Source organism: Squalius cephalus (assembly GCF_949319135.1).
Source record: "Squalius cephalus genome assembly, chromosome: 2".
NCBI classification, from domain to species: domain Eukaryota; kingdom Metazoa; phylum Chordata; class Actinopteri; order Cypriniformes; family Leuciscidae; genus Squalius; species Squalius cephalus.
In genome coordinates, this window is record NC_137123.1 from 15108220 (window position 1) to 15347489 (window position 239270).

At 38.3% G+C, this 239270-nt stretch overlaps 3 protein-coding genes and 1 long non-coding RNA gene across 6 annotated transcripts in view; 1 reads left to right on the forward strand and 3 right to left on the reverse strand.

Moving 5' to 3' along the window:
- The first annotated feature begins 66274 nt into the window (after positions 1–66274).
- On the forward strand, positions 66275–214225 carry LOC307152307 (uncharacterized protein). 3 transcript variants are annotated; one of them, XM_079860835.1, is made up of 15 exons: positions 66275–66320; positions 66428–66523; positions 66667–66705; positions 68181–68237; positions 69278–69658; positions 69743–69799; positions 181879–182241; positions 182324–182371; positions 193181–193558; positions 193643–193699; positions 194624–195007; positions 195092–195148; positions 211886–211990; positions 212101–212171; positions 212282–214219. In XM_079860835.1, the coding sequence occupies exons 2-15, from the start codon at positions 66505–66507 to the stop codon at positions 212420–212422; spliced, it is 2157 nt and encodes a 718-aa protein (XP_079716961.1). In that variant the 5' UTR covers positions 66275–66320; positions 66428–66504; the 3' UTR covers positions 212423–214219. The 3 variants fall into 3 exon arrangements, with proteins under 3 accessions (XP_079716961.1, XP_079716962.1, XP_079716963.1); XM_079860836.1 differs by lacking the exons at positions 66275–66320; positions 66428–66523; positions 66667–66705; ... (1 more) ...; positions 69278–69658; positions 69743–69799 and adding exons at positions 154202–154257; positions 154719–154798; positions 154941–154979; positions 165022–165078 and having other exon boundaries at positions 211886–211996; XM_079860837.1 differs by lacking the exons at positions 66275–66320; positions 66428–66523; positions 66667–66705; ... (1 more) ...; positions 69278–69658; positions 69743–69799 and adding exons at positions 154206–154257; positions 154719–154798; positions 154941–154979; positions 165022–165078 and having other exon boundaries at positions 212282–214225.
- Positions 214226–218088: 3863 nt separating this feature from the next.
- Positions 218089–221854, reverse strand: LOC307154792 (B-cell receptor CD22-like). Its single transcript, XM_079864883.1, has 9 exons — positions 221793–221854; positions 221286–221367; positions 220402–220737; positions 220082–220315; positions 219669–219932; positions 219441–219537; positions 219248–219293; positions 218767–218909; positions 218089–218540 (listed from the first exon to the last, which is right to left on the reverse strand). The coding sequence occupies exons 2-9, from the start codon at positions 221326–221328 to the stop codon at positions 218486–218488; spliced, it is 1218 nt and encodes a 405-aa protein (XP_079721009.1). The 5' UTR covers positions 221329–221367; positions 221793–221854; the 3' UTR covers positions 218089–218485.
- A 183-nt stretch (positions 221855–222037) lies between these two features.
- On the reverse strand, positions 222038–223251 carry LOC307154793. Its single transcript, XR_013820415.1, has 4 exons — positions 223207–223251; positions 222748–222793; positions 222548–222628; positions 222038–222194 (listed from the first exon to the last, which is right to left on the reverse strand). It is a non-coding gene; the product is annotated as an uncharacterized lncRNA (long non-coding RNA).
- An 11702-nt stretch (positions 223252–234953) lies between these two features.
- The window catches only part of LOC307152176 (sialoadhesin-like), a 49229-nt gene continuing 44912 nt past the window's right edge, over positions 234954–239270 (reverse strand). The window contains exons 12-17 of the mRNA XM_079860583.1: positions 239029–239270; positions 238691–238954; positions 238507–238612; positions 238312–238357; positions 235536–235777; positions 234954–235401 (exon numbers count right to left, since the gene is read on the reverse strand). The exon at positions 239029–239270 is cut by the window's right edge and continues 10 nt beyond it. Coding sequence (XP_079716709.1) covers positions 235368–235401; positions 235536–235777; positions 238312–238357; positions 238507–238612; positions 238691–238954; positions 239029–239270 — 934 coding nt within the window. The 3' untranslated portion in view covers positions 234954–235367. The remainder of the gene's footprint in view (positions 235402–235535; positions 235778–238311; positions 238358–238506; positions 238613–238690; positions 238955–239028) is intronic.

Genomic DNA, 239270 nt, shown 5'->3' on the forward strand with positions numbered 1-239270 from the left:
CTCACCTGTTGAAGAGCTGACCTGTTGAAGAGCTCACCTGTTGAAGAGCTCACCTTTTGCCCTTTTATGCTAAAGCTCTGAATGCTGATTGTAAAACTGTGTGACGGGTGTTTGCCCATGTGATGAGTCTGTGTTCATATTTGAATGGCAGTGTGTTCCTTGTGAAAAAAAGAGATTTTCTGCATGAAAATTGTGCCAAAAGCAGAGAATTGTGTGTAGTGTTTTGAAAAAAGTGTGTTTTAGAAGTACAATTTGAGTGTAAAGCAGGAATTGTGCTTGTAGTTCAGCAGGATTGGTTCAGGCGGTTGGTGAATGAGTTACATGTTGTGGTCATTGTGTCTCAAGTACCAGTATTTGTGTGTAAACAATTGAGAAAAACTGTAAATATTTTCTGTTTCTACATTGCATTGGTGTTTACAGTGTACTTGTTACATCAGATTACTTTCACTGTAGAGCATTATATTGAAATGTAGATATAAGCCTATGAAAGACCAAAGAGCTTTAGATTTAGAACAGCAGTGTTTACATGGTATATCCAAAAATGTACTATTATGAAAGAAGTGTTTGCCATTTGATGCAAATGCTTCATTCTGACTTGTGTTTATGTCATTTTGAATGCAGTGTTGCATTTTGAAGGATATGTGAGGCATTTTGCATTTTGTGTGTGCAGTTTTGAGAATTGTGTGTAGAGTTTTGAAAAAAGGAGACTTAGTTTTGAAAACGTGTGTAAGCAATTGGTAAAAACTGTAAGACTCATTACATGCAAAATAGAAAGAAACATGACAGTGTTCAACTAATCAGTGACAATAAAGACGACATCACAGAAGAAGAAACTGTCTTCATCCTTTTCCTCATTGAAGTGTCATGAAGGTCTAAACTAAAGGATCTGATTTACATCAAGTTTTGAATACAATCTTCTGTTGCAGTTTCAGCTTTTGTAATGTCACCAAATACACAAAATAAAGATCTGCTCATTCAGGAATTAAATCATATTGAACAGGACATGATGATAAACATCAAAAACATTGAAATGATAATGATTTTGTGAAATGATAAACTTGGATAAGGCGTCCAAGAATCTACAATTTCTATTATTACAGTAGAGGCTGTTAAGCAGAATAATGGCCTTTTACTAAAGCAGGGTGTCAAACTGAGATCCTGAATGACCACAACCCTGCAGAGTTTAGCTCTGACTTTAACCAAACACAGCTGAACAAGCTAATCAAGGTCTTCAATAGCACTTAAAAACTGAGGCGTGAGCGTGATCCCCAAAATTATTATTTATTTTTTTCAGTGCATTCAGATTTTTTTCCAAAGTCCTTTTTTGTTGCACTTGATTGCTCTCTGTCTAATTTTCTTTGGAATAATAAGGCAATCTGAATTTAGTAGTCTGGCTCTTCCTAATTTGCAAATATATTATTGGACAGTAAAATAAAATTCTGTATCAACACTATAAGGAAACACCAGTACTTTGTTTAGGCTTGGTTTGTAGGGAATTCCAAACCTCCGCACATATATTCAAACGCACATAACTATAGAACCAATTCTTAATGTGCATGTGAACGCCATCAGCGTTTCTCACAGGTTCGCGTTTAAAGTCTGTGTAGAGAGAATGGTGTCGTCTTAGCGGCCCCTAGTTTAATAACAAATGATTGTTGCGACGGAAGCAAATCAATCAAAACCAACCTTAGCTGGAAAATAACTTTATTAAAGAACCGCTATAAAGCCAAAACAATCTCTGTTACCTTAAATTATACGTTTGTCTCTGTAAAGCTGCTTTGAAACAATCTACATTGTTAAAAGCGCTATATAAATGAAGATGACTTGACTTGACTTGACAGCAAATGTTTTTTCAGAGATTCACAAATTAGAGATTTTGTGCATTAAAGCATTTAGCCTATCAACTTTCCCAATGCGCCCCTCCCTTCGGATTTGGACTCAATTTTGTGTGCGGATCCTTGTGTTAAAGGGTCAATTTCTGAATTAGTGAATATAATTGTTCATGCATCATACATGCTTTTTTCATCTTCTGACAATTGTTACGTTCCACCCAGTCTAGGACAGAGAAAGCAACATTACAGTTAATGATAACTAAAGTATTAACATAAAACAAAACTTTGGCTCCAAAAGTTACATACCAAAAACAAGAGAAATGTGGTACAACAAGGTTTATTGGTATAATAACACAAGTATAGGAAGTGTTAACACCCACTCCCCAGAACTTCTAAGTTTGGTGTATATACAATATTTTCAGATCAACAGTTTAACAGTTGGGTTCAGCAAATAAAAAGTGTTTACATAAACGTAACAATATTTAGACGAGCGTTTAACAACAAAAATAAATAATATGGGTAAGTTTTGTAATAAATCAAAACAGGTTAGCAACTGACAGGATAAGTAAAATAAGATTTGTAATGATCCAGAACCAAACAGCAGCAGCAATGAACATCAACAACAAACAAAGCAAACCAGCAGAAAACAAGCCTTCCTTCAGTGGAGATCTTCTTTTCCTTGAAGACCAAGACCAACCGAGCAGTCATCATCAACGGTGAGCACCTTCACCTGGCTTAACCTGCACAAAGAAGAAGGCAGAGAAACCACATTACTGCCACCTAGTGGCTTAACACACATGATGTTCAAAAATACACTGTAGTACGTAACACAATCTATGCATCGTCTGTTCAAGACATTAGTAATGACATTGAGGAGACATGGAAAGCAGTTTTGAACAGGGTTTACTCCTCTCTTTGTGCTCGTCACAGGCTCATACAGTAGAAGGTGGTTCATTAAGTATCGACTATGTTAATGCAATGTTACTTTAAATATTTAAATTGCACAAGTTTTATCCTCAAATGTATTTGCATATGCAGCGCAAACATAAAATGTGAAATAAAGGCTAAAATATAGATTTGCAAGACTACAAAAAAAATATATAAATATATATATATATATTCTGCAAACTCTTATAAGCTCAATGACAATATACACAGTTTAAGAAACCAGAATGTTATTGATAAAGTAATGATGTTTATGATCTTATAATGATGGATTATCAGTTTGAGTGGAGCATCAGATGTATATTAGCAGTAATACAGTTTAATGTGTACACCCACTCCCCAGAACTTCCAAGTTTGGTCTATACAATATTTACGAGAGAAACATCAGATAAACAACAAAAATAAATAAAATGAAAGTTTTATAATAAATCACAGCAGGTTAGCAACTGACATGACAAGTAAAATAAGCTTTTTAATGAAAAACGACCATTACTGCCACCCAGTGGCTTGACACAGATGATGTTCAAAAATATAAAATACACCATAGGACAGGGATGGGCAAACTCGGCCCTGGAAGGCCACTGTCCTGCAGAGTTTAGCTCCAACCCTGATAAACTCTCCTGTCTGTAGCTTTCTAGTAATCCTGAAGACATTGATTAGCTGGTTCAGGTGTGTTTGATTAGGGTCCCAGATAGACAGCAACCATCAACATAATGTTAATGTGTCAATGTTAACTACATTGAATCAACATCTCTTTTGCTCCAGCAAGTAATGTTGATTTTTTTTAAAAATGTAATCCATAAATCAATCAATGTTACAATGTGATGTTGGTTAAACATCATGTTTACAATTAACAATTGTCTTTTTGACAATTAACAGAGGTTTAGATGTCTATGTTTTATTGAAAATGTTTGTCACAATTATGGTGATCGGTGTTTCCTTTAGTTGGACAGTTTGACTCTTGGCTTTAATGTGATCTTTGCAACAGTGTGTACTGAAACACATAATTTATTGCAAAGAACGCCAGAAACAAAGGTAATCAGTTGAAATAATTATCAGCATCATATTTCACTACTTTTTTCAACTGACCAAAAGTGGTAATTTATTATTAAAAAGTTAGGTTCACAAACAATTTTTTCTTGCCACAGATCAGCCATTCTGAATTTTGATATTTAAAATACAAATTGTTAAAAGAAAAATATTGTATATACACATCTGTCACAGGTCGGGGTGGAGCGCCAGCGGGCCGCCCACCCCTTCGCTTGCGTGCCGCCCCTGAGGAGCCGGCCGTGGACACGAAGGACATGGCGGACACAGCATTCAAAATAAATATACTCTTTATTAAATAATAAAAACAATGTTAAAAGTCTCTTCAGTTCAGGTTCTCTTCATGCATCTCTTCACATTTCTCAGCACCTTCGGACAGAGAGAGGAATGGACATAATCCACAGCTTCCGCATTCTCTTCGGCGTTCTCTTCGCGTTTCTCAGCACCTTCGGACAGAGAGAGGAATGGACATAATCCACAGCTTCCACATTCTCTTCAGCGTTCTCCGCGTTTCTCAGCACCTTCGGACAGAGAGAGGAATGGACATAATCCACAGCTTCCGCATTCTCTTCGCGTTTCTCAGCACCTTCGGACAGAGAGAGGAATGGACATAATCCACAGCTTCCGCATTCTCTTCGCGTTTCTCGGCACAGCATTAGCAGGCTCTTCACTGGACTCAAACAGAGGGAGGAATAGACACGTGTAACTCACAGCATTAGCAGGCTCTTCCAGCATTAGCAGGCTCTTCACTGGACTCAGACAGAGGGAGGAATAGACACGTGTAACTCACAGCATTAGCAGGCTCTTCCAGCATTAGCAGGCTCTTCAAGCATTAGCCGGCTCTTCAAGCATTAGCAGGCTCTTCCAGCATTAGCAGGCTCTTCACTGGACTCAGACAGAGGGAGGAATAGACACGTGTAACTCACAGCATTAGCAGGCTCTTCCAGCATTAGCAGGCTCTTCAAGCATTAGCCGGCTCTTCACTGGACTCAGACAGAGAGAGGAATAGACACGTGTAACTCACAGCATTAGCAGGCTCTTCCAGCATTAGCAGGCTCTTCCAGCATTAGCAGGCTCTTCACTGGACTCAGACAGAGGGAGGAATAGACACGTGTAACTCACAGCATTAGCAGGCTCTTCCAGCATTAGCAGGCTCTTCAAGCATTAGCCGGCTCTTCACTGGACTCAGACAGAGAGAGGAATAGACACGTGTAACTCACAGCATTAGCAGGCTCTTCCAGCATTAGCAGGCTCTTCCAGCATTAGCAGGCTCTTCACTGGACTCAGACAGAGGGAGGAATAGACACGTGTAACTCACAGCATTAGCAGGCTCTTCCAGCATTAGCAGGCTCTTCAAGCATTAGCCGGCTCTTCACTGGACTCAGACAGAGAGAGGAATAGACACGTGTAACTCACAGCATTAGCAGGCTCTTCACTGGACTCGGACAGAGGGAGGAATAGACACGTGTAACTCACAGCATTAGCAGGCTCTTCACTGGACTCAGACAGAGAGAGGAATAGACACGTGTAACTCACAGCATTAGCAGGCTCTTCAAGCATTAGCAGGCTCTTCATTGAGCTCAGGCAGAGAGAGGAATGGACAGCTGTGATTGCGAGTGAACAGCAGAAACAAATCCCACACTCACATTTCCACCACACACTGCAAGGTTTCACTCGTGCTCATTTCCACAATAAAACTGCAACTCAACAGACCCTCAGTGCACCAAGGCCTCCGCCCGCCATCCAGCCGAAGTTCTCTCTGGCTCTCTCATCTGTCTCTCTCGTCTGTCTCTCTCTCGTCCTCTCTCTCCCGCCGCGACCGCGGCCACGGCCGCTCACGTACTGCGCGCCTCTCTCTCACATCCTTCGGGGAAGAACCACGCAACAGTCTCTCTTCGCTGGCTTTTTATATCCTTCTCAATGCTCGCATGGCTTTGTCATGGCTCTAGATTAATTCCCCACACCTGATGTCGATTTCCTCATCCCGGTTGGCAAGGCAACAGATACACATTTACACGGGGGGGGGTGGTGCGTCCTTGTTATTAAACCGGAGGGGACACAATTGCGGCGAACTTCAGTTCCGCCTTCTCATTTGTCACACCGTGACACATCCATACATCAAGAATCAGCATATGAATCATAACAATGGTGACATTCTTCAATAACAGATTATGTTTTGGTAAACACTGTTACAAAGACCAGAAACTCACATAAAAACCAAGAGTCAAACTATCCAACTAAAGCAAACACTGATCACAACAATGGTGACCAAACATTTTAAAACATCAACTACTAACCTCTGTTAATTCTAAAAAAAAAAAAAAAAAAAATAAATAAAAAAAAACCTTCTGCTGAGATCTTGAGAGATTTAATGTCTTCTTTTATTTGCAGTTGATTTCAGGCTGTGTGGCTTTAGGTCAGTTGTAATTGTTGTGTTTCATCTTCTGAGAGTGCAAGCATGATGTTGAACCAACATCACATTGTAACATTGACTCACCGTCATTACCATTGATTTATGGATGAAAAAAAAGAATCAACATTAATTGCTGGAGCAAAAGAGATGTTGATTCAATACAGTTAACATTGACACATTAACATTATTTTGATGGTTGCTGTCTATCTGGGACCCTAATCAAACACACCTGAACCAGCTAATCAATGTCTTCAGGATTACTAGAAAGCTACAGACAGGAGAGTTTATCAGGGTTGGAGCTAAACTCTGCAGGACAGTGGCCCTCCAGGACCGAGTTTGCCCATCCCTGGCGTAGGACGTGTAACAAAAAATGACAAACCCCATTTTTTATTTTATTTTCTTGTTCTCTAGATCGTTTTCATAGTGAAAAAAAAAAAGAGAAATTAGAACAGTTTGGAGGCAAAAACTTCAGGGCTCGTGCCTAAAACAATAAACCAACAGAAACTAACTTCCCCACAAGAAAAGGAACTTCCCTACAAATAAAAAAAAGAGAAACAAAACATACAATGGCCTACCCTACCTCAATGTATAGGAGAAAAAAAACAATGCACCCATACCCTAAGGCTTCTCAAATAATAAAGAAGTCAGGTAAAGAAGAAATAGGATCAATAGGAACTGATGTTATCAACATCAAACTGTAGCAAAAGTGACTAACAGCACTCTGTTTAACACCAAAAGAGTTCACAGAAATTATATCTTAAAGGGATAGCCCAGCTAACAGACTTTTGTTATAAGAACGTTCTCTAAATATTCTTCACTGTTAGTTCTGGGAACGTCAACAAGGTCCAGTTTTCTTGACGTTAGAGGAACGTGTTTTAAAAGGTATAATGTTCCTCAAACGTTCTTTCAACTTAAATTTGATTTAAAATTCAACATTATAGGAACGTTGATTTCTAACATTCCAAGAACATAAAAATGTCCAGTTTCCTTAATGTTACTAGAATGTTATTTAAAGGTTAGTGTGATGTTCCTGAAACATTCTTTCAATCATCTTTCGAAAGAGTAATAAGAACACAAACTACAACTTTCTTCAGACACAGCCCTTAGATGAACTGAAGATAAAAGACATTAACTCTCTGAAGATCTGATTAAACAACTCCACAAACAGCATTACCAGCTTCACTTATTACTAACCAGACTGACTTTATTTCTGTCACACGTCTACAGAAGTTCTTATTGATATCTTATTGAAAATGTTTTGTTTGAGGTCACAATCATGGAGATCAGTGTTTGCTTTACTTGTGCTCGTGACCCTTCACTCTCATTAAGTTTGTGTTCTATCAGTAATCGCAGGTGTTTATAACATTTTAAACCTTTTCAATTAAATCAAAATGATTTCTTAATAGTTGTTTTGATACAAAAAAACTCTGAACATAAGCTCATTATTTATGCATGCAGCAATGCTAGTTGGGAGCCATGAGTGCACCGCAACATGCTTTATAATTGTCTCCATTGTTGAGATTCAAAGGCTGATTCTTGATGTCTGTGTGTCTAAGAAAAAAAAAAAATTGTATAAGAACAACTTTTAAGAAATCCTTTGAATTCCATTGTAAATGTTAAAAAATTATGCTGTTCAAGTACAGTACTGCTATAATCAATAAATTAAACCTAACTCAAAAGTTAGCCTCTATAGGAGTTCAGTTATTCAGGTCAAATGATTGAGAAATAATGATTACGTTACAGTTTTTACCAATTGCTTACACACGTTTTCAAAACTAAGTCTCCTTTTTTCAAAACTCTACACACAATTCTCAAAACTGCACACACAAAATGCAAAATGCCTCACATCTCCTTCAAAATGCAACACTGCATTCAAAATGACATAAACACATGTCAGAATGAAGCATTTGCATCAAATGGCAAACACTTCTTTCATAATAGTACATTTTTACATTTTTTACAAAACACTACACACAATTCTCTGCTTTTGGCACAATTTTCATGCAGAAAATCTCTTGTTTTCACAAGGAACACACTGCCATTCAAATATGAACACAGACTCATCACATGGGCAAACACCCGTCACACAGTTTTACAATCAGCATTCAGAGCTTTAGCATAAAAGGGCAACAGGTCAGCTCTTCAACAGGTGAGCTCTTCAACAGGTCAGCTCTTCAACAGGTGAGCTCTTCAACAGGTCAGCTCTTCAACAGGTGAGCTCTTCAACAGGTGAGCTCTTCAACAGGTCAGCTCTTCAACAGGTGAGCTCTTCAACAGGTGAGCTCTTCAACAGGTCAGCTCTTCAACAGGTGAGCTCTTCAACAGGTGAGCTCTTCAACAGGTCAGCTCTTCAACAGGTGAGCTCTTCAACAGGTCAGCTCTTCAATGGAGCAATGGATGCCAACATTGGATTTTTGTTTTTTTACTGTAACTGTATACAGTCAATTCTTCTGTTGTTTTGTATGTAGACCACTGTATGTCCAACTTTGTGTTGGTTGGGATGTACACTGTGTACATTGTTTTTGTGGGGAAAATAAAATATATCTGTTACCGTGTTTTTGTGTGTTTTGAGTATAAAAACAATATTCTCAAATATTTTACAACACACTTATGTATGTACTGTCTGTAGAAAGTGTAACACTGAACAAAAAAAGGCCTAAGTCATTATGATGAATGGAGAAGAAGTGTTTTCCATTCATCATAGTGTTTTACACTGAGCACATCAGTGTTCAACTGGTTCTTCATATGATGGTTTGTATGTGTCATTTGAAAACAAAATAGTCCCGGGGGGTCCCAGGAATCCATTGTTCATAACAGATCATCTGACCTTTGACCTATTTAGGCCTATACTACAGTAAAGCAGTGATTGGTTAGTGATCAGTTAAGCAATTAGTGTTTGCACATGTGAAGAGAGTGTCTGTGTGACCTGGTGAATAAGTGTAGCATTTTGATTGGTTGTGTTTGGAAAAGGAAAGCAAGTCACTTCCTGATAGATTTTTGTGTTTTAGGTAGAGAATTGTGTGTAGTGTTTTGAAAAAAGTGTTTTATGCAATTGAAAACTGAGTCAAAGGCTGAGAAATAGCTTATGGTTTTGAAGATTTGGTATGTAGTTTTGCACTTTGAGTGAGAGGTTTCAAAAATCGTGTGACATGAAAAGATTTTGTGTGTAAGCAGTTGGTAAAAACTGTAAAACACAACCCTTATGTTCAGAGTTGATCTGTTTATCTGAATATACGGTTTGTCACCAATGCTAAGAATCATATGCTAATTCTTGATGTCTACATGAATGTCTACATTTTTTATTTTTTGTATCAAAACAACTTTTAAGAAATAATTTTGATTTAATTGAAAAGGCTAAAAAAGTTATGTTGTACAAGGACAGTGCTGCTATAATCAATAAAGTAAACTTAACTCAGAAATGATGCTCTCAATGAGTTCAGTGATTCAGGTCAAATAATGATAATGCTAAAACACAACCATCACCATCATATCATCTTTTCTCTTTAGTCATCTGGCAGTTATAACTCAGTTACAGCAGACAAACAAAATCTGAAGTTAAAAATGTAAAGGTCATGAGCGCAACTAAATCAAATACTGATCACCATAATGGTGTTTAAAATTTGTGCTTTTCTCCTTCAGTGATTCTGCTTGTTAACATCAGATCTCTTCAATAATGCTCACTCATCACTCAATCAATCACTTAATTAGCTCATTAACTTTAACACTGCTTCAGTGTTACTTATAACACTCTGAATGTGTACTCATATAAACACTGAGCAGTATTAATTTAACACTGGGGATTTTGCTGTGTACATATGCTTTTTAACTTTACTTTTCACCGTCATATGCAAAATAATAAAATATCTTGATATTCTGGTACAGACTTACAAGTGTTTAAAAAAACTCAATAATTCCTGAAAAATTATGAAAATATATATTCAAATACGTACATTTATAGTTTTCTCTCTGAAAATCACATTATTTAACTGCCACACTATTTTAGGAGTCATTTTCCATCACAATGGCAACAAGAACGCTTGCTTACAGATCTACCACAGGGTCAGCTCTCTCCTACATTCACTCGCTCCTACGAATCTACATCCCTACCAGAAGCCTACGGTCGGTCAATGAGCGACGGCTCGTGGTTCCATCACAGAGAGCCACAAAATCACTCTCCAGAACATTCTCATTCCCGGTTCCATGCTGGTGGAATGCTCTCCCCACCCTCATCCGGAATGCAGAATCCCAAAAACTCATCTCTTCCGTGAGCACTTAACCTCATAAAAAATAAAAAAAAATATCCCTTTTCCTTTAATCCTCCCTTGTCTGGCTTATGCTACTCTGCACAATGCCTGAACTTTGTATTTTGAGCACTTCTTGCGTTGTTTTTGCCTCTTCACGATGACTCACTTAATTTAGTACTAATTTGTAGTCACTTTGGATAAAGGCGTCTGCTAAATGAATAAATGTAAATGTATCAAGACATGTTTGATTTCTTCTCATCATGGAAATGAACATGTAAGGACTGATTTTCCTGCTAAAACAAAACGCACCATGAAATAAAGCCATAAAATGCACCCTGGACAGCAGATAGCAAAGACAGAGCACAGGACAGGATTGTCCTGTCCAAACTTTTCTCCTACCTTATCTCTCCCTCCTCAAGTCACTAAAAGTTCATTAAGAATGTCTATATATCACATATGGTGTATCTTGTGAATCTATTGTTTTTCCTTTTCATGTTTGGTATCATTTTAAGTGTCTCTGTGCGATTGGTAAAATGGTCTTAATTTCATTACAGTCATTGGTTTAATGAGAAAGATTGAGAACTTAGGAGAATCCGGTTCCCCTCTCTGAGCAGAGGTGGAAAGTCCAGGGGTCAGAAAGTAAAAGTCCTGCCATATGTTTATTCCACCCATGAACTCACACAGCAAAAACTCCAGTGTTAAATGAACTCTCCTGTGAGTTTATTTGGCTCCAGGCTCAAGAGTGTTAAAGTTAATGAGATAATTTAGTGATTGATTGAGTGATGATTGACCATTATTGAAGACACCTGATGTTAGCAAGCAGAATCACTGAAGGAGAAAATCTCTTTTTTAAGTTACCATTATGGTGATCAGTGTTGCCTTTAGTTGGGCTCTTAACCCTTAAACTATTGACGTTAGATTTAGTTTGGCTGTTGACTTTTACTTTCTGACCACTGGACTTTCCACCTCTGTCTCTGAGTGATATCTCTTTACGATATCTCAAGAAACCAGGTGCTACCCCCTGGAGTACACGGATTGACCCAAACAACTCTAAACAATATTGGTATAACCCTTTCGTTCTGGTCTGGGTATTAAAGGCGAGGTGTCAGAGCAGTCTTTGGGACCCTTTACCAGGATCCCCCCCATACAGTGCTGTTTCAGTGTTTTCCTGTTGGAAAGCCCTGACACATCACTGTGTGTCTCTGTCAGGAAAGCATTACTTACTTTTAGAGTCATCTTTGAGTAAATGATGTCATGTATTTATTATTTCTGAATTGGCTTTTAATCATTTACTTGTGTAATTGGCATGATACAATTTTACCTGACAAATAAATGTTACATCTTGATTTATTCTGAAGTTTTAGAAATCATTCATTTTAGTACACTGTTAGACCTTACCGGGGTTTTTTTACAGTAAAATACTGGCAACACTGTTGCCAGTAATTTACTGTTAATTGTGCAGTTCTTTACTGTAAAAATGCACTAAAACTCTCGTTAACTAATTTCACTTGCAGAAACCGACTGCCTTAAATTGACCAACTGTCATTTAAATGTATTAACTAAAATTTATAATGCATTAATAACGTGAGCAAAGTGTTACTGTGAACTTATTTCATTTGAAACCACAACAAAACTTTTGTAAATAAAGAGATTTCCACTGGACCAGCAACTACACAATCACCGCCTGTTAAATAAAGCAACATACAGCAAATCATCAATGTTTGTAGATCTTCTCCTGGACTGAAGCACAGGCTCTACTCTTCTGCACAATGGTGACCCAAAAAATACATTTTACAGTAAACTACTGGCAACAGTGTTGCCAGTATATACCTGTTTTTTAACTTACAGTTTATTACTGTTAAAATACATTTTGTGGGTGTGTCTTTTTATCTTACACTGTTAACCCTTTGAACCCCACAGGGAAATCCACACTACAAAGAGTAAAAGTAACATTGAGACAGTGTTGCAGTGAGATAATTAAGGGAATATGTAAGTGATTGTTGAGCATTAGTGATGAACACCTGCTGTTAGAACAGAAAATAGAGAAACACAAGACCTACAACTGACTTCCAGCCATTACACATTATTACACTTATTATTAACCAGGATGACTTTATTTCTGTCATACATCTACAGAAGTTGTTATTGAGATGTTTAATTGAAAATGTTTGGTTTGAAGTTACCATGATAGAGATCAGTGCTTGCTTTAGTTGGGATGCTGATGCTAAAACATTAGTTTTTCTTTTGCTGCTTGAGCTGTGTTTTTTCAAGTCACACTTGTGCACACACACAGTTTATGAATGATTGCGGTTATAATGATTATGATGATAAAATCATCATATTGCCTGTTCATTCACTAAGGAATTCATCCTCAATCAAAAGTGTTACATTACCACCACTGTGAAACCACAACAATAAATTACAATGATTCATTTTTTTTTTAACACATCATGCATAACCAGAGAAACAGAGCTACACTGTCTTTTAGAAACACAGAGATATCACAATTTAGCACATGAATCTCAACAACGGTGGCAATATATATATTTTTATTCATGCAGCAGTGCATGCTGGGAGTTTTATATTATCCTGGAACCCAGCATGCATTGCGACATGAAACTTTTGATTGTCACCATTGTTGAGATTCATGTGCTGATTGTTGATGTCTGTGTGTGTCTGAGTCAAGCAGGAGTTATTTAATGCACTATATGATTACAATATTCTTCAGAAGACCTTATTACAGAAGTATTGATTTTATGTTGTAGATTTACAGATATATGCTAAATAAGAAATACCCATAAATTCAAAGAATAAATACAGAAAAGATCAGAGAATCAGACATGTCCAGGATGATTATGACATTATCACAAAAGCCAAAAACACCTGATCATCTTCCTCTTGGCTCTTTCTTGCCACAACAAATGTGTTTTATAAACTCACTGTTACGGCAGTCAGAGAGAGATGAATGGTAAGTAGTCAAGGGACAAGTGACCAACTAAAGCAAATACTGATCTCCATCATGGTGACAACAAACTTTATTATTAACTATATCTCTGTTAATTCTCAACAAGAACTTTTGTACATGTATGAAAGAAATAATGTTAAACTGGTTTGGCTGTAAGTCAGTTGTAGTTCTTGTGTTTCTCTTTTTTCTGTTCTTGTTTCTCTGTCCTTCAGTGATTCTGCTTATCAGGAGTTCATCAGTTTCTCAATTCACTCACTTCTTTTCATTCACTCTGTCAAGGGGACTATATTAGTGAACTAATGTAGAGAATAATGAATGAGGGTATAGGGTGTGATTGGGAAAACAGCCTCTGAGTGTCGATTTTGAGCAATGTTAATTCACAGTATATTCCTGTAGGCTAGTTTTGTTTTCTACGGTATATTACTGTTTTAATGGAAAATGGTATGATATTGTCAGAATTTGGCCTTTTTTTACAGCAAGGGTTAACAGTGTAGATTAAAAGTGCAGTCTGGTGTTTCCACAAATCTTTGTCCAGGATAGATCAAACTGAAGGCACTTTGAATGGACCATGGGGCACATCTTAGGAAGACCTTCTGATTTCTGACTATTCCCTGACTTAGCATGTTGTACGCTGCAACTATTACAAAAAATTACACCTACGGGTCAACTGTGAGCGGCCACTATAGGGTAAAATAGTTGCACTGCACCCTCTGACTATTTCAGGACTGGCTAGTTTTTGAGCGTGAGCGCACTTTCGCGACGTGACATCTCAAAGCGACACTAGGTCCGTAATAAACGAATATTTGAAATTATGAGATGCCCAGAATAATCAAAGATCTAAATTAATTCATAATCAATATTTATGACTATTTTCTAATCAGAAACACAATCTAAATTTGATTATTATTTGAAATTGGAGTCAGATTAAGCGTAGAGCTAAAGTAATATTGAAACTAAATTCCAATAAATTAAGTGAACTTCACTGGAGCGCTGAAAAGACATACACGCATTATACCTTCGCCAGGCCGTTGGACTCCGTCATTGGGCCAATGGGTGGTTCTTACAGACAGTAACACAAAAAAGCTTCAGTCGGGATGCAAATGTTTAAATAAACTACATCGGTAAAAAGTGTTAAAACCTCATTTTTAAATATTTAAATATTCTGACAGTGCAGCAGAATTGCTTCTCTTTTTTATTTGCTCATTAAAATGTACCATTGTTCTTCCATAGTATCATACATTTGTAGATCATGGTAACCCAGGTAGCCATACATGGCTCTTCACTGCCACAGTGAAAAAAAAAAAAAAAAAAACTTGTATGTGTTTTCACAAACAGTAGCCATTTATGTATGTCATTTTATGACATAATGTATGTCATTTTAATTTGTGTAATTTTGTAGAGGCAACAGTGCAAAATTTTTGCCACACCGGCACGGAAAAGGGTTGCAAAATAATACAATTTAGTCGAAGTCTGGAGTCCCGATTTACAGTGGATCACTATTGGCAAGTTATGGCTATTTATAGAATGAATTAATAGAATAGCGGGCAACTAACAGGCTCCACACTACCAGGTGTCCGCGGGCAGTAAGTTGGAGACCACTGACGGATCATCTCCCGTGGCCTCCTGGGATAGAAAAGTGTCCAACAAGAGCCCAATTAAAGCAAACGCTGATAATGTGTAATAAAATAACGATAATAAAACACCATAATTGTGACTTAAAATGGTGACTCTTCCCTTTGGTTATTCTGCTTGTTAACAGCAGGTGTTCATCACTTATGCTCAATCATCACTTAATTAATCACTCAATTATCTAATTAACTTGATCACTGCTTCATTGTTACTTTAACCCTCTGTAGAGTGGGGCCATATGTGCTCTGAGCAGTGTTGGTTTAACATTGTCCCCAATGTTTTGTTGGGTAGCATTGTGTGGAAAGTTGTATTTGAATTTGAGGAAGGAAAACAGAAGACTTGTTTATATTTCCTCATTAGAATGATTGACAGATAACTTCACTATATCATCTCAACACACACAAACTTTTTCTTCAGTCAGTCGTGTCGGGTGATGATCACTGTATATCAGATTATATCAGGTAAGATCTTTTAGGACTCTTACTAACATTTTTAAGGATGAAACTTTATTAATAACTCCAGAGCACTTGTAGATCTACAACAATTTTCAGGTCTGATGTTTTTGGGAAACAGCTTGTGATTCTAAGATGATTCATATCATTTCTAGGAAAACACAAGAACATCATTTCATCCTTTATTGCATTATGCTTTGACAATTAAAAGTCTCAATTTTAACTCTTAAACAAAATCATAAATGCTGTGGAATGTTTTATATATGTGTTTAAAACAAAGAGAAAACAGCTTTTTTTTATGTAAATGCAATGGCTAATTTGTTTATTCTCTAAAGGAAACTCGTCCTCTGAACTGGTTTGTGGATAAACAAATAAACTGGACTGTCAAAACTGACAATGGCTTTCTTTCATAAAGGTGAGTATTCTTCTTGTGTTTAAAGGTTGCCTCTCATCGCCCCAAAAACCTTCTGAACTGTGAACATATGATGAATGTAGTTTCCTCAGACTCAATCCAATACAATTTCAGTGTTTTTATTGACTTTTTCTTCATATTTCAGGTTTCATGAAAACTCATCCTCTCATCTCTGCTATTCTGTGTAAGTCTAAACAGTGTTTTTTGCTTTTGTCTGTATGCTGATGTAATGACCAGTGAATCAGATCTGGTTTATTCTTCACGTCACTTCACACAGTAAATTCCCCAGTGTTGAATTACCATCGCTCAGTGTTCATAAGGGAAACTCCAGCAGAGTGTTCAAAGAAACACAGAAGCAGAGTTAGAGTTAATGAGATAATTAAGTGATTAATTGATTGATTGATGATTGTTTGATTATTGAAGAAACCTGATGATAACTAGCAGCCAGCTAGCTATCTTGCACCCAGTGCAATTGACTTTGTACACCAACGCATGTATCATTCCTATTTTGCACCCGACGCACAGCGGACTTTTCCCTCCACAGACACACGTCAGTAAATTAGGGAATGAACTTGCGCTCCCGGGGGCGGTTCAGCGAAAAGAGGAGGCGTGTTCTGGCGCAACGTTCCCTGATGTTATTTTGCAGTTCCAGAAAACAATTCCGCCACTGACCAGGAAAAACCTCGTCTAAAGTCAGTGGCGCGTTATTCATATGCTATTTTAAGGGCGCATGCTTGGCCATAATGTAGCGTGTGCACAACGCGCATACACTTCTCTCATTTACACACAGACGCAGCAGTTTCCATTTTTGCGCTGGGTGCAAAATAGGGCCCCGGGGAGTTTACTGTGATGTGTCTCGATCTGTTTGGGAGCTGGAGTAAAGTTGTTAATGTAACACATAAATTATGTTTTTTGGTTTAGAGCTACAGTAACAGACCCGATATTTGGTTTGGACTCAAGTCACTCAAGCACTAATTCATTTTTGTATTTTAGGATCCGTTTGGGAGAAATTACTTTTCTTTCTCTTGAAACCTCTAGAATTGGTCATTCCTGCTTTCATTTATATTGATACAAGTACAGTATGATTGATTTATCTGTGTAGAGAAGAAACTCTAAACAACAACTTCTTACATTTCAGTCTTCTCTTTACATAAAGATGCTGTTTGACTTAAGAAGATTTGGAATATGACACACACATCATACTGTATATATAGATACTGTAGTGCTGCAATGGTGCTTTTTTGTTAGTTTGAACAGAAAAGGCATAAGAGTTTCATTATGTGGAAAATATGTGTGAGAATTATAAGAATTTCTTGGATAGACAGGAAATTATTCTGTTTTCTGTGAAAGAAAGTCATGACAGAATTTTTTTTATTTTTGGGTGAACTGTCACTTTAAGTACAAGCTTGAATTTATATGTTTATTTGACTGCTATTTCATTGTGTCCTCTGTAACACGTTGATTAATTTGTATTCATAATTATTGTTTAGATGTCTTAAGACTGTACTTGGCCTTTTCAACTGTCTCACCGGTGACGACTGCAATAGGTAATGTACACTGAAATTTTTTTTTTTTTCATTTCAACTTAGAAAATGTACTTCATGTGGCAACATATACAATAACTGTTTTTATTGAAATTAAATAAATTAAGATTTCTGAGTGTGAATTCAAACAATCTGGAAAAAAAAGAAAAAAAAAAAAGGTTTTACTGAAGCATAACCATCAGTATAACCTGATTTCTCCAAGATAGTTAAAATAGCTTATCTAGTTTGATTTAATCTTTTTTTTTTTTTTTTTTTTTTTAAGATGAAAGTTCTTTTTCACCTTATTGTAAATACACTAAAAGATAAATGCATTACCCTTAATTAAATTGAAGATTTCATCCAACCAAATTGTTTTATTAATTTACTAAAGCTTCATTTTCCAATTAAGTAGTCTCATTCATCTTTAAACCCAATGTGCACTGTAAAAATGAATATGCTATATCTACTCAATAAAATTGTGGCAACAGATTACAAGCAATATTATTAACATATTATAATTGAGTAATAATTAATAAAATTAATTCCTTAAAAGTTAACCATTTAAAATGAGTAAAATTTACAACAAATTGTTTTTAAACAAAAATATCCGAATAACAGACAGACATCAAAGATGAATTAAGAACTCTTTATTTTTTATTGCCAACATTGAAGACACCTGATGATAACAAGCAGAATCACTGAAGGAGAAAACCGTAATTTCATTAACTTTAGATTTTGTTTGGCTGTTGTACATGAGTTATAACAGCCAGATGAACAAATAGAAAAGGTGATCTGATGGTGTTGGTTGTGTTTTAACATAATCGTTATTTCACAATCATTTGACGTGAATCACTGGACTCATACAGAGCCCAATTTCTGAGTTAGATTTACTTTGTTAATTATTGCAGCTCTGTCCTTGTACAACATATTTTTAACTTTTACAATGTAATCCAAATAATTTCTTCAGTTTCTTGTACAGGAACTTTTTTTTTTTTTTTTTTTTATGTTTTATTAACAGACACAGACATCAAGAATCAGCCTGTGAATCTCAACAATGGTGACAATTATAAAGCATGTTGCAGTGCATTCTGGGTGCCACCAATCAAAAATCATTCATGGCTCCCATCATGCATTGTTGCATGAATAAATAATGAGCTTATGATCAGAGGTGATCTGTTTGTTGCCATTGCTGAGATTCATACGCTAATTCTTGATGTCTGTGAGTGCCCTCATAAAAAGAAAAAGAAAAAAGAAAAAAAGTTGAAGTTTTTTTTTATTAATATTGATTTGATCATTTGGATTTCATTGAAAAGGGTTAACATATTATGCAGTACAAGGACAGAGCTGCTATAATTAATAAAGTAAACCTAACTCAGAAATTGGGCTCTATATGAGTTCAGTGATTCAGGTTAAATGATTGTGAAATAATGATTATGTTAAAACACAACCAACACCATCAGATCAGCTTTTCTATTTGTTCATACAGCTGTTATAAGCCAAACAAAATTTAAAGTTAATGATTTAAGGGTCAAGAGCCCAACTAAAACAAACACCGATCACCACAATGGTGACTTAAAATTACGGTTTTCTCCTTCAGTGATTCTGTTAACATCAGGTGTCTGCAATGTTGGCAATAAAAAAATAAAGAGTTCTTAAAGCTACACTGTGTGATTTTTACCCCCATCTAGCGGTGAAATTGTATATGACTACCCAGTGAATATTAGTTTCTGTTCCTCTCAATTCCGAGGGCGTTTTAACTCCTACGGTGGCCGTATTATTCCAAGATTAACATGGCTTCCAGTTCGACTTAGTCCATGACAATAATAAACAATACGTCTAAAATGAATAAAACTACAGGACAGATGTCAGGAGGTAAACGTCACCCTTGGAATCAGCTATCCCAGCATAATCAGATTAGGCTAACGTTACAATGTGTACAAAGTAAAAGCAATTAAAAATAACTCAAATTTACAGTGTCCTTTTTTTTATATAGCTTAAAAAATTGCGCCTTTAAAACTATTCATCACCTGTGATCCGTCGCAGCACAGATTTATGTTACAAGGTAAACAAGACTTTTACACCATTGACGCGAGGATGAAGTTATACAGTGTTAAATTAACACTCCTCAGTGTACATGTGTCCACACTACAGAGTGTTAAAATTAACACTGAAGCAGTGTTGAAGTTAATGAGATAATTAAGTGATTAATTAAGTGATGATTGGCCATTAGTGGTGACACCTGATGATAACAATCAGACTCACTGAAGGAAAGAGAAACAAGAACAGAAAAAAGAGAAACACAAGAACTACAACTGACTTCGAGTCATTACACATTGTTGCACTTATTATTACCAGTTTGACTTTATTTCTGTCATACATCGACAAAAGTTCTTGAGATTCAACAGAAGTTTAGACGGTAATATTTTATGGAATTTTTATTTTCAAGTTACCAATTTGGTGGTCAGTGTTTGCTTTAGTTGGGCTCTTGACCCTTTTCATTTTGTTAATATTAGTTTTTCTCTGGTTGCTACAACTCTGTGTTTATAAAGCACATTTGTTACTGCAAGAGAAAACATGACCTGCTCACAATATGTTTTGATGATAAAAACATTATCATCATGTAGTGTCCTGATTCACTGATGTGAGAGTCTAAATCTTTGACTATATGCTTGATGTCTCATTTTAGTATTGGTGATTGTAGCTCTGAGATTCTACAGTTTGAGATCCAACAGCAATATCAAAAATTTTGAAAATACTTTGAACAAAGAAGTTATTGTGTTTAAACACACAGACATCAAGAATCAGCATATGAGTCTCAACAATGGTGACAATAAACAAACTAGTGACGAACAGATCAACTCTGAACATCACAAAACAAGCTACTAAAGTCAGAACAAAACAATAGCAAAATAAAAGCCAACAGAAAAAACAATGAAAATTACAGGACAATTCAGCTGCATAATTTATTCATGCTGCAATGCATGATGTCAGCCATTGATGCGTTCTGATTGGTGGCTCCCATCATGCACTGCAACATTAAGCATTTGTTTGATTGTCACCATTTTTGAGATTCATATGTAGATTCTTGATGTCAGTGTGTGATTTTAAAGCTTTCAGATCTTTAAAACATTGCTGGAAGTAACTACTGTAGTGAAAAATTAATAAAACAATTAGATAATCAGTTTATAATGCTCGGTGACATCATTGAATCAGGTCACTAGTAATTTCATCATCGAAACATAACCAGGGCTGAATTTCCAAAAGCATCTTAAACTTAACTTGATTGCAGACCAACTGCAACAAATGGTCTGTACGATCAGATTAGGCTTGCGATGCTTTCAAGAAACACAGCCCAAATCACAGTTTCTCTTGCCACAACACATATGCTTTATACACACAGAATTAGAGCAGCCAGAAAAATACTAATGTTACAAAGTAAAGGGTCAAGAGCCCAACTAAAGCAAACACTGACCACCATAATGGTGACATGAAACGAAACATTCCATAAAACATTACCATCTAAACTTCTGTTGAATCTAAATAAGACCGTGTGTAGATGTATGACAGAAATAAAGTCAAACTGGTAAAATAATAAGTGCAATAATGGCTCGAAGTCAGTAGTTCTTGTGTTTCTCTTTTCTGTTCTTGTTTCTCTTTCCTTCAGTGAGTCTGCTTGTTATCATCAGGTGTCACCACTAATGGCCAATCATCACTTAATTAATCACTTAATTATCTCATTAACTTCAACACTGCTTCAGTGTTAATTTTTAACACTCTGTAGTGTGGACTAGGGCTGTGCGATATATATCGTGAGATTGTTATGCGCATCTCTCAGTAAAGCCGGTTCCTTGATTAGTAGTAAATCGCCATCACCTGCTTTCAGATGGAGCGGCATTTACTACAAAGAGCCGTAATTAACTGACAAGCTGAGCCATATCGCATTAATATCGCGGACGTATCGCCAGCGATAATTAATGCGATATGGCTCAGCTTGTCAGTTAACTACGGCTCTTTCACAGCAAAAACTCCAGTGTTAAATTAACACTCCTGGGAGTGTATGAGTCCACACTCAAGAGTGTTTAAGTTAATGAGATAATTAAGTGATTAATTTAGTGATGATTGAACATTATTGAAGACTCCTGATGTTAACAAGCAGAATCACTGAAGGAGAAAATCACAAATTGTAAGTTACCATTAAGGTGATGGGTGTTTGCTTTAGTTGGGCTCTAGACCATTATATGTTTACTTTAGATTTTATTTGGCTGCTGTATCTGAGTTATAACTGACAGATAAACAAAGAAAAAAAAAAGTGATCTGATGGTGTAGATTATATTATGACAATCATCATTTGAACTTGATCACTGAACTCATTAAAATCCTTCTTTCTGACTTCGATTTATGTTGTTGGTTAGTGAATCTGAATAAATGCCCAGCATTTTTTATATAATATAAAGGATTTCTTAAAAGTTGCTTAAAAAAAATTAATTCTTTTAGGCACACACAGATGTCAAGATTCAGTCTATGCATCTCAACAATGGTGAGGAGCAGAATATTCAATTAGGAAAAGTAAATTACATAGACAATTCAGATCATAATTTATTCATACCGCAATGCATGATGGGAGCCATTAATGAGTTGTGATTGGTGGCAGCCACTGCAACATGCTTTATTATTGTCACCATTGTTGAGATTCACAGGCTGATTATTGATGTCTGTGTTTTAAATGAATTTATCTGAATGTCTTTTGATCAGAACAATGTTTAATAAATATTTTGAATTATAAGTAAAGTACTGATAATCATAGGCTGAAGAATCACTAAACTGCAGCTAACAAGTTAAACCAAACTATCTCAATAAGTTTCCTTTTTCAGATCACAGCATGATTATGTCAAAACATAACCAACACTATAAAATAACATTTTACTTTGTTCATTTAACTGTTATAAATCAATAACAGCAGACAAACAACAGTAAATATTAAAGTAAACATATAATGGTCTAGAGCCCAACTAAAGCAAACACCCATCACCTTAATGGTAACTTACAATTTGTGATTTTCTTCTTCAGTGATTCTGCTTGTTAACATCAGGTGTCTTCAATAATGCTCAATCATCACTAAATTAATCACTTAATTATCTCCTCAGTCCTAAATGCCGCTTCATCTGAAAGCAGGTGATGGTGATTTACTACTAATCAAGGAACCGGCTTTACTGACGAGATGCGCATAACAATCTCACGATATATATCGCACAGCCCTAGTGTGGACACATATAAACACTGAGGAGTGTTAATTTAACACTGGGGATTTTGCTGTGTACTAGAGGTTGTTCTGGCGTTATGCACAACCATGCTATGGTTAGACAAGCAACTATAAAACTTAGAATTTACACAAATGAATTACAACAGGCTGAATTACCTGTCGAGAAGAAAGTTTCCTGTTTATTACTTGAAAGAAGTAAATATACATTAATGAGCACATATATTTTTGAAAGAACTAAGTGTTTTTTGCTAAGAATCAACTAAAAAGTTACACAGTGTAGCTTTAATTCATCTTTGACGTCTGTCTGCTATTCAGATATTTTTGTTTAACCCTCTGGGGTCTGAGGTGTTTTCTGGGCCCTGGAGGTGTTCTGACATGCTCTGACATTTGCGCTTATTTCTGTTACTTGTGACATTTTCATGGCTAAAATCTGATTACACTGTATTTAGCACAAACTCTGCTACAATAATATATCAGCAGCATGTATGTAAAAGTTTGTAGTTTTGAGATAATGACATTTATGCGTGGTTTGTGAAAATACAAAAAAAAACAATTGTCACTGAAATAAGCTCATGAAACCAGAGGTGGAAAGTCCAGTGGTCAGAAAGTAAAATTCTTGCCATATATTTATTCCACCCATGAACTCACACAGCAAAAACTCCAGTGTTAAATGAACTCTCCTGGGAGTTTATTTGGCTCCAGACTCAAGAGTGTTAAAGTTAATGAGATAATTTAGTGATTGATTGAGTGATGATTGAGCATTATTGAAGACACCTGATGTTAACGAGCAGAATCACTGAAGGAGGAAATCTCTTTTTTAAGTTACCATTATGGTGATCAGTGTTGCCTGTAGTTGGGCTCTTGACCCTTAACCTATTGACGTTAGATTTAGTTTGGCTGCTGTAACTGAGTTATAATAACCAGGTGAACAACAAGAAAAGTTGATCAGGTTTTATTGGTTATGTTTTAACATAATCATCATTTGACCTGAATCACTGATCTCATTTAAAGCCTAATCTTTGACTTAATTTTATATTGGTCATTACAGCATCACTGTGATTCTACTGAATAAGATCCAGAAATTTCTGTATTATCCAAATGATTTCTTAAAAATTGTTCTGAAAAAATAAAAATAAATAATCTTTCTTCTAGGCACACACAGACATCAATAATCAGTGTATGAATCTCAACAATGGTGACAAACAGAATATTCAATTAGGGAAAGGAAATTATTAAGACAATTCAGATCATAATTTATTCATACCGCAATGCATGATGGGAGCCATGAATAAGTTTTGATTGGTGGCACCCAGAATGCACTGCAACATGCGGTAACACTTTATTTTACGGTGCCCTTGATACAGAGTAATTACTTAATTAGGTACTTAGTAAAACCCACGAGGTCTGAAGATCCACCAGACAAAGATGGGATGTTTAGTGAAAGTGCAGCCAGAGCAGCGCTCAAGGAACTACCTCGTTGTGACGCAGGAGGAACTATGCCGGGCGACATCCCAAAGTGCACAGAACCTCCACACTCCAGAGGACCTTGGTGAGACGCAGGAGGAGCCGAGCCCGGAGTCACCCCACAGCGCTCAGAACCTCCATGTTCCGGAAGCCCAAGCACCAGGCATCCCACAACACCAACGGCGGGTTAAGTGGCCTCCAGCCAGCAAAGGGAGTGAGTGGCAGCAATTTGATGATGATGTGGATGGTATCCTGAAAGCTACGATGAAGGGAATGGCAGACAGGAAACTCCAAACAATGACAACCATGATAACCAGCATCGCCACCGAAAGGTTTGGCTTGGTAGAGAAGCACGCTGCTACAAAACAGTACTCCAAGAACCGCAGGGCAGAGAAGATCACAAAGCTGAGACAGGAACTCCGACTCTTGAAGAGGCAGTTCAAGGGGGCAACTGAGGACATGAAGCCAGGGCTGGCAGAACTGCGGGGCATCCTCAGAAAGAGGCTGCTGACCCTCCGCCGAGCAGAGTGGCATAGGAGGCGGGCTAAGGAGAGAGCCAAAAGACGAGCTGCCTTCCTTGTTAACCCCTTTGGGTTTACCAAGCAGCTGCTTGGCCAGAAGCGCAGTGGCCAACTCACTTGCCCAAAAGAGGAGATGGACGGCTATTTGCATGACACCTATAGCGATGCAGCCCGGGAAGAAGACCTTGGCGAATGCAGACACCTCATTAATCCACCTACACCAACCATTGACTTCAACATCAAAGTACCCAGTTGGAAAGAAATTCAAACTGTTGTTAAAGCTGCCAGAACCAGCTCAGCACCAGGACCTAATGGTGTGCCATATCTGGTGTATAAGAGGTGCCCTAAGCTCTTGTATCGTCTGTGGAAGATCCTGAGGGTTATCTGGAGGAGGGGGAAAGTTGCCAAACAATGGAGATCTGCAGAAGGGGTGTGGGTTCCGAAGGAAGAGAAGTCAACCACCATAGAGCAGTTTAGGACCATCTCGCTGCTAAACGTCGAGGGGAAAATATTCTTCAGTATCCTTTCCCAACGGCTGTCAGACTACCTCCTAAAGAACCAGTACATCGATCCCTCTGTGCAAAAGGGAGGGATCCCAGGGGTGCCCGGGTGCCTTGAACACAGTGGAGTGGTAACACAACTGATTAGAGAGGCTCGTGAAGGGAAAGGAAACTTGGCTGTACTGTGGCTAGACTTAGCCAATGCGTATGGCTCCATACCCCACAAGCTAGTGGAGGTGGCATTGGGGAGACACCATGTTCCGACCAGCATCAAGATCCTCATAATGGATTATTATAACAACTTTAACCTGAGGTTCACTTCCGGCAAAGCTACATCTGAGTGGCATCGTCTGGAAAAAGGGATCATTACTGGATGTACCGTGTCAGTGATTCTCTTTTCCCTGGCCATGAACATGCTGGTCAAATCCGCTGAGCCGGAATGCAGAGGCCCCAAAACCAAGTCCGGAATCCGTCAGCCCCCCATCAGGGCATTCATGGACGACCTGACAGTAACAACTGTAGCAGTCCCAGGATGTAGATGGATTCTCCAGGGCTTAGAGAGGTTAACCACATGGGCGAGGATGCGTTTCAAGCCGGAAAAATCCAGGTCCATGGTACTGAAGAGAGGGAAGGTAACAGACGAGTTCCACTTCTCCCTAGGAAGTACCCGAATCCCATCAGTCACAGAGAAGCCTGTGAAGAGCCTTGGGAAAACCTTTGACTGCTCTCTTAAAGATGCCGCTTCTATCAGGGCAACAAATGAAAAACTGGAGAGCTGGCTGATGACAGTTGACAAGTCAGGCCTACCAGGGAAATTCAAAGCCTGGTTATACCAACATGGAATCCTACCTAGGATATTGTGGCCATTGTTGGTGTATGAATTTCCCATTTCCACCGTGGAAGGATTTGAGAGGAGGGTGAGCAATTACCTTCGGCGGTGGTTGGGCTTGCCAAGAAGTCTGAGCAGCATCGCCCTCTACGGCAAGAAAAATAAGCTAACGCTTCCAATCAACAGCCTCAGCGAGGAGTTCATGGTTACCAGAGCAAGGGAGGTGCTTCAGTACAGGGATTCCAATGACCCAAGAGTATCTCAAGCTGGCATTGAGGTCAGGACTGGCAGAAAGTGGAGGGCACATGAGGCGGTGGACCAGGCAGAATCACGGCTCCGTCATAAGGAATTGGTGGGTCCCGTGGCGATTGGCCGTGCAGGACTGGGAAGCACCCCAATAACCCATTATAACAAACTGAAGGGTAAGGAAAGGCGGGACCTGGTCCAAAAAGAAGTGAGGGCTGGGATCGAGGAGCAGCGTGCAAGCCAGATGGTCGGATTGAGGCAACAGGGCGCATGGACCAGATGGGAAGATGCCATGGAGAGAAAGATTTCATGGGCAGAGCTGTGGAGAGCTGAGCCCCATCGCATAAAATTTCTCATTCAGTCTGTCTATGACACCCTGCCCAGTCCAGCCAACCTCTTTTGTTGGGGCAAGGTGGAGACTCCGGCATGTACCTTGTGTCGGGGAAGAGGATCGCTGGAACACATCCTCAGCAGCTGTCCTAAAGCACTTGGGGAAGGCCGCTATCGCTGGCGCCATGACCAGGTGCTGAAGGTGGTTGCTGAGTCCATCACTACTGCCATCTATCAGAGTAAGCGTTTACAACCACCAAAGCGCAAAATCTCATTCTTAAGAGCAGGAGAACCCCCTCCTTCCCGACCAACAGTTCAGTCAGGTCTGCTGGGAGCAGCGAATGACTGGCAGCTAAGGGTGGACCTGGGAAAGCAACTCAAGTTCCCCCGAGACATAGTGGAGACCAGCCTCAGACCCGATATGGTTCTTCTCTCAGTAACATCGAAACAAGTTATCTTGTTGGAGCTAACAGTGCCCTGGGAGGAGAGAATGGAGGAAGCGAATGAAAGGAAAAGGGAGAAATACGCGGAGCTGGTGGAGGAGTGTCAGAGACGGGGGTGGCGTGCACAGTGCTTGCCCATCGAGGTTGGGGGAAGGGGCTTTGCAGGAAGGTCACTCTGCAGGGCCTACAGCCTCCTGGGAATCACAGGAGTGCGCAAGAGAAGAGCCATCAGTGCAGCGTCAGAGGCTGCAGAAAAAGCCTCACGATGGCTGTGGATCAGGAGGGACAAAGAGTGGGCGAACGCTTCTTGGACACAGGCCGGGAACTGATCACTCCCGGTCGGGTCGCCTGGGTGAGGGGGTCTGAAGTTGAAAGACCCGAAACCCCCTATGACCCCAGGTACTATCACTGATGATGTGTCCAAGAATGCATCACAAGGTGTATGTAACAATCAAGTAATAGACGTTGTAATAACATGTAACAAAATGTACTTAACATGTAACTAAGTTATGGAACAGCCTGTACTTACAGATTGTAATTACACACATGTAATAGGCAGCTACTCTTACACGTGTGTAACAAGCCGAGTTGGATAAGGTTTATAGATACACATGAAGTACACTTAAGTACATTCTTGATACACTTTATTTTACGTAACTTATACCTGTGTAATATTATGTAATTACAATGTAATTAGGAAACTACTGCATGCATTTAAGCTGTGAACTAGTGAGTTAAATCAAACTAAGGCAGAGATGGATAAGGTATGTATACACTTAAGTACATTCTTGATACACTTTATTTTACGTAGCTTATACCTGTGTAATATTATGTAATTAGGAAACTACTGCATGCATTTAAGCTGTGAACTAGTAAGTTAAATCAAACTAAGGCAGAGATGGATAAGGTATGTATACACAAAGTACACTTAAGTACATTCTTGATACACTTTATTTTACGTAGCTCATCCCTGTGTAATATTATGTAATTACAATGTAATTAGGAAACTACTTAATGCATTTAAGCTGTGAACTAGTGAGTAAAATCAAACTAAGGCAGAGATGGATAAGGTATGTATACACAAAGTACACTTAAGTACATTCTTGATACACTTTATTTTACGTAGCTTATACCTGTGTAATATTTTGTAATTGCAATGTAATTAGGAAGCTAATGCATGTATTTAAGCTATGAACTAGTGGGTTAATTCAGATGGATAACATATGTAGATACACAGGAAGTGCACTTAAGTACAATCTTGATACACTTTATTTTATGTTACATACAAGTAATGCTACAGAACATACATATTTACCATGTGTAACTGCAGACCTTAGTAGCCTAACACATTTAAGTACTTGTTGTTACATTGTGTTATACTAAGTACTTTCTTACATAATTACCGTGTACCAAGTCCGTAACACGTATGTAACAGACTCGGCTTGTTACACATGTGTAACAGTAGCTGCCTATTACATGTGCGTAATTACAATCTGTAAGTATAGGCTGTTCCATAACTTAGTTACATGTTAAGTACATTTTGATACATGTTATTACAAAGTCTATTACTAAGTAATTAATTAAGTAATTACTCTGTATCAAGGGCACCGTAAAATAAAGTGTTACCCAACATGCTTTATTATTGTAACCATTGTTGAGAATCACAGGCTGATTCTTGATGTCTGTGTGTCCAAATAATTTTTTTTTTTTTTTTTTTTTTTTGTACATTTTTTAATGAAAGTCTTTTGATCAGAACAACTTTAAAGAAATCTTTCTGATTATATAAAAATGATGATTATGTCAAAACATAACCAACACCACCTGATCAAATTTTCGCTTTGATCATCTGAGAGTAAGAACTCAGATACAACAGCCAAACAACATTTAACATTATTAGTCAAAGGGTCAAGAGCCCAACTAAAGCCAACACTGATCACCATAATGACAACTTAAAAAAAGAGATTTTCTCCTTTGGTGATTCTGCTTGTTAACATCAGGTGTCTTCAATAATGCTCAATCATCACTCAATCAATCACTTAATTATCTCATTAACTTTAACACTCTTGAGTCTGGAGCCAAAAAAACTCCAAGGAGAGTTAATTTAACACTGGAGTTTTTGCTGTGTGAGTTCATGGGTAGAATAAATATATGGCAGGACTTTTACTTTCTGACCCCTGGACTTTCCACCTCTGTATGAGTCCACACTCAGAGTGTTATAATTAACACTGAAGCAGTGTTAAAGTTAATGAGATACTTAAGTGATTAATTGAGTGATGATTGAGCATTATTGAAGACATCTGATGTTAACAAGCAGAATCACTGAAGGAGAAAATGTATTTAAAAATGGTCACCATTATGGTGATGGGTGTTTTAGTTTAGTTGGACTCTTGACCCTTACTTTTTTAACTTTAGATTTTGTTTGGCTGCTGTAATTTGTTTATAACAGCCAGATGAACAAAGAGCAAATGTGATCTGATGGTGTTGGTTGTGTTTTAACATAATCATTAGTTGGCCTGTATCACTGAACGCATTGAGAGTATAATTTCTGAGTTAAGTTAACCTTATGGATTATAGCAGCACTGTCCTTGTTGAGCATGCCATTTTTAGCCTTTTCAATGAAATCCAAATGATCAAATCAATTACGAAAACAAAAAAAATATATATCTTAAATAGTGTTTTTTTTCAGGCACACACAGACATCAATAATTAGTGTATGAATCTCAACAATGGTGACAAACAGATCAACTCTGAACATAAGCTCATTATTTATTCATGCAGCAATGCATGATGGGAGCCATGAATGAGTTTTGATTGGTGGTACCCAGAATGCACTGCAACATGCTTTATTATTGTCACCATTGTTGAGATTCACAGGCTGATTCTTGATGTCTGTGTCTATAAAAAAATAAAAATAAAAAATAAAAAAAATGATATGTGAACAACTTTTCGGAAATTATTTGGATTACATTGTACAAGTTAAAAATATTATGCTTTTCAATGACAGTGCTGCTATAATTAATAAAGTATATCTAATTCAGAAATTAGGCTCTATATGAGTTCAGTGATTCAGGTTAAATGATTGTGAAATAATGATTCTATTAAATACAACCAACATCAGATCACCTTTTCTCTTTGTTCTTCTGGCTGTTATAACTCAGGTGCAGCAGCCAAACAAAATCTAAAGTTAATGATTTAAGGGTCAACAGCCCAACTAAAGCAAACACTGATCACCATAATGGTAACATACCAATTACTTTTTTTTCTCCTTCAGTGATTCTGCTTGTTAACATCAGGTGTCTTGAATAATGCTCACTCATCACTCAATTAATCACTTAATTATCTCATTAACTTTAACACTGCTTCAGTGTTACTTATAACACTCTGAGTGTGGACTCATATAAACACTGAGAGTTTTAATTTAACACTTGATTCGAGCAGCGTGCGGTAGCCAGTGCAGAGAGGTGAGGAGAGGTGTGTGTGACGTGGTCCCTTTTGGGCTCATTGAAGACATCCCAGTCAACACGTTGATCTCACAGTGATCTGAGCTGATCTGATATGAGTTTGACTTGTGATGTTTTAATGTAAGTTTTTCTCTGGCTACTGTATCTGTTTGTTATGGTAAGAACAGTATGAAAAAAAAATGTGGTCAAATTATGTCAGCTATTGTGGCCATAATGTGAGCACACAGTGAGTGCACTGTGCGGTTACACTTTTAGCTCATATTGTGGTTATATGGAGAGATCACTGTGAGATCAACATGTTGACTGGGTTATGCATTTGCTCAATAACGGATTTATTTATTTATTTTTATCCAAAAATGTACTGCAGCTTTAAATAATAATAATAAAAAATATTATTTCAGAAACATGTTGATTTTTTTTTAAAAACATTTTCATAACAGCCCATCTCTCTGACCCCTGCTACAACTACACCGTGCTGGACGAACCAAGGAGATCCATCTATAATACAGATGCTTCAGTCATGTTGTATGATTGGTCTGTCAACTGGAGTGGCTGGTATCGTCTCTTCATTAACAACACTAGTGCTCATATCCCAGACACATGTGTTTCGAGGTACAGCTGTGGCACTGATATTGCACTGTGGATACGTGGTGGACACCCAACAGTAACAGATGGAATCGTCACTCGAGATGTCTGCGGTAACGCTTACGGTTACTGCTGCTTTTACGGGTCTTATCCCATTAAAGTCAAAGCCTGCCCAAGCAATTATTATGTCTATGAGCTGGTTAGTCCAACTGACAACAATTTTGCATACTGTGCAGGTAATTATATTCACATGAGCTCTTTCTACACATTCATGATATTTGTGTTTCTGTTCATTAATCACTATTCATCCAAACTTTCAGACACTGGCAGCATTAACACCAGCTCTCCAGCTGTCACACCAGCGCCCATCTCACCTGGTAATGTAACACACTGTGTCTCTATTGCCCACATAGCAACATTGTGTCGGCCCAGATCCGGCCCACATCTGGCACACGTGGAAAGATGATCTGGCCCACATGCAGCGTGGAATGACGGCCCTTGGGCTGCTCACTCCTGTTTGCCAGATCTGGACCACAAGGAGGCCATAGCAATGCCACATGTCAGCCAAGAGCAAAGAAATAAACCAGAATTGGACCTTATCTGAGCCACAAAATCTGTGTATATTAAATATGAAGTCATCTCAGCCTTAATAAGCCTGTTAACAAGCAGAATCACTGAAGGAAAGAAGAGAACAGAAAAAAGAGACGAGCAGAAACACAAGAACTACAACTGACATTCCACACATGGCATGTGGGCCAGATCATCTTTCCACATGTGCCAGATGTGGGCCTGATCTGTGCCGACTCAATGTTACTATGTGGGTGGCTTATTTTATAGCATATTGCTGAGCACTGAATAGATGTGTGTGAGTGATTGTTTCAATAGGTAAATATGAAAGAAAATTGTCATTTGAATTCACACTATCTATTTTCTAAATGAATGTTACTGATATTATTGTGAAAGATTCATCCATTTATATTTTTTTTGATGCAACTTGACACCTTCTACCTTATTTTTAGGTAAAGTAAGTTGACTCTGTCCTAAATTATTAACACATTTAAAAAATGCTTACAACCTGCCTGGACAGAAAACTCCTCTGTGGTCTGTTTCTAATCTGTATAGGCTATCAAGAAAGTAATGCATTGGGAGGCAGATATATTATAATCTAATTTATTGGGTACAATTCTTATTCTAGCAGCAGAAATTATTCATAAATACAAAATAAAACATCAGTTGTTCAGATAAAGTTTTGGAGATAAATGTGTAAATGTTTCAAATGTACACAAAATATTTGAGGCCCCGTTTACACCTGGGATTAAGATGCATTATGGTTGATCGAATCACAAGTGGACAATGCTAAATACAGATGTAAATGGGGTTGTGACGATGAGATGCAGATGTGATATCTTCACTTGGTCTGTGCACTGTAAAACCCAACAAGTTAAGCTAACTCATTTCATTTGAGGAAACCGATTGCCTCAATTCAATTAAGTTTATAAAAAATAATAGTTATGAGTACTCTTAACTTATTTTAATCGAGTCCACTGAAAACAATAATATTTCTTAATACACAATTAAACTTTACACTGCATTTAAATACTTTATATAGCTGAAACTTCACTTTATTGAGTAAAAACAGTGAAATGACAAACTTTAAATTAACTCACTTGCAGTTAGCTCACAATGTCACACACAAAGTCAAATTCTATAAGTTAAGATAACTTATTACATTTGAGGACACCGATTGCCTTAATTAGAAGCGCATGAGTGCAAAGTACAATTTATAGAGTTCCCAGTCAATAATTTGATCTCACAGTGAGCTCTAAGGATACCCATGATATGGTCACAATCTGAGGTCACAGTGAGCTAGAAGTGTATCCTCACAGCCCATATTCAGCTCATACTATGGTCACAATGTGAGGTCAAAATACACAAAGATTAGATACCCAGCATTCATTGCAGCATGAAGCTTTTGATCATCACCATTGTTGAGACTGATTCTTGATGTATCTTTGTGTCTGAATGACGTGGTAAACTCATGATGATTCATAAATAAAACATTAATTTAATTGTGCCATTGGTGTGACATGATACCATGCAACACTATATATATATATATATATATATATATATATACATACATATATATATATATATATATATTAGGGCTGGGCGATATATATAGTGAGATTGTTATAGTGAGATATATAGTGAGATTGTTATGCGCATCTCATCAGTAAAGCCGGTTCCTTGATTAGTAGTAAATCGCCATCACCTGCTTTCAGATGGAGCGGCATTTACTACACAGCAAAAACTAGTTAGAGAAGTTAATGAGATAATTTAGTGATTAATTTAGTGATGATTGAGCATTATTGAAGACACCTGATGTTAACAAGCAGAATCTCTGAAGGAGAAAATCACAAATTGTAAGCCAACGTTATGGTGATGGGTGTTTGCTTTAGTTGGGCTCTTGACCCTTACTGATATTATTAACTTTAGACTTTGTTTGTCTGCTGTTATTGATTTATAACAATCAAATGAACAAAGAAAAGTGTGATCTGATAGTGTTAATTATGTTTTGACATAATCATGCTGTGATCTGAAAAATGAAATGATTGATTGAAATGAAAAATGATTGAGATAGTTTGGTGTAACTTGTTAGCAGCAGCTTTGTGATTTTACAACATGTGATTATCAGTATTTTTCTTATAATCCAAAATATTTAATAAACATTGTTCTGATCAAAAGACATTCAGATAAATTCATTTAAAACACAGACATCAATAATCAGCCTGTGAATCTAAACAATGGTGACAATAATAAAGCATGTTGCAGTGGCTGCCACCAATCACAACTCATTCATGGCTCCCATCATGCATTGCGGTATGAATAAATTATGATCTGAATTGTCTATGTAATTTACTTTTCCTAATTGAATATTCTGCTTGTCGCCATTGTTGAGATGCATAGACTGAATCTTGACATCTGTGTGTGCCTAAAAGAAAGTTGTTTTTTTTAAAACAACTTTTAAGAAATCCTTTATATTATATCTAAAATTCTGGATATTTATGCAGAATCACAATTATGCTGTAAACAACAACATAAATCAAAAACTTAGTTCAAATGATGACTGTCATAATATAACCAACAGATCACTTTTTTTCTTTGTTCATCTGGCAGTTATAACTCAGATACAGCAGCCAGACAAAGTCTAAAGTTAATAATATAAGGGTCAAGAGCCCAACTAAAGCAAACACCCATCACCATAACAGTGGCTTACGCCCGTTTCACACATACTCCGTTTGCAGCGCGTATGCGGTGCGTATTTTTTTCCGTACCCATGTTAACAGGTTAGAGCTTTCACACTGCACGCGGTTGCAGTCCGTCGATCCGTTCCAGTTGCGGTGCGTATACAGCAGTGCGGCGATCGTTTCCGCACCGAGTCTATTTTTGCTGTGCTGCACGCACTGAATTAAAGTGACAGCGCATGTTTCGTGGTCAAAATGAACACAGATTGACCTGACAATGTAGTAATTTCACCATACATGCGATTTATTAAATAAAATGTAGTAATCTCACCATAAATGTATTGAATTAAATACTAATTTTTTCACTTTAAGACCGGGGTAAAGCAAGGAAAGCTACAATTTACCTCAACAAGGCGACATAATGAACAACTCATTCGTGGAGGTGGAAAAACAAGTTCTTTGTGACATGCAAGATTTATTGTAGCCTATTAAAATTTAAATGAAAAATAAAATGCATGCATGAGAGTCGGTTGTTTTTGTCAATTTTAAGGTTTAATTTAAAATGTTTGCGATTTAATATAACTACATGGTTAAATATTTGACCACTTGCTTGAGCAACTTAATATAAGTAGAAGTAATGCATTGAATAATAGGCTGACGTACGTTGTTTAAATTGTGTTTGAACGTGCATACGTCTATTAAAGAGTGTGTACAAAGAGAATCGCAATGCTGAGACGTTAAGACCAGGGTAAATCAAGGGAAAATACAATTTACTTCAACAAGGCAACATAACAACACTCGTCTCATTCGTGGAAGTGGAAAAACAAGTTATTTGTGACATGTAAGATTTATTGTATAAAGATTTAAATTATGCAAAAGAAAGGATATGAGTCTGCTGTTTTTGTCAATTTTAAGTTTTAATTTAAAATGTAGGCTATGCGAAGTACATGGTAAAATATTTTACCACTTGCTTGAGCAACTTAATATATAATTATATAGCCTAATGCATTTAATAATATGTGACCCTGGACCACAAAACCAGTCTTATGTGTATTTTTTTCTAAAATTGAGATTTATACATCATCTGAAAGCTGAATACACAATCTTTCCATTGATGTATGGTTTATTAGGATAGGACAATATTTGTCCGAGAAACAACTATTTGAAAATCTGGAATCTGAGGGTGCAAAAAAATCGGAATATTGAGAAAATCGCCTTTAAAGTTGTCCATTTCTATTGGCGATAGTGCTGCATCCATTCACAAAAATAAATGTTTTATATATTTAAGGTGGGAAATTTACAAAATATCTTCATGGAACATGATCTTTACTTAATATCCTAATGATTTTTGACATAAAAGAAAAATCTATAATTTTGACCCATATAATGTTTTGTTGGCTATTGCCACAAATATACCCGTGCAACATAAGACTGGTTTTGTGATCCAGGGTCACATATGTTGTTTAAATTGTGTTTAAACGTGAATACGTCTATTAAATGTGTGCAATGTGTACAAAGAGAATCACAATGCTGAAAAAAAACTTTTTTTAAATAAAAGTTGCTGATAACGTCTGGATTTGAAATACAAATAGTGAGTATGTATTTGTGGTATAGCCTACAGCAGCGGATCAGTTACGCACTGCAAACGCAGCACATGTGAAAGCACTATTGCGCGTGCTGCTCCTGCACTGCATTCGCACTGCAACACGCACCGCATACGCACTGCACACGGAGTATGTGTGAAACGGGCGTTACAATTTGTGATTTTCTCCTTCAGTGATTCTGCTTGTTATCATCAGGTGTCTTCAATAATGATCAATCATCACTAAATTAATCACTTAATTATCTCATTAACTTTAACACTCTTGAGTGTGGACTCATATACACTCCCAGGAGTTTAACACTGGAGTTTTTGCTGTGAAAGAGCCGTAGTTAACTGACAAGCTGAGCCATATCGCATTAATTATCGCTGGCGATACGTCCATGATTGTAATGCGATTTGGCTCAGCTTGTCAGTTAACTACGGTTCTTTGTAGTAAATGCCGCTCCATCTGAAAGCAGGTGATGGCGATTTACTACTAATCAATTAACCGGCTTTACTGACGAGATGTGCATAACAATCTCACTATATATATCGCCCAGCCCTAATATATATATATATATATATATATATATATATATATATAGATAGATAGATAGATAGATAGATAGATAGATAGATAGATAGATAGATAGTGTTACTTGGATGTAGATATTTAACCACATTAAAGTAAAATTAATTTAAAGTAAAAATATTGCAACATTTTTAGTAACAGTTTTTATTTATTTGTTTATTTTAAATTATAACAGTCTCTCTGCCTGACCCCTGCTACAAATACTTTGAGCTGAACGATCCATGGAGAGCCATCAATAATACAAATGCATTGGTCCAAATGTATGATTCCACTGTCTCCTGGAGCGGCTGGTATCGTCTCTTCATTAACAACATAAGCGCTCAGATCCCAGACACATGTGTTGCTCAGTCCAGCTGTGGCACTTATATCGCACTGTGGATACGTGGTGGACACCCAACAGTAACAGATGGAGTCGTCACTCGAGATGTCTGTGGTTATGCTAGGAGTTACTGCTGCATGTTTGGGTCTTTTCCCATTAAAGTCAAAGCCTGTCCAGGCAATTATTATGTCTATGAGTTAGTAAGTCCCACTATCTACCATGCTGCATATTGTGCAGGTAATTATTTACACATGAACCCTTTGTATTATTTGTTTGACTATTGATTCATTGGTATTCAAGAGTCATTATTTTTTCCAGCTGTTCCTAACATCATCAGCACCGATACAACAGTCACACTAGAGACAACCTCAGCTGGTAATGTAGTCTTATGTTTCCTCTGTTGGATTATGTTTTGGCTGTCTTTGGTTTTGCTCATTTTCTTAATGATATGTAATTATTTTATGGGGCTACACCAGGGATGGGCAAACTCGGTCCTGGAGGGCCACTGTCCTGCAGAGTTTAGCTCCAACCCTGATAAACTCTCCTGTCTGTAGCTTTCTAGTAATCCTGAAGACATTGATTAGCTGGTTCAGGTGTGTTTGATTAGGGTCCCAGATAGACAGCAACCATCAAAATAATGTTAATGTGTCAATGTTAACTACATTGAATCAACATCTCTTTTGCTCCAGCAACTAATGTTGAAATTGTTTTAAATTTCATCCATAAATCAATGGTAATGGCGGTGAGTCAATGTTACAATGTGATGTTGGTTCAACATCATGCTTGCACTCTCAGAAAATGAAACACAACAACTACAACTGACTTAAAGTCACTAAATCACAATTAAAGTCACATTAAATCTCTAAAGTTCTCAGCAAGAGATTTATTTATTTTTTTTTTTTTTTTTTTTTTTTGAGAATTAATCAATTTTGCTTAATCGTAACAATGCAGAATTTCTACAACATGGAATACTGCAGCATTTTAATCAGATAATCTGGAAAATGTTATATAAAAAAACAACAGTAAGTTTTAAACCCTTTAAAGACAAACACAAACCTCAAGAATCAGCACATGAATCTCAATAACGGTGATATGCTTCATGCCGTAATGCAATGTTTCCCAACCCTGCACGTTTTCTTTGTCTCCCTAATCAAACACACCTGATTCAACTCATCAGCTCATTAGAAGAAACTCTAGGGCAGGGATGGGCAAATGCTGTCCTGCAGTTTAGCTCCAACCCTGATAAACTCTCCTGTCTGTAGCTTTCTAGTAATCATGAAGACATTGATTAGCTGGTTCAGGTGTGTTTGATTAGGGTCCCAGATAGACACAACCATCAAAATAATATTAAATCAATGTTAATGTGTACATTTTTTTACTCATCACTTTTGTTTTTCATCCAAAAATCAATGGTAATGGTGTTGAGTCAATGTTACAGTAGCCGCGTTTCCATTACAGATTTGCGCAAATGTTTTGCGCTATTATCTAAATATCGATAAAAAACTATTGCGAAATGACGGCGTTTCCATTAACCGATGTTATGCGACTAAAACGTCTTTTTTTCTCTCGCGATAAGTCATTCCAAAGATCACGGCAACGGACGTTGGTTATAATATCACAGCCACCGCATTAGACATTATTATTATTATTAATGGAAGGAGACATGGCGTGTTATTCAAGCATTAATGACACGGAAAGACCCCCGAACGACACATATAAGGAGTTTCTGGGTGTTTCGCCCTCATTTCTGCTCCGAGGATTTGATTGTGGCATTTCTTTGAGATTTAGAATCCAGTATTCCTATAGGCTAATTATTGTTTCTTTTATAAGAAAGATCTTTTATTTTCTGTCCAAACGATCCATGTAGGCTACTTTTGTGTCTATTTGTTTTTCCTTTTTTAACCCCTAATTGAAAAACGAAAAATGAACGGTTGTTGTCTTTTTAAAACGCAAAGTTGAACACCAAAATTTTCATTTGAACTGGCTACACACAACTGCTGTGCTTTGTTTATGACTTTTTGCCCCTTTATTAAACATTTAAAATATTCACAAAATTAATATGGAAAACATGTCGATTTTACTGGTTTTCTAAGGCCAAATTAGAAACTGGAATTGATGTCTTTCCCGCAGTGCTGAATGAGAAGAGCCATTAATATAATTAATAAACTATTGTTTTCTAAGTGTCGGCTAAAATCACATCTCCGCTGTTAAGCAGATGCGCTTTTAGAGAGAAATGCAACTTTCATACGGATTAGCCTACATAATCAGAAGGTATTAGCTTTCGATTCGAATTTGTTCGTTTTAAAGTGGACATTTCAAGCTTTAGCCTACATAGGCTATATTTTGTTTCAGTTCTCGCGCTCCAGTTTACGGAGATTATGAAAGTGCGTCTGATTGTTTCTTTTATTCTACAAAAGCACAGCGTTTTCTTGTTATTGTGAGTTTACACAAATAAAAGTGGTTGAGAATAATGTATTATTATTTTCTGTCTGACCAGAAATGATAGAGTATTTTAAGTTGTTTCCACTGTTGATAGGAAAATGCAAGTGTTCGCGATCGCGCCTCCGTGCCATGCAGTGCGCGCTCCACGCTCAGCTTTGTTCCTTTTTTGCATAAAAGCGTCTTCTAAATATAGCCTATTAAATGTAATAATAAAATAATATAAAATTATTATTATTTGCGTAGCTATACATGGACTTCAAACACACTGCGTCTTCTAAGTCAGGTGACTGTAAATGCGCAAAAACTGTTTCCATTGCAGTTTTGCGAAATATTCCTTTTTCAAATTGCCTGAAAAACCACTTCATGAGAGCGTAAAAACTTTTTTGCGATAAATGGGAGTTTTTGCGAAATTGACGTGTTTCCATTAAGCGTATTTTCAATTTGCAATTTCAATTTGCGCAATTTGAAGGGTAATGGAAACGCGGCTAGTGTGATGTTGGTTCAACATCATGTTTGCACTCTCAGAAAATGAAACAACCATAACTGACTTAAAGGGGACATATCATGCTAAATGCACTTTTTTAGCCCTTAAATGCATATTGTTGTATATTTGGAGTGTTTAGAAGTACAGAAAAGATTAAATTATTCTCTTCAGGTGCTTCGTTGATATCTTTATATTCTGTTTTGGTCATATTTTTCAACCTGTTCCGATTTTACTGTTATCTATGACGTTTTTTGAACTATCACGTCACAGTATTTGCAGCGGAACTGCCAAATAAGGACATTGACTTCCGGCCCAACACTTCGAGCGATCCGCCATTATTATTTCTCGCTGCAATTTTGTAGTCCAAGCTAAAGGATGCAGAAGTTACGAGAGGGTAAGTTAAAATGTTCGGTTGTTGGATGTAGTAACCCACACGCTTCATTACACCATCTAATGTAGATGAACTGCCGCACTTGTGGCGCATGTTTAACTGAAAGAACGAGCAGAGAGAGAGACCCGGTCTCGCGCGAGCTCGCACTCTCTCTCGGAGCCCGGCGAAAGTGTAAACAAGACATCACCGTCTCCAAACTAGACGCTGTCTTGCTCTCTCTCCCTCGCACATATTAATCAAAATAAATCGACACGGTGGTAAAAGGTCGGAAGACCAAAGTTTCATGTGTAAATACAGTAACACACCATTGCGATACATCCATATGAAGACGTTGTTCTGCAGGTTCGTCGTCTTCATTTTCATCTCGCTCCGGCTCCAACTCTGGCTCGAACATGTAAGGCTGGCTGGACAAGTCTTCCGTTGTTGACATGTTGTTAATAACGTGTGAATAAAAAGTTTCTGTGCCGCTATAATCGTATCTCTGCTATCAGACTACAAAAATGGCCGAACGGGGTGGAGTTGAACCTCTGCATCCTGGAGAGGGGGCGGGGTATGAAGTGTCTCAATTGTATTTAAAGAGACCGCACCAAAACGAGTTGCTCTCAGAAGCACCTCAGAAAAGGGGTAAAAAAGGGGCCCGTGGAGCTATAATAATGAGGAATTCAGACCCAAGCATTGCAGTTCCGCTTTATATAGACCACAAATGTATGATTTATATGTAAAAAGGAACAATTTAAAAGCATGATATGTCTCCTTTAAAGCCACACAGCCTGAAATCAACTGCAAATAAAAGACAATAAATCTCTCAAGATCTCAGCAGAAGTTCTTTTTGACAATTAACAGAGGTTTAGATGTTGTTTTATTGAAAATGTTTGGTCACCGTTATGGTGATTAGTGTTTTCTTTAGTTGGACAGTTTGACTCTTAGCTTTTATGTGAGTGTGTGATCTTTACAACAGTGTGTCCTGAAACACATAATTTATTGCAAAGAAAGCCAGAAACAAAGATCATAATTCAGCAACATAGGTCACTAATTTTACTCTGACCAAAAGTGGTAATTGGTTATTAAAAGATTATATTCACAAACAATACTTTTTTTTTTTTTTGCCACAGATCAGACATTCTGAATTTAGATTTTTAACATACATTAAAAGAAGAATATTTTTTGATACACATCCGGACATCAAGAATCAGCATATGAATCTCAACAATGGTGATATGCTTCATGCTGCAATGCATGTTGGGAGCCACCATAGTATAAAACCAGCATGCATTGGCATGAAGCATGTCACCATTGTTGAGATTCGTATGCTGATTCTTGATGTCTGTGTGTCTATAAAAGAAAAATCCTACTATTTATTTAAAAATTCTGAATGTTTGATCTGCTGCAAGAAAACAATAACCACTTTTGTTGTTGAGGTGGAAAATTAGTAAACTATTCTGCTTCTAATTATGCTGAAAATGCTTTCACTTGATTATCTTTGTTTCTGGCTTTCTTTGTAACAAATTATGCTTTGGTAAACATGGCTGCAAAGATAAGAAACATACATAAATGCCAAGAGTAAAACTGTCCAACTAAAGCAAACACTGATCACAACAATGGTGACCAAACATTTTAAAACATTTTATTTGCAGTTGATTTCAGGCTGTGTGGCTTTAAGTCAGTTGTAATAGTTGTTTCATTTTTTTCTGAGAGTGCAGGCATTTCCAAAAATGTCAACATTAAAGGGTACATAACATGCACAGTTTCACCTAATCTCATGTTAATCTTGAGTACCTATAGAGTAGTAGTGCATCCTTAATATCTCAAAAAAGTGTTTAGTTTTATTATATTTAGAAAAGAAAAATACAGCTTTCCGATTCTCTCCGGAAAAAGCCGAGGTCCTGGAGGCGGAGCTATAGAGTCAAGCGGTAGTTCTTGATTTCCAGCAAAAGACAGAAATCTGATCCAGTTGTACTTACATGAATGGGGTCTTTTATCACTGGGACCGCTCCACGTTTTAATAGCAAACGATTTGCAAATCCAGCGTCGACCTGAGCCTTGTTAATAAAACATTCGTCACTGAAACGACCAGAACACACAACCGCACTTCCTACACTCCGTTGCTGCCCCGGAAAAACAAACTGCATCCACTGTTCCTGTAACACTGGGTTCTTTGGAAAACTGAACACGGTAAGCTTTCCCTCACATCCAAATACACACTTTTTTGGAGACATTCTTGAACAAATCCTATGCAGCGCTGCCGATGATTTCCTGTTGAAGCGCGTTGATGTGCGCGGTCTCGCTCTCCTCTAGTCGACGTGCTCGCGGGCGAGCTTTTCCGAGAGAAATGCTCATATAAGGAGTTCCACTCTTATCTACATCATTACACTGTTAAAAAAAACCCGTGAAATTTACGGTAAAAAACCGGCAGCTGTGGTTGCCAGTATTTTACCGTAAAAAATAAGGTAGCAACCTTTTATGTTTTACGGGATTTAAATTTACGGGCAAAAAAACACAATGTAAAAAAAAACCTGTGAAATTTACGGTAAAAAACGTTAGCTTGGTTGCCAGTATTTTACCGTAAAAAAACCCTTGTAGCAACTAGGGCTGTGCGATTAGGGCTGTGCGATATATATCGTGAGATTGTTATGCGCATCTCGTCAGTAAAGCCGGTTCCTTGATTAGTAGTAAATCGCCATCACCTGCTTTCAGATGGAGCGGCATTTACTACAAAGAGCCGTAGTTAACTGACAAGCTGAGCCATATCGCATTAATATCGCGGACGTATCGCCAGCGATAATTAATGCGATATGGCTCAGCTTGTCAGTTAACTACGGCTCTTTGTACACAGCAACAACTCCAGTTTTAAATGAACACTCCTGGGAGTGTATGAGTCCACACTCAAGAGTGTTTAAGTTAATGAGATAATTAAGTGATTAATTTAGTGATGATTGAACATTATTGAAGACTCCTGATGTTAACAAGCAGAATCACTGAAGGAGAAAATCACAAATTGTAAGTTACCATTAAGGTGATGGGTGTTTGCTTTAGTTGGGCTCTAGACCATTATATGTTTACTTTAGATTTTATTTGGCTGCTGTATCTGAGTTATAACTGACAGATAAACAAAGAAAAAGTGATCTGATGGTGTAGGTTATATTATGACAAACATCATTTGAACTTGATCACTGAACTCATTAAAATCCTTCTTTCTGACTTCGATTTATGTTGTTGGTTAGTGAATCTGCATAAATGCCCAGCATTTTTGATATAATATAAAGGATTTCTTAAAAGTTGCTTAAAAAAAAATCATTCTTTTAGGCACACACAGATGTCAAGATTCAGTCTATGCATCTCAACAATGGTGAGGAGCAGAATATTCAACTAGGAAAAGTAAATTACATAGACAATTCAGATCATAATTTATTCATACCGCAATGCATGATGGGAGCCATTAATGAGTTGTGATTGGTGGCAGCCACTGCAACATGCTTTATTATTGTCACCATTGTTGAGATTCACAGGCTGATTATTGATGTCTGTGTTTTAAATGAATTTATCTGAATGTTTTTTGATCAGAACAATGTTTATTAAATATTTAGAATTATAAGTAAAGTATTGATAATCATAGACTGAAGAATCACTAAACTGCTGCTAACAAGTTAAACCAAACTATCTCAATAAGTTTCCTTTTTCAGATCACAGCATGATTATGTCAAAACATAACCAACACTATAAGATAACATTTTACTTTGTTCATTTAACTGTTATAAATCAATAACAGCAGACAAACAACAGTAAATATTAAAGTAAACATATAATGGTCTAGAGCCCAACTAAAGCAAACACCCATCACCTTAATGGTAACTTACAATTTGTGATTTTCTTCTTCAGTGATTCTGCTTGTTAACATCAGGTGTCTTCAATAATGCTCAATCATCACTAAATTAATCACTTAATTATCTCCTCAGCCCTAAATGCCGCTTCATCTGAAAGCAGGTGATGGTGATTTACTACTAATCAAGGAACCGGCTTTACTGACGAGATGCGCATAACAATCTCACGATATATATCGCACAGCCCTATGTGCGATATATATCGTGAGATTGTTATGCGCATCTCGTCAGTAAAGCCGGTTCCTTGATTAGTAGTAAATCACGTGACAATATAATGACAATAATGGTGACAATAATAAAGCATGTTGCAGTGGCTGCCACCAATCACAACTCATCAATGTGCAGCTGATTTCACTAATTAGTTCTCTCTCCTGCTGAATTAGCAAATCCAGGTGATTGGAACAAAATACTGAGGAGGACTTTTACTTTCTGAACCTGGACTTTACACCGCTGCAGTTTTGTCCGGTCGAACGATGTATTAATTAAGAATCAGATTTGATAATGTTGGTAATTGGTACTTTCCTAAAGCTAAAAGAAGTGTTGTGCCTCTAAAAAGTGCGATTGACTTTCTTATTGATCTGAATTGTATGTGAAAAACACTTTAGTTTTGTCCCACTTGTCCCACTGCCCAGAACAGTGGTTCCCAAACCTGTCCTGAAGGCGCCCCAACACTGCACGTTTTCTTTGTCTCCCTAATCAAACACACCTGATTCAACTCATCAGCTCATTATCACATGGGTTAATGAGCTGATGAGTTGAATCAGGTGTGTTTGATTAGGGAGACAAAGAAAATGTGCAGTGTTGGGGTGCCTTCAGGACAGGTTTGGGAACCACTGGCCTAGAACGCAAATGAATGTTTTTTTAATGCGCCTCCATACTTGAAAAAACGGAGAAAACTGCTTTTGAACCAGAAATGTCGATTCATTTACGCACATATTTACAGCAGGTCTATCGCACAGGATTAGTATTACCTGAAGTCATTTATCCAGACCTTTTTACAGAAGGTAAAAGTCACCATAATCTTTACTTACATTGTCCGTAATGATCACTGAGATGGCACATTTGGATGGGACTAAAATCACTGAGAAGTAGGGGTGGGCGGATCGATCCTGAAGTATCGATATATCGATACTGACGTGGTATCGAAAAGGATCGATCCTCACATAAAAATATCGATCCAAATGTGTGTTTTTTTACCAGTCATTTTTTATTAATTTATCACGCAATTCAGTGCATAAAATAAGCTTCTAAGTTGAAAAATAAGCGAATGTTAGCGGATAATTGTGTAGGATAGAACTTTTCTCCTAGTCATCTGGATACAAAACGAAACCAATCAGTCACAGAGAGCGTTCGATGCTGGTGCTTCACTGAGCTCACAGGCCCAGTGCGTTTGGGAAACGAAGCCTTGCTTAGATGACAGAGAAACAATCGGGAGTTATTTCGCAATAAACAAACCAAAAGTGTACATAACGGTTCAAAATGTTGACGTCAGTAAGATTTTTTCAATGAAATTAATATTTTTATTCAACAAGGATCGATGCATTAAACTGATCAAAAGTGACAGTCAAGGGTTTTACACTGTTAAAAAAAATCTACTTCATATAAATGCTGTTCTTTCAACTTTGTTCATCAAATAATTCTGCATAAAATGTATCATGGTTTCCACAAAAATATTAAACTGTTTTCAACATTAATAATAATAAGAAATGTTTCCTGAGCAGCAAATCAGCATATTAAAATAAATTATCATCATGACTGGAGTAATGATGCCGAAAATTCAGCTTTGATCACATGAATAAATTACAGTTTAATTGACATAGAAAACCTATGTTAAATTGTAATATTCCAGTTTTTACTGTATTTTTGATCAAATAAATGCAGAAGAGAATTAAAAATCTTACAGACCCCAAACTTTTGAACAGTAGGCTAGTATACTAGTAGGCTAGTACTATAATTAGGGTAGTTTTGTAAAAGTCACTGACTAATTACAGGTGGGTTGAGAGCACAAATCACAAAATATTTAGTAGTCATGAAAACGTATTCAGATTTAGCATATTAATGATGCATTCACCTCATATATCATGACACACTGCTCTAGCACAGGAAAGTGCATACAAGTTCAAGTGCATGCTTTTAAAATGAAAAAGTATCGGTATCGGTATTGATATCGGCGATACTGGCCCTGTATTTACTTGGTATCGGATCGATACCGAAATTTGCAGTATCGCCCACCACTACTGAGAAGCTCTAGTAATAATTATTTTATCCTACCTCTCCATGTTAAACTCATCCCATCCAAACAGGACTTTAGACACACACAGACATCAAGGATCAGCATTTGAATCTCAACGATGGTGACAATCAATGAAATGCTTCATGCTACAGTGCATGCATTGCAGCAAAACGAAATTATGCAGCTCAATTGTTTGACTAATTTTCTTTGATTCTCAATATTTTCTTTTACTTGTGCTGTTTTTGTTGTAACTTTTTAGAAGCTTATTTTATGTTCAGAGCTGATCTGTTTATCTGATTTTTTTTATTGTCATCATTGTTGAGATTCATATGCTGATTATTGATCTCTGTGTAAGTCTAAGAAATGCTGTAAATGAAATCTATGAATCTATTGTGCACTGAATGTAAAATCCTGCATCAATGCTGGATCTCATACTATAGAATCTCGCGGCTACTATAATGCACAATACACTCAGAATGAAACCAGATATTTAAGCCACTACATGACGTTTATGTCATATGCTTATCACATTTTCTGTTGCCCTTTCTTTCCATATCAAATATATTTTATAAACAGAAAGTTAGAGCAGCTAAGTCAAGGGCCATAACCAGAACTAAAGAAACCACTGATCTCAGTCATGGTGACTTTAAATGCAACTATTGTATCATTAAAACGGAAATGAAATAAAGTCAGTCTGGTTAGTATTAGTGAAGCTGGTAATGCTGTTTGTGGAGTTGTTTAATCCTCCTCTGCTGAGATCTTCACAGATGATTTCATCTAATGCCGAGTTCACACTGCACGATTTTAGGCCCGATTTTTACTCGCCGACAGGTTTTGTGAAATCGCAGACATATGCCCGAAATCATAGGCAAATCGTTCCTCGTTCACACGAGTGACGCGATCTGAGAGAATCGCAGACTCAAAATCCTGCTGTGTGAAAAGTTTTCTGAATGAAAATGACATCGGAGATGTCCTATGACCTACAGCCAATGAGAGAGCAAGATACAGAGCTGCGGGAAGGTTGGGGTGGAGTTATAGACCACAATATCAGTATTTTAATAGATATATTTACTTTTATTTATATATTTACAATTAAATCAAACAGAAGCAAAGCACAAACATTTGCGTGACCAGCCGCAACAGCAGAACATTGAACAATTATTTGTCTACCTCCATCTCTTACAGAACACACAATCCTCGTCTCCCCAACCATTTCCTCCTGCATAATCTGTTTTTATTTTTCTCCTTTTCGCTGCGAATCAGCGCACAGACGATTTGGATCGCAAGCTTCTTGCGGGCTATAATTTTTTATAACAATTTCAGTCTCACGTGAGACCAGACGCGTGATCTTGTGTTATCCTTATCATGATTGGTTGTGAAACGTAGTTTGCAGACCAGATAGAAGTTATCTGCGATGCTTTCTTTTGTAAAGTCATGCAGTGTGAAACCCCCAGTCGCCGATCCATTGTACAGTGTGCACACACCAGCAACTGAATGATACCCCAGATAGTCATGCAGTGTGAAATGAACAGTGATCTGACATTTTTGGAAAATCGTGCAGTGTGAACTCTGCATAAGGCCTTGGCTGGAAGTTTCCCTTTGTTCTGTTCTTCAGTGATTCTGCTTGTTAACAGCAGGTGTTCATCATTAATGTTCAATCGTCACTAAATTATCTCATTAACTTCAACACTGCTTCAATGGTACTTACTGTAAAGTGGAAATGAATCAGTTATTCAAGTTTACATTATTTAGTAAACTGATTTTCACTTCAATAAAAAATATATATATAACAAACACGATAAATGTAACCATTTTAAAGAAAAAGGGATGTTTTGTTATAGCTTTATGAGCAAGGGCGCCACCATCTTACAATACCACAGTTTGTGACATCACTGGGTTGGTTGTTTTGCCTAAGGGATAATACGTTTCTCTGAGTGAAAAAATAAATAAATAAATCACACCTTTAAAGCGCTCATTAATCAGTGTATTATGTTACCATTAAAGATGCGCGCATCAACCGTCGCGGAATCCGCTGTTGAAGGTGATGATCATCCATTTATAATCACATGTAACAGCACAGAATAATTGTAATTTGACCATCGGGTGCGGATACTTAAATCAGAGAAAATTATTGGGGCAGGTGGATGATTTGTTTTTGGCTGCGGATTCGGTGACATTGGAGCTCATCCGCTTACTCTAAAGCAGTCAGACTCTGCCAGGCGTTAACAGCTCGGGGTGAAAACGGCTAACGTGGGTTATCAAGTTAGTGGTATTACCTCCTGCATATTCTATTTGTGCGTGACATGAGCGCACACAGTGCGTGTCTTCTGCAGGTCGTGCTTACCAGGTTGTTCATAAAAGCCGAAATGTGCCCAGATGTAGGCTTTTAAAGTAGTTGGAGCATTTTTAATTTTCTCACACTCGCGTCTCACCTCCCTCTGCCATTGTATGCTACCACGACAAAGCACGTACGCGACAAATGACGTCAGAAAAGCGTCAGTACATTATAATCGGTTATGGTCTATTACTGAACCGATACCGAATCGTCCTCGTCTGGTCTTTGGTGTTTTATGCCCCCAACGTCGCCTTCCAGGCAGCGAGGGGATGGGTAGGTTTAAGGTTGAGGGTAGGGTTAGCTGCCTCTAAGGAGCCATTGGGGGCATAAAACACCATCGAGCTCCTCGTCTGCATCGCGATACATTGTAGAAACGATTAATTTCGACATCGCTACTTCATGTTCTGTTTTCGCAGGAGGAAAACAATAGTGTGATGAAGGGAGATTTGTGAACGCAGCGAAAATTTGATTGGTACCGGCGAGTGCTGAGCGCTCGGTAGAACGCGCGTTAAGCTTAAGCCAACTTCAGGCTTAAGTTTGTTGGTGCAGCGAATGACTAAACTGCCAGAATCAAAGGTATTTTCCTCAATGTAATCTTCCTCCAAAAACTGTTCACTGCATACTCTGACATCAGCGCCCATTGAAGGGTTCTTCCTTTTCAGTGCCGCTAGCCAGTGAAGCTGTACGTTCTCCGTTTTAGTGGCAGTTTATGGAAATTAACTATTTTGCCCTTTGCTTTAACGCTGTAAAAAATATTTCTACAACCAGGAGAAAAACAGTAGTATTTCCCCTACTACTGTAGTATTTCCCCTACTCAGTAATAATTATAATAATAATAATAATAATAATAATCCCCTGCTCTAGTAATAATTACTTTAACCCTTGTGTGGTGTTCAAAACCCTATAACCCCCGGGATCTTCCCGGTCAAAAATGACCGGACTATAAAAAATAGCTTATAAATCTCTCATTATACTATATTTTCACCCAATATTGGGTTCAATCTTTTTGTCAACTTGTTCTCTTTCAATTAGGACTGGTTTTATATTTCTATTTGCATCTAATTAATCGTAGGCCTCATTTATTTGACAGTAGGGATCTAATTTTTTTAGTTAAAAAAAACATTATTTTTGAATAATTTTGGAAATATTAAATAAAATCTGAAGAAAATTGGCACTGTTTATCACACTAGTCTACTTTAATTTTTCACCAGGAATTTTGTTTTGAAAAACTTTTATTTTGTACAAAATGGCACATTGTCACACTTGTGGTGTTCCACTGGGCCATTGAGGGTTAATCCTGTAAATTCCTGGCACTTTTTTACAGTGTACTTGAGTGCATCAACAAGTGTGCTTGACTTTAATGACACAAAAATGTATTTCCATCTCTTCCTCAGTATCCTCGAACACTACAGTATACATACCATATGTTGTCGTTGGTCTGGTCATAGCAGGGATCATACTTGTAGTTGGATTGATCGCTTTTCGCAAGACATCAGCAAGTAAAGGTATAAATAAACAAGCCATGTCTACTATCAGCTTAAATAAAACAATAGTAAGTCTATTGACCAATGTATTTCTTTGCTTTGATATTTCCATAGGCAGTGTGATGCCTGTCAACAAGCAAAACAAAGGCAGAGATGAACAGAAGAGTGATGCCAAAGATTGTGTAAGTCACTCTCTGACCTTAAAAAATAACCTAAAAACCCAACTTATTATTCCGTATATGCAATGACCCAGCAGACATATTACTAGTGCACTTTTGTTTTCTTGATGCAGGAAGAGTTTGTGTACGAGAATGACACTCCTAACACAGACAAGAGCACTAACGTGAAACCTATCAACAGACCTCAAGTCCCAAAGAGCCAAGTACATACAGTCTATGGGAATGTACAGCTCAACATGAGCCAAGTACATACAGTCTATGGGAATGAACAGCTTAACATGGGCCAGTCACATGAACTTTATGAGAATCTCTGATCCTAGTATTAAAGGGGTCATGAACTGCATTTTTAATGTTCTCTGAAGTCCACTTATAATATTATCAAGATTGTTATATCACAAAGCATCCTAATGTAGAAGTATAATCTATTTTCTATCCTGTTTTTGACCTTCTCTTTGAAACACTCAGTTTTTATAGACATGTTACAGTCAAGACTTGGAAGTAAACACCCACTGCTATGATTGGGTAACAGTTTTGCATATTAAAATATTTTTCAACATCCCCGCTAAATTTGTAAATACTACAACTATTTAGTTATAAAAAAGTTAATCTACACTTCATTTTAGGATCACAAGGATAGCAACGCAAAGACTGTTTTTCCACAACTTAGCAATGCAAAACGTCTTGTACTCCTCAGAGTCAAGTAATCCTGTGTTAACATCTCTTGTATTTACTACATGACATGCTTGAATCAGTGGGCGGGGCTAAAGAGGCAATGATGTAGAAGTAGGAATTGATTTTCTCAGAGGCGGTCTTTCGTCACACTATTACATCATAATGTCACAAATTACAAAACGAGTCGTTTTCTGAACTTGGTTTCAATAAAAAAAACAATTACAGGATGTTTTTAATGACCTCTTATATGTCAAAAGATCAAGGAGAATTTGACTTCTCAATGCATGACCCCTTTAAGAAAGGATATTCAGACAACCAGTGAAAACCTGATATGTATAAGATCAAAAGTGACAAGTATTTGTAACTTCCTCATATGACCACAAGGGGTGCCAGGTTGGATTTTTTTTATCTCCTTTTATATTAATTTTGCTAGCTTTTTGTTTAGCTATAGTTTGTATAATCATATTTTGCATGGCTATTCTAAAATATTTTTTCTTGTATCTTGGACAATGTCACTACTCCTAGACATCAGTTCATGCTTTATCAATATGCAAACATTGCCAATATGCCACTGAAATTGTAAGGATGTATTTCCACTGAGACTGAATTTGAGAATCCTATAAAACAGTAAAGCTTGCTAATCTGAATCTAATCCATCTGGCTCATTCTTATCTTCTTCCCGATCTGAGCCTTGTCTCCCCACTCTCTCTCTTTTCCCTCAGGTCTTAGCAATAAAGCAACTTCTTGTTGAGTGGTCATAACCAGGTAAAACCAGGTGTGAACCTTTGAGGCACAAGAGAAGGCCCAGCAAATCTAAAAATATTTGTGTTGTAAGTAAATATTTACAACTCTTTCGTTCTGGTCTGGGTATTTAAAGGTAACTTATTATGTTCCTTTTCACAAGATGTAACATACATTTATGGTGTCCCCAGAATGTGTCTGAAATTTCAGCTCAAAATACCCTCCAGATCATAGCTTGTCAAAGTTGCCCCTTTTTGGGTGTGAGCAAAAACGCTCTGTTTCATGTGTCCCTTTAAATGCAAATGAGCTGCTGCTCCCCGCCTCCATTCAGAAGAGGGCCGATCCTTTACATGAGCTTCGGATACAATAACAAAACATGCAAATTTCAGTCATCCAACATCTCAAAAATAACCAGTAGCGGAGTGCAGCCTTACAGAGAGACTCAAGAAGAGGATGCAACTTTTAGACCCTAAAACTTTTAGACCCTAAATAGTGTTCAGTGCTCGTCTGTGCAGCAATGACAGAACAGTTTGCATGCTTTGCTGGAACTTTTGCCATTACGTTAGAACTGGTTACACTGTTGTCGCTTGCGTAAACCAAATGGTGGCGCCGTGGGTGTAAACGTGCAGATTAAGGGACGGTAATATTATAATAAGATCCTCTTTCTACGTCAGAAGGGGAGTGAAATCTGATCGGCTTATTTTTTGACATGCTTGCAGAGAAAGGCTTACCAAAACAAAGTTACTGGGTTGTCACTTTTCACATTTTCTGGGTTGGTAGAAGCACCGGAGACCCGATTATAGCACTTAAACACAGAAAAATATTTTCATGATATGTCACCTTTAAAGGGGTGGTAATGGCCCTTTTTACAAGATGTAAAATAAGTCTCTGATGTCCGCAGAGTAGAGGTCTGCTACCCGAACACGAGACTATTTACTAAACATTAACCCGAACCCGACCCAAAACCCGTGAGTTTTTTGGGACCCGTCGGGCTCAGGTTAATGTTTAGTAAATAGTCTCGTGTTCGGGTGTGTAAAAGAAAAATGATATAGGCTATAGTTTGCGTGCCATATGCTTGCTGCGTTGTGACCGTATTTATTTATTTCTCTCTATACACTAAAGCAAGGGTGTCAAACTCAGATCCTGAATGACCACAACCCTGCAGAGTTTAGCTCTGACTTTAACCAAACACAGCTGAACAAGCTAATCAAGGTCTTCAAGAGTATTCAAAAACTGAGGCTGTGTCTGAAATCGCCCCCTACATCCTTAAATAGGGCACTATTTGACGGGACAGTTACTTGTAGTGGTGTCCTAAACCATAGTGGACGTTATCGAGTGCACTCATTCAATCCCACAATGCACTGCAATAATGAGTGTGCAACTGATGTACACTCATAGACAGTAAAAGAAATGGACACAACGGATTCAACGGAGACAAGTGAAGTCAATTAGAAGCACTCACTTCCTGATGGTCAAGCGTACTGCGCAGACTCAAACTGAGCTTGACGACGTAGATGTGACATGAGCAACCCGTCTGTCTTCTAGTAGCTGTGCCAAGCGAAATCTGAATCATTCCCTTTCGAAACTTGCAGAGACGGAGAGTGTGAGTAGGAGCTGTCCATGAGCTAGGAGCAGGAGAAACTTTTCTTAAGTATTCTGATTAATTATTTTGTCATTTTGCCTCCACGTCCGCCCGATTGCCCGCAAGCTTCTCCTCCTGTCCATAGGGAAGCTTCAGTGTTTTCCGAATGATTGCCCCCTGTACACTCAACAGATAGAGAATACCCATAATGCACTGTGACAGCCGAGCCAAATTTATTCCCACATCTCGCCAGAAGATGGCGCCTGCAGCTGAATCATCCATCTATCCAGTTTCCACACTTATCTCTCTAGTTGGTAGGGTTAACTGTATAAAGACGAGCGTGCCTGCCAATTTTTTTTTCAATGCATTCAGATTTTTTTTTCTGAAGTCCTTTTTTGTTGCACTTGATTTTTCTATATCATTTGGAATAATAAGGCAATCTGAATTTAGTAGTCTGGCTCTTCCTAATTTCCAAATATATTATTGGACAGCATTTTTTTATTTTTTTATTTTTTTTCAGATATTCACAAATTAGAGATTTTGTGCATTAAAGCATTTAGCCTATCAACTTTCCCAATGCGCCCCTCCCTTTGGATTTGGACTCAATTTTGTGTGTGGATCCTTGTGTTAAAGGGTCAATTTCTGAATTAGTGAATATAATTGTTCATTTGCTTTTTTCATCTTCTGACAATTGTTACGTTCCACCCAGTCTAGGATAGAGAAAGCAACATTACAGTTAATGATAACTAAAGTATTAACATAAAACAAAACTTTGGCTCCAAAAGTTACATACCAAAAACAAGAGAAATGTGAAGGTGTATTGGTGTAACACAAGTAGCCTATAGGAAGTGTTAAAAAAGCTTTATAAGCCACAAAAACAAACAAAAATTACCTCTAACTATAGGGAATCAATCTACACGTACCTTAATGAAAGAAAAGGAAAGAAACAACAAAATAGTTCCCTGACTCCCTCTCTACTTTGAACAGGAGAAAAGCATACCGGTACTATTACAAAAATAAAAATAGCACCCATTCCCCAGAACTTCCAAGTTTGGTCTATATACAATATGTACGAGAGAAACATCAGATAAACAACAAAAATAAATAAAATGAAAGTTTTATAATAAATCACAGCAGGTTAGCAACTGACATGACAAGTAAAATAAGCTTTTTAATAAAAAAACGACCATTACTGCCACCTAGTGGCTTGACACAGATGATGTTCAAAATATAATTACACCGTAGGACATAACACAATCTATGCATCATCTGGTCAAGACATTGGTAATGACATTAATGAGGAGACATGGAAAGCAGTTTTGAACAGTGTTTACTCCTCTCTTTGTGCTCGTCACAGGCTCATACAGTGGAAGGTGGTTCATAGAGCGACTGGTCTAAGAGCAGGTTAGCTCACATCAACCCCTCTATTGACCCGAGTGTGACCGGTGTCGTTCTGGTTCAGCCACTGAGCTCTGGTTTAACACGTAGTGAGTGTGCTCAGGGACAACACATGTTGTGTAGATTTTAACACATGTTGTGTCGATTTTAACACGTAGTGTGTGTGCTCAGGGACAACACATGTTGTGTAGATTTTAACACATGTTGTGTAGATTTTAACACATGTAGTGTGTGTGCTCAGGGACAACACATGTTGTGTAGATTTTAACACATGTTGTGTAGATTTTAACACATGTAGTGTGTGTGCTCAGGGACAACACATGTTGTGTAGATTTTAACATGTAGTGTGTGTGCTCAGGGACAACACATGTTGTGTCAAATTTAACACACAACCTATGTCGATTCTTAACACATCTCTGTGTTTATAAGGACTACACATTTTGTATTACCTTTAACACAACTAATGTGTTATTCCTCTTACACAGAAGTGTGTTGAAACCTTTTACACACATATCTGACACAAGTTGTGTAACTATAACACATTAGTGTCACATGTGACTGTAGTCGGTGTGTATTTGCCAGAGTCACTTTCTGTGTTTTTACAACTGAGTGTTTGGACGAACACTGAAACGTATTGTTAACTTGTGTTTCTGGAATCCAGTGACGTTTAATAAAGAGTTTGTTTGAACATTTGGATGTTTTAGACATCATGAATCTACATAGACAAGCTCTTATTGAGAATTAACTGAGTTTTAGATGTTGATGTTTCACTGAATGTTTTATTTGAAGTCACCAGAATCGTGATTAATGGCTCCTTTATTTGAGATCTTGACCCTTTACTCTTCTTTTAGTTTTTCTCTGGCTGCTTTAACTGTATTTTAATCAAATACATTTGTTATGGTGAGAGAAAATATGATCAGATGTTTCTTGATGATGTCATAATCAGCAAGGGCTGATCTGATCAAGTTTATGAGTGTATGGATGTTGTGCCTTTATTTTATTTTATGTTCTGTTAGTTATAATGGTCTTGTGAAACTACATCATGCTATCCAGCAGTGCAGAATGGTTTTTTATAAAAAAATGTTTTCAGAAGGTTTTGAGCTGCAGCAGAAACTAGTCAAACACAAACATCATGAATCTCAACAATGGTGACAAACTTCATGCCGCAATGCATGCTGGGAGTCATGGATGAGATTTGTACTATGGTGGCACCCAGCATGCATTGCGGCATTTTTTTTTTTTTTTTTTTTTTTTTTTTGTCAACATTGTTTAGATTCATGTGCTGATTCTTGATGTCTGTTTGATATTGTAGACTATAAGATCCTGTATGCAGAAAGTATTTAAAAACAAATTACAATATACTGACCTTGCTAAACCTTTAATAAGTCATCTTAGATATTAAACTCTTGCTGTGCTTAGCAAAATTGCATGATGATAATATTCTGTACTGTACTGGTCATGAATTTTTCTCATAGATATTCCTGCTGCTTCAAAGGTGCAAAATGATACACAAACACAGGAAACAGAGAAAACTAATATTAAAGAGTCAAGGGTCAAGAGCCCAAATAAAGCTGACACTAATCACGATTCTGGTGACTTTAAATGAAACATTCAATGAATCATCAACACCAAAACCTGGTAATTCTCAATAAGAGCTTCTGTAGAGTCTGACAGAAATAAAGTTAATCTGGTTATTAATAACAAGTGACAGCAGCATTTGAAAAAGACATTGAAAAAGAGGCATGATGTGATTGGCTGCCAAAAAACACCCGTTGATCTTTAAGTTTTCATGAATTAAGATTTAATTTATTTATTTGAATGTATTGCTTTATTTATTTTAGAGCATTTTATGGGATACCATATAAAATATACCTATAATTTTTTCATAAACACAAACTCTCCTCCACCCAGTGCTATTCTATCCAGAGTTACATTTTAACACACATTGTGTGCTAAAATCTACACAACGTGTCAAACTACCATCAACACATGCTGTGTGTTGTTTTTTAACACATCTCTTTTTATGGGTGTGATTCACCGGCATATAAATAAATAAAGATTTATTCTATTTATTTAAAATTTAATTAAGATCCTGTTGTACATAAAGCAAGATTGATTTGAATTGTTCATTCGATGTAAAATAAGTGATTTCATGTAAGTTTAACAAATATCGAATTTAAGTTGATCTTGGTTTAATTTTTATCATTGAAATAACAATATTTCAGTGTGCAAACCTGATGAAAAATCAATGTTAAGTTTGAACCTTGATTAAATGTAGATTGAGTGTTGGTCTGCTATTAGGGAGAGGCTGTTCAAGCACACACTACACACTCACTTGACAGAGTGAATGAAAAGAAGTGAGTGAATTCAGACACTGGTGAACACATGATCAGCAGAATCAATGAATATTACAGTCCCTGGTTTAGGTTAGGGTGTAACATAAATGACAAACCTCATTTTTTTATTTTATTTTCTTGTTCTCTAGATCGTTTTCATAGTGATATTTGTAGTTTTAACAAAACAACTTTTTTTTTAAAAAAGAGAGAAATTAGAAACAACAACCAAACAGTTTGGAAGCAAAAACTTCATGGGTGAGCTCGTGCCTATAAACAATAAACCAACAGAAACTAACTTCCCCACGAGAAAAGGAACTTAACAACATATAAATAAAAAAAAGAGAAACAAAACATACAATGGCCTACCCTGCCTCCTTATCTAACTAATGAATAGGAGAAAAAAAACAAAGCACTCATACCCTTAGGCTTCTCAAATAATAAAGAAATATACAAATAGGATCAATAGGGAACTGAAGTTATCAACATCAAACTGTAGCAAAAGTGACTAACAGCACTCTGTTAAACACCAAAAGAGTTCACAGAAATTATATCTTAAAGGGATAGTTCACCCAAAAATGAACATAAGCCCATGATTTACTCACCCTGAAGTGATCCTGGCTCTTCCAAGCTTTATAACGGCATCAAATGGCTTTATATTTTTTGAGGTCCATCAAAGCGCATCTATTCATGATAAAAGTGCTCCACATGGCTCTATGGGGGTTAATAAAGGCCTTCTGAAGTGAAGCGATGCGTTCATGTGAGAAAAATATCCATGTTTAAAACTTTATCGACTAAAATAACTACAACCCCCTTTCCAGAATAGTTGGGGCATTTTGTAAAATTAAGGATATTAATTATCAAAGTTTTGCAAGTGGAATATTTGCCCAATCTCACCTGATACAAGACATCAAGGCTCAAATGTCTGTGGTCATTGTTGATTGATTCTCCTACATGATGGGTCATTATATATTTTCAATAAGAGACAGATCTGGACTGCAGGCAGGCACACAGCAAAATCCCCTGTGTTAAATTAACACTGCTCAGTGCTTATATGAGTCCACACTCAGAGTGTTTTAACTAACACTGAAGCAGTGTTAAAGTTAATGAGATAATTAAGAGATTGATTGAGTGATGATTGAGCATTATTGAAGACACCTGATGTTAACAAGCAGAATCGCTGAAGGAGAAAAGCACAAATTGTAAATACCATTATGGTGATCAGTGTTTGCTTTAGTTGCGCTCATGACCTTTAAATGTTTAACTTCAGGTTTAGTTTGTCAGCTGTAACTGAGTTATAACAGCCAGATGAATAAAGAGAAAATATGATATGATGGTGTTAGTTATGTTTTAGCATTATCATTATTTGACCTAAAACACTGAACTCATTGAGAGCATAATTTATGAGTTAGGTTTACTTTATTGATTATAGCAGCACTGTCCTTGTACAGCATAACATTTTAGCCTTTTCAATTAAATCAAAATTATTTCTTAAAAGTTGTTTTGATACAAAAAAAACAAAACAAAAAAAAAAACAACTTTTCTCAAGAATTAGCATATGAATCTCAGCAATGGTGACAAACCGTATATTCAGATAAACAGATCAACTCTCGTGGTTCCATCACAGAGAGCCACAAAATCACTCTCCAGAACATTCTCATTCCCGGTTCCATGCTGGTGGAATGCTCTCCCCACCCTCATCCGGAATGCAGAATCCCTGGCAACATTCAAAAGACAACTGAAAACTCATCACTTCCGTGAGCACTTAACCTCATAAAAAATAAAAAATATCCCTTTTCCTTTAATCCTCCCTTGCCTGGCTTATGACACTCTGAACAATGCCTGAACTTGTATTTTGGGCCCTTCTTGCGTTGTTTTTGCCTCTTCACAAATGTAGTACCAGAGGTGGAAAGTCCAGGGGTCAGAAAGTAAAAGTCCTGCCATATGTTTATTCCACCCATGAACTCACACAGTAAAAACTCCAGTGTTAAATGAACTCTCCTGGGAGTTTATTTGGCTCCACACTCAAGAGTGTTAAAGTTAATGAGATAATTAAGTGATTGATTGAGTGATGATTGATCATTATTGAAGACACCTGATGTTAACAAGCAGAATCACTGAAGGAGAAAATCTCATTTTTCAAGTTGCCATTATGGTGATCAGTGTTTGATTTAGTTGGGCTCTTGACCCTTAAACTTGTTAACATTAGATTTTGTTTGGCTGTTGTATCTGAGTTATAACTCTCAGATGAACAAAGAGAAAAGCTGATCAGGTGGTGTTGGTTATGTTTTGACATAATCATCATTTGACCTGAATCACAAAACTCATTTACAGAGTTAGGTTTGCCTTGTTGATTACAGCAGTCTGTGATTCTACAGTATACTATTTTCAGCATTTTCAATATAATCAAAAAGATTTCTTAAAAGTTGTTCTGATCAAAAGACTTTAAAGAAGTATTGTATTTGGACACACAGACATCAATAATCAGCCTGTGATTCTCAACAATGGTGACAATAATAAAGCATGTTGCAGTGCATTCTGGGTGCCACCAATCAAAACTCATTCATGGCTCCCATCATGCATTGCGGTATGAATAAATTATGATCTGAATTGTCTTAGTAATTTCCTTTTCCTAATTGAATATTCTTTTTGTCACCATTGTTGAGATTCATACACTCATTCTTGATGTCTGTGTGTGCCTTAAAGAAAGATTTTTTATTTTTTTTATATCAGAACAACTTTTAAGAAATCGTTTGGATTAAATTGAAAAATCTGGATCTTATTCCGTAGAATCACTGTGATGCTGTAATGACCAATATACATTTAAGTCAAAGATTAGGCTCTAAATGAGTTCAGTCATTCAGGTCAAATAATGATTATGTCAAATCATAACCAACACCACCTGTTCAGCTTTTCTCTTTGTTCATCTGAGAGTTATAACTCAGATACAACAGTCAAACAAAATCTAATGTTAACAGTTTAAGTGTCAAGAGCCCAACTAAAGCCAACGCTAATCACCATAATGGCAACTTGAAAAAAGAGATTTTCTCCTTTGGCGATTCTGCTTGTTAACATCAGGTGTCTTCAATAATGGTCAATCATCACTCAATCAATCACTAATTTATCTCATTAACTTTAACACTCTTGAGTGTGGAGCCAAATAAACTCCCAGGAGAGTTCATTTAACACTGGAGTTTTTGCTGTGTGAGTTCATGGGTGGAATAAACATATGGCAGGACTTTTACTTTCTGACCCCTGGACTTTCCACCTCTGTGTAGTACTAATTAATTTGTAGTCGCTTTGGATAAAGGCGTCTGCTAAATTAATAAATGTTTGATTTTTTCTCATCATGGAAATGGACAGTAACACAAAAAAGCTTGAGTCGGGATGCAAATGTTTAAATAAACTACATCGGTAAAAAGTGTTAAAACTTCATTTTTAAATATTTAAATATTCTGACAGTGCAACAGAATTGCTTCTGTTTTTTATTTGCTCATTAAAATGTACCATTGTTCTTCCATAGTATCATACATTTGTAGATCATGATAACCCAGGTAACCATACATGGCTCTTCACCACCACAGTAAAAAAAAAATCTTGTATGTGTTTTCACAAACAGTTGCCCAAAATTATGTATGTCATTTTAATTTATGTAATTTTGTAGAGGCAACAGTGCTAAATTTTAGCCACACCGGCACAAAAAAGGGTTGCAAAATGATACAATTTAGTCGAAGTCTGGAGCCCCGATTTACAGTGGATCGCAACTGGCAAGTTAGGGCTATTTATAGAATGAATTAATAGAATAGCGGGCAACTAACAGGCTCCACACGGGATACCAGGTGTCCGCGGGCAGTAAGTTGCACTGTAAAACCTAACAGTAATATGTACTAAATACAACTGAGTTCACAGCACTCAAATATTACCAAAACTTGAATGACTGAAACAGAACTCAAACTGAAGGAATTATAGAACATTTCTAGATGCCAGAATGATAATTGTATAATTAAGTGATTAATTAAGTGATGATTAAGCATTAGTGATGAGCACCTGCTGTTAACAAGCAGAATCACTGAAGGAAAGAGAAACACAAGAACTACAACTGCACAGCAAAATCCCCAGTGTTAAATTAACACTCCTCAGTGTTTATATGTGTCCACACTACAGGGTGTTAAAAATTAACACTGAACAGTGTTGAAGTTAATGAGATAATTAAGTTAACACTGAAGCAGTGTTGAAGTTAATGAGATAATTAAGTGATTAATTAAGTGATGATTGGCTATTAGTGGTGACACCTGATGTTAATAAGCAGAATCATTGACGGAAAGAGAAAAAACAATAACAGAAAAAAGAGAAACACAAGAACTACAACTGACTTCGAGTCATTACACATTGTTGCACTTATTATTACCAGTTTGACTTTATTTCTGTCAAACTGACTTTTATTACTTTATTTTCTTTTCTACATCGACAAAAGTTCTTGAGATTCAACAGAAGTTTAGACGGTAATGTTTTATGGAATTTTTCTTTTCAAGTTACCATTATGGTGGTCAGTGTTTGCTTTAGTTGGGCTCTTGACACTTTTCATTTTTCAATATTAGTTTTTCTCTGGTTGCTACAACTCTGTGTTTATAAAGCACATTTGTTACTGCAAGAGAAAACATGACCTGCTCACATCATGTTTTGATGATAAAAACATTATCATGTAGTGACCTGATTCACTGATGTAATTCAGAGTTTAAATCTTTGACTATATGCTTGATGTCTTGTTTTAGTATTGGTGATTGTAGCTCTGAGATTCTACAGTTTGAGATCCAACAGCAATATGAAAAATTTTGAAAATACTTTGAGCAAAGAAGTTATTGTGTTTAAACACACAGACATCAAGAATCAGCATATGAATCTCAACAATGGTGACAATAAACAAACTAGTGACAAACAGATCAACTCTGAACATCACAAAACAAGCTACTAAAGTCAGAACAAAACAATAGCAAAATAAAAGCAAACAGAAAAAAACAATGAAAATTACAGGACAATTCAGCTGCATAATTTATTCATGCTGCAATGCATGATGTCAGCCATTGATGCATTCTGATTGGTGGCTCCCATCATGCATTGCAACATGAAGCATTTGTTTGATTGTCACCATTGTTGAGATTCATATGTAGATTATTGATGTCTGTGTGTGATTTTAAATCCTTCAGATCTTTAAAACATTGCTGGAAGTAACTACTGTAGTGAAAAAATTTATAAAACAATTGGATAAATCAGTTTATAATGCTGGGTGACATCATTGAATCAGGTCACTGGTAATTTCATCATAGAAACATAACCAGGGCTGTATTTCCAAAAGCATCTTAAGCCTTACTTGATTGAAGACCAACTGCAACAAATGGTCTATACAATCAAATTAGGCTTGCGATGTTTTCAGGAAACACAGCCAAAGTCACAGTTTCTCTTGCCACAACACATATGCTCTATAAGCACAGAGTTGGAGCAGCCAGAGAAATACTAATGTTACAAAGTAAAGAGTCAAGAGCCCAACTAAAGCAACCACTGACCACCATAATGGTGACATGAAATGAAGCATTCCATAAAACATTACCATCTAAACTTCTGTTAAATCTAAATAAGACCGTGTGTAGATGTATGACAGAAATAAAGTCAAACTGGTAAAATAATAAGTGCAATAATGGCTCGAAGTCAGTAGTTCTTGTGTTTCTCTTTTTTCTGTTCTTGTTTCTCTTTCCTTCAGTGAGTCTGCTTGTTATCATCAGGTGTCACCACTAATGGCCAATCATCACTTAATTAATCACTTAATTATCGCATTAACTTCAACACTGCTTCAGTGTTAACTTAATTAACTCATTAACTTCAACACTGTTCAGTGTTAATTTTTAACACCCTGTAGTGTGGACACATATAAACACTGAGGAGTGTTAATTTAACACTGGGGATTTTGCTGTGTGACTTCAGACACAGCAAAATCAACTGGAGATAAAAGAAGACATTAAATATCTCAAGATCTCAGCAGAGGAGGATTAAACTCCACGAACAGCATTACAAGCTTCACTTATTATTAACCACTTTGACTTTATTACTGCCATTAGTCTACAGAAGTTCTTATTAGAATTAACAAAGGTTTAGAAGTTGATGATTTGAGTTTCATTTAAGATCACCATGATGGAGATCAGCGTTTGCTTTAGTTGGGCTCTTGACCCTTGACTTTTGCACTTAAGATTTTCTTTGGCTGTTATAATTGAGTGTTTATAAAACATATTTGTTATGGCACAAAAGGCAAGGAAAAGTCTGATCGGGTGTTGATGGTGAAGGACTGATGATGACAATCATCATTTAGTGACTTGATTCACTGGATTCATTCAGAGTCTGATCTCTGATTAAAAGGGCAATATATTAGTTTTACTCAAAACTGTGATTCTACAGCATAAGAGCTAGCCATGTTGTGACCATCAGATAATATGAAGGATTTTACAAATAGTTGTGCACAAAAAGTTTCACAGAAAAGACATTACTAAGACTCACACAGACATCAAGATTCAGCATATGAATCTCAACAATGGTGACCATTAAAGAATGATGCATGCTGGGTACTAGCATAATACAAAACTTATCCATGGCTCCCAGCATGCATTGCGGCATAAATCATTTTTTAATGGTCACCATTGTTGAGATTCATATGCTGATTCTTGATTACTGTGTAAGTCAGCATGATACCATAGAGGTTTTTAAAATCTGATTGTCACAACAATGGGCCTTACAGCAGAATCAGTTCTATTATAATGAATAATACAAGTAATACATCACCTGTCTAATCAGAGATTAGGCTCTGGAAAAGATCAGAGAATCAAGTCACTAAATGATGATTTTTATCATCTAAACACAACCACATGCTCATATTTTCTTTTGGCGTATGTGCCATAACAAATGTGTCTTATAAACACTCAGTTACAGCAGCCAGAGGAAAAACTGGTGTTATAAAGTCAAGGGTCAAGAGCCCAACTAAAGCAAACACTGATCTCTATCATGGTGTCTTTAAATGAAACTCAATAAATCATTAGCATCTAACCCTCTGTTAATTCTCAATAACAACTTCTGTAGATGCATGACAAAAGTCAAACTGTTTAGTAATAAGTGAAGCTGGTAATGCTGTTTGTGTAGTGGTTTAATCCTCCTCTGCTCAGATCTTTAGAGATTTAAACGTCTTTTATAGTTGTAGTAGTATAAAATAGTAGTTCATATAGTAGTTCTTGTGTTTCTCTTTCCTTCATTGATTCTGCTTGTTAACAGCAGGTGTTAATCACTAATGCTCAATAATCACTTAATTAATCACTTAATTTATAGACTGCAATGTATATCTACTTTTAGTAAACTCAACTGAAATAAGTTCAGAGTATTCATAACTATTGTTTTTATAAACTTAATTGAATTGAGGCAATCGATTTCCTCAAATGAAATGAGTTAGCTTAACTTGTTGGGTTTTACAGTGAATTAAGGCAATTGGTGTCCTCAAATGTAATAAGTTAGCTTAACTTATTGAATTTGACTTTGTGTGTGACATTGTGAGCTAACAGTAACTGCAAGTGCTCTGAGTTCATTTAAAGTTTGTCATTTCACTGTTTTTACTCAATAAAGTGAAGTTTCAACTATATAAAGTATTTAAATGCAGTGTAAAGTTTAATTGTGTATTAAGAAATATTATTGTTTTAGTGAACTCGATTAAAATAAGTTCAGAGTACTCATAACTATTGTTTTTATAAACTTAACTGAATTGAGGCAAAAGTAGTCGGGTCACTGTTCTTTTCACACTGCGTGACTATCTGGGGTAACATTCAGTTGCTGGTGTGTTCACACTGCACGATGCATCAGCGCCAGGAGGTTTCACACTGCATGACTTTCAGGAGGAAGAATCGCCGACAACTTCTGTCTGGTCCGCAAACTACGTTTCGCAACTAAACACACGTGAGAAGTGATAAGGAAATAGCGCAAAATCCCGCGTGCGTAAGACCGCAGTTCTCGCGCGAGACTGAAATTGTTATTAAAAATGATAGCCTGCAAGAAGCTTGTGATCCAAATTGTCTGTGCACTGATTTGCAGCAAAAAGGAGAAAAAGAAAAACATATTATGCATGAGGAAATGGCTGGGAAGACAAGGGGAGCAAGGACTGTGTGTTCTGCAAAGAGAGTTGGGGGTAAATAAATAATTTTGCAATGTGCTGCTGTTGCTGCTGGTCAAGCAAATGTTTGTGCTTTGTTTCTGTTTGATATAATTGTACATGTATCTATTAAAATACTGATATTCTGGTCAGTAACTCCTCCCCGAACTCCCCGCTGCTCTGTATCTTGTTCTCTCATTGCCTGTCGGTCATCGCCGATGTAGTTTTCAGTCAGAACACTTTTCGCACAGAAGGATTTTGAAATATCGCAGACAGGTCCAGATATTTAGCATGCCAAATATCTCACGGGCGTCGGCGACTCGTCGGCGATTCTCTCAGATCGCGTCTTTGCTCATTCACACTGCGTGATTGTCACTCGAGTGAACGAGCACCGATTTGCCTGTGATTTCGGGCATTTGTCGGCGATTTCTCAAAACCTGTCGGCGAGCCAAAATCGGGGCTAAAATCGTGCAGTCTGAACTCGGCATTAGCTTAACTTGTTGGGTTTTACAGTGTGGAGACCACTGACGGATCCTCTCCCATGGCCTCCTGGGATAGAAAATTGTCCAACAAGAGCCCAACTAAAGCAAACACTGATAATAAATAATGATAATAAAACACCACAAAGCAAACACTGATAATAAATAATGATAATAAAACACCATAAAGCAAACACTGATAATAAATAATGATGATAAAACACCACAAAGCAAACACTGATAATAAATAATGATAATAAAACACCATAATTGTGACTTAAAATGGTGACTCTTCCCTTTGGTTATTCTGCTTGTTAACAGCAGGTGTTCATCACTAATGCTCAATCATCACTTAATTAATCACTCAATTATCTAATTAACTTTATCACTGCTTCGATGTTTAACACATTAACACTCATTAACACACGTTCTTTATCACTCTGTAGAGTGGGACCATATGTGCTCTGAAAAGTGTTGGTTTAACATTGGGGATTTTGTTGTATAGCATTGTGTGGAAAGTTGTATTTGAATTTGAGGAAGGAGATCAGTTTATATTGTTTAAATTTCCTCATTAAAATGATTGACAGATAACTTCACTATATCATCTCAACACACAAACTTTTTCTTCAGTCAGTCAGGCCGGGTGATGATCACTGTATATCAGATTATATCAGGTAAGATCTTCTTTCTGTCAAAAACATGTATTGATGTGTGTGTTACAGTTGTGTAGTTATAACTGATTTGTGTGTAGTTATAGTTGAGTAATTTGGGCTTTGACCAGGTCTCTAACTGTGAAGGAAACTCGTCCTCTGAGCTGGTTTGTGAATAAACAAATAAACTGGACTGTCAAAACTGACAATGGCTTCCTTTTATAAAGGTCAGTATTCTTCTTGTGTTTAAAGGTTGCCTCTCATCGCCCCAAAAACCTTATGAACTGTGAACGTATGATGAATGTAGTTTTCTCAGACTCAATCCAATACAATTTCAGTTGTTTTTATTGACTTTTTCTTCATATTTCAGGTTTTATAAAAACTCATCCTCTCATCTCTGCTATTCTGTGTAAGTCTAAACAGTGTTTTTTGCTTTTGTCTGTATGCTGATGTAATGACCAGTGAATCAGATCTGGTTTATCCTTCACATCACTACACAAAGAAAATTTCCCAGTGTTGAATTACCATCGCTCAGTGTTCATAAGGGAAACTCCAGCAGAGTGTTCAAAGAAACACAGAAGCAGTGTTAGAGTTAATGAGATAATTAAGTAATTGATTGATGATTGTTTGATTATTGAAGAAACCTGATGATAACTTGCAGAATCAGTGGCGTGCACAGACCTCCTCAGGGGCAGGGGTGGAAGGACCAAAAAGGGCACAAAAATAAAGGAGTTCCTTGTTTTTTTTTTTGTTTTTTTTTGTTTTTGTTTTTTTTATCCTTTATTTCCTTTGCATTCTATGAAAAGACGTTGATACAATTAGAATACATAACACATCAAACGAAAATAGGGAAATTATGATAGTATTACTAAATATTATTTACTTAACTTATTTACTTTTTTTATTATTATTAGGCTATTTACTTTTATTATTTACTTTACCAAACAAAACAGTGAGAATCAAGAAGATAATTATGAGGAATTCATGTTTAGTTTTGTTGATGTTGTAAATTTTATGTATGAATTATTTTATTTTTCTCCATTCTGTCTCCTGATGGAGTTTTGGTTCCTCGCCACAGTTGCCTTGGCTTTTGGCTTGCTTAGTTGGGGACATTTAATATTCAACAATATTATTGATCTGCCTTATTTAGGGTGGACGATGATGCAATTTTCTTCTAGAAACAAACTTTGTTGTATTATTTTCATGTTATCACTGTGAAGCTGCTTTGATACAATCTGTAAACAATCTGTTAACACTGACTGTGACAACATGAACAAGTAAAAAACAGGTGTATTATTATTTACAAATACAGTAACAAATGTGTTGCATGGTTAGTTCATGGTTAGTTCATGTTAGTTAATACATGAATAATAAACAAATGAACCATATTGTAAAGTGTTACTATGAAATCAAATATATAAATTCCTCACAATTTAGAGTAGATGGACCTAAGATTACATTTCAATGTATTTCCCCAAGCTAATGACACTTGCCTTGGATAAAAACGAATGACATTGTCAGACTCAGAATGCGGCTGAAATCGAGTTATAGCCTACATTTATTATAGTTAAGCATAACTCGCATGCTGCCGCAACTTTTACAGTAGCATGGTAGGATAAATGTAACTTTTCCATTTTAGCTTAATGTTACCTGATGCTCGTGTAGTTTGAAGACTCGCGGCGAACTGCTGCGTATATAGCGCTGCAAAGAAAACTACAACTGACTTCCAGCCACAGCTTTAGATGAAATCAACGGAAAAGACATTAAATCTAACTAGGCTGTCACTTTAAGTACAAGCTTGAATTTATATATGTTTATTTAACTGCTATTTCATTGTGTCCTCTGTAACATGTTGATTCATTTGTATTTATAATTATTTTTTAGATGTCTTAAGACTGTACTTGGCCTTTTCAACTGTCTCACCGGCGACGACTGCAATAGGTAATGTACAAAAGAGTAGTGTCAATCGAAACTATCGAATATAGTTTGAACAGACTGACAAACTGAATTTCAAAAATGACACCCCGACCTGGTTTGGGGATTCTATTTCTACTCCCTTTTAATTTGACTGCTGGCATAATTATTCTTGAACAAAATCACAAAATCGCTCTTTGAATCTCAAAAATAGGAGAGATAAAACGGCACCTTTATGGCACAATATTAACTCCATATTTCTCTGTCGGTCTGTAACTCTCAGTGACACTTTTCTGAGCACCTCGTGTCTGATCTCTTCTCAGCTCAAACACTGACTGTCACTGAGTGAACGACAGATCTCTGTCTCTCTCTCAATAGTGCTAGTTTAGAGTCAGACCCGATCAAACCACTGATACAGTGTTGCTGAGGACACTACTGGAATAAAACACTTCACACGCTGCGGAGAAACTCACTTATTTGTTTCAGTGAAAGCATTAAGTTCACAAACATTTTTATTTTTTTTTTTCATTATTTCCATATGAAATTTTGAGGAAACGGAATGTCAGATTGTCACTTTAATATTAGTTTATGACCCAGGATTCCCACTTAAAACCTGGCAATGTTAGGTAATTTTGAAATGGTCGTTGCAAAAACTGGAAATAAAATCTTATAAAATACAAATCTCTCTCTCTCTCTCTCTCTCTCTCTCTCTCTCTCTGTGTGTGTGTGTATATATATATATATATATATATATATATATATATATATATATATAATATTTTTATGATTGTATGGGAATGTAACGTGTTTACTTCCAATTTACAAGTTTGTCTTTTTCTTAAAGATGCATTGATATTCAAATAATCCTATAGATGCATTAAAAAAAAAATATTGTGAATCAAAATTTTTTCGCTCCGAATTAGCAAAAGAAGAAAAAAGGAAAAATAAGTAATGTCTCAAGCTGCACTTCTGGTTACATAAAAAAAAAAATAACATATGTTTTTCAGAAACTTGTTAATTTCTTAATAGACTTTCATAACAGTTAATCTCAGTTAATCTCTCTGCAGACCCCTGCTACAACTACACTGTGCTGGACGATACTTGGAGATCCATCAATAATACAAATGCTTTAGTCAGAAAGTGTGACAGGTTTGTCTCCTGGAGCGGCTGGTATCGCCTCTTCATTAACAACATGAGCGCTCATATCCCAGACACATGTGTTGCTCAGTCCAGCTGTGGCACTTATGTCCCACTGTGGATGCGTGGTGGACACCCAACAGTAACAGATGGAGTCGTCACTCGAGATGTCTGTGGTCACTGGGTTGGTTACGCTGGGAGTTACTGCTGCCTTTTCGGGTCTTTTCCCATTAAAGTCAAAGCTTGTCCAGGCAATTATTATGTCTATGAGCTGGTTAGTCCAACTATCTGCTATTCAGCATACTGTGCAGGTAATTCTATTCACATGAGCTCTTTCTACACATTCATGATATTTGTGTCTCTGTTCATTAATCACTATTCATCCAAACTTTCAGACACTGGCAGCATTAACACCAGCCCTACAACTGTCACACCAGTGACCATCTCACCTGGTAATGTTACACACTGTGTTTCTATTGGCTTATTTTCTGAATGTTTTCTAATGTACACTGTTAACCCTTGCTGTAAAAAAAGGCCAAATTCTGACAATATCATACACAGCAAAATCCCCAGTGTTAAATTAACACTCCTCAGTGTACATATGTGTCCACACTACAGGGTGTTAAAAATTAACACTGAAGCAGTGTTGAAGTTAATGAGATAATTAAGTTAACACTGAAGCAGTGTTGAAGTTAATGAGATAATTAAGTGATTAATTAAGTGATGATTGGCCATTAGTGGTGACACCTGATGTTAATAAGCAGAATCATTGACGGAAAGAGAAAAAACAAGAACAGAAAAAAGAGAAACACAAGAACTACAACTGACTTCGAGTCATTACACATTGTTGCACTTATTATTACCAGTTTGACTTTATTTCTGTCATACATCGACAAAAGTTCTTGAGATTCAACAGAAGTTTAGACGGTAATGTTTTATGGAAGTTTTCTTTTCAAGTTACCATTATGGTGGTCAGTGTTTGCTTTAGTTGGGCTCTTGACCCTTTTCATTTTTTAATATTAGTTTTTCTCTGGTTACTACAACTCTGTGTTTATAAAGCACATTTGTTACTGCAAGAGAAAACATGACCTGCTCACAATATGTTTTGATGATAATGACATCATCATCATATAGTGTCCTGATTCACTGATGTCATTCAGAGTCTAAATTTTTGACTATATGCTTGATGTCTCGTTTTAGTATTGGTGGTTGTAGCTCTGAGATTCTACAGTTTGAGATCCAACAGCAATATGAGAAATTTTGAAAATACTTTGAGCAAAGAAGTTATTGTGTTTAAACACACAGACATCAAGAATCAGCATATGAATCTCAACAATGGTGACAATAAACAAACTAGTGACAAACAGAAAAACTCTGAACATCACAAAACAAGCTACTAAAGTCAGAACAAAACAATAGCAAAATAAAAGCCAACAGAAAAAAACAATGAAAATTACAGGACAATTCAGCTGCATAATTTATTCATGCTGCAATGCATGATGTCAGCCATTGATGCATTCTGATTGGTGGCTCCCATCATGCACTGCAACATGAAGCATTTGTTTGATTGTCACCATTGTTGAGATTCATATGTAGATTCTTGATGTCTGTGTGTGATTTTAAAACCTTCAGATTCCTAAAATATTGCTGGAAGTAACTACTGTAGTGAAAAAATAATAAAACATCTAGATAATCAGTTTATAATAATGGGTGCCATCAGTAAATCAGGTCACTAGTAATTTCATCATTGAAACAGAACCAGGGCTGCAGTTCCAATAGCATCTTAAGCCTAATTTTATCACAGACCAATTGCAACAAATGGTCTATACGATCAAATTAGACTTGCGATGCTTTCAGGAAACACAGCCAAAGTCATAGTTTCTCTTGCCACAACACATATGCTCTATAAGCACAGAGTTGGAGCAGCCAGAGAAACACTAATGTTAAACAATAAAGGGTCAAGAGCCCAACTAAAGCAACCACTGATCACCATAATGGTGACATGAAACGAAACATTCCATAAAACATTACCATCTAAACTTCTGTTAAATCTAAATAAGAACGTGTGTAGCAGGCCCGGCTGCAGAATGAAATGACTAAGGGGGCATGTGAAATTGTTAAGGGGGCTTAACTTTATACCATCAATGAACAATACACACTGATAACTTGCTTAGTAAAAAAAGATAAGCCAGCATCATTTATTATGCATATATTAACCCTTTCACGCTTAAAGGCCGTGTTGCAGGTTTTTTTTTTCATCGAATTTGTGCTATTTACTTGTTGGTAATAAACATTTAAACTGTTATCCATTGTATTTTATGTCGTTGGGTATCACAAAGCGGAATATAATACGAAAAAGTAGAGCGGTTTGCAACGACTCTCCTTTCCCCCACAATGCCATTACGTCACGTTGGGGAGAGAATTTACCAAAGCCCGCGGCCCGCATTGAGAGTGACTAGAGAGACGAGTAGCAGACGAGAGTATTCAGATAACGTTAGCGTAGATTATAGATAAATAAATAGATATAGATAGACAGACAGATAAATAGATAGATAGATAGGCTAGTATAGAGAGATAGGCAGACAGCCAGATAGCATAACGTTAGCAATAGCATAGATAGCTAGCAGCTAGATAGATAAATATATAGAAATATATAACGTTAGGTAGATTGACAATGGTGAACTACTGTTTGTGCTGGGTGTAAAAACTCTGGATGCTGAGTGAGGCACGTCACATCTGGTCGCGGGGTGAGCTCGACCAGCGACCAAAACACACTCACTTCCCTACAGCACAACAAGCTTTCCAACGCAGTTTCCATGGGACGGCACCGCCGCCGGCGCCCACACAAGCACCTGCCGAACACAGCGACAGACACGCGGCGGCTACGTTTGCAACCACATTTTCACCGGAGGAAGAGATAAACGCTTAGAAACACCCATATAGCTAGCATGATGCCTTCTATTTCTAGATGAAAAGAAAAAAAAAGTGTGGTTATTGTGCACTGCTGCTCGTAGACTAGCTCCAGTGCTCATTGCTGCGTTGTTAAATGATAGCAACTCACCAGAACACTTCACCAACTCTCCACTCATTCTCCTCGGACCATGCATTTAATTATTAAGTATTTACGACATTGTGGTGGCGTTTAATTGCGTTCAACTCGTAAATACGATCTATACGAGATGGCTTGAACGCACCATAATACTAGGCTGAGGCTAGCTTTCCTCCACTTCTCCCCAACGTGACGTCATCACCGAGTTGCGTAAAAAAACCGTTAATACCAAAAACGTAAAAAACTGGTCTTTAAGGCCAGTTTTGGGACATTTTAAAAATGATATACATATCTTGAGTGATTTATGTACCCATTAATCGACAGTGGTTGTTAACCTGCAACATGGCCTTTAATTTTAATATTCTAACTAACTCCCCATAGTGAGTTTTTTCAAGGCGACTGTTATTTTAGAATTTAGAACGTTCCCCCTTAATGTTTCCATGGCAACGCGTCATATTTGTCACGTGACACACCGCGGATGTATCGCTTTTATTTCCTTTTCCCTTTTTTATTCAAAATATTCACAAACTTGCTTACCATGTCATCAACTATCTGATACTCCGATTCTCAAAAATGTGTTTGTAAGTGTGTTTGGTCATTTAAAAACCTTTATAAATAATCTTGATCTTGATCTATAACGTGAGATGGCTGTTTCTTTGCGCCGCAGTTCATAGAATCCTGTGAGTCATCAATTTCTCCCGAAATACATGCAAGAAAGTGGAATAGAAGAATAGAGTAAACTACTTTATAGTTACTTCCACTGTGTTTTTCTGATATGAATAATACACGTCGGCAAATTATATTTGAATAGATTGTTATTGCTGCTTCCACAGACCAGTGTGTATTTTACAAACTCCAAATATATTGTTTTACTAGTGCTTAATGTGTATTTAAATGTCTGAAACCTAAAAAAAAAATTGTGAGGTTGAAAACACTGCATAATTGTGATATAGGAGAGCGCTGAGCGCGTCCGACTCTGGCTCAGCGCCAACCAAAGCGCGAAAGCACAGTTTGAATCTGGCAGTTATGTCGTCACTGAACATTCTAAATCCCATATGTGGGACCGTACTCTCAGGGGCACTGAAATAAAAAATCCCATATATGGGACTGTACCGCTCAAAAGGTTAAACATTTAATTTGTAACCATGAATACAAAAATGAAACTGAGGGGGCACAAATCAGATCTGAGGGGGCAATGCCCCCTTTTGCCCCCTCGTGGCGCCGGGCCTGCCCCCTCAGATCTGATTTGTGCCCCCTCAGTTTCATTTTTGTATTCATGGTTACAAATTAAATGTTTAACCTTTTGAGCGGTACAGTCCCATATATGGGATTTTTTATTTCAGTGCCCCTGAGAGTACGGTCCCACATATGGGATTTAGAATGTTCAGTGACGACATATAACTGCCAGATTCAAACTGTGCTTTCGCGCTTTGGTTGGCGCTGAGCCAGAGTCGGACGCGCTCAGCGCTCTCCTATATCACAATTATGCAGTGTTTTCAACCTCACAATTTTTTTTTTTAGGTTTCAGACATTTAAATACACATTAAGCACTAGTAAAACAATATATTTGGAGTTTGTAAAATACACACTGGTCTGTGGAAGCAGCAATAACAATCTATTCAAATATAATTTGCCGACGTGTGTTATTCATATCAGACAAACACAGTGGAAGTAACTATAAAGTAGTTTACTCTATTCTTCTATTCCACTTTCTTGCATGTATTTCGGGAGAAATTGATGACTCACAGGATTCTATGAACTGCGGCGCAAAGAAACAGCCATCTCACGTTATAGATCAAGATCAAGATTATTTATAAAGGTTTTTAAATGACCAAACACACTTACAAACACATTTTTGAGAATCGGAGTATCAGATAGTTGATGACATGGTAAGCAAGTTTGTGAATATTTTGAATAAAAAAGGGAAAAGGAAATAAAAGCGATACATCCGCGGTGTGTCACGTGACAAATATGACGCGTTGCCATGGAAACATTAAGGGGGAACGTTCTAAATTCTAAAATAACAGTCGCCTTGAAAAAACTCACTATGGGGAGTTAGTTAGAATATTAAAATTAAAGGCCATGTTGCAGGTTAACAACCACTGTCGATTAATGGGTACATAAATCACTCAAGATATGTATATCATTTTTAAAATGTCCCAAAACTGGCCTTAAAGACCAGTTTTTTACGTTTTTGGTATTAACGGTTTTTTTACGCAACTCGGTGATGACGTCACGTTGGGGAGAAGTGGAGGAAAGCTAGCCTCAGCCTAGTATTATGGTGCGTTCAAGCCATCTCGTATAGATCGTATTTACGAGTTGAACGCAATTAAACGCCACCACAATGTCGTAAATACTTAATAATTAAATGCATGGTCCGAGGAGAATGAGTGGAGAGTTGGTGAAGTGTTCTGGTGAGTTGCTATCATTTAACAACGCAGCAATGAGCACTGGAGCTAGTCTACGAGCAGCAGTGCACAATAACCACACTTTTTTTTTCTTTTCATCTAGAAATAGAAGGCATCATGCTAGCTATATGGGTGTTTCTAAGCGTTTATCTCTTCCTCCGGTGAAAATGTTGTTGCAAACGTAGCCGCCGCGTGTCTGTCGCTGTGTTCGGCAGGTGCTTGTGTGGGCGCCGGCGGCGGTGCCGTCCCATGGAAACTGCGTTGGAAAGCTTGTTGTGCTGTAGGGAAGTGAGTGTGTTTTGGTCGCTGGTCGAGCTCACCCCGCGACCAGATGTGACGTGCCTCACTCAGCATCCAGAGTTTTTACACCCAGCACAAACAGTAGTTCACCATTGTCAATCTACCTAACGTTATATATTTCTATATATTTATCTATCTAGCTGCTAGCTATCTATGCTATTGCTAACGTTATGCTATCTGGCTGTCTGCCTATCTCTCTATACTAGCCTATCTATCTATCTATTTATCTGTCTGTCTATCTATATCTATTTATTTATCTATAATCTACGCTAACGTTATCTGAATACTCTCGTCTGCTACTCGTCTCTCTAGTCACTCTCAATGCGGGCCGCGGGCTTTGGTAAATTCTCTCCCCAACGTGACGTAATGGCATTGTGGGGGAAAGGAGAGTCGTTGCAAACCGCTCTACTTTTTCGTATTATATTCCGCTTTGTGATACCCAACGACATAAAATACAATGGATAACAGTTTAAATGTTTATTACCAACAAGTAAATAGCACAAATTCGATGAAAAAAAAAACCTGCAACACGGCCTTTAAGCGTGAAAGGGTTAATATATGCATAATAAATGATGCTGGCTTATCTTTTTTTACTAAGCAAGTTATCAGTGTGTATTGTTCATTGATGGTATAAAGTTAAGCCCCCTTAACAATTTCACATGCCCCCTTAGTCATTTCATTCTGCAGCCGGGCCTGTGAGGGGGCAATGCCCCCTTTTGCCCCCTCGTGGCGCCGGGCCTGGTGTGTAGATGTATGACAGAAATAAAGTCAAACTGGTAAAATAATAAGTGCAATAATGGTTCAAAGTCAGTAGTTCTTGTGTTTCTCTTTTTTCTGTTCTTGTTTCTCTTTCCTTCAGTGAGTCTGCTTGTTATCATCAGGTGTCACCACTAATGGCCAATCATCACTTAATTAATCACTTAATTATCTCATTAACTTCAACACTGCTTCAGTGTTAACTTAATTATCTCATTAACTTCAACACTGCTTCAGTGTTAACTTAATTATCTCATTAACTTCAACACTGCTTCAGTGTTAACTTAATTATCTCATTAACTTCAACACTGCTTCAGTGTTAATTTTTAACACCCTGTAGTGTGGACACATATGTACACTGAGGAGTAGGGCTGGGCGATTTAAATCGCGATATTGTTATGCGCATCTCGTCAGTAAAGCCGGTTCCTTGATTAGTAGTAAATCGCCATCACCTGCTTTCAGATTAAGCGGCATTTAGGGCTGAGGAGATAATTAAGTGATTAATTTAGTGATGATTGAGCATTATTGAAGACACCTGATGATAACAAGCAGAATCACTGAAGGAGCAAATCACAAATTGTAAGTTACCATTAAGGTGATGGGTGTTTGCTTTAGTTGGGCTCTAGACCATTATATGATTATTTTAATATTTACTGTTGATTGTCTGCTGTTATTGATTTATAACAGTTAACTGAACAAAGTAAAATGTTATCTTATAGTGTTGGCTATGTTTTGACATAATCATGCTGTGATCTGAAAAAGGAAACTTATTGAGATAGTTTGGCTTAACTTGTTAACAGCAGTTTAGTGATTCTTCAGCCTATGATTATCAGTACTTCACTTATAATTCAAATTTAATAAACATTGTTCTGATCAAAAAGACATTCAGATAAATTAATTGAAAACACAGACATCAATAATCAGCCTGTGAATCTCAACAATGGTGACAATAATAAAGCATGTTGCGGTGGCTGCCACCAGTCACAACTCATTAATGGCTCCCATCATGCATTGCGGTATGAATAAATTATTAACTGAATTGTCTATCTATGTAATTTACTTTTCCTCATTGAATATTCTGCTCCTCACCATTGTTGAGATGCATAGACTGAATCTTGACATCTGTGTGTGCCTAAAATAATGATTTTTTTTTTAAAACATCTTTTAAAAAATCCTTTAAATTACATAAAAAAATTCTGGCCATTTATTCAGATTCACAGTTATGCTGTAACCAACAACATAAATCAGAGTCAGAAAGAAGGATTTTAATGAGTTCAGTGATCAAGTTCAAATGATGATTGTCATAATATAACCAACACCATCAGATCACTTTTTATTCTTTGTTCAACTGGCAGTTATAATTCAGATACAACAGCCAAACAAAATCTAAAGTACACATAAAAGGGTCAGAGCCCAACTAAAGCAACTACCCATCACAATAATGGTAACTTACAATTTGCGATTTTCTCCTTCAGCGATTCTACTTGTTAACATCAGGTGTCTTCAATAATGCTCAATCATCACTAAATTAATCACTTAGTTATCTCATTAACTTAAACACTCTTGAGTGTGGACTCATACACTCCCAGGAGTGTTAATTTAACACTGGATGTTTCGCTGTGTACAAAGAGCCGTAGTTAACTGACAAGCTGAGCCATATCGCATTAAATATCGCTGGCGATACGTCCGCGATATTGATGTGATTTGGCTCAGCTTGTCAGTTAACTACGGCTCTTTGTAGTAAATGCCGCTCCATCTGAAAGCAGGTGATGGTGATTTACTACTAATCAAGGAACCGGCTTTACTGATGAGATGCGCATAACAATATCGCGATTTAAATCGCCCAGCCCTACTGAGGAGTGTTAATTTAACACTGGGGATTTTGCTGTGTACCATTTTCCATTAAAACAGTAATATACCGTAGATAACAAAAATAGCCTACAGGAATATACTGTGAATTAACAGCGCTCAAAATCGACACTCAGAGGCTGTTTTCCCAGTCACACCCTATACCCTCATTCACTATCCCCTACATTAGTTCACTAATATAGTCCCCTTGACAGAGTGAATGAAAAGAAGTGAGTGAATTAAGACACTGATGAACACCTGATAAGCAGAATCACTGAAGGACAGAGAAACAAGAACAGAAAAAAGAAAAACACAAAAACTACAACTGACTTCCAGCCACCGAGTGTGAAACCAGTTTACAAACCAGTTTACGATTATTTCTTTCATACATGTACAAAAGTTCTTGTTGAGAATTAACAGAGATTTAGTTTATAATAAAGTTTGTTGTCACCATGATGGAGATCAGTATTTGCTTTAGTTGGTCTCTTGTCCCTTGACTTCTTACTATTCATCGCTCTCTGACTGCTGTAACAGTGAGGTAATAAAACACATTTGTTATGGCAAGAAAAAGCCAAGAGGAAGATGATCAGGTGTTTTTGGCTTTTGTGATGATGTCACAATCATCCTGGACATGTCTGATTCTCTGATCTTTTCTGTATTTATTCTTTGAATTTATGGCTATTTCATATTTTGCATATCTGTGAATCTACAACATAAAATCAATACTATAAAAAGGTCTTATGAAGAATATCATATAATCATATACTGCATTAAAACATTTTGAACTCCTGCTTGACACACACAGACATCAACAATCAGCACATGAATCTCAACAATGGTGACAATCAAAAGTTTCATGTCGCAATGCATGCTGGGTTCCAGGATAATATAAAACTCCCAGCATGCACTGCGACATGAATAAAAAAATATATATTGCCACCGTTGTTGAGATTCATGTGCTAAATTGTGATATCTCTGTGTTTCTAATAAACAGTGTAGCTCTGTTTCTCTGGTTATGCATGATGTGTTAAAAAAATAATAATCATTGTAATTTATTGCTGTGGTTTCACAGTGGTGGTAATGTAACACTTTTAATTGAGGATTAAACTCTGAATGAGTGAGAATGAATTCCTTAGTGAATGAACAGGCAAAATGATGATTTTGTCATCATAATCATAACCGCAATCATTCATAAACTGTGTGTGTGCACAACTGTGACTTGCACAAAAACAGCTCAAGCTGAAAAGAAAACTCTAATGGTTTAGCATCAGCATCCCAACTAAAGCAAACACTGATCTCTATAATGGTAACTTCAAACCAAACATTTTCAATTAAACATCTTAATAACAACTTCTGTAGATGTATGACAGAAATAAAGTCATACTGGTTAATAATAAGTGTAATAATGTGTAATGGCTGGAAGTCAGTAGTAGGTCTTGTGTATCTCTATTTTCTGTTCTAACAGCAGGTGTTCATCACTAATGCTCAACAATCACTTACATATTCCCTTAATTATCTCACTGCAACACTGTCTCAATGTTACTTTTTACTCTTTGTAGTGTGGATTTCCCTGTGGGGTTGAAAGGGTTAACAGTGTAAGATAAAAAGTCACACCCACAAAATGTATTTTAACAGTAATAAACTGTAAGTTATAAAACAGGTATATACTGGCAACACTGTTGCCAGTAGTTTACTGTAAAATTTATTTTTTGGGTCACCATTGTGCAGAAGAGTAGAGCCTGTGCTTCAGTCCAGGAGAAGATCTACAAACATTGATGATTTGCTGCATGTTGCTTTATTTAACAGGTGGTGACTGTGTAGTTGCTGGTCCAGTGGAAATCTCTTTATTTACAAAAGTTTTGTTGTGGTTTCAAATGAAAGAAGTTCACTGTATTACTTTGCTCACATTATTAATGCATTATAAATTTTAGTTAATACATTTAAATGACAGTTGGTCAATTTAAGGCAGTCGGTTTCTGCAAGTGAAATTAGTTAACTCGAGTTTTAGTGCATTTTTACAGTAAAGAACTGCACAATTAACAGTAAATTACTGGCAACAGTGTTGCCAGTATTTTACTTTTAAAAAACCCGGTAAGGTCTAACAGTGTATGTAGGCTACAGATATGCTATGGTAAATTTGAACATGAATTGAATATGAATATGAACATGAATATTTGCCTCAAAAGTCATGGAAATGTTTTGGTAGAAATGTATGAAACCTGTAGATTGTTCTCAGGGTGTCTGGCTGTCATTCACACTGTACAGTAGTTCTGAATATGCCACACTTAGTCAAAAACAGTACTTGTTGTGCTTTTAATTATAAAGAACTATATCCCTTAGGGATAGGTCTATTACATAGACAATTCAGATCATAATTTATTCATACCACAATGCATGATGGGAGCCATTAATGAGTTGTGATTGGTGGCAGCCACTGCAACATGCTTTATTATTGTCACCATTGTTGAGATTCACAGGCTGATTATTGATGTCTGTGTTTTAAATGAATTTATCTGAATGTTTTTTGATCAGAACACTCTTTATTTAATATTTTGAATTATAAGTAAAGGACTGATAATCATAGGCTGAAGAATCACTAAACTGCTGCTTACAAGTTAAACCAAACTATCTCACTAAGTTTCCTTTTTCAGATCACAGCATGATTATGTCAAAACATAACCAACACTATAAGACAGGCGTTCTCAACCCTGGTCCTGGAGGGCCACTTTCCTGCAGAGTTTAGCTCCAACCCTAATCAAACACACCTGAACCAACTAATTAAGCTCTTCAGGATTATGAGATAACTACAGACAGGTGAGTTTGATCAAGGTTGGAGCTAAACTCTGCAGGAAAGTGGCCCTCGAGGACCAGGGTTGAGAACGCCTGCTATAAGATAACATACTTTGTTCATTTAACTGTTATAAATCAATAACAGCAGACAAACAACAGTAAATATTAAAGTAAACATAATGGTCTAGAGCAGAGGTGGAAAGTCCAGGGGTCAGAAAGTAAAAGTCCTGCCATATATTTATTCCACCCATGAACTCACACAGCAAAAACTCCAGTGTTCTCTCCTGGGAGTTTATTTGGCTCCAGACTCAAGAGTGTTAAAGTTAATGAGATAATTTAGTGATTGATTGAGTGATGATTGATCATTATTGAAGACACCTGATGATAACAAGCAGAATCACCAAAGGAGAAAATCTGTTTTTTTAAGTTGCCATTATGGTGATCAGTGTTGGCTTTAGTTGGGCTCTTGACCCTTTAACTAATAATGTTAAATGTTTTTTGGCTGTTGTATCTGAGTTATAACTCTCAGATGATCAAAGCGAAAAGTTGATCAGGTGGTGTTGGTTATGTTTTGACATAATCATCATTTTTATATAATCAGAAAGATTTCTTAAAAGTTGTTCTGATCAAAAGACTTTCATTAAAAAATGGTAAAAAATTATTTGGTCACACAGACATCAAGAATCAGCCTGTGATTCTCAACAATGGTTACAATAATAAAGCATGTTGCAGTGCATTCTGGGTGCCACCAATCAAAACTTATTCATGGCTCCCATCATGCATTGCGGTATGAATAAATTATGATCTGAATTGTCTTAATAATTTCCTTTTCCTAATTGAATATTCTGTTTGTCACCATTGTTGAGATTCATACACTGATTATTGATGTCTGTGTGTGCCTAGAAGAAAGATTTTTTATTTATTTTTTTCAGAACAATTTTTAAGAAATCATCTGGATAATACAGAAATTTCTGGATCTTATTCTGTAGAATCACAGTGATGCTGTAATGACCAATATAAATTTAAGTCAAAGATTAGGCTCTAAATGAGTTCAGTGATTCAGGTCAAATGATGATTATGTTAAAACATAACCAACACCACCTGATCAGTTTTTCTTGTTGTTCACCTGGTTATTATAACTCAGTTATAGCAGCCAAACTAAATCTAACGTCAATAGTTTAAGGGTCAAGAGCCCAACTAAAGGCAACACTGATCACCATAATGGTAACTTAAAAAAGAGATTTTCTCCTTCAGTAATTCTGCTTGTTATCATCAGGTGTCTTCAATAATGCTCAATCATCACTAAATTAATCACTAAATTATCTCATTAACTTTAACACTCTTGAGTCCCGAGCCAAATAAACTCCCAAGAGAGTTCATTTAACACTGGAGTTTTTGCTGTGTGAGTTCATGGGTGGAATAAACATATGGCAGGACTTTTACTTTCTGACCACTGGACTTTCCACCTCTGGTCTAGAGCCCAACTAAAGCAAACACCCATCACCTTAATGGTAACTTACAATTTGTGATTTTCTTCTTCAGTAATTCTGCTTGTTAACATCAGGTGTCTTCAATAATGCTCAATCATCACTCAATTAATCACTTAATTATCTCCTCAGCCCTAAATGCCGCTTCATCTGAAAGCAGGAGAAGGCGATTTGCTACTAATCAAAGAATCAGCTTTACTGACAAAATGCGCATAACAATATCGCGATTTAAATCGCCCAGCACCAGTTTAAACACACAGACATCAAGAATCAGCATATGAATCTCAACAATGGTGACAATAAACAAACTAGTGACGAACAGATCAACTCTGAACATCACAAAACAAGCTACTAAAGTCAGAACAAAACAATAGCAAAATAAAAGCAAACAGAAAAAACAATAAAAATTACAGGACAATTCAGCTGCATAATTTATTCATGCTGCAATGCATGATGTGAGCCATTGATGCGTTCTGATTGGTGGCTCCCATCATGCACTGCAACATTAAGCATTTGTTTGATTGTCACCATTGTTGAGATTCATATGTAGATTCTTGATGTCTGTGTGCTTTCAGGTAATTAAAACATTGCTGGAAGTAACTATTGTAGTGAGAAATTGATAAAACATTTGAATAATCAGTTTATAATGATGGGAGCCATAATAGAGTCAGGTCACTAGTAATTTCATCAACAAAACATATCCAGGGCTGCATTTCCAAAAGCATCTTAAACTTAACTTGATCGCAGACCAACTGCAACAAATGTTCTATACGATCAAATTGGGCTTGCAATGCTTTCAGGAAACACAGCCAAATTCATAGTTTCTCTTGCCACAACACATATGCTCTATAAACACAGAGTTGGAGCAGCCAGAGAAATACTAATGTTAAAAAGTAAAGGGTCAATGGCCAATCATCACTTAATTAATCACTTAATTATCTCATTAACTTCAACACTGCTTCAGTGTTAATTTTAACACCCTGTAGTGTGGACACATATGTACACTGAGGACTGTAATTTAACACTGGGGATTTTGCTGTGTATGCTCCCCTGCACACAAGCACTGTTCCCACAGCCACAAATATCTCCCCAGCTCACACGGGAAGTTTAATAAAAGTAGTGAGCGTGCCTGCTTCACAACACGCACCCCTACACACAGATACTGTCAACTCGACACTCACTCTCCCCCCAACCAGTGTGGGAGAGACAATAAACGTAGATTATGTGCCCACTCTTCAGCCCGCACATCTACACATAAAAACTGTCCCCGCATCAGTTTTCCCTCTAACCTATGCTGGAAATGTGAATATGGGTACGCCTGCTGTGCAGCACGTGCCCACGCTTATGAGCGATGTACACACGGCATCTATAGCTCAAAATGGCCTAACGGCCGGGTCCCTATCTCACAGCGATCTGTCCCCAGCCTTTATTCAACCCCTAGTGGTACGGGCCAGAGCCTGGTAGGCTATCCCCGGTATATCAAAATGAGTGTTGAACACAATAAAACACGGCTACTCGCTACAGCTTGCTCGTAGACCGCCGCGCTTTCAGCCGTGGTCGAGACAAGAGTGAGAAAAGATGTTTCACACGTTCTCCGCACCGAGGTGCTATTTCCTAATCCCGAAAAAGGATGGCCGTCTCCGACCCATATTAGATCTCAGACGCTTGAACAAAACGCTGGCGAAGCGCCCGTTCAGAATGCTGACGACCAAACATATCCTCGCGCAAATTCGCCCGGGTTTTTCTCAGTGGATCTGAAAGACGCCTATTTTCATATCCAAATATCGCCTCATCACAGGCAATTTCTCATATTCGCTTTCAAGGGACAGCATACCAATACACGGTTCTACCATTCGGTCTATCGTTTCCCCCCTGAAACAGCGGGCAGTGCGGATATTGAACTACATCAGGCCCAGAGTGGGTAATCGGGAGAATCGGGAGAATTCCCGGTGGGCCACTTCACTTTTGGGCCGGTCGAGGAAATTTATTTTTTATTTTTTCACATTTCAATGTCACGTTTACATAAGGCTACACACGTTCCGCATTCTGACACCACAGCGCGCAGCCTCTGCATGGGTTGTACCATGTGAGGGAGTTCTCCCCTCCCCTCCTATAGAGTTGGTTGGGTCCAAAACGTTTTCTCAGGTAGGCTACCGCGGCACCGCCGGCGCCTACCGATAGCTGGGCCGGCCCTACCGTAACGGTACGCGTCAGGGAGGATGGATGGGAGGAAGAGGCCAGGAGGTATGGAAGCTTTGTTTCCGCCACAGAATAAAACATTTTAAAAGATAATTGCGACTTTTTATCTCACAATTGCGAGTGTACATCTCGCAATTCTGACTTTATTTCTCAGAATTGCGAGATATAAAATCAGAATTGCGTGAAATAAAGTCGCAATTGCGTGTTATTAAGTCAGAATTGCGTGATATAAAGTCGCAATTGTGTGTTATAAAGTCAGAATTGCGAGATATAAAGTCAAAATTGTGTGAAATAAAGTCGCAATTGCTTCTTATAAAGTCAGAATTGCAAGATATAAAGTCAGAACTGCGTGAAATAAAGTCGCAATTGCTTAGGCCTATAGTCAGAACTGCAAGATATAGAGTCAGAATTGTGTGATATAAAGTCGCAATTGCGTGTTATAAAGTCAGAATTGTGAAATATAAAGTCCATTGACCCTTCGCTAAGCCCCGCCCTCCTTAGTTACTGTTGCTACGCCTGTCAAGCTTTTGCGCCTGGCACGTCTATTACAGTATGTATACACTGGTTTCAGACATTCCTAAGGAGATAATTAGTCATTTTTGGCGAACAGGTGAAAATCTGAGAGAGCAAGACTGCAGTATGCATTCGAGGGCTATATCCACGACATAATATGCAAACGATTAGAGAATAATTTCATCAAAATTTAAGCTAAAGCATAATGTTAGGTCCCAGCGCAAGCAGCAGCCGCCTCATACGCTGACCATTCAAATGGGAAACACAAATTTGAGGAACAGCTTTGTGCATGCACAGCAGCGTAAGTGAAATTTGAAAATATTCTAATATTTATAAAACAAACAGCTTATCCATAAGTATTGTGGAATAAACACAAGACATTAGCCTGACCACTTTGCAATGATAACATTCTCCTGCTTATATTTGTAGTGCGCCAGGCTAACGTTACTGCTCACACGTCGTGGGTCACATAAGTGACTAACTTACTGTTATAAACTTATTAAGTTTGCATACCAAACTTTTCCTTGGAGATCTCCGGCAAGCCCCCTTATGTTCCCTCCTTTTACTAACTACCTTTTACTTTTACTAGAACTAACATCGGGAGAGTCGCGATCGGATTCGTTACTGGTTTGGCCGTCGATTAACAAAATGCTGAAATATATTTTTAAGTAAGTTAACATTAAGTTATGTCAGTGAGCCTCCGTCTCACTAAAAGGCATTTAATCACACTGCTTGATCCACGATCTGGACAATAACTTTATTCTAGAGCTGCTATAAAGCCAAAACACTTTACTTTTAATTTCCTATTATCAATGTAAAGCTGCTTTGGAACAATCTACATTGTTAAAAGCGCTATATAAATGAAGATGACGCCCGGCATTTCTCCCCTTGGGTTTTAGGTTTCGGGAAGGGAACAAAATCCACCATCCCGTCCAAACTTTTAGGATACCGGGTATCAGATTTGCACAATCCATACGCACACATCGCTTCGGCATGTCTCTCTCGCTCGAAAGCTTGCCAGACCTCCCGCGCGTAGTTACGGTTGCTAAGCCACGATTGGCCTGTGGCGGTTTTCGGGCGTGGCTTAGCGAAGGGTCAATTGCTTAAAGTCTAAGTGAATTATTATTTAACCTTTAGGCTACATTATTTGTTAATTCATGGTATTAATACAAACTACACAATAGTACGAGCTGAACTGTTGCTTCATTTATCCAATTTAGAAAAAGTGCTAATTTGGAATTCCACCATGGAAAAAGTGGGCCGGTCTTGGGCCTGAAACTCCCGGGCTGAAAAGTGGCCCCACTCCGGCCCTGAACTACATCGATGATTGGCTGGTTATAGCATATTCAGTATGGCGTTATATATGTGCCTGAATCCTGAGCGAGTAATTGTAAGTTTTGAGCACATAGAACTATATTTTGCAAGCACATTACATTATATTTTGAACAGAAAGTGTTTGAGCAAATGAAAAAACGATTCCGTGCTCAATAAATGTATTTGCTTGTTTGCTATTATCCATATTAACGTGCAATAATAACCCCTCTCACGCAGTTTACTCAGGTGCTCTCTCACAAACTTATTCTCTGCGCTCCTGTCAAGTCCCTCTCTCTCTCTCAACCTCTTAATTCAGTGCGTGCTCAACTCTTGACATACACGCTCGCTCAACTCTTGACACACATGCTCGCTCAACTCGCTCAACTTGCAACAGCGTTACAAGTGTGCCACAAAATCAACCAATCGGAAAATTAAAGGTCAATTGTGATTGGCTGTTGGTCTCCAATCAAATCGCTAGTAGATCCAAAGCCTGTCTTGTAGAACTATCCATAGATATCCATATATATCCATATATAATCCTTTATTATATGATATCTGGAACTATCTACAGCATCCCGGAAGCTCACTGAAAAAAAAAAATCGAAAAAAATAACTGACTACAGCGAGACTAATGGATTAAAACACATTTTGGTAAGTATTTTTTTTTTATTATTATTAACTTAAAAGTGCCTTGTTAGTTTTGTGTATTATAAATTATAATATTTTATATTATATTATAAAAATTTATAAATTATAAAATAAATACAAGGCCTCATTTTGGGCTTGGTCGGGTGGAATACCCATCGAGGATATCTGTGCGGCGGCCGGCTGGGCCTCGCCGTCCACATTTATCAGGTTTTATAACCTACAAGTCCCTGCTCTGCATTCTAGGGTTCTTTCGGTATGAATTTGTAAGCACAAAACCCCCCCATGAAACGTGGACCCGATACTATCTGGTCCTGTTTTTACACGAACTATGGTTCATATGTTATACCATGCATACATCACATAGGTTTTTTTTCTTTTCACTGTTTAACATGGGCCCGTTATCCCCGGTCCTGTTACAGAACTATAGTTCATATATATTACCACTATATCATTAAGACTGGCCCTCATTAGGCCACTCTTTGTGTTTTTCCTTATGAAGCCCGTCACTGACTGGCTTATTGGGATCATACTTTACTCTCACGGCTTACTCTCACGCATATAGCGGTGACAGGTCGAGTGACTGGCGCCGGTGGCAGCTGCCCCTGCCATGGAAAGATTTTAACCCTTACTGTCAAACTGAAACGCTTGAACGACAGCGTGTCTTCGTGCCATTGCAATATATCCAACGTAAACATGCATGGTACCGTTGCCGCAAGATGGTCAAGGCCACACCCACCCTCCACCTTGCCCCGCCTTTCTCCTCCTCATAAGCATTTAAAGCTACAGACACCGAAATGGCCCATCTGAAGGAAGCTCATTCTGGGACTGGCTTGTAGTGGCTATAATTCTGCACCAAGGCTGAATTTTTGGAAAGAGATTTCAGATACAGAACTAGGGACCACTAAGGCCTATATTAAAGCCTACAAAAAGTAGCATGTCATGGGACCTTTAATTGAAATATTCACAGCTTAAATATTCAACCATGTTGAATTTCAGCCCATAAAAATGCAAACCCTAAAAAATACAATGCATTAAAATGCAAGCATGGTTAATGCAATGCCTATTTTTTTCAAGCAGTGCAATTCAACAGGCTTTTTATTTCAAAAACATTTGACATTATTTTACTTCCATACCCATGATATCAGATCCAATGGGGGCGCTTCGCGCCCACTGCGTCATGTCCTGCCGAAACAGGCGTGGCCTGGGCTTATAAATAGGCTCGATGGGCTGGTATTATCTGGTTTTTCATCGCCGAAGCAAACCAGAGCGTGCTGCAGGCACGGCAAAGATACGCAGTACTCGTTCCCTCTTCTAGAGAGAACCGAGGTTACGTTAGTAACCAAGTACGTTCTCTTACGAGAGGTCTCTCGAACTGCGTAATATCTTACGCTAAGGGAACACAGTGTAAAACGCCGTGCGTGCTGGGATCCGCCACCAAAGTCCCAAGGGCAGGTGCCCGGTGCTCATATAGTGCATAATCACCAGGGACTCACGGAGAGTCCAAGAAGAGGGGCTAGAATAGCATCATTCCCGTAATAAGTAGCATCCTAAGGAGCTAATCATAAACAGTGTTCCACACAGTCGGGGCGAAAAAACTCAGCCTGGACTGAAGAATATTATGTGTCTTACACTTTGCCCATAGAGTTATTTAATCGATCAGCGAGCGATGTTCAAGCGGTTTCAGTATTCTGGGCCGATAGCATCGGGGCAGAAACTACTGATTTATTAGACCGAAAGCAGTGTCTTGGCTTGAGTATGACTTTAGAGTCATTTGGCCCAAAAACCATACACGTTGTGCTCACTGAGAGCGCTTGCAAGTCCCCTATATGCTTCACCGAAGCGATAGCCATAAGAAACACTGTCTTGAAAGACAAGTGTTTGATATCTATTGAATGGATTGGCTCGAATGGGGCACCTTTCATGGCTTCCAAAATCGTAGAAAGGTCCCACATGGGGACTGAGGGAGGTCTGGGAGGATTCAGTCTCCTAGCTCCCCTAAGGAAGTGGACAACCAGATTGTTTCTCCCAAGTGACTGGCCAAGCGTCGGTTTAGTAAACGCCGCTATAGCCGCCACGTAAACCTTGAGCGTGGATGGGGTTCTACCCTTATCCAGTAGCTCCTGCAGGAAGGAGAGAACCTCCGTCACCCCGCAGTCCGGTGGTGATAAGCCACGAGCTGTGCACCAGCTAGAAAACACAGACCATTTTGAGGAATAGAGCCGTCTAGTAGATGGAGCCCTAGCCTGTGTGATCGTGTTCAACACTCCCACCGGGAGGTTAGCGGGTACCCATTGATGGCCCACGCATGTAGGGACCACAGCTCTGGGCGAGGATGCCAGATCGAGCCCTTGGTCCTTCCTCACTGGTATTGGCCATGGGGCAGTGCTTGTCAGCTGCATCAGAACTGGGAACCAAGCCTGGTTCTTCCAGAATGGAGCCACAAGTAGCATTGAGCATCCGTTTTCCCTGATTCGCTCTAATACCTGAGGCAGGAATGTGACGGGGGGAAAAGCATAGAGCGGGCAGCGGGGCCAGACGTGGGCCAGCGCATCCCTGCTCTTGGAGAAAAACTCCAGACAGTGAGCGTTTTCTTGAGACGCAAACAGGTCTATCTTTGCTCTGCCGAATGTCTTCCACAGCAGTTGGACTGACTGTGGGTGTAGGGACCATTCTCCTGCCGGAACATTGTTTCTGGACAGTCTGTCTGGTCCCAAATTCAGGTAGCCTGGCACGTGCGCTGCTCTCAGCGAGCGCAGATTGTGCTGAGCCCAAACCAGGAGGCGTTCTGTCAGCCTGTAAAGGTTTCGGGACCTGACACCTCCTTGGCGATTATATATAGGACACCACCGACATGTTGTCCGAACGGACCAAGACGTGGTGTCCTTTAATTTGGGGACAAAAAACGCCTCAGCGCATTGTCGACTGCCATCATTTCCATGCAGTTTATGTGCAGAAGCCTTTCCTGTTCTGACCACTGGCCGAAGAACGGTCTGCCCTCGAGCAGCGCTCCCCATCCCGAGGTGGAGGCGTCCGTAGACACCACCTTAACACTCGATGAAATCGCCAGGCTTACACCTGACCGGTACCAGTCGGTCGCTTTCCAAGATTTCAGGGCTGAGACGCATTCCTGATCGATCTTGAGGCGAAAAAGACCAGAGGTCCATGCTCGCCGTGGTACTCGCGCTTTTAGCCAGAACTGTAGCGGGCGCATGCGAAGCAGACCCAGCTGGAGCACTGATGATGCTGAGGCCATGAGACCCAGCATTCTCTGAAACCCTCTGAGCGGGACTATAGTGCTGCGGCGGAAGGATTTCGTCATGTGCTGAATATCCAGTCTGCGCTGTGGCGATAGTTGTGCTGTCATAGACAGCGAGTCCAGTTCCATGCCCAGGAAAGATATTTTCTGACTGGGAGAACTCTTCTCGAGATGTTCGAGTAATATGGTCCTGTGTTCTGTGAGCTCTGAGTGTGATCGAGCTAGAATCAGCCAATCGTCCAAGTAGTTCAAAACTCGCATGCCCCGGAATTTCAGGGGTGCGAGCGCTGCGTCCATGCACATCGTGAATGTACGGATGCTAGGGACAAGCCGAACGGTAGGACTGTGGATTGATAAGCCTGGCCCTCGAAGGTGAATCTCAAAAATTGCCTGTGACGTGACGCTATTTGTATTTGGAAATATGCGTCCTTCAGAACTACTGACATAAACCAGTCCCCCTGGCGAATTTGCGTGAGGATTTTCCTGGTTGTGAGCATTCTGAACCGGCGTTTTGATAGCACTTTGTTCAGCTGTCTTAGATCTAGAATGGGTCTGAGACCCCCGTCTTTTTTCGGTACCAGAAAATATCTGCTGTATAGACGAATCCGACGAGCGTTCTGTGTAGGCTGCCATCTTGTGGCGACGCCATTACTGAGCTGTTACTAGTATAAACAAACCTCCGTGATAACGCACCCTCGATGACAGCTACAGCCAGGCAGTGTGACTTGTTGGGTTGATGATGTTAGACAGTGGGCTCCAGTCACAGATGAAGGTACAAACGATCTTACAGATTATTTATGAAAATAGCTTGGCAATAACTATGCTAGCTAGGCTAGCTAACGAGGAAACTATAAAAAGATCTGTCCATTTGGCAACAATAAATAAATGAACATCAAATAAACGAATTCATGTTTTTCATTTGTGACCATTATTTATCTCATTTTCACATTTCAAAAGGAAAGGGTGGTACAGCTAACTGCTAGCGTTGTTGGTTCTCAGAGTGAGAGTCACAGTCAAGCAAATCAAACATTAACAACAGACAAGTAATGTTACTACTGCCCCAACGCGCCCCTTCGGTTGTTTTAAAGGTATTCAAGAGTATTTTCTCCTTCGCCTGGCATCCGATGATCAACAAAATGCCAACTACAGGTCACTGATAGAGGGTCAAAATGATCTGAGCTCCGGATGGTTTGGTTAGCTAAATAATGCACACTCTACCAGATGATAAACACATAACGTTAGTTCTAAAAGGACCTGTCCGATTTTCACAGACCATTAACAACACTCATACTGTACAAATAACTCGGCAGAGGAAGAATAGGAAAGTTGTAGATGTAACGTTAGTGACAGTCGTAAATCGCGGGCTGTTTATTCCAGTGGACGCAACCAAACCAATAGGAGGCAATGGCGCAACGCTACCCAGCAACAGCTCAGTAATGGCGCCCGCTTACTTCCGGTAGTTTCGCCGGATTCGTCTATAGACCCCCTTCGCTCTGAGCTTGAGATTAAGGCTCTATGGCCCCTTTGCTCAACAGTTTCGCTATTTCGGTTCGAAGTAGATGTGCTACTTCCTTTTTTACCGTAGTTTCGATTCGCACCGCATAACTGCGGGGACGTCGAGCGAACTGTAGCGAATAGCCTCTTTCTATAATGTTCAGCACCCATTCTGATACCCCGGGAAGCTTTGCCCATGCACTTGCACGAATAGCTAGGGGTTGAATGAAATCTGGGCTCTGGTCGCAACGCAATGGTGACCGGAGAGCCCCGGTGTGCTGTAACACAGACGCCACGCTTGCAGCGTTTGAGGCGGGGGGGCGCGCTGATCACAGCTTGCAGCCTGCCCGCGCTCGATTCTCCTATAGCGGTTTGCTGATGGAGAGCGAGCGTGGGAAGCCCCGTGATGTTCGTGAGTGAATGTGGGCGCGGGACAGCGGGCGCATTTCTTACACTGAAGACACCATCGAATTGGGCTGTAACATAAATTCCATGTTGCAGCGTTCGAGGCGGGGGGTGCGCTGATCACAGCGGGCAGCCTGCCCGCACTCGGCTCTCTTATGGCAGCTTGCTGCGAGAGAGCAAGCGGGGTGAGCCCCGTGGGGCTTGTCATGGTTGTGAGTGAATGTGGGCGCGGGACAGCGGGCACATTTTCTACACTGAAAACGCCGTCGGCTTGGGCCGACAGTATGTGCGTTGGTTTCGTTTTTACAGAAAACGTTAGACATGCAGTGTGTAGTGTTTGTGGGCACTGGGTCGTGGGCACATTCACTACATTTAATGCACAATCGATATAAGTCGATTTTATGTGTGCAAGCCCTGGAATGTGGCGGGCTGTGCTTGTGTGTAGGAATGCACACTGGGCCATGGGCATTTTTGCTACACTAATAACACCATCTTCACGGAAAACGAGAGACATGCAGTGTGTAGTGTTTGTGGGCACTGGGTTGTGGGCACATTCACTACATTTAATGCCTGAACTTAAAGGGGTCATATAATGTCATTTTTGTACAAGCTAATATGATTCTTTAGGGTCTAAATTAAAAATTTGTAATATACTTTAATTAAAAATTCTCATTAGTATTGTAAGAAAACACTAATTTGACCTGGTCAAAAACAGCTCTGTTTTCAGCACGCCGTTTAAGTGCATGTGTCTTTAAATGATAATGAGCTTGCCCCTCTGTTCTGTGCGCACACCGTTTACACAATAACCATAACACGTTGTTCATTATAAACGTGGGATTATGAATTATATTGAGAACGTAGTACATAGAAAACATGCCGTAATGTACCCTGAGTGTAAACAGCCGCATTCATTGTGAAGCGTGCAGCAAGCGATTTGCAAAGATTAATATAAATATTATAAGGTTAATAAAACATTACACTCAATTCTTCTTCTGGAGGTGCAGCAGGAACACGAATAGTTGGTACCAATCCTATTTTCAGGAACAGCTTCTGACCCTCGTTTGTAAAGCTGTCTGGTGTGAAATGATTCGCGCAAACATGAAAGCATGGACGTTGATTGTAGGGAATCCCCGCGTCAATGCTTTGGGAATATTCCATCAAAACATCAAAATGACTGCTGTGTTCCTTATTACACCTAAGAACAGAAACCACAATCGCTTAGACGCCATTCTTCTCCAGCATATCAATGCACTATGATGAAAGACAGCTCGCTCACGAGGGAGGGCGGGTCTGTGTTGAAACGCTGCTGTCAATCACAATCGTGGGAGGAGCCTCCGACCCTGTGACTTCACAAGGTTGAACGGCTTGATTTCAGAGAGTGTAAAACAAACACTGGTAACCACAATGGTGACCAAACATTTTCAATAAATCATCAACATCTAAACCTCTGTTAATTCTCAATAAGAACTTCTGTAGACGTCTGACAGAATTAAAGTCAGTCTGGTTAGTAATTAGTGAAGCTGGTAATGCTGTTTCTCTTTTTCTCTGTTCTTGTTGTTTCTCTTTCATTCAGTGATTCTGCTTGTTGACAGCAGGTGTTCATCATTAAAGCCCAATCGTCACTTAATTGATCACTTAAGTATCTCATTAACTTTAACTCTGATTCAGAGTTATTTTAACTCTCTGTAGAGAGGGACCAAATGTACTCTGAGCAGAGTTAATTTAACTCTGGGGATTTTGCTGTGTACTCGTTCGAAAGATGATTGAAAGAATGTTTCAGGAACATCACACTAATCTTTAAATAACATTCTAGTAACAGGAAACTTGACATTTTTATGTTCTTGGAATGTTAGAAATCAACGTTCTTATAATGTTGAATTTTAAATCAAAACGTTTGAGGAACATTATGGGCCCTATTTTAACGATCTGAAACGCAAGTGTCAAAGCGCAAAGTGCAAGTAACTTTGTGGGCGGGTCTCGGCGCTGTTGCTATTTTCCCGGCGGGATAAATGACTCTTGCGCCCGGCGCAAATCTAAAATGGGTTGGTCTGAAGTAGCTTCATTATTCATAGGTGTGGTTTGGGCGTAACGTGAAATAAACCAATCAGAGCGACATCTCACATTCCCTTTAAGAGCAGACGCGCTTTTTCCTTGCCGTATTGCTATTATAACGGCGGATTTGCCAGACGCGCGCCAGGAGCGGTTCACAGCCGAGGAGAGCAACGCTCTCGTCACAGCCGTAAAAGAGAGAGAAGTGACATTGGGGATGGAGAAACACACCCAAATTAGCTTCGGTTAAACAGGCATATAATAATGTGGGTAAATGTGTAAGCTAGATGTATGCTTTTATAATAAATTGTCTATCTATCTATCTATCTATCTATCTATCTATCGTTTGTAATAATATGATGTGCAAAAATGAAAACTGCTGCTTCTGTGTAGATTAGAGAATCAAAGTGTATGCGCGTTGTGCACGCTATACATTATGGTCAAGCATGCGCCCTTAAAATAGCATAATGAACAACGCGCAACGCGCCACTGACTTTAGACTAGGTTTTTTCTGGCCAGTGGCGCAATTGTTTTAGGGAACAGTAAAATAGCACCAGGGATTGTTTGCGCCGGAACACGCCTCCTTTTTTGCGCTGAACCGCCCAGGGAGCGCAAGTTCATTCCCTAGTTTAGCGACGTGCTTCTGTGGAGGGAAAAGCGAATGAAACATGCGTCGGTGTACAAAGTCAATTGCGCTGGGTGCAAGATAGGGCCCTATACCTTTTAAAACACGTTCCTGTAACATAATTTTTCATGTTCCCAGGACCAACACTGAATATTTGGAGAATTTTGGAGAATGTTTTTATAATAGAAATCAGTGTCAGCATCATAAACATCAGTATTCCACGTGTAAGTCATATTAGCAAATGTAGCTGCCCTATCCACATAGGAAAAAACTAAACAGTGAGCTATTTATTTATAGCCTGACTTCGTCATACTCATATTCTAGGCTGAATGTGAGTCTGATACTGCTCCATAGGGCTTTGATTATGAGGCGTGTCTTAACCGAACCAGGAAAAAAAAAAAAAACTCTGCACTCAATTGGATAGACCTACAACCAATCAGAGCAACGCAGTAAGTGACGTAAGTTGAGTGATGCATAGTTGTCAACAGAGCTCAACTGCACACACGCAGGAAGAAGTAGTAAAGTAATGAGTAAAGTAATAATAAAGCACTCCATGAGTGTGACCAAAGGAGAAACCACAATGACCACAGGGTTTTCACTGCGTCCCATCTTCTTAGCGACCATCGGAGTCAGCTGATAAATTAAACCGTGCTGAATCCCGTAGGAAGGACGGCAAACACATCTTTCCGATCGACAAATGCCTTGATTGCAGTTCTCTGTTCATCTTTTAAAATGAATGCGCTGTCGATTTCTTTTATAACAGACGCGATAGCGGAATCTAAACATCTCAATTCTCCTGCTGCAGTCATCTTTGTTGAAAACCAATTCAAGCGCTCTTTGGTGATGTGGGTGATTAAGTAACCACAGATCATCTGTCCATCAACGATTAAAGCCCGCCCTGGCAATTTGATTGGCTCGGCCTTTTGGGAGCCGAGCATAATTACTCCTCAACGGATCGAGTCCAGACCAAACTTCCCGACCAAAAAAATGTTGTGGGTGGGGTTCGGGCTGGCACCCAGGCTAATTTATTTATGCAAACAGCAACTAAACTTACCAGTAACTTCTGAGGGCAGTATCTTCAACTCTTCGAGTCTGCTTCGACTTCGACTTGAAAAGCTTGACTCTGATTGATCAACTTGAATGTAGCTGAACTGAAAAAGACGTGCTGTTACACTTTTTAAAAAATACGACTGACACAGACAAGTAACATTAATGTACTAGAAATCATACCTAGAATCACAATATAATGATGTTCCAAATGTCACGCGCCAAGCAAACTTGAAGAAAAACTTTTTTTTTTTATTAAATACCTATTTTTTATGTATTTAGCATATTTTTTAAAAGTATAATAAGCATATATTTATTACCAATGTACTTATAGTGCACTTGTTAGAAATATATTAAAAGTATGCTTGTTTTTAGCATATTACTTAAAAGTATAATTAAGCATATATTTATTACCAATGTACTTATAGTGCACTTTTTAGAAATATGATAAAAGTATGTTTGTTTTTAATTATTAATAAAGTACAAATAAATACACTTTAAAAAATATATATTTTTTAAAAATAAACTAAAGTACAATTATTTTAAAGTGTGTTAAAGGTTGTATGGTGAGAATAGTTAAAAGCATGATGCTAATATACTTTTAAAATATTAAAGATAGTACAATTTTTGAAAAGGGAACATATTTCAAAAACAATAAAGTATACTTTTTTTCCACTAGGGCACACAGTTACAGCAGCCAGAAAAAAACTAATGTTATAAACTCAGGGGCCCACTAAAGCAAACACTGATCACCATAATGGCCACTTCAAATGAAACCACAAAACATTAACATCTAAACCTCTGTTTATTCTCTGAAGGAACTTTTGTAGTCGTCTGACAGAAATAAAAACAAACTGGTTGGAAGTTGTACCAAAAACTGCATTTCTGGTTATATTTTATAATAATATATTCATATATTTTCATACAGCTAACAGCTAATCTCTCTGCAGACCCCTGCTACAACTACACTGTGCTGAACGATACATGGAGATCCATCAATAATGGATATGGCTTACATTCATACGACAACTGTGACATGTCTGTCTCCTGGAGCGGCTGGTATCGTCTCTTCATTAACGGCCTGAGCGCTCAGATCCCAGACACGTGTGTTGCTCAGTACAGCTGTGGCACTCATGCACCACTGTGGATACGTGGTGGACACCCAACAGTAACAGATGGAGTCGTCACTCGAGATGTCTGCGCTCACTGGAACAATTACTGCTGCTATTTCGGGTCTTTTCCCATTAAAGTCAAAGCCTGTCCAGGCAATTATTATGTCTATGAGCTGGTTAGACCAAGTACCTGCAGTCTTGTATACTGTGCAGGTAATTATATTCACATGAGCTCTTTCTACACACTCATGATATTTGTGCCTCTGTTCATTAATCACTATTCATCCAAACTTTCAGATACTTGCAGCATTAACACCAGTCCTACAACTGTCACACCAGTGACCATCTCATCTGGTAATGTTACACACTGTGTCTCTATTGGCTTGTTTTCTAATGTATGTAGGCTACAGATATGCTATGGTAAATCTGAACATGAACTGAATATGAACACAAATATTTGCCTCAAAAGTCATGGACATGTTTTATAAAAAGTATTTAACAAAAGATTAATGAAAATGATACACAGCAAAATGACAATGATAATTTAACACTGCCTAGTGTTCATGTGTATGCACTCTACTGAGTTAAAGTACCACTGAAGCAGTGTTGAAGTTAATGAGATAATTAAGTGATGATTATCACTAAGTGACGTCACTAAGTGACGAAAGTGACAAATTTGGGGAGAGGATACATATTCCAAAATTTTCTGTCCTTGCTACTTCTGCGGAGTGATTTGCTCGCAGCGCCTGAGAAGCCCCGTAGTGAGGAGCAGAGAGTTCGCTCAGAGTGTTGCGCTAATCACTCCGCCCAAGTAGCAGTACTTCATCTTCTGAGAATATAGTTCCCAGTATGTATACGGTTAGAAGATGGCTGTGTCTCATGTGACCTTGTTATTTGTACACGCTGTAACTATACAAATCACAACATGTAAATACAGTGAGGAAAATAAGTATTTGAACACCCTTCTATTTTGCAAGTTCTCCCACTTGGAAATCATGGAGGGGTCTGAAATTGTCATCGTAGGTGCATGTCCACTGTGAGAGACATAATGTATGATTTTGTAACTATTTATTTGTATGATACAGCTGCAAATAAGTATTTGAACACCTGAGAAAATCAATGTTAATATTTGGTACAGTAGCCTTTGTTTGCAATTACAGAGGTCAAACGTTTCCTGTAGTTTTTCACCAGGTTTGCACACACTGCAGGAGGGATTTTGGCCCACTCCTCCACACAGATCTTCTCTAGATCAGTCAGGTTTCTGGGCTGTCGCTGAGAAACACGGAGTTTGAGCTCCCTCCAAAGATTCTCTATTGGGTTTAGGTCTGGAGACTGGCTAGGCCACGCCAGAACCTTGATATGCTTCTTACAGAGCCACTCCTTGGTTATCCTGGCTGTGTGCTTCGGATCATTGTCATGTTGGAAGACCCAGCCTCGACCCATCTTCAATGCTCTTACTGAGGGAAGGAGGTTGTTCCCCAAAATCGCAGTCGCCCTGTCCCATGTGCAGAAAAACACCCCCAAAGCATGATGCTACCACCCCCATGCTTCACAGTAGGGATGGTGTTCTTGGGATGGTACTCATCATTCTTCTTCCTCCAAACACGTTTAGTGGAATTATGACCAAAAAGTTCTATTTTGGTCTCATCTGACCACATGACTTTCTCCCATGACTCCTCTGGATCATCCAAATGGTCATTGGCAAACTTAAGACGGGCCTTGACATGTGCTGGTTTAAGCAGGGGAACCTTCCATGCCATGCATGATTTCAAACCATGACGTGTTAGTGTATTACCAACAGTAACCTTGGAAACGGTGGTCCCAGCTCTTTTCAGGTCATTGACCAGCTCCTCCCGTGTAGTTCTGGGCTGATTTCTCACCTTTCTTAGGATCATTGAGACCCCACGAGGTGAGATCTTGCATGGAGCCCCAGTCCGAGGGAGATTGACAGTCATGTTTAGCTTCTTCCATTTTCTAATGATTGCTCCAACAGAGGACCTTTTTTCACCAAGCTGCTTGGCAATTTCCCTGTAGCCCTTTCCAGCCATGTGGAGGTGTACAATTTTGTCTCTAGTGTCTTTGGACAGCTCTTTGGTCTTGGCCATGTTAGTAGTTGGATTCTTACTGATTGTATGGGGTGGACAGATATCTTTATGCAGCTAACAACCTCAAACAGGTGCATCTAATTTAGGATAATAAATGGAGTGGAGGTAGACATTTTAAAGGCTAACAGGTCTTTGAGGGTCAGAATTCTAGCTGATAGACAGGTGTTCAAATACTTATTTGCAGCTGTATCATACAATAGATTTTTTAGATTATGTCTCTCACAGTGGACATGCACCTACAATGACAATTTCAGACCCCTCCATGATTTCCAAGTGGGAGAACTTAACAAAATAGCAGGGTGTTCAAATACTTATTTTCCTCACTGTAAATCTTGGCGTTATTTTGTCACTTATTGGGAGCAGTATGCTAGCTGGAGCCGTTTGCCTCCAGTCTTTGTGTTAAGCTAGGCTAGCGGTGGGTGCGTCCGACTGAGTTACAGCACGCACAGAAGCCGCGTTTCCATTACCCTTCAAATTGCGCAAATTGAAATTGAAAATTGAAAATACGCCCAATGGAAACGCGTCAATTTCGCAAAACTTGCAGTTATTGCAAAAAAGTTTTTACGCTCGCATTTCAGGCAATTCGAAAAATAAATATTTCACAAAACTGCAATGTAAACAGTTTTTGCGCATTTGCAGGTCACCTGACTTAGATGACGCGGTGCGTTAGGACAGAATACAAGAAAGAGTTCTTTATTAAATTCATAAAAGACTTAAGACTAAAAGAATTACAGGAATAATGGATTCTAAACCTCAAATAAATGCCACAATCAAGACCTCGAAGCAGATATGAGGGAGAAACACCCAGAAACTCCTCATATGTGCCACTCACAAGTATAATAAGGGTCGTTCCTTACCATTAATGCTTTGAAAACACACATACATCTCCTTCGATTAATAATAATGGCCAGTGCTTTGGCTGGGATTAGTACGTAAACCTACCAACGTCCGTTGCCATGGTTTTTGGAATGATTTTACTTATCGCAAGAGGAAAATTTACTAAAGGAATTATAAAGTCCTGCAAGAAGAAAAATTTATTATACAGGAATTTTTTACATTCCAGATGCTGAAAGCAAATATAAAACATATAAGAATAAACTAGTTAATATAATTAGAAATAGTAAGAAAGATTACTACACAAAATTGTTGACACAACATAGACAAAACATTTAGGGAACATGGAAGGTACTTAATGATTTAATACATAAAAAACACAGCAATACGGATAGTGTTAATTATTTTAATAAAGACAACTACACAATACGTCGTACGGAGGAAATAGTTAAAGAGTTTAATGATTATTTCGTAAATATAGGCTATAATTTAGCAAAGAAAATTGTACCCATTCCAAACAATGGAATGGAAATTGGGGTTACATATGAAAGTCCAAATTCATTCTTTTTAAACACAACCAATAAAGATGAAATATTGAAAATAGTGAAAGACTGCAAGAATAAAAAGTCAACTGATAATGATGGGTTTGATATGTTTATGGTTAAAAATATTATTGAAAATGTTATTTATCCATTTACATATATTTGTAATCAATCCTTTAAAACTGGTATATTCCCAAATCAAATGAAAGTATCAAAAGTTCTCCCATTGTACAAAGGTGGCGACAAACATTTGTTTTGTAACTATCGACCTATGTCTCTGTTGTCACAATTTTCAAAAATATTAGAGAAATTATTTGTTAAAAGATTAGATAGCTATGTTGAAGTGAATAATATAATGAATGAATATCAGTTTGGTTTCAGAGCTCATAGGTCAATAACAATGGCAGTTGTTAAAATGGTAGAAAATATATCACAATCAGTAGATAAAGTAGATAACATTAGTAGATTTTTTTAGATTTACAGAAAGCTTTTGATACCATCGATCACAGAATATTATTACATAAACTGGAAAAATATGGATTTAGGGGAAATGTACATTCTTGGTTAGAAAATTATTTAACAGACCGTTTTCAATATGTTAATTTAAATGGAGTTGTGTCCTGCTTACAGAGAATTTAATTGTGGGGTTCCGCAAGGCTCCGTTTTGGGCCCCAAGTTATTTTTGTTATATATAAATTATATTTGTAAAGTATCGGATGTTTTTAATTTCATTCTCTTCGCGGATGATACAACAATTTATTGTTCTGGCCCAAATCCTATAGAGCTTGTGTTGGTGGTAGAGAGAGAATTATATAAACTAAAGAATAAACTTTGAATAAATTGTCACTAAATTTAAATAAAACGAAATGTATGGTATTTAGTAATAAAGAGATAAATAATGATATCAGGATCACTATTAACGAAAATGAAATAGAAAGAGTAAATCAAAATTTCTTGGAGTATTTATTGATTGTAAAATGACATGGAAACCGCATATTTTAAACTTTCATAAGAAAGTATCAAAAACGACTGCAATTTTGTATAAGTTGCAATATATTTTGAACAAAAATGCATTACATTTACTTTATAGTTCACTTGTCACACCATACCTAACGTATGGTATCGAAATATGGGGAAATACATATAAAACTAGAACCAATCCAATTTTTCTATTACAAAAGAAGGTTATCAGATTAATTAATTATGCACCTTACAATTCACCAAGTAATTCACTGTTTCTTCAATCAAAAATTTTGGAGTTTTATGACTTAGTCGATTTGTACACGGCAAAGTTTATTTACCAAGTTAAACATAATAAAATTCCTAAATGCTTGCAAATATTGTTTACCCAGCGAGAAAGTAATTATAATCTCAGAGGACTATGTATATTTAATCAACCACAAATACATTCTACATTAAGAGAACGCTGTTTATCAAATAAAGGAGTTAAATTATGGAACAGCTGCAGTAATGAGTTAAAACAAGCCACGTCTCTTTTTCAGTTTAAAAATATTTTCAAGAGAATAACAATGGAAAAATATTTAACAGAGTGAAAATTAATTAAATAGGCTTGCTTCTGGTGTGGACAATGGTCCACTAATGTGTTAATTTTATGAACAGATGTTGTCATTAATGTGCTGCATTTATGATTCTAAAGTTAAGGGCAGGCACAATAAGCTTTAGCTTCTGCCTGCACCTGGTCATCTATTGTGTTTTATGTTTTGAATGATTTGTTTGAATGATTTGTAAATGACCAAACCGAAATAAATGAAAATGAAAATGAAAATGAAAAAATGAAGTTTTAGTCGCATAACATCGGTTAATGGAAATGCATCATTTCGAAATAGTTTTTTGTCGACATTTAGAAAAAAATTGCAAAAGTTTTGCGCAAATCTGTAATGGAAACGCGCCTAGAGATAAAAAGGGTATGGACTAGGGATGTCCCAATACCACTTTTTCACTTCCGATACTGATGCCGCAGCTTTGGCTATTTGCCGATACCGATATCAATCCGATATTTTTATTTTATTCTTGAACTAATAATAATAATAATAATAAAATATATGGAAGCACTTTGCTCAATTAGCCACCTAAAAACATCTCACTCAAATGGAGAACAAATACTTCTCCAGTATATAGTCCACAACAAGATGATTATGAAAGACTGCCACCCTTTATTCAAACACTACAAAAAAAAAAATAATAATACAGGTTCTCTCTCTCTCTCTCTCTCTCTCTCACACACACACACACACACACACACACACACCAAATTCCATACAGAGGTATGAGGGATGTGCTTTTCTCTCTCTTTTATTTTATAAGGATTATTATTACGATAGTATTATTCCTCACAGCCTTGCAAGACAACGTTGAGTACATTAATCTGATTAAACTTGATGTGTTTTATCGAGTTGATGTGGCCGTTTACAGGTTTGCATAGACTGCCTCAGATCATTTGCCTTTGAATAGAGCACGCTCTCAGTAGGCGTGTTCACATTAGCAGATAATGAGCTTATCTGTAAAAAACAGATTACATAAACAGAGAATATTTGTTTTCGTTTTGAATTAGATAATTTAATAGTAGCCCAGCTAACAGACTTTTGTTATAAGAACGTTCTCCAAATATTCAGTGTTGGTTCTGGGAACGTGAAAAATGTCCAGTTTTCTTGACGTTAGAGGAACGTGTTTTAAAAAGGTATAATGTTCCTCAAACGTTCTTTCAACCTAATTTTTATTTAAAATTCAACATTATAGGAACATTGATTTCTAACATTCCAAGAACATAAAAATGTCCAGTTTCCTTAATGTTACTAGAATGTTATTTAAAGGTTAGTGTGATGTTCCTGAAACATTCTTTCAATCATCTTTCGAAAGAGTAATAAGAACACAAACTACAACTTTCTTCAGACACAGCCATTAACTCTCTGAAGATCTGATAAACAACTCCACAAACAGCATTACCAGCTTCACTTATTACTAACCAGACTGACTTTATTTCTGTCACACGTCTACAGAAGTTCTTATTGAGAATTAACAGAGGTTTAGATGTTGATGTCTTATTGAAAATGTTTTGTTTGAGGTCACCATGGAGATCAGTGTTTGCTTTAGTTGGGCTCTTGACCCTTGACTTACTTTAAGTTGGTGCTCATAATGTCTAATCACAGGGCTATTATAATTTAAATTATAAAATTAATAACATACAACAAAAACTGCAAGCTGAATCTAGATGATGATTATGTTGTTATTATCTATATCAAACAAACATCACCTGGATACATTCTTTGTGTTTGTGTTGTATGATTATTTTGTAATGTTCAGAATTTTCTTTATTATTATTATTATTATTATTATTATTATTCAAACATGAATGCCAGTAGCTGTTTCTCTAGTGTGAAACATCCATCTACACACAAGTATGAATTTGAAATAAGATATTGGTAAATCTTCATGCTGAAGTAAAGCTAATAATATTATAGTTTAACAAACTTATAATCATCCAATTAGCTTATTTTATATTTTAGCTTGTCATTATTTTAACAAATGTTTTAATTTGTAACTCTCCTGACTAGATAACAATTATGAATATGAATTAACAAGGTCCAAGATCCCAAGTTAATGAAACAATAATGTAACATTGATCACCATTATGGTGACTTCAAAACAATTACAAATTGTTACATTGTCAGTCTGTTTTGATTTCTGTCTTTATCTGTGTTCTGTCAATTAGTTAAGCCTGTTTGTTTCCATAGTTACTTATTGATTTGTTAGTTCAGTTCAGGTGTGTCTTGTTAATTTGCCTCTTTAGTTCTGTCTATTTATACTCTGTGTTCTGTCTTGTTCTTTGTCAGTTATTTTACGTTGCATGTGTTGGTTGTTCTGGTTTTTGTTCTGAATTTATTTTGTTTAGTTTGAGACTGTTTATTAAATATTATTGCTGCACTTAGATCCTGATTCTGCCTCTGCTTCAACCAAAATTGTAACACAAATCAATTAAACAATATAATTTCTTACAGTGGCATGGATAAAGACAACTGGATCATGTGAATTCACAGTAAAACTAGAGCTGTAAATTACTGGGATGTCAGCATAATTTTTCTGTTGATTCAGTAATTTGACCAAAAATTAGTAAAATGACCCAGCATGCATCAATGTCACTGTAAATTTTACTACATTAATTTATTGTCAAATAATACTCTTTAATCCTGTAAATTTCTGGCAATACTTTACAGTGTACTTAAGTGCATCAACAAGTGAATGCTCCTTTAATTGGAGGAAATTATGCAGACAATGACTATCTAAATGACATTAATGATACAAAAATATCTTTCCATCTCTTCCTCAGTATCCTCAAACACTACAGTATACATACCATATGTTGTCGTTGGTCTGGTCATAGCAGTGATCATACTTGTAGTTGGGCTGATTGCAGTTCGCAAGATATCAGCAGGTAAGTTGTGAAATAAACAAGCCATGTCTACCATCAGCATAATTAAAACAATAGAAAGATTTGACCAATGTATATCTTTGTTTTGGTATTTCCATAGGCAGTGTGATGCCTGTCAACAAGTAAAATGAAGAAAGAGATGAACAGAAGAGTGATGCCAAAGATTTTATAAGTCGCTCTCTGACCTTAAAAAATAACCTAAATACCCAACTTATTATTCTGTATGCAATGACCCAGCAGACATTTTACTAGTGCACTTTTGTTTTCTTGATGCAGGAAGAGAGTGTGTACGAGAATGACACTCCTAACACAGACAAGAGCACTAAAGTGAAACCTATCAACAGACCTGAAGTCCCAAAGAGCCAAGCACATAAAGGGGTCATGAATATTAAAGGACGTATTTTTAATGTTCAATGAAGTCCACTCGTAATGTTATCAAGATTTTAACACCACAAAACATCCTAATGTAGAAGTATAATCTATTTTCTATCCTGTTTTTGACCTTCTCTTTGAAACATTCAGTTTGTATAGACATGTTGCAGTCAAGACTTGGAAGTAAACACCCACTGCTATGATTGGGTAACAGTTTCACATATTAAAATATTTTTCAACATCCCCGCTAAATGTGTAAATACTCCAAATATTTAGTTATAAAAATAAAGTTAATCTACGCTTACTTAATTTTAGGATCACAAGGATGGCAATGCAAAGACGTCTTGTAATCCTCAGAGGCATCTCTATGGTTTTGTTGCAGGAGTAATCCTGTGTTAACATCTCTTGTATTTACTACTACATGACATGCTTTAATCAGTGGGCAGGGCTAAAGAGGCAATGATGTAGAAGTAGGAATTGATTTTCTTCTGCAGAGGCGGTCTTTCGTCACACTATTACATCATAATGTCACAAATTCCAAAACGAGTCGTTTTCTGAGCTTGGTTTCAATAAAAATGTACAGGATGTTATTAATGACCTCTTATATGTCAAAAGATCAATGAGAATTAGATCTCTCAAATCATGACCCCTTTAAGCAAGGATATTAAACAACCAGTGAAAACCTTACATGTATAAGATCAAAAGTGATGACTATTTGTAATTTCTTCATATGACCACAAGGGGTGCCAGGTTGGATTTTGTTTATCTCCTTTTATATTAATTTTGCTAGCTTTTTGTTTAGCTATATTTTGTATAATCATATTTTGCATGGCTATTCTAAAATGTTTTTTTTTTTTCTTGTATCTTGGACAATGTCACTGACATCAGTTCAACCTTTATCAATATGCAAACTTTGCCAATATACCACTGAAATTGTAAGGATGTATTTCCACTAAGACTGAATTTGAGAATCCTAACCTGTAATAAAACAGTAAAGCTTGCTAATCTGAATCTAATCCATCTGGCTCATTCTTATCTCTTCTTCCCGAGCTGAGCCTCGTCTCCCCACTCTCTCTCTTTTCCCTCAGGTCTTAGCAATAAAGCAACTTCTTGTTGTGTGGTCAGTACCAGGTAAAACCAGGTGTGAACCGTTGAGGCACAAGAGTAGGCCCAACAAGTCTAAAAATATTTGTGTTGTAAGTAAATATTTACAACTCTTTCGTTCTGGTCTGGGTATTTAAAGGTAACTTATTATGCCCCTTTTCACAAGCTGTAACATACATTTATGGTGTCCCCAGAATGTGTCTGAAATTTCAGCACAAAATACCCTCCAGATCATAGCTTGTCAAAGTTGCCCCTTTTTGGGTGTTAGCAAAAACGCTCTGTATCATGTATCCCTTTAAATGCAAATGAGCTGCTGCTCCCCGCCTCCGTTCAGAAGAGGGCCGATCCTTTACATGAGCTTCGGATACAATAACAAAACATGCAAATCTCAGTCATCCAACATCTCAAAAATAACCAGTAGCGGAGTGCAGCCTTACAGAGAGACTCAAGAAGAGGATGCAACTTTTAGACCCTAAAACTTTTAGACCCTAAATAGTGTTCAGTGCTCGTCTGTGCAGCAATGACAGAACAGTTTGCATGCTTTGCTGGAACTTTTGCCATTGCGTTAGAACTGGTTACACTTTTGTCGCTTGCGTAAACCAAATGGTGGCGCCGTGGGTGTAAACGTGCAGATTAAGGGTCGGTAATATTATAATAAGATCCTCTTTCTACGTCAGAAAGGGAGTGAAATTTGATTGGCTTATTTGTGACATGCTTGCAGAGAAAGGCTTACCAAAACAAAGTTACTGGGTTGTCACTTTTCACATTTTCTGGGTTGGTAGATGCACCGGGGACCCGAGCACTTAAACACAGAAAAATATTTTCATGATATGTCAACTTTAAAGGGGTGGTAATGGCCCTTTTTTACAAGATGTAAAATAAGTCTCTGATGTCCGCAGAGTAGAGGTCTGCTAACCTGGGTGCGGGTTAATGTTTAGTAAATAGTCTCGGGTTCGGGTCGTGTTCGGGTTTGTAAAAGAAAAACTTTAAAGGCTATAGTTTGTGTGTCATGTGCTTGCTGCGTTGTGACCGTAGGAGCACACGAGAGAGAAAGTATGTGCACACACACACACACATACATATACATATAAATGAATAAGTGCATTATTTCCTTTTAACTTAATTTGATAAATTCATGACATATAACGTTAAACCCTATTTAGTTTTACTTTTAGTACATTTAAATATTATATATTATTTTCTGTTTGGTTATCTTAAACCCCCAAAATGTTAGGTTGTGCAATTGTCCGCACAAATGAACAGACTAAGAAACAATTTAAAATGGTGTCTTAAGAATAAAAAATGTAAAACTATTTATACTATGGCATCATTTCAGGTTTAAAACTGTAGTCTCCACTATGGTTTGCAGTGCTGCATAAGGATGATCCAGTCGCTCAGAGAAAGCAGTATGAGTGTATAGTTCATTTTACCCACTGACATGGAGATCGAAATTATGCTTAAGAACCCTCTATTGACCCAGACTGTGACCGGTGTCATTCTGGATCAGCCACTCTAATCCATGTTCTGGACTTTCTCTGCTCTGTCTCCCTTTCGGAGGCTATTTTTGTCTCACTGTCAGCAATTTCCTCTGTATATCCCATATGTCCAATTACTGTATTAGGATTGTACAATTGTATTTTATCATGTGATGACCTACCCCAACCCCACCCCTAAACCTACCCGTCACTGGGGTTACGACCAACCAAGAGCGGTTGTGGTCACGTGTGGTCAGGTGTGGTCTGGATAACCATATAGTACCTTATTAAGTATTTAGTTTATTTTAGGAAAGTTAATTTGTTGTTGTTTTTGTTATATATCTTAAAATGTATAAATAAAAAAAATACATAAAGGCGTCATGTTCCTTCGTCCTCCTGACAGATGATCAACTTACCTCAATATTAACACTCATAGTAATGTTCAAACTACTGACCCTTCCGTGGTCAAACTCAAGAAACGTAAACTTGGACATGATGTTAAATCAGTTCTGAAGCTTTACTTCGTTTTAAGGAGTTCCCGGTCATTTTAATCGGAAAAACTCGAACTGCAAATCCTGGTGAGCTGTGGAGGAGTGAAGCTGCGCGCGCTCTCAGTCAGCCGCTGTCACGCGCTCGGACGGTTTCAGCTCCCTCTAGTGGTTGAGTTTAACAAAACAGTAGTTTACCAGCAACGTCTTAAAATTTAGGTTATTATTACATAAGAGAATATGGGTTATGAACACATGACTAAATAAATTATGAAATACAATTAATTATTAATAAATTGAAGAACAAATCACTCTAGCTTTCAGACGAGACTGGATTTAGCTTTAACACTTTTTATTTTGGTATTTCTCATGGTAAGTTCATTTTTGACATGTTTTTAGTAAGACTCAGTCACAACAAGAAGTACCTGATATTAACTGACAAATCTTACACTTTTTATTAGCACAGGAAATGGCAAATACATTCTGTAAAGAGAGCTTTGCAGGACAGGTGGAGCCTCCTTTGCACCGCTATCAGGTTGTAACTTGTGTTTGCTTGTTTGGCTTTGGTTTACAAGGGGTGTAAATGCATTAGATTTAACTCATTTGGAGCAGCCAAGGCTTAATAAACAATGTACACTCAAAATGTAATCATGATTAAATGAAACACAAATGCTAAACCAAGGTTCTTATTATTGTCTGGTTTAGATATGTTTTCAGATGCAATCCCAGAGATGAAAAATGTAAGTCTGCATTATCTGACGCTGCTGTAAATCACAGACAAATCCTTGTCTCGGTTTGCAGTAGATCTGCAAAAATGACAAATACATAATTAACTGAGAAATATGATCAACACAGAGTGTAAAACATGCTGAAGCCGAAAACCCAGCTAACAGAATTTTGTTACGAGAACGTTCTCCAAAATATTCAGTGTTGGTTCTGGGAACATAACAAATGTCCAGTTTTCTTGACGTTAGAGGAACGTTTTTTAAAAGGTATAATGTTCCTCAAACGTTCTTTCAACTTAATTTTGAAAACATTCCAAGAACATAAAAATCTTTGTTAAAAGAGTGTTATTTAAAGGTTAGTGTGATGTTCCTGAAACATTCTTTCAATCTTTCAAAAACCTGCTGTGAACAAGCACTGAAAGTAAGAGTAATAAGAACACAAACTGACATGTTTGTCAAGGGTCAAGAACCCAACTAAAGCAAACACTGATCTCCATGATGGAGATCTCAAACCAAACATTTTCAATAAGACATCAACATCTAAACCTCTGTTAATCCTCAATAAGATCTTCTGTAGACGTGTGACAGAAATAAAGTCAGTCTGGTTAGTAATAAGTGAAGCTGGCAATGCTGTTTGTGGAGTTGTTTAATCAGATCTTCAGAGAGTTAATGTCTTTTATCTTCAGTTCATCTAAGGCTGTGTCTGAAGAAAGTTGTAGTTTGTGTTCTTATTAGTCTTTCGAAAGATGATTGAAAGAATGTTTCAGGAACATCACACTAACCTTTAAATAACATTCTAGTAACATTAAGGAAACTGGACATTTTTTATATTCTTGGAATGTTAGAAATCAACGTTCCTATAATGTTGAACTTTAAATCAAAATTAAGTTGAAAGAACGTTTGAGGAACATTATACCTTTTAAAACACGTTCCTCTAACGTCAAGAAAACTGGACATTTTTCACGTTCCCAGAACCAACACTGAATATTTGGAGAACGTTCTTATAACAAAAGTCTGTTAGCTGGGACCAAATCATATTCATCATAATATTACATTTCTACATGTTTGCATACTTGAAATTAAACAGTTGTTTAAACAGTTGTTTGTTTGTCATGACAAACAGTAAAAATGTCAAATGGGTGTTCACTAAGGTCCTGCATTAATGTTCAGTTTAAAGTGACCCACTCAAAAACATATTCAAAAGTTAATATCAATATCTTCCATTTCACACTCCTACATTTTACAAACTCTTTATCAAATAACACATAAAACTCCCTATGAATAATAACACTTCCTGTTTCTATGCAAATGAGTCTCAACTTAAAAGAGCAAAGAAATTCATATTCAGAAAATTACCTATACTGCCTTCAAATATAAAAATTTCACCAATTATTTCTGTACTTTTACTCATAGAGGCCAAAAGGAGAGGATAAGAGTTACACTGATAGAAATATGAACAGATATATATATATATATATATATATATATATATATATATATATATATATATATATATGTGTGTGTGTGTGTGTGTGTCACCAAGTACACAAAATAAAGATCTGCTCATTCAGGAATGAAATCATATTGGACAGGACATGATGATAAACATCAAAAACACTGAAATGATAATGATTGTGTGAAATGATAAACTTGGATACGGCATCCAAGAATCTACAATTTCTATTATTACAGTAGAGGCTGTTAAGCAGAATAATGGCCTTTTACTAAAGCAAGGGTGTCAAACTCAGATCCTGAATGACCACAACCCTGCAGAGTTTAGCTCTGACTTTAACCAAACACAGCTGAACAAGCTAATCAAGGTCTTCAAGAGCACTTAAAAACTGAGGCTGTGTCTGAAATCGCCCCCTACACCCTTAAATAGGGCACTATATGACGGGACAGTTATTTGTAGTGGTGTCCTAAACTATAATGGACATTATCAAGTGCACTCATTCAATCCCACAATGCACCGCAATAATGTGTGCAACTGATGTACACTCAACAGATAGAGAATACCCATAATGCACTGTGAGAGCCGTGTCTAATTAATTCCCACGTCGCATTAATTCCCACGTCTCGCCAGAAGATGGCGCCTGCAGCTGAATCATCCATCTATCCATTTTCCAAAACTATCTCTCTAGTTGGTAGGGTTAACTGTAGAAAGACGAGCGTGCTTCCCAATTTTTTTTTTTTTTTTTTTTTTTTTAAATGCATTCAGATTTTTTTTCAAAGACCTTTTTGGTGCACTTGATTTTTCTATTTCTTTTTCTTTGGAATAATAAGGCAATCTGAATTTAGTAGTCTGGCTCTTCCTAATTTCCAAATATATTATTGGACAGCAAATGTTTTTTTCAGATATTCACAAATTAGAGATTTTGTGCATTAAAGCATTTAGCCTCTCAACTTTCCCAATGCACCCCTCCCTTCGGATTTGGACTCAATTTTGTGTGTGGATCCTTGTGTTAAAGGGTCAATTTCTGAATTAGTGAATATAATTGTTAATTTGCTTTTTTCATCTTCTGACAATTGTTACGTTCCACCCAGTCTAGTATAGAGGAAGCAACATTACAGTTAATGATAACTAAAGAATCAACATAAAACAAAACTTTGGCTCCAAAAGTAACATAAAACAAGAGAAATGTGGTACAACAAGGTTTATTGGTGTAACACAAGTATAGGAAGTGTTAAATGACTTCAGGAGTGGGAAAAGCCAAATAATAATAATAATAATAAATATAGCTGCAAGCAGCAATACAGGGGCCAAGCCGCTGTAGCACAGTAGGGCTGTAGCGCAATGCGGAGCCAGAAGAGCAAAAACAGCAGAAATAGAATGTACATGAAGAACAGATGGGTTCAGAGGTACAGATAGGATGAAATCAAAATGAACAAAAGTTCTGATGAGAACAAACACAGAATGTAGAAAAAACACATTTCTAATCCCAGTGTTAGAAACATTAGTACAGCTTTTACCCAGATGATAAATGAGTTGAAATGACAATTTTATACACAAATTCCAAAGTCGCCCCACACTGGTCTCGAACCCACGACCGGAACGGTTCGGGATTCATGACGCATGGTTGAACAGATTGCGCCACTCAGAGGACATGTTTTACAAAGCTGCAGAGGAGAGGCTTCAGTGTAAGAATAAGCACACAAAATCATGTTAACGAGATTAGCATGCTAAGCTAGCTTAATGCTAATGTAGCTTATGGTTATCCTGATAGCTGAAGAGCCACATTAGAAAGAATGGCATCTGGTTAGCATGCTAACCAATTATTATGCTAAGTTAACTAGCATAAGGCAAAAAATGCAGGCTAGGTCAACTTCGGAGATGAATATCTCGGGAACGGTAGCAAATATAAAAAATCTGTTCAGTCATTTCTGTGCGGCTCAGTCCAAAGAACATCTGATCAAATTTTGGACAAAATTGAACAAGATTTGAAGGAGGAGTAGCGAAAAAACTGTTTTTCATTTGTTCCAATATGGCGGACAGTCACATTGTTGGAAAATGACAAATGAGATATCGACGGAATTGGCATAAGCCAAGGAACATAATGACGTAAAGAAATCAAAATTTGAACAATGTTTTCAAAAGTTATAAGCGTTTTTGCAAAATACCTTATATCTCTGGAACACTAGGTGGCGCTGTGTTCAATCTTCTCATGTACCTTCAAAGCCTTGTGTTGATCATCCATACAAAATTTTGTGAAGATATGTCAAATAGTTTAAAAGTTATTGCAAATTATGACAAAATTCAAAATGGCGGACACGTGGTACATCCTATCCTGGCAAAATTGATATCCACGGATTCGGCATGACCCAAGGAATCCATAGATACCACATTTGTGATTTTCTGACAAACTGTTCAAAAGTTATTGACCAAAATAGCAATTTTTCATATCTCATGACCCGTAGGTGGCGCTGTTCCCAACTTTGGCATGGAACCTCAGATCATGCTTCTGGTGAAGTGTACCAATTTTCGTTTCGATTGATCCAATTTTGGCCGAGATACAGCCTCTTAGCCAATTTTGGGTGGACCTCGTTAAGTTTGCGACACCATAACTTTTGAACAAAGATGAATAAAAAAAATCTGTTCAGTCATTTCTGTGCGGCTTAGTCCAAAGATCATTTGAGCAAATGTTGGACAAAATTGGAGAAATTTTGAAGGAGGAGTAGCGAAAAAACTGAATACTGTACTTTTCAAAATGGCCACTACTGTAATGGGCGGAGTCTTAATGTAATGTATTGGTTGTGATCAGAATGATGAGAGGAATCAGGTGTACTAAGTTTCATTTCTCTAGATCAAAGGGTTCAAAAGTTATAACCATTTCAATGTTGAATTTTTGAACTGGTGGTGGCGCTATGGAGTTGGTCCTAGAGACTCAAAAATTGGTCCAATTACTATTCATTAGCATCACTAGAAGTGTACCAAATTTCATCATTTTCCTATTTACGGTTCATAGGGCTGCCATAGACTTCCATTGGCGGAAGAAGAATAATAATAATAAATATAGCTGCAAGCAGCAATACAGGGGCCAAGCCGCTGTAGCACAGTAGGGCTGTAGCGCAATGCGGAGCCAGAAGAGCAAAAACAGCAGAAATAGAATGTACATGAAGAACAGATGGGTTCAGAGGTACAGATAGGATGAAATCAAAATGAACAAAAGTTCTGATGAGAACGAACACAGAACGTAGAAAAAAACACACACTTATTTCTAGTCCCAGTGTAAGAAACATTAGTAGAGCTCTTACCCAGATAATAAAGGAGTTCAAATGACAATTTTATACACAATTTCAAAGTCGCCCCACACTGGTCTCGAACCCACGACCGGAATGGTTCGGGATTCATGACGCATGGTTGAACAGATTGCGCCACCCAGAGGACATGTTTTACAAAGCTGCAGAGGAGAGGTTTCAGTGTAAGAATAAGCAGACAAAATACATGTTAACGAGATTAGCATGCTAAGCTAGCTTAATGCTAATACAGCTTATGGTTATCCTGATAGCTGAAGAGCCACATTAGAAAGAATGGCATCTGGTTAGCATGCTAACCAATTATTATGCTAAGTTAACTAGCATAAGGCAAAATACACAGGCTAGGTCAACTTCGAAGATGAATATCTCAGGAACGGTAGCAAATATCAAAAATCTGTTCAGTCATTTCTGTGCGGCTCGGTCCAAAGATCATCTGATAAAATTTTGGACAAAATTGAGCAAAATTTGAAGGAGGAGTAGCGAAAAAACTGTTTTTCATTTGCTCCAATATGGTGGACAGTCACATTGTTGGAAAATGACAAATGAGATGTCGTCGGAATCGGCATAAGCCAAGGAACATAATAATGTAAAGAAATCAAAATTTGAACAATGTTTTCAAGAGTTATAAGCGTTTTTGCAAAAGACCTTATATCTCTGGAACACTAGGTGGCGCTGTGCTCAATCTTCTCATGGACCTTCAGGACATTGTGTCGATGAACCATACTACATTTTGTAAAGATATGTCAAATAGTTTAAAAGTTATTGCAAATTATGACACAATTCAAAATGGCGGACACGTGGTACATCCCATCCTGGCAAAATCGGTATCCACGGATTCAGCATGACCCAAGGAATGCATAGATACCACATTTATGATTTTCTGACAAACTGTTCAAAAGTTATTGACCAAAATAGCTATTTTCCATATCTCATGACCCGTAGGTGGCGCTGTTCCCAACTTTGGCATGGAACCTCATATCAAGCTTCTGATGAAGTGTACCAATTTATGTTTCGATTGATCAAACTTTGGCCGAGATCCAGCCTCTTAGCCAATTTTGGGTGGACCTCATCAAGTTTGTGACATCATAGCTTTTGAACAAAGATGAATAAAAAAAATCTGTTCAGTCATTTCTGTGCGGCTCAGTCCAAAGATCATTTGAGCAAATTTTGGACAAAATTGGAGAAAATTTAAAGGAGGAGTAGCGCAAAAACTGAATACTGTACTTTTCAAAATGGCCACTACTGTAATGGGCGGAGTCTTAATGTAATGTATTGGTTGTGATCAGAATGATGAGAGGAATCAGGTGTACTAAGTTTCATTTCTCTAGATCAAAGGGTTCAAAAGTTATAACCATTTCAATGTTGAATTTTTGAACTGGTGGTGGCGCTATGGAGTTGGTCCTAGAGACTCAAAAATTGGTCCAATTACTATTCATTAGCATCACTAGAAGTGTACCAAATTTCATCATTTTCCTATGTACGGTTCATAGGGCTGCCATAGACTTTCATTGGCGGAAGAAGAAGAATAATAATAATAATAATAAGAAAACTAACAGATACAATAGGTGCCTTGCCCCTTCGGGGCTTGGCCCCTAAATATAGCTGCAAGCAGCAATACAGGGGCCAAGCCCTGAAGCAGCAGCAACTCTCCCCATCCCTCCCCTCCCCTGCCCTGCCCTCCCCTCCCTGCCCCTCTCCTGCCCCCTCTGCCCCTCTCCTGCCCCCTCTGCCCCTCTCCTGCCCTTCCTTGAATTTTTGAACTGGTGGTGGCGCTATAGAGGTGGTCCTAGAGACTCTAAAATTGGTTCAATTACTATTCATTACAATCACTACAAGTGTGCTAAATTTGAAAAAACAGCTGTTTTAGTAGTACAAGTGAAAATGAACTCAATATGAAGATGTTTTATATAAATTTGCTGCATGTTATATTTATGGAGATCCTTTCTCAGATACACATCATGTGTGGAACTAAAACAACTTTTCCACCACTTAAGGCCACCGTACTTCTTCAGTCTGGACATGTGCCACACAGGAATCTAACCCACGACCGTAATGGTTCGGGATTCATGACACGTGGTTTAACAACTTGCGCCACTCAGAGGACGTAAATTTCAAAGCTGCAGAGGAGAGGCTTCAGTGTAAGAATAAGCACACAAAAACATGTTAACGAGATTAGCATGCTAAGCTAGCTTAATGCTAATGTAGTTTATGGTTATCCTGATAGCTGAAGAGCCACATTAGAAAGAATGGCATCTGGTTAGCATGCTAACCAATTATTATGCTAAGGTAACTAGCATAAGGCAACAAACACAGGCTAGGTCAACTTCGGAGATGAATATCTCGGGAACGGTAGCAAATATCAAAAATCTGTTCAGTCATTTCTGTGCGGCTCGGTCCAAAGAACATCTGATCAAATTTTGGACAAAATTGAGCAAGATTTGAAGGAGGAGTAGCGAAAAAACTGTTTTTCATTTGTTCCAATATGGCGGATAGTCACATTGTTGGAAAATGACAAATGAGATATCGACAGACTCGGCATAAGCCAAGAAACATAATGACGTAAAGAAATCAAAATTTGAACAATGTTTTCAAAAGTTATAAGCGTTTTTGAAAAAGACCCTATATCTCTGGAACACTAGGTGGCGCTGCGTTCAATCTTCTCATGTACCTTCAGGACATTGTGTCGATGATCCATACTAAATTTTGTGAAGATATGTCAAATAGTTTAAAAGTTATTGCAAATTATGACAAAATTCAAAATGGCGGACACGTGGTACATCCCATCCTGGCAAAATCGGTATCCATGGATTCGGCATGACCCAAGGAATCCATAGATACCACATTTATGATTTTCTGACAAACTGTTCAAAAGTTATTGACCAAAATAGCTATTTTCCATATCTCATGACCTGTAGGTGGCGCTGTTCCCAACTTTGGCAAGGTCCCTCAAACCATGCTTCCAATCAAGTGTACCAATTTTTGTTTCGATTGATCAAACTTTGGCCGAGATACAGCCTCTACACCAATTTTGGGTCAACCTCATTAAGTTTGCGACATCATAACTTTTGAACAAAGATGAATAAAAAAATCTGTTCAGTCATTTCTGTGCGGCTCAGTCCAAAGATCATCTGATCAAATTTTGAACAAAATTGAGCAAGATTTGAAGGAGGAGTAGCAAAAAAACTGTTTTTCATTTGTTCCAATATGGCGGATAGTCACATTGTTGGAAAATGACAAATGAGATATCGACGGACTCGGCATAAGCCAAGGAACATAATGACGTAAAGAAATCAAAATTTGAACAATGTTTTCAAAAGTTATAAGCGTTTTTGCAAAATACCTTATATCTTTGGAACACTAGGTGGCGCTGTGTTCAATCTTCTCATGTACCTGCAGGACATTGTGTTGATGATCCATACTAAATTTTTTAAAGATATGTCAAATAGTTTAAAAGTTATTGCAAATTATGACAAAATTCAAAATGGCGGACACGTGGTACATTCCATCCTGGCAAAATCGGTATCCATGGATTCGGCATGACCCAAGGAATTCATAGATACCACATTTATGATTTTCTGACAAACTGTTCAAAAGTTATTGACCAAAATAGCTATTTTCCATATCTCATGACCTGTAGGTGGCGCTGTTCCCAACTTTGGCAAGGTCCCTCAAACCATGCTTCCAATCAAGTGTACCAATTTTTGTTTCGATTGATCAAACTTTGGCCGAGATACAGCCTCTACACCAATTTTGGGTCAACCTCATTAAGTTTGCGACATCATAACTTTTGAACAAAGATGAATAAAAAAATCTGTTCAGTCATTTCTATGCGGCTCAGTCCAAAGATCATTTGAGCAAATTTTGGACAAAATTGGACAAATTTTGAAGGAGGAGTAGCGAAAAAACGGAATACTGTACTTTACAAAATGGCTACTACTGTAATGGGCGGAGTCTTAATGTAAGCTATTGATTTTGATCACCATGATGAGATGAATCAAGTGTACTAAGTTTTATTTCTCTAGATCAAAGGGTTCAAAAGTTATAACCATTTCAATGTTGAATTTTTGAACTGGTGGTGGCGCTATAGAGTTGGTCCTAGAGACACCAAATTTGGTCCAATTACTATTCATGGCTATCTCTACAACTGTGCCAAATTTCATCATTTTCCTATGTACGGTTCATAGGGCTGCCATAGACTTCCATTGGCGGAAGAAGAAGAAGAAGAAGAATAATAATAATAAATATAGCTGCAAGCAGCAATACAGGGGCCAAGCCGCTGTAGCACAGTAGGGCTGTAGCGCAATGCGGAGCCAGAAGAGCAAAAACAGCAGAAATAGAATGTACATGAAGAACAGATGGGTTCAGAGGTACAGATAGGATGAAATCAAAATGAACAAAAGTTCTGATGAGAACAAACACAGAATGTAGAAAAAAACACATTTCTAATCCCAGTGTTAGAAACATTAGTACAGCTTTTACCCAGATGATAAAGGAGTTGAAATGACAATTTTATACACAAATTCCAAAGTCGCCCCACACTGGTCTCGAACCCACGACCGGAACGGTTCGGGATTCATGACGCATGGTTGAACAGATTGCGCCACCCAGAGGACTTGTTTTACCAAGCTTCAGAGCAGAGGCTTCAGTGTAAGAATAAGCACACAAAATCATGTTAACGAGATTAGCATGCTAAGCTAGCTTAATGCTAATGTAGCTTATGGTTATCCTGATAGCTGAAGAGCCACATTAGAAAGAATGGCATCTGGTTAGCATGCTAACCAATTATTATGCTAAGTTAACTAGCATAAGGCAAAAAACACAGGCTAGGTCAAATTTGAAGATGAATATCTCTGGAACAGTAGCGAATATCAGAAATCTGTTCAGTCATTTCAGTGCGGCTCAGTCCAAAGATCATCTGATCAAATTTTGGACAAAATTGAACAAGATTTGAAGGAGGAGTAGCGAAAAAACTGTTTTTCATTTGTTCCAATATGGCGGATAGTCACATTGTTGGAAAATGACAAATGAGATATCAACGGAATCGGCATAAGCCAAGGAACATAATGACGTAAAGAAATCAAAATTTGAACAATGTTTTCAAAAGTTATAAGCGTTTTTGCAAAATACCTTATATCTCTGGAACACTAGGTGGCGCTGTGTTTAGTCTTCTCATGTACCTTCAGGGCATTGTGTCGATCATCCATACTAAATTTTGTGAAGATATGTCAAATAGTTTAAAAGTTATTGCAAATTATGACAAAATTCAAAATGGCGGACACGTGGTACATCCCATCCTGGCAAAATCGGGATCCCCGGATTTGGCTTGACGCAAGGAATCCATAGATACCACATTTATGATTTTATGACAAACTGTTCAAAAGTTATTGGCCAAAATAGCCATTTTCCATATCTCATGACCCGTAGGTGGCGCTGTTCCCAACTTTGGCATGGAACCTCAGATCAAGCTTCTGATGAAGTGTACCAATTTTTGTTTCGATTGATCAAATTTTGGCCGAGATACAGCCTCTTAGCCAATTTAGGGTGGACCTCGTCAAGTTTGTGACATCATAGCTTTTGAACAAAGATGAATAAAAAAAAATGGTTCAGTCATTTCTGTGCGGCTCAGTCCAAAGATCATTTGAGCAAATTTTGGACAAAATTGGAGAAATTTTGAAGGAGGAGTAGAGAAAAAACTGAATACTGTACTTTTCAAAATGGCTACTACTGTAATGGGCGGAGTCTTAATGTAAGCTATTGATTGTGATCACCATGATGAGAGGAATCAGGTGTACTAAGTTTTATTTCTCTAGATCAAAGGGTTCAAAAGTTATAACAATTTCAATGTTGAATTTTTGAACTGGTGGTGGCGCTATGGAGTTGGTCCTAGAGACAAAAAAATTGGTCCAAATACTATTCATTACAATCACTAGAAGTGTACCAAATTTCATCATTTTCCTATGTTCCGTTGATAGGGCTGCCATTGACTCCCATTCGGGAAGAAGAATAATAATAAATATAGCTGCAAGCAGCAATACAGGGGCCAAGCCGCTGTAGCACAGTAGGGCTGTAGTGCAATGTGGAGCCAGAAGAGCAAAAACAGCAGAAATAGAATGTACATGAAGAACAGATGGGTTCAGAGGTACAGATAGGATGAAATCAAAATGAAAAAAAGTTCTGATGAGAACAAACACAGAATGTAGAAAAAACACATTTCTAATCCCAGTGTTAGAAACATTAGTACAGCTTTTACCCAGATGATAAAGGAGTTGAAATGACAATTTTATACACAAATTCCAAAGTCGCCCCACACTGGTCTCGAACCCACGACCGGAACGGTTCAGGATTCATGACGCATGGTTGAACAGATTGCGCCACCCAGAGGACTTGTTTTACAAAGCTTCAGAGCAGAGGCTTCAGTGTAAGAATAAGCACACAAAATCATGTTAACGAGATTAGCATGCTAAGCTAGCTTAATGCTAATGTAGCTTATGGTTATCCTGATAGCTGAAGAGCCACATTAGAAAGAATGGCATCTGGTTAGCATGCTAACCAATTATTATGCTAAGTTAACTAGCATAAGGCAAAAAACACAGGCTATGTCAAATTTGAAGATGAATATCTCTGGAACGGTAGCGAATATCAGAAATCTGTTCAGTCATTTCTGTGCGGCTCAGTCCAAAGATCATCTGTTCAAATTTTGGACAAAATTGAGCAAGATTTGAAGGAGGAGTAGCGAAAAAACTGTTTTTCATTTGTTCCAATATGGCGGATAGTCACATTGTTGGAAAATGACAAATGAGATATCGACGGACTCGGCATAAGCCAAGAAACATAATGACGTAAAGAAATCAAAATTTGAACAATGTTTTCAAAAGTTATAAGCGTTTTTGAAAAAGACCCTATATCTCTGGAACACTAGGTGGCGCTGCGTTCAATCTTCTCATGTACCTTCAGGACATTGTGTCGATGATCCATACTAAATTTTGTGAAGATATGTCAAATAGTTTAAAAGTTATTGCAAATTATGACAAAATTCAAAATGGCGGACACGTGGTACATCCCATCCTGGCAAAATCGGTATCCATGGATTCGGCATGACCCAAGGAATCCATAGATAATACATTTATGATTTTCTGACAAACTGTTCAAAAGTTATTGACCAAAATAGCTATTTTCCATATCTCATGACCTGTAGGTGGCGCTGTTCCCAACTTTGGCAAGGTCCCTCAAACCATGCTTCCAATCAAGTGTACCAATTTTTGTTTCGATTGATCAAACTTTGGCCGAGATACAGCCTCTACACCAATTTTGGGTCAACCTCATTAAGTTTGCGACATCATAACTTTTGAACAAAGATGAATAAAAAAATCTGTTCAGTCATTTCTATGCGGCTCAGTCCAAAGATCATTTGAGCAAATTTTGGACAAAATTGGACAAATTTTGAAGGAGGAGTAGCGAAAAAACGGAATACTGTACTTTACAAAATGGCTACTACTGTAATGGGCGGAGTCTTAATGTAAGCTATTGATTTTGATCACCATGATGAGATGAATCAAGTGTACTAAGTTTTATTTCTCTAGATCAAAGGGTTCAAAAGTTATAACCATTTCAATGTTGAATTTTTGAACTGGTGGTGGCGCTATAGAGTTGGTCCTAGAGACACCAAATTTGGTCCAATTACTATTCATGGCTATCTCTACAACTGTGCCAAATTTCATCATTTTCCTATGTACGGTTCATAGGGCTGCCATAGACTTCCATTGGCGGAAGAAGAAGAAGAAGAAGAATAATAATAATAAATATAGCTGCAAGCAGCAATACAGGGGCCAAGCCCTAAAGCAGCAGCAACTCTCCCCATCCCTCCCCTCCCCTGCCCTCCCTGCACTCCCTGCCCTCCCTGCCCTCCCTGCCCTCCCTGCCCCTCTCTGCCCTCCCTGCCCCTCTCTGCCCTCCCTGCCCCTCTCCTGATCCCTGCCCCTCTCCTGACCCCTTTCCCTCTCCTGCCCCCTCTGCCCCTCTCCTGCCCTTCCTTGAATTTTTGAACTGGTGGTGGCGCTATAGAGGTGGTCCTAGAGACTCTAAAATTGGTCCAATTACTATTCATTACAATCACTACAAGTGTGCTAAATTTGAAAAAAAAAAAACACAGCTGTTTTAGTAGTACAAGTGAAAATGAACTCAATATGAAGATGTTTTATATAAATTTGCTGCATGTTATATTTATGGAGATCCTTTCTCAGATACACATCATGTGTGGAACTAAAACAACTTTTCCACCACTTAAGGCCACAGTACCTCTTCAGTCTGGACATGTGCCACACAGGAATCGAACCCACGACCGTAATGGTTCGGGATTCATGACACATGGTTTAACAACTTGCGCCACTCAGAGGACGTAAATTTCAAAGCTGTAGAGGAGAGGCTTCAGTGTAAGAATAAGCACACAAAAACATGTTAACGAGATTAGCATGCTAAGCTAGCTTAATGCTAATGTAGCTTATGGTTATCCTGATAGCTGAAGAGCCACATTAGAAAGAATGGCATCTGGTTAGCATGCTAACCAATTATTATGCTAAGGTAACTAGCATAAGGCAACAAACACAGGCTAGGTCAACTTCGGAGATGAATATCTCGGGAACGGTAGCAAATATCAAAAATCTGTTCAGTCATTTCTGTGCGGCTCGGTCCAAAGAACATCTGATCAAATTTTGGACAAAATTGAGCAAGATTTGAAGGAGGAGTAGCGAAAAAACTGTTTTTCATTTGTTCCAATATGGCGGATAGTCACATTGTTGGAAAATGACAAATGAGATATCAACGGACTCGGCATAAGCCAAGGAACATAATGACGTAAAGAAATCAAAATTTGAACAATGTTTTCAAAAGTTATAAGCGTTTTTGCAAAAGACCCTATATCTCTGGAACACTAGGTGGCGCTGCGTTCAATCTTCTCATGTACCTTCAGGACATTGTGTCGATGATCCATACTAAATTTTGTGAAGATATGTCAAATAGTTTAAAAGTTATTGCAAATTATGACAAAATTCAAAATGGCGGACACGTGGTACATCCAATCCTTGCAAAATTGGTATCCACGGATTCGGCATAACCCAAGGAATCCATAGATACCACATTTATGATTTTCTGACAAACTGTTCAAAAGTTATTGACCAAAATAGCTATTTTCCATATCTCATGACCCATAGGTGGCGCTGTTCCCAACTTTGGCATGGACCCTCAGACCTTGCTTCCAAACAAGTGTACCAATTTTCGTTTCGATTGATCAAACTTTGGCCGAGATACAGCCTTTACACCAATTTTGGGTCAACTTCGTTAAGTTTGCGACATCATAACTTTTGAACAAAGATGAATAAAAAAAATCTGTTCAGTCATTTCTATGCGGCTCAGTCCAAAGATCATTTGAGCAAATTTTGGACAAAATTGGACAAATTTTGAAGGAGGAGTAGCGAAAAAACGGAATACTGTACTTTACAAAATGGCTACTACTGTAATGGGCGGAGTCTTAATGTAAGCTATTGATTTTGATCAGGATGATGAGCGGAATCAGGTGTACTAAGTTTTATTTCTCTAAATCAAAGGGTTCAAAAGTTATAACAATTTCAATATTGAATTTTTGAACTGGTGGTGGCGCTATGGAGTTGATCCTAGAGACTCAAAAATTGGTCCAATAACTATTCATTAGCATCACTAGACGTGTACCAAATTTCATCATTTTCCTATGTTCCGTTGATAGGGCTGCCATTGACTCCCATTCGGGAAGAAGAAGAATAATAATAATAATAATAATAATAAGAAAACTAACAGATACAATAGGTGCCTTGCCCCTTCGGGGCTTGGCCCCTAATAATAAGAAAACTAACAGATACAATAGGTGCCTTGCCCCTTCGGGGCTTGGCCCCTAAATATAGCTGCAAGCAGCAATACAGGGGCCAAGCCCTGAAGCAGCAGCAACTCTCCCCATCCCTCCCCTCCCCTGCCCTGCCCTCCCCTCCCTGCCCCTCTCCTGCCCCCTCTGCCCCTCTCCTGCCCCCTCTGCCCCTCTCCTGCCCTTCCTTGAATTTTTGAACTGGTGGTGGCGCTATAGAGGTGGTCCTAGAGACTCTAAAATTGGTTCAATTACTATTCATTACAATCACTACAAGTGTGCTAAATTTGAAAAAACAGCTGTTTTAGTAGTACAAGTGAAAATGAACTCAATATGAAGATGTTTTATATAAATTTGCTGCATGTTATATTTATGGAGATCCTTTCTCAGATACACATCATGTGTGGAACTAAAACAACTTTTCCACCACTTAAGGCCACCGTACTTCTTCAGTCTGGACATGTGCCACACAGGAATCGAACCCACGACCGTAATGGTTCGGGATTCATGACACGTGGTTTAACAACTTGCGCCACTCAGAGGACGTAAATTTCAAAGCTGCAGAGGAGAGGCTTCAGTGTAAGAATAAGCACACAAAAACATGTTAACGAGATTAGCATGCTAAGCTAGCTTAATGCTAATGTAGTTTATGGTTATCCTGATAGCTGAAGAGCCACATTAGAAAGAATGGCATCTGGTTAGCATGCTAACCAATTATTATGCTAAGGTAACTAGCATAAGGCAACAAACACAGGCTAGGTCAACTTCGGAGATGAATATCTCGGGAACGGTAGCAAATATCAAAAATCTGTTCAGTCATTTCTGTGCGGCTCGGTCCAAAGAACATCTGATCAAATTTTGGACAAAATTGAGCAAGATTTGAAGGAGGAGTAGCGAAAAAACTGTTTTTCATTTGTTCCAATATGGCGGATAGTCACATTGTTGGAAAATGACAAATGAGATATCGACAGACTCGGCATAAGCCAAGAAACATAATGACGTAAAGAAATCAAAATTTGAACAATGTTTTCAAAAGTTATAAGCGTTTTTGAAAAAGACCCTATATCTCTGGAACACTAGGTGGCGCTGCGTTCAATCTTCTCATGTACCTTCAGGACATTGTGTCGATGATCCATACTAAATTTTGTGAAGATATGTCAAATAGTTTAAAAGTTATTGCAAATTATGACAAAATTCAAAATGGCGGACACGTGGTACATCCCATCCTGGCAAAATCGGTATCCATGGATTCGGCATGACCCAAGGAATCCATAGATACCACATTTATGATTTTCTGACAAACTGTTCAAAAGTTATTGACCAAAATAGCTATTTTCCATATCTCATGACCTGTAGGTGGCGCTGTTCCCAACTTTGGCAAGGTCCCTCAAACCATGCTTCCAATCAAGTGTACCAATTTTTGTTTCGATTGATCAAACTTTGGCCGAGATACAGCCTCTACACCAATTTTGGGTCAACCTCATTAAGTTTGCGACATCATAACTTTTGAACAAAGATGAATAAAAAAATCTGTTCAGTCATTTCTGTGCGGCTCAGTCCAAAGATCATCTGATCAAATTTTGAACAAAATTGAGCAAGATTTGAAGGAGGAGTAGCAAAAAAACTGTTTTTCATTTGTTCCAATATGGCGGATAGTCACATTGTTGGAAAATGACAAATGAGATATCGACGGACTCGGCATAAGCCAAGGAACATAATGACGTAAAGAAATCAAAATTTGAACAATGTTTTCAAAAGTTATAAGCGTTTTTGCAAAATACCTTATATCTTTGGAACACTAGGTGGCGCTGTGTTCAATCTTCTCATGTACCTGCAGGACATTGTGTTGATGATCCATACTAAATTTTTTAAAGATATGTCAAATAGTTTAAAAGTTATTGCAAATTATGACAAAATTCAAAATGGCGGACACGTGGTACATTCCATCCTGGCAAAATCGGTATCCATGGATTCGGCATGACCCAAGGAATTCATAGATACCACATTTATGATTTTCTGACAAACTGTTCAAAAGTTATTGACCAAAATAGCTATTTTCCATATCTCATGACCTGTAGGTGGCGCTGTTCCCAACTTTGGCAAGGTCCCTCAAACCATGCTTCCAATCAAGTGTACCAATTTTTGTTTCGATTGATCAAACTTTGGCCGAGATACAGCCTCTACACCAATTTTGGGTCAACCTCATTAAGTTTGCGACATCATAACTTTTGAACAAAGATGAATAAAAAAATCTGTTCAGTCATTTCTATGCGGCTCAGTCCAAAGATCATTTGAGCAAATTTTGGACAAAATTGGACAAATTTTGAAGGAGGAGTAGCGAAAAAACGGAATACTGTACTTTACAAAATGGCTACTACTGTAATGGGCGGAGTCTTAATGTAAGCTATTGATTTTGATCACCATGATGAGATGAATCAAGTGTACTAAGTTTTATTTCTCTAGATCAAAGGGTTCAAAAGTTATAACCATTTCAATGTTGAATTTTTGAACTGGTGGTGGCGCTATAGAGTTGGTCCTAGAGACACCAAATTTGGTCCAATTACTATTCATGGCTATCTCTACAACTGTGCCAAATTTCATCATTTTCCTATGTACGGTTCATAGGGCTGCCATAGACTTCCATTGGCGGAAGAAGAAGAAGAAGAAGAAGAATAATAATAAATATAGCTGCAAGCAGCAATACAGGGGCCAAGCCGCTGTAGCACAGTAGGGCTGTAGCGCAATGCGGAGCCAGAAGAGCAAAAACAGCAGAAATAGAATGTACATGAAGAACAGATGGGTTCAGAGGTACAGATAGGATGAAATCAAAATGAACAAAAGTTCTGATGAGAACAAACACAGAATGTAGAAAAAAACACATTTCTAATCCCAGTGTTAGAAACATTAGTACAGCTTTTACCCAGATGATAAAGGAGTTGAAATGACAATTTTATACACAAATTCCAAAGTCGCCCCACACTGGTCTCGAACCCACGACCGGAACGGTTCGGGATTCATGACGCATGGTTGAACAGATTGCGCCACCCAGAGGACTTGTTTTACCAAGCTTCAGAGCAGAGGCTTCAGTGTAAGAATAAGCACACAAAATCATGTTAACGAGATTAGCATGCTAAGCTAGCTTAATGCTAATGTAGCTTATGGTTATCCTGATAGCTGAAGAGCCACATTAGAAAGAATGGCATCTGGTTAGCATGCTAACCAATTATTATGCTAAGTTAACTAGCATAAGGCAAAAAACACAGGCTAGGTCAAATTTGAAGATGAATATCTCTGGAACAGTAGCGAATATCAGAAATCTGTTCAGTCATTTCAGTGCGGCTCAGTCCAAAGATCATCTGATCAAATTTTGGACAAAATTGAACAAGATTTGAAGGAGGAGTAGCGAAAAAACTGTTTTTCATTTGTTCCAATATGGCGGATAGTCACATTGTTGGAAAATGACAAATGAGATATCAACGGAATCGGCATAAGCCAAGGAACATAATGACGTAAAGAAATCAAAATTTGAACAATGTTTTCAAAAGTTATAAGCGTTTTTGCAAAATACCTTATATCTCTGGAACACTAGGTGGCGCTGTGTTTAGTCTTCTCATGTACCTTCAGGGCATTGTGTCGATCATCCATACTAAATTTTGTGAAGATATGTCAAATAGTTTAAAAGTTATTGCAAATTATGACAAAATTCAAAATGGCGGACACGTGGTACATCCCATCCTGGCAAAATCGGGATCCCCGGATTTGGCTTGACGCAAGGAATCCATAGATACCACATTTATGATTTTATGACAAACTGTTCAAAAGTTATTGGCCAAAATAGCCATTTTCCATATCTCATGACCCGTAGGTGGCGCTGTTCCCAACTTTGGCATGGAACCTCAGATCAAGCTTCTGATGAAGTGTACCAATTTTTGTTTCGATTGATCAAATTTTGGCCGAGATACAGCCTCTTAGCCAATTTAGGGTGGACCTCGTCAAGTTTGTGACATCATAGCTTTTGAACAAAGATGAATAAAAAAAAATGGTTCAGTCATTTCTGTGCGGCTCAGTCCAAAGATCATTTGAGCAAATTTTGGACAAAATTGGAGAAATTTTGAAGGAGGAGTAGAGAAAAAACTGAATACTGTACTTTTCAAAATGGCTACTACTGTAATGGGCGGAGTCTTAATGTAAGCTATTGATTGTGATCACCATGATGAGAGGAATCAGGTGTACTAAGTTTTATTTCTCTAGATCAAAGGGTTCAAAAGTTATAACAATTTCAATGTTGAATTTTTGAACTGGTGGTGGCGCTATGGAGTTGGTCCTAGAGACAAAAAAATTGGTCCAAATACTATTCATTACAATCACTAGAAGTGTACCAAATTTCATCATTTTCCTATGTTCCGTTGATAGGGCTGCCATTGACTCCCATTCGGGAAGAAGAATAATAATAAATATAGCTGCAAGCAGCAATACAGGGGCCAAGCCGCTGTAGCACAGTAGGGCTGTAGTGCAATGTGGAGCCAGAAGAGCAAAAACAGCAGAAATAGAATGTACATGAAGAACAGATGGGTTCAGAGGTACAGATAGGATGAAATCAAAATGAAAAAAAGTTCTGATGAGAACAAACACAGAATGTAGAAAAAACACATTTCTAATCCCAGTGTTAGAAACATTAGTACAGCTTTTACCCAGATGATAAAGGAGTTGAAATGACAATTTTATACACAAATTCCAAAGTCGCCCCACACTGGTCTCGAACCCACGACCGGAACGGTTCAGGATTCATGACGCATGGTTGAACAGATTGCGCCACCCAGAGGACTTGTTTTACAAAGCTTCAGAGCAGAGGCTTCAGTGTAAGAATAAGCACACAAAATCATGTTAACGAGATTAGCATGCTAAGCTAGCTTAATGCTAATGTAGCTTATGGTTATCCTGATAGCTGAAGAGCCACATTAGAAAGAATGGCATCTGGTTAGCATGCTAACCAATTATTATGCTAAGTTAACTAGCATAAGGCAAAAAACACAGGCTATGTCAAATTTGAAGATGAATATCTCTGGAACGGTAGCGAATATCAGAAATCTGTTCAGTCATTTCTGTGCGGCTCAGTCCAAAGATCATCTGTTCAAATTTTGGACAAAATTGAGCAAGATTTGAAGGAGGAGTAGCGAAAAAACTGTTTTTCATTTGTTCCAATATGGCGGATAGTCACATTGTTGGAAAATGACAAATGAGATATCGACGGACTCGGCATAAGCCAAGAAACATAATGACGTAAAGAAATCAAAATTTGAACAATGTTTTCAAAAGTTATAAGCGTTTTTGAAAAAGACCCTATATCTCTGGAACACTAGGTGGCGCTGCGTTCAATCTTCTCATGTACCTTCAGGACATTGTGTCGATGATCCATACTAAATTTTGTGAAGATATGTCAAATAGTTTAAAAGTTATTGCAAATTATGACAAAATTCAAAATGGCGGACACGTGGTACATCCCATCCTGGCAAAATCGGTATCCATGGATTCGGCATGACCCAAGGAATCCATAGATAATACATTTATGATTTTCTGACAAACTGTTCAAAAGTTATTGACCAAAATAGCTATTTTCCATATCTCATGACCTGTAGGTGGCGCTGTTCCCAACTTTGGCAAGGTCCCTCAAACCATGCTTCCAATCAAGTGTACCAATTTTTGTTTCGATTGATCAAACTTTGGCCGAGATACAGCCTCTACACCAATTTTGGGTCAACCTCATTAAGTTTGCGACATCATAACTTTTGAACAAAGATGAATAAAAAAATCTGTTCAGTCATTTCTATGCGGCTCAGTCCAAAGATCATTTGAGCAAATTTTGGACAAAATTGGACAAATTTTGAAGGAGGAGTAGCGAAAAAACGGAATACTGTACTTTACAAAATGGCTACTACTGTAATGGGCGGAGTCTTAATGTAAGCTATTGATTTTGATCACCATGATGAGATGAATCAAGTGTACTAAGTTTTATTTCTCTAGATCAAAGGGTTCAAAAGTTATAACCATTTCAATGTTGAATTTTTGAACTGGTGGTGGCGCTATAGAGTTGGTCCTAGAGACACCAAATTTGGTCCAATTACTATTCATGGCTATCTCTACAACTGTGCCAAATTTCATCATTTTCCTATGTACGGTTCATAGGGCTGCCATAGACTTCCATTGGCGGAAGAAGAAGAAGAAGAAGAATAATAATAATAAATATAGCTGCAAGCAGCAATACAGGGGCCAAGCCCTAAAGCAGCAGCAACTCTCCCCATCCCTCCCCTCCCCTGCCCTCCCTGCACTCCCTGCCCTCCCTGCCCTCCCTGCCCTCCCTGCCCCTCTCTGCCCTCCCTGCCCCTCTCTGCCCTCCCTGCCCCTCTCTGCCCTCCCTGCCCCTCTCCTGATCCCTGCCCCTCTCCTGACCCCTTTCCCTCTCCTGCCCCCTCTGCCCCTCTCCTGCCCCCTCTGCCCCTCTCCTGCCCTTCCTTGAATTTTTGAACTGGTGGTGGCGCTATAGAGGTGGTCCTAGAGACTCTAAAATTGGTCCAATTACTATTCATTACAATCACTACAAGTGTGCTAAATTTGAAAAAAAAAAAACACAGCTGTTTTAGTAGTACAAGTGAAAATGAACTCAATATGAAGATGTTTTATATAAATTTGCTGCATGTTATATTTATGGAGATCCTTTCTCAGATACACATCATGTGTGGAACTAAAACAACTTTTCCACCACTTAAGGCCACAGTACCTCTTCAGTCTGGACATGTGCCACACAGGAATCGAACCCACGACCGTAATGGTTCGGGATTCATGACACATGGTTTAACAACTTGCGCCACTCAGAGGACGTAAATTTCAAAGCTGTAGAGGAGAGGCTTCAGTGTAAGAATAAGCACACAAAAACATGTTAACGAGATTAGCATGCTAAGCTAGCTTAATGCTAATGTAGCTTATGGTTATCCTGATAGCTGAAGAGCCACATTAGAAAGAATGGCATCTGGTTAGCATGCTAACCAATTATTATGCTAAGGTAACTAGCATAAGGCAACAAACACAGGCTAGGTCAACTTCGGAGATGAATATCTCGGGAACGGTAGCAAATATCAAAAATCTGTTCAGTCATTTCTGTGCGGCTCGGTCCAAAGAACATCTGATCAAATTTTGGACAAAATTGAGCAAGATTTGAAGGAGGAGTAGCGAAAAAACTGTTTTTCATTTGTTCCAATATGGCGGATAGTCACATTGTTGGAAAATGACAAATGAGATATCAACGGACTCGGCATAAGCCAAGGAACATAATGACGTAAAGAAATCAAAATTTGAACAATGTTTTCAAAAGTTATAAGCGTTTTTGCAAAAGACCCTATATCTCTGGAACACTAGGTGGCGCTGCGTTCAATCTTCTCATGTACCTTCAGGACATTGTGTCGATGATCCATACTAAATTTTGTGAAGATATGTCAAATAGTTTAAAAGTTATTGCAAATTATGACAAAATTCAAAATGGCGGACACGTGGTACATCCAATCCTTGCAAAATTGGTATCCACGGATTCGGCATAACCCAAGGAATCCATAGATACCACATTTATGATTTTCTGACAAACTGTTCAAAAGTTATTGACCAAAATAGCTATTTTCCATATCTCATGACCCATAGGTGGCGCTGTTCCCAACTTTGGCATGGACCCTCAGACCTTGCTTCCAAACAAGTGTACCAATTTTCGTTTCGATTGATCAAACTTTGGCCGAGATACAGCCTTTACACCAATTTTGGGTCAACTTCGTTAAGTTTGCGACATCATAACTTTTGAACAAAGATGAATAAAAAAAATCTGTTCAGTCATTTCTATGCGGCTCAGTCCAAAGATCATTTGAGCAAATTTTGGACAAAATTGGACAAATTTTGAAGGAGGAGTAGCGAAAAAACGGAATACTGTACTTTACAAAATGGCTACTACTGTAATGGGCGGAGTCTTAATGTAAGCTATTGATTTTGATCAGGATGATGAGCGGAATCAGGTGTACTAAGTTTTATTTCTCTAAATCAAAGGGTTCAAAAGTTATAACAATTTCAATATTGAATTTTTGAACTGGTGGTGGCGCTATGGAGTTGATCCTAGAGACTCAAAAATTGGTCCAATAACTATTCATTAGCATCACTAGACGTGTACCAAATTTCATCATTTTCCTATGTTCCGTTGATAGGGCTGCCATTGACTCCCATTCGGGAAGAAGAAGAATAATAATAATAATAATAATAATAAGAAAACTAACAGATACAATAGGTGCCTTGCCCCTTCGGGGCTTGGCCCCTAATAATAAGAAAACTAACAGATACAATAGGTGCCTTGCCCCTTCGGGGCTTGGCCCCTAAATATAGCTGCAAGCAGCAATACAGGGGCCAAGCCCTGAAGCAGCAGCAACTCTCCCCATCCCTCCCCTCCCCTGCCCTGCCCTCCCCTCCCTGCCCCTCTCCTGCCCCCTCTGCCCCTCTCCTGCCCCCTCTGCCCCTCTCCTGCCCTTCCTTGAATTTTTGAACTGGTGGTGGCGCTATAGAGGTGGTCCTAGAGACTCTAAAATTGGTTCAATTACTATTCATTACAATCACTACAAGTGTGCTAAATTTGAAAAAACAGCTGTTTTAGTAGTACAAGTGAAAATGAACTCAATATGAAGATGTTTTATATAAATTTGCTGCATGTTATATTTATGGAGATCCTTTCTCAGATACACATCATGTGTGGAACTAAAACAACTTTTCCACCACTTAAGGCCACCGTACTTCTTCAGTCTGGACATGTGCCACACAGGAATCGAACCCACGACCGTAATGGTTCGGGATTCATGACACGTGGTTTAACAACTTGCGCCACTCAGAGGACGTAAATTTCAAAGCTGCAGAGGAGAGGCTTCAGTGTAAGAATAAGCACACAAAAACATGTTAACGAGATTAGCATGCTAAGCTAGCTTAATGCTAATGTAGTTTATGGTTATCCTGATAGCTGAAGAGCCACATTAGAAAGAATGGCATCTGGTTAGCATGCTAACCAATTATTATGCTAAGGTAACTAGCATAAGGCAACAAACACAGGCTAGGTCAACTTCGGAGATGAATATCTCGGGAACGGTAGCAAATATCAAAAATCTGTTCAGTCATTTCTGTGCGGCTCGGTCCAAAGAACATCTGATCAAATTTTGGACAAAATTGAGCAAGATTTGAAGGAGGAGTAGCGAAAAAACTGTTTTTCATTTGTTCCAATATGGCGGATAGTCACATTGTTGGAAAATGACAAATGAGATATCGACAGACTCGGCATAAGCCAAGAAACATAATGACGTAAAGAAATCAAAATTTGAACAATGTTTTCAAAAGTTATAAGCGTTTTTGAAAAAGACCCTATATCTCTGGAACACTAGGTGGCGCTGCGTTCAATCTTCTCATGTACCTTCAGGACATTGTGTCGATGATCCATACTAAATTTTGTGAAGATATGTCAAATAGTTTAAAAGTTATTGCAAATTATGACAAAATTCAAAATGGCGGACACGTGGTACATCCCATCCTGGCAAAATCGGTATCCATGGATTCGGCATGACCCAAGGAATCCATAGATACCACATTTATGATTTTCTGACAAACTGTTCAAAAGTTATTGACCAAAATAGCTATTTTCCATATCTCATGACCTGTAGGTGGCGCTGTTCCCAACTTTGGCAAGGTCCCTCAAACCATGCTTCCAATCAAGTGTACCAATTTTTGTTTCGATTGATCAAACTTTGGCCGAGATACAGCCTCTACACCAATTTTGGGTCAACCTCATTAAGTTTGCGACATCATAACTTTTGAACAAAGATGAATAAAAAAATCTGTTCAGTCATTTCTGTGCGGCTCAGTCCAAAGATCATCTGATCAAATTTTGAACAAAATTGAGCAAGATTTGAAGGAGGAGTAGCAAAAAAACTGTTTTTCATTTGTTCCAATATGGCGGATAGTCACATTGTTGGAAAATGACAAATGAGATATCGACGGACTCGGCATAAGCCAAGGAACATAATGACGTAAAGAAATCAAAATTTGAACAATGTTTTCAAAAGTTATAAGCGTTTTTGCAAAATACCTTATATCTTTGGAACACTAGGTGGCGCTGTGTTCAATCTTCTCATGTACCTGCAGGACATTGTGTTGATGATCCATACTAAATTTTTTAAAGATATGTCAAATAGTTTAAAAGTTATTGCAAATTATGACAAAATTCAAAATGGCGGACACGTGGTACATTCCATCCTGGCAAAATCGGTATCCATGGATTCGGCATGACCCAAGGAATTCATAGATACCACATTTATGATTTTCTGACAAACTGTTCAAAAGTTATTGACCAAAATAGCTATTTTCCATATCTCATGACCTGTAGGTGGCGCTGTTCCCAACTTTGGCAAGGTCCCTCAAACCATGCTTCCAATCAAGTGTACCAATTTTTGTTTCGATTGATCAAACTTTGGCCGAGATACAGCCTCTACACCAATTTTGGGTCAACCTCATTAAGTTTGCGACATCATAACTTTTGAACAAAGATGAATAAAAAAATCTGTTCAGTCATTTCTATGCGGCTCAGTCCAAAGATCATTTGAGCAAATTTTGGACAAAATTGGACAAATTTTGAAGGAGGAGTAGCGAAAAAACGGAATACTGTACTTTACAAAATGGCTACTACTGTAATGGGCGGAGTCTTAATGTAAGCTATTGATTTTGATCACCATGATGAGATGAATCAAGTGTACTAAGTTTTATTTCTCTAGATCAAAGGGTTCAAAAGTTATAACCATTTCAATGTTGAATTTTTGAACTGGTGGTGGCGCTATAGAGTTGGTCCTAGAGACACCAAATTTGGTCCAATTACTATTCATGGCTATCTCTACAACTGTGCCAAATTTCATCATTTTCCTATGTACGGTTCATAGGGCTGCCATAGACTTCCATTGGCGGAAGAAGAAGAAGAAGAAGAAGAATAATAATAATAATAAGAAAACTAACAGATACAATAGGTGCCTTGCCCCTTCGGGGCTTGGCCCCTAATAATAATAAGAAAACTAACAGATACAATAGGTGCCTTGCCCCTTCGGGGCTTGGCCCCTAAATATAGCTGCAAGCAGCAATACAGGGGCCAAGCCCTGAAGCAGCAGCAACTCTCCCCATCCCTCCCCTCCCCTGCCCTCCCTGCCCCTCTCCTGATCCCTGCCCCTCTCCTGACCCCTGCCCCTCTCCTGCCCCCTCTGCCCCTCTCCTGCCCTTCCTTGAATTTTTGAACTGGTGGTGGCGCTATAGAGGTGGTCCTAGAGACTCTAAAATTGGTCCAATTACTATTCATTACAATCACTACAAGTGTGCTAAATTTGAAAAAAACAGCTGTTTTAATAGTACAAGTGAAAATGAACTCAATATGAAGATGTTTTATATAAATTTGCTGCATGTTATATTTATGGAGATCCTTTCTCAGATACACATCATGTGTGGAACTAAAACAACTTTTCCACCACTTAAGGCCACCGTACTTCTTCAGTCTGGACATGTGCCACACAGGAATCGAACCCACGACCGTAACGGTTCGGGATTCATGACGCATGGTTTAACAACTTGCGCCACTCAGAGGACGTAAATTTCAAAGCTGCAGAGGAGAGGCTTCAGTGTAAGAATAAGCACACAAAAACATGTTAACGAGATTAGCATGCTAAGCTAGCTTAATGCTAATGTAGTTTATGGTTATCCTGATAGCTGAAGAGCCACATTAGAAAGAATGGCATCTGGTTAGCATGCTAACCAATTATTATGCTAAGGTAACTAGCATAAGGCAACAAACACAGGCTAGGTCAGCTTCGGAGATGAATATCTCGGGAACGGTAGCAAATATCAAAAATCTGTTCAGTCATTTCTGTGCGGCTCGGTCCAAAGAACATCTGATCAAATTTTGGACAAAATTGAGCAAGATTTGAAGGAGGAGTAGCGAAAAAACTGTTTTTCATTTGTTCCAATATGGCGGATAGTCACATTGTTGGAAAATGACAAATGAGATATCGACGGACTCGGCATAAGCCAAGAAACATAATGACGTAAAGAAATCAAAATTTGAACAATGTTTTCAAAAGTTATAAGCGTTTTTGAAAAAGACCCTATATCTCTGGAACACTAGGTGGCGCTGCGTTCAATCTTCTCATGTACCTTCAGGACATTGTGTCGATGATCCATACTAAATTTTGTGAAGATATGTCAAATAGTTTAAAAGTTATTGCAAATTATGACAAAATTCAAAATGGCGGACACGTGGTACATCCCATCCTGGCAAAATCGGTATCCATGGATTCGGCATGACCCAAGGAATCCATAGATACCACATTTATGATTTTCTGACAAACTGTTCAAAAGTTATTGACCAAAATAGCTATTTTCCATATCTCATGACCTGTAGGTGGCGCTGTTCCCAACTTTGGCAAGGTCCCTCAAACCATGCTTCCAATCAAGTGTACCAATTTTTGTTTCGATTGATCAAACTTTGGCCGAGATACAGCCTCTACACCAATTTTGGGTCAACCTCATTAAGTTTGCGACATCATAACTTTTGAACAAAGATGAATAAAAAAATCTGTTCAGTCATTTCTGTGCGGCTCAGTCTAAAGATCATCTGATCAAATTTTGAACAAAATTGAGCAAGATTTGAAGGAGGAGTAGCAAAAAAACTGTTTTTCATTTGTTCCAATATGGCGGATAGTCACATTGTTGGAAAATGACAAATGAGATATCGACGGACTCGGCATAAGCCAAGGAACATAATGACGTAAAGAAATCAAAATTTGAACAATGTTTTCAAAAGTTATAAGCGTTTTTGCAAAATACCTTATATCTTTGGAACACTAGGTGGCGCTGTGTTCAATCTTCTCATGTACCTGCAGGACATTGTGTTGATGATCCATACTAAATTTTTTAAAGATATGTCAAATAGTTTAAAAGTTATTGCAAATTATGACAAAATTCAAAATGGCGGACACGTGGTACATTCCATCCTGGCAAAATCGGTATCCATGGATTCGGCATGACCCAAGGAATTCATAGATACCACATTTATGATTTTCTGACAAACTGTTCAAAAGTTATTGACCAAAATAGCTATTTTCCATATCTCATGACCTGTAGGTGGCGCTGTTCCCAACTTTGGCAAGGTCCCTCAAACCATGCTTCCAATCAAGTGTACCAATTTTTGTTTCGATTGATCAAACTTTGGCCGAGATACAGCCTCTACACCAATTTTGGGTCAACCTCATTAAGTTTGCGACATCATAACTTTTGAACAAAGATGAATAAAAAAATCTGTTCAGTCATTTCTATGCGGCTCAGTCCAAAGATCATTTGAGCAAATTTTGGACAAAATTGGACAAATTTTGAAGGAGGAGTAGCGAAAAAACGGAATACTGTACTTTACAAAATGGCTACTACTGTAATGGGCGGAGTCTTAATGTAAGCTATTGATTTTGATCACCATGATGAGATGAATCAAGTGTACTAAGTTTTATTTCTCTAGATCAAAGGGTTCAAAAGTTATAACCATTTCAATGTTGAATTTTTGAACTGGTGGTGGCGCTATAGAGTTGGTCCTAGAGACACCAAAATTGGTCCAATTACTATTCATGGCTATCTCTACAACTGTGCCAAATTTCATCATTTTCCTATGTACGGTTCATAGGGCTGCCATAGACTTCCATTGGCGGAAGAAGAAGAAGAAGAAGAAGAAGAAGAATAATAATAATAAGAAAACTAACAGATACAATAGGTGCCTTGCCCCTTCGGGGCTTGGCCCCTAATAATAAGAAAACTAACAGATACAATAGGTGCCTTGCCCCTTCGGGGCTTGGCCCCTAAATATAGCTGCAAGCAGCAATACAGGGGCCAAGCCGCTGTAGCACAGTAGGGCTGTAGCGCAATGCGGAGCCAGAAGAGCAAAAACAGCAGAAATAGAATGTACATGAAGAACAGATGGGTTCAGAGGTACAGATAGGATGAAATCAAAATGAACAAAAGTTCTGATGAGAACAAACACATAATGTAGAAAAAAACACATTTCTAATCCCAGTGTTAGAAACATTAGTACAGCTTTTACCCAGATGATAAAGGAGTTGAAATGACAATTTTATACACAAATTCCAAAGTCACCCCACACTGGTCTCGAACCCACGACCGGAACGGTTCGGGATTTATGACGCATGGTTGAACAGATTGCGCCACTCAGAGGACATGTTTTACAAAGCTGCAGAGGAGAGGCTTCAGTGTAAGAATAAGCACACAAAATCATGTTAACGAGATTAGCATGCTAAGCTAGCTTAATGCTAATGTAGCTTATGGTTATCCTGATAGCTGAAGAGCCACATTAGAAAGAATGGCATCTGGTTAGCATGCTAACCAATTATTATGCTAAGTTAACTAGCATAAGGCAAAAAACACAGGCTAGGTCAACTTTGAAGATGAATATCTCTGGAACGGTAGCGAATATCAGAAATCTGTTCAGTCATTTCTGTGCGGCTCAGTCCAAAGATCATCTGATCAAATTTTGGACAAAATTGAGCAAGATTTGAAGGAGGAGTAGCGAAAAAACTGTTTTTCATTTGTTCCAATATGGCGGATAGTCACATTGTTGGAAAATGACAAATGAGATATCAACGGAATCGGCATAAGCCAAGAAACATAATGACGTAAGGAAATCAAAATTTGAACAATGTTTTCAAAAGTTATAAGAGTTTTTGCAAAATACCTCATATATCTGGAACACTAGGTGGCACTGTGTTCAATCTTCTCATGTACCTTTAGGACATTGTGTCGATGATCCATACTAAATTTTGTGAAGATATGTCAAATAGTTAAAAAGTTATTGCAAATTATGACAAAATTCAAAATGGCGGACACGTGGTACATCCAATCTCAGATAATTTGGTATCCACGGATTTGGCATGGCCCAAGGAATCCATAGATACCACATTTATGATTTTCTGACAAAGTGCTCAAAAGATATTGACCAAAATAGCTATTTTTCATATCTCATGACCCGTAGGTGGCGCTGTTCCCAACTTTGGCATGGACCCTAAGACCATGCTTCCAATGAAGCGTACCAATTTTCGTTTCGATTGATCAAACTTCGGCCGAGATACAGCCTCTGAACCAATTTTGGGTCGACCTCGTTAAGTTTACGACACAATAACTTTTGAACAAAGATGAATAAAAAAAATCTGTTCAGTCATTTCTGTGCGGCTCAGTCCAAAGATCATTTGAGCAAAATTTGGACAAAATTGGACAAATTCTGAAGGAGGAGTAGTGAAAAAACTGAATACTGTACTTTTCAAAATGGCTACTACTGTAATGGGCGGAGTCTTAATGTAAGGTATTGGTTGTGATCAGCATGATGAGAGGAATCAGGTGTACTAAGTTTTATTTCTCTAAATCAAAGGGTTCAAAAGTTATAACCATTTAAATGTTGAAATTTTGAACTGGTGGTGGCGCTATGGAGTTGGTCCTAGAGACTCAAAAATTGGTCCAATTACTATTCATTACCATCACTAGAAGTGTGCCAAATTTCATCATTTTCCTATTTACGGTTCATAGGGCTGCCATAGACTTCCATTGGCGGAAGAAGAAGAAGAAGAATAATAATAATAAGAAAACTAACAGATACAATAGGGGCTATCCCCTTCGGGGCTTGGCCCCTAAATATAGCTGCAAGCAGCAATACAGGGGCCAAGCCCTTAAACGCACCGCAAGCAGAACAAGTATGGCGCACAGCAAGCACAGCCAGCACATCATGTACATGAAGCACAGCAAGTACTGTAAGCACTGCAGCGCAGCATATATTTAAGCACCAACAGCAGTGCGGAGCCAGAAGAACAAAAAGAGCAGAAATTGAATATACATGTAAATGTACATCAAGCACAGCAGCGCAGCAAGCATTTAAGCACCAAAAGCAGTGCAAAGCCGGAAGGAATTGAAATGACAACTTTATACAAAGTTTTAATGTTGTTCCACACAGGACTCGAACCCACGACCGGAATGATTCGAGATTCATGACATGTGGTTTAGCAACTTCCGCCACTCAGAGGACGTGAATTGGTTAGCAAGGCAACAAACACAGGCTAGCTCAACTTTGCAGACGAATATCTCGGGAATGGTAGCGAATATCAAAAATCTGTTCAGTAATTTCTGTGCGGCTCGGTCCAAAGATCATTTGATAAAATTTCTGTTCAAACTGTTCAAAAGTTATTGGCCAAAATAGCCATTTTCCAGATCTCATGACCCGTAGGTGGCGCTGTTCCCAACTTTGGCATGGAACCTCAGATCATGCTTCCGATGAAGTGTACCAATTTTCGTTTTGATTGATCAAAGTTTGGCAGAGCTATAGCTTCTGAACCAATTTTGAGTCGACCATGTTAAGTTTGCCACATCATAACTTTTTTTTTTCCCAGTATAGCAAAAAATTCTATTCAGTCATTTCTATGCGGATCAGTCCGAAGATCATTTGAGCACATGTTTGGACAAAATTGGACAAAATTTGAAGGAGGAGTAGCGAAAAAAATGTTTTTCATTTGTTCCAATATGGCGGATAGTCACATTGTTGGAAAATGACAAATGAGATATCGACGGAATCGGCATAAGCCAAGGAAAATAATGAAGCAAAGAACTCAAAATTTGAATTTTTTTTTTCAAAAGTTATAAGCGTTTTTGCAAAAGACCTTATATCTCTGGAACACTAGGTGGCGCTGTGTTCAGTCTTCTCATGTACCTTCAGGGAATTGTGTCAATCATCCATACTAAATTTTGTGAAGATATGTCAAATAGTTTAAAAGTTATTGCAAATTATAACAAACTTCAAAATGGCGGCCACGTGGTTCATCCGATCTTGACAAAATTGGCATCCACGGATTTGGCATGATGCAAGGAATCCATAGATACCACATTTATGGTTTTCTGACAAACTGTTCAAAAGTTATTGACCAAAGTAGCAATTTTTCATATCTCATGAACCGTAGGTGGCGCTGTTCCCAACTTTGGCATGGACCCTCAGAACATCCTTCCAATGAATTGTACCAATTTTCGTTTCGATTGATCAAACTTTTGCCGAGATACAGCCTCTTAGCCAATTTTGGGTCAACCTCGTTAAGTTTGCGACACCATAACTTTTGAACAAAGATGAATAAAAAAAATCGGTTCAGTCATTTCTGTGCGACTCAGTCCGAAGATCATTTGAGCACATGTTTGGACAAAATTGGACAAAATTTGAAGGAGGAGTAGCGAAAAAACTGAATTCTGTACTTTTCAAAATGGCCACTACTGTAATGGGCGGAGTCTTAATGTAAGGTATTGGTTGTGATCAGCATGATGAGAGCAATCAGGTGTACTATGTCTCATTTCTGTGGATCAAACGGTTCAAAAGTTATAACCATTTCAATGTTGAATTTTTGAACTGGTGGTGGCGCTATAGAGTTGGTCCTAGAGACACAAAAATTGCTACATTTACTATTCATGGTCATCAATACAAGTGTGCCAAATTTCATCATTTTCCTATGTACGGTTCATAGGGCTGCCATAGACTCCCATTTGCGGAAGAAGAAGAATTGTTATTTTGACAATAACAATTGCTAATATAGCTGCAAGCAGCAATACGGGGCCAAGCCCTGCAAGGCAGAGCAAGCAACAGCCGCTGTAGCGCAATGCGGAGCCAGAAGAGCAAAACATCAGAAATTTAATGTACATCAAGCACAGTAAGCACATCAATTACAGCAGCACAGCTAGCATTTAAGCACCAACAGCAGTGCAGAGCCGGAAGGAATTTAAATTATTATTTTATACACAATTTCAAAGTCGCCCCACACTGGTCTCGAACCCACGACCACAATGGTTCGGGATTCATGACGCATGGTTGAACCACTTGCGCCACCCAGAGGACATGTTTTACAAAGCTGCAGAGGAGAGGCTTCAGTGTGTGAATGAGCACACAAAATCATGTTAACGAGATTAGCATGCTAAGCTAACTTAATGCTAATATAGCTTATGATGTGGTACATCCAATGCTGGCAAAATAGATATCCTCAGATTCGACATGACGCAAGGAATCGATAGACACCAATTTTATGATTTTGTGACAAACTGTTCACAAGTTACAGCCTCTGAACCAATTATGGGTTGACCTCATTAAGTTTGCGACATCATAACTTTTTTTTTCCAGTATAGCAAAAAAATCGGGGACAGTACTTTTATGCGGCTCAGTCCGAAGATCATTTGAGTACATGTTTGGACAAAATTAGACCAATTTTGAAGGAGGAGTAGCGAAAAAACTGTTTTACATTCACTCCAATATGGCGGCCAGTCACATTGTTGATAAATAACATATGAGATATCGTTGAAATCGGCATAAGCCAAGGAATATATTGACATAAAGAAATCAAATTTCAAGCAATGTTAGCAAAAGTTATAAGCGTTTTTTCAAAAAACAATGATATCTCTGGAACACTAGGTGGCGCTGTGATCAAATTTCTCAGGTACCTTCGGGCCATGCTAATGATGATCCATACCAAATTTGGTGAAGAAATTTCAAATAGTTTAAAAGATATTGCAAATTATGACATCATTCAAAATGGCGGACACGTGGTACATCCCATCATGGCAAAATCGATATCCACGGATTTGTCATGACCCAAGGAATCGATAGACACCAAGTTTATAATTTTCTGACAAACTGTTCATAAGTTATTGGCCAAAATATGCATTTTCCATATCTCATGACCCGTAGGTGGCGCTGTTCCCAACTTTGGCATGGAACCTCAGATCATGCTTCCGATGAAGTGTACCAATTTTCGTTTCGATTGATCAAAGTTTGGCCGAGCTATAGCTTCTGAACCAATTTTGGGTCGACCTCGTTAAGTTTGCGACATCATAACTTTTTTTTTTCCAATATAGCAAAAAAATCGGGGACAGTACTTTTATGCGGCTCAGTCCGAAGATCATTTGAGTACATGTTTGGACAAAATTAGACCAATTTTGAAGGAGGAGTAGCAAAAAAACTGCATACTGTACTTTTCAAAATGGCCACTACTGTAATGGGCGGAGTCTTGATGTAAGATATTGGTTCTGATCAGCATGATGAGATAAATCAGGTGTACTAAGTTTCATTTTTCTAGATCAAAGGGTTCAAAAGTTATAACCATTTCAATGTTGGATTTTTGAACTGCTGGTGGCGCTATAGAGTTGGTCCTAGAGACTCAAAAATTGCTACAATTACTTTTCATTACCATCACTACAAGTGTGCCAAATTTCATCATTTTCCTATGTATGGTTCATAGGGCTGCCATAGACTTCAAGAGGAGGAAGAAGAATAATAATAATAATAATAATAAGAAAACTAACAGATACAATAGGTGCCATAGCCCCTTCGGGGCTTGGCCCCTAAATATAGCTGCAAGCAGCAATACAGGGGCCAAGCCGCTGTAGCACAGTAGGGCTGTAGCGCAATGCGGAGCCAGAAGAGCAAAAACAGCAGAAATAGAATGTACATGAAGAACAGATGGGTTCAGAGGTACAGATAGGATGAAATCAAAATGAACAAAAGTTCTGATGAGAACAAACACAGAATGTAGAAAAAACACATTTCTAATCCCAGTGTTAGAAACATTAGTACAGCTTTTACCCAGATGATAAAGGAGTTGAAATTACAATTTTATACACAAATTCCAAAGTTGCCCCACACTGGTCTCGAACCCACGACCGGAACGGTTCGGGATTCATGACGCATGGTTGAACAGATTGCGCCACCCAGAGGACTTGCTTTACAAAGCTTCAGAGCAGAGGCTTCAGTGTAAGAATAAGCACACAAAATCATGTTAACGAGATTAGCATGCTAAGCTAGCTTAATGCTAATGTAGCTTATGGTTATCCTGATAGCTGAAGAGCCACATTAGAAAGAATGGCATCTGGTTAGCATGCTAACCAATTATTATGCTAAGTTAACTAGCATAAGGCAAAAAACACAGGCTAGGTCAACTTTGAAGATGAATATCTCTGGAACGGTAGCGAATATCAGAAATCTGTTCAGTCATTTCTGTGCGGCTCAGTCCAAAGATCATCTGATCAAATTTTGGACAAAATTGAGCAAGATTTGAAGGAGGAGTAGCGAAAAAACTGTTTTTCATTTGTTCCAATATGGCGGATAGTCACATTGTTGGAAAATGACAAATGAGATATCAACGGAATCGGCATAAGCCAAGAAACATAATGACGTAAGGAAATCAAAATTTGAACAATGTTTTCAAAAGTTATAAGAGTTTTTGCAAAATACCTCATATCTCTGGAACACTAGGTGGCGCTGTGTTCAATCTTCTCATGTACCTTTAGGACATTGTGTCGATGATCCATACTAAATTTTGTGAAGATATGTCAAATAGTTTAAAAGTTATTGCAAATTATGACAAAATTCAAAATGGCGGACACGTGGTACATCCCATCTCAGATAATTCGGTATCCACGGATTCGGCATGACCCAAGGAATCCATAGATACCACATTTATGATTTTCTGACAAAGTGCTCAAAAGATATTGACCAAAAAAGCAATTTTTCATATCTCATGACCCGTAGGTGGCGCTGTTCCCAACTTTGGCATGGACCCTCAGACCATGCTTCCAATGAAGCGTACCAATTTTCATTTCGATTGATCAAACTTCGGCCGAGATACAGCCTCTGAACCAATTTTGGGTCGACCTCGTTAAGTTTACGACACAATTACTTTTGAACAAAGATGAATAAAAAAAATCTGTTCAGTCATTTCTGTGCGGCTTAGTCCAAAGATCATTTGAGCAAAATTTGGACAAAATTGGACAAATTCTGAAGGAGGAGTAGTGAAAAAACTGAATACTGTACTTTTCAAAATGGCTACTACTGTAATGGGCGGAGTCTTAATGTAAGCCATTGATTGTGATCACCTTGATGAGAGGAATCAGGTGTACTAAGTTTTATTTCTCTAGATCAAAGGGTTCAAAAGTTATAACAATTTCAATGTTGAATTTTTGAACTGGTGGTGGCGCTATGGAGTTGGTCCTAGAGACAAAAAAATTGGTCCAAATACTATTCATTACAATCACTAGAAGTGTACCAAATTTCATCATTTTCCTATGTTCCGTTGATAGGGCTGCCATTGACTCCCATTCGGGAAGAAGAAGAATAATAATAATAATAATAATAATAAGAAAACTAACAGATACAATAGGTGCCTTGCCCCTTCGGGGCTTGGCCCCTAATAATAATAATAAGAAAACTAACAGATACAATAGGTGCCTTGCCCCTTCGGGGCTTGGCCCCTAATAATAATAATAATAATAAAATAAAAAATTAACTATAAGGACCTAATCTACACTTACCTTAAGGAAAGAAAAGAAAAAAACAACAACAAAATAGTTCCCTGACTCCCTCTCTCCTTTAAACAGGATAAAAGCATACTATTACAAAAATAAAAATAGCACCCACTCCCCAAAACTTCCAAGTTTGGCGTATATATACAATATTTACAAGAGAAACAGTTTCAGATCAACAGTTTAACAGTTGGGTTCAGCAAATAAAAAGTGTCTACATCAACGTAACAATATTTAGACGAGCGTTTAACAACAAAAATAAATAATATGGGTAAGTTTTGTAATAAATCACAGCAGGTTAGCAACTGAAAGGATAAGTAAAATAAGATTTGTAATGATCCAGAACCGAACAACAGCAGCAATGAACATCAACAACAAACAAAGTAAACCAGCAGAAAACAAGCCTTCCTTCAGTGGAGATCTTCTTTTCCTTGAAGACCAAGACCAACCGAGCAGTCATCAGCGGTGAGCACCTTCACCTGGCTTAACCTGCACAAAGAAGAAGACATTGGTAATGACATTAATGAGGAGACATGGAAAGCAGTGTTTACTCCTCTCTTTGTGCACGTCACAGGCTCATAGACTGAAAGGTGGTTCTTAAAGCGACTGTTGAGCAGGTTAGCTAACATCAACCCCTCTACTGACCCGAGTGTGACCTGTGTCGTTCTGGTTCAGCCGCTTTAATCCATATATTCTGGACCTGTTCTGCTCTGTTTCCCTTTTAGAGGCTATTTTTTGTCTCACTGTCAGCCATTACCTCTGTATATATCACACATTGTCAAATTACTGTATTATGATTGTAGGTTTGTATTTTATTGCACTCATAATGTAGGCCTATTTTTTATTTTTTCAGAAATTTCAAAAACAAATAATATACATAATGCATTTAGATTATTATGGGAAAGTTATTTTGTTGTTGTTTTTGTTATATATCTTATATGTATAAATAAATAATAATAATAAAAAATACTCAAAGGCGTCATGTTCCCTCGTCCTCCTGACAGACAATCAACTTACCTCAATATTAACACTCAAAGTCACGTTCAAACTACTGACCCTTCCGCGGTCAAACTCAAGAAATGTAAACTTGAACATGATGTTAAACCAGTTCGGAAACTTTACTGTGTTTTACAGAGTTCAAAATCCGTAATTTTAAAATGAACTAGTCTAACTGCAAATCCCGGTGAGTTGTGGAGGAGTGAAGCTGCGCGCGCTCTCAGTCAGCTGCTCTCATGCGCTTACTGATTACCGGACCACTGATCAGGTTACCTCATAACAACATTGTGTCTGCCCAGATCCAGACCACATCTGGCACACGTGGAAAGATGATCTGGCCCACATGCAGCGTGGAATGACGGCCCTTGGGCGGCTCTCTCCTGTTTGCCAGATATGGGCCACAAGCAGGCCATAGCAATGCCACATGTCAGCCAAGAGCAAAGAAATAAACCAGAACTGGACCTTATCTGAGCCACAAAATCTGTGTATATTAAACATGGAGTCATCTCAGCCTTAATAAGCCTGTTAACAAGCAGAATCACTGAAGGAAAGAAGAGAACAGAAAAATAGACGAGCAGAAACACAAGAACTACAACTGACTTCAGACACAGCCTTAGATGAAATCAACTGAAGAGAAAAGAAGACATTAAATCCGTGAAGATCTCAGCAGAGGAGGATTAAACAACTCCACAAACAGCATTACCAGCTTCACTTATTACTAACCAGACTGACTTTATTTCTGGCAGACGTCTACAGAAGTTTTATTGAGAATTAACAGAGGTTTAACTCTAATGTGTTTCATTTGAAGTCACCATTACAGTGAATAGCGTTTCCATTAGTTGGGCTCTTGACTCTTATTATATATTTTGTCTAGTGATGGGCAGATGAAGCTTTGGTGAAACACTAAACCACTTAGAACAGCACTTAGAACCCAACCCTGCTCCTGAAGGACCCCCAACACTGCAAGTTTTCTTTGTCTACCTAATCAAACACACCTGATAAAACTCATCAGCTCATTAGAAGAAACTCTAGGACAGGGATGGGCAAACTCTGTCCTGGAGGGCCACTGTCCTGCAGAGTTTAGCTCCAACCCTGATAAACTCTCCTGTCTGCAGCTTTCTAGTAATCCTGAAGACAATGATTAGCTGGTTAAGGTGTGTTTGATTAGGGTCCCAGATAGACAGAAACCATCAAAATAATGTTAATGTGTCAATGTTAACTGTATTGAATCAACATCTCTTTTGCTCCAGCATTTTGACCCGGAGAAGATTTTCTTTTTCCTGAAAATACTAGATAATGTTATCGCTTTGGACTGAAACTTAGTGACTTTGTTCACAAATGGTATAACTACTTCTGAAATGTTTTTTTGACACCTTGTTACACTTGTGGTGTTCCTGGTCAAAAATGACCGGACTACAAAAAATAGCTTATAATCTCTGTTATCTTAAATTATACGTTTATCTCTGTAAAGCTGCTTTGAAACAATCTACATTGTTAAAAGCGCTTTATAAATGAAGATGACTTGACTTGACTTATATCACTTGTTATGCTATATTTTCACCCAATATTGGATTCAATCTTTTTGTCAACTTGTTTTCTTTCAATTAGGACTGGTTTTATATTTCTATTTGCATTTGCTTAATCGTAGGCCTCATTTATTTGATAGTAGGCATCTAATTTTTTTGAGTAAAAAAAACACATTTTAATAATTTTGGAAATATTAAATAAAATCTGAAGAAAATTGGCACTGTTGATTACACCATTTCATTGAATTTTTTCACCAGGAATTTTGTTTTGAAAATCTTATATTTTGTACAAAATGGCACAGAGTTACACTTGTGGTGTTCCACTGGGCCATTGAGGGCCATTGTTTCAATGGGCCATTGAAAGTGAATGTGAGAGACTGAAAAGTTTTCAGGAGCATGTTCATTATGTTTATGTACACATATGTGCATGTGAGCTTGAACCTGTGCATGTGTGGATACATGCAAACACATGCTACCCAAACACACACACACACACACGTTAAAACACACAAACTATTTTGAGTATTACACAAGTCATACAAAGAGTATTATACAATTAATTATATATTATTATTATTATACAATGTTTATTGGAGACTTTGGATGTAAAAATCTAACATAGAAAGTGAAGGGTCAAGAGCCCAACTAAGGCAAACACTCAATATCATAATAGTGACAATATTTTGACCAATTAATCATCGATATTGTGATGATTTTAGCCACCACTAGGGGCCACTGGCAAGCCTTCTTGCGGCTTGAGACCTATACTGCCACCACCTTTAATTCTAACCCGGTCTGGTCCGGGAGGAGCACACCAAACACACTCCAAAACAAGAATTACAGAAGGAATACACTTTTTATTAGTAACAATAGCAGCCGTATGGCATTCGCTCACTTAAATATCCTGATTACATATACTGGTCATCTTATTTCATTAAACCGTGAACACATTTGAAAGGGAAACAAGTACTCATTCCAAATTCACAGCAAACTATAAATATTGTGATATCTCAGACACAGCACACTTAATTAGAAACTCCAATCATCAATCACATGCCCTAAATATAAAAACCAGCACAGGCAATCAACATACAGTTCATGAAGGCAATAATCACCAATGGCTAAACACAACAACAGCACACATAAATCATATAGAATGATTAAAATAATTTCGGACTTCCCTGTCCACGTCCGATGACACCCTGCCGTCACTGTGAGGACTCAACCTTCCCCTCCGCAGTAATGATAGGAAGGTCTCTTTCAACCAGCCAGGTCCACCTACACTTACTTCCCTGTCTATCTATATTTCCTCCCAACTGCCTACCTCCAGGCCAATAAGTGGGACCCCGGTTTTCTTCACGTCAGTGGTGCTAGTCAACCATGAACGCCACAGATCCCCTTTGTGAACCCAGCAGGTTAAAAACACAGTTTCTCAGTCTCTCCTCCCTTCAGTGTCCGACAACCCCCATTTTAAAAGTATCCAATTATTGTTCATTGTCCACAGGTGTCCTCGAAAACATCATTCCTTCCGTGTTTGTCCGTAACAATGACGTCACGCACCGTCCATCGAATCATAATCATTACAATATCTTAACCTCAGTTAATTCTCAATTTTAACTTCTGTAGACGTCTGATAGAAATAAAGTCAATCTGGTTAGTAATTAGTGAAGCTGGTAATGCAGTTTAATTGAGTTGTTTAATCCTCCTCTGCGAGATTTATTGTCTTATTTTACCTTTATTTGATTTCATTGAAGGCTTTGGCTGGAAGTCAGTTGTAGTTATTGGCTTCGTCCAAAACTGCATACTCACTGCATGAGTATTGTTTCAACATTATTTTTCATCAGGTTTGCACCCTGAAATAATGTTATTTCACTGAAGAATAGATCAAGATCAACATAAAATCGATTGTTGTTCAACTTAAAACTCCAAAAACAGCTTTTGCTTATGCATTATTTAGACACACAGACATCAAGAATCAGCACATTAAACTCAACTAGTTTTAACAAAACAATTTCTCGAAAGAGAGAAAAGAGTGTGGGCGTGATTCACCGGCATATAAATAAAGTAAGATTTATTCTATTTATTTAATATTTAATTAAGATCCTGTTGTACATAAAGCAAGATTGATTTGAATTGTTTATTCAATGTAAAATAATAATTAAATTTAAGTTGAACAAATATCGATTTTAAATTGATCTTGATTTATTTTTCATCATTGAAATAACAATATTTCAGGGTGCAAACCTGATGAAAAATCAATGTTAAGTTTGAACCTTGATTAAATGTAGATTGAGTGTTGGTCTGCTATTAGGGAGAGGCTGTTCAAGCACACACTACACACTCACTTGACAGAGTGAATGAAAAGAAGTGAGTGGATTCAGACACTGGTGAACACATGATCAGCAGAATCACTGAATGTTACAGTCCCTGGTTTAGGTTAGGGTGTAACATAAATTACAAACCCCAATTTTTTTCTTCTTCTTGTTCTCTAGATCGTTTTCATAGTGATATTTGTAGTTTTAACAAAACAACTTGTTTCTTTTTTTTTTTTTTTTTTTAAAGAGAGAAATTAGAAACAACAACCAAACAGTTTGGAAGCAAAACCTTCATGGGAGAGCTCGTGCCTAAAACAATAAACCAACAGAAACTAACTTCCCCACGAGAAAAGGAACTTAACAACAAATAAAAAAAGAGAAATAAAACATACAATGGCCTACCCTACCTCCTTTTCTAACCAATACACAGGAGAAAAAAACAAGGCACTCATACCCTAAGGCTTCTAAAAGAAATATACAGATAGGATCAATAGGGAACTGAGTGACTAACAGCACTAAACATCAAAAGAGATAATCTTAAAGGGATAGTTCACCCAAAAATTTAAATAAACCCATGATATACTCACTCTGAAGCCATAGGAGTACATGTCATATTTGGAATATTTGGAATGCAAATGGAATATTTGCCCAATCTCACCTGATACAGGACATCTGCTCAACAGTCTGTAGACATTGTTGTCTGATTCTCCTACATGATGGGTCATTATATATTTTCAATAAGGGCAGGCAGGCAGTGAAGCACTTTCCTTCTATGGTGCAGAGTGTCTAGAAACCACTCAGTTGTAGCCCGTGCAGAATGAGGCCTGATGAGATGTCACCTTGATGGCAGTTTATGTCTCTGTACAATCCAAATATATGCCTCCTCACGTAACTGGTAGTCTCAAAGAAACTCCCAGTGGTATTGTGCCCAAAGCACGACTCGTTGCCAGAGGTTTTGAAGAGCTTAATATTCACGAGCTGCAGAAAGACTCCCCAACCTGTGCTTCCGACTCTCTGAGGTTATTATTAGCAGTAATCTGTCAAAATAAGTGGCATGTCCATTCTATGGACATCAAATCTGCTTTCTTACAGCATATGCAGTTGTCCAGAGAAATCTATGTCCGGCCCCCTCCTGAAGCTGGAAAAGAAGATAGGATAAGATAGCAGCTTAGGTCAGAAATAGGACAGATACTGTGGGTTGCAAAACAAACCACGCCAGACATTATGTTTGATGCAAGCAGCTTAGCGTCAAATATAAAAGATGCCACAGTCCTGTCTATTCACGAGACTAATAAAATGATTAGAAAGATTAAATCTGAAAAGGTGACTCAAGTTTCAGCATTTGGGAAACAATGATGTTCTGAACTTTATCGTTTTCAGTGATGCTTCCCTTGGAAATCTCCCTGATGGGGGAACACAAGGGGGAACACTGATTGGTCTCATGGGAGAAGGAGGGAAGTTTGTCTCCTCTCTGTTGGCAATCTAAGAGAATTTGACGTGTGGTGAGGAGTACTCTGGCAGGGGAAACTCTGGCCCTGTCAGATGGAATAATGGTGTTTTTCTGGTTATATGGTTATATATATAACATTTTTATTTTCCTTGATTTTTTTGTTTGTTTGTTTGTTTGTTTGTTTAAAGTATAGGGAGATTGTTAACATGTTATTTCCCCTCTACATTGTTCATGACGGCACAATGTGCTTCTACACTGTTGAATACGAGCTATGAATGTCGTGTTTATTTTGAGTAACAATTTGTGTTATCAAAAACAGTAGCCCAAAATGATGTATGTAATTTTGTAGAGGCAACAATGCTAAATTTTAGCCACACCGGCACAAAAAAGGGTTGCAAAATGATACAATTTAGTCGAAGTCTGGAGCCCCGATTTACAGTGGATCGCAATTGGCAAGTTAGGGCTATTTATAGAATGAATTAATAGAATAGCAGGCAACTAACAGGCTCCATGTGGGCTACAAAGTGTCCGCGGGCAGTAAGTTGGAGACCACTGACGGATCCTCTCCCATGGCCTCCTGGGTTAGAAAATTGTCCAACAAGAGAACAAGAGCCCAACTAAAGCAAACACTGATCACCATAATTGTGACTTAAATGGTGACTCTTCCCTTTGGTTATTCTGCTTGTTAACAGCAGGTGTTCATCACTAATGCTCAATCATCACTTAAAGGTCCCATGACATGAAAATTTCACCTTATGAGTTTTTTTTAACATTAATAAGAGTTCCCCTAGCCTGCCTATGGTCCCCCAATGGCTAGAAATTGTGATAGGTGTAAATTAAGCCCTGGGTATCCTTCTCCGCCTTTGAGAAAATGAAAGCTCAGATGGGCGAATCTGGAATCTTCCCTGTATGTTGTCATAAGGGGAAAGGTCACCTCCCCTTTCTCTGCTTTGCCCGCACAGAGAATTTGGCCCGTCCTTGAGAAAATGAGATACGCGAGCGCAATATTGTTTTTTCCTCGAGAGACATCATGGTTTGCACACGAGCGAAGCATGGCACTTGCTCAGTGTTTGGATGTACAAATGAATACAAAAGTATTTTTTTAGTTCCTTCATCCGAGCCTCTGAAGAACCAGTGGGTTATGTGAATTTCTCATGTGTAATTGTTCAAGTTCAGACAGATAATCTTTCTCTCAAAATCATTCAGTACTGTTTTTGCATCAGTAAATCAAGCAAGTGACTAAACGATCAACTTCACATCGTTAAATAATCATATTTAAACTGTGATTAAAATATATACAGAAAGCGATCAAAGAACAATCCCTTTCCGTGAGTTTATCTGGACACTTGTTACGCTGCACAAATCAATGACACTGTTACGCTGCACAACGAAGCTCTTACTGTATTTACATTGTGTTTGCATTCGTGAAAGCATTAGTGAGAGTGGAGAAATTGCGTTGCAATGATAAGATCTTCATTCACACGATCAACAGACTGTCATCTGCTCAATGCTCATCACTGCAACGTTTTATGTGATGGGAATAGATCTAAATACTTTAAAAACTTTTCACGATTCGTTAATCTCGATAGCTGTGTTAGTAAAAACGTATAATAGCTGTAATAGTAAAAGTATTCGAGAGTAGAGCCCTGCAAGCCCGTCGGGGCCCGACGGGACCCGACAGGCTAAGCCCATTCGGGCCAGGCTCGGGCCGTTTTTTTTTTTTTACAGATCGGGCTCGGGCTTATTTTAGCTTCTCTCCTCATTGTGTATATAATTAACGTGCAGCAGAGCACACGTCACGAAGTGTGTATGAAATATTGTTATATTGATTATATTATAAATATTATACATCACCTAAGAAAGTAACACAAACGCAACACGCATACACGAACGCGTGCGCGTCACTCACGTGCATTAAACAGGTGACACTTCAGTTACTGAAAAGCAAAGAAAGGTAGGCCGTTTATTTACTTATTTTTGCGGTTTGATCCCGTAGCACTATTCTCCCTTAATGTTTATGCTTCTGTGTAATGGACGGTTTGTCCAATATTTTTGGGCATGATGTTTCAGGCCTATAATAAAAGTTTACCTCTTAGTAGCGTGTGACGTGTGTGTGTTTGCGTGTGTAGCAGAGACAGTGCGCATCAGAGAGCGCGCGATGTGTGTGTGTTTGCGTGTGTAGCAGAGACAGCGCGCATCAGAGAGCGCGCGACGTGTGTGTGTTTGCGTGTGTAGCAGAGACAGTGCGCATCAGAGAGCGCGCGATGTGTGTGTGTTTGCGTGTGTAGCAGAGACAGCGCGCATCAGAGAGCGCGCGACGTGTGTTTGCGTGTGTAGCAGAGACAGCGCGCGTCAGAGAGAGAGAGAGCGCGTCAAAGAGCGCGCGCGTCAGAGAGAGCTTAAAAGTGATTGATGTTGGTCTCGGGTCGGGTCGGGTTCGGGCTGAAAAAATTGCAGGCGTTGTCGGGCTGGGGTCGGGTAGGGCTTGAACACCACGGGCCAGGGCCGGGCTAGGGCTGGAGTTTTTGGCCCGTGCAGGGCTCTATTCGAGAGAGTTCCACATGTAATGCTAGATATTTCATATGCAAGGATGTCAGCCAATCACAGCAGTGGGCGTTTAAACACTGAAGTCTCTCAGCAGCCAATCACAGCAGTGGGCGTTTACACTGAAGTCTCACAGCAGACACGTCCCTTCAAACAGAGCGTTCAAATCAGAGGCTAATATCAGGCTTGGAAAAATGCCTTTTATTTCTAAATTATGACCATTTTTGATCTAAAAAACATACTTACATTATAATGGCACCCCAGGAAACATTATAATATAATAAAATATTCCATGCCATAGGACCTTTAATTAATCACTCAGTTGTCTAATTAACTTTATCACTGCTTCAGTGTTACTTTAACCCTCTGTAGAGTGGGACCATATGTGCTCTGAACAGTGTTGGTTTAACATTGGGGATTTTGTTGTGTAGCATTGTGTGGAAAGTTGTATTTGAATTTGAGGAAGGAAAACAGCAGATTTGTTTATATTTCCTCACTAGAATGATTTACAGATAACTTTACTATATCATCTCAACACACACACAGTCAGTCGTGTCGGGTGATGATCACTGTATATCAGATTATATCAGGTAAGATCTTCTTTCTGCTCATAATGATCCTCATCACTCTCTTTATGTCAAAAACATGTATTAATGTGTGTGTTACAGTTGTGTAGTTAGTTATAATTGATTTGTGTGTAGTTATAGTGGAGTAATTTGGGCTTTGACCAGGTTAGGACTCTTACTAACATTTTTAAGGATGAAACTTCATGAACAACTTCCAGGGCACTTGTAGATTTACAACAATTTTAGGTCTGATGTTTTTGGGAAACAGCTTGTGATTCTAAGATGATTCATATAATTTCTAGGTAAACACAAGAGTATCATTTCATCCTTTATATGCTTTGACAATTAAAAGTCTCAATTGTAACTCTTAAACAAAATCATAAATGCTGTGGAATGTTTTACATGTAAATTGAAACAGAGAAAACAAAGCTTTTTTTTTTTCTTTACGTAAATGCAATGGCTAATATGTTTATCTAACTGTAAAGGAAACTCGTCCTCTGAACTGGTTTGTGAATAAACAAATAAACTGGACTGTCAAAACTGACAATGGCTTCCTTTTATAAAGGTCAGTATTCTTCTTGTGTTTAAAGGTTGCCTCTCATCGCCCCAAAAACCTTATGAACTGGGAACGTATGATGAATGTAGTTTTCTCAGACTCAATCCAATACAATTTCAGTGTTTTTATTGACTTTTTCTTCATATTTCAGGTTTTATAAAAACTCATCCTCTCATCTCTGCTATTCTGTGTAAGTCTAAACAGTGTTTTTTGCTTTTGTCTGTATGCTGATGTAATAACCAGTGAATCAGATCTGGTTTATCCTTCACATCACTTCACACAGTAAATTCCCCAGTGTTGAATTACCATCGCTCAGTGTTCATATGGGAAACACCGAAGCTTTGTTAGAGTTAATTAGATAATTAATTGATTGATGATTGTTTGATTATTGAAGAAACCTGATGACAAGCAGAATCACTGAAGAAAAGAGAAACACAAGAACTACAACTGACTTCCAGACACAGCTTTAGATGAAATCAACTGAAAAGACATTAAATCTAACAAGGCTAAACACGCGAAGGACCCCAAAACATTTAATGAACCCGTTGATTATTCACAGCAGGAGGTTCAGTTCTTCAGGTAGAGCAGGGGTGCCCAACCCTGTTCCTGCCGATCGACTGTCCTACACAGTAAATTCCCCAGTGTTAAATTAACACTGCTCAGAGCACATATGGTCCCACTCTACATGGTGTTAAAGTAACACTGAAGCAGTGTTAAAGTTAATGAGACAATTAAGTGATTAATTGAGTGATGATTGAGCATTATTAAAGACACCTGATGATAACAAGCAGAATCACTGAAGGAGAAAATCTCAAATTGTAAGCCACCGTTATGGTGATGGGTGTTTGCTTTAGTTGGGCTCTTGACCCTTAAATTATTAACTTTAATTTTTGTTTGATTGTTGAATAGACTTACAACTGCCAGATGAACAAAGAAAAAAAGTGATCTGATGGTGTTCGTTATGTTATGACAATCATCATTTGAACTTTATGTTTTTGATTTATGTTGTTGGTTACAGCATAACTGTGATTCTTCATAAATATCCAGAATTTTAGATATAATATAAAGGATTTCTTAAAAGTTTTATTTTTAACAAAAAATCTTTCTTTTAGGCACACACAGACATAAAGATTCAGTCTATGCATCTCAACAATGGTGACAATTGGGAAAAGTAAATTACATAGACAATTCAGATCATAATTTATTCATACCGCAATGCATGATGGGAGCCATTAATGAATTGTGATTGGTGGCAGCCACTGCAACATGCTTTATTATTGTCACCATTGTTGAGATTCACAGGCTGATTATTGATGTCTGTGTTTCTAAATTAATACATTTGAAAGTGTTTTGATCAGAACAATGTTTATTAAATATATTGGATTATAAGAAAAATCCTGATAATCATATACTGTAGAATCACAGAGCTGCTGCTAACAAGATAAACCAAACTATCTCAATAAGTTTCATTTACGGATCACAGCATGATTATGTCAAAACATAACCAACACTATCAGATCACACTTCTCCTTTGTTCATTTGACTGTTATAAATCAATAACAGCAGACAAACAAAGTCTAAAGTTAATAATATACAGTAAGGGTCAAGAGCCCAACTAAAGCAAACACCCATCACCATAATGGTAACTTACAATTTGGGATTTTCTCCTTAAGTGATTCTGCTTGTTAACATCAGGTGTCTTCAATAATGCTCAATCATCACTCAATTGATCACTTAATTGTCTCATTAACTTCAACACTGCTTCAGTGTTACTTTAACACCATGTAGAGTGGGACCATATGTGCTCTGAGCAGTGTTAATTTAACACTGGGGAATTTACTGTGTACACACCTGAAGCAACCAATTAAGGTCTTCAGGATCATTTGAAAATTAAAGGCAGGTGTGTTTGATTAGGGTTGGAGATGAACTGTGTAGGACAGTCGATCGGCAGGATCAGGATTGGGCACCCCTGAGGTAGAGGAATGAATTAGGCTGAATGATTTATGACATTTTTGATTATTTCATACACCATTGCATGAGAAAGGAAATGAAAATGATGTATCAATATTGTTATCAGTAACATGACAAAACATACTTTTGAACCAATTCTTTTAAATCACATGATACATTTCGGTGAATTTGACTGATCTTAAAGATTAAACTTGCCCTAGCTATCAACTCGGTTTGCGAGATCGCTGACAAATGCCAGAAATCATAGGCAAATCACACAGTGTGAATTATCAAAGGCGCGATCTGAGAGAATCACCAATGCCCGTGAGTATTTGACATGATAATTATCCGGACCTGTCGGCGACTCAAGTCCTGCTGTATGAATGTGTTCTGACTTAAACTACATCGGCGATGACCGACAGCCAATGAGAGAACGAGATACAGGACAGCGGGGAGTTCGGGGAGGAGTTATAGACCAGAATATCAGTATTTTAATAGATATATTTACAATTATATCAAACAGAAAAAAAGGGGGAAAAAAGAAAACTGAATGTTTTGAGAGCATTATGTTTTGTTCTTGTAATGTTTTCTGTAGATAATTTTATTTTTGTTACCAGAATGTTCTCCTAAAAGGTAGGATAACACTCTCTAAAATCATTTTAAACACACAGCAAAAACTCCAGTGTTAAATTAACACTCCTGGGAGTGTATATGAGTCCACACTCAAGAGTGTAAAGTGTTAAAATATGAGTGTTAAATTAACACGCAAGAGTGTTAAATTAACACTCAAGAGTGTTAAAGTTAATGAGATAATTAAGTGATTAATTTAGTGATGATTGAGCATTATTGAAGACACCAGATGTTAACAAGCAGAATCACTGAAGGAGAAAATCACAAATTGTAAGTTACCATTAAGGTGATGGGTGTTTGCTTTAGTTGGGCTCTTGACCCTTATATGTTTACTTTAAATTTTGCTTGTCTGCTGTTATTGATTTATAACAGTCAGATGAACAAAGAGACAATGTGATCTGATGGTGTTGGTTATGTTTTGACATAATCATGTTGTGATCCGAAAATTCTACATATGATTTTCAGTATTTTTCATATAATCCAAAATATTTAATAAACATTGTTCTGATCAAAAGACTTTCAAATGAATTTATTTAGAAACACAGACATCAATAATCAGCCTGTGAATCTCAACAATGGTGACAATAATAAAGCATGTTGCAGTGGCTGCCACCAATCACAACTCATTAATGGCTCCCATCATGCATTGCGGTATGAATAAATTATGATCTAAATTGTCTATGTAATTTACTTTTCCTAATTGAATATTCTGCTCGTCACCATTGTTGAGACGCATAGACTGAACCTTGATGTCTGTGTGTGCCTAAAAGAATGATTTTTTTTTTTTTTTTTCTAAACAACTTTTAATAAATCCTTTGTATTATATCTAAAATTCTGGATATTTATGCAGAATCACAGTTATTCTGTGATCAACAACATAAATCTACGTCAGAAATAAGGGTCTTAAGGAGTTCAGTGATCAAGTTCAAATCGTTAGCCTCATAGCAGAATTGCCTAAGTCATTTTTTGTTTCTTCTGGTTTTCCACAGACATTGAAATATGACTTAGGCAATTATGCTATGAGGCTAACGAAATGATGATTGTCATAATATAACCAACACCATCAGATCACTTTTTTCCTTTGTTCATCTGTTAGTTATAACTCAGATACAGCAATCAAACAAAATCTAAAATAAACATATAAGGGTCAAGAGCCCAACTAAAGCAAACACTGATCTCCATAATGGTAACTTACAATTTGAGATTTTCTCCTTCAGTGATTCTGCTTGTTAACATCAGGTGTCTTCAATAATGGTCAATCATCACTCAATTAATCACTTAATTATCTCATTAACTTTAACACTCTTGAGTGTTAATTTAACACTCATATTTTAACACTTTACACTCTTGAGTGTGGACTCATATACAGTGGTCAGTGTTTGCTTTAGTTGGGCTCTTTGGCCTTGACTAGTTGATGTTAGTTTGTCTCTGGCTGCTGTAAGTGTTTAGCCTGGTAATACCAAACTCTGCTACTTCACTTTGCTTCGTATACAGAGTCTGGAATGGCATAATAGAGAAGCGTTTTCTCTCTTGCTAGGGGGCGCTTGTCTGAAGTTTAAAATCATTGGTTACCCGTAAGCCAATCACATGACGTTTGGTTATGGCGTGTGTTATGCGCATGCGCAGCCGCATCTAACTTCCACTGTAAACACATGTATGATGCGAAAACAAAACCATCGAGCGAAATACCGGAGTAAACATGGCTATGAACGACTTTTGCAGATTATGTGAAGTAAATCTACGCATCCACGGTAAAATCAGTGTCTACGTCACGGCTCTCAGCCCGCCCTCTGTTCGTTGATTGGCCCGGCCGTCCGAAGGCCGATGGAAAACTGAAAGATAAGCTGCTATCTCAGACTGACTACAGAAGCGAAATGAAATTGAGCGGAAGTAGGAAGTCTGACGTAGTCAGGCTAGTAAGTGTTTGTTATAGCTAGAAAAAATGTGACCAAGCATATTGGCTACTTGTTGATAATAAAAATATTAACATAATGTAGTGGTCTGATTCCATACATGGATTTGTCTCTGGCATTAACCCTCTGAGGTCTGAGCTGTTTTCTGGGCCTGGAGGTGTTCTGACATGCTCTGACATTTGTGCTTATTTCTGTTACTTGTGACATTTTCATGGCTAAAGTCTGATTACACTGTATTCAGCACAAACTCTGCTACAATAATATATCAGCAGCATGTATATAAAAGTTTGTAGTTTTGAGATAATGACATTTATGCGTAGTTTGTGAAAAAACAAAAAAAAATTGTCACTGAAATAAGCTCATGAAACCCATACTGATTATTTCTTCATAAGACTTTTAAAAATTGTATCACGTAGCCCAGAATATTTGCTTCAAAACTATGTGAAAATCATCCTGACTGCTCATTCAGAGAAGACAATATATTGATTTAAAAATTTTACGACGTGTTTTGTGTGAGAAAGCTCTATGCAAGAGGCGTGGACATCTCATTATTATGTAAGCTTTTCTCACCTGAGAAAGACAAAAGACACTCCCTAATGGCCCTATTAGGAGCTATCAGGCCCTGCCATTCTGAGCAACCTTGCACAAAGAATGAGGAGATTTAAAAAAGAATGGCTTTTTGATTGTTTTTAATGTATTTACAACACAACAGAATGACAAAAAAAAAAACTTTATTTAACACACTGAACTAAAGACAGAGACTTGAACTGTCACACACCTTTGTGCCATTCCTGAAACATAGTAGGCTACATACCTTTCATTTCCATGGTGTTTTTTCACTTTAGCATGTTCATGTATCGAGACTTATGTGAATGTTGAAGTCAGCAGGACTTATCAGTGGCATCTTTTTCCTCTAAAAACAACAACAACAACAAAACAGCTGTGAACATGCTGATATCAAGAGAAACTATGCTGCACAATTTGGGGAATATATTTTAGATTTTTCAGGTTAAAATAGCTTTTTAAAATGTACAGAATACACACACACATATATATATATATTAGCCTACTTTTACCATGCTGTGTTTTATTAGAATATAAAAACATCCTCGTGTTGAACACGTAGGCTATACAAGCACTGAAAGGTTGCCTATCATTCTAGTTCACATTTCTCATTTCATGTTTCTGTCTACATGTACATATATGACATTAGGCTTAGTTCATGTTTTTACTCCAAACTCATTTTATAACATACATTTTAATCTGGCACGACCAGTTTAACATGTCTTACCTTAAAAATCTTCTCATCTTCAAATCGCGTTATTCTGAGGTAAATTCAAGGTAAACAGCACAGCACAGCACAGCTTACAGTTGTCCAAACCCGATGAAAGCAGAGAAGAGTAAGTTACGAAGTCTCTGCTTCTTTGTTTTGAGGTGATGAGGGCGTTTACAGGTCTGCGTTCTGCCGCGTGGATCATTTGCATGTCAATCGCTCGTGCGCGCGTGGGTGTGGTCACATTATAGTTAATGAGGACGCGTTTGAGAAACTGTACATGCCGCTGCTTTCGTATGGATTACTTAAAAATAGAATATTTGTTTTTTATATAATTTACATACTTTAAAAATAGAGATTCCAAGCGTTGTATAGACATGCGTTTCAAGTCTGTGTGACAAACATTCGCTGAGTTACAGGTCATTTTCTGTCGCGTTTCAGAATGAGTTTCACATTGAGAGAGACGGCAGAACGCGCATCATGTTTATTTTCTTTGTTTTACGAAAAACACAACATTTTGTTTTTATTATGAGTGTACACAAATAAAAGAAGACATTTAACAGTTTTGAATGATGTACAATACAAGTATGTAAAATCAAAATCAACAGAGTAATTTGCACTGATATAAAAAAAAACGAGCAGACCACGCCGGCGTGATTGCCGACCTCAGGGGGTTAATAACTAATTAATAACAAATTAATAAAAAATATTTGTTATAAATAATCATAATTATCCAGGATTTCAAACATATGAGATTTTGCTATATTTTAATCAGAACACCTGAGATATTTAATATAAAACTAAATCTGTGTACATTATGTTTTAAACCACTTTATTAAGACAAACACAAACCTCAAGAATCAGTGCGTGAATCTCAATAATGGTGACGTGCTTCATGCAGCAATGCATTCTGGGTGCTTCATGCGAAACTCATTAGTGGCTCCCAGAATGCATTGCGGCATGAAACACGTCACCGTTATTGAGATTCACGCACTGATTCTTGAGGTTTGAGTGTGTCTGTCTAAGTGAAACACTAGTTCAAAAATGATTTATTCAAAATGATTTATTTGTTATTATTATATTACAAATTTTCTTATTTAGACATAGTTGAATGTCTTGCTGTAGACACATTATTATTATAAACAACTTTATGAAGGTAATATCATACATGATGGACTAGAAGCTGACCAGTGCATTACATGATGCTTATATCATTGTCGTCATCATCATCAAGTAGCTGACATCATCTGATCACATTTTAATCCATCACAAACAGTTACAGCAGCCAGAGAAAAACTAACATTAAAACGTCAAGAGTCAAACTGCCCAACTAAAGCAAACACTGATCACCATAATGGTGACACCAAAGCAAACTATTCATTTCAATAAATCATCAACATCTAAACCTCTGTTAATCTCAATAAGAATTTTTCCACACATATGACGGAAATAAAGTCTGGTTAGTAATAAGTCAAGCTGTTAATGCTGTTTGTGGAGTTGTTTAATGAAGTTGGAGCCTGACATCCGATGTTTACACGTCAACCCAATTTTAATTTTCAACCAAAATTTGACGTCTGAGCGATGTTGGAGTCCATGTCCAATAACATTTTTAAGCTGGGGTACTGTGCAGTTACACTTTTAGCTTACTGTGAACTCACATTGTGGTCACATAGTGTGTTGACTGGGATGTGATTGATTGATCTGTGTAGAGAAGACACTCAAAAAAAAAAAAAAAAACACTTTCATTTCATTCTGCTCCTCACATAAAGCTGCTGTTTGACTTCAGAAAATTTGGGATATGACACACACATCATACTGTGTGTATATATACATATATATCAACTACTATAGGCTAGGGCTGTGCGATATATATCGTGAGATTGTTATGTGCATCTCGTCAGTAAAGCCGGTTCCTTGATTAGTAGTAAATCGCCAACACCTGCTTTCAGATGGAGCGGCATTTACTACAAAGAACCGTAATTAACTGACAAGCTGAGCCATATCGCATTAATATCGCGGACGTATCGCCAGCGATAATTAATGCGATATGGCTCAGCTTGTCAGTTAACTACGGCTCTTTCACAGCAAAAACTCCAGTGTTAAATTAACACTCCTGGGAGTGTATGAGTCCACACTCAAGAGTGTTTAAGTTAATGAGATAATTAAGTGATTAATTTAGTGATGATTGAGCATTATTGAAGACACCTGATGTTAACAAGCAGAATCACTGAAGGAGAAAATCACAAATTGTAAGTTACCATTATTGTGATGGGTAGTTGCTTTAGTTGGGCTCTTGAACCTTTTATGTGTACTTAAAATTGTGTTTGTCTGCTGTATCTGAATTATAACTGCCAGATGAACAAAGAATAAAGTGATCTGATGGTGTTGGTTATATATGGACAATCATCATTTGCGCTTGATTACTGAACTCCTTATTTGCTTATTTCTGACTTAAATTTATGTTGTTGACCACAGAATAACTGTTTTTCTGCATAAATATCCAGAATTTTAGATGTAATATAAAGGATTTCTTAAAAGTTGTTTAAAAAAAATAAAAAAATCTTTCTTTTAGGCGCACACAGACATCAAAATTCAGTATATGCATCTCAAAAATGGTGACGAGCAGAATATTCAATTACGAAAAGTAAATTACATAGGCAATTCAGATCATAATTTATTCATACCGCAATGCATGATGGGAGCCATGAATGAGTTGTGATTGGTGGCAGCCACTGCAACATGCTTTATTATTGTCACCATTGTTGAGATTCACAGACTGATTATTGATGTCTGTGTTTCTAAAAAAAATTTTTGAAAGAATTTTAATAAGAACAATGTTTATTAAATATTATGGGTTAAAAGAATATACTGAAAATCATATGCTGTAGACTCACAAAGCTGCTGCTAACAAGGTAAACCAAACTATCTCAATAAGTTTCATTTTACAGATCACAGCATGATTATTTCAAAACATAACCAACACTATCAGATCACACTTTTGTTTGTTCATTTGACTGTTATAAATCAATAACAGCACACAAACAAAATTTGAAGTGAATGTATAAAGGTCAAGAGCCCAACTAAAGCAAACACTGATCTCCAAAACGGTGGCTTACAATTTGTGATTTTCTCCTTCAGTGATTCTGCTTGTTAACATCAGGTGTCTTCAATAATGCTCAAGCATCACTAAATTAATCACTTAATTATCTCGTTAACTTTAACACTCTTGAGTGTTAATTTAACACTGGAGTTTTTGCTGTGTAGTAAATGCCGCTTCATCTGAAAGCAGGTGATGGCGATTTACTACTAATCAAGGGAACCGGCTTTACTGATGAGATGCGCATAACAATATCGTGCGATATATCTCCCAGCCCTACTATAGGCTATCAATTAGGGATGGGCGATATGGCCTAAAATCCATATTGTGATATACATTGCAGCCTCTTGCGATAACGATATTATAATAAAACCATTTCAGAACAGGTTACACAGACCCTGCTAAACAACTGCTAATTTTTTTTTTTTTTTTTTTTTTTTTTTTTTGAAAGGGTGTATGTAGTTTTGAGAACATATATTGTGCAAAACTAAGTATACAACATAATTTTGCAGATAAATAAAATTTAAGTACACTAGCTGCAGAGACTTAAGTAGGTCTAATGTTTATTATGGCTTGGAGCTTATGAAACCCCAAATTTAAAATTAGAATATTGTCTAACTGATGTCTTTTCAGTTAAAAAGAAACACAACAACGATTCTTAAAATCGGTCGCTTTTAATAAAAAGAGATTATGTGCTACACCACTCACTAAGATATATTGGGAATAATACGCGCGCGCTGGTATTCAGTGATATGTTTCGTTTTGAATTTGAGGTGGTAGAACGGATTAGTCGTGTGTTAACTTACCGAACTGTTACACCACACAGTCTACGTCGGACGGCTTAAATACAAACCAAGTCCAAATAATGGATGTTGCACCGATCTTTTACACCAGCTTTCACTTTCAGCCGTGTTTACTTAAGATGACGACGAATATGATGCGTTGCAGCCGGGTGTTCCTCGCGGCCGCGGGTATATTGCGTCATCGTAGCTTGTGTAGCTTGAGCCAGCTCCCAACGCTCCCAACCCAACTTGGAGAATAGATTAACGGCGATATTTTTTTTATCGCGCGATAAGAGTCTCGCGTTAACGCAGCGCGTTAACGCCGATAACGGCCCACCACTAATATATATATATATATACTGTAGTGCTGCAATTGTGCTTTTTTGTTTGAACAGAAAAGGCATAAGAGTTTCATTATGTGGAAAATATGTTTTCTGTGAAAGAATTGTCATGATGAAAGAAATTTCATCTTTGGGTGATCTGTCACTTTAAGTACAAGCTTATATTTATATATGTATATTTGATTGATATTTCATTGTGTCCTCTTTAACATGTTGAATAATTTGTATTCATAATTATTTTTTTAGATGTCCTAAGACTGTACTTGGCCTTTTCAACTGTCTCACCGGCGACGACTGCAATTGGTAATGTACACTGAATTATTATTTTTTTATTTTTTTGTCATTTCAACTTAGAAAATGTGGTAACATCTCATCTACAATAACTGGTTTTATTGAAATTAAATAAATTAAGATTACTGATTGTGAATTCAAACAACTTAAAAAAAAAAAAAAAAAAAAAAGGTTTTACTGAAGCATAACGTACTCGGTTACTAACGTAACCTCGGTTCTCTCTAGAAGAGGGAACGAGTACTGCGTTTTTTGTAAAAACGCTACGGGAAAAGTCTCTTTTCACGAAATACTGAAGCAAAAAATTATCCTTAATTTTCATACATGTAAAGCGCGTTGCAGCAGTACACAGCTATGGCAAGATGGCTTGCTCACTCATTGGCTGCTCTGCGGTAACTGCATAAGCCTATCGAGCGAGACCTGAAGTGACGTCAGGCCAATGAGGGCACTTCGCGCCCTCCTCGCCATTTCCCGCCGAGACGGGTGTGGCTAGTCCCTATAAAAGGAGCTCGAAAAGCCTGATTCACTTGATTTTGATCGCCGAAGCGAACCAGAGCGAACCGTACGCACGGCAGAGAACGCAGTACTCGTTCCCTCTTCTAGAGAGAACCGAGGTTACGTTAGTAACCGAGTACGTTCTCTTCCGAGAGTCCTCTCGTACTGCGTTTTTTGTAAAAACGCTACGGGAACCCCTTGTAAAACGCAGTGCGTGCTGGGATACAGAACACCGATCACTGGAAGCTAATCCAGGTGTACAGTGCATAATCACCAGATAGACTCACACAGAGTCAGGGAATAAGGGAGGGGAAACCTTAATTCCCTATATTGTAGTGTCCGTAGACTCATATATGACCTCACAGAGAGAGTCTAAAGACAAGAGGGGATTCCCTCTGTCCTTATATGGCCGCGTCCGCAGACGCGAATATGACATCACATAGACAGGGTAGGGAGCTTGAACTAATGTGGGAAATGTGGGTCTTACACAATTCTGCCCAAAGATAGTCGGTAGCGCGTTTGCGCCCGCGATTTCAGTGAACTAATTAGACAGCTGAATCGATTACACCGACAGAAGCTTAGCCTGCAAGGCGGGAACCTCTAGGTTGTAAAAACTGATAAATGTAGATGGTGAGGCCCAGCCTGCCGCCGTACATATATCCTGTAAGGAAATCCCGCTAGACCAAGCCCACGAGGAGCCAACGCCTCTTGTGGAGTGCGCTCTAACTCCCAACGGGCACTGGATGCCCTTGACAGTATAAGCCAGCGCTATGGCGTCAACTATCCATCTGGACAGACTCTGTTTCGAAACAGCCATTCCCTTGGAACGTCCACTGAACGAGACAAAGAGCTGCTCTGTCTGTCTAAAGGCAGCAGAGCGGGACACATAAGCTCTTAAAGCCCTAATAGGGCAAAGAAAACTCGAGTCCCCTTCCTCACTTGATCCCGGCAGGGCAGACAGAGAAATAACCTGAACCCGAAACGGTGTGTTGAGGGATTTTGGCACATAGCCATGCTTAGGTTTGAGTATGACTTTAGAGTCATTAGGACCAAACTCTAAGCACGCTGGGCTCACGGAGAGCGCGTGCAGATCACCTATGCGCTTCACTGAAGCGAGAGCCATCAAAAACACTGTTTTGAAAGACAAATGTTTGAGGCTAATAGACTGGATAGGCTCGAAAGGGGCACCTTTCATGGCCGCCAAAACCGTAGAAAGGTCCCACATAGGGACTGAAGGAGGTCTAGGTGGATTCAGCCTCCTAGCTCCCCTGAGGAAGCGGATGACTAAATCGTTCCTTCCTAGTGACTGACCCAGCGTTGATCCTGAGAACGCTGAAATAGCCGCCACATACACTTTGAGCGTGGAAGGGGATCTACCCTTATCCAACAGCTCCTGTAGGAAGGAGAGAACCTCCGTTACCTCACAATCGAGGGGTGATAGGCTCCGAGCTGTACACCAGCTGGAGAAAACCGACCACTTTGAGGCATAAAGCCGCCGAGTCGACGGTGCTCTAGCCTGAGTGATGGTATTCATCACTCCCTCTGAGAGACCAACGGATATCCGTTGAGCGCCCACACATGAAGGGACCATAGCTCCGGGTGTGGGTGCCAAATCGAGCCCCCGGCCTGCGAGAGGAGATCTCTCCTCAACGGCACTGGCCATGGAGCGATGTCTGCTAACTGCATCAGGACTGGGAACCATGCTTGGTTCTTCCAGAACGGTGCTACAAGCAGCACTGGACATTTTGTTTCCCTGACCCGCTCTAACACCTGTGGCAGGAGGGAGACGGGGGGGAAAAGCGTATAGCGGGCAGCGCGGCCACATCCGGGACAGCGCGCTGTCGCTCTTTGAAAAGAACGCGGGGCAATGAGCGTTTTCGTGGGACGCGAATAGGTCCACCTCCGCTCTGCCGAATCTCTCCCACAACAGCCGGACTGTTTGTGGGTGTAGAGACCATTCCCCCGGGGGAATGTTGTTCCTGGACAGTCTGTCTGGGCCCACATTCTGAAGCCCAGGCACGTGCACTGCTCTCAGCGAGCGTAAGTTGTGCTGAGCCCAAATTAGGAGGCGTTTCGCCAGCCTGTACAGGGATGTGGATTTCAGACCGCCCTGGCGATTTATGTAGGACACCACCGCCATGTTGTCCGAACGGACTATGACGTGTTGGTCCTTGATATGGGGACAAAAACGCGTCAACGCGTTGTGCACTGCCAGCATTTCTAGGCAGTTGATGTGTTGGAGCTTTTCTCGTTCCGACCATAGGCCGAAGAACGGTCTGCCCTCGAGCAGCGCTCCCCATCCCGAGGTGGATGCGTCTGTCGACACCATCCTCACTCCCGAGGAAGTCCCCAGGCTTACACCTGATCGGTACCAGTCGTTCGCCAGCCAAGGTATCAGGGCTGTTACACAGCTCTGATTGATCTTGAGGCGTAATCGACCGGACACCCACGCTCCGCGCGGTACTCGCGCTTTCAACCAGAACTGCAGCGGGCCCATGCGGAGCAAGCCCAGCTGGAGAACTGATGATGCTGAGGCCATGAGACCTAGCATCCTTTGAAACTTCCTGAGCGGGGTGGTCGCGCCGCAGCGGAATGATCTCGCCGCGCGCTGAATGTGCAGCACGCGCTGTGGCGACAGCCGCGCTGTCATAGACTGTGAGTCCAGAACGGTACCCAGAAACGAAATCGTTTGACTGGGGTTCAGTGAACTCTTCGTCCAATTGACCGTGATACCAAGATTCTCGAGGTGATCGAGTAAAATGGTTCTGTGCTCCACGAGCTGTGATCGTGATTGAGCTAGGATCAGCCAGTCGTCCAAATAGTTCAGCCAGTGGCGGACTGGGACAATAATTCAGGCCGGGAATTTGATTCCACTGCCAGGCCACCTCTGCTGCTGCAGTCACCACCACCCTATTCATGTAATCTACTGGACTGATAAACTTGTAGGCTAACCCTATTAATGTAACAGGTTATAGCATAATTGCCTAAGTCATTTTTTGTTTCTTCTTGTTTTCCAAAGACATTGAAATATGACTTAGGCAATTATGCTATGAGGCTAACGATATATAAAAAAATTTGTAGACATAGAGATGCACCGATTACAATTTTCTAGGCTGATTCCGGTTTTTCATTGAGTTTGACCTGCCGATTCCGATTTTTTTTTCTAACCACTTTACAGCACACACAAATATTTATTTTTGATCTTTTCTTGACTTTAACCCTTTCACGCGTAAGTTTAAAATATTCTAACTGACACCCCCACCCCCAGAGTGAGTTTTTTCAAGGCGAACGTTCCCTTTAATGTTTCCATGGCGACGCGTCACGCAATATTATATTTGAAAAGATTGTTATTGCTGCTTCCACAGACATCAGTGTGTATTTTACAAACTCCAAATGTATTGTTTTTCTCGTGCTTATGTGTATTTAAATATCTGAAACCTAAAATAAACATTATGAGGTTGAAAACACTGCTTAGTTGTGATATATGACAGCGCTGTATATGCGTCCGACTCTGGCTCAGCGCCAGCCAACGCGCGAAAGCACAGTTTGAATCTGGCAGTTATGCGACGTCTCAAAACGGTAAAATTAAATATGTAAAATTATAGACGTAATGAGTGGCACATAACGTGAAGTAACATGGCATTTTATTTTGTTTGAAATTTAACTTGTCCAGTGGGACAACTAATTTTCTATTCCACTTGTCCTACAAAAAAATCCACTTGTCCCGGACAAGCAGACAAGCCTTAATGTCGAGCCCTGCACTAACACTATTCTGTCTACTTTTTATTCATTTTTATTTATTATATAAAAAATATGCTACATGTAGACGAAACGAGACTTGACACAGCACAGCAGCACTTACATATTGTTGCTCGTTTGTTGGTTTAATTTTATCTATTGTGATTATCTAAGTGATTTGGATGAAAGCGTTCGTCTGCCAAATTATTATAAATATAATGTAAATGTAATCTTTACCGACCTGTTCCCTTACTGGCGAACATGGCTGGGATTTTGCAGCAGCTTGCTGCGTCTGTGGCCAGGGCTTTTTTCTTTTTTATACGCTCCCTCTCTGCTCCTCCTTTGCGTTTACGCTCCATTTTTTGAACGATTTCAAATATACCCTGTAGGCAGTGCGTCGCTGACGTTGGGTGGGAGTGTCATTTTCACTCCGCCATTGCCTGATTCGTCGATTGAGAGATCCGTCAATTAATTCGTAGTTGCACACCAGTCTATCACATGCCAGGCTGATCGTCTGCACAGCGGCAGCCGGCAGGCCAGAACGACCGTCAGGCCACCGGGAAATGTCCCGGTGCTCCCGATGGCCAGTCCGCCCCTGAGTTCGACAGAGGCGCCTCGGGGCTCAAAAACATAGGCGTTATGCCTGTGGCATTTGAGGCGGGGAGCGCGCTTAATACAGCGGGCGGAACGCTCGTCCTCGACCTTACTACAGCGCTTAAAGGAGCATTTCACCCATGGGAACATTGATCTTTATTGAAAGTGGGTCATATATGTAGTCGAAATGTAAAATAAATTTTGAATTTGGTGCCTTCTTGACCGAGGAAAGAAAGAAAGTAACTTCAGGACGCATTTGTATGAAAGACAACAACTCCCACAATGCACCACATTGCACAGCTGCGCAAGCCACTCCCACTAATCCAAAACAGCATATGAATCACTCATCCGTCTATAAGGCTAGCTACCACCGGAGCTTGAAATTCATTTCACACAAAATATCTAACGTTAGTTAGTTGGCGAACTCATTAGTGAATTACTCCTCATTTGTATTTCTTTCGAAGTGGTGAATTATTGCATGGTAACGTTACCGGGATGTTCAGTCAGATGCGGTGCGAAACTAGGATGGTTCACAACACAAACGTCCGTGTCCTCGTCTGATTCAGAGATTTCGTCCAGGAGAAATTGGCATCGTTTAAATTCTTTGCAGCAGACGGACTCTATCTCTGTGTTCGTAGTTGCATAGTGAGATCACCGGCGCCACCAGTCCGCCCTAACTCGAGCCAGTCCGGGCTCCTCGTCCGCGGCAGGCAGGTCTTCTGCCTCGGCTGCTCTTCGCTATAATGCGGCTTGTAAAGGTAGCCACAAACACCTGATTCAAGCATCAGACTTCCGAGATCCTCTTCTTCTACATCATATTGAGTAACGTTACCCTCCGCTATTGTCATATCTTCACAGCTGGCTTCACAGCGCCTGTTAGCTTAGCTTCCAAACAAGATGGAGGATATTGCTTTTAGTTTCAGAAAGTGAAGTCCCACCCACTGATCTGTAATAGGCCTGTAGCGTGAGCGGGTCCCGCCCCCTGGAATAATGAGGAGCTAGTGTTTGTAGTCTCTACACTTTTCAATGAAATGTGACTTCCTGCTTATTATGACGCAAAATGATGATTTTTACGTCATAATAAGCAGGAAGTAAAACACTTAAATCCTTATTTCTCCCATCTCAGGGAAAAATTAATGAAAAATCCACGTTTATTATAATATATGACTGGGTTTCTAACAATACAAAGCTTAATGCAAATGGGTGAAGTGTCCCTTTAACTGAGTGAGGGAGGACTGAGCTAGTCCCGTGGGACTCGTGTGTGCGAGTGAATGTGGGCGGGAAGCGGGCACATTCACTGCTTTGGGCGCGCTGTCTGCCTGAGCAGAGCGCGCGCTCACAGGTCTCGTTTTTACAGAGAGCCTGCGATCTGCCAGACATAGTGTTCGTGGGCACTGGGAAGTGGGCACTTTTACTATGTTGGAAGCGCAATCGACCTGAGTCGATTTTATGTGCACGAGCCCTAAGTGTAGGGCTGTGCTTGTGTGTAGGGATGGGCACTGAGGAGTGGGCATCGACACTACATTTATAGCACCATAGGCCGTGGCCGGGACACCAGAAAATACACTCTTTTCGGGATATATCTGAGTAGCCGTGAAAACGGCTTTTGTGTGCAGGCAAGCGGGCAACTGTGCGGGCTTGCGCCTTGCAGAAAACGCTGGAACAGCCGCAAATCTTGGGACTGAAACAGCGGAGCGCTTGGGTGAGAGGCCGGCCGCAACGGGACTCACACACCTGCGCTTTCCTAGGCGTGCTAGGACTTCTTCGGGGCTTCCGGTTTCACCACAATCCTCGGCCGCGGCCCGCGCATAGTGGGGCGTCGGGCGCTTGAGCGAGAGCGGGGCCTCGAGCTGCGCTGCTGTCGCTGCTGTGAAGAGGCGGCCGGAGGCGGGGGCTGAGGCTGAGAGCTCCGCGGGGTCTGTTTATCACGACCCGCTGCAGAGCCGGAGCGCTTCGGTAGGAAGTGCTTGAAGGCTTGAGACGCTTTCTGGGCTTCGGTAAATCTCTCCACGAACTCGGAGAGAGAGGAACCAAAAAGGCCAGCGGAAGACAGCGGGGCGTCGAGAAACACGGTGCGCTCGGAATCGGCCATCTCCGTGAGCGTCAGCCATAAATGCCTCTCAGCAACAGTGGCGGAAGCCATACACCGTCCCATGGCTTGTGCAGCAACCTTGGTGGCTCGGAGCGTGAGATCAGAAGCGCTCCTCAAATCCGCGATGCAGATAGCGTCAGGTCCCATCTCGTCCCACTTTCGGAGGAGATCACCCTGGAATATCTGCAGCGTAGCCATGGTGTGTAGCGCTGACGCGGCCTGCCCAGCGGCGGAGAAAATTCGCGCGAGCAGCGTCGACGTCATGCGACAGGCTTTGGAGGGCAACACCGGTTTAGTCCGCCGTCCAGCAGAGGGCGGGCAAAGGTGGGTCGCTATCGCCTGTTCCACCGGCGGAAGTGAAAGGTAGCCCCGGTCTTTGGCATTATCCAGCGAGGAAAATGCAGGCGACACAGATGAGTGCGTTCGCGCAGAGTAGGGCGCGTTCCAGGCCTTCGCAACTTCTTCGTGTAACTCAGGAAGAAAAGGAGCGGGCTTAGATTCCGGAGAAGTGCGCTCACCAGGGAGGAAGCTACCATCCAGCCGGGTGCGAGAGGGGGGCTCTGGTGCAGACCACTCGAGGCCGAGGCTCTCCGCGGCCAGCGCGAGTACTCGCATGAGCTCCGTCTCGATGTTGGCTCTCGTCGTGGGCTTGCGGGCGGGAGGCGCGAGATCCTCAGAGCTCGCCCAGTTCTCGCTGCCTGAAGCCAGCAGAGAGCAGGAATCCTTTTCCCCCGACACGGCCTCTGAAACAACTTCCTCAGATGAAGCGGCGGCAGACTGCGGGCGCTGAGCATCAGGAAGTGATTCAGGAGAAGCCGGCGAAGCTGGCGGGCGAACCGGCGAGCTTGGTCGGGCTGGAGCGGGTTCCGGGACCCGCTGCGAGCGGCGCTTCTTACGGCGTGGCATCGCGGCGGTGAATGCAGGCTTCGAGAAGGATGACAGGCGAGTCCGCAGAGTCACCATCGGCAAAAGCTCGCAGTGAGGGCAGCCGCCGTCAGCGAGTGCGAGCGCTGCATGGTCCTCACCCAAACAGGAGACACAGATGACGTGACTGTCTCCCTCGGTGAGTGGGGCTCGGCACGAGCCGCAGGATGGCATCTTGAAAAAGACGCAGCTCTTTTAGGGGGTGAGTGTTACAAGCGAACACACACACACACACACAAAACAGAGCAATATTGCAATAAAGGATATGTGCGTCGGAAAGCGCAGCAGGTACGGCTGTAGAAGGCGGCGTTGGCCAGCGGCTTCGAGGGCTCGTCCCGCTGAAGTGCTTGCTTCAAACGACGCTTGCTTCCGTGATCCAGCGATGCGTGCGCTTCGCTGAAGAGATTAAAATCAAGTGAATCAGCCTTTTCGAGCTCCTTTTATAGGGACTAGCCACACCCGTCTCGGCGGGAAATGGCAAGGAGGGCGCGAAGCGCCCTCATTGGCCTGACGTCACTTCAGGCCTCGCTCGATAGGCTTATGCAGTTGCCGCAGAGCAGCCAATGAGTGAGCAAGCCGTCTCGCCATAGCTGTGTACTGCTGCAACGCGCTTTACATGTATGAAAATTAAGGATAATTTTTTGCTTCAGTATTTCGTGAAAAGAGACTTTTCTAATTTTCTAATTTTCTAATTCATTTTGGTAATTATCATCATGATTTATCTGAACGAAAATCAAAAAAGATGATGAAAAAAGGGTGTGGTCTGCTATAGGAGAAAAAAAGAACACGTGTGGAGGAAAGGAAGTGAAGGCCAGTGGAAATGGCGGAACGAAGTTGCTGAGCGTTTTAATGGAATAATTTGTGTTTGCCTTAGTTTAATCATCATAGGTTGAGATTCAATCCTTGCGAGTACATCAGGAAGATTGTTGGAATCTTGGGATGTATCATAAGGAAGAGTTGCGTCAATTGAAATATAGGCCAACTAACTGAATTTCAACGACACCTCGAACTGGTTTGGGGATTTTGTTTCTACTCCCTTTTAATTTGACTGCTGGCATTATTATTCTTGGACAAAATCACAAAATCCCTCTTTAAAAATCAACAATAGGAAAGATCAAACGACACTTTTCCGTGCTTTTAATGGTTCTTTCAATCTCTCATCCATGTCCGCCAGACAGCTTGAGATCCATGCAACTACTGTGGGATCATCTGGTTGAAATGAGAACGATAGTTGTGTGTCATCAGCATAGCAATGGAAGGAGAAACCATGTGCCTGTGTGATGGGTCCCAGTGATGTGGTGTAAATGGAGAAGAGGAGGGGTCCAAGAACTGAACCCTGGGGTTCGGTCTTTAACTGTCTACAAGTGACATGTTTAATGTGTTTTTTTTAAGCAATGGGGTTACCTGAGCCTGCCTGAATGTAGTAGGGAAAATGCCAGTATGGAGGGATGAGTTGGTGATGTGTGTGAGTGCTGGTAGAAGTGTGGGAGAGATGTCTTGTACACAGTAAAATCCCCAGTGTTAAATCAACACTGCTCAGAGCACATATGGTCCCACTCTACATGGTGTTAAAGTAACACTGAAGCAGTGTTAAAGTTAATGAGACAATTAAGTGATTAACTGAGTGATAATTGAGCATTATTGAAGACACCTGATGAATATATTTTATGTGAGATTTCCAGCAAATCCTGGCATCTATAATCACTCCAAGGAATTTCATTTCATATACTCTTTCTATGTTAACACTTTCGATCTGTTACTGAAATTGCTTGATTGAATTACAATTGCCAAATATCATGAATTTATTTTGCTCAAATTTAATGATAACTTGTTTATGTCAAACCACTGTTTTATTTTTCTGAATTCTAGTGTGATTAAGTCCAGGAGTCGCTGTAAATTCTGACCAGAACCAAAGCTATTTGGGTCGTCAGCAAATAACACAAATTTCAGTAGTTCAGATACTTTACATATGTCATTTATGTAGAGAATAAATCATTTTGGTCCCAATACTGACCCCTGGGGGACACTGCATGCAAGATCCAAACATTCAGATGTATAATCTCCCAACTTCACAAATTGTTTCCTGTCTTTATAAATAACTGCTTAACCAATTCAGCACTATCCCCCTGATCCCGAGCCTTTCCAGTTTATTGATTAATATTTCATGATTAATTGTATCAAACGCTTTTTTCAAATCAATGAATACCCCAACTCCATATTTCTTTTTGTCTGTGGAATTTGTAATTTCTTCAATGAGTTCAGTTAAAGCTAGTGATGTTGACCTATTTTTTCTGAATCCATATTGACTGTCAGTAAGTAATTTGTATTTATCAATGAATTTGTCCAATCTGTCATTAAAGAGTTTTTCTAGAATTTTTGAAAATTGTGGCAGTAGAGAGACAGGCCTGTAATTTGTGAAGTGGTGTTTGTCTCCAGTTTTGAACAGAGGTATGACTTTTGCTGTTTTCATTTTTGTTGGAAATTGACCAGTTTGAAATGACAAATTAAAAATCGTCACCTTCCTAAAATAATTGCTTAAGTCATTTTTTGACAAAAATGATTTTTTTGCATAAGTCATCTCCTCATGATGCTGGCCACCTCTGGTAAAATCCCCACATCCTCAGTTGAACAGATCATGCATTTCTACCCCTGTAGTGTAATAGCCTATGTCAAGAGTGTGACTTAGGCCGTTTTATTTGGCCTAAGTCAAAAGATTTTACAAGCAATTTTAAAAGGCAATTTTACAAGCTTTTCAAGATGGGAGCTGCATCAAGAAGAACGAACCTCTGAAGTTATTTTTCATTTTTTTTGTGTTTTCTGAGAAACCTGAAAAATGACTTGGGCAATTATTTTAGGAAGGTGATGATATTCAATTATTGGTTCCGTTTTTGTGTTTTCTGAGAAACCTGAAAAAATGACTTTCTGCAATTATTTTAGGAAGGTGACGAAATGTAAGTTAATGGTTTTGAGATCCCCTCAATTACATTTTTTACTATCTTCATATCTATTTCATTGCAATCAGTGGAAGCTTTAGTTTAGCATTTTTTAACAATATCTATTATTTCTTTTTCTTCTACTGCTTTAAGAAACATCGAACATTGATTTATTTCAATAAGATTATTGTATCTGTTATCGATTATGTGGAATAGGATTTTTTTCAGCTAAATCTGGTCCGACATTTACAGAATATTTATTAAAGTTATTGACCACATCCTCCAAATTTTTTATGTTCTTTTCATTATCAATGAAATACTGAGGATAATTAGACTGTCCTGTGCCCCTTCTCATAATACTGTTAGTATATTCCATATACCCTTCATAATATTTTTATAATTATCTAATAGATTACTATAGTATTCTCTCTTACAAGTTCTCATAATCTTAATTAACTTATTTTTATATTTCTTATATTTATTTTCTGCTTCTATAGTTCTGTGTTGAATAAATTCTCTATAAAGTGTAGTTTTCTTTTTACAGGCATTGTGTAATCCTTTTGAAATGCACGGTCTATCACTATATTTTTGTTTTCCGCAATATTTTATTATTGGACCGTTCTTATCATATAATAATTTAAATATTCTTACACAGCAAAATCCCCAGTGTTAAATCAACACTGCTCAGAGCACATATGGTCCCACTCTACATGGTGTTAAAGTAACACTGAAGCAGTGTTAAAGTTAATGAGACAATTAAGTGATCAATTGAGTGATGATTGAGCATTAGTGATGAACACCTGTTGTTAACAAGCAGAATCACTGAAGGAAAGAGTTCAGTGTTACTTTAACACTCTGTAGAGTGGGACCACATGTGCTCTGAGCAGTGTTGATTTAACACTGGGGATTTTGCTGTGTAGAAATTCACCATATACTTTATCAATATCTTTTTCCTTATATATTATTTCCCAGTCTTGTGAAAGAAAATCATCTTTAAATGCAACCATAGACTGTTCTGACCCGTCTGAATAGAGGTTTATTGCCTTTTTTAGATGTGTAATTGCTGTTGTAAACTGTAAAAACTGGTAGGTGGTCACTAATATAATTTATTAATAGTCCACTCACTGTATTGTTATCTATATCATTTGTAAAAAATATTATCAATTAGTGTTGCACAGTGGGAAGTAATCCTACTGGGTCTGGTAATTTTGGGGGAAAAGCCCAGAGTATACACTAAATTAATAAAATCCTCCATCATATTGTGCTTATTTGGATTTAGCAAATCAATGTTGAAGTCATCACAGATAACCATGACTTTCTGATTTGTTTTTGTAAATTTTCCCTCCATCCAATCCTTAAATAAATCAATATAAGAACCTGGTGATCTACAGATGCAACTTACAATAAACATTTTCTTTTTTTTCCTCTACATACTTATATTGTAACACATTCAAGTAAATCATCCACCAATGTAGAATTTTTTTTTTCACCACCTTGTAATTAAATTTCTTGTCCACGTACAAAGCCACACCACCCCCTTATTGTTTTCTCTGTTAATACAAAACATTTCATATCCTTTCATTTCAAAATCTAAGCCCTTTTATAAATAGCCTTCTAAGCACTATTTATCCAAGTTTCAGATATAGCAATTATATTGAAATGCTGTTTAAACTGATTTAGATAACATTTAATGTTGTGAAAGTTAGCGTATAGGCTTCTGCTATTAAGGTGGATTATTGATAGTTGATTTTCAGTCTTAAAGCTCCAATATGTAAAAAAATTTCACCACAAGAGGGCGCAGTTTCCAACAATAACAAAGGCGAAGCTTGATGACGCTATGAAGGAGGTGACGATGGGAGATGTCGTTTTTAATGCGTTTTCACCATCTAGCGATATATCTAAATGGAATTAATGAATCATGATCACGGATGAGGTAATTTATTCGTTTTTGTATTACCTGTATGTCTGATCGTATTATTTTATGTCATCATAATTAATGAACTGCAAGGAACGTGAAATGTTATGCTATATTATCCCGCTACAACTTACAGCTATTTGTCATTAATTCATATCTATTAAAATCATCTTTACTGTGATTTTATCTTTACTCTATTAACGTAATAGAGTAACTATTACGTTACTTGTACAATAAAAAAAAATTAGATTTGCTTACCTGTCTCAATACACTCGCGAGAGAGTCTCTGTCAAGTCCAAGATTGTCGCGCAGCTCTCTCCATCTCGAAAACGCCTGGCCGATATTTATCCGGGTTTTATTCCTCCGTTTGTCACACAGTCTGCGTGTATCCGAATATGGACGCTTTCGTTTTGTTGGCACTTCAATACTCGCCAAAGAGTAATCGTGATCCATAACAGCTATAACCATACAGTATGGATAATGCTATAACCACCACTTCCGCATTTGATCCGGTGTGGTGGAATATCACATGGTCCATACCGGAAAAAAAGGATAGTGCGGACATTGCGTCACTGAGAGGCGACATTTCTTTTGCGGGACGGACAGTTATTTAAAATCGGAATTTCTCTTAAATAAAAAATCTTTGGAGACTTTTGAGATATTGTAAGTACACAACTGGAGGAAATATATCACACTGTGCAAGTTATTTTCGGAAATTTTATTACAAAATTGTTACATATTGGAGCTTTAACTGAACTATTAAAGGGTAACTAAACCCCTGGTCAGAGCCTGACTCCACCCACTGGCAATATTTGAAAAATGCTAGAAAATTGGGCAGACCCCAGCAGAGATAGAGGGGACGAACCGTGCGGGGGGCGTGCACCTGAGAGACCTGCTGTCAGACTCTCTAAAATGGAGAGTGACTCACAGGGTCGCAAGACGACGTAAAGTACATGCATCTGATGAGTTTTATCGAGTTGATGTCAATAGCGCACGCGCTGTCTGTAGGCATATTCATATTTTGCCGCTATGTGAAAAAATCCAGCAAAATGCGCCACCGCGTTTGTCGCCCCCAGTGGATTAACTTTAGCCTAACCATAAATTGTGATAAAAATATATATGATCACTCACATCAAGACGCCGCTGCGGTGGTGGAGTCCATGCAGGAGGAACAGCGTTTGGCACTGCGTCACTTTTCAGCGCGAGTGTGTGGAGAAGCCCATTTCCACCTCTATTGCGTTGGAGAAGCAATCTGCTCTCCTCCTCCACTCTGCTCCTACCTAAAGTGTGATGTGGGCCTAATTTGCATACAGATATCTGCAACGTCATTTCACCTAGTCAAAACTCTAATTCAAGATATTTGTAATTACATTTTGACTAGGCAGAATAAAAGTTACAGATATCTCAAATTTCAGATATCTCTAATCAAACTTAATTTCAAGATATCTTTAACTTGATAATAGATATCTACAATTAAATTATGACTATCCCTAACTCCAGTTTGAGATATCTACAACGCCATTTTGACTAGTCATAACTCCAGTTACAGATATCTACAACGTCATTTCGCCTAGTCAAAATTTAATTTAAGATATCTGAAAAGGAACATGTAGATATCTTGAATTGAGGTGAATTAAAGATATCTTGAACTGGAGTTATGACTAGTCAGAATCAAATTGAAGATATCTCAAACTGGAATTACCTACAATTCAGTTGCAGATATCCGTAATTCACATAGTGGATATCTGCAACTGAATTGTATATCTGTAATGATAAACCCCATGAATGGTAAAAGTGATGTCATTTGTCCTAGGAAGAATGTCTTTGTGGATATCTGAAATGACAATTATGGATAGGAAGAATGTAGTTGCGGATATCTGAAATGTTCTTTTTGACTAGGCAAAACTGAATTACAGATATCTGCAACACATATCCAGTCTAGCTGTTAAATGTTAAAATGGCTTGCCATATGCGTGGTAGCTCGTGCCAAGGGCGTGGTGAGCTGGAACCTGCTTACGTCACGCAGTACCGCAAACATCCAATAGGAAAATTCAACTGCAGTAGCCACCGTTCAACCTGAAGAGGGCAGCACTCAGACGTTTTTACACCATATTGTAAAATTAAAACACTTTATACCCAAATGTCAAAAAAGTTACTCGAATCAATGAACAGCACTAATAAAGCCCCATTCTTACAGATCATTGACTAAAAAAAGTTGGTTTAGGGTTTAGTTACCCTTTAAACTGTTCATTAGTGTAATAAAAACAGTTGCTGTTGGTGTTGAGGAAAAAGTTGTTTACAGGATCAATATCATTTTCCAGGTCCTGTGAATGATGTTAAGTATATGGAAAGATGTTCAACTCTAGTTTATCATGATCAATTATCCTCTGTCGTAGTTGATTAACTCCGTTACCTATGTGAGTTGTAAAAGATGTCATAGTGTAAACAACGATTCAGCATACCTGGTTGGAGATTCAATATTTCTTGTCTATTTTGGTGTACTGGACCGGGCATGAATGATCAGTTTGTCCTGTCGTAGATAGGCAATGTCCCCTCTTTCTCTCGCCGCTCTCATATCTGGCATCAGTTCCTTCCTTTTTCTTCTGACAGTATTCGTAAAATCCTCGTTGATAAAGCTTTTGGATCCTTTCAGTGACTTGGTACGTTGTAGTATGGCAGATCTGTCCTTGTGCCTCAGAAATTTCACAACAATTGGCCTTGTTCTATCTCCTCCAGGTTTCCCTGTACGGTGGGCGCTCTCCACTTCAACCTCTCGCTGCAGCTGTAACTTTTCAGCCAGTACTTTCTTCACTTTCTCCTCCGTCTCAGCCCAGGTTTCTCCTGGTGCCTCCTGTATTCCCTCAAAAATTAGGTTATTATGCCTGGATTGTCCCTCCAAATATTCCATTTTGTCCGTGACAGCAAGTAAACCGTCACAAACTTTAAAGGAGAACTCCGGTCAATTTTAACATTGAGCTCATTTTTTTGTACATTTGGAGTGCTGTCAATACAGAGAACAACGACAAAAATCGGTGTTGCCTACACCGAGTTATTCTATTTTTAAAATTTGCACCCTGTTGACTTCAATGGGGCAAGTACTAAACCTGCTTTTAGCCTCTTAACATCCTTGATGTGTCATTACAAGTGCACAGAAAATGTGAGTGATTCCTTCTGAGTGAACACGAGTGAGTCTGACTGCAGTAGATGTGAAAGATGTGTATAAAAATGATGTTATTTAAGCCAGCGCAAATACCTTTGTTTACATCCTGTTTTTCGGTTGAAGTCCAAAGTAGTCGATTGCCGAGTTCACGCGCGTGATCATAGGTATTAAACCTATGCATGTGAACTCTGCAATCGACTACTTTGGACTTCAACCGAAAAACAGGATGTAAACAAAGGTATTTGCGCTGGCTTAAATAACATCATTTTTATACATTTCTTTCACATCTACTGCAGTCAGACTCACTCGTGTTCACTCAGAAGGAATCACTCACATTTTCTGTGCACTTGTAATGACACATCAAGGATGTTAAGAGGCTAAAAGCAGGTTTAGTACTTGCCCCATTGAAGTCAACAGGGTGCAAATTTTAAAAATAGAATAACTCGGTGTGCAACACCGATTTTTGTCGTTGTTCTCTATATTGACAGCACTCCAAATGTACAAAAAAATGAGCTCAATGTTAAAATTGACCGGAGTTCTCCTTTAAAGATGTCTGACTGCATGACGATGCAGCAATTGAGAGTAGATTGAGTTGCAAAGGCTGGAATAAAGTCAGCTTTGTTGACTGCTGTCTGACAATTCCATAGACCCACAGAAAAAGAGAGATAATTTTAAAGAACTATATCCCTGATAGCAGATCAATATTGAATCAACATTGAATCAAGGTTGAAACTTAACATTGATTTTTCATCAGGTTTGCACCCTGAAATAATGTTATTTCAATGATGAAAAATAGATCAAGATCAACATAAAATCGAAAAAATTTCAACTTAAATTAAATAATTTCATTTACATAGAATCAACATTGAAACAATAACAAATTAATCTTGATTTTATAATAACATGTTTTTCAGAAACTTGTTAATTTCTTAATATATTTTCATAACAGCTAATCTTTCTGCAGACCCCTGCTACACCTACACTGTGCTGGACAATCCATGGAGATCCATCAGTAATGGATATAACTACAACTGTGACTACTATGTCTCCTGGAGCGGCTGGTATCGTCTCTTCATTAATGGCGTGAGCGCTCATATCCCAGACACATGTGTTGCTCAGTACAGATGTGGCACTTATTACCCACTGTGGATACGTGGTGGACACCCAACAGTAACAGATGGAGTCGTCACTCGAGATGTCTGCGGTAATGATGGGAGTTACTGCTGCTATTACGGGTCTTTACCCATTAAAGTCAAAGCCTGTCCAGGCAATTATTATGTCTATGAGCTGGTTAGAACAACTGTGTGTTATTCAGCATACTGTGCAGGTAATTATATTCACATGAGCTCTTACTACACATTCATGATATTTGTCTCTGTTTATTAATCACTATTCATCCAAACTTTCAGACACTAGCAGCATTAACACCAGCCCTACAACTGTGACCATCTCACCTGGTAATGTTTAATGTTGTTTTCTGAATGTTTTCTAATGTATGTAGGCTATATGGTAAATTTGAAAATGGATTTTAACATGAATATTTGCCTCAAAAGTCATGGAAATGTATTTATAGAAATGTATGAAACCTGTAGATTGTTCTCAGGTGTGGCTGGCTGTCATTCACTGTACAGTAGTTCTGAATATGCCACACTTAGTCAAAAACAGTACTTGTTGTGTTTTTCATTATAAAGAACTATATCCCTGATAGCAGATCAACATTGAATCAAGGTTGAAACTTAACACTGATTTTTTCATCAGGCTTACACCCTGAAATAATGTAACTTCAATGATGAAGAATAGATCAAGATCAACCGAAAATCGATATTTGTTCAACTTAAATTATATCATTTCATTTACATTGAATCAACATTGAAACAATATATAATGCCCTTTTCACAAGATGTAAAATAAGTCTCTGATGTCCCCAGAGTGTGTATGTGAAGTTTTAGCTCAAAATATCCCACAGATATTTTCACATAGAATGTTAAATTTGTCACTTTTTGAAGGTGAGCAAAAGAGGGCGGAGCTTCAACAGCTTGCACTCACACAGACAGTCACTGAAAATGTCAAACACTTTAAGCCTTTTATGTTTAAACCGGAGTCAGACAATGATGGAGAGACTCAAGAAGAAGTGACAACATGTAGAAGCAACAGGACATTTCTGAATGGTTAATTGATGAATTTATGTAGCTTATGTGTAGTTATCTTCTAGTCATTGATTAGCATATTCTGTCTTGATAATCTATAAATCGTGTTCAGGGTCCGGGGTTTATGTAAATTCTAGGGTTGGTGACATCACTAACCCTGGAGGAATGTGGTGTAGTCTCTACCAGCCGTTTAAAAATCAATTTCTTTAAAAGCAAATATCTCCCGTTGCTTTGAACTTTGAGCGTCGTAACTTTGCAGATGTTGTTCATGCTAAAACAGCAACATTACACACTAACTAAAGTTAAAAAAAAGTGAAATCATAATCAACCACCCCTTTAAATGAAATCATTTCATTTACATTGAATCAACATTGAAACGATATCAAATCAATCTTGCTTTATGTAAAGCAGGATTCAATGCCAGATATAGAATATACATTTATATACTATAAATTTCTTTATAATAAATAGTTACCATAACACTACTGGATCTCATGCTGTTGAATCACAGGGCAACTATAATCAAACCTAAAAATTACCAACACATCACCATATATTCAAAATTTAGACACAGGATGAGATCAGAGATTCAAGTCAATAGATCAACAGTTTCCCAAAATCACCTGACCATATTTTCTCTTGACTTTTTTCCCATAACAAATGTGCTTTATTAACAGACAGTTAGAGCAGCAACTGGTTATTATAAAAAAAAAAAAAAAAAAAAAATGAAAGATTCACAAAACATTTTGCGTCTTTGCAATATTTAGACAGACATCAAGAATCAGCACATGAATCTCAACAATGGTGACAATCAACAAATATATTTTTGCTGCAATGCATGCTGGGTACCAGCAGAGAACCAAACACGGTAACACTTTATTTCAGTGGTCCACTTTAGACATTCTACTAACTATAAGTAACTTTGCAGCTACATGTCAACTAACTGTAGAGTATCAGTAGACTGTCTGCTTAATATCTGCTAACACTTTATTGTGATGCTCCTCCAACAGACATTCTACTGACTATAAGTAAGTTGGCAACTACATGTCAATTCATTCTCCTAACCCGAACCCTACACTCAAAAAAAAAATTGTGTCTAAACATAAGATTTATGTATTTGAATTGCATAACAAATTTCCATGCATTTGGATTACATAGTTTTAACATAAACCAATCAATAATCTGAATGTGATTCATATTTTTAAGTCATATCTAAATTAAACAGATAAGATTTATGTAATTGTATTAATAAACTGAATGTGATTTATATTTGTCAGTCGTATGTAAATGAAACAGGTAAGATTTATGTAATAGTACACAGAAAAACACCCATGTTAAATTAACACTTCTCAGTGTTCATATGTGTGCACACTACAGAGTTAAAGCGGTGTTGAAGTTAATGAGATAATTAAGTGATGATTGAGCATTAATTATGAACACCTGCTGTTAACAAGCAGAATCACTGAAGGAAAGAGAAACACAAGAACTACAACTGACTTCAGCCACAGTCTTAGATGAAATCAACTGAAGAGAAAAGAAGACATTAAATCTGTGAAGATCTCTGCAGAGGAGGATTACACAACTCCACAAACAGCATTACCAGCTTCACTTATTACTAACCAGACTGACTTTATTTCATTTCCGTTTGAATGAAATCAATAGTTGTATTTTAAAGTCACCATGATGGTGGTTAGCGTTTGCTTTAGTTGGGCTCTTGACCATTGACTCTTTAATCTAACATTTTCTCTGGCTGCTATAATTATGTGTTTATAAAACACATTTGTTGCAGCGAAAAAGCCAAGAGAAAAAGAGATCAGGTGATGTTGGCTGTTTATTGATGAAGGTGTAATTATCATATTGTGGCCTGAATCACTTATCTTTTTCAGTGTCTAATGCTTTGATTATTGGGGTTAGGGCTGAACGATATTCTGTTTTAACATCGACATCGCGATGTGCGAATGAGCGATAGTCACATCGCCGGAACATGCGATGTGAAGGGTAACGTTAGTAGTACCCATAAGAGAACGGTAGCACACAGTAAACACGAGTTTGTTGAATGGCTTTTTGCTGGGGTGACATACGCGTTCTGCGTGCCTGCACAGTGATTGGTTCGCTGTGCCGCAGCTCACCGCTCACAGCCAACATTCAAAAATGCGCGACGAAGAGGATCCGCCGCAAAAAAAAAAGTCAAAATCAGCTATTTGGGACTAGCCTATTTCGTCTACAAAAAGGAGGATGTTGACCAAAAAGAGGTAGGCTACTTTGCTGGAGTGTTATAAAGTTGTGGATGGTTGTCTTTTTTAAACATTCGTTTATTTTTCGTGTTCGCATTTATGAGGAAAAAACAATGTTACGTGACATTACGGACGCGACCGTTATGAAAGCGACACTAAAAGACTGCTTTAAAACTTTCACAGAGACCTCAAACAGAAAGCACAAAGCCTTTCTTTAAAACGAATTTCGTTTTGTATTAATTGTATCTTAATTTTAATCAGTATTTCATTATCCAATTTCCTGGATTTAATAATGATTAGCCTAATAATAATTAAATATAGCAGCCAGCGCCTGAACCCGAGATTAAGCTATGATCCATGAACCGAAACTCAGTGTAAAAGGTAGCCTACTCGCCTCACACACCTAAAAAAAAAAAAGAAAGAAAGAAAGAAATATATCTATTATCTACAGAAATCTCTACTTTTAAACAGAACCATTAAAAAATATATAGCTATATTTAATCTGTATGAAAAGTGCATTTCTCCCGATCACTGCTGCGAAGATCGCGAGTCAGTATATTGTCAACTTCATCTTTACAGAAAACACTTGTTTATTAATAAACAATTAAAATGTCTCATTGTAATATTTTACATATTATTAATCATTACTTTTGCTGGGTCTAGGTGCCGTTTACATGAACGCGTCACTGAATCAGCACAGAAAACAAATTTTCGGGTCCAAGAACGTTAGGTCCTGTGTAGAACGTTCACCGAATTCTGAGAGAAATATGTTTCTGGAATAAAATATTAAGTGGCCTTTTTGTTACTTAATGTAATGAAGCTTGCTTATTAGTGAAATTATTAATAACATGGAATGGTAATTATTGACTTTAGCCTGGATTGATGGCTCGCAATATCGCGATATATATCGTTGGGAAAAAAATATCGCAATGTAATTTTTTTTCCAATATCGTGCAGCCCTAATTGGGGTTATGTGATTTTGTTTTATTTATTATAGTAGCTGTGTGACCTGACAGCATTAGATCCAACAGTTAATCAAATAATATAAAGAATTTTAAAAACATTTAGTGCATTAAACTTTCTCTTCTACATTATTACTTAGACATCAAGAATCAGTGTATGACTCTCAACAATGGTGACAATCAATGAAATGCTTCATGCTGCAGTGCATGCTGGGTACCACCAATCAAAACTCACCCATATCTCCCAGCATGCATTGCGGCATTAATAAATTATGCATCTGGATTTTTTGTATCTTTTGTCACTATTGTTGAGATTCATATGCTGTTTCTTGATGTCTGTGTGAGTCAAAGTAATGCCATAGATGAAAGGTTTTTGTGCACTAACTATTAAAAAAAAAAAAAAAAAAAAGTATATTGTTTGATAAACAACACTGTTAGATTTCATGCTGTAAAATCAAATGGCTTCTTTTATGAATAAAACAATATTAAAAAGCATTAGACACTGAACAAGATCAGCGAATGAGGCAATTACATGATGATGACTTTGTCGTCATCATCATCAATAAACAGCCAACATCACCTGATCTCTTTTTCTCTTGGCTTTTTTGCTGCAACAAACGTGTTTTATATACACATAATTATAGCAGCCAGAGAAAATGTTAGATTAAAGAGTCAATGGTCAAGAGCCCAACTAAAGCAAACGCTAACCACCATCATGGTGACTTTAAAATACAACTATTGATTTCATTAAAACGGAAATGAAATAAAGTCAGTCTGGTTAGTAATAGGTGAAGCTGGTAATTCTGTTTGTGGAGTTGTTTAATCCTCCTCTGCTGAGATCTTCACAGATTTAATGTCTTCTTTTCTCTTCAGTTGATTTCATCGACTGTGTCTGAAGTCAGTTGTAGTTCTTGTGTTTCTCTTTCCTTCAGTGATTCTGCTTGTTAACAGCAGGTGTTCATAATGCTCAATCACCACTTAATTATCTCATTAACTTCAACACCGCTTCAATGGTACTTTAACTCTGTAGTGTGCACACATATGAACACTGAGAAGTGTTAATTTAACATGGGCGTTTTTCTGTGTACTATTACATAAATCTTACCTGTTTCATTTACATACGACTGACAAATATAAATCACATTCAGTTTATTAATACAATTACATAAATCTTATCTGTTTAATTTAGATATGACTTAAAAATATGAATCAAATTCAGATTATTGATTGGTTTATGTTAAAACTATGTAATCCAAATGCATGGGAATTTGTTATGCAATTCAAATACATAAATCTTATGTTTAGACACAATTTTTTTTTTGAGTGTAACACCTAACCATAACCTATCAGTCTACTGACAGTCTACTACAGCCTTCTAATACTCTAATGAGAGTTAGTTGACATGTAGTTGAAAAGTTACTTATACACTCTTAAAACGGGTGTGTTAAAAACAACACAACCTGTGTTATATCTTAACACACCTGTGTGTCTAGTTAAGGACAACACATTTTGTGTTACTTTTAACTCAACCAGTGTGTTATTGTTCTTAACACAGTGAGTGTGTTAAAATATTTAACACACTAATGTGTCATAAATCACACAATTTGTGTCATAGATGTCATATATGTGACCAATTAAAACACTCTTAAAATGGATGTGTTAAAACAACACAACCTGTGTTATATCTTAACACACCTGTGTGTCTAGTTAAGGACAACACATTTTGTGTTACTTTTAACTCAATCAGTGTGTTATTGTTCTTAACACAGAAGTGTGTTAAAACCTTTTACACACTAATGTGTTATAGTTACACAACTTGTGTCAGATATGTGTCACATGTGACTGTAGTCGGTGTGTATTTGCCAGAGTCACTTTCTGTGTTTTTACAACTGAGTGTTTGGACGAACACTGAAACGTATTGTTAACTTGTGTTTATGGAGTCCAGTGACGTTTAATAAAGAGTTTGTTTGAACATTTGGATGTTTTAGACATCATGAATCTACATAGACAAGCTCTTATTGAGAATTAACTGAGTTTAGATGTTGATGCGTCACTGAATGTTTTATTTGAAGTCACCAGAATCGTGATTAATGGCTCCTTTATTTGAGCTCTTGACCCTTTACTCTTCTTTTAGTTTTTTTCTGGCTACTTTTAATGTATTTTAATAAAATACATTTGGCAAGAGATAATATGATCAGATGTTTCTTGATGATGTCATAATGAACAAGTGCTGATCTGATCAAGTTTATGAGTATATGGATGGTGCGCATTTAATTTATTTATGTGCTGTTATTTATAGCAATCTTGTGATACTACATCATGCTATCCATCATATTAAAACATGTTTTCCAAAAATTGTAATCTGCAGCAGAAGCTAGACAAATACAGACCTCAAGAATCCGCGTATGAATCTCAACAATGGTGACAAACGAAAAGCTTCATGCCGCAATGCATGCTGGGAGTCATGGATGAGATGTGTATGGTGGCACCCAGCATGAATTGCGGCATGAAGCTTTTCGTTTTTCACCATTGTTGAGATTCATACGCGGATGCTTGATGTCTGTTTGTTACCATAGTCTGTAAAGTCCTGTACGAACGGTATTTAAAAATAATTTGAAGCTAATTGTAATATGATAATCCTTTTAAAAGTACACTAATCTTTCAAATATTTAACTCTTGCTTAGCTTAACATTTTTACATGTTCATAGTGATAATATTATTATCTGAGCATGTTTTTCTCATGATTATTTCTGCTGTTTCAAATGTGTTCAAATAAACACACTTTTACAGCAATCAGAGTAAACTAATGTTAAAGAGTCAAGGGTCAAGAGCCCAAATAAAGCTGACACTAATCACGATTCTGGTGACTTTAAATGAAACATTCAATGAATCATCAACACCAAAACCTGTTAATTCTCAATAAGAGCTTCTGTAGAGTCTGACAGAAATAAAGTTAATCTGGTTATTAATAACAAGTGAAAGCAGCATTTGAAAAAGACATTGAAAAAGAGGCATGATGTGATTGGCTGAAAAAACAACAACCGTTAATCTTTAAGTTTTCATGAATTAAGATTGAATTTATTTATTTGAATGTATTGTTTTATATATTTTAGAGCATTTTATGGGATACCATATAAAAATACCTATAATTTTTTTCATAAAAACAAACTCTCCTCCACCCAGTGCTATTCTATCCAGAGTTACATTTTAACACACATTGTGTGTTAAAAATATACACAACACAACATGTGTCAAAATACCATCAACACATGCTGTGTGTTGTTTTTTAACACATCTCTTTTAAGAGTGTAGTTAGTAGAATGTCTAAAGTGGACTATCGAAATAAAGTGTAACCCTAAACGCATCGATGATTCCCAGCTTACATTGCGGCATGAATAAATTCTGCAGCTGAATGATCTTACTATTTTCTTTGTTTGTGCTTTTGTTGTGATTTTAAGTAGCCTGTTTTGGGATATTTAGAGTTGATCTGTTTATCTGAATATTTTATTGTCACTATTGTTGAGATTCATTTGCTGATTGTTGATGTCCAAGTTATGCTATTGTTGTGCCCTTAAAAAAAGGGACAAGTAACGGGAGGAGGTTGAAGAAACACACATGCAGCTCTTGCCTTCACTCATCTGTATTGAATGAGTTTTTGAACAATGTGTACAAGAAAACATACATTTCAAGTCAAGTCAAGTCAAGTATATTTGTATAGCGCTTTTCACAATACAGATTGTATCAAAGCAGCTTCACAGTATTAAATTAAAATAATACAACAAGGTTTGTTTCTAGTGGAATTTATTGATTGATAAAATTAAATTAAATATCCCCAAAATATCCCCAACTGAGCAAGCCAAAGGCAACAGTGGCAAGGAACCGAAAAACTCCATCAAGTGACCTAATGGTGTCCTAAAACTCCATCAGGTGACCCAATGGAGAAAAAAAAAAAACCTTGGGAGAACCCAGGCTCAGTCGGGGGCCAGTTCTCCTCTGGCGTTTATGAACTAGAGGCCGGATTGTAGTTTGAACTGTAAGATTAAAAATATTATATGAATGCCTGGCCGAAAAAATGCGTCTTTAATCTAGTTTTAAACTGGGAGAGCGAGTCTGAGCAACGAACAGTATCAGGAAGGCTATTCCAGAGTTTTGGAGCTAAATGTGAAAATGATCTCCCTCCTTTGGATGATCTGGATATCCCAGGTATGACCAAAAGCCTCGAATCTATTGATCTTAAAGAGCGCGATGGATTATAGGACGATAGAAGATCCGTTAAATAGACTGGAGCTAAGCCGTTTAGGGCTTTATAAGTCAGTAGCAATACCTTGTAAATAATACGGAACTTTATAGGTAACCAATGCAGTGATGATAAAATCGGTGTTATATGATCATATTTTCTTGATCTAGTTAGAACTCTAGCGGCTGCATTTTGGACTAACTGTAGCTTGTTTATTAAGGATGCAGGACAACCAGCTAATAAAGCATTACAGTAATCTAGTCTCGAGGTCATGAATGCATGAACTAACTTTTCTGCATCAGAAACTGATAGGATATTACATAGCTTAGCAATGTTTCTAAGGTGGAAAAAGGCTGTTTTTGTAACATATGAAATATGATTTTCGAAAGACAGGTTACAGTCAAGTATAACACCCAGGTCTTTTACTGTAGAGGATAAAGTAACAGGACATCCTACGATGTTAAAGTTGTATTGTAAGAGGTTTTGTGGGCGGTTTTTTTGAACCGATAATATTTCAATATTCGTGCACTCATCAGATTCAGGACCACAGTCACAAATACCTTCTTAATGCATTCTAAATGATCTTTTTAACTAAATTACCATATGAAATGTTAATTGTTTTAAAAAATATATATATATATCAAATGACATTTCAATACTTTTTTTTTTAAATGAGTTCTCACATAATGCTAAAATGAATTATACTTTTAACAGTATTAATTGCCTCAGCATGACATGAACTCACCCTTATAGTGATAAATACACAATAAACCTTACAGCAAAAACATGTGGACATAGCAGCAGTAGCTCGCTTAAACACCAACGACAAAGAAAACACTTGCATAGCGGGACTCGGACACGACGGAGCCATGAGGTCTCTGGCTGCTAGCATAACACTACACATCTTCTCAGTTAGCACAAAACTCTTTAAACAATATACACATGCAAAAACGTCTCTTTTACTCATATAAAACTACAGTAACATAACGAAATGTACTATCAACGTGTTAAAATTTACATTGCTTTGTGAGTGGTAATTACCTTAAAAAAAGTGAAAAGTAACGGGAGAAGGTTGAAGAAACACGCACAGGCAGCTCTAGCCTTCACTCGTCTAGAATGAGGAGGAGAAGCGCGATCCCCTACTGAAGCCCCGAGGCATTACCAACACATTGACGAATAATCAACCCATACAGACAAGAATCAGCATTATCTGCATTCCACTTATTAATATTACTCGTTGTTTAATTTTAACACAGTGACAAAACTTAATACGCATTCTGATATGAACATTAATATAACAGACTATTGTAAATTAAATAATGAATTAGGAACTATACTTTCACATACCACTTGTCACACTATATGCTTTTTTTTGTGCATCACTCATAACTGATTGCTGTAATATGTATTAATAATATAACACACTTTCCATATGGAATTAAACTGCATGAGTCATGCTTATTTCATAACTATCATCATAATTAGGTCATCAATAGAATATAGCCAGCATCACCTGATCATACTTTCTCTTGGTTTTTCTTGTTATAACAAATGTGCTTTATAAACAGTTGTTAGGATTAATTGACAGCTGCTGTCAGACTCTAAAATGGAGAGTGATTGGAGTGATGCAAGTAGCTTTGCAAAAGAGCTGTCATTTGAAATCAAGGACTTTTCTCCCCCACCTTCACTCCTCACAGGGTCGCAAGACGACATAAAGTACATGCATCTGATGAGTTTTATCGAGTTGATGTCAATAGCACGCGCTCTCTGTAGGCATATTCATATTTAGCCACTATGTGAAAAAAATCCAGCAAACTGCGCCAGCGTGTTTGTCGACCCCAGTGGATTAACTTTAGCCTAACCATAAATTGTGATTAAAATATATATGATCACTCACATCAAGACGCCGCTGCGGTGGTGGAGCCCATGCAGGAGGAGCAGCGTTTGGCACTGCGTCGCTTTTCAGCGCGAGCTGTGTGGAGAAGCTCATTTCCACCTCTATTGTGTTGGAGAAGCAATCCCACGTAAAATGCAGGTTGCACACTTGAGCTCTAGGCGGGAACTCACGGTCTTCCAGGCCAAGTGCATGCAAACACTGGTGCATAATTTCCAAGTCTGCTGGAAAGCTATGCAGTCCAGCAGTGCTGTTGCAACCAGCAACACTACACCTGCGTACCATCCTGACCACTATACTAAATAAATCTACGCTAAATTGAAGCTATTCTAACTGATGCAATACTATGCTACTAACTAACTATGCTTCTAACAATCATACACTAACAACTATGCTAGGCTACACAAAATAATCTAAATAACTATATAAATGCTATGCTAAATAGATGCTAAAATACTCAATTCCAACTCCTGGCTCGCTACAGTGGTTTTGATGAAATGAGGGGTTTTATACAGCCAAGGGCGTGGTGAGCTGGAACCTGCTTACGTCACGCAGTACCGCAAACATCCAATAGGAAAATTCAACTGCAGTAGCCACCGTTCAACCTGAAGAGGGCAGCACTCAGACGTTTTTACACCATATATTGTAGAATTAAAACACTTTATACCCAAATGTCAAAAAGTTACTTGAATCAATGAACAGCACTAATAAAGCCCCATTCTTACAGATCATTGACTAAAAAATGTTGGTTTAGGGTTTAGTTACCCTTTAATATAGGTAATCTCTCTGCAGACCCCTGCTACAACTACAATGCGCTGGACAATCCATGGAGATCCATCAGTAATACATATGCTTCAGTCAGAAAGTGTGACAGGTCTGTCTCCTGGAGCGGCTGGTATCGTCTCTTCATTAACGGCATGAACGCTCGTATCCCAGACACGTGTGTTGCTCAGTACAGCTGTGGCACTGATATCCCACTGTGGATGCGTGGTGGACACCCAACAGTAACAGATGGAGTCGTCACTCGAGATGTCTGTGGTCACTGGAGTGGTTACGCGAGTTACTGCTGCTTTTACGGGTCTTCTCCCATTAGAGTCAAAGCCTGTCCAGGCAATTATTATGTCTATGAGCTGGTTAGACCAACTGTGTGTAATTCAGCATACTGTGCAGGTAATTATATTCACATGAGCTCTTTCTACACACTCATGATATTTGTGTCTCTGTTCATTAATCACTATTCATCCAAACTTTCAGACACTGGCAGCATTAACACCAGCCCTACAACTGTCACACCAGTGACCATCTCACCTGGTAATGTTACACACTGTGTTTCTATTGGCTTATTTTCTGAATGTTTTCTAATGTATGTAGGCTATATGGTAAATTTGAACATGGATTTTAACAGGAATATTTGCCTCAAAAGTCATGGAAATTTTTTGGTAGAAATGTATGAAACCTGTAGATTGTTCTCAGGGTGTCTGGCTGTCATTCACGTACAGTAGTTCTGAATATGCCACACTTAGTCAAAAACAGTTCTTGTTGTGTTTGCAATCTGGGTGCCAGCAGAGAACAAAACACATCGATGACTCCCAGCATGCACTGAGACATGAATAAATTCTGCAGCTGAATGGTCTTACTATTTTCTTTATTTGCGCTTCTGTTGTGATTTTAAGTAGCCTGTTTTGGGATATTTAGAGTTGATCTGTTTATCTGAATATTTTATTGTCACTATTGTTGGGATTCATATGCTGATTGTTGATGTCTAAGTTATGCTATAATGCTTTTTTTGTGCATCACTCATAACTGATTACTGTAATATGTATTAATAATATTACATTTTCCATATGGAATTAAATTGTGCAAGTCATGCTTATTTCATAACTATTATCATAATTAGGTCATCATTAGAATATAGCCAGCATCGTCTGATCATACTTTTTCTTGGTTTTTCTTGTTATAACAAATGTGCTTTATAAACACACAGTTACAGCAGCCAGAGAAAAACTAATGTTATAAAGTCAGGGGGCAAGAGCTCAACAAAAGTGAACATTGATCACAATAATGGTGACTTCAAATGAAACAATACAACGTCAACATAAGAACTTTTGTAGTCTTCTGACAGAAATAAAATCAAACTGGTTAGAAGCTGTACCAAAAGCTGGATTTCTGGTTACATTTTATAATAACAAATGTTTTTCAGAAACTTGTTAATTTCTTAATATATTTTCATAACAGCTAATCTCTCTGTTGACCCCTGCATCATCTACACTGTGCTGAACAATACATGGAGATCCATCAATAATACAGATGCTTCAGTCAGAAACTGTGACAGGTCTGTCTCCTGGAGCGGCTGGTATCGTCTCTTCATTAACAACATGAGCGCTCATATCCCAGACACATGTGTTGCTCAGTACAGCTGTGGCACTGTTATTGCACTGTGGATACGTGGTGGACACCCAACAGTAACAGATGGAGTTGTCACTCGAGATGTCTGCGGTAATGCTGGGAGTTACTGCTGCTATTACGGGTCTTTTGCCATTAAAGTCAAAGCCTGTCCAGGCAATTATTATGTCTATGAGCTGGTTAGTCCAACTCTCTGCAATTCAGCATACTGTGCAGGTAATTATATTCACATGAGCTCTTTCTACACATTCATGATATTTGTGTCTCTGTTCATTAATCACTATTCATCCAAACTTTCAGACACTGGCAGCATTAACACCAGCCCTACAACTGTCACACCAGTGACCATCTCACCTGGTAATGTTACACACTGTGTCTCTATTGGCTTATTTTCTGAATATTTTCTAATGTATGTAGGCTACAGATATGTTATGGTAAATTTGAACATGAATTGAATGAACATGAATATTTGCCTCAAAATTCATGGAAATGTATTTATAGAAATGTATGAAACCTGTAGATTGTTCTCAGGTGTGGCTGGCTGTCATTCACTGTACAGTAGTTCTGAATATGCCACACTTAGTCAAAAACAGTACTTGTTGTGTTTTTAATTATAAAGAACTATATCCCTGATAGCAGATCAACATTGAATCAAGGTTGAAACTTAACATTTATTTTTCATCAGGCTTACACCCTGAAATAATGTAACTTCAATGATGAAGAATAGATCAAGATCAACATAAAATCGACATTTGTTCAACTTAAATTAAATCATATCATTTACATTGAATCAACATTGAAACACTAACAATTCAATCTTGCTTTATGTACAGCAGGATTCTATGCCATTACATTATATATATATAATGTTAAATACAGTTGTATGTCTTATTTCTATTTGCATATTGTCTGTGACTTCTTTCAATCAGAGGCCATAAAGGCTGAAATTAACATGGCAAAAAAAATCAACTTCAAAAACAGCTTTGCCATCTTATTACAAACCAGTTTGACTTGATTTCTGTAAAATCAAGTCAAACTGGTTTGTAATAAGATGGCAAACCAGTTTGACTTGATTTCTGTCAAATCTTATTATGTATTTTTGATTTGATGATCAGTATTTGCTTTATTTGGGCACTTGACCTGACTTCTTAACGTTAACTTTTTTCTGGTAGCTGTAACTGTGTGTTCCCTTTCGTCCTGGGAACTCCGACTTGTCGTCAGGAATTGGGATCACGCTAGGGAGCCAATTGCCTTCGAGAGAATTAAAACAAGCCAATGGACATTGACATGCAAGATTTGCATTCCGCCGCCCGCCTATCAGCGCGGGTATAAAATAGGCGGAAGCAACGCATACACAGTGCTTTTCAGATTTTCACTTAAAACGAGCCTTCAGGAAAATAAGTTTGTCATCTCTGGTGCTAGTGTGACGGCGCTTCAGCGATCATCGCTTCCCCACTGCTGGCCGAGTTTTTCTCTTTAAGGCGAGACACGGCAGGCAAAAACATAGTTTTTTTTTCACTGGTCAATTTTGAGATTTTGGGTTATTTGTCTTCAATAATATGTATTCTTTCAGACTTGTGCTGAAAAAAAGTCCAAAATACACATTTAGGTCTTTATTTTACTACACTTTGTCTGTTTGGAGTGTGCAGATTTCGCCTAAATTCATCAAAAGTTGGCGTTCTAAATCATCCCGCTGCTCCGCGATCGCTCTCTGTACCCCTTCATCTCGTATACCGTTGGAAAGCTCTCTCTCTTCTTTTCAATGCCGTCGGATCCAAATATGGTAATTTCCTGTCTATCAGCAACAAATCATGAAAGTAAAACAGGTGATTTAACTCGAAATGCGCAATCTCATTGGCTGATGCCAATTTCTGACAACGTGATTCGTTCAGAATCGTCACGCGACGTGCTCTGACATTTCCGCGGTAGTTCAAAATGTCGAAAGATATGCGTGTAAAATTATCTCAGAGAAGTCGAAAACAGTTGTCATAAGCTAGAAGACACAAGGGAGTACCAACAAAGACAAAAGATGATGAAATGCCATATGGGTCTTCACATTTTTTTTCATGAGAGCCGCACTGATAAGGACAAGTCAGTAGGAGAGCCATACGTCGTCCTTTCAGTTTCGGTTCTCAATCGACCAAGTGTTTACATGTTCTCTCAATAAACCACCTCTTTCAATCCGATCAAAATTATTTGTAATATAGCTGACACTTTGAGTTCCCAGTCAACACGTTGATCTCACAGTGATCTCTCCATATGACCACAATGTGAGTTCACAGTGAGCTAAAATTGTAACCGCACAGTGCACTCACTGTGTGCTCATATTATGGCCACAATGTGACTCACCCTAGCTAGAAATGTTATTGGACATGGACTCCAACATCGCTCAGACGTCAAATTTTGGTGTAAACACATCAGGCTCCAACGTCATTAAACAACTCCAAAAACAGCATTACCAGATGCACAAAAAAGCGTTATAACATAACTTAGACATCAAAAATCAGCATATGAATCTCAACAATAGTGACAATAAAATATTCAGATTAAATATTCAGATTAACAGATCAACTCTAAACATCCCAAAACAGGCTACTTAAAATCACAACAAAAGCACAAATTAAAGCAAGTAAAGATAATAGATAGACCATTCAGCTGCATAATTTATTCATGCTGCAATGCATGCTGGGAGTCATCAATGTGTTCAGGCCACTAAATCAACATTTTCCCAAAATCACCTGATCATATTTTCTCAAAAGAAAAGAGAAAATATGATCATTAACGTCTCGGTTACGTATAACCCTCGTTCCCTGAGTACAGGGAACGGAGACGCGTCGTCGGGGAGTTCCCTGATGAATTGGGATCACGCTAGGGAGCCAAATGCCTTCGAGAGAATTAAAACAAGCCAATGGACATTGGCATGCAAGATTTGCATTCCGCAGCCCGCCTACCAGCGCGGGTATAAAAAGGCGGAAGCAACGCACACAGTGCTTTTCGCTGAGGAGCCGAACAGTGTCCAGTCCTCCGCGAAGGTACAGTAACATGGCGAAGGGACGACACGTCTCCGTTCCCTGAGTACAGGGTTACATACGTAACCGAGACGTTCCCTTTCGTCCTGGGAACTGTCGTCGGGGGAGTTCCCTGACAAATTGGGATCCCTAACAAAGCGCCATGGTGCTGGCCCCTTCCAGCGCCCAGCTAAGCTACCCTGCAGCAGATTCATGTAAAAGTTGCGGGAGCTAGCTAGGGAATCACACTGAACATATGGCAGTCCCTGAGGTGGTCCCAATCCGAGGGAAGTGGGAGCGTACTCAACAGGGACGACAGAACGAGTCCGTCAAGGGGAAGAAACGGCTGAACTGCACGTGGCATCATGGGTCACCGTAGAGACCACTGGAAAAAACACCCAGTCTACTAGCAACTCCTACTAGAGGTAGCAAACCTGGCGCCGGGCAGTCCGCCACGCCTGTCACCGGAGGGGTGATGGAGGAACTCACGAGGCTCACCAACGTTAGGCGCCATATGGAGCAAAAGACGCACGTATCCGGCAGAGAGGCGGAGTGGCGTAGCAAGCCGACACAACCTATTCCCTCGCACCACTGGCCGTAGCAAGTACTCGGGAGGAAACAGGTTCCACACGTAGGCTATAGAACCTAGCAAACGTGTTCGGTGTCGCTCAGGCTGCAGCTCTACAGATGTCTGTCAGCGAGGCGCCTTGAGCCAAAGCCCAGGAAGCGGCAACACCTCTAGTAGAGTGAGCCCGCAACCTGGGAGGACAAGGCTCACCCAGAGACTCAAACGCTTGGGTGATAGCATCCACTAACCAGTGGGCTAACCTCTGCTTGGAGACAGCCTTCCCCTTCTGCTGGCCTCCGTAACAGACAAAGAGCTGATCTGAGGTCCTGAAGCTTTGCGTTCTGTCAATACAAACCCGCAGGGCAAGGACGCCTTCTCCTGGGGCAGCGCTTGCAGGTTCACTACCTGATCCGCGAAGGGAGTGGTTGGAACCTTGGGCACATATCCGAGCCGGGGTCTCAATACAACGTGAGAAAGGCCCGGCCCAAACTCTAGGCACGATTCGTCGACCGAAAATGCCTGCAGATCCCCGACCCTCTTGAAAGAGGCCAAAGCTAACAGGAGCGCTGTCTTAATGGACAGGATATTAAGCTCTACTGTCGACAAAGGCTCAAAAGGAGGACTTTGAAGAGCTCTAAGTACCAGAGCTAAGTCCCAAGAGGGTACAGAGTGCAAAACACGAGGTGTATTTAACCTCCTAGCACCCTTAAGGAATCTGATGATCAGGTCGTGCTTTCCCAAAGACTTACCTTCTACTGAATTGTGATGTGCAGCTATTGCAGCGACATACACTTTGAGGGTGGAGGGAGACAGCCTTCGCTCCAACCCATCTTGCAGGAAGGAAAGCACGACTCTGATCGGGCAAGTTCGGGGGTCCTCCTGACGGGAGGAACATCATTCGACGAACAGGTTCCACTTCAACGCATAGAGGCGCCTCGTAGAGGGGGCTTTAGCGGAAGTGATGGTGTCTACCACTGCCTGTGGTAGACCACCTAGAACCTCCGCGTCCCATCCAGGGACCAGACATGGAGTTTCCAGAGGTCTGGACGCGGGTGCCATAGAGTGCCCCGTCTCTGAGAAAGGAGGTCCTTCCTCAGAGGAATCGGCCAAGGAGGGGCTGTCGCGAGGAGCATGAGTTCCATGAACCAAGTCCTGGTGGGCCAATACGGCGCCAATAGAAGGACCTGCTGCTCGTCCTCCCTGACCTTGCACAGGGTCTGTGCAAGAAGGCTCACTGGGGGAAACGCATACTTGCGCAGGTCGCGGGGTCAGCTGTGAGCCAGGGCGTCCGTGCCGAGGGTCCCCTCGGTCAGGGAGTAAAACCACTGGCAATGGGTCGTGTCTGGGGAGGCAAACAGGTCTACCTGTGCGACTCCTGGGCTCTTTCTTGGGCTCTTTCTTGCACAGTAAATTCCCTGGTGTTAAATTTAACACCGCTCGGTGTTTATATGGGAACCACCAGCAGGGTGTTAAAAGTAACACTGAAGCAGTGTTAGAGTTAATGAGATAATTAAGTGATTAATTGAGCGATGATTGAGCATTGAAGACACCTGATGATAACAAGCAGAATCACTGAAGAAAAGAGAAACACAAGACTTCCGGAGATGAAATCAACTGAAGATAAAAGAAGACATTAAATCTGTGAAGATCTCAGAAGAGGAGGATTAAACAACTCCACAAACAGCATTACCAGCTTCACGTATTACCAACTAGTTATTGAAAATTATTAGAGGTGTAGATGTTGATGTTTTATTGGAAAAAATATGTTTTAGTAAATTTACCATTATGGTGATCCGTGTTTGCTTTAGTTGGGCAGTTTGACTCTTGGCTTTGCTATGCAAGTTTGTGGTCTTTGTAACAGTGTTTATCAAAACACATAATTTGTTACAAAGTAAGCCAGAAACAAAGATGATCAAGTGATGGAGTTTTAACCATCATGAAGTAGAACATTAGTAGACATTCTGAATTATGAAGTTTTTTTCTATTCTTTTTTTTTCTTTTCGAACATTGTGGAGCAAACTATTTAAGACACACGCAGACACCAAGAATTAGCATATAAATCTCAACAATGGTGACATGCTTCCTGCAGCAATGCATGCTGGGAGCCAGCATATTATAAATCTAATGGCTCCCAGCATGCATTGCAGCATGAAGCATTTCACCATTGTTGTGATTCATATGCTGATTCTTGATGTTTGTGTGTGTGCGTGTGTTTTCGGTTTATTTTCTCGCAATGTATTTAGAAGTTAAAATTCAGAATGTTTGATCTTTGGGGAAAAAAATATCAATGGTAAAAATCTGTTAATAACAAGTGACCTCTTTTGGTCAGTTATGACATTTGTCAAACAGTTTTTTTTTATGATGATGATGAAATACATATCATATATTTGTTTATGGTTTCCTTTGCAACAAATTATGTGTTTCAGTAAACACTGTTACAAAGACAACAAATAAAAACAATATATAAATTGTCAAACCACCCAACTAGAGGAAACACGGATCGTCATAATGGTGACCAAACATTTTCAATAAAACTTTAACATCTAAAAATTTGTTCATTCACAAAAAGAACTTCTGTAGAGGAATGGCAGAAATAAGGTCAAACTGGTTTGTAATAATATAGATTTCATGTCTTTTCAGTTGATTTCATCTAAAGCTGTGTCTGGAAGTCAGTTGTAGTTCTTTTGTTTCTCTTTTCTTCAGTGATTCTGCTTGTTATCATCAGGTGTCTTCAATAATTGAACAATCATCACTCAATTAATTATTTAATTATCTAATTAACTCTAACACTGCTTCAGTGTTACTTTTAACACCCTGCTGGTGGTTCCCATATGAACACCGAGCGGTGTTAAATTAACACCGGGGAATTTACTGTGTGGGCTCAACTGGGCTCTTTCTTGCAAGAAAATTATATCTATGAGAAGTTTCAGTCTGGATTCAGGCCGCACCATAGCACTGAAACTGCGCTCGTTAAAATCACAAATGATTTACTTTTAGCTTCTGACCAAGGCTGTATCTCAATACTAGTTTTACTTGATCTTAGTGCTGCGTTCGATACTATAGATCACACAATACTCTTAGATCGACTACAAAATTATACTGGTGTTCAAGGACAAGCATTAAGCTGGTTCAAATCATACTTATCTAAACCGCTACCATTTTGTCTATTTAAATGGAGAAAAATCGATCATACCTCCAGTAAACTATGGAGTGCCGCAGGGATCTGTGTTAGGCCCTCTGTTATTCTCAGTATATATGATGCCACTTGGAAATATTATAAGGAAACATGGAATTAGTTTCCATTGTTATGCTGATGACTAGTGATGTAGAGTCCTGTCTCGAGACCGATTTCTGCTTTCTCGGACTCAACTCGGACTTGTTCCTTCGAAGACTCGGTCTTGACTCGGACTCGACCCTTCAAAGACTCGGTCTTGACTCGGACTCGGCATAGGCGGTCTCGTCCCCATCACTAGTCCACTAGAATACATACCACTAGAAAATTTTCATTTGCTCTGCATGTCCTAACTATGATTAAAAAAGTCAGGGTGGGCTTATCATGTTGATGACAGAGCAGCACTGTTGAAGCAGTTTAGAAAAATAGGCAGAAGATGATGCATGTGGTACAGTGATGCGCGGGTTGATCCGAAATGAGCGCGCGGTTATGAGTCATCCAAAAATATTGTTAATGATATTCGGGTCGCGGTCGGTCGGGTCGTTTGAAATAAAGATGCCAATTAAACCTTTGTAATTTATATAGTACTAGAGAGCATATGAGCGGAGTGGAGCGGTGAATCTCCGCTCATCATCGCTCACGGAAATGTTCGCTCCCCCGCTCAAAGCTACATCAGGCCGCTCCGCTCATCATCTCTCAGCGCTCAACGCAGTTTGCTCCGCGCTCCACTCAAATCGCCCCCCGCTCGCTCCAAAAAAGGAAAAAAAAAAATCTACATGTATATCACTTTTAGCTTAGACCACAGCCTTACCTCCTAAAGAACTGATGAGCAACAACAACATTTTTCAAATAGAAATGTTTTATTTCAAATGACAAATTAGGCCTGTATAAGGAATAGCCTAGCCTATAGCCAAAGTCCTGTAAAATTAAACGAATAAATGGGCCTAATAATATAAATAACAATTATATAAACAAAAATATAGCCTACATAAAAATTTTAAAAGTAAATTTACTATTAGGCCAGAATTTTGATAAGTGAACTTTTGCGCAACGCGCACGATTAAAATTTAAATGGGTGTATATCCATTGTACACACATACTGCTGTAAAATAAAACGAATAAATGGGCCTAATAATATAAATAAAATTTATATAATCAAAAATATAAAAAATATATACATAAACGTTTCAAAAGTAGGCTAAATTAGCCTAACTATTAGGCCAACATTCTTATAACTGAACTTTTGCGCAGCGCACAGGGTTAAAATTTAAATGGGCTTGTATCAATTGTTTGAATATTACGCTATATTTAATTTACACTTTGTTACAGGTTACCGTATTCAATTTGCTAACCTTTTGCTTTCTTCCCAGCGTGTTCACATCACACTGCATGTTTACGAGAGATGTGTCTTTTTAGTAGGGCTGTACTGTCCTAGTCGATTAGTCAATTAGTTGGTCGATACGTTCTGGTTCGACCAAAATTCTGATTGGTCGATTTTCTGCCGCGTTTTTATTTCATCAGTTTTGCCGCGCTGAGGCGCGCTCATTTCATCAGGTGGAAAGCACTAACTGCTAATGGGGGTGTTTTCAGAGTACCTTTGTTTCACTGTAACAGTCTGTCTTCAAAACACCCCCCTTGTTTTCACCTTTTTTGGATTAGTTCAACCCAAGAGAGAGCGTCGAGCGTAGAAGGTTTGATGCTGAATATTATTTATTTAATTGTGAGAGCGTTTAATAGTCAGTCCTCTTCTAACATGTCAACAACAAAGAAATCGACAGTGTGGCAGCATTTTGTTAAAATTGATAACAGGAAAAAGGTCGAATGCAAAGTTTGCAAGCAACAGTTTTCCACAGCTTGACGACAAACATGACATATCATCTAAAAGTGGTAAGCTCACTTGTCTGCGTTAGCTTGCCCTGTCTGTTTTGAGTAGGCTATGAACATATCAGAATTTGCATATTTCAATGTTTTAGTGTGATAACCTAACTTTTTTATTTTTTATTTTGAGCCTAATGCGCAATTGCGCTGTGCTGTTGGTTGTGTTAGTTTTGAGCCTAGGATGCTTTATTTTTCAGTTATGCACTTTATTTCGTTTCTGCTCTTGATCTGGTTTGTTTAATAAATATTTTTTTTTTTTATTAAAGTGGACGTGCCTTTTGTGTTTATTAAGAGTAAAAGCTTTAAGTTAATAGTCTATTCGTGTCTCAGCTGCGAAGCTGAGCTCATGTTCAGCCTCGCTCGGTGCGAGGACATGCACAGTGAAATGATAGTGTCTGACAGTTATAACTTATTATTATAACATATGACAAAAATAATTGTCTAAATTATGTTGCATATTCCTCAACAGTTCTTGTGATGATATCACTAGTTGACAACATAGTACTATTTTCGGAAATCATAAGCTATGATATTGCGCAGGTGCACGTGATGCAGCGCTGTCAGAGCCGACAGACTCGAGTGTCAGACTCATTTCAGTGCAAAATAATTAGGTCAAAAACGATTTAATATACTGCAAATAGCCTACTAGTTGTTTATGTTTATTTATAATTCATTTAGGCGGACAACAAGGCTACCAAGTACTGCGCACAGTGCGCATCTAATTAATTTAACGTTTTTTTTCTAATGTCATTTTTAGTCGATTTTAGTCGATTTTTAGTCGAAAATTTCAGGACTTCAGTCGACCAAGATTTTCTTTGGTTGAGTACAGCCCTACTTTTTAGATTCCAAAATGAACCTTTACTGACTGGAACGATGTCTCCACATTCGTTTTCTTCTACCACATTATAGTTAGTTTCATATTATAGTAGCCTACACCTGTAGCCTATGACTTCTTATTTTCCTTTTTGGAAGTAGCCTACTTTTTGAACTCCATTACTGAGCCGAGTTTTGACTGAAAATAGAATCCATCTTGCAATCATCAACAGTAGACTGAGTCAGGCTTGACTGAGCATGCTTCAGAATCGTGGTGTGCGCGGAGCGAAATTGGAGCGGGAAATAGGGCGACGCTCCGTCCTTTTAAAAATGCCGCTCTGCGCTCTGTCCAAAAATGCGGGTCGGGTACAATATTTTCTACTTTTTTTTTTTTTTTTGCGGTCCGAGTTGCGGGCGGGTTAGTTGAAAACGTCGGTCGGGTGCGGGTTGTTTAGCCTATACATTGACCCGCGCATCACTGATGTGGTAGGGATTTTTTTAATGATAGTAAAAAAACAGTCCATATTAAGACATTAAGACTGCTCCTCTAAACAATTCCCAATAGCTTAGTCTGTAGGCCTAACTGTTGATTATTAACTGGGGTCATATTAAATCATGAATATGAAAACTGACATGTTTTTATGGTCTTGGTCTCGACTCCTAAAGACTCGGTCTCGACTCGGACTCGCTTCCTCAAAGACTCGGTCTCGACCAGGGGCGTCACTAGGCCTTTTTTAGGGGGGCTTCAGCCCCCCTAAATTTCTGCCCAGCCCCCCTAAAATTTTTTTGATTAATACATTTTTGATCGCTTCAGTCCCCTTTTAAAAAACTAATTTGAAACGGCGGCAAGCTGCGTCAAGTTTCGGCTCCTCCCCTTATCTGAGTCTGCTTGGATTTAGCGCATTTTTCAATCTGCAGGGGCACCGAGCAGAGCGAACATCAGAGAGTACAAGGTGCATTTATTGATAGATTGCTATGATATTACATCTGCATTGGTGCAGTTCTTTGTCATAAATGCATTGCAGTTGTAATGTTACTAGAGCATTGGGAGCAACACAGGACGGTTCGGTTTCTCATCCGAGCGCGAATTTTAGCAGCACGACTGACGCTTCAGTTTACGGTCAAGTGCGAGTTAAGAATAAGTAGCTGTAGCTAAACTAAACATTTTATATTTGACAGTTTTTTAGGTCATAAATTGTTAAACGAATGACAAAAATAATTAGAAAACGAATAAACTTTTGTCTAATTTCGCCATTTTGAGCTGAAAATAGGCCTATATAACGTGTAATTATGTCATTGTGAGGGGACAAGAAACATGAACAAAGCCGTTTTCATAGACACAAGATTAATAATGCATGTGTACATGTTGAGAATTAATATAATACAATTTGTAGCCTTCGGTAAATTAAAAAAGTTCAGCTTTAGGAGGGGAAGAGACAAGGCAAGATCAGGAGACTGAGGGAAAAAGACAGAGTAATGGAGATGAGGAGAGAGCAGTTTTTAAATCTATTTCTTATCCTTTTTTGGCCTCCAAACGTTTTGAAATGCACATATCAGAGAAATAAAAATGTTTAACCCCATAACAACTTCAAATTTATGACCTCTTTGATTATAAAGCCCTGTCTACGGCCATATATTAGGCCTAGATCAATAATGAATGTGTACATATTGTGAATGAATTTAACAAACTTAGTTACTTAGCTTTCCTGGTAGCTTTGTCTGAGAAAATTATTCATAAATCAACCTATTAGTTGACCCTATGTTTACTTTCTTCACTGACAGACAAAAATGAAAAGTCTATATTAGTCAAAGCTCAGCTTTAGGAGGGGAAAAGACAAAGAAAAACAAAGAAAAAGAGTGTGATGCTGATGAGGTGAGAAAAATAAACAGCTGCCCGCACATGGTTTAAAAGCTATTGTTATCCAATTTTGTTGGCCTTCAAAACATCTTAAAATGCACATATGTAGAGCAGCAGAGAAATCAAAATTTTCTTGGGGGAGCATGCCCCCGAACCCCCCTAAATACCTCACATTCGGGACCTCAGTGATTATAAAACTCTGCCATATGCATGTTACTGGATGAATGAATGAAACTAGTAAATAATGAGCATTAGACCATAAACAAATTTTTTTTTTTTTAAATCATACCCTCATTGGGCCCCCCTAAAATGAAAATCCTAGAATCGCCCCTGGTCTCGACTCGGACTCGCTTCCTCAAAGACTCGGTCTTGACTCGGACTCGACTGAATTTGAAAACCAACGGACTCGGTCTGACTCGAACTCGACCCTTCAAAGACTCGGTCTTGACTCGGACTCAGCATAGGCGGTCTCGTCCCCATCACTACTGATGACACTCAAATATATATTTCATCACGGCCAGATGAAAACGCTAAATTATCCAAATTGACAGAGTGTGTTAAAGATATAAAAGATTGGATGACGCGTAATTTTCTTTTATTAAATCCAGACAAAACAGAGGTATTACTTATCGGTCCCACAAAAACCTCTCACAATACAACTTTAACATCGTAGGATGTCCTGTTACTTTATCCTCTACAGTAAAAGACCTGGGTGTTATACTCGATTGCAACCTGTCTTTCGAAAATCATATTTTGTATGTTACAAAAACAGCCTTTTTCCACCTTAGAAACATTGCTAAGCTACGTAATATCCTATCAGTTTCTGATGCAGAAAAGTTAGTTCATGCATTCATGACCTCGAGACTAGATTACTGTAATGCTTTATTAGCTGGTTGTCCTGCATCCTCAATAAACAAGCTACAGTTAGTCCAAAATGCCGCCGCTAGAGTTCTTACTAGATCAAGAAAATATGATCATGTAACACCAATTTTATCATCACTGCATTGGTTACCTATAAAGTTCCGTATTAATTACAAGGTATTGCTACTGACTTATAAAGCCCTAAACGGCTTAGCTCCGTCTATTTAACGTCTATTTAACGGATCTTCTATCGCCCTATAATCCATCGCGCTCTTTAAGATCACTAAATTCAAGGTTTTTGGTCATACCTAGGATATCCAGAACCACCAAAGGAGGGAGAGCATTTTCACATTTAGCCCCAAAACTCTGGAATAACCTTCCTGATACTGTTCGTTGCTCAGACTCGCTATCCCAGTTTAAAACTAGATTAAAGTCGCATCTCTTCAGCCAGGCATTCATATAATATTTTTAATCTTACAGTTCAAACTACAATCCGGCCTCTAGTTCATAAACGCCAGAGGAGAACTGGCCCCCGACTGAGCCTGGGTTCTCCCAAGGTTTTTTTTTCTCCATTGGGTCACCTGATGGAGTTTTAGGACACCATTAGGTCACTTGATGGAGTTTTTCGGTTCCTTGCCACTAGCCTAGTTTCCATCCACTTTTTGCGCCGTTATGTTATCGACAAAGTGAATATGCGATAAAAAAACATTACGAACTTTGCCGTCTCCAGACTGTTTCCATTCAACTGGCCTTTTACCGATACGATTGTGTGCGTGATGACGTCACGAATGACGAAAGCGATTTGTCGCATATGTTTTGGTGTATCGCAAAAAAAAATGTGCCCTTGAGCCGTTTCCATAAATCTTTTATTTTATTTTATTTTTTATCGCAAATTCTACCTTTTGGGGTTCCAGTCAGCACACCCCCCAACACCAAACAAACAAATAAAAATAATAATAATAATAATGGAGAGAGTATTCAGGCAGTTAATTTAAATTTGCCAGCTTACTGTCATTTCAATTTCACAAATAATTGCAAGTGTCCGAAATATCAGAAGACGACAGCAGAATTAAACAGTTGCTCATCTGATAGGGCTCGAACTACCGTTACGCGACGAAGTCCAAGGGTTTGGGAGAGACCACGCAATACGGCGTTCTGGGAGGAAGTTGTGGAGAGACACTTTACAGAAAGTCTCTGGGTGCAACATTTTAGAATGACACGGCCGACGTTTGAGATGCTGTGTGGATTCATTGGACCTGATGTTGCGCCTACCCCAGGTTGCCACCGACCACCGGTTCCGACACGACAGCGGATTGCCATTGCCCTGTACAAGCTGGCAACCTGCGCCGAGTCTAGAGTAGTGGGCGAAACTTTCGGGGTTAGTAAAACAACCGTCCATCGATATGCTGTGTGCACATCTCATGAGTACTGCTCCGAGTCCGCCATGGTTTTTGTTGTGACGACTGCACCTTGCACGCAGCCGCGGCGCTACCATTGGGGCCCGGGTGGGCCTGGTACATTTTTTACTATGGTTTTGTACGTTTCTTCATTCAGATCTATTTGCGATCCATTCCATAAACAAACAACGCAGTTTACATGCTCCTTGTTACATTATTCATTAAAGTCCCACTCCGATCATATTTTGAGCTATTTTTAAACATTCTCAGTGGTCTTTAAATGATGATTATGCCGTTTTTAGCCAAAATCACAAAACCTGTGCCGTTTCACACACACACACACACTCTCTCTCTCTGATAATAATTAATAAATGCACGCATAATTATCAGTGAACTTGATAAATGTTGCAGATATGTTTTACATGCATGCACAAACAAATGCCTTTCAACTTATGTGTGCAAAATTCAGAATAGAATGAATGTGCAGCAATTTGTACAAATAGAGAGTCTGTAGGCCTACTGTGTTGTTGCCATTAAATAAGCGCATTTAGATTCATATTTGTTAAAATATTATAATGTTATTTTTTCATCTACGTTGATTATGAAAAGTGAACCGCACGAGTAAGATAGGATGAGCAATATCGAGAGACATGGAGCGGGTCAGACATGATTTTGACCACTTAATTAAGTTAAGTTTTGCTGAAAGACTTTTAAAGTGAATTTCGTTTTGTATAAATTGTATCTTAATTTTAATAATTTTTTTTATCAACCAATTGCCTGCATTTAATAAATAAAAATATTTAAATATAGCAGACAACAATCATAGAGGCGCCCGCGCGGTCAATTGCATTGCTCGTGAACAGGAGCGCATCTCATCCTGACTTAACGAAACTCAGCATATGCCTCACAGACATGAAATATATCTTAAGAAAGCTTGAAATGTCTTTTTAACAATTTAAAACGAAAAGAAATAGGCTACTCTCTGGTTATGTAATCCATGATGTGCATTTCTCTCTATAGGCGCGTTCACTAGTACGGAGATGGCGATCGTCAACTTCATCTTTACAGCTGTTGTTGCTGTTAATAAACTAAAAATAATAGGCCTATAATTTTATTAAACAATAAATTAAATGAAATTGTAATTGTATTAAAAAAGCAACAAAAAAATCATGTTTAATTTTTTTTAAACCTATGCTAATTACGCATTAAATTCAGGTAGGCTACTGAGTCACTGTCCTCAGTGCCCAGAAAAGCGCTGAAACGGAGATGAAGGGGAACCCGTTTTTTTTTTTTTTTTTTTTGCTTATTTTAACTGGCCCATCCAGTTTTCTTTGATTCACCTACAATCAAAATCCTGGCGCCGCTAGTGCGCACGTGATGAAAATCATGTGACACCACATTTATTTGCGTTAAAGCCCTTTTTTTTCGACAAAAAGTGTTTCCAAACTAGTTTTTCGCGTCATTTAAAGTATCGACATAGAATGTATGCGCTAAAGTTAAACGGAAAAGGATTGTGTCGACATTTGCAAAAAAATATCGATAATTGCCATTTCCATCAGCTATATCGGTAAACATTTTGATGCGCTAAACCTTTTTTCGCAAAAAAACACTTGGATGGAAACCTGGCTACTGTTGCCTTTGGCTTGCTCAGTTGGGGATATTTTGGGGATATCTAATTTGATTTTATCAATCAATAAATTCCACTAGAAACAAACCTTGTTGTATTATTTTAATTTAATACTGTGAAGCTGCTTTGATACAATCTGTATTGTGAAAAGCGCTATACAAATATACTTGACTTGACTTGACTCCGAAGACACTCCAAATCAGCTGGACCGCCTGGGAATGGAGTCGCCATTCTCCTGGAAGGGGGGGCTGCCGTGAGAGCTCGTCTGCCACACGGTTGAGCTCCCCCGGAACATGAACGGCACGAAGCGACCTCAGATGCTTCTGACTCCATAGGAGGAGGTGGGAGGCGAGTCGCGACATATACGACGGGAGCGTAGACCACCTTGATGGTTGATGTACGCAACGGTCGCAGTGCTATCCGTACGGACCAGTACGTGCTTGTGTCTGAGAAACCCCTTGAGGCGACACAAGGCTAGGCGTACTGCTTGCAACTCTAGGCAGTTGATGTGCCAATGCAGCTGGGGCCCCGTCCACAGACCCGAGACTGCATGCCCTTTGTACGTGGCCCCCCACCCCATGGCAGAGGCATCTGTGAAAACCACAGCATGCCTGGAAACCTGGACTAAGGACACTCCAGCCCGAAGAAACGCAGGATCCGACCATGGGGAGAAGGTTTGACGACAGTGCGGGGTCACTTTGACCCGGAACGTGCCGCTCCACCACGCCCACCTCGGGACTCGATCGTGAAGCCAGCGCTGAAGTGGTCTCATATGTAACAGGCCGAGCGGCGTTACTGCGGCTGCGGCTGCCATATGCCCCAGGAGCCTCTGAAATTGTTTCAGTGGAACCGCTGTCCTGCCTCGAAGGCAGGTGAGCACTGACTGGATGCGTTCCTCCGTGAGGCGCGCAGTCCGGGCGACCGAGTCCAGTTCCAAACCGAGATAAGAGATCCTCTGCACGGGGCAGAGTTTGCTCTTGTCCCAGTTGACCTAAAGCCCCAACTGGCTGAGGTGCCGAAGCACCACGTCCCTGTGATCGCACAACACCTCTCGAGTGAGCTAGAATGAGCCAGTCGTCGAGATAGTTGAGAATGCGAACGCCCTGTTCTCTCATGGGAACAATGGCCGCCTCCGCGACTTTTGTGAAGACACGGGGCGACAGGGCCAGCCCGAAGGGTAGGACTTTGTACTGATACGCTCGACCCTCGAAAGCAAACCGTAGAAACGGTCTGTGTTGAGGAAGAATCGAGACGTGAAAGTACGCGTCCTTCAGGTCGATCGCTGCAAACCAATCGTGGGGACGGATGCACTCGAAAATGCGCTTCTGCGTGAGCATTTTGAACGGGAGTTTGTGCAGGGCCCGATTCAAAACTCGCAGGTCCAGGATTGGTCGTAACCCACCTCCTTTCTTGGGCACAATGAAGTAGGGGCTGTAAAACCCGGACCTCATCTCGGCAGGAGGGACCGGCTCGATGGCGTCCTTCGCCAGCAGGAAAGATATGAATAAAAATTATGTTTTACTGGTACTGGTAAATCTTCATGCTGAAGTAAATCTAATAATATTATAGTTCGACAAACTTATAATCATCCAATTCGTTTATTTCATATTTTAGCTTGTCATTATTTTAACAAATGTTTTCATTTGTCACTCTTCTGACTAGATCACAAATATGAATATGAATAAACAATCACCATTATGGTAAATCCAATTACAAATCAATTAAACAATGTAATTTCTTACAGTGCTTACATTCATTTATTGTAAAATAATACTCTTTGATCCTTTTAATTCCTGGCAATCTTTTAGGTACATCAACAAGTCAATGCTCCTTTAATTGGAGGAAATGATGCAGATAATGACTAATTGAATGACTTTAATGATACAAAAATATCTTTCTATCTCTTCCTCAGCATTCTCGAACACTACAGTATACATACTATATGCTGTTGTTGGTCTGGTCATAGCAGGGATCATACTTGTAGTTGGATTGATCACTGTTCGCAAGATATCAGCAAGTACAAGTATAAATAAACAAGCCATGTCTACTATCAGCATAATTAAAACAATAGAAAGATTTGATCAATGTATTTTTAAAACCATTCTTTTTTTTTTGATATTTCCATAGGCAGTGTGACGCCTCTCAACAAGCTTAATAAAGGCAGAGATGAACAGAAGAGTGATGCCAAAGATGATTTTGTAAGTCGCTTTCTGACTTTAAAAAATAACCTAAAAACCCAACTTATTATTCCGTATATGCAATGACCCAGCAGACATATTACTAGTGTACTTTTGTTTTCTTGATGCAGGAAGATAATGTGTACGAGAATGACACTCCTAACACAGACAAGAGCACTAACGTGAAACCTATCAACAGACCTGAAGTCCCAAAGAGCCAAGTACATGCAATCTATGGGAATGTACAGCTCAACATGGGCCAGTCACTGTGAAAATCTCTGATCCTGGTATTAAAGGGGTCATGAATAGTCCACTCGTAATGTTATCAAGATTTTAACACCACAAAACATCCTAATGTAGAAGTATAATCTATTTTCTATCCTGTTTTTGACCTTCTCTTTGAAACATTCAGTTTTTATAGACATGTTACAGTCAAGACTTGAAAGTAAATGGCCACTGCTATGATTGGGTAACAGTTTCGCATATTAAAATTCTTCGTATGAGCATATAAAACAAAACAGCTCCTTGGAAAAAATTAAATGTAGCCTAATATTGTAATAGTTATAAACAAAGGTCTATTTTTAGTTCAGATTAACATTTGAGGGCAGCAATTTTATTCATAATGTAAAAATAAAACCAACGTAATGTTACTTGAAAGCATTATAGCCTACTATTCCTGCCAAACTTCCATGGTTGCAGTTAGTGTTACTACAGTAAATCCATGGTAAATGTTGCTGATCTGTGGACACTGGATAGTTCATTCATGGCACAATGTTTCTTCCTGGTTTCTAAGCGCTGTTTGATCCGTTAATAACGGAGAAATGTGAATGCTCACTAGATCTCGCAGCAATGTTATTACTTAAGTAGCGAATTCAAATTACTTCTTTACTGGATCTCTTAGCGCTGTGTAGTAACAGTGTCGCTTGATCAAGATCGGCTCGCGCTGCTTTGGTCCAAACTGATAAACAACGGTCCGTCAACCACACAATAACGAGTAGCTCAGTTTCGTTCTGCTTACATTACGTTTGCCATTTGATGTCGGACAATGTTGTAGACCCGCCTACATTTTAAATAACGAAATTTTGGTCGGCAAGAAAAATGGTCCAACAAACCGTTCGGTTTGAAAATGCGTACCGAACACCGTACCGAATCCGCGCTAAAATATCAAGGTGAAAGTCATCATAGCTTGCGTAGTATAGACCCAGCTCCCAACCCAACTTTGAGAATAGATTAACGGCGATATTTTTTTTATCGCCCGATAAGAGTCTCACGTTAACGCAGCACGTTAACGCCGATAACGGCCCACCACTAATTAAAATATTTTTCAACATCCCCGCTAAATGTGTAAATACTACAAATATTTAGTTAAAAATAAAGTTAATCTACGCTTACTTAATTTTAGGATCACAAGGATGGCAATGCAAAGACTATATGGTTTTGTTGCAGGAGTAATCCTGTGTTAACATCTCTTGTATTTACTACATGACATGCTTTAATCTGTGGGCGGGGCTAAAGAGGCAGTGATGTAGAAGTAGGACTTGATTTTCTTCTGCAGAGGCGGTCTTTCGTTTCACTATTACATCATAATGTCACAAATTACAAAACGAGTCGTTTTCTGAACTTGGTTTCAATAAAAAAACAATTACAGGATGGTTTTAATGACCTCTTATATGTCAAAAGATCAAGGAGAATTTGACTTCTCAATTCATGACCCCATTAAGAAAGGATATTCAGACAACCAGTGAAAACCTGATATGTATAAGATCAAAAGTGACAAGTATTTGTAACTTCCTCATATGACCACAAGGGGTGCCAGGTTGGATTTTGTTTATCTCCTTTTATATAAATTTTGCTAGTTTTTTGTTTAGTTTGTATAATCATATTTTGCATGGCTATTCTAAAATATTTTTTCTTATATCTTGGACAATGTCACTACTCCTAGACATCAGTTCATGCTTTATCAATATGCAAACATTGCCAATATGCCACTGAAATTGTAAGGATGTATTTCCACTGAGACTGAATTTGAGAATCCTAATCTGTAATAAAACAGTAAAGCTTGCTAATCTGAATCTAATCCATCTGGCTCATTCTTATCTCTTCTTCCTGAGCTGAGCCTCGTCTCCCCACTCTCTCTCTTTTCCCTCAGGTCTTAGCAATAAAGCAACTTCTTGTTGTGTGGTCAATACCAGGTAAAACCAGGTGTGACCCTTTGAGGCACAAGAGAAGGCCCAGCAAATCTAAAAATATTTGTGTTGTAAGTAAATATTTACAACTCTTTCGTTCTGGTCTGGGTATTCAAAGGTGACATATTATGCCCCTTTTCACAAGATGTAACATAAATAGGGGTTATGCAGAGTGCCCAGCGTTCGAACCGGAAAACAGGTCTAAGCATTTCCGCTTTTCACTTCCGCGGCTGTATGTGATCTCTGAGGTGAGGTGATCTCGGAGGTAAATTTTCTGTTAATTTTCGCTTATTATAATCAAATTCTTATTTCTGATCAAACTTTAGTCTATTTGTTTTAATTAAAATGTCACGAATGCTGAAATATCAGAAACGTGAACATCCGAACAGCAGTTTTTGTTGTGTGCCGATCTGCTCTGTGTCGGGGAAAATTAACTCTGCGGTAAGTTTCCACCAGTTTCCAAAGGATGAGTCAGTCAGGGCGATATGGGTCCGAAACATTAGGCGTGAAAATTTAGTTATAAGGAGATACACCACTGTATGCAGTCGGCATTTTATGGCTGAAGACATAATTGAAGGGGGCCGACGCCATTTGAAACCCGGGGCGATTCCGGTGTTGTTCGCCTGGAACAACTTCAGCCTGCCGGTCTCTCGGCCAAGCGTGTGGCAGAGGACACAGCGGCAAGGGGAGGATGAGGATGAAGAGCTGATCGACGCCAGCGTGTCTTTGAGGTGTCACGACTATGATAACAGACCAGAACCTTCAGCTCTGGATCTGGCCTGCGAGAAAAATCCACAAATAAATGTTAAGATTTTCACAAAAATTTATAAAATTCACAAATAAATAAAATGAGATTTGCAAATAAAAAAATATTTATAAATGTTTTATTTTATTATTATTTTACAAACATAACTCTGCCTGGCATTTATTTGTGAACTACTTTCTGTGCATTTGTAAATCGCTGCACACATTTGTGAATAGCTTCTTGTGCATTTGTAAATCCCCTCACGCATCTGTGGATTTTGAAACACTTCTATCCTCAACGTGCAAACAAATCCACAAATAACTGGACTCCACCCACCGTTCACTCAAGCCAATCAGATAACGGCCACATTGAGCTTTAAACAGACGTCACATAGGGAAAAACGTGTTAACAATGTTCAGCGATTTACAAATGCACAGAAAGCAGTGCACAAATAAATGCCAGGCAGAGTTTTGTTTGTAAAATAAAAAAAATAAATATTTTATTTATTTGTGAATTTATAATTGTGTGTGAAACTCTTTATATATTTATTCACACTGCACTTTTCTGCTTTTTTTTTTTTTTGCACTTTTGGTTAGACGCAAATTGCATTTCGTTGTCTTTGTACTTGTACTCTGCACAATGACAATAAAGTTGAATCTAATCTAATCTAATGCTGTTACAGACACTTTTGTCTTGTACAATGTACAACTATTACTACTTGTCTACCAACATAGCCGTTGTCTACCGCTGGTTGATGAGTTGTTTCTCTTTTTGGTCTATCTGTCTCTGGGTCTGAAGGAGAAGGATCTAGCGGACCGCTTCAACGTTCATCAGTCAACTGTTAGTAGAACAATTAGAACCTGGGCTAATTTTCTGTACACAGTTTTGGGTGCTGTGGGCATTTGGATGTCCCCTGATGCAGTCTGTGCCATGATGCCTAGTGTGTTCGAAAGGTACTCTGACACACAGGTGATAGTAGACTGCACTGAACTAAAATGTCAAACCCCTTCCTCACTGCTTTTGCAGAGTGAGATGTACTCCCAGTACAAATCTCACACCACAGTAAAGGGAATGATTGGTGTGTCCCCACACGGTGCTGTCACCTTTGTGTCAGCACTGTACTCGGGTTCTATTAGTGATAAAGAACTGTTTAAGCAGTCTGGAATCATCCCTTTACTAGATAAAAACATGGCTGTAATGGTTGACAAAGGCTTTACGGTTGATGATTTAGTACCGGATAAAGTACACAGATCACCTTTTCTGCAAAGAACTCTCAGCTGTCTCGTGAAGAGGTTTTAGCTACTCAGGACATTGCGCGGCTGAGAATACACGTGGAGAGAGTGATTAGGCGCATTAAAGAGAATAAATTGTTTGATTCCATCATCCCTCTGACTATAGCTGGTAGTATCAACAAGCTGTTTGCAGTAGCCTGCCTTATGTCGAATAACCAGAACAAGCCACTGGTCAAGGCTTGGGCCAAATAGGTGAGTTGTGCTGTGATTCCCCAGGGCCAGGATTGAAAACCACGAGGTGCCTATTGTAAACCAAACCATTGTACCTATTGTAAATACATTTGTACATGAACTGACAAATGTTTGCAGAAAATGTTTTTATTCTGTCAAATAAATGTTGTGCCAAGTATAACGTCTGTTAAAAGCCAGGTACTTGGGCATATAAATATTGAAATAATAACTGTCTGCCTTCTTTTTAATTACTTTTGTGACCTCTGGGTCAACAACTATACGCTGGACTAGCATGTCTTCTTGGGCACAAATGACAAAGTCACACCATGCCATTCCTGTCAGCATAAGTTGCCCCTGCACCTGCCAGTAGTACATGTGGCTTTCTTTTAACAGCAGTGTTCCTTCTTGCATGTTAAGACACTTGCAGTCAACGTAGCTGGTAACGTTGAGGCACTTGATCTCAACTAGGCCAAAAGGTGGCTGCGCAAGAGGGTCAAATACTAGGCCATCTGGTGAGGTGCCAAGCCATGGGGCGTCAGGGTGAACAATTAGGCCACAGGGCATGTGGAGAGACTCAGGAAGAGATTGCAACTTTTAGACGCACCTGGACGTTTCTGAATGGTTAGTGGACACATTTATGTAGTTGTTGTGGAGTTAAATTGACTTATATGTTTCTGGGGGATTTCCTTTGAAAATAAAATGCATCCACTGCTCTCTTGTCTCATCTGAGGCTGGGACCCTAAATAGTGTTCAGTGCTCATCTGTGCAGCAACGACAGAACAGTTTGCATGCTGTGACCGGTGTCATTCTGGATCAGCCACTCTAATCCATGTTCTGGACTTTCTCTGCTCTGTCTCCCTTTCGGAGGCTATTTTTATCTCACTGTCAGCCATTTCCTCTGTATATGCCATATGTCCAATTACTGTATTGGGATTGTAGAATTGTATTTTATTGCACTCATAAAGTATTTTTCTTTTTTTAGTGATTTTTAAAAATATTATGTATTTAGCTTATTTTGGGAAAGTTAATTTGTTGTTGTTTTTGTTATATATATATATATATTAAAATGTATAAATAAAAAAATACATAAAGGCACCATGTTCCCTCGTCCTCCTGACAGACGATCAACTTACCTCAATATTAACACTCGAAGTAACGTTCAAACTACTGACCCTTCCGTGGTCAAACTCAAGAAACGTAAACTTGAACATGATGTTAAATCAGTTCTGAAGCTTTACTTCGTTTTAAGGAGTTCCACGTCATTTTAATCGGAAAAACTCAAACTGCAAATCCCGGTGAGTTGTGGAGGAGTGAAGCTGCGCGCGCTCTCAATCAGCCGCTGTCACGCGCTCGGACGGTTTCAGCTCCCTCTAGTGGTTGAGTTTAACAAAACAGTAGTTTACCAACAAAGTTTAAACATTTTGGTTATTATTATATAAGAGAATATGGGTTATGAGCACATGACTAAATAAATTATGAAATACAATTAATTATTAATAAATCGAAGAACAAATTGCTCTTTCTTCATAGACGAGAATGGATTTAGCTTTTACACTTTTTATTTAGGTATGGTAGGTTCATTTTTTACATATTTTTAGTAATTTGCTAAAGACTCAGTCACACAAGAAGTACCTGATATTAACTGACAAATTTTACACTTTTTATTATCACAGGAAATGGCAAATACATTCTGTAAAGAGAGCTTTGCAGGACAGGTGGAGCCTCCTTTGCACCGCTATCAGGTTGTAACTTGTGTTTGCTTGTTTGGCTTTGGTTTACAAGGGATGCAAATGCATTAGATTTAACTAATTTGGAGCAGATACACTCAAAATGTAATCATGATTAAAAGAAACACAAATAATAAAGCAAGAAAAGTTATTATTATAGTCTGGTTAAGAAATGTTTTCAGATGCTGTTTTTAAAAAAAAATGTAAGTCTGCATTATCTGACGCTGCTGTAAATCACAGACAAATCCTTTTCTCGGCTTGCAGGTGATCTGCAAAAATGACAAATACATAATTAACAGTGAATGAGATCAACACAGAGTGTAAAACATGCTGAAGCCAAAAATATATATTTTTTAAAGGTGCTGTGCAAGGTTCAGCTTTTAATAGTTGTATCTATTTTATTAATGTGCTATTTTCTGTAAAGACATTGTGAAAAGTAGGCTACTTTGCGAATAAAGCTGACTAATAAAGCAGAATAATTCAGTTTTTCCTCACTTGGCTTCAGCAGCAGGACGGTGAACTGTAATGATGGCATACTGAATCTCATCCTCCTCAGGTTTCTTTGTCTCTTTATCTCTGCAATCTTGAATAGAAGCATTTTTACCAGCACCAGATTCAGAGGTCTTTTCTGTAGACGGCTGCAATATAATCATGTGGCATACATTTAAACTTACAGCAACCTGTAAACATTCATCCCTCCACATTTAATGATAATATGTACAATAAGTGAATCATAAGTGTATGATAATTAACATGTAACTCTACAGAGCGTCATTAAATTCATGAGCCGATGTTACCATTCATGCATGTGAATTAATATTTTATACATTTTGATTGGCTAGTAAAAAACAAACAATATTCAAAGTATATCAATGTAAAGTTTTAGTGACATCAATGATCTATTGTCCATTGTCTAAAAGTCTGTGATACATGATCAATGAAATATGAAGTGATTTAACATCAGCTAGAATCTCACCTTTTTTTGCTCAAGGTCTTTAGGGTCATTATTTCTTCTCTTAACCCTGTTGTTAAATATATAAGGATGCATGCATATTAAAGTTAAAACCGTAACAGACTGCTTTTGCTGCAAAAAAATGGCTTGCCAAAAAAAATTCACATTTGTAGATAAACTATAAAGGCATATGCTTAAATAAATATTTCTCACTAACCTTATGAACACAATGATGAGAAACAAGAGCCCAAACCCAGCTGCAATTGCAAAAGTGGCACAAATAGCAATGACATGCCAACTCGATCCTTGAACACCTAAATGGAAAGACAATGTCAAGATCATTTATTTTCACTAAAGTCTATGACATGTAATGATAAATTAGGGGGTGAATAAAGTTCACCCTTAATACATTTAAACATGATGAGCACAGAAGTGTCTTGAATACCTTTAACAGTGAGTGAAACAGACGCTGATCTCTGAGATCCATATTTATTCTGAGCCTCACAGTAGAAGCGTCCACTGAAACTGGAGTTAAAGCTGGAGATGCTGAAACTCTGTCCAGATCCAACAGCTGAGGTTTCATTCTCCTTAAACCAGCTGAAGTTCAGAGCAGGAGGGTTTGAGTCACTGATGCAGTTCAGAGTCACTGAATCTCCCTCCACTATTACACCAGACGGACTGACCGACACTGCCGTATTATGGGGGGGATCTAAAGGTAAAACAACATGGTCTCTTTATTCATGTCATTTTGTGGAGACCGACTACTGCTTGATATACAATGAATGTATGTATTTGTGATAAGAACTCCATCCATGATATTTGTAATCAATTGTCTGATATAAAATAATATCTACTCACACACGACACTGATGTTGACAGCAGGAGAAGGCAGATGTTCATGTCCTCTGACGGCACAGCTGTATCTGCCAGAATCACTGCGGACTGACTGAAACTGAAGGATGTCGCCGGTGAACTTTAAAGCCTGTCCATTTTTGTACCAGATGAATCTGTCTGTCAGATTGCAGGTGGTTCTACATGTCAGATTGAGCGTTTCTTTCTCCAGCACCAGCTGTGAAGCCTGAACCTGAAGGCCTGGAGGAAACACATCTTTCTCATGTCCTGAAACTACTAACTTTTTGTTAAATAAATAATGGAAATGAAGGACAGAAGTGGATTACCAGAAACATGAAGTTGAATTCCTGGTTTACCAAACCATTTGTTTTTATCAGTTATGAATCTGAAACAATACTCTATCATCTCATCGTTTTCAGTGACGTTGTGCAGTCTGAGGACGGCAGTTTTCTTTTGTCTGTCTTCAATGTATTCAACCCTGTCTTTATACTCTGGATATATTTTTAAACTTATGTCTACATCTAGTTTCTTGATCCAAAATGTATCAGTGATTTTATTGTCCTGAGGGAATGTATATGTGCATGACATGTTTACTGAGGATCCTTTGAGAGCACATATTGATTTAGTTTCATAAGTCACATTCCAGTCTTCTCCAAAAACTCCTGAAACACAAAATACAGACAATCAGTAAACTCCTGCAACACACACACACACACACACTCACAAACCTGTGTCAAAATTTGTGTTTTTGCACGAGTTAAATAATATCAATCAGTTTTTGTGAAGTGAGTAAGAAGTGTTTTAAAATGTCCTGCAGACGACTATGAAGGGTTGATCATTACGACACAGAAAGGTAAAAACTGAATAGAGCCACATCAACATTAAGGCCAAAATATGAACTCCAACTAAGACTCCTCTATAATCAAAGAAGGCAGAAGAATATGCATTTAATTTGTAAATATCAACTGTTCTGCTAACTCCCACCATTACACTAACTTTAGCCACACCTCTTTACTTAAGCCCCGCCTTCTAAAGACATGTGAGCCAATCTGATGTCAGCAGGCATTTTAACACACAGTGATTGACAGGCTGAGAGAAATTCTGATTGGCTGAAAAGGTCGAGCTCTCTAAGTGATCTGCTGGAATAAGGGACATTTTATGTGTGCTATTACACACAATATATAATAATAAATTGTAATCAGGGACTCACCAGAATTCATGAGTAGAAAGATGAGAAGAAGAGCAAGAGCCATTCTGACTTTCACCACCACACCAAACTTCACAGACGATAACTTAATATAGTTATAGGTACAGTATAACAATCATGTTAGTATAGTTATGCACATTAGTATAATAATAGCAGGAAACTCAACTCATTTATTTATTGAAATGAATCTGTTATCCAACAAACAAAGGCTTATGCGTTTGTCTATTAAAGAGTTTTATTATATCAGAGATTCGATGACCTCTTCATGAATAACAGTGATCATATTTAATCCTGTACTGTGACTCTGTTACGTTTAGCAATAAAGCTTTTAAAAAAGTTTGTTACAAAGGACAAATCTATAATCATCATAACAGTTCTGCTGAATGAAAGCTTTTCAACTTCTTATGAAGATCAGCCACATTATATTCATTACAACATTAAGTGTCTACATATTTACAGACTTTAAATTTAATTTTAAAACTCTTTATTAATATGTAAAAACTCTCATACCTTGTCATTGTAGTTTTCATCACTAGTACACAAAGAGCAAATGTTGAGTTTGGAGACTGAACATGTTAGACGAGTTATGCTGAATAACTCTGAATATGGTTATAATAACTTCCAGTTTCTATGCAAATGTGTTTTCCATGTAACTTACAGAGATAAACACTTCTCCATATTCACAAAATGACCTTCTGACTTTACTGTAAATGTCACTTCAACACCATTTTATTTGTAAGGCACTTTTCACATCACACATTGTTTTAAAAGAAGCTTTACATGTTTGTCTTCAGACATCCAACATCCAAACGGGAGATCTGGGCCGTTTTATATGAGTTTGGGGCTTTTTAAGATACAAATGTGATTCTGTTTAACCATTAAGCTCATATTCTACAGCCTCTTCCTGTCAGTCTGAAAGAAAGAAAGAAAGAAAGAAAGAAAGAAAGAAAGAAAGAAAGAAAGAAAGAAAGAAAGAAAGAAAGAAAGAAAGAAAGAAAGAAAGAAAGAAAGAAAGAATACATTAATAAATAATTTACTTCGAATTTCTGCTTGGTATAATATGTGATATAAAATATTAAACGGTAAACTAAAACAGTCAATTCAATTCTGTTTAAATGTGAAAACCTTTAGAGAAGCTTGTTCTCATGTGAATTTCCATATAATCAACAGTCATTTGATATTTTCACACTGACACTGAAGAGCATTTAATGACTTCTGGCTGAAGGAGAGGAGGGTTTAGTCTTTTATGAAGGAGGAACACTTACCTTTACATTCTCATACACAGGTTCACTAAACTCAACATCACAAGCTTCACGTCTGTCATGACGAGGGCTGGAACGGTTCATCTTTGCCATTAAAAAACAGAATAGAGAGATAATAAATAACTACTGTCTAAATACAACACAAGGCATGACTTTTAGAGTTACCAGCTCAACTAATGTTGAACCAAATCCTTTTTTCTCACCTGAGGCTCCATTGTGATGTTTCTCTTGTTCATCCACTTGCTTCTCCTTAAAACAATTAATAAGTTACATAAAAGTTGATAGAATTAATAACTTCTTGTAGAAGTGTTGTTTAGTTGGTGTTTTGATGCCATGCCAGAATCCTTGGCTATTTCCATGGTGAGTAACAAGTTTAAAAACACTATAAAAGAGCAATTTAAAACCCTATTTGAGGATAGACACCAAACAAAGGCATTTAAGTGCCGCAAAAGCCTGATTTTGAGGGGTATTTGACTCAAGTCTGTATATTTTATCTGCACTGTATTTTGTATTTCTGCTGGTGTCAGACTTGTGGAGCATCATTGTTGCATTTATGAAGTTGGTTTTCCTTTGGATCAATACATACTGTAGGTCATAAATGCAGTTAATTATTTGTAATCAAATACCACACACACACACACACACACACACACACATCTTACCAGATCAGCAACAGCATGATGATGATCACTGCAGCTCCACAAATCACTCCAATGGATATATATAATATCATCGGATGTCCTACAACTGAGACAAAATATGAAACATCCAAAAAGATTCATTTTGGGGGGAATCTAGAGGTAAAACAATAGGCTATTTTTTCATATGTCATCTTTGTGTGTTGGGTCAAAAACTGATTAATTTGTATACTGCACTGATTCACTTTCCCTAAGTTGGACTTGAAGAAAAGAAAAATTTCATAAATGGTTTTATTAATCTGGTATTGCAACAACTAATGATTGCATTTCAGCCACAAAAAAACACAGATTAGTTGTAGATTTTAAATGTTATTTTAAGCCATTTTAGCTTTTTTAGATTCACACCAGGGGCTCGTTCTTCGTACGTCGCTAACTCAGTTAGCTGGATTTGATTGTTGACGATTTGGCGTGATCTTGGATCGTTTGGTTCTTCGAAGCTCATCCTGGACTTGCTGTCATAGCAACAGCTGCGCAAGCTTAAACCTGCTCGGGAGCAGGCTTATTTCATGTAAACAGGATTAGATCGCGGCTTCATAAGCGGAGCTGATACGGGACGTCCAGCGCAGCGCGATAGTGCACTTTCTGAGATGTTTTTTTTTTCTCGTGACTCGTGAGATTGTCGTTTACATTATTAAATTGTTGGAAACGCACATTTATTTTCGACTTGTCGGAGTCTGGCTTTAAATACAGCACAAACTGTTTGCATTGCCCTAAGATTATTTGCGAGTGGCTCTTTCGATGCAGAGAACTTGATGGAAAGTGCTGTCTGTCGTGTCATTTGGAGTTTACCTGGCGCTTTTAGGTTTAAAAAAGTTTTTTTTGTTTTTGTTTTTGTTTTTTGTGGCATTTCCAAGCCACTTTTTTTTAAAGCAATTTTTTTTAGGCTATCATCATTTTTTATGAAGATCATACAATCATGACCATGCTGATTACAGTATGTCACTCAGGCTTCACTAACGTGATACCATAGACTATAGGCTGCCATCAAGGCCTCAATGAAGGGGATTATGTGAACAGAAAGGGGGATTATGTGAACAGAAAGGGGGTTCACAATGTAAATGTGCAGCCCAGTTACAATTGGGATTCTTAATATTCCAGATTAATAATATTATATCAAATAAAAAAAGGCAGTTGACTAAAATCTTCCATAATCACAAATGTGAAAGCAAAAAGGCCAGGATCTGCACAGCAAAATCCCCAGTGTTAAATTAACACTCCTCAGTGTTTATATGTGTCCACACTACAGGGTGTTAAAAATTAACACTGAACAGTGTTGAAGTTAATGAGTTAATTAAGTTAACACTGAAGCAGTGGTGAAGTTAATGAGATAATTAAGTGATTAATTAAGTGATGATTGGCTATTAGTGGTGACACCTGATGATAACAAGCAGACTCACTGAAGGAAAGAGAAACAAGAACAGAAAAAAGAGAAACACAAGAACTACTGACTTCGAGCCATTATTGCACTTATTATTTTACCAGTTTGACTTTATTTCTGTCATACATCTACACACGGTCTTATTTAGATTTAACAGAAGTTTAGATGGTAATGTTTTATGGAATGTTTCGTTTCATGTCACCATTATGGTGGTCAGTGGTTGCTTTAGTTGGGCTCTTGACACTTTATTATTAAACATTAGTAGTTCTCTGGCTGCTCCGACTCTGTGTTTGTAAAGCATATGTGTTGTGGCAAGAGAAACTATGATTTGGGCTGTGTTTCCTGAAAGCATCACAAGCCTAATTTGATCGTATAGACCATTTGTTGCAGTTGGTCTGTGATCAAGTTAAGTTTAAGATGCTTTTGGAAATTCAGCCCTGGTTATGAATTGATGATGAAATTACTAGTGACCTGTTTCAATGATGTCACCCATCATTATAAGCTGATTTATCCAATTGTTTTATTAATTTTTCACTACAGTAGTTACTTCCAGCAATGTTTTAAAGATCTGAATGATTTAAAATCACACACAGACATCAAGAATCTACATATGAATCTCAACAATGGTGACAATCAAACAAATGCTTAATGTTGCAATGCATGATGGGAGCCACCAATCAGAACGCATCAATGGCTGACATCATGCATTGCAGCATGAATAAATTATGCAGCTGAATTGTCCTGTAATTTTCATTGTTTTTTCTGTTTGCTTTTATTTTGCTATTGTTTTGTTCTGACTTTAGTAGCTTGTTTTGTGATGTTCAGAGTTGATCTGTTTGTCACTAGTTTGTTTATTGTCACCATTGTTGAGATTCATATGCTGATTCTTGATGTCTGTGTGTTTAAACACAGTAACTTCTTTGCTAAAAGTATTTTCAAAATTTTTGATATTGCTGTTGGATCTCAAACTGTAGAATCTCAGAGCTACAATCACCAATACTAAAACAAGACATCAAGCATATAGTCAAAGATTTAGACTCTGAATGACAACAGTGAATCAGGTCACTACATGATAATGTTTTTATCATCATAACATATTGTGAGCAAGTCATGTTTTCTCTTGCAGTAACAAATGTGCTTTATAAACACAGAGTTGCAGCAACCAGAGAAAAACTAATATTGAAATATGAAAAGTGTCAAGAGCCCAACTAAAGCAAACACTGACCACCATAATGGTAACTTGAAAAGAAAAATTCCATAAAACAATACCATCTAAACTTCTGTTAAATCTCAACAACTTTTGTCGATGTAGAAAAGAAAATAAAGTAATAAAAGTCAGTTTGACAGAAATAAAGTCAAACTGGTAATAATAAATGCAACAATGTGTAATGACTCGAAGTCAGTAGTTCTTGTGTTTCTCTTTTTTCTGTTCTTGTTTCTCTTTCCTTCAGTGAGTCTGCTTATTAACATCAGGTGTCACCACTAATAGCCAATCATCACTTAATTAATCACTTAATTATCTCATTAACTTCAACACTGCTTCAGTGTTAACTTAATTAACTCATTAACTTCAACACTGTTCAGTGTTAATTTTTAACACCCTGTAGTGTGGACACATATAAACACTGAGGAGTGTTAATTTAACACTGGGGATTTTGCTGTGTGTGCATGACTTAAGAATTTTCAGAGATTCACATTCCTGCACATTATTTGAAAGTGGTAAGGAAAGTTCCACAATTAAATATCAAGCTCACTGTATTACATACACTTATTGATCCTAACAGAACTGCATTTTTTCATAGGTGATTATGACATGTTCCTGCAGACAGGTGTTTTATGACCCCATTCCCTGACCCAAACCAGTTACAATGCAGCTCTAGCCAGGACAAGGGCACACAATGAAATGAACTTCAGCTAACTAAAGGGAAGATTTCAGAGTCTGAAAAGTCTGAGGGTTGCACACCTGACAGGGCCTGTGACATTGTTGCATGTGCCATATTACACAACATTGCAAAAAAAAAACCAACACCTTTCATTAAATGTTTAATAAAAGACTAATATGCTTAGTTCCTTGAGTTTTATTTCAATTGTTCTTTGTAAAGAAAAGCCAGTGGTCAAGTGCCTGCAACAAGAGATATTAGACACATGCCTCATGCAACAAATAAAAAGGAAAAGTTGGCTATCCACTGTCCACCTGTAGGCCTATGTCTCCTCTGTGTGTGCAGACTCTTCTGTAGGCCTTTCTGTAGATGTGGAATCCTGCAACTTATATTGCAGCCATAAAGCATACAAGTATAAATGAAGTAAAGTTATTTATGCACTCGCAGGTAGGCTAGTTCCTCCATATGACATGTTATCTTAGAGGGTTTATTCACTGTCCAGTGCAATGGAAACAAATAGACATTACAAAGTCTTATACTTTCTTTCCTTTGGAAAGTTAGAAAATGTCCACTTACTGCACATATTTCAGCCACCACTTTCTTGGGAACAGATACAAGTGTTGGTGTATTATGTAAAAGTGCACAAAAGAAGAAAACACAATGTCATTACAATGAACTACACTCGGGAAAATGTGATCAATAACTCATGGCAAAATATTTTTACATTAACATAAGTTTATCAGTTTTCACTTTCACAAGTCAAAGCAATTCATCATTACTTTTAATGCGGCCTTCATTTAATGCAGCAATATTTGTACAATTATTTTACAGTGTAGGCTACTAAGATCTTTTCTTTTTTTCAGCCTTTTTCTTGGTTGCTTTTATAAACAGACAACCATTTATTTAACAGTGCCTTTTATAGAAGAGAAGAGACTATAATATAACTACAAATTACCATTAGGCTATGTAGAATATTTTTATACTTCACTTTTATTTGTTCCCATGTTCTAGTGTGGTGACTCTGACATTACAATGAACAAAGTAGCCTAATTATGCAATTATTAAAATGCAAAAAAGGCTAATAAGTGATAAAAACATCTAACATGGCCACTTCTAACAGATTTAAATTGTCTGCTACTTTTTGCCAGCCCTCTCTCCTGGCTTTTGCAGACTTTGTGTTCCCTGGCGTTTTGATTAAACATTAAAATTCCGAATAAACTTCGACTAAAAGTTCTTGCTCTGCTGAGGAGAAAAACTGTGCGCGCTCTTTGGCCACGCTGAACAGCCAATAGCAGCGTTGCTGATCAATGTTTCTACGATCGATACATATCCCCTTTTAAACCAGCGCATGAACGCGCAGTTATCTCAGATAACTCAATCCAGCTATACTAATCATAAACAACAGGTGAGTTCGAAGAACCCAATTAGCCGGATCATGATTAGCACGATGATATCATCTTGGATGTGTCATTTGATCTCGGATGTAATAAGCAACGTACGAAGAACGAGCCCCAGGACCTTGAGAAAGCTATACATCCATTTTCATGAAAAAGAATTGGACTCTGCTAAAACATCTATACTATAATAAAATATTTGCAGTATGTGTTTAGTTAGAATACATGGTTAATGAATGTGTAATTGTCTGTCAGATGCAGTCAGATCGTGTAGTTACAGCTTCCTCCAGCAGGGGGTTTACGAGACCAAGCTAAACAGCCAAACCGCTCTCTGATTGGCTGGTTTTCCGGTTAAAGACATGCAGGCCACTCCCCTAACACTTTACTGCTGTTGTTCACAGACCTAGACCTACTCACACACGACACTGATGTTGACAGCAGGAGAAGGCAGATGTTCATGTCCTCTGACGGCACAGCTGTATCTGCCAGAATCACTGCGGACTGACTGAAACTGAAGGATGTTGCTGGTGAAGTTTAAAGCCTGTCCATTTTTGTACCAGATGAATCTGTCTGTCAGATTGCAGGTGGTTCTACATGTCAGATTGAGCGTTTCTTTCTCCAGCACCAGCTGTGGAGCCTGAACCTGAAGGCCTGGAGGAAACACATCTGTCTAACCATGTTCTGAAACTACTCACTTTTTGTTGAATAAATAATGGAAATGAAGGATGTACGTGGATTACCAGAAACATGAAGTTGAATTCCTGGTTTACCAATCCATTTCTGTCCTTCAGTTGCAGTCATTAATCTGAAAAAATACTCAATCTCATCGTTTTCAGTGACGTTGTGCAGTCTGAGGACGGCAGTTTTGTTTTGTCTGTCTTCAATGTATTCAACCCTGTCTTTATACTCTGGATATTCTTTTAAACTTTTGATCACATCTGATATCCAAAATGTATCTGTGAGATTATACTGCTGAGGGTGTGTATATGCACTGTTAACCCTTGCTGTAAAAAAAGGCCAAATTCTGACAATATCATACCATTTTCCATTAAAACAGTAATATACAGTAGAAAACAAAACTAGCCTACAGGAATATACTGTGAATTAACAGTGCTCAAAATCGACACTCAGAGGCTGTTTTCACTCACACCCTATACCCTCATGCACTATTCCCTACATTAGTTCACTAATACAGTCCCCTTGACAGAGTGAATGAAAAGAAGTGAGTGAATTGAGACACTGATGAACACCTGATAAGCAGAATCACTGAAGGACAGAGAAACAAGAACAGAAAAAAAGAGAAACACAAAAACTACAACTGACTTCAAGCCACACTGAGTGTGAAAACAGTTTTCAAACCAATTTAACATTATTTATTTCGTACATGTACAAAAGTTCTTGTTGAGAATTAACAGAGAAATAGTTAATAATAAAGTTTGTTGTCACCATGATGGAGATCAGTATTTGTTTTAGTTGGTCTCTTGTCCCTTGACTTCTTACTATTCATCTCTCTCTGGCTGCTGTAACAGTGAGTTTATAATACACATTTGTTATGGCAAGAAAGAGTCAAGAGGAAGATGATCAGGTGTTTTTGGCTTTTGTGATAATGTCACAATCCTCCTGGACATGTCTGATTCTCTGATCTTTTCTGTATTTATTCTTTGAATTTATGGGTATTTCATATTTAACATATATCTGTGAATTTACAACATGAAATCAATACTTATGTAATAAGGTCTTCTGAAGAATATCAAAATCATATAATGCATATAGTGCTTTAAAACATTTTTGAACTCCTGCTTATTCTGGACACACACAGACATCAACAATCAGCACATGAATCTCAACAATGGTGACAATCAAAAGTTTCATGTCGCAATGCATGCTGGGTTCCAGGATAATATAAAACTCCCAGCATGCACTGCTGCATGAATAAAAAAATAAATATTGCCACCGTTGTTGAGATTAATGTGCTAAATTGTGATATTTCTGTGTTTCTAAAAGACAGTGTAGCTCTGTTTCTCTGGTTATGCATGATGTGTTAAAAAAAATATGAATCATTGTAATTTATTGTTGTGGTTTCACAGTAGTGCTAATGTAACACTTTTAATTGAGGATGAATTCCTTAGTGAATGAACAAGCAATATGATGATGATTTTGTCATCATGACCGCAATCATTCATAAACTGTGTGTGTACACAAGTATGACTTGCAACAACACAGCTCAAGCAGCAAAAGCAGAAAAACTAATGTTTTAGCATCAGCATCCCAACTAAAGCAAGCACTGATCTCTATAATGGTAACTTCAAACCAAACATTTTCAATTAAACATCTTAATAACAACTTCTGTAGATGTATGACAGAAATAAAGTCATACTGGTTAATAATAAGTGTAATAATGTGTAATGGCTGGAAGTCAGTTGTAGGTCTTGTGTTTCTCTATTTTCTGTACTAACAGCAGGTGTTCATCACTAATGCTCAACAATCACTTACATATTCACTTAATTATCTCACTGCAACACTGTCTCAATGTTACTTTTACTCTTTGTAGTGTGGATTTCCCTGTGGGGTTCAAAGGGTTAACAGTGTAAGATAAAAAGACACACCCACAAAATGTATTTTAACAGTAATAAACTGTAAGTTATAAAACAGGTATATACTGGCAACACTGTTGCCAGTAGTTTACTGTAAAATGTATTTTTTGGGTCACCGTTGTGCAGAAGAGTAGAGCCTGTGCTTCAGTCCAGGAGAAGATCTACAAACATTGATGATTTGCTGCATGTTGCTTTATTTAACAGGCGGTGACTGTGTAGTTGCTGGTCCAGTGGAAATCTCTTTATTTACAAAAGTTTTGTTGTGGTTTCAAATTAAATAAGTTCACAGTAATACTTTACTCACATTATTAATGCATTATTAATTTTAGTTAATACATTTAAATGACAGTTGGTCAATTTAAGGCAGTCGGTTTCTGCAAGTGAAATTAGTTAACTCGTGTTTTAGTGCATTTTTACAGTAACATACTGTAGATTACAGTAAAGAACTGCACAATTAACAGTAAATTACTGGCAACAGTGTTGCCAGTATTTTACTGTAAAAAAAACCGGTAAGGTCTAACAGTGTGTGCAAGACATGTTTACTGAGGATCCTTTGAGAGCAAATATTGATTTAGTTTCATAAATCACACTCCAGTCTTCTCCAAAAACTCCTGAAACACAAAATACAAAGAAGATAGATGGTCAAGTAAGAGTTATGTGTAAATGCAGCTAAAATAATGTCTATCACTTGTTGCTGGAGAGATGACACACAGTGAGAGGAGTGTGAAAAGTCCTGCAGAAGGGTGTTGCAGAAAAGCATAAATGATCACGCTGACACAGAACTGTGAAAAGCGAACACATCCACAGGCGCTTTAAGTGATTTCAGCCATTTTGTCAGCGTAACCACACGCTCTCCCCAAAGCCCGTCTTCTACGTGTCAACCAACTCAATGTCAGCTAAAATGACTGACAGACTGAGTGTTTCTGATTGGTGGACAGTAAAATAGATAAATAATGCACTCTTTTAAAAACACAAAAAAAAAATCTTACAGCTCTATAACAACTGTGACTCACCAGAAGTCAAGAGCAGAAAGATTGGAGAGAGAAGAAGAGTTATTCTGGCGCTCACGACCACAGGAACCATCACAGCTCTATAAACAAACATATACACACATCCACTTCATCCAGTCCATACCTATAATAAAGCTTCTGAAAATAGTTTGTTTTCGTCTTTGGTTAGTACAAAAATAACAATTCTTAAATGCTGCTCAGAAACAGTTTTAGTGACTCATCGACACCCAAAGGACTGATAAGATCAGGGTGTCATGAAGGTGTTGCACTGCTGAACTGTGGTCACATTTCTCATGTATGCTAAGAATTAGTCTCAAGCAAGATTAAATCTTTTCCACTGGACAACAATTTCTCTTCTTTTAGCAACATCAGATTGTTGTGTCTTTAGTGTTCCCACAGCATGTCTACACCAGCTTGAGACTGTCTACACCGGACGGGACGAAGCGACCATTGCTAAAATCATTTGTCCTTCATGTCAGGAGAGCACGTACTTGTCAGAAATAAAACGGGGTGTCAGTTTACTGTTGGAGATTTGTCATGTCACGATGCTTCATGCCTCATCCAGTGTAGACAGTATGGCTGATTATTATGGGCCCACATCTGGTACACTTGGATTCCACACGGCCCAGATGTGGACCGGATCTGGGCCGACACGATGTTGCTGTCTGGGTTCTACTGGCTTTTGTTGCTTCACATCTGGTGTAACAGTAAGTCGACAGGACACTAACAATGAATGAGGGCTTTACAGCTTCTTACATTGCCCATCTGGCCTTCCACCAAATCACATCATAATATTATATATCTACATGTTTGCATACTTCAAATTAATCAATTTAGTGTCTCCTGAACTTATTTACCAAGCTTAAAATGCAGCATCCTGTGAAATAAGGGTCCACTAAGGTCCTGTGTGGTTTAACCTGCTCCGAACAACACACAAACATTTTGTCCCAAAAGCTATTAATTTCTTCTCTTTCATACTCCTACATTTTACAAACTCATCAAGTAATATGTAAAAACTCTCATACCTTGTTCGCAGCAGCTTTCTTCACTAGTACTCAAAGTGCAAATGGAGAGTTTGAAGACTGAACAGACGTATTAAGCAGGGGTTGTATATGATAGCATTTCCTGTCTCTATGCAAGCAAGGGTCAACTTTCATGAGATTAAAAAAAAAAACCTGTTCACACACACAACAGGCTTTTTACACTTGAACAAGTTCATTCTGGGTCATTCTAAACCCAGCGCAAACTGAATCCTGAGTTATCTTGTTTAACGTTTAAAGCAACACCAGAGCACTTTTCCTCTTCGGTCCCCCTACAGGTTGGAAGTGAAATTGTCCATTACTGCTGTCGTAAATAATTTAGCCTACTGTCGCACGCACGCTATTTGTTTATCCAGCACCGGCTTTGGAAATAACGATTTCCACATGATGTATTGTAACATCAGAAACAAAAAAAAAACAAAATAATGATATTGCTTGCTATTCTTTTTTAACAACAAAGCCAAGTGACCGTCAGTCTTGCATCTTGTAGCCTCCTTCAGCTCTCGCCAATGAGTGTAAGCCGGTCCAATGTTCACTCTAGTTCGAGCTCTTTCTCTTTCATGCTCACGTTTTCTTTTCTTCGCCTCCTCCAACATCAAACCCTTCCTTTCATTTGCAGACTCCGTCATGATGACAATTCAAAAGCTGCTAGGTATCTTCCATTTTACGAGTTGATGAACCACTGAAACGATTTTGGAAACATTATTTTAAGGTAAAAAAGAATCTTTGGTGTTTAACACTGCTCATACTGTACCCGGAGTTAACAATTAAGAGCAATTTAGAATAACATTTTTACATTTTTATTGCTCAGCACTGAAACCCTATTGTAGGGATTTTCAAAGATCAGCATCCTGCCCTAAAAGTGATCGGGTTCTGCCCAAACCAGTGCAGAAAGATTTCCTGGAGTCTGATTGTCCATAATCATAATTATTTAATTTTTTTTAAGTAGATTTTTCGATTCACATCCTCGATGGGACGACAAAACGTGAAGTGGGTACGACCACTTTTACTAAAACGACTATCACTCTTGAACGGAATGAGATAATTTTACTAAACTCTGTACACCTGCGGATTGGCTCAGTCTGTGGTCGTGTGAAAAAAGAAGCAGCGACTGCCCACTTGGTGGTGCTATAAAATAATTATTTTTTAAGCATGAAAACTTCTATAGCTACGCAACAGTCAGTCCGATTAACTTGAAAACTGACAAGACTGACATGTCTTGGTCCAAGGTGCCGTGATTGTCTCTGAGGACGTTTGCGTATCACGAAAAACACGGCCGCCATCAGCCAATGGCATTTGAGCACCAATCGGACAAGGTTAACAGAGCCCGACTGGAATGAAAGTCTCAGGGCCTGTTTGACTAGCGGTGATGGCGGTTCCAGTTCCTGAGCTTTCAGTATGTTCTGTTGAGGACAATCAGGGCATTAATGAACTCTCAGTCTCGCCGACTGCCTCGAACACGGAGGCCAAATATCAAACCTTTTATCCTGTTACAGTTCACCACTCTTAATGTAAATTAAGTTGCTCTGTTATAACAGCTGTGGTCTGTGTGTTATGAAGTTCTGACACCCCATTGTCTGAGACGGTTCTCTGTGTCCCACACCCATTCCCATTCTACAACTGATGATGAGCATTTGCTTAGGATGTGATCATGCAAATGGTGAAGAAACAATATAACGGTTGACTTTCTTCTTCTCTATGATAATTAAGCCACTTTGGGGTGAACTCTAAAATATACTTTGGAGTGGGATCTGAGTTGGGGCAAACTATAATATCTTACACCCTCCATCCCTCCCCGTTCCTCCTGCCTCCTGGACTGTTTTGGTGCGTCTGGAAGCCGCTCTTTTGAGGGGAGACTATGTCACGATCCCGGTTCTGTGTCTTTTGTTTTGTATGGACTTTTATGTTGAAGTGTATTCTCTCTTCTCATTGTGTCTGTCATTCCCTTCCTGAGTTTGGTTTCAGTTTCTCCTGGTTTATGTGTAAGTTTCTATAGTCACCATCATTAGTTCCAGCTGTTGTTAATTGTCTACTCATTGCTCTGTGTGTTTAAGCTCTTTGTTTTCAGTCATACTTTGCTAGTCGTTGTTTTGTGTTGGATCATGTTCGTGTTTGTATTTTGGATTAGTTGTCCTTGGTGTTCCTGTATTTTCATGTGGAGTCTTTTCATTAAAGTGTGTGTGCAAGTGGATTTTCTCTCTGCCTTGTCCCTCTAACACACGGTTTGGAAGATGGTTTTACAATGTCTTCCCTCATTATTTACATTTTTATAATTTTGAAAAAAAAAAAATGTGACTCTGTTGCTTTAAATTTAACAACCACATTGTAAAAGAATATTACAGTATTTTAACCAGTAATGAAAAACATTATGAAAAATACAATACCCGGCACATTACAGTAATGAGAGTTGGGTGTAAAATGTGCAAAATATTCATGACAATGAAACTAAAGACTTTCTGACAATGTTCAGATTTAATGTATTTAGCAATAAAATCACACAGTATGACAAGAGAAGAGGAAACATCTGTTCTGCATTGACTGTACAAAGCGAGAGCTAAAATGCCTTTGACTATTACAGGTATCCGTGTATTCATGTGTGTGTGTAGAGTGTGTGTGTGTGTTTATAATTGTGATACTGACAATCAATTCAGATTGTAATAAAAGAGCTCATTATAAACTGAAATCCATTCATGTCTAAACAGTAAAACAGTCCCATAAATGTGTAAAGGTGAAATCAAGAGGACAGTGAGATGGGAACATGACCTGAGCTGGACTCAAATCCAGGTCTCCCATCAGCATCAATAGGAAGCGGCTCCGATCACATGTTCTTTACTTGACTGAGCTGTAGATCACATCCTCAGATCTGGGGACAAATTAAACAAATATGTTAATGTGGCATTTCAAGAGATGACAATCCATCATCTCAACAACACAAAACAAGAGCTCTGATCAAGAACTGAATGTGTTTTATTTGAGTTTAAATGAATCGTTTCTCACCTGTTGGCTTCAGACGGATGATGCATCTCAATGCAGTCGTACTCTTCAGTCTTCATGTCTTTGTTCTTGAAGTGATGGACACTGGCATACTGAACCTCTTTAACATCTGCAGAGTCTGTTTCTGTTCGTTTCTTTGCTTTAATGTTGGCATACAGATCATCCCTCTGATTGGCTGATACTAGTGAATACAGTGGATCGTCATTGGTCGAAGCCGTTTCTGCTGATCTGTCAATGTGATCCTCCTGCAGTTTCATCAAATCAAATATCACACAGATATAACAACAGATCGATCATTCAGAAACACAGTGACTGTGAGTTACATGCATGATGTTTTCCAGATTGTCTTCATGTCAAATATTTGTCAGTACATGATCTTGTAAGTCTTGTATTTTCTAGTTAAATATAATATCCATGTTATTGTAGATTCAGGTATGTATTCTGCCCTGCAAAGGCAAAAGACCTAAACTTGCTAGAGTGTGAAACTGAGAAAAATGACTTTAAAGTTTCTGTTATGTCCAGACAAAAGTATTATAGGTAGGACTCCCAAAATTTGACAACTAGTTGCTATAATGAAGAAATGTTTGTATGCAAAAAATCTTGAGCTCAAAATTGACCTTTGACCCTTGTTTGGCAGTTACTGTATTCTGCCTTTGTATCATATGCCAAAAATAAGGAGTCATGCAAAGGCAAAATGCAGTAACTGACATATAATCAATATTTGCTTGCTGTTCCCCATACTTACATCCATTATAAGAACACCTAACCAAGGTCTAGTCATCATGGTATGTGTTTTAAATGATATAGAAGACCTTTGGTTGGTCCTATTTAGTGCTATAATGATCAGGATAGTGCGGCAACACTAACAAAGTTAAACAGTATGACAGATAAGTTACTTTGCAGTACAGCATGTACAGTATGAATAAATACAAGAAATATTTTCACAATAAAGATCATTTAATTATAATTGAATACAAATGTTTTTAAAATAAATTACAGAGGAGCAGTAATTTATCAATTTGCAACAAGAATATTTCATATTCATTAGGCGTGTTTAGGCCTTTATTTTGAAATAGCAATAAACATGAAAAATCATGAAATATTGGTAGAAAGCTCGGTTTGTTTTCATACCAAGAGTTAAAAAAATAACACCAATTCAATTTTATAAAAAAAAAAAAAGTCTGAATTTCTTTTTATATATAAACAAAATATTATGGATTCTCGATTTGTGATGCGGCTGCCAGCTATAACGCACATATATGCTCTTTTTATGCATTTATTAGAGGTTGAATTCAAATCAAATACTGCCAAACCACCCATACTACTTCTGAATAGGATGTCTACTTCATAAATTGTATGAAAATTACGGAAATACTTGGTTCAGATCACTCAAAACATATATGAAAATGGAGGCGCCCTTATATGGTCAGTAAGGAAGCTTGGCTGTCCATCTAGTGAAAAAGTTTGTTACTGCGCCCAAATAAAATCTTACCGAAAGCTCATTTTTTGAGATATCAACCTAAAATTTGGAACACAACTTGTCCATAGGTCTATTACAAAGCATTCTTGAATTACAACCATTTAAGTTTGGATAGTGATTTTCATGTCTATGTGAAAAAAGGGAGGGGGTGGTGACAGTTAAAGGGTTAAGGGCCACCAAACTGCTCAAGATGCACAGTCAACGAATTCGACTTGGATTACTTCTTTTTAATTCTGAGATAATATAGACAGAGTTAACCGAAAAAAAGTTGGAATTACTTTTACCATTTAGGTAAGCCTACTTTGTACGGACGTTAGCGATAACTAGATTAGTGCTATATGGATTTGTGTAAGATCTGACACGAACACCTGCAAGAAGGAAATATGGCCCAAACATGTATGGATTGTTGTGGATACAGCAGATGACGTGCATTGCTATGGATTATGGATTATATCGGATTGGATAGAAAGGTAGGATGCCTGTGTATTTAATAATTGGTTTCCGGCGTCTGATGTGAGGCAAGTGTCAGCGTCAACGTTAGCGCTAACTTACGTGACACAGATTAAATTTAGCTAGCTCCGGGCTGTCACTGACATTGACAGATCTGAACCATCGCCCTGAACGAAAATAACAACATTTATGACAACCTATTAGCTTGCATACCATCTAAGTATGGCTTGTTCACCTTGCTTTGTTTCTGATTGCATACTTGGAGCAGTTTGTCTGGCCAGCAAAGTGGTGGTATGTTCTTCTCGCAAGCTAGCTGAATTAAGCAGAATGCAATCGAAAATGTATCATGTTTATAATCAAATGTTTGGTATGTTCTTACCTTGCTCTTGATGTTATTGATGTCAATAATACAAACAAGCACTCGGCAGTCTACACTTTATTTCAAAGATGTGTCGTGTGTATGTTATGTGGTTTGGTGACAATTAAAGAGCGGCAAACTTTGACAGTATGACAAAGCCAGAGTACAGTAACATCACAGCGGCACCGTAACATCTCTCTTGATGCCAGGCTAAACAAAGTCAGAACACCTTAACTCAACTTCAGCGTGCTGGAACAAAGGCAAAGAGCCGTAACAACTGTCACTGTGGTTGCTGTGGTTTCTCGTATGGTTTTGGAAGTTACGGTTGTCATAGCCCTTTATTTTCTTGTTAAAACAATGAAATTGACTCACAATATTTAGTCACATGATAAAGGAGGTCTCAAATACCACAAAAATGACTAACTCATTTTTGACCAAACATGATGTTACGCCGTTTTGCCTTTGTAGGGCAGTATTATTATCAAACTTGCCTGATTTTGTCTGATAACTTCAGCTCCACCGTCTCTCCTCTTCTTCCTGGAGAAAACATGTTTGTTAGAAAGTACTGAAAAGTCATTTATTTTAAGAAACATTTATTTTTTGTTAGTGGTTTAAGCTCAACAAATGTTGCATTTATGTTATTTTTTAAAAGAATTTAATGCAGGAGCTGCTCAACATTCACTCACTTTATGAACACGATGATGATGATGATGATAATGATGAGGAAGAAGATCAATCCTCCACATCCCGCCACAATCCCAGAAACTGTGAGCAGAGCGTCTCTCTGAACCCCTGAAACAAGATGATCATGAAGATCATTTCACACGTGAGACAGATGAAACTGAAAGAGAGTCTGATTATAGAAAATACCTTTAACAGTGAGTGAAACAGACGCTGATCTCTGAGATCCATGTTTATTCTGAGCCTCACAGTAGAAGCGTCCACTGAAACTGGAGTTAAAGCTGGAGATGCTGAAACTCTGTCCAGATCCAACAGCTGAGGTTTCATTCTCCTTAAACCAGCTGAAGTTCAGAGCAGGAGGGTTTGAGTCACTGCTGCAGTTCAGAGTCACTGAATCTCCCTCCACTATTACACCAGACCGACTGAACGACACTGAGACGTTTCTTGGTCGGTCTGAAAGAGACAAAAAATATATTGGATAACTTACTAAAACCAGATGATTTACTGACTCACATTTATTAACTCACACATGACATTCAGCTTCACAGCTTCAGAGTATTTCTCTCCATGTTTATTTCTGGATCTGCACTTGTATTCTCCACTGTGATCAGAGCTGATGTTTGAGATGCTGAAGATTCTTCCAGATCCTACAATCATTCCTCCTTTAATCCAGATGATTTCTGCAGGAGGGTTTGAGTCACTGCTGCAGTTCAGAGTCACTGAATCTCCCTCCACTATTTCAGACGGACTGACCGACACTGAGACGCTC

Coding starts and splice junctions, on each gene's coding strand:
- LOC307152307 (XM_079860835.1), top strand. Junction 69,659..69,742: donor CTATTCAGCATACTGTGCAG/GTAATTCTATTC, acceptor CCAAACTTTCAG/ACACTGGCAGCATTAACACC. Junction 182,242..182,323: donor TTATTCAGCATACTGTGCAG/GTAATTATATTC, acceptor CCAAACTTTCAG/ACACTAGCAGCATTAACACC.
- LOC307154792 (XM_079864883.1), bottom strand. CDS start 221,328: ATGGCTCTTGCTCTTCTTCTCATCTTTCTACTCATGAATTCTG. Junction 219,538..219,668: donor TGTTTCACTCACTGTTAAAG/GTATTCAAGACA, acceptor CTTTCCATTTAG/GTGTTCAAGGATCGAGTTGG. Junction 219,294..219,440: donor CTCATCATTGTGTTCATAAG/GTTAGTGAGAAA, acceptor ATTTAACAACAG/GGTTAAGAGAAGAAATAATG.